At 33.2% G+C, this 220,750-nt stretch overlaps 3 protein-coding genes across 6 annotated transcripts; all 3 read right to left on the bottom strand.

The window, feature by feature from the left end:
- Positions 1–22,870: 22,870 nt before the first annotated feature.
- Positions 22,871–50,406, bottom strand: Faf2 (Fas-associated factor 2). Its single transcript, XM_072535109.1, has 6 exons — positions 49,898–50,406; positions 41,828–42,199; positions 36,087–36,207; positions 34,880–35,000; positions 30,126–30,299; positions 22,871–26,715 (listed from the first exon to the last, which is right to left on the bottom strand). The coding sequence occupies exons 1-6, from the start codon at positions 50,271–50,273 to the stop codon at positions 26,539–26,541; spliced, it is 1,341 nt and encodes a 446-aa protein (XP_072391210.1). The 5' UTR covers positions 50,274–50,406; the 3' UTR covers positions 22,871–26,538.
- A 7,636-nt stretch (positions 50,407–58,042) lies between these two features.
- Positions 58,043–143,427, bottom strand: LOC140443719 (transmembrane protein 62-like). Of its 4 annotated transcripts, XM_072535108.1 has the most exons (14): positions 143,162–143,427; positions 109,212–109,461; positions 101,520–101,672; positions 97,439–97,745; positions 94,451–94,606; positions 89,853–90,000; positions 87,987–88,109; positions 79,152–79,233; positions 72,435–72,682; positions 68,893–68,948; positions 68,322–68,549; positions 67,410–67,472; positions 60,445–60,462; positions 58,043–58,995 (listed from the first exon to the last, which is right to left on the bottom strand). In XM_072535108.1, the coding sequence occupies exons 1-12, from the start codon at positions 143,330–143,332 to the stop codon at positions 67,436–67,438; spliced, it is 1,959 nt and encodes a 652-aa protein (XP_072391209.1). In that variant the 5' UTR covers positions 143,333–143,427; the 3' UTR covers positions 58,043–58,995; positions 60,445–60,462; positions 67,410–67,435. The 4 variants fall into 4 exon arrangements, with proteins under 4 accessions (XP_072391209.1, XP_072391208.1, XP_072391207.1 ...); XM_072535107.1 differs by having other exon boundaries at positions 58,043–60,462; XM_072535106.1 differs by lacking the exon at positions 67,410–67,472.
- A 20,442-nt stretch (positions 143,428–163,869) lies between these two features.
- Positions 163,870–164,640, bottom strand: LOC140443184 (uncharacterized). Its single transcript, XM_072534285.1, has 3 exons — positions 164,153–164,640; positions 164,028–164,093; positions 163,870–163,940 (listed from the first exon to the last, which is right to left on the bottom strand). The coding sequence occupies exons 1-3, from the start codon at positions 164,409–164,411 to the stop codon at positions 163,870–163,872; spliced, it is 396 nt and encodes a 131-aa protein (XP_072390386.1). The 5' UTR covers positions 164,412–164,640.
- Positions 164,641–220,750: the final 56,110 nt, after the last annotated feature.

The following is a 220,750-nucleotide window of genomic DNA, read 5'->3' as shown; positions in this document are numbered from 1 at the left end:
ATCGTCAAACTTTGTTTTCCAAACTTACCTTACTTAATAATAAAGCTACACCAATTGCTGATGTTTGAAGCATGCTAAGTTCAAAATTAGCTGCTATTTACAAGCCAGCAGAAAATTTAACTATCGTTGAACAGTTCTTTCCTTTCTGAGGGAGAACGAAGTTCACTCAATATATTATGCCTTCGAAGCTTGCTAAAGATGGCATAAATGTGTACGTAAATAATGATCTAGTCGAAATATAAGGATGGATAGATTTTTCACGCCTTTAGCTAAAGCTCTTCGTGGGACCTCACTAGCATTGGAACTTAAAAAAACAAACCATACATTCATCAAGAAATAAAAGCTTCAAAGTCAAGAGAACTCTTGTCAACTTTTTTTGGCTTTGATGAAAAAGTTAGGATATGGTCTTATGTACCGAAGAAAAAACCAAGCTGTGGTTTTACTTAGCAAGATGCACTATGATGATAAGACTTCTGATGCAGTACATAAGAATTCATCAATGATTTTGTTTTATAATAAATACAAAACTGGTGTTGATGCATTGGATCAAATGTGCGCGAGATACACTAAGCAACGGCTAACGTGCAGGTGGCCACTTGCTTTTTTCTACAACATTCTCGATATCTCCCCACTTGCTGCTTATATTATTTATTACGAAAATAATAAATTCATACCAAACATAACGAACCAAAGGAGACTTTTTTGCACTAGCTTGCTGAAGAACTGGCTATGCCATTGAATGAAAAGCGAGCTTCAAATTACTAGATCATGCAACACCATTCGACAAAACTAACGATTGAAACTTACGGTAAGTCTATTGCAGTTCAATCACTCACGATACAACACTAGCAAGAAACTTGTGAAATCCATGATTCTCGTCTCGTCTTTATTTTCAAAACGAAAATTTTTTTGGTTTAAATAAAATAAATCCGTAAGCTCAACAAAAGGTACGTCGATGGTAACCGGGTACAAGGTTGGCAACACAAGGGTTAATTTGATTTCTGATTTTTTTTTGGTCTTTTGTATATATATTTATTTTTTTGTTAGGAGATTGGCTCTTCCGACATTTCGCTATCTTATAAAATATTTAAGGACCAGATTAAACAATGTGCAGCCAGTTTATCGCCTTGTTTTAGACCGAGGACTATTTCAAAACTTTCAGTAAATTCACTCTGTATGCAGACAATTCCTGTTCTTAAGCCTTATATTTCTATTATATCCTATACTTTGAAGGGATGCTAAAGTTTTCCAAGATATTATACAAATGGCTTCTCTTTGTTGATTCATAAGCCTGTTTAAAATCAACGAATAAGTATAATATTATGAACATCAATACCGTGTTGAAAAGAGTTATTTAACATTTTTTATACAGTGAAGAGCTAATCTATTGACAATCTTCCTTGTCGAAAACCGGTTTGATATTGCCCTGTAATATTTTCACTTCACAGTTATATCCACGTATTACTATTGAGGGTTCTTCTTCTTATTGCTCCGTCTTCTTTCAAAGGTTGGCGATCCAAATGGCAATTGTAGCTTTGGAAACTGCTGCACGATAGATTTCTGTGGATGAGTGGTCAAACCATCTTCTCAGATCTTTCAGCCACGAGTTCTGGCTTCTTCGAACTGCTCTTTACCTTCCAATATGATTTGGAGTAATTCAAATCTTTCACCTCTCAACACATAGGTGAAAGCCGAAGTTTATTCATACGCCGAAGCACTTCACCATTTGTAACTTTTTGTATCCATGGAATTCTCAGCATTTGTTCTATCTATCATCTATTCTTTTTTCCGTTTCGGAGTCCATTGTCCAACTTTCACAGCCATACAGCAAAACAGAGATAACATCTGATCATTCTAATTCTGAGCTCTAGACTAAGGTCTGATCTTGTAAAAATTTTTTTCATGTTCAAGAGTGTTTTCCGCGATTGTTCGATTCTTGACAAAATTTCTTTTTTTGGGTTACACTGGCTGTTGATATTTGCTCCCAAATATTTCATGGAAGTTACCTGTTCTATTATTTGTCCCTTGGCATACAAATGTACGTTTGTTGGTATCTTTGAAAATACTAGAATTTTAGTTTTGGAAACATTTATTATATTTTGTAGTTCTTGTGCGTTGCTTGCCATTAGGACGGTATCATCAGCGTACCTGATGTTGTCTAATGCTTTTCTGAATATAGATTCATATAGATACAGATTAACTAATAGTGGTGATAAGACGCAACCTGGTCGCACTTCTCGTCGATTCGTATATCTTCGGATGTTGTGTGCTCTATTTCAATTGTTGCTGTTTGGTGCCAATATAGTTCTGAGATAATTCGCAAATCTTGTTCGACAATTCCAGTAGTTCTCACAATTTAGATCATCTTTTGATGGTTAACGCAGTCAAATGCTTTTCGATAATCAATAAAACATACATATACATCTACATTCATGTCTCTGCATCGCTGTGTTAACACATTTAAGGCAAAAAGAGCTTCTCGTGCTCCCAATTCATTTCGAAATCCGAATTGAGTGTCACTCATCTGAAACTCACACTTCTTGTAAATTCGTGTATGAATGATTCTGAGAAAAGTTTTAAGGACATAAGACATCATGCTTAATACTCGATAGTCATCACAGTGTGGGGCATTGGATTTTTTTGGTAATGCTACGAATGTTAATTTTAGCCATCTGATGGTATTTTACCTGTGTCATATATCTTATTGAATAGTGCTCTTATTCAGCTGAGTCGAGGCTTTTACTTTCTTTGACTGAAATTAATTTAAGTATTGAGGGTTATATCTTGATAATTTTTACATTTAAGTTTGTCCTCTTTTTTTTAGAATGGACTAATAATGATTCATTGGGCTTCATTCCTCATCTTGGTTATGAGTGCATGGATCTATATTGCTAGGTGTTTGCTACCTAATTTAAATATTTCTGAGCAAATATCGTCGTATCCCGGTGCCTTGTTATATCTTTGCGCCTGAGTTTGGAAATAGGTTTTGCAAACAGATTTTACTTCTGTTGGTTCGCTAGTTATCCCTCCTTGGTTTATCACAAATTTGTCTGAGGTTTGTAGCCTTCTTTTAGATATTGAAGATGTTTATATGCCTTTTTAGATTATTACTTTGAAGTTTATGTTCCTGTATCGTATCAGTTTCGAATGTTGAGTTCTCCTTTCCATAGAGACTCCTTTGCTTATTAATAAGTTGTCAAATTGATTGGAGTCTGCTCACCCGGCATGATCCATGTTGATTTGTGTATATCTAGGTTCGAAACGTCAAATAAACAAGAAAATAGTTTCAGAACAATATTTCGCGGAATTTTCACACATTTCTTCGAACCTCTATTTTATTCATTATTTACACGATGCGGTTTCTATTAACTTTCGCGCTTGCTACGAATGCAAAAGCCTGTGTTACAGAATTTCTATTCTGATATAATTATCCACAACAAATGGTGTGGGGGCTGATAGGTCTTAGTAATTTTCAATGTGTAGTATCCTTTTTTCTTATTTGGCAGCTTGCTTATTTATATACGGTTGTATTTCCCCTTGGTGCACCTCTAAAACGACTGGGAAGATTTCATCATCTCCCGGGGATTTGGTGGAATTTATCTCCATTTCCGTCGCATAGGAGCTTGGCCATTGTACAAGCCTTCTTGTTGGATTTCCACAGTACTCCAATGTGTTTATTTCAGGAACTGGTGCGCTTTTAATAAGAGCATGGCTTCTTCCTTCTCACTGTCTGTAAAGCGGGAACGGGTGCGTTTTTAATAAGAGCATAGCTCCTTCCTTCTCACTTTCTGTGAAGCTATCATAGAGAGCTTAATAAATCTTAGACGATCTAATTACAAGATTTTGAAAACAAAACAAGTAGATTTTAATAGTCGGGTCGTCAGAGTGTTGATCTGTAAAAACGAGACGAACCAGCTAATTCTTGCTGGGAATGTCAATTTTAGGTCCTCAAAAAGATGCAAAAAAAGTTGTCACTCATACTACAGCGCTTCCCCCTAACACCGCCCCTCTTAAGGTTGAAAAATAAAAATACAAACAATATAAAAAATTCTTTAACTTTCATAGGTACTAATTTTCTCTTAAACGCAAATATAGATGCCTCGATAAGCAAAAATTTGTTAAACTTACAAACTGCATTATCATTTTGTTTGCCGTTATAACTATGCCGTCAGTCCGACAAGAAGTAAAAGGTGCAATGGAAGCTAGGTTGCGAGAAACGGCGGCAGCTGTAATAAACTGGATATATATATATATATATATATATATATATATATATATATTTCCTTGTCCCGCTGAAATTTCGACCAAAAATAAAAATACAAGAAATTTGGTGGTCAAATGATTTATTTTTTACATATTTACATTAAAAGTAAGAAAAATAAGTTATACTTATTTAAATATCTAAATAACAGAAATAAAAATATTCTGTGACAATATAAAATAAATGCTTTTTCTCTTATTAATCCCATTTCTGAAATCCACAACCCAACCACAAAAATAAACATGTTTAACAATTCGTTATTAAACTTCATACAAAACCCAAAAATATAACATAATTGTCAACTAATTATTAATTCAAAATAAATAGAAAAGTTCATTGAACGATTGTTTGATTAACAGTTTTATTGTAACTAGGATACACCTGTTGGTTTTCTAAAAATATATGGTGTATTACTAAAAAATGTCAAGATGCCGAGATTCTAACTACATCATTTATATAATGTACTCCACGAGCCTGGAGCAGGCATTCAACTGAGTGCGACGTATTCAACATACTACAAATTCATAAAATGCGTTAGGCTTTTACGGCCATCGTCTAACTTCTTAAACTGGTTGTTCGGGCTGTTAGGCCGTTGTATTCTGAGATTAGTTCTCGACAATTCGACAACACAAGGGTTGGCATCTTCTGGAGATGTTACTGCTTCGCTTGTAAGTCAGTTTTCCGCTTACAAGCGAAACATCTTCAGAAGATGTCAACCTCTAGTGTTGGTGAAACGTCGAGAACTAATCTCAAAAGACAACGGCCTAATAGCCCGAACAAACAGTTTAACATATAGAAATTGATCAGAAAGCCACAAGGCAAGGATGTATTCTTTTCCTCTTCCTCTTCATTAAAAAATTCAGAAAAATATTTATAAACTTTGATTAGAAACATCGACGATCAAAGGCACGTTACTTAAACAACAGTAGGTTTTCGCGACGTAATAATACCGATAGTTATCAAATATCACATGCACTGACAATAAGTAGAAATTTCCGAAGTAATAGAAAATTACACGGAAAACATATCCGTGTAATTTTTCCGCAGAAAGATTTATATATAGCATAGGGACGATGTAGAATTTTCTAGGCAGCAATGCAAAGTGTAGCAATGAACAGAATGAATCAAGATGTGAGCTAAGGACCAGATACAACTGAGCGACAAACTGCATTTACATCAGTTGTGACGGAATTTGATATTGCAAGCAACTGAGATACAACAAGAGAAATAAGTTAATTTGTGTAGGTGGAATTGCTGTTTGCGATTTTTTGGCACTATTCAATAAATGGAAACAAAACAAAGAAAAGGTTAAAAGGCTAGAAATAAATTTTAATAAAAAAGGTTTCCAACCAAAAACAAAATTATGCAAAGACAAAAATGGTGAGCTAATAGCAGACGAAAAAGCAGTGCTAAAACAATGGAGAGAATACTTCAAAATTCAATATTTATTGAATAATTAATAATTTAACAGAAGAAGAAATAAAAAATGTAATAAAAAAAATTAAAAAGGCCCCAGGATGCGATACAATAACCGTAGAAATGTTAAAATACGGAGGACATAGAATACAAAGTGAAATATCAAAGATAGTACTAGATATATCGAATACAGAAATAATGCCGGAACAATGGAAAACTGTAGTGATATGCCCTATACATAAGAAGGGGGATAAGCCAGACTGCAATAATAACCGGGGAATATCACTACTAAACGTTGTATACAAAATATATAGCAAAATATTTGAAAGAATGCTTAAAAATAAAATGAAACAAACAACCCGGGGGTATCAAGAAGGATTCAAAAAGGTAGGTCAACTATAGACCAAATATTTACAGTAAGGCAAACGCTGGAAAAATTCTTCGATCGGAATACCGAATCACAACACTTTTTAACCTTGCGTTGGAACAAGTTATCAGGAAAAGTCCTATATACATAGAGAAGGTACAATATTTACCTAGATCAACCAGATCCGCTGTCCACAATACTCTTCAATTTCCTGCTGGAGGCAATAATGAGATAGTGGAATACGAAAAAATTATGATTTATGACACCAGAAGCCAGGTCTTGGCCTTTGCGGACGATGTAGTGTTAATGGCAAGAACTAAAGAGGAACTGCTGAGTATTTTTAAACTCTCTGAAGCGAAGGCTAAACAGTATGGACTGATTATCACAGGCCGATATGATTTTTGGTGTTTTGAGTTTGACATGTATCCTTAGCTAATACGGGTACGCTAATTCTGAATATGAATTCGGTTTAATCCCATCACGTCCAAATTTTTCACAAAATTAAAAATAACCTTGTGAGTTATTATGCACTAGTGCAAACAAATACCTTAGTGATAGTTCGTAAATTGCATTAAAATTATTTGTTTAAAATACTTGATCGATCGATAGAAAATATTTTAATACATTATTATGTTAATTTCATTTTTATGGCAACACTGCCCATCAAGTCAAAATGTTCACAAAAATATTTTAATGCATTATGTTAATTTCATTTGAATGGCAACACTGCCGATGCCGTCAGCTTGACGGCATCGGCAGTTGTGTATTGCAAAAATAGAGTTGGTTAGCATCAGTTGTTTGTAGCATCATGTTGTATTTTGTTTTATGAATGTTTATCGCGCCATAATGTCATCAAGAAAGTGTAAGAACAGTCCTGATATATTTTGTTACGTGTGTGATGATTTAACAAGAGGAAAGTATTAACGAAACATAACAGACTTTATAAAGAAAGCTTATTACGCTTACTTCGGTGTAAAGCTTGGTGATCAGAAAAAACCTTGTGCTCCACACAAAGTGTGCTTTCAGTATGTCGAACTACTGAGAAAATGGACAAAAGGTATACGTAACTCTTTACCCTCGGCATTCCGATGGTATGGAGGAAACCAAAAAACCATGGAGACGACTGCTACTTTTGCTCCTGAGATATCAAGGGTTTCAATTTAAAAAATAAACATAAAATTCAATATCCTGATTTACCTTCTGCTAAACGACCTGTATCTCATGGACCACGAATCCCTATTCCTCCATTTTTTCTTCACACCATCCAACAACAATCATCAGATGAAAGTTCAGATGAAAAAACCGATGAGTACGAATTCAATTCTGAGATAGACCAACCTCAAAAGTTTATCCAAGCTGAACTAAATGACTTAGTGAGAGACTTTGGCCTATCAAAGGATGCTGCCCAAATCTTAGTATCACGAGTGAAAAATAAAAATCTATTGGCTCCAGGTATCACATTTTCGTGGTATAGGCAATATTTTTCTCAAGAGACTGGTGTATTGTCATAATATTCCTGAAGTAGTCATGAAACTGGGAGCTGACAATTACGATTCCGCATCATGGCGGTTATTTATTTATTCTTCTAAGAGAAGTCTGAAGGTTGTCTTTTTGCACAATAGTAATACTTATGCCTCAGTGCCTGTTGCTTACTCCGTGCATCTCAAAGAAATATATGAGAATCTTAAGATATTGCTAAATAAAATAAAGTATAGCGAATATTGCTGGCAACTCTGTGGAGATCTCAAAATAATATCCATGATTTTGGGTCAGCAGACTGGATTGACAAAGTATCCATACAGTCAAACACGTAATTGACATTACGTTAAGAAAGAGTGGCCACTCAGAGAAAGACTTGTACCGGGACAAAAAAATGTGCAACCTGATACACTAGTTGGCCCAAAATTAGTTCTTTTGCCTCCTCTTCACATAAAGTTAGTGTTACGATAAATATATACTGGCCTAAATATATGATGACTAATAATTCTGTTTTGTTGTAGAAATTTGGCGAAGGATCTAGGTTCAAATTATGGTGAATCCTCCAATCTAGATGCTTCTCGATTTTTCGATGCAAGACAATGCGATCTTTCGATGCTGTTCTAGTATATCAGGATTTCGTATATAAATACGACATTTTTATATGGAGGGCCAGTTAATTCTGAACCCGCGCTCGCGAATTTGTTACGTACGGATATAATATATAAATTATTGTCAGATAAGTTAATATAAATAAAGAAATAAATTAAATCCGTAAGTGTTATAAATATTGAACCTTTTAATAAATTCACAACAAATGGTGTCAGAGTGAGATCGAACATAAATTAGACTTATAATAATAATACAAGTGAATATAAAATAAATTGTGAAAATGGCTACGATTTATGAGCTGACAGTGACTAATTTAAGAAGACATCTTGAAGACAGAGAATTAGCTTCTACCGGAAAAAAGGCTGAGTTAGTCCAACGACTAAAGAACGCTTTGCTAGAAGAAGGACTAGATCCAGAGACTTATATATTTGAAGACAAACATGATGCTGTCCTCTCGTCGATTTCGAAAATTTCTGGTGACATCGCATCATTAGAGAACAAAGTTTCCGGCGACATCGCTTCTTTGGAAGACAAAGTTTCTAACGAGATTTCTTCGCTGGAAAGCAAAGTCTCTGCTAATATCTCTTTGGAAATCTCTAAAGTCACTTCTGAGATGTCTGCCCTGGACGATAGAATATCTTCGTTAAAAAACCAAGTTGCTGCCGATATGTTGGCCTTCGAAGAAAAGATATGGAAAGAGATGGAAAAGAAGCTGGAGGAAACAGGGACAGCAGAGAGAGGAAACAATCCAATTACAGTGGAGACAAAAGAAGACGAGACGAAATGTAAGTTGGAAACACGACCGAAATTTGAAGGAAGTGGAGGTTCTGTCCATGTGAAAGTCCCAACTTTCGACGGAAAATCATCATGGAACAACTACATGAAACAGTTCGAATCAGCCGCAAGAGCAAATGGATGGTCTGAAAAAGAAAAGGCTGTAAACCTGACTATCGCTCTTCGAGGAGATGCCTTAGATGTGCTTCAGACCATAGCCGTAGAGGAGACCGATGATTTCGAACAACTGAAGAAGAGGTTAAATATGCGATATGGCCACGAACATTTGGAGCATGTATATCAGTCGCAGCTTAAAAATCGTAGACAGAAGAAAGATGAGGCTCTTCAAGAATATGAGGTAGATATTGCCAGATTAGTACGATATGCTTATCCAACAGCTCCCGAAGACATGATGGAAAAATTGGCCGTTCAAACGTTTATTGATGGTCTTCGTGATCATGAAATGCAGAGAACACTGCGATTAGCTCGTCACAAGACGCTGGTTGATGTCCTATCCGCCGCCCTCGAATACGAGTCAGCTACGCAGGCCTCTGGCGGGTACAGTAAAGTTAGGACTGTAAAAGAGGAAGGAGATGAAGATAAACTTGACCAGCTCGTTAATATGATGAAAAGCATGACATACAAGAAAACGAAGACCATCAGATGCTGGAATTGTGGCGAAATAGGACACGTACGAAGCTCCTGTAAGCACCCTAGGTACGACGCAAATCAAGAAACTCACCATCAGGAAAACTAGAACGGGTCAGCCTTAGGGGGGCAGCTTCGACCCAGAACTTTTCCAAAGACCCTCTCATACTAATAGCTTCTTTGAAATGTCGTGAAGATAGTGTATATGTAGATGGAGACATAAATGGTAAAAAGCATACGTTGTTGGTGGATACCGGAGCGACCAGAACCATTATACGCCCGACAGTTATAAACAGCCGAAAGAAACTGTTACCAACGAGGTTACGACTTCGGACCGCTACAGGTGAAAATGCCAACATTCATGGAGAAATCCAGGTACAATTGGGAATTGGGGCAGAAAAGTTTGTCCATACTGTTATAGTTGCTGACATCGAAGAGGATGTTATATTAGGAATGGACGTAATGAATATGCATGGATTCCAATTGGATTTTAAGAATAAGGTAATCAAAGTTGGCAACGAGGAGCTATTTCTCCATCCACATAATGACAACACTGTGCAAGCAGCCATTACAGAAGATACAGTCGTGCCTGCGAGAAGCGAAACGATCATAGTAGCGCGACTACAGGGAATTGTAGACGAAGGGAGACCTGTTATGATGGAGCCTTGGAACCACGACGATGAGGTTGGCCGTGGAATCATAATTGGAAAGGAATTGGTGACTTCGGCTAAAGAAATTCCTGTGAGACTTATCAATGTCAACGACTACCCAGTGACCATAAAGAAAGAGACAAAAGTAGGAACTTGTGTACCTGTGACATCCATAATTCGTCAGGCGACAACATCTGATAATTCCAACGACAAATTCGACCAAATGGTTGCAGTTGCAGGACAGTCTCTAAATCAGATGGAGAAAAGGAAATTAAGGGAATTTCTTCGGCAGTATCGTGATATTTTCGTACCGAAAGGAGGAAAGACGGGAAGAACTACCGTTGTTAAGCATAAAATTGATACTGGTAATGCTAAGCCAATTCGTCAAACAGCTCGACGATTACCACAGGCGAAGAGAGAGGAAGCTGAAACGATTGTTCAGGAAATGAAGAAAGACGGGGTGATAGAACCTTCTACGAGCCCATGGGTCTCTCCGGTGGTCCTGGTTAAGAAGAAAGACGGAACGACGAGGTTCTGTGTGGATTACCGTTTGCTGAACAACGTTACCAAGAAAGATAGTTATCCTCTGCCTCGGATCGATGACACATTGGACACATTGGCTGGAAGTAAATTGTTTTCTACTTTGGATTTGAAGTCTGGATACTGGCAGGTAGAAATGGACCCAGTCGATAAAGAAAAGACAGCCTTCACCACAGGATCTGGATTGTGGCAATTCAACGTTATGCCATTTGGACTTTGTAATGCTCCTGCGACATTTGAGAGGCTTATGGAAAATGTGTTGAGAGGGTTATCTTGGAAAACATGCCTGGTTTATTTAGATGACATAATCGTCTTGGGGGAGACATTCGAAGATCATTTGAGGAATTTAGAAAACGTTTTTAATCGACTTAAAGCTGCCCAATTGATGCTAAACCCCAAGAAGTGCCAGCTATTTCAAGGTAGAGTCAATTATCTGGGTCATATAGTCAGTAAAGAAGGAGTGGCCGTGGATAAGGGAAAAATCGATTCCATTAAGGAATGGCCAAAACCAACTGACAAACATCAAGTGAGAAGTTTTCTTGGACTATGTACTTACTACCGGAGGTTTATTAAGAAGTTTGCAGATATCGCTAAGCCATTAACGCGACTTACGGAGGAAGCAAGAGATTACCGCTGGGATACAGACTGCCAAAATGCCTTTGAGACCTTGAAAAAGCATTTAATAACAGCACCAATTTTAGGGTATCCACTGCCAGAAGGAGAGTTCATCTTAGATGAGATGCAAGTAATGTGGGAATTGGAGGAGTGCTGTCTCAGATTCAAGGAGGACAGGAACGAGTCCTCGGATATTTTAGTAAAGTTCTTTCAAAACCTGAGCGGAATTATTGCGTCACGAGAAGAGAACTTCTGGCAGTAGTGAAATCAGTAGAGCACTTCTATCAATACCTCTATGGAAGGAAGTTTTTAATCCGAACCGACCATGCCGCCCTTAAGTGGTTGATGCAGTTTAAGAATCCAGAGGGTCAGATAGCCAGGTGGATCGAACGACTCCAAGAATACGATTTTAAGATTGAGCACCGAGCCGGAGTTAGCCACAGAAATGCTGATTCTCTTTCCAGAAGGCCATGCCCCGCAGAGTGTTCCCACTGCAACAAAACGGAATCCAAGGAAGCAGCAGTGCTAAGAACGACGATTGTCAACGACGACTGGACGCCTACTAAGATAAGGGAAGAACAAGAGAGAGATCCAGTTATACAGAAAATCCGAAAATGGAAAGAGGAAAACCGTCGACCACCTTGGCAGGAAATATCAAACCTATGCTCAGTAGTTAAGACGTATTGGGCCCAGTGGGACTCATTTATCATCGAAGATGGCTTGCTCAAACGAGTCCTGGAAAATGATGACGGTTCAGAGAAAAGAAGACAGTTGGTGATCCCAAAGAGCAGAATAGCCGAAGTACTTCGTCAGTTACACGACAGTCCATCGGGAGGGCATTTTGGTGTAAGGAAAACCCTTCAGCGAATTCGGGAACGGTTTTATTGGATGAACAGTTCCGACGACGTAAAAGACTGGTGTAAGAAATGTACTATTTGTGCTACGAGTAACGGGCCTCACCGGAAAAGGAGAGCTCCTATGAGACAATATAATGTTGGAAGCCCGTTTGAAAGAATAGCTTTGGACATTGCAGGGCCATTTCCAGAAAGTGAAAATGGGGGCAAGTACATGTTGGTAGTAATGGATTACTTCACTAAGTGGGTCGAGATTTACGCACTTCCAGACCAGAAGGCCGCCACCGTTGCAGATAAGTTGATCCAAGAATATATCAGCCGATTTGGAGTGCCTTTGGAGATCCATAGTGACCAAGGCAGGAACTTCGAAAGTGATCTATTCCAAGGAATATGTGATAGACTAGGCATGAAGAAAACAAGAACTACCGCGTATCATCCGCAATCGGATGGTATGGTAGAACGAATGAATAGGACAGTTGGCAAGTATTTGACAAAGATGGTGTCCGATCATCAGCGAGATTGGGACCAATACCTTCCGTTCTTCACAATGGCCTACAGATCTGCTGTTAACGAATCAACGGGCCAGACACCAGCCAGAGTCCTATTCGGACGCGAAATGCGACTACCTTGTGATCTAGAATTTGGGTGTCGACCTGGAGAAGATGTAGCAGGTGAAGATTATGTGATCGAATTACGAAGAAGAATGGACGATGTACATGAGTTGGTCCGTTCCCACCTTCAGATTGCTAGCGACCGAATGAAGAAACGGTACGATACACAAGCCGAAAAGGGTTGCTTTAAGAAGAACGACAAAGTATGGCTGTATAATCCCAAGAAGCGAAAAGGTTGTTCTCCCAAATTGCAGCAGTTTTGGGAAGGTCCATACCTCATCATGGAGAAGATCAACGATGTCATCTACCGAATAAGCAAGATTCCGAGGGGAAAGCCGATGATAGTACACCATAACCGGTTGGCATCTTTCGAAGGTGACCACGACGTAGATGAAGAAGTGGAAGTAAACCAAGCCCAAGATGTGTCTGACCTCACGTTTGAGGAATTCATGGGTGCCTATGGAGGTACCGGTAAAGCGAGACATGGTGTTACCACTGAAGAAAAGCAAGATCTACTCGCGCTCCCCGATGACTACTCGCTGGCCCTTACCATCCCGGCCAGTATCAAAGACGCACCAGGGTTGGCATCCGTCTTTCGAAGGAAGTTTGGTCGAGTTGCAGAACTTCAATGCCAAGTGCCAGCTCCCGGTAAAACCTTGAAACTCCAAGATGCATCACGTTACCTTTTCTACCTGGTAACAAAAGACACTGCCCGTGACCAACCTACCTACCGAGATGTATGGGAAGCCTTACTTCAATTGAGAGGGCACGTACTAGAGTCCGACGTGCAAAAGTTAGCCATGCCAAAGTTGGAGTGCCGCCAATTAGATTGGAGGGTTATCCGAAATATGGTGGAGAAGATCTTCAAAGACACCGAAGTCCAGGTGTTAGTCTGTTGCAATCCGCTAAGTACCTTGTGCGGAGAGAAAACCGTCCCTTGTCATTTTTATACAACTGGAAGTTGTAAAAGAGAGTCCAGTTGCCGATACCAGCATACAGTTCCGGTTCCAGTCCCGACAAGGTTCCAGGAGGAACCATCTTTTAAGAGGGGGGCAATGTTACGATAAATATATACTGGCCTAAATATATGATGACTAATAATTCTGTTTTGTTGTAGAAATTTGGCGAAGGATCTAGGTTCAAATTATGGTGAATCCTCCAATCTAGATGCTTCTCGATTTTTCGATGCAAGACAATGCGATCTTTCGATGCTGTTCTAGTATATCAGGATTTCGTATATAAATACGACATTTTTATATGGAGGGCCAGTTAATTCTGAACCCGCGCTCGCGAATTTGTTACGTACGGATATAATATATAAATTATTGTCAGATAAGTTAATATAAATAAAGAAATAAATTAAATCCGTAAGTGTTATAAATATTGAACCTTTTAATAAATTCACAACATTAGGATTGATGAAGCAGTTTGTCAAAGCTTTAGATAAACAAGGTGACTGCTTTAAATATCTGTGCGACAAATTTCCTGCACTTTCTGAAGCTAAACTTAAAGAGGGAATTTTTGTAGGCCTTTAAATTCGAACCTTAAAATCGGACAGATTGTTCCAGAATACAATGACCCAGGATGAATCTGAAGCATGGAGTTATTTCGTAGAAGTCATAGACGGTTTCCTTGGAGGTCTCCAAACTATAAAGAAATTGTAGCCAACATGGTCGAAAATTATAAAAAACGTCAAAAAATGAGCGTCAAACTTCATTTTCTGGATTCCCACGTTGACTATTTTCCCGAAGATATTGGAGATGTCATCGAGGAGTAGGGAGAGAGGTTCCATCAAAATAAAGATTAGATGGAGAGACATTACCAAGGAAGATGGGATATAAGAATGATGGCTGATTACTTCTGGAGCTTGAAGAGAGACTCAATCACAAAAATTCATAAAAAGAAGACCGCAGTTTTCATGGAAAAAGAGAACGGTTTTATTAAAAAAAAACAAATATTGTCTAACGTAGGTTATACTGAATTCTTTTTTTTTTGAGAACAACTCAACTTTGCAGCATAATTTTGTATTAAATAAAGTTTTAATAGATATTTTCTCAGTATTTTTGACAGTTTCTATAAAAAATTTCAAACACCCTTTTCTTGAAAACCTGAGGTGCTGAAAAAAAAACTAAGTACAGATTCGTGATCAACACATCCCATTTACTATAGGTCACCTACTAAACCTTTATTCATGAAAAAAAAATGTAGACCTGTGTTATTAATGAGCAACAAACAAAGTATATGGAAATGGGGCAGAGCACTTCATTTGAAGACACACAACTGAAGGCTACCAAAAACGACGAGACTAAAGTCAAAAATGTGACAGAGTTTGAGTATCTAGGAGTAACTCTAGCAAGTAAAGGGGCAGAAAACTAACAAATTGAGAAGCGGATTTCGAGAGGAAGGAAGACAATCGAAGCTCTACATAAACTACTAAGCGCAAAAAACATCTCCAGAGAGACAAAATTGAGACGATACCAAACAGTGATCCAACCCACGGTCCTGTACGGAAGCGAAACATGGGTTATTAACAAAAATCCAGAAAATATGTTGAACATCTGTAAACGGAGTGTTTTAAGAAAAAAAATTCGGGGGAGTAAAAGACTATGAAGACGTTTAGAGGAGACGAACAAATGCAAAGATCGGAGTATGGAAAACCAGAAATTAACCAAATCGTGAGGACAAAGAGTCTTAGATGGTTAAGCCATCTTGCGAGAATGGCAGATGGAAGGTGGGCAAAGGACTCGCTGTTGAAAGGCGAAGAAAAGAAGGGAAGAAATGGACATCAACATGAGAAAATGAAAGAAAACAGTGGAGAAATGGACATCAACATGAGAAAATGAAAGAAAACAGTGGAAAAATTCCAAGCCATGGGGTTCTAACTTACAATTCTTTATCTTAAAAACGGATGGCTTTACAAACAATTTTACTAAGCAAACCCCAATTATTTTTCAGTTTATTACCTATCCTAGAGACGTACCTATCTTTTTTTGAAACGCCCCGCATACTAACTTATCATGATTGGTAATATCACGGTTTTCAAAGAAACAACATTAATGTAAGGCGGAATCTGTTGCTAAAAAGTATTGCTATGGCACCCATTTTTTGGTTCAAAAAAATTATATTAGATTTTGGTAGTGATTGAAATTTCACATTTCAACAATCATCACTGTTTAAATTACTACTAGAATTAAATTGGACGTGAACTTGTGTCATCGATATTCAACATTTGTATGTTAAAGCATCTGGAAATTTTTCCGTGCAGAGAAAAAGACAGTGTCATTCAGTAGGATGTAGATATAAAAATAGAAATATTATGTATTCTGACGCATTTCCCAATTTTGCAGTGCAAAATGGTGTGAGCATTTTCCCAAAGTTCTTGGAAAAAGGTCACACAAAAATAAAAGTAGATTCCACCCATGCTTTGACAAAAAGAAAATTAAAAGGGAGAGAAATTCCTCTTCTAAGTCAATATATAATTTCCATAGGACAACATGACATTTTTTACCCCACTTCTAAGAAGTCAAGCATTATTCAGATTCTGATTCTACAATTCGTTAAAGAGCTGTTGTACACGCTAATGATTTCAAAAACTAAGTTGAAATTTGATCACATTTAAGGACCTTACACCATATAAGATCAAAGTGTTACTATCTAATGTAAAAAAGGTCTATAATGAAATTCATAGTTTCTAAACAATAACACATGGAATAGATCCCGATTTGGAACTTACACACAGGGCTGAGACTCGATTCCTACTCTCTAAAGCTATTTTACTAACCTTAGATAATCAGGCGGCATTCATACACTCCGAGCTCTTATTTTTGACTGTGATCATTTGATGAGTACTTAAAAGTTAGTATGCCAGTTATACTACAAACCAAATGATGTAACATTATTGTTTTCAACAAAATTTCATAATAGCATATTTCTTAGCAATTTGTAACAAACAATTCAATAAAAATATATAACAATATTTTAATTTCTATAAAGTTTTTTGTTTCCGTTAAAGAGTTTTGATTTTTACAGATACATTTTGCACTTAAGTGGTGGATAAGCTTAAATTTCGCATTATTTAATCACATAATTGGACATCTTGATTCATTATTTCATTCATTACTGAAATCATATGGAAACTTTTAGGAAAAATAAAAAAGTGCCATTTTATTCCACAATTTCAAACAAAATATTTACAGCAAAGTTGGCTGCATTCGGTTTTCGATGACGTAGCCTTCTAGGAAACCGAATCGTGAGGTGTTTAAATCTCTATTGCAAACGAATTTGCATATTAGATATACAGAGGTGATCGTTTATAAATCTTACCTCCGTAATCGGTGGTTTATAATTATCCATATTTAGCAAAACCATAGTAACACTAATCTGTATTTTTTGAATGATTAGAACTGAAAATATCTCCTTGAAATCCAATGCGCAAGAGGATATGCGAGCTTGCTGTTCTTCAATCTTAACAGTTGAGGATGCAATTGATCATGGTGTAAACACCAAAGACTCGAACAGCAATTGGAAAAGAATAAAGCCACTGAATAAGATATTTGTTGCTTTGTTTACAAATGTTATCAAGACAAGTTACAACTGGAAATAGTTAAAGAGAATTTGACAGCTTGAGATGTGATTTAATACACTACGATTCTAGTTACAAAAAATTAGACTAGACAATAATAATAATTATGAAATCTATAAGAATTGTAATATGATGACGAAATTATGTGTGCGCAAAATAAAAAAATACCGAGATACCAATAGTTATCTCGATGAAACTCTATGAAATTCATGATATCATGTCATATTATTGGTTGGATGTTAGTAAAAAATGTTGATTAAGTTCTTTTTTTGGTTAAAGGGCAAAATAATTATGGTACTACGAGCCGGTTTAGAACAAATGTCTTGCAAGTATCGCTCATAAATATAAAACAGTCCTTAGCTTATTATCATTAGAATATGACGTTTGCAACATTTGAAAAATGGCCTACGTAGCAGTTTTAACAAACATCAAATTAAATTTGGTGATAATGATGGACGATGCTTCGTGCCACTCTCGATTCTACACTAAAATTCTAAACACCAGCACCAAGAAGGGACATATCACAGTATTTATGGAGACTAAAAATACCTGTTGTAATTTATTAAACAAAAAAAATGTCAGTTACAGACTCTCCGAAGGTCACGGATACACTGAAATGTACTTCATTCAATGTTGCTTCAAATTGTACTGAAATGATAATTTCTCAACTGAAATAATATAGACTGATTTTTAAAGTAATTGCGGAAGGTTAATCAATCATTTCAATTAAGTGGCTCCCTCTTACAATAAAATAAAATATTAAAACAGTAATCGAAAAACTCAACTGAGCAAAAACTGATGTATGGGAAAACTTTATATCTCATATCCAAGACAAATAAAAGAGTATTTCATTGTATCATCAACTGATTCGCCAATTTACAAATAACGACTTAAGTTTTGAATACATGAATAATGATCTTGTGTCGTAGAGTAAATAGTATGGCAAAGATAATAAGGATATATTTGAAATCGAAGAATTCCAAGAAAGCTAAAAGATCAATAGGTTTTAATAAAATTGGAGATGTTAGATTTTCATTACAATTTAACACAAACTGATTTCAATATAGGTCCGAGTATATAGACAAATCTAACAGTAATCGAAATGTTCTACATAGTGTAAAGGCTGATTTATAAACTTTACGTTGGCGTTGGCGCTGACGTTCGCGTTACAACATGGTCAAATGGTAAACTCGTATGTCTATTTATAAACATCGTTCGCCGTTGGCGTTCGGTTCCGTTCAAGATGAACCAACTTTATCTTTTGCCGTTGGCCGTTGTAGCACAGAATACACCAAGCCTTCTGTGGTTGTAGTCACGATCACAGAATATAAAAAAAACGGTATCTTTGTCATCGCAGCCAATAGCGATACCGAAAAAGTGACAAGACAAGGTTTGTCAAACAAATCAAACAAATTATTTGTTTATGTTTGTATTGTATGTCCACTCAGATTTTTATGCCGCCGTGCCGCACTATATGGTGCGTCTCTGTCGCACTATACACATTATACGTACTTATGCGGAAAATTCCCAACAAATATTGACATTTATTAAAATTTTGTAATTTGTTATTAACGTAGTTGATTTTGAAATTTATTGTGTACTATTGTTACAAAATTTTAATAAATATCAATATTTGTTGGGTATTTTTCGTGTAAGTACGTATATGACGTATAAGAGCGACAGAAATGTACTATATAGTGCGGTGCGCCGGCGCACTATATAGTACGTTATCGAGTAAACGCGCACAATTAACCATTAAAAACAACGGTCTAAATTGAAATAAGCTCTGACTGCTCTTCAGAATCTTGAAACTGAATGTTTAAACTTCAATTTATGTACTTGCCAAAATAATAATTTACATATTACTTTTCGAGCCTCGAATTTTCGCCTTTTTCAGGTTTTAAATCGCTTTAACTCGAGAACTGTCAACTTTCGAGAAAAATGACAACAGGCTTTTTTTGTGTACATGACAAAAAAAATCTAAACAAATGTTTTCCAGAGCAAAAAAGGTAATTTTTGAAATTTGTTTAAAAAAGTTTTGTTTAAAGGTGACATTTTTGATCAAGAATCCGCAAAGAATCGAATCCGAAACATTTTTTCTACGTGAGCGGTCTCACAACATGGACTAATAGTGTTTTTACCCGCGGAAAGGTTGTGATGTACTAAAACAATAATAGCTATTTTGTGTATCGCCAAAAAACTGTTCTAAAACATTATAGATCAGATTTTAGGCGGTAAACGAACATATCAAAAATTTACTACAGGTTATCACTCGAGTACAACTTTACACCTATGCACCGGTTTCAAACCGGCTATTCCATTACAACAATAGGTGTGATATTTTCATATGCAATTCCAAAATAAATATTAGCATTATTATATAGCATAATAGTTATTGACAATTATATTTTTGATACATAGGAGTGTTATTGTTTAGTACAATCTGTAACATAGTTTCCTGTCTCGAAAGTACTGATAAAAAAGTTAACGAGGTAAATATTAGGCTTAATGTCATTTTTTGCTGCTTCTGCATAAATAGGTTATTTTAGACTGAAAGAAGTCGGTCGATGGTCTTTTGGTACATAGTATCAATAAAGCATATTTCTATCTAGAATATTTTAACGATATAACCATCCTGGAATGACGAAGTTACTTTAAAATTTATGGTGTATCCCAAAAAGATATTTAAATGCCGCAAAAAACAGTTTTACAGCAACATATACAGATCAGTTAATACATATTGCTCTTTATCGATATCAATATCGTCAGTTTCATCCTTTGTTTAATGCGATCGATTTTAATCGATGCTAATGAACAATAACAAATGCTTAAAAATAAACGAAATTACACAAACGTAAAGAAAAAATATTTATTGTCTAAATGTGATGGGATCTAAACAAATTCTAATTTCTTTCTTTAAACAAACTTTAAATAGTCTAATAGAGAATATGGCATTTTCTGTTGAAACCTACAAGTACTTAAAATCTAATTTATAACTGGTTAAATATGTAGCCTTTTTGAGGAACTTTTTCTTAGAATTGGAGGCACACGCTGCGTAATATAATTAGTTATTCTTTTACAATATGGAATATATAAAAAACGATTGAATGCCACTGGTCCTAATGTTTGTTGACTACGAGAGAGCATTTGAGTTGGCAGACCAAGACAAAATAGTTGCTGCACTAGCTGAGTATATAGTAGACCATTTATATGAAATAATGATTAAAAAAAAAGTGTGATATCAAAAGTAAGTTTAAAAACTCCACACTAATACATCAACATTTAAAACAGGAAGCGAATGTGATAAAATCTCACCAAAATGTCCAAAATTAAATTATGTTAGGAACTTAGAGAACATAGGAATTAGCAACGATGGTGAAAGATGGCAACTTTCATACAGAGACATCGTCTCAGTGTCAGCAACCCCCAAATTGGGAGTCTTGCGTTGCCATGCATAAAAACTTTAACATCACACCAAATTATTCACAAAGATAGTAATAAATAATAAATGTTGTACCATTTTAAGGGATTTTACATAAATATTTAGTAGCTTGACTTATGTACACCCGATAAATGCAGTGATGATGGACTTGTTAGTCCGAAAACGTTCTGTTGTGGTGTAGCCCGAAAGGGTCTTTTAATTATATACTTTTTATAAAGGATTTTTAAATAAAACATTTGTGATTTATGGCATAAACTATACTGGTGGATGAAGTGGAACTTCCATAAAGTGGAACTGGTGTTAGACATTTAAACGTACAGTAACGAATAGGGTAGTGGGTACCAGGTTTACTATATACATATATATATTACACTATACATCGTTTTTAAGATATTTTAGAGACGTTATCATTCAAAGAGGCCGATATGCGACATACAACATGCGCCATGTAAAATTATTGTAAATGACAAGTAATATCTTATTTTAAAGCTCTAGTGTCACACTAGATTCTTCTTTGAAAAAATGACGACAGTTCAACGTTCAACAGGGTGTAAAAAAATTTGAACTAATCCTAATAATATGGAACTCTTTACTTTTTATGGAAAACGCTCGAGTAGATCAATTTATTTTTTCAATTTTCCACACGCTGATAAATGCCTTTGTTTGATTTTGAAAGCACTTCCGTCACTTAGTATGATCTTAAATAAAAGTTTCTCTTTTACTGCGTTTACTTTTACGTTCATAAATCAAGGGTTACTTTTATGAGTCGCACAATATAGATACATATTTATCGACACCAGAACTTTCAAATTGTGCACTACACGCTATATATGCAACTATACATTGCATTTAAGAAAAATGGCCATGACGTCAATTTTTGACAATAAATAAACAAATGAATTCTGTCAGTATGTGAGCAACTGGAAAAATAATGTATTTGTTTAAACGTTTTCCATAAAAGCTGAAGACTACTATATTAGTAGCGGTAGTTTATGCTTCTATTTTACACATTCACCAGTGATTATGTAACAATCGGCATTTTGAAACGACGCAAAAAAAATCGCACAAAATTCTAGGAATATATTGAGTGACACACGAGCTTTTCAGAGGGGAATACTTTCCATATGATCCTATTGAAAATACTATTACAAAATGGCAACCGACCGCCATTTTGAGCAATGATGTCAAACTGTGGCGGTACAGTCGAAGGAAGAATGTTGACATACATACAAATAGCCTATCGTCATAATTGCGGTCGATCTTCAACATTTGTCGCGTGACTTTACATTATTATTTAGTTTTTGAAAATAGTTTAACTCGTGTACAACATACCGCATTATCTAAAATGCCCAGTGCCGTAGAATACATGTTTCACCACTGTAATGACGCTCCCAGTATGGACTTACGATATAGAAACTCTTAGTGACAATCGCAAAACACTTTTGGGATTGTCACTAAGAGTTAGGAGTTCTGACCAAATGTAATTATAAGACTCTGAACAAGGATTACGAATGCTATAGGAAGTATAGCACACATGCAGTGGAACTGGGAGGACATATGGTGAGAATGAAGGACGCTAGGTGGACTAAAGGCATAGTAGAATGGCGGGCTAGATTTCATGCATACTGACTCAAGTTAGATAGATTTTTCAGCTTTGTTATGGTGCAGCTACAGTTAATTGGGTTGTATTTCACTATTTTTTTACAGTGTATTTACAGAAAAAATTAACTTGCAAAAAAGAAAAACACAAAAAGGTTACAGAATAATTAACTTGTAAACAAAATATTTCAATCTAGGTAGCAGAAATAAATGACAGACTTACAATCTATTTATTTAGTCAGCGACGACCGGTTTCGACCACTACAGTTTTCTGGTCATCATGAGGTCACCGGTAAAGTGAAAAATCTTTAGAAAGCTGCAAAAATTACATACCGTAAAATGGGGTGAATAGGAACAATGGGGTGAATAGGAACAAAACTTCACTAAATAATAATAATCTTCCCAAACATATATATTATTGTCCGTTGGATTATTTAAGTTTTGCAGGTTGGCTAATGTGATATGGCTTTGGGAAATTTAAGTTTGTGTTGTTGGCATCACTGGTACCTATGTTTTCGCTGTGCAAACAAAGGCATTAATTTTGAGGTTATTTCTCATCATAAAAACTTTCTTGGTAAGTACAAAATCTCTGTCAAAATAGATTTACGAGTACTCTTTTTGATAAATGTGAGATATGTGGGGTGAATAGGAACATAATAATTCCGTATTCATTCATTCCACACATTAGAAATTACTTTCGTTTATCTAATACCTCCATAGAGTAAGATTTGTTTTTGTCAGTGGCTGCTCAATTTACTTTTTTATTGTAATGAGTGTTTTATTACAGGTTTTCGCAGATATGCCGGGAAAATATTAAGCTGTGACAAGTGTGAAGAAAAGATGCTACACACTACAAAACCTACAAGAAGCCCGAAATGAAATAAAAGAAGGTATTAATTACAGACAGTGTTCCCTTAAGTATAATATACCTACTACGGTCTTACATAGATATATAAAAAATGTTAATACAAAGCAAAAAGGAGGTCAGACCTCTCTTGACGAAGATGAAGAGTTAGTTCTCGTTGACAGACTAGCAGTTTGTGCTGACTGGGGATACCCAATAGATTCTCTCACCTTACGGTTAATCGTACGAGAATATTTGGAGCGCCAGGGCAAAGTTATTTCCAAGTTCAAAAACAACACCCATGGTCGGGGTTGGGTGTATTCGTTTCTTACTCGGCACAAACAATCACTCTCAAACAGAATGTGTCAGAACATCAAAAGGTCGAGGGCAGCTGTGTCCCCTGAGATAATTAATAAGTATTTCGACGAGTTAGAAAGAGAACTTAAAGACAACGTAAAATGATTTTTAGACGTGGCTGCAAGTACCCAGTGTAAACTCATCAAAATGTTTACATCATCCGTAATGTTTACAGCTAGTGGAGTGGATAAAATATTACCACCTTATGTGGTATATAAGGTTCAACATTTATACGACAGTTGGAAGGAGGGAGGTCCGAAAAACTCTCGTTTTATTCGTACCAAGTCAGGTTGCTTTGATAGTTTTTGTTTCAGTGACTGGGTTCAGTCCATTGCAATTCCCTTTTTCAAGGACCTAGAAGGGAAAAAATACTTGATTGGGGACAACTTGTCGTCTCACTTGTCAATCGATTTAATCCAATTGTGCCAAGAAAAAAACATTAAGTTTATATTTTTACCAAGTAATTCCACTCACCTTACCCAGCCCCTCGATGTGGCATTCTTCAGACCCATGAAGATTATGTGGCGCAAAATAGTTGAGGAATCGAAAACATGACCAGGAAGGAATGAATCCAAAGTAGCTAACGACAAGTTTCCTAGACTATTAAAGAAACTGGTTGATAGTCTTTCAGAAGAAAATGCCAAATCAGGGTTTAAAAAATGTGGCATCGTGCCTTTGGATCGCACCAAAGTCCTAAGGATGCTCTCGAACTCAGACAATGATAATCCCAGACAATCTGGAACACAAACGCCCTTGTCAGGTTCTGTTCGCGTGGAAGGGATTGATGACACTTTTAAAGAACTTCTGAAGACATTAAGACAGTCTGATACACAGAGACAAAAGAAAAAGAAAACAAAAATGAATGTCGAACCGGGAAAAAGTGTTGTGGCGACAGATTTAGAAGAAGAGTTTGAACCTGAAGCAGAACCATCAGGAGTTCAGAACATAGAACTGAATCCCCCAAAAGAAATCTACAGTTGCACTAAAAAGCTAAAACGAGAATCTAGTGCTTCAGAAAACTCTCTCAAGACAGTGACAAGGAGCTAGTGTTGTCATCTGATGAAGAAACGAACAGTTGCATTAACCCTGGAGACTTCTTAGTGGTCAAAGTATATGGCAAGACCAAGCAATCTTTCAGGCTCTAAGTTACTAAAGTTCTCTATCATCACGATAGCGGCTACGTGGGAATCTTTTTTAAGAAGGTTCCCCAGGCTTGGAAATTTTCCGAAACTGAAGAGGAAGCATTTTTTAAACCCGATGATATTATAAGACAGTTGCCTGTATGTATAAACGTGAATACCTCGTCTCGGTTTAAAAACATGATTAGTTTTAACAATGATCTTAGTGATTTGTGTTTATATTAGCCGACCTTAAAAGTGTATTTTTCATTTTAACAATAAATTTTTCCAATAAAACAAACTTTATATTTATATGTGTATGTTACTTTACACCTTATACACTTTTTACCTGTTCCTATTGACCCTACAAATGTATGAATAGGAACACAATAGTTTTTCATACTGTTGTTCCTATTCACCCCACTTGTGGTGAATAGGAACACCAGGTTTTGATTTTTTTGTGATTAGAGTATTAACTTTCTAATTTTTTAACACCTAAATATCAAAAGAGGAAGGTAAGACCAAAATAACAATGCATAAGTTTTATGTTTGCAACAATAGTGACTTTTTTTAGTTGAACGTTGGAAGCCGTTCCTATTCACACCGTTTTACGTTATTGTAATTCTTCAAATTTAAACAAGCTTAGATCAGGGAATTATGTAAAAAGGTAAGGGTACAAAAAGTGCCAATATTACTTATGTTAATTAAAATTTTTTATTGAGGGAGGTATTTTTAAATTTATTTATTGAATGTAAAGGTGACATTATTATAAAATAGTATAATACAAGCAGTACTTACATTCCGGTACAAGGTCTACTGTTAAGATGATGTGTTTCAAATGCACATTACGCTGTAGTAAATTGCAGACATAAGTGTCGTCTATTGCTTTTTAACTTATTATACTTTTACTAAATAAGTTAAAAACCAATAGACGACACTTTAGCATAAATGAACATTTGGAACACGTCATCTTAACAATAGACCTTGTACCGGAATGGAAGTACTGCTTATGTTATACCATTTTATACTAATATCACCTTTACATTCATTAAATAAATTTAAAAAATACCCCCCTCAATACAAATTTTGAACTAACATGAGTAATATTGGCCCTTTTTGTACCCTTACTTTTTCAAACAATTACCTGATGTAAGGTTGTTTAAATTTGAAGAATTAAAATATGTACTTTTCAGTTTTCTAAAGATTGTACTTTACCGGTGACCTGATGATGACCAGAAAACTGTAGTGGTCGAAACTGGTAGTCGCTTACTAAATAAATATATTGTAAGTCTGTCATTTATTTCTACTACCAAGATTGTAACGGACTCACACGAGCAACCAATTCATTAGTAAAATATCAAATTTATGGAATATATTTAGCATTTTTTTTTTTAACTTGACCATTTAGCATAGGTATTTTTTAAGAAAATGCCATATACTTTCTTGACCCTTTAATATTTCCAAAAACCCATAATCCCGAAATTTTTTCATGAAAGTATGTTATGTGAATAGAAATCTCTCTTGTTGGTAATACCTGACAATTATACATCTATTGAAAACATTTATTATAATTGTTTGCTTAATACATTACGGGAGAGGTGAAAGAAAGCACTTGATGAAAGGTACGTACAAAAGAAATATATCACTAAAATATGGCTGGGTACACGCACATATCTTCTGTAAAAATAATATAAACGAATGTGCAGAAATCTGTTCAAGGTAACCAACAGTTTCGATTGTTGTAGTTCTTAGGCTTCTTGATTTTGAAAAAGTTAAGCATCTAGGTCGTTTATGAATAGAACTTCTCTATTTTTCAAACCTGCCTGTTCCAGCGTTAATATAACATTTTGGCTTTCTTGACGACAATTCAACACTCGTTTTGGAAAATTGGTGGTTATTTCAAACGCATCTGGCGCATTTGGATGGCAAAATACGAAGTAAAACACCGACTGTAAAAAACATCAGTTAAAAAAATGTACACAAAATAAAATTATTAAATAAAAAGGTTGTTTTAAAAAGTATAAGCTTAATTTCATTCTTCAGATTTCTATTTCATTATGATTTTAAAACCTTGTTACTTTTGTCACAGTTTAAGTAAAACCTAAAGCAAAGCTTCTTATATCCGAAACATGTAATTCTAGTTTTTGAAGACATTTTATCTGTGACGGATCGTGCTATTGATCATTATGAAGCAATTTATAAATTCTTTTTACTAACAAATTGCTTCTTGCATCAAAATTAAATTTAGCGATCTACTCAATTGGCATTTTGTGTAAACTAATCTTCCTATAATAAGGCGACATTAGTCTTTATAGAATGTTTAAGAAATGTATTAAGATACAATAAAATAAATAAAACTTTCCCCTTGACGTATGTATGGTTGAAATTAAATTTCAACTGGTTGAAATTAACTTTTTATGTACGTTTTATATAGGTTAGATAATGATAGGAGTTTGTACGCCGTGTTCTGCAATTATTTCTTTCTGAGATTTTGTCTGCAACAGCAGCAGACAGTTGATTATTAAAATATGTAACTGGGATGAGAAGTCAATGTATTAAGCTCGAAAACTTTATAATACTATTTAAGAAATAACCAGACTTGGAATAGGTATAAAGGGCATAAGCGAAATGATCTGGCCAAATAGTTGTATTGTATTGTTGACAACCATATGGTATATCACTCTGAAAGGATGACGGTCAACATATGTATGGGGTTGGAATAATCGTGTCTCTTCAATTACGTTAATATGTTACAACTGTTATAACTGTTTCTGAAAGATTAATAATAATCCAACTGAATACTGCTCCGTCAAATTAAACGTTTCACAAGTGTAAGCCCCTACCAGCTATAAACCAGGAGAAATGGTAGAGCAATTCTATGAGTTGTTAATAAATTCACTTAAACGACTTAAATGAGTCGTTTAAATGACTCACCTATAACAATTATAGGTGAGTTAAATGGGAAAATTGGTAAAAGGAAAAGCGGTGATGAGATTCCATAATGTATGCCTATCAGTTACCCCTGAGCTGACATATCGTCAGATCATGTTCCGGTTGTTAGTAAATTTAGGTTTAGATTTAAGAAGGTTACAAAAAAGAATAGTATTAAAAATGTGATATAAAAAGACTAAAAGATCAGGAAATAAAAGAAAGTCGCACGGTTGTTTTGAGTTGAGTTGTTTTGAGTTGCAAACATCTACCACTACAAGACGTGGAACTTTGGCGGGGCGTCTGGGCTTTAAGTTTGCTTCTTTTGATCTTCGTCTAACTGTTTGTAAACTCACATTAACTTGTCTAACATATAATAGCTCATTTCTGAGGTGCATCTATGTCAATGAACGATTTCGTGTAGAATTAAGTACCAAAAAACGATCATCAATTGCGGTTATGCACCTTGGGCGTCCTTGACCAGGCCTTCGTACAAAATTTCCTGTTTCGCGGTACCTTTTTAGAGTGTTTGAAACTATAGATTCAGTTCTGCTGAGACGTCGTGCGATAACTTTTTGTGCATATCCTTCTTCGTACAAGATTACAATATGTGCTACTTGGATTTCATCGCAGTGCCGAATTGGTGGGATACTTGTTTTAAACTTAGTTAAATCAAAACAATATTTAATTAAACTTAATAAATTAAACTAAAAATAACCGAATTAGTATGATTTTTCCTTTACGTAAAGAAGGATTTATAAAATAAAATGTACGAATTACACTAACCACTGAAAAAACGTCAAAATAAACATCAAAATATTTCAGACCATTTGAGTACATCAGCCTACAATATGAGTATTATCAGTAATCTAAAATTATTTTGAAATAATAGTGACTACAAAAAAAATTGGAATATTCCAAAATATTCGATATTTTTGGATATATACACTCATGGATATATATATATATATATATATATATATATATATATATATATATATATATATATATATATATATATATATAAACATTTAGCCAATCGTATTTTTCATTTTTATAAAATTGGCTCGATAATCTCGTCGTTCTGTTATTAGTGTTCCTAGATAAGGGAACTTCTTTACTCTTTTCATCTGCTGGTCTCCTACTTTCTGATAATTTCCATCAGTTTATCATGTTTAACGAACAGCCAGGAACAAATAATTCTAGTATATAAACATATATACCTAGCGAAACTTAATAAACTTACAAAAGTAAAATATCTTTGAAAAAAAAAGAGATCAAAAATCAGGGAATAAGAATTTACCGTCTGGTGATCCGTATTTAGAAGAAACAACACCATCAGCAGCTATTACCTATGAAGAAGTACCAAAAATATAGATAACTTAACTGTAATAACTTCTTTATTTACTAAGGATAAATATAAAGCCTATGAGCTAATATACTAACTATAGTAGGTCCTTATTTTCCCTGCTCCTCTGTTCTTTCCACTAATTTTTTTTATGTCCAATTATAGGTGCCAGGAATTGTTAGTAACGTGACTGCGGATACTCTCAAAAGCACCATAATGAGGGATGTTCGAAATGGGAAAAGGAACTTAGTGGCCACCTAGTGTTCCCAGTGTACACTACTCACTCAGTGAGTACAGAGCAATAAGCAAATTCTGCACAAAGGCAGAAAAAACGTCCACACATATTGTCTACAAACGACCTCTTTGAAATCTACGACCTACAGTGGGATCACTTACACTTATTACAGCATTTTTGGGAGTTATCTTGTATTTTTGGGCTGATGTCGTTCAACCATGTCCTTGCATATCCAGCGTTGTGGCTAGATACCATATTATAAACGATCTACTCTTAAAATCCACAATTGCACAATTAAAACATAGGTGAAAGACACCAGTTGAGATTTTTGTAAGAAACTTTGATTTCTCTTGTGATAATTCCACTTAATATCATAAATGATTATCTACCTGAAGGAAAAATTTTCAAAATTTCCTAGTGAGTCCTCGCAAAATCGAAGTATTTAACTTTAATCGGAAAGAAGAACGTGTGCATCTAAAGAAAATGTGGATCACAGCGCTATGAAATACAAAGCCTCTCTCCAGATACACCGAAATTTTCAATACCGATTCAAACCAACCGACACAAATATACATCCTTGAGAAAACCTCCGATCGCTATCACATCGTCTTTGATCTGTGTCACAATTGCAGACAAAGCATCAGAAATAAATAATTCCAAATGACGGCTAATAAACTCGAAAACAATATAATTACTTATTTGTCCTTTTTTCAACTATAATTTAACTCTATTTTACTTATTTTAAAATTATAAATATTATTCCGAAATTATTATATCTATTGAATTCGATGAACATTCAATAAAGTATATCAACAAATTTCAAATTAAAACAAATCAGTACTGCTTACCTCTAAGGAATGTGTTTTGAGAAATCGTCTCTCAAGTCTACTACCACAAGGCAATTTAAAAACTACATGCACAGCATCAGGATGGCTAGCTTCTGGCTCTGGCGGGACTCTTTGTAAGGAATCAATTTTTTCTTGTGCCAAGCTTTCTCTGCGCGCTTGCTCGGCGAGTTTTTCCTAAAATATGAAGTTTTAAAATCATATTTGTAATCTAGTAATATATTTTTCATACAAAAATCATTACACATAATACCCGATACAGATTATCTCTTTAAAATATTATGATAAATTCCAGATATGATTCTTCTCAGACCCTTCTTTCAGTCGCGACATATTCTAGTGTTTTAGGCATTTCTAGAATTATTTCATGTAATTAAAGACAAATTTGACAGTTACCAGTGTCAATTTTTGAAAAACATAACCCACTAATAACATGTTGGTTATACATTTTCGCGAAGACATTAAAGAACAGTTTTTCGAAGACCTAGAACAAGCCTACAGAAGATGCCCCAGAAATGACATTAAAATAGTGCTAGGTGACATGAATGCAAGAATAGAACGAGAGCAAGTTTTTATGCCGACTATAGGAAGGCATAGCCTACACAACATCAGTAGCGATAATGGATTACGACTGATAAACTTAGCAGCAGCACTGAACATGACCGTCGCTAGCACCTATTTTGAACACAAGAATATACACAAGGTAACCTGGACCTCCCCTGATTTAAGAACAACTAGTCAGATTGATCACATCTTAATAGATTTAAGACACGGAACGGACATAATAAACTGCAGAAGTTATAGAGGCGCAAACATAGACTCAGACCATTGTTTAGTGATCTCAACACTAAGGGCTAGAATTTCAAACTCCAACAAAGAAAAAGAAATAAATAGAAAGAAATGGAATGTACAGAAGCTGAGAGATGCAACTGTTGCAAAACAGTACTGGGAAAATATTACCAATAGGTTAAGGAATCAAAGTCTAGGCGAAGAAGACCAGAGAGATATAGACTCTTTCTGGAACAGGATAAGGGAAGATATTGAGTCAGCAGCACAAGATGAAATAGGAACAGAAACTTGTACACGAAAAAATCACTGGTTTGACGATGAATGCAAAGACGCAACACAGAAAAAAATGAATCCTATGCAAAAATGCTTACCCGCCGAACTAGAACAAGTATAGAGAATTACCAGACAAAGAGAAGAGAAGAAAAGAAAATACACAGAATGAAGAAACGAAACCACTTAAAAAAGGAACTTCAATAGCGTATGGTCCTGAAGTTTTGGGAAACATTTCAAAAGCATATAACTCTGACCACAATAATCTTATATATTTATTAAATTATTCAACAATTTAACTTAACTATCCTTATTATAAATCAAAATTCAAATCACAGACAAGAGACCATTATTTTCGATTTACCTAATAATTTCCCTGACACGTTGCATCATCCTTTGGACGACCTCGGCAATTTTTGTATATATGCGGCGTCTTAACTGTTCCTGATTTTGTGCTTCCCATCCGTTATTATAGACTTTCCGCCTTAATATTGCCCAAAACTCTTCAATTGGACGAGCCTGAGGTAGGTTGGGGGGATTGTCTGCTTTCTATACAAAGGTAATGTTAGTTTCGTACCAGTCCCTTGTGATCCTCGCGTAATGACATGAAGCAAGATCTGGCCAAAAGACTATTTGATCATTTGCATGATGTGTGTTCACAAACTGAAGCAATTTAGAGAGACATCTTTGAATATAAATATTTGCGCTTAAGGATTCGCCTCGAACTACACCAATGTAGGGCTGTGAAAGAAATCAGCCTCAGAAATTGCACACCATACCAAAATTTTGTCCTCAAATTTTTTCTTACTTTTGAATTTTATTTCATCAGGTACATTTTCGTAATCGTTCGTGTAAAACCCATCGTTACCCTTCATCTCAGAGTTGGACAAAGTAAAATTTGTTTCATCGTCCATCACGGTCAACTTGTTGACGAAATGCACTTGCCTTAACGCGCGGCAACATCTCGGAATTCTCTCTAATTGATCCTCTGTGTATTTTGGAGCTTTCCTTCTTTTCCGGTAGATAATATTGTTACTCGATAGGATCCTGTATACTGTAGTCTTTCCAACATGAAATCTTCTGACTAGTTTTCGCTGTGAGACCCCAATTTTGTTCTTAGCTGCTTTAATCAGTCTTGCCTGTCTTATATGGTTCAAAATCCGCGGTCGGCCACTTTGACGCAAGTTAACACATGGTATCCCTTCTTCACATTCTCTAATTGTGCGATAAATTGTCGATTTGCTTATGTTTTGATCTCGATAAATATTAACAATATCTCGTTTCGACATTCCCCCAACCATATTATACACACCTCGACGAATAACAATTTTATAAGACATTTTGCAGAGCACAAACCAAAATATTCTGCCTTGTTTATTAAATGTCAATAACTGATGACATTTCAATTCCATGGCCTTCTTTGTTAAATGCATTCTGCTTCTCAATCAGACCAGGTGAAATTTTTCCCAAAACTTTAGGACCATACGTTATATAGAAAACCTCAACAGAGAGAAAGAATTCAGAACATTCTATAAGAGAGTTAACATCAACAGAAAAGAATTTAAGGCAAACACAAATCAATGTAGAAGTTTAAATGGCGATCTCTTAACAACAAGAACAGAATATTTTAACCAGATACTTAATATAGAGGAAGAAGAAGAAAACCCGGAAGACGAAAGCTGCTAGGTAAGCGGAGCAGACGAGAGGGAGGAGGATCCACCAACGATCCTGGAAGTTAAAGACGCTGTAAACAAACTAGCCAGAAACAAATCACCCGGAATAGATAATCTCCCAGCGGAATTATATAAAGAAGGTGGCCACGATATCATAATAGCGCTACAGCAGCTTATAAAAGAAATATGGATACAGAAGTCCCTTCCCAATGATTGGAATATTGGAATACTTTGCACCATACACAAAAAGGGAGATATCTTTGAATGCTCTAACCATCGAGGAATTGCGCTCCTAAATGCAGCGTATAAAATATTCTCCAATATACTATGCCATCGTATGGCACCATATGCAGAGCGAATAATAGGACAATACCAGGCTGGTTTCAGAGGTGGTAAATCAACAATTCATCAGATTTCAACCCTGAGACAAATTCTAGAGAAAACACTGGAATACAGTGTAGACACGCACCACATATTTATAGACTACAAGGCAGCCTACGACTCTGTAAATAGAAGAGAATTGTTTAGAGCAATGATAGACCTAGGAGTACCAAATCAGTTGGTAAGTTTAACCAAACTAACCCTTGAAAAAGTTGAATGCAAAGTACGAATCCAGGGGGAACTCTCTGAACCTTTTAAAACAAATAACGGGCTACGTCAGGGAGACCCACTCACCTGTATACTATTCAATCTAGCTCTGGAAAAAGTAATACGTACGTCACAAATCACAACTACCGGTTCAATATATAACAAATCTGTGCAAATCTTAGCATATGCTGATGATATCAATATTGTTGGGAGAACGGAAAACGCAGCACGAGAGGCGTACGTAGCACTAAAGGAAGTGGCTACAAAAATGGGTTTAATAATAAACACCAATAAAACAAAATACATGAAAATAGGTACGCAACCACAAATACTACGGCCACTTGTTATAGAAAACGACGTCATCGAAGCAGTTAACGAATTTGTATACCTGGGAACGCTCGTCAATACTGAAAATGACACTACCGCAGAGATAAACCGCAGAATTTGCACGGCTAATAGATGCTATTTTGGGCTTAATCTTCTTTTTAAATCTACAGTTATATCAAGAAATACAAAAGTAAAACTCTACAAAACAATAATACGCCCAGTTCACATAACACATATGGTTCAGAAACCTGGACTTTAACAAAAAGCAATGAAAACATGTTAGGATGTTTCAAAAGAAAAATACTAAGGCGCATCTATGGAGCGGTAAATGAAAATGGTGTCTGGAGAAGACGATACAACTTCGAATTCTATAGGATATACCAGGAACCAGATATCGTAAAACACATAAAGATAGGACGCCTGAGGTGGGTAGGCCATGTAATGCGGATGGAGCAAACCGACCCAGCTAGGAAAACGCTCCTTGACAGACCTATTGGTCAAAGAAGAAGAGGAAGGCCCAGAACAAGATTCCTAGATAACATCGATGAAGACATGAGAAATATGGAAATACGTGCTTGGCGGAGGAAGGCGATGGATAGGGACGACTGGAGAAAAATTCTTGGGGACGCTAGGACCCATACAGGGTTGTAAAGCCAAAATGATGATGATGATATACATTTTCGCAGAATTTTTAAAATAATCTTTTTTTTTTTAAAACGTTTTCCACAGTGGAATCGTCAAACATTAGTTAAAAATGTAATTTTCATTACAATCAATTGTGGCTTAATCCCGTTCCCCGTTTCAAGGAATTCGTAACAATCTTCTCCAACAGAAAATTTCAGTGGCGTATATCTTTCTTCTTTTCGCTTGTCGTAAGGTCCAAGATTCATATCCGTACGTGAGTGATGAGAATATTAAGCAGTATTTTCACTTTAATGGAGCCTTTTTGAGAGACTATGTTATATTATGATAACCAAAAAAGACCTGGTGAAGAAAAAACTTCTTTCCTTTTATACTTTCTTCATTTTTTGATTCATTAAAAAAACTGATAAATTTAAAATATACCTAACATATAAATTAGAATTATAACGTGTCAGCCTATTTGCTTACCTCCTCTAATTTACGAAGCTCCTCCTGTTTGGCCCTTCTTTCTTGCTCACGCCTCCTTTCTTTTTCTTGATCAGCTCTTAAACTTTCCTGAAAAGCTTCATCTTGTTGAAACCTCAGTGATCTAAAAAATATATAATCATTATATTGATATTAAAGTGGATTTAGGTTTGGTTAAATCTGGCATATGAAAATACTGGAAAAAATAAGAGAATTCAATATTGACACCTACCACCTTTTCAACGACAGAGTAGGAAGCATCTGTCACTAATTCCCTGTTGACAGCTCTAGCTGTGAAGTACTAGACAAATACACATACATAGGCTCCCTAATCGCCAATGAGAACTCCCTAACGGAACAACTCAACGAAGGATAATTCTAACGAACAAGTGCTATTTTAGGCCGAGTGGACCCATAAACAGTAGAAACTTAAATAATTTAGAGAAGAAAAGCAACAATATAGAAAACCCTTATACTACAGTTCTGGCATCTGTAACAGAAACTTGGACCATCTCTAAGGCAGATGAAAATCTTTTGTTGATATTTAAAAGAAGGATCATGATAGGAATATTTGGTAGCATCTGTGAAACGGTATTTGGAGAAAGTACATCTATAAGACATACCACAAAATACAAACAGATATCTGGTGGTAAAGAAATGGTATCTCTTATTTATTACCCACTGGAAAGATATTTCTCAAATAAATTATGTGGCTTAAGTTCTCGTCTCGAACTGCAGATGTGTAAAAACAGGATACTCAAAATTATCTAAATACAGGGAAAATAAAAAAATATTTAGCCATTAATTTGCACCTTATTGATATCGGCACTAATAGTTTTTTATTAATATATTTAACTTTAGATTCGACCGTGTTTAATCGTACAGCAGGCTCAGGTTTTAGTGTTAACGACTACTTACGTAGACGAGACCGACGGCTTTATTGTTCTCCGAAATATGGTGTCGTCTTACTTAATTTAGAAATTGAAAAGTTTCTGAGAAATCGAAAAGTTTCTGAGGAATTGAAAAATTGTTGGTGTTTGATGAATCGACTAAGATCAAAGCAATTTGAGGGCTGTATTGGTAGATTATGATTATGAAACTGACAAACTAAATTAAAACATAAGGTTAAAATACATAATGTTACAAAATGACAAGATTTAACTTATGAAATTAGATAAAACTATAGTTTACAAATACAAAATATACAAACCTGTTAATACTTGCTTCTAGTCTATCAGCTCTCGCACTTAGTAAATTAATCTCGTACTCACTAACAATGTTCGTCAGTCTCTGTTTTAACAGTATTGCATCAGTAAATCCTTCTAGCCTACCTATGAACAAAATAAATTATACTTAGCATATAAGCTTATATAGTTACAAAATATCTGGAATTATTGCAAATATATTTAAAGGCCTTATTTACATACAATTGATTATACAGTGTGTCAATTTTAAAACTTACAATGGGCTATACCTCACGAACAAAAGCTGATATCGAAAAATGCTTGAAACCGTTTCTAGGATAGTAAGGAGGAACTAAAATGACATGAAAGAGAAGGCCCCACCCACCACAATCAAAAAAGTTTAAATTGCAAACCCCTACTTGTGATACATCATTGAAAAGACTAAAAAATTCTAATAAATAATAATTATACAGGGTGAAGCAATAATTGTGAAACTTTGGCTAAATGGAAAATTTAATGAGGTTTTTGTTGATTCTGTTGATGGCGCTGTATAATTATGGTTTAATAATTATAGAGGGTGTTAATATCAGCCGGCTTACTATGACTTTTGTATTTGTAATGCTCTCCCGGTCTATTATTTTTAATGATAAGTGCCCGTCGGATTTTTTTTTGTTAAATAAAAACTTAATTTGCCGTTTTTGCAAAACAAGTTGAAAACATCTGTTTTTTGGGTTCTCTCAGATTAAATAATTTTTGGTTTATTTGAGAATTTTAAATGTCCTTGGAAATTTTGCAATAGAGCCTACTGCATCAACACGTCAAGTATCTGCAATGACAGGACTTTCATATGACTCGGTTAGAAAGGTGTTGAAATTAGATAAGTTTCACCCGTACAAAACACAAATTCTTCAAGAACTAGGCGATGATGATCCAGACCGACGAGTTTTGTGAACTCATGACTGAAAGAATTCGCGTTGAACGGAGAATGTTAAAAAATATTTGTTTCACTGATGAATGTACTTTTATGCTGAATGGTAATGTAAATAAACAAAACTTTCGGTACTGGAGTGGTGCGAACCCGCATCGATTCAGACAAGATCACACTCAATATCCTGAAAAACTGAATGTTTGGGCAGGAATATTAGGCGATGCTATAATGAGCCCCTTGTTCATACCAGACAATTTAAGTGGCGACATTTATCTCGATATGCTGGAAAACACCATCGAACCTTTAATTGTGCATGAATTAGAGAGCCAAAGGGACAATCAAGCCAACCTAGCTCTAGATGAAGATTTGCTGCACTTCCAACAAAGTGGATCACCTCCTCACTATGCAGCTCCAGTTAGGCACTGGTTGGATACTAATTATCCGAACAAATGGATTGAAAGGAGAGGTCCTATTGAGTGGCCACCGAGGTCACCAGACTTACCGCCACCTGACTCTTTTTTATAGGGTTACCTGAAGTCAGTTGTTTATAAAACTCAACCTGCGTCACTTGGGGAATTGCGAGAAAGAATTACACAAGCATGCCGCGCTATTACTAGAACAACATTTGCCAAAGTTCATGCAGAATTTGAAAATAGGCTGTATTATTGTTTACAAAACAACGGTACCCACTTTGAACATTTACTTAATTGACATTTTTAACAAATTTGTAGTTCAACAAAAATCTCATTAAATTTTCCATTTAGCCAAAGTTTCACAATTATTGCTTCACCCTGTATAATTATTATTTATACCATTGGATAGAATTTTTTATAGTCTTTTCAATGATGTATCATAAGTAGGGGTTTGCAATTTAAACTTTTTTGGTTGTGGTGGAAGGGGCCTAGGGGGTTGATGGGGGGTGAGTTCCCTTTCATGTCATTTTAGTTCCCCCTTACTATCCTAGAAACGATTTCAAGCATTTTTCGATATCAGCTTTTCTTCGTGAGATATAGCCCATTGTAAGTTTTAAAATTGACACACTGTATAAGAGACATAAAGCTAGAGAAAAAATATGACTAATGAAATGAATGAATTTTGTTCAATTTTAATACTAATTATCATGTCAAACTTTCAGATGAAAATTAATCTGAATAAAGTTTTATTTAGTTCTCTAATCTGCAGTTGGCAATGTTCGGGTCCATAATTGTATTTTTCTTAAAGGCTAGCTTATCATTAATGTTGTCTACTTTGGTTTTCCATTCATTACCACAATTCTTTCAATATAATAGACTGGTTGCAGCTGATTTGATATATAAGCAATATTTTTTCTTAGCATATTAATAGGCTTGTTTTATATTAATATTGTATTAATAAAACTAGAAGAATGTTAAATTTTACGTTGTTGTACTATTTTCAATATCTAAACTGTAAAATCTACTATTGATTTTAATTTCTGAATACATAAAACATGTTTTCATTATCTGTTGTAATCAGGACTTTTCTAATATGATACATACATGGTAGGACCCTACTACACCTAGGTTTTTATTTTAAGTTATGTATCTTCTTCTTCTTTGAGTACTGTGATCAAATTAGACGTGTGTAGCTTCTATGATTATTTGCCAATATCACTCTCGATATTGCGCGGCATGTAACAGTTCATCTATTGATAAGCCAGAGGCATGAATATTTCTTACAATCTAGCAATTTCTATAAGATTTTTAATTCCTTCATTCGGATTTAGTGTCCAACATTCTAGCTATTTAAAACGGTTAACTTTTGTAATCGGCTCATTGTTGATACCACAAGTAACTTTGTCTTTGATGTATTTATGTCTGAGGGAGTCTATTGGAGCATTCCCTAGTGACTCAATCTCTAAGGATCTCTAGTGATTTTCGATACTCTCAGCCCTTTCTCACCAATTTCGAATGCCACATTGCCCTTACAAGGTTTTGTTAAATATTATTTCGAGTACATGTTAAACAAAGTTGAGGATAACACACAACCCTGTCTGACACCTCTTTGAATGAAAATTTTGTCTGTTTCTTTACCAGAATAGAAGCTGTTTGACTCCAATATAGATGTTGTAAAAGTCTTTGATCTCTATCAATAATTCCAATCACTTCTAGATTCTCAAACAGCCTATCATGTTGGACCCTATCAAACGCCTTTTCAAAATCTATAAAGCAGATGTAAATTAGTTTCCGTACTTCCCATGATTTGTGAAGTAATGTTGTCATTATAGTACAAGATTCCACTGCAGGATCACTACGTTCATAACGTAGTTCATTAAACTCACATGTTTACATACATTTAAAATTAAGAGAATACATTCATAATAGGTTGCCAGTCAAAAAGTGGCTGCAAATATTTTTAATTCAATTACAAGTAATTAGTTCTTGGCAAATATTTTATTCCGTTCATTTATTTTTTAATAAAATACGCTGCTCATGACGCATATACATGTTTTTATATCAAACTAAAGCTAATTTTTTTCTTAATATGATGATATAGTCGAAAGGTTGCGTAAGAAAAAATGGTCGAAAATTAGGGTTGCCAGATGTTAAAACCGCGGAGTATCAAGAGATAAAGTAAAATAGAGTTAGGGCGCAACGAAACTGGTTTTACAAGTGATAATATATATATATATATATATATATATATATATATATATATATATATATATATATATATATATATATATATATATATATACATAAATATATGGACGCAGCTTTAAAAACTCACACAACTGACACTTCAAACCAGTAGCGTTGCGCTGTCTTGTATTTTATCTTTGAAACCTCGCGTTTTTAACAGCTGGCAACTCTAATTGTCGACCATTTTTTCACAGTAGAACTTACATAATCATATTAAAAAAAAATTAGCTATAAAAAACATACCTATACGTCAAGAGCAGCGTATTTTATTTAAAAAATAAATGAACGAAATAAAATTTTTATCAAAAATTAATTACTATTAATTGAATAAAAAATATATGTGCGCCACTTTTTGACTGGCAAATTATTACCATTTTGTACTCCTAATTTTAAATGTATGTAAAAATGTGAGTTTGATTAACTACGTTATGAACGTAGTTATCAAGCAGTGGGATCTTAGGCCATTACATTGTCAAGTATTGAGAACAAAGCTTCCCTTGTTCCCAATCCTTCTCTGAAACTGAATTGTTTGTTACCCATTGTTTCTTCACATTTCTGTTTAATGGACCAGTATTCGTTCACTTTGCGGTGTTAAGTGGTGGCCTCGTATCCTTTATGTAATTATTCCGTTCTTTCTTTTTTTTTTTTGTTAAAGTCGCAAATTATTTTCTCATGAAGTGAGGAGTTCTTTTTCTCTGAGTGTAGATAATTTCTTTAAGCTGTTTGTGTACATATATTAAACCTGTCATGTTTTCTTTTTAGTTGTTCCATTTCACGACATATTGTCCAAGAAATTAAATCACAGCGACTAAGATGGGCAGGCCATGTGCACAGACTGCATAACGATAGACTGGTAAAACTGGTATGGGAAGAGATTCCCACAGGCAAAAGACCACTCGTACGTCCCAGAATGCGATGGAGAGATAACATCCAAGCAGATCTCCAGAAAATGAACATTCCTTTTGACCCTAGGTTGATAAAAGCCCGAACAAACTGGAAAAAAGTTGTACAGTCAGCCAAGACCCACCCAGGGTTCTAGCGCTACGTGATGATGATGATTTCAAGACATCTTTGTTCCATCCAGACCTCTGTTGTTGCTTAACTTCGTATCTTATTTGTCGATATATTTCTCTATATCGAGTCTCGTCTTTATTTTTCCACTTGCTTCTTTGTTGAATATGGTCTAGTATTTTATAGGTCATCATTTTTCTTTATTGACTCTTTTTCTGGTTTCAAAACTTAGTTTGCTATGGTGACCAAGGCGGAATTCATTCTATCTAGATTTTGGTCGATATTTTCTGATTAGATCTTTCTAGCTATTTTTTATTCTCATTGTTTATCTTATTTCCGAACTCATCTGCTATTACGGCATTTCTTAGGAGTCGATTATTAGATTTTTTCTGAGTTGTCGGAGCTTTTATTCTTTTTAGTTTTATTTTGAATCCAGCACAGAGAAGATTATGCAGCGTCTGCAATTGGATATGTTTTTTCAGATTTAATACTGTTTCTAAACCGTCTATTACTGGCAATGTAGTCAATTTTATTTCTGACTACCTTTCCCTCTTGATCAGCTGGAGATAACCAGGTATATAGTCGTCTTTTAGGTTGCTAAAACAAAATATTTGAGAACTGTACTGTACTTAAGATGTATTAGTCATCTTTTCCGGTTATATCTTGTGTGATTTCGGCACCAACTTTTGAGTTGAAGTCTCCCATAATAATAGTAGCTTCATGTTTTTTTTGTGCTCCATAGAATTTGTTTAATTTGGCTGTAGAATTGCTTAATTTCTTCATCTGATTTGTCAGCTGTTTATGCATAGACTTGTATTGTATTAATATTCAGTAATTTATTTTGCTGCTGTATCATCATGATGCGACCATTGAAAGGAACGAAATTTCGAATACAGTTATGAATCTCCTCTTTGACAATGATTGCGACTGCGTTACATCTGGGTCCTCCTGCCTTTCCCGAGTGGTATACAATGTATTCATTACTCTCAAATATGTTTGACCCTGGCCATTTCTTGCCTGACCCTGGCCAACTTGAGATTCTAATTTAGTCTTAAATATCTATATTCAGTAAATTATTAACCTTTGTTTGGTTTAGAAATTTATATCTTCTTTAAAGATATGTCTCAATTATTAAACTTTAGTATTAAATTTCAAATAAGATACTTACCAACAATAGTCATCTTGTTATCCTTAAGAACTAAAACGGCCAAAAATGGATAAGAACTTGCTCGGACAGCTGCAGCAGTTTTTGTACCCTCATCAGAATATGCAGAACAGCCCCAAAATAAAAAGTTTTGATTCACATATCGAATTATTTCTTGATCAGCTAATGTCCTATTACAGAATTTATCTGTGTCTGCTGCTTTGGAATCATGTAAATACACTAACAAAAACCTTAATTCTCTTTTAGTATCATTTAATACTTGTGAGAAGGTTCCTTGATAAAATACAGGATGGATTCTAGGATACTTTTCTTCATAAACTCTAATAAAATCCATCACATCTTGTAGGTAATTTGGCCTGCGTGTATCTTGTATGCCTACACAGAAAACAAAATTATTAAAAACAGTTTGTGTAGATCATTGGGAAAAAATTGTACAATAATTTCCTTTAAATAAATCTAATACTTTTAGTACGTAAATAATACTTTTGGAAAGATGTAAATAATTGAGAAAATACTTTGTTTTGACAATATTTAGTACCAGCCTAATAAAAACTAATATTACTAATTTAAATGCAAATTATACCTGTAACATGTGAAGACATTATGCAAAAATCTAAGAAAGCAGAAGATAAATAAACCTTTCAGATGATATCAATTCAGACAATGTATATCACCACTATTTATAGTAGCTGTAAGAAATAATGAAATATTTTAAATATCAGCTAAATTTTATGAATAGAACAAAAAAGAGTACAACAACAGATTGATATGATAAACTTATTATGTATACAGGGTGTTTCGCTATGAGCTTACAATATATATATATATATATATATATATATATATATATATATATATATATATATATATATATATATATATATATAAATATATATATATATATATATATATATATATATATATATATATATATATATATATATATATATATATATATATATGAAGACCTTATTGCAACATAATGGTAAGCCACAATTTTACAAAATTCTATTTTATTGCATTACGTATTTAAAAAAACCTATGTTAAGCAACACAAAAATTATTTGGTAATTATTGCAATAGATGGCGGAGTTATTGATGAATCTTGTTTATGCAATCGTCCGTTTCTGTTCACTTTTTCGCGTAAACCGTGGTAAGCCACATCAAAATGGCGTCGACATCAGGTGCACGTGCTGAATTAAGAGCGGTTTTAAGCGAAAATAGCACTTTAAATGTAAATTTTATTGATGATAGTGTAGCAGATAAAGACATTAGGCCCAGTAGCGATGATTTTTCGTCTCAATCTAGCGAGGTAAGCTTTTTTTTCTGATTTTTTGGCTTACCATGTTTTTGTACAAAAATATTTCGTGTATATTACATGGAAAAATATGGTATGCCATGTGGCTTATCGAGTTGTTGATATAAAAATTCTGAAATATTCGCAAATTCTAGAGTCTAATGCGGTCATTTTTTGTTGTATTTTAGGATGAATTGCAAGAACCAATACCAAGGCTTTTTGAAGATAAGGAGGTAAATCCAGAGAAGAGAAAACCAACAAGATGGAGGCAAAGAAATGAGGAACACTATGATCGAAATGACAGAAAAAGAAGCCGTAATTCTGGACAGCAGTATACTTCGAAGAAAACCAAGACGATTTTTAGTTCACGTGAAATTGGCGAACCGTGTGAATGTAAAAATAAATGTAGGGAGAAACTGCAAGGTAATCATGAACATTTATTTAAGAAATTTTGGGAGTTGGGGTCATTCGACCTTCAAAATAGCTATCTCTTTGGGTGTATCAGATTAAAAAATAAGAATAGATCATATAAGAAAAAACAAAAACGCAACATTTCTAGAAGAAAATTTACCGCTGAATATTTGGTTAATGTAGGGGAGATGGAAATTAAAGTATGCAAGACTGAATTAGTAATTGTTCATGGTCTTCAAAAATCTCGTGGAAGAATTGAAAATATTTTTAAAATGAAGTCACTCGGGGCTATGGTTCCTATTCTTGATAAGAGAGGTAAGCACACAAACAGACCTAATAAACATTCAGAGGAACAGGTTCAATCAGTCAAAACTCATATTGAATCCATTCGCAAATACCAAAGTCACTATAGCAGAGCCAAAAATATAAAAAAAGAATATCTGAACTGTGATATGACAATTACAGGACTATATACAGATTTTTATGTGCCATGGTGTAGAGAAATGAATATTACGCCAGTTAAAGAAAGTGCATACAGAAAAATATTTTGTACTCATTATAACATAGGGTTTAAATTACCTCGTTCTGATACGTGTAAGACTTGTGATGAGACGACTATTAAAATTCAGGCATCAAAAGACGTTAATAACGAAGAACAAGAAAAAGAGCTAACTACTTTCTTAAACGTGCATATTGCTCGAGCTTACGCAATGCAAACTTTGCTAAAAACTGAAAAAAAAAAACGAATGTGTTACAAACAAATCAAAATTGGTAATCTCGTTTGACTTACAGCAAAGTATGCCGCTGCCAAAATTAACCCCTGGTCCTGCATTTTACTGCAGAAAACTGTGGCTTTATAACTTGGGGATTCACGACTGTACCAATGATAAAGGTCACATGTACTTATGGACCGAAGATCAAGCTAAGCGCGGAGCAGATGAGGTTATTGTTTTTACCGATAACTGTCCTGGTCAGAACAAGAATTGGCAGTTAATAGCTTTTTGGTTGCAGTTAGTCAGGGAAAAGGAATTTAAACAAATAACGCATCACTTTCTGGTTAGTGGTCATTCTGTTATGCCATCAGACCGAGATTTTGCTCAAATTGAGAAGCGTCAGAGAAACCGTGCACCCATTACTTATTCGCCAGAAGGTTGGGTAGATATTATTACGAAAGCAAATAAAAAGAATCATTTTGTTGTTACCCAGATGACCCAAAATGATTTTTATAGTTTTTCAAAAATATACAGCTTTCAATTTAAATCAGAAAAAGTGGGGTCAATTTTTGTCAAACATACTGTCAATGGAGACTATCAAGAAGTTAATATCTTAAGGAAAGGCAGACCTGTAACAATAGAGTTGTCAAACATTCTCAAGAAATATAACGAGCCTCTGAAAATTGCGAAAAATAAACTGGAAAATATAAAATCTTGTTACCTTATATTCCGCCAGTCTACCATACTTTTTATAATCAGTTAAACGAAGCTTCTGATGATGTGAATGAAGAAGTGGAAATTGTAGAAACATAACTTAGTTTATTTTTTTGTGTTACGATTTTTTTAATTTAAGAACATGTTAAACCACATTTTTTTTGAATAAACATCTTTTTTATGTAAATATGTGTTTTTTTATGTGAAATAATAAATGCACATGGAATTTAATAAATAACATAATTCAATAACAAGCGTTAAGGTTTTTACATTTAAAGCAATATTTTCTAGATTTTTTTATAACTTTAAACATCAATATCTCGGTTTTATTATTTTGTGGCTTACCACTATTTTGCAAGAAGCTCTTCATATATATATATATATATACATATATATATATATATATATATATATATATATATATATATATATATAAGTATATATTATATCAGAAACTACAGACAATATTTTTAAAAAGTGGTTTATGGGGATTACAGGCAGTGACGAACTTAAAGAAAATATATTGATAGGCATGCTTCTTCCGGATATAAGTACCAGAAGTAAACAGAAACTTTATTATTTTAAATAAAATACCCCGTATATTATTGCATTTTTACATTCCGCGTAAGATTCTAGATAAAATTTGTAAAAGGTACCATAGGTCAAAACTTCATATTTTTTGAGTTGTTCATCTTTTTTCAAAAATTTTGACAGAAACAAACTTTTTAAAGTTAAAATCTCATCCATTTAAAATCATAATGTCTTGAAAATCTTTGCACACAAAAAGTAGGAAACATTCTTTCAGAAATTTACATAGGAATCAAATTTCCAATTTCAAGGTGTTCACAAATAATATGCAATTTCATTAAACTCCAGTAAGTAGATAATTTTAAATAAAATGCTCTGTATTTTATAATTTTAATGAAAAAAAAAATCAATTATCTTTCAAATAGTATTAGGGTTCCCTATAACCAAAGTTAATACTTTTGGAGGTAATTGTGGTTTAAAGTTAAAGGTAAGATATTTACTGTTTTATTTTAGCAGGCTGTGTATAAAGATGTTTTAATTGTCAATATTTGTAACTATTGGCACTTTTACAAAGTGATACATATGGCTCATTTAGAATTTAACAATGAAAATTGTGTAAGTGTACTTCAAATATATTGAAGTAAAGTAGTTTAGTTTAGTAACCAAAAAAGTAGTTTAAGTTACAATCATAAAAATAGAAAGCTACAACCTGGTTGTGTCTGACTGCACAAAAGACATTCAACTTCTATCTCTCCTGAAAACCACATACCCTTGTTAAATGTTGACTTACTTCGCTTTAGTAATGCAATTTTTGCCTATTAAACATTTGATTTTTGTAAATTTTGATTCATCATATCATATAATATATCTTCTTGAAATTTTTTTATCGTTAAAAATTCTATTCTTTTATTATAGTCTGTTTCTGTTTCCTTTAAACTTTGAACTGTGGTGTAAGAATAGGGATGCAATTTTTGTTTCTTTTTGTCAACATAATGATGCTTCGGGATAAGCAGCATAGTAACCCAGAATATTAATTGTATGATCATTGTTATCATATGATCATTGTTATCAACAACAGGCTGAGCTTTGTTAACTTTTTGTTGAAAATCACCAAAATTTGTTTAATTTTTAAGTAATCTCTTCACAGTGTCACGGGTAGTTTGTGGTCAAGCTGGATATCTTTTAGTAAATGAAGCACATGTTCCAGTAATAACTCTCCATAGTCACATTCTCCATATATTAGAAGTAAATTCTTCACTGTTCAATTCCAAACGAGCAATATATATCACTTTGCAAAAGTGTTAATAACCTCAAATAATGACAATTTTTATGATATATTAATACATGGCCTGCTAGAATAAAACAATAAATATCTTATCTTTAACATTAAACCACAATTTTCTTTAAAAGTATTAACTTTAGGTATAGGGTACATCACCACTTTATAACCTGGAAATATTTATTTAATTAAAATATTTTGCATTTAAAGTGTGGTACTTATATTCTGTAACAATTTATTTTTTGATAATTGGTAAGTAAAGGAAATCTCAAATTTTTATATGTTTTTTGGGTGCAAACTGGTTGCAAATAATTAAATGGGCAATGATTAGTTTAGAGCACTCAACATAACCAAATACATTTTCCTCCTGGCACCACGTCACAGTGTTGCCATATGTTTTTTTGTAAAATATGTATATGAAGGTTTAAAATATAAGTTACTTTTATGAAATTATAATTTGTGTTATGCAAAGCTACAAGTTTTGAATAAGTATAAAACAACATTCATAAATATTTTCTGTTACTTTAAATGCATTTAAATATTGTAATTTATTTGACAGCACTTTCCACATCTTGTCTATTAAAACTTTATTATTAGGTGCGAATGGTCAACCCCCTACAATGACACTTGTGAATCATAAATTGTAAATTTTGTAAGAAGTTTTTATTGTATATGCATTTAATTATTATCTTTAATTTAATTAAAATCTACAAATTTTTATATAATTTCAATGCATTTCTATTATAACAGTAATTTAATTAATACTATTAATTTTTCATGTCATTTTAATTAATTTTATTGTATATGCATTTAATTGTTATCTTTAATTTAATCAAAACCTATGAATTTTTATATAATTTCAATGCATTTCTATATTATGTGAAAGTATGAAAAAACTGAAGATATGGCAACTCTGACACCATTTAACACTTTGCCAACCCTAGAGGATTTTGTAATACTTTCCGTTCATGCCATAGTCACTGAGACAGCATCACAGTTACATTAAAATTTCTAGGTCAAATAGACCTCGCTGGCGTGCAGAGCAATTTTTTTCTCAGTCACATAGACAGAGGCGGCAGGCAATGTGTTAAGCTTATGTTAAATATCAGATATAAGTTTGGTTATGATGGGTGCCCTAAATTAATCATTGCCCAATTAAATAAACCCTAATACTATTAGAAAGACTTGAGTGCTTCATTTAAAATTATTGACTTACTACCTTAAAGGGTTTTACTTAAAGCACTTAAAGCATATGATCATTAAATAAAAAAATTTCATTTTTGCAGTCACAAAAGTCACAATCAATACCCAAATATATTTTGGATTACATATGGGCAAAATCTGTTCCTTACACTGTGTTTAGCACCATTTCATAATGTTTAAGAGACACAGGGCAAATGTGGTGACACTATAATTAAAATTCAGATATAGTATTGTTTTATTTGTGTATTTCATGTAACTTCACTGTAAAAAAGTTATTTCTGTATGAGAATAAGGTACTTAATATTACAATAAATAAAAGAAACCTAAGTAAGTATATCAAAGAAGTCTAGGATGTCAGTACTACTTGTACCTATTACATCCAATAAAGGTAGCTGAGTGAAAATTTTGCTTGATTATTATGAATATTTGTTTGGTCCCAAAAATGTGAAATTATCTCACTTGACAAAGAAAAAGTTATACAAAGAATTCACAGCTACAAACCAAATCTACAAGATTTGTCTGCCAAAATATCAGCAAGGATATGGGATGTCATAAACTTCCTTAAAGGGAATAGGGGAATCAACTCTACAGAATTAAGATCAAAATACCCAAGAAAAATTGAAGTTGCCCTAGGAAAAAGGCATTCGTTTTGAGGATCTGCAAATTCTAAAAGCTGAAGCTGGTTTTAAAGGTAGAAGAGCAATCTAAAGGTGACAGTAAACAAAGTTCTGAACCTAAAAAAAACAGTGATATCAAGAAAAAAAAATTGTAAGATCCAATACACAATAGAAAAATAAAATTATAATCTTATTTTTGCAAAAAACAATATTTTATTGACACATATCCAAACTTAAATCAAATAATTGGGCTGAATTATGGAGAGGGTACTAATCTTCCCTGACTACTAGATTACCAAACAGTGAAATCATTAAGGAAAGTGGCACTGATGGATTTAAGTTAGATTCTAGCATCTAGATCATCAGATGATAAAGAATTGCTTTATGTTTATGAATATATTATTGTTACACAATCCTACACTCTCAATCACTCCCATGCAAAACTTGATGTTTATGCTGAGGATATGTGATATGGTTGGATATTAGAGGTGGTCCAGGTTACAAAAAACATTAATTTGGAAATGACCAAAAAAATCTCCATGAAATTGTTATCATTTAGTTTACTTACATGTATGTCTGGATCTATTTGAAGTAAATGATAACAAGTTTTTATTCAAGGTTTCATAAAGAATTGTATATGAGTTTTCCATAAAATTCTGTTAGTTTTCAGAGTTACTAACGGAATCCTGGAAAGTAAAACTAAAAAAGAAACACTGATCAAACCATATAAAACCATTGCTGTTACCAAAGCCAGACATACAGAAATGAGATCTGGATAACTAAAAAATAAAGCCAAATACAGACACAAGAAATGAAGCTTTTAAATATGTTAAAGCTTATACCAGACTTTATAGAACAAGAAATGATGAAATAAGAATTGAATTAAAGATATATAATTTGAATGAGAGAATCAAGCAATACTGAAATAGTTTCAATGAACATATTCAAAGAATGGCTGATAGCAGATTTCCACTAAAAGCTATTAAATACAATTTGCTAGAAGGGAGAAGAGTAGGAATGATGTCTAAGGAAATTATTAGTACAAACAGGCAATAGTGCCTATTATGTGAAGCAAATAAGAATAATAAAATCCTTGGGATCAGTAATAAAATATTACACAATTACTATAAAACTTTCACGGGAATGTACCACATTACATGAATTCCCATCGATATTACCCAAACTTCGACAAAAAAATATATCCTATCAGCTGTTGTTAAAAAAATTGAGATACTTGAGATAAATCAGTAACTAAATAATGTAATACACTTAGAAAATATTTTAAATAAATATTGCACAGTTGGTACATACGGAGTAATCTACGGCCAAGTTGAAGTAATGTGATCAGTGTGTTGTAGCACATATTCCACATGAAATTAAATACAGTCTTAAAAAGTCCTCTAAATCCGCTCCCAGAACCATCTGTAGGTGGTGTATAAAAGACATGTTGTCCTAAATGATCACTAACAACTGCAGGAGGTCTTGATTCAGTGGCATATATGCTAGGTCTTCCTTCTCTAATATTTAATTGTTCTTGAACTGCAACTTCTAAGTTCCATTGGTGCCTTTGTAAAACATCTCTGCATATAGTGATGTCCTCAATTCCAGTTAGGTCTTGCAATTGAAGAACTTTCTCAGTTTGTTCTGTGGTTAACCCAAGACTCCCGTTATCCCTTAAATAATTCATTTTATAATTTATTATTGCGGTGCGTAGAAAAATACATTAATTACTGACAAAAAAGTAAAGTATTTAGTATGTTATTGGCCAAACAATAAATGTCACATCATACGACTTTTCAACCATTTGTAAAATGTCAAAAGACAACTGTCAGTTTGCTGTCAAAATAGTTTAGTAAATTAATTTAAATTCTATAAGAACTACATTCATGGCATAGACACTCTTAAACTTAGTTATTATTAAATAATTAATATATATTATTAATTCACTAATCATAAAAAGTATCGCATAATTCTTAAAACAGAAAAAAAGTTTAAAAGTAATTATTAAGTTTTAGCAGAATGTTATAATACTCGTCTATGGTCTCCTTTAGTGGTGTCTACAAACCCTTAACATTTCAAGGTTGAAATGTGTTTTTGCCGAAAAAAAAGTAAACAAAACGTTGATAAGAGAGAATATTTATTTTGGACATTATTATTTGTGTTCTAGAATTTTATCTGAGCACTATGTCTGCTTAATTTTTCAATAAGGAGGTGAATTCTTAAAAAAAAAAGTGAGTAGGTAATTTAACAGTTTAAGGTTACACAAGAAGACCAGTTCCAGGAGGTCCCAGGTGCACGTACGCCACAGATCACCGTTATTTAGCTAGGGAACTGCGAAATGGTTTTTCCACAGTCCGTAATGTTCGAATAAGTGTCAATTCGGTTAGAAACAGATTAAGGGAATTTTGAGTCAGGGCCAGAATGCCTGCGACTGTTCCACTGTTAACGAGGGCACACTGTATGGCACGTTTAAGGTTCATCTGAGAACAGATCAATTGGGATATTAACGACTGGGATAATATTCTTTTTACCGATAAGTCATTTTCATTGTTTGGCCTGTTAGTCTTTGATTTTTCATTTTAGTGGAATAAACCTCGTCTGTGGTTGCTAGAGCTCCATCGAGCGCCTCCCCAGTTTGCGGATAGGGGAACGCCTCCCAGATATGAGTGGTACCGGGGAAATGAAATACCCGGGGTGGACCAAAACTAGTACACAGTGTCTAAACCCAGAGTGGGCGACTGCAAATAGCGTGTGTGTCCAGAGAATTGGCTAAAATAAAAACTAGAGAAGGTAACGGGAAACCACTGTGGTAAATATGTCCAAAAAAGCTACAATGAAAGCAAAAACGGAAACGTCTCCTAATCCCCGGAAGATCTTAGATGATTAAGGGATGCGAAGAATGCCCGTTAAGAATAGTTTAAATGTGTTAAATACGAACTTTAAAATGGCAAAATAGAACATTAGAAGTATGTTCGAAATGGGAAAACTTAGAAAAGCATGCCACGAGATGAAACGTTTAGGAATACAGATATTTTATTTTCAGATGTAAGTCAGATGGCCAGGTCAGGTGTAGTTAAAACCACGAACAAAATTTTCTATTACTCTGGTAATAATGATCCGGTTCATCGTAACGGAGTTGGAATAATTTTAGAATAAAAATATAATTATGCTGTCAAAAACTTTGTACAATTTTCTGACCGATGTCTACTTATTCAACTATCCGAAAAGCCAGTAAATACTAACATCATTCATACTTATGTCCCTACGGCCGATGAACCCATGAAGGTGTTAGAAGCATGATACGCTGAGGTAGAAAAAATTATAAAAATGACCAAAAAACGAGACTTTTATCTATTTGAAATGGATGGAAACAAAGTGAGTCGAAATGGAAAAACTGTAACAAAGGCAAGATTTTTTTAATTTACATAAAAAGGTAAAAAAGCTCACATCGACTAAAAAGAGAACAACCTTACAGGCCATGCTGAACGCGGATGGCAAACTACTAGAATCGACCGAAGATAAACTGAAATAATAAGAAAACTATATCAAAATACTTTTTGACGGCAAACGAAAACAACCAAGAAGATTGGACCATTAATCAACTCAAAACATATTTGAGCCCAGTCCAGATGGAATATACTTAGAAACGTTCAAATTACTCGATGAATAAAACATTGAAATATTTGTTCTTTTATTCAATCGAATTTATGATACAAGAAAAATACCTCCAGACTGGCTAGAAGAACTATTCATCCCACTACCTAAAAAGCCAAACCCACAACACTGCAACGAGTTCCGTCTGATAAGCCTTACCAATCATACAGGAAAAGTCCTATTAAAAGTCGTACATAACCGAATCTATAAAAAATTCGAAACAATCATCGGAGACGATCAGTTTGGATTCAGAGTCGTCACAACCGTATGTAACGTCGTAACCAAATTTGTAAGAAATCGGTTTAGATGGGAAGGATATCAAACAATCATACTTATAAAAAACTTGTACTTGAACCAAAACGTCAGAGTTAGGATCAAAGGTTTCACGTCCGCAGAGGTAGAAATTAGGAGAGGAGTTTGGCAAGCATGCGTTTTGTTACTCTTGCCATTTAATCTTTATTCCTAGTTTCTATTTAAAGACACACTTGAGGATTCCAAGGATGGACTTAAGGTGAATGGAGGAAATATCAACAGCATCAGATCCACCGATGATACCATGTTCATTGCGGATTTCGACTTTGGGTCTACAGCGACTCATCGAGAGGATCGCGAGTAATTTCAATGCGCATTTGTCGGATTTCATGCCATATGCTTGACACGGAATGTACAAAACCGTACAAAGATCTTTACGGCGGGTCTCTACTACGAGAAAACTACCTTCTTTTGTTTTTAATTTATAATGCAACTTAGAATAAAAGGAGAGACATTAGATGTTTATTATAAAATACATACATTTATAGGTAATATATTTAGTTTACCATATTCCACTAGTAACTTTGCCTGTCACATGCGACGGGAGATCCAATCAATTGTCATCATCTACAGTTAAATTTTTAAAATAATAAACTTTTTCCATACAATCCAAGTAAATATAAAGTATGATCTGGTGCACTTCTGACCTGACATGTTTTTTTACTTTACCATGCATATATATATATATATATATATATATATATATATATATATATATATATATATACATACATATATATATATATATATATATATATATATATATATATATATACATACATACATATATATATATATATATATATATATATATATATATACATATATATATATATCTTGATGGCACGCTATATACATTATTTGTACTATACGTCTCACGTTGTTTGATTTGACGTCTCATATGCTACTATTAGGCTAGTTGTTTATTTTGTAATCGGTCAGAAGTCTTTTTCAGGTCAATAAATCATCCATAGTATCATGTGATATGTCGTTATACGTTCATTAATAATGAAGATACTGTGTAGTGCCCTTTTAGTAGTTGCCTTGTTTGTTTTTTCTATCTAAACATATTCGTTATATCCGCCCCTTTCATTTACTATGTCGTATGTTAGGATTCGATTAGTTGTTTATTTTGTATTTAGCCAGAGGCCTTCTTTAAGTCAATAAATCAAAATTTGTCTTTTTGTATTTATAGTACCCTATGATATCTCGTATGTCGCTATACGTTCATTATTAATGAAGATACTGTGTAGTACCTTCAGTTTTAGTAGTCGCCTTGTTTGTTTTTTCTTACTTAATATTCCTGTCCCTTTATTTGCTATGCCGCATGTTAGGATTCGTTCAATTATTTATTTTGTACTCAGCCAGAGGCCTTCTTTAAGTCAATAAATCCAAATTTGTCTTTTAGTTAAACTATTTTTATCCATAGTGCAATATGACATCTATTGCCGACATATTTTTTTATTGAACGAAGGAATGAGACTTTCTGCGTCGTCAAGTATTAAGAAAACCTAAGTTGGCATTTTAAATTGCTGAAAGTAAATTAATTCCTGTTCTATATAGGCTTTTCCATGCTTTCAAAAAATGATTGTTTTTTGAAAGTTTGATGAATTTTGTTTTAGCATAATATCGAATAAATATTTAGTGGAAATACTTACTTTTAACATTCTTGATATTGTCTTTAAAATTTTAAGATTGTTTAGTATGCTGATGACATTTGAATTTATACCGAACGCTCCAAACACTATATTGACCTGGAATAAATACTCCAGTCGTTAGACGAAAATGCCACTGAACCTCTAAAAAACATACGAATAATTTGAATTTTGCTGAGAATGTCAATTTTGAGACCCCAAAAAGATGAAGAAAAGTTTATCACTGTTTTTCTTGCTCAAATTCGACCTCTTTGTAATCTCTCAAAATATGCACGGGTTCAACGAACCCAAAGGAAAACGGAAAATAATTTTTAACAATTTGCAGATATATCTTTATTTTACACGTAAAAATAAATAACATCTTTAGGATTACATCACATATTTAGAAGAGGTGAGTAGGAAAAATAAATACTATAATATGGTAAAATCAGTCATACTGATTAAATACTCTAGTGGACATGACGGCAAAATAACATCAAAACCAAAGAAATTATTCTTTTAATCATACAATTATATTTTCTTCTTACAAAATTATATCCTTATAAAATTAAAAATTATAAACTTAAAAAGTCTTCAAATTAATGAACTAAAAACAATATTTTATAATATGAGATTAAAATCGCATATTAAAAGGTCAGTCGATTTTTTACTACTACTACGTGAATCTAACAACTTTTATACATATATCTAACTAATATACGTGTTCAATATCAATGTAATATTGTAAATTATGTATAACAACTGACCTTTTAACATATATAAAACTAATTTAAAATAAACGATTTCGTCCTTAAAATATACTTTTAAACAAATAATATTAAATAATCCATAAAAAGGTAATTTTACATAACACACTGTAACAGAGGAAGTGTAAAGTACCAATGACACAGATGAGAGATTAGTGTGACATTAATAATTAACGGTGATATAAAGCCGTAATTTTAAGCCCAGTGTTTTATTACAAATCAGAATTACCTATAATGTTTCCATGACCGTCTATCCCTGTTTGACAGCTCAATTTACTAATCTTTGCATCGATCCAAAGCACGGCTTTCTGCTTCCAATATGATTTCAATGATACGCATATCGTAACCATCAATTCCATGCGTTCTTTATATGTCCGAAAGCGTTCGATGCAGTATTCTTTAGAAAGCTTTTTCGTAATCGATATAAATATTTTTGCGTTGGTTGCGAGACTTTTAGAAAAGTATTTTTGGCAAAGAGTGCCTTACGTGTATCAAAAGCATTTCGATAACCCAACTGGGTTTCCTTTAGGCCCATTCCGTATGCTATGCGATGTGAAGCTTATCAGACTAATTAATCTTCAATGTGAAGCTCATCAGACTAATTAATCTGTATTCGGCGCACCTTTTAGCTTGCTGTTTCTCGGAAGTGCTGCAAAAACAAGACTATCCATTTCTCAGGCATCTACAGTAGTATACACATCGTTAAAAAGCTAACTAGAGCACTGGTGTGGTCTTTGTTAATCATTTATAAGAGTTCTGTTGGAAAACTGTCTAGTTCCGTTGATTTTTTAGTTTTGGTTCACATTTCAAGAATTTCTGTTCAATATTTGTTTTTCCGGTTTATCCACTAGAATATTGGGATTTTTTTTATTATACAAGCCAGCAACTTCCAGAACAAACTTGCGCATATTGTTGTTTTCTTTCGAATTCTGTCATTTCCGAATATCTATTTATCAATTACTTCTCTTTAGCCGCTGGTATTTTTTGTTTCATTTGTCTTTACTTTCTTTGTTGTATAATATATAGTATTTTTTCGTCATCCATGTGTGTATTTATTATCCTCTATTCTTCTACTTTCTTGGTCTTTTGATCAAGAAACAATTTCCATGTTTTCTTGACAGTTTCGTTTGTTTATCACAGTTTATATTCCGAGAACTAGACAATTTTGACTAAGTATTTGAACATTATGAAAATTTGTGTAAAAGCAATATGTAAATATAAAAATGAACACTTGGATAAATGGTTGTGCAGCTTTATCAACTGCGAATTTTTTAAATTACAATTAAAAAAAATGCTTTTGAGATATTCGAAAATTTTAATATTCGGAACAACACTAGATCAGATCATTTCTTCGGGTATAAAAGTTGGCTATATAGCGTTTCACGTTAAGAACGGAACCTTGCGTAGATTCGTCCTACGTATTTCCTATGGACGATAGAAGCGCGCGCAATTAAAATGAGTGTTTTCTAACGTAACTGAGCAGAAGTGCTAATCGGACACAAGAGATGAAAAGTAGGAAAAATGATTTTAATTAAATAAATATTATTTACAAAAGATAATTTTGCATATACTGCATTACAGGTAGTGAATTGGGCTTTGTGGAATGTGCTGCTTTTTGGTTTTTAGCTAAAAAAACTCAGCGGACTATCATGATGGGATGGATGGTCCGATATTTGAACAATGGTTTAAGGAAAAGCTGCTTCTTAATCTCCCAGAGAAATCTGTTGTGGTATTGGACAAAGCCTCGTACCAATATTCAGCTTTAAAAATTTCAAGAAGTTTCACTTAATAGTTATTGCAAAACTGAAATTGTTTATCCCAAAAAGCTTTTATCTACAACGTTATTAAGCGTAAACTGTCGGATCTACATGAATACTGAAAGCACCAGATTAAAGAAAAAGGCTTACTCTATCAAACTAAATCATATAACGATTAAAAAGTTTATGCTAAATATTGTAAAAAGGTTTGCAAAAGTACTGTGATTATAACACAATTAAACAATACATAATAAACAATTAAAATTTCTCAGACGAAATCATATGTAGGAAATTAATTTGTTTGTATTAGTTCTGTTGGTATATTTACACGAGTTAAAAAAAATTGAAAGATTAAGAGTTCAACTTTGGACACAATTTTTTTTAAAAACAATTCATTTAAAAGTGAGCCATCCATGAAGCGACAAAGATAAAGGGTTTAAAGGCGAAACGATTTTACTATTTCAAAAACTGAATTCATAAATTCAAATTTCTAAAAGTCGCAATATTTGTGAATTGTTTATTTATCTGAGTAATTTGTTGAAACAACTTAAAACAAATATTTATTTTGCAAAATATGTCATATTCTAAATGGGCATCAGATCCTAATATTTCTTAAGGTACGATTTCGACAACGACTGCAGACATCAGTTGCAGTTGCCGTCGGGCAGCAGTTGCTGTAGTATTGATTCCGAAGTCAGCAGCAGCTACTTCAGTTACGTGGCGGCATAAAACAGTTGAGGTTGGGCATTACATAAAAAATATGGATAATGAAATGCTTTAAGCTATACTGTAAGAACAAGATGACGACGATTTGTTATTGTATTATTGCTTTAGGATAAATCCTACACAACCATTGTACTTAACTAGACTGGAAGAAGGCTCTTAAAAAACATTGATGAAAAGATTGTATTCACTTTTTGGGCGATCTCCTTCCAAACATTTTCTTTGAGAATTTTTATATGCTGTCTTCTTTGAGATGTCTTTGCGTTCAAATCTTCTATAATAATTTTTGTACCATATCATGGTATTTTATAGAATATCTCTTCCAAATGTTCATAATAGTTACCTAAATATCTTCATCCCTATTTTCTTTTTGTGCATGTACATTTAAAAAAGTTACTTTTCCATCCTTTTGCTGCTTCAAAATGTATTATAGATCTTACAAAATTTCATGAACACTTATTTGTGACGTCATTCTACGAACGAAACTATAAAATCCGACATTATTTAAAACATTTATTTGTCTGCAGAGCGTTCTCATAGCAAAACAGAGTTAAACTAAACGGTTTTCTTTTAACAGTCTTTTTAATACTTTTTATTGAATTCAGTATGAAATTAAAATAGTTAATGTTTTTACGATTAATTTTTTTCTGGCATGCGCATTTTCAAGGCTAATAAAGTTTTAAAACATCCCTACCATGCCAGCAGTTTTTTTCCTAATACGAAATCCAACATATCCAATAATCGCTCACTGTCTCCACTGTTAAAAACTAAATAGGTTCCCATTTCTGTGCAGAAATTTCCTTTTTGTTTGGTTTCCTGAATGGTTGCAATATCTATTTCATGTTCGGCCTATTGGAAACTTCATAAGCCCTTTAATTGGCCTGTTTTCTCCGATGACCTGGAACCCATATCAGTGTGACACTAGTATGTTCGGGTTCTGCTCGCTATTCCCACACTAGTCTAGAGTCCATCTTAGCCCTTGTAAGATCTAGAACTGTGTAATACTCAAGTGATTTGGGAACGGCAGTCTTGATGCAGAGCCCTAGAGAGTAAGTTTAATAAAGATAAATTTCTCTACCAATAGTATAACATATAACATAAATAACATATATATATATATATATATATATATATATATATATATATATATATACATATAAGTAGCTGTAAGTATGTACTATATATTGGGAAATGTAAAATGGGAAGAATACTTGGAAGAGTAAGTGACAGAAGTGAAAAAAAAAGAACATATTAACAAGTGTCTTTCTTGAACAATATTATTTATCTACAATACTTTTATTTCGTACTTAATTTCCAAAAAAAATCAAAAGTTGTCATTCTAGATCAAAAAAGTTATCGGATCTCATCACGACACAGATGGATTGACAAATGATGACAGACAGCAGCTAGGGTGCATCCTTAGTGCGATCCAATGGAATGTAAATTGTAATGTGAGTGGCCTGCTCAGTAAACTTGATTTATCCCGAATTGTACTCAAAAAAGAGATCAGGATTCATTTTGAACATTGTGTACCGACACAGTTGTATGGCTTGGTTTGATTCCTACAGTACAAATAACAAATATAACAAATAGCAATGCGGTTGTTATCGAGCACAGTATGCATATTTAATCATAAAAACCTACAGAAAAATGTTTATTTTTTGATATAATATCGTTAAATAAATATTACTCCTAAACTCTATATTACTCTTAAAACTCTTTAGAAATATAGAAATGGTGTTTTATTAAATCGCGTGTAGTATAGAGTCTTCTCCTTATAAATCCGTTAGACGCCATCCAAGTTATCATCTTCGTACAGCGTTGGAAAATAGAAAATTAGAAAAGCTTCGGAAAATAGAGAATCTAAGGAATCATAAAATAGTGAAAATGTAAGGTTATTATTTATATTTCATCTGTTCAGGGGTACGTGATGAAAAATTACATGAACGAAAAGTAATCAACTATAATGAGACATTTGGTTTATTAAATTTAAACACAAAATAAGGGCCACGTAACAAAATATTCATAATGACTAAAGTGCGCCATATTAAATCAATATCTATGTTTTAGTTGTATTGTTAAGGATATGACAGATGTTCAATAAATCACTTCTAGACGGCTTCAGATACGTTTAGGACGGTTTTTGCTTCTCTTAAAGATTTAGACATTCATAAAATTGAATCTATGGGATTAAATTAAAATTGAAATGGGCAGAATTACAGAAATTACATATACATTAGTAAAACCTGTGTGGTGTTTTTAAAATGAATACAACAACTCTATAAACTTAGTAGCAATCACCGGCATTTGTTTTCCATAAATTAAAGTTAAATTGGAGTACTGGGTATTAATCGTTATTTAATGTAAATTATTGTATTTTGAAAACTAAAGTTAAAAATAATTAAATTTTTCAATATTATCATAGGGAAACTCTAAGCCGTGACTGTACTATGGCAACGCAGAGATATCATGCACGACGTACAACGAACTTGAAAGGAAAAAATGTATATTTTTCTAAAATGTGCTTTATAAGGTAAACGATTTAAAAAAATCGCTTTTGAGCAAGGAAGTCAATAATAATTTTCTTGTATTTTACAAAATATGGATGAAATCAAATATTAAAACCTAAACTTAACACACTATTTACTTAGATTTAATCTACAAAGATGGAAGGAATAATAATTAAGACCTTAGAATATTTTAAAAAGTAACTAGGAATATTTTTAACTTTATTGTCAGTCTATGTAGAAGGTTAACTAATGAAAACTTATTAAAAATAAACTAAAAATAAAATAAATTAAATAACTTGTTAATTAAAATTTCGTAGATGTTTCAAAAATATATTTGGCATAGGCTATTGAAATTCTTTGGTGATGATATTTTAACGTCAATATTTTGACCTATATATTTATCTAAATATAATATATAAGTATTCTTATGCTCAGTTAGATTTTTGAATTGGGGAAAGTTCTTCATTAGTTTCATTAAGACTAGTATTTGATGGCACGTACCAAATCTCGGCGGCTTTCCTGAAAAAAAAAAGAAAGATTTTAAAAAATGATGATTTTGAAGACTGGATGCCTGATATTAATGTTTGCCACATAAAAAATTTAAAAAGGTTCTGAAACTGCTTTCTTGTAGCATGTCTAAGTAAAATGTTATGTTTATATAAAACAAAAAACACACAAAACAGTCAAAACTCGATATTCCGAAGGTAAAAACACCACCCTTAGTTTTTCAACTACAAGCATGCTGTTTGATTGAGGTCAAGTAAGTCATTATGTTCTCTAAGAGGTTTTTCGGAATAACACCAGTAGTAGATAGAATAATAGGTATTGTCTGAGTATTTTCAATTCTCCATTGTCTCTTGATTTGTATTTCTAGATCTCTGTACTTGGCGACATTTTCGTTGTATTTAACATGCAAATTATTGGAGTTAGGTAGGTATTGCAACATCAATAAGTGTTGTTTGCCAAGTAAGTTTATTAACTATTATAAGATCCGGTCTATTATGTGCCACCGGTTGATCTGTGAACACAGTGCGGTCCTAGTATAGCTTATAGTTGTCATTTTCAAGCATTCTGTCAGGGACGTATGACAATAAGGAACATGGTCGATTTGGAGAAGTTCCAGTTTGTCAGCTAGTTCTTGGTGGATAATCTTTCCTACTGAGTCACGGCGTTCTTTATAATCAGTACTAACAAACGCCTGGCAGACCCCGGTAAGATGTAGGATGCTTTCTTGGGCTTGGCATTCATATCAGCATTTGTCATTTTCGACTTGTGGATCTTTAACAATATATTTCAGATAATTTTTAGTTTAAATAACCTGATCCTCAATGGCAAATAGGAAACCCTCAGTCTCGGGAAACATCTTTCCTGATGTCAACCAATAGTTCGACGCTGTATTGTCGACATATTCTTGGCTGATCTCATTGAGATGTCGCCCACGCAGAGGTTTACTCATCCAGGTGCGCATTTTTCTTGGTTATTCAGGTGGTTTATGTGCATTTCCTGTTCCCTAAGTTTAAGCGGCGTTATATTATCTACTGCGCAAATTACTCGATGTAAAGTAGATGTCTCAGCCTGTGCCTGAAAGTAAGTTCTTAAATTAGCAACCTGTTTATCCAGTTGCTCACCTATGTCCATAAGTCCTCTTCTTTCTTGATATCGCGGTAATGTTGTTCTCTCTACTCCACTGCGTGGATGATGTTGTTGCGCCTTTGTGAGAAGCGTTATTACTTTCCTCTAAAGACTCTCTATATCTGTTTTTGCCCACTTAATAATACCAAATAAGTTGCTCAGCGCGGAACAAGCGTACGTATTTAATGCCTTAAACAAATGTTTACTATTAAGATATGACCGATTTAGTTGTCTTATTCTTCTTACGAACTCGGAATTTTCCGCGCTTGTTTTACTCCGAGATATTTGTACATATCATTTTCACCCATTGCCATTGCCTCGATGTTTTGGCCATCTTGCATATAGAAACCTCCGGGCTGAACCTTTTCTCTGACTATATTTAGTATAAGGCACTTGTCTAGTCCAAAATGCATACGGATATTATTTGAGAAAGTTTTTACGGTTTTTAGCATCTAATCTAGGTGTTTTCGAGTATAAGATATTAATTTTAAATCATACATGTAATGGATAATTAAGCTTCGCCACAAAAGTAATGTTATTTTTGATGCTAAATCCTAAGTCAGTGGAGTTCAGCAGCTGAGATAGTGGGTTCATCGCTAGACAGAACCAAAGTGTACTTAAAGAAAATGCCCCCTGAAAAAGGCACCGGTTAATTGGGATATCTTTAGTTTCGATATTGGTTTCACCAGATATTTGAAGGTGAATTTTAGTCTTCCACTCTGCCATTATATGCTTCAAAAAGGTCACTAGATTATCATCGACTTTATATATTTTCAACATATCTATGTCATTCATGCGGCACTGAATCAAAGGCCTTCTTGTAGTCAATGAAGGCAGTAAACAGGTTCCTTTATTTGGTGTATGCCTGGTTAGAAATAACTAAGTCGATAATAAGTTGTTCTCTGCAACCCATGGAGCCCTTAGCGCATCCTTTCTGTTGAGGCTCTATGATATTGTTTAGAGCCCAGTATTGGTAGATACGTTGGGACGCCGGGACGGTTCGTTGTTGTTTTTGAAATGTTTTATTTGGCATTTCACGGCAATTAAAATAGACTAATAAAATACATATGGACAAAAGCGTTGATGGAATATCAATCAACGATAATACTAAGGGCAGTTCGAAAAGTATGAAGTGTAATTTATTAGGTTTTTATCACAAGGGAACTAAGAAGAACGAATACAAGAACCCTAAATAATATTTATCGATTTAAAACAAATTTACGACAGTTAAATACAAGTAAAGAGAAGTGAACTATTCAAATTGTTAAAGATATTTTAACATTTTTTTTATAATTAGATTAGTAACTAATTATTATATATTACTTTAAGATTAATTTTAAAAATCTTTTGCAATTATCGCAGCTACGCCAATGGCCGTATCGCAAAATCTTCCTTTTGCACCTCGCCCGAAACGAACGAGCGGTACCTATATAGTCCTTTATGAGAACGTAACGGTACTTAAGATTTTGTATCTTTATAGACCTAATTCTTCGATATCTTTCAGCTTTTTTATTTCTTAAAAGAAGTACCGACACATGCAGATTACTTGATGGCTGCTTTGTTAGAAATTTGAGAGCAATCATCATTTTTTTGGGAGCAAAGAACATTTAGGCCTTTTTTTATAGCGCTAGGAAGAGAGTAATAAAATTTGTAAAACTTCTTACAAATAGCTTTAATTCAAAGAGAACCTTTCCCCCAATATGGTACAGTTATTTGCCTTTTTGCTTCTCTTTTTAAAAAATACCGTTATGTTTCCGCCGAAAATGAAACTAAGTCGGTTCTTGTTAAGAGGGAGTTCTTTAAGTGGGGATGATCCTATTCTAGGGGATAGTTTGTCCAATTTGAGAAAAAGAGGTTCACTTTTCGTTGGGTAGTTTAAGAGATTAGACTGACTTTTGGTTGCGTCGACTAAGAGTTTGGACGTATTTCTTTCTCTGGGAATTTATCTATACGTGTATATATACACACCTCTATTGTATCTTAAATAGTTTGATCTAACACCCGAGTAGATCAAATATACATTATAAATTAACTTCAGTGTTTGATACTAAAGTTGAGTACAGTTTAAATTCAGTGCGATTTAAGAGGCAACAACATCCAAAGTTACTATAGGTGGTCTTACTATTAGTATTAGCTCCAATTATCTCCAAAGCAGAGTAATCTAGGGGCTATTTTCGACAACATTTTTCTGATCGGTAGTTTAAGCTAACTACCGATGCAATCAATTCCTATAAGGAACAACGATTTCATCAATTGCACTTTTCAGAACTTTCACTAACTTTCATATCTTTTCATTAACAAATATTAATTACAAACATTCATTATTTAAATAAAAGCTGTGTGAGTAGCTTCTTGTGAACCAAGTGCGGGTTGGGCCTTTTTTAAATTTTTGGTAAAACCAATTTTTATAATCTTGTCTCTGTACTTCTGCAACTTAATTCAGTATTATTTTGTGCTTGCTATAAATTCTTACTTTTAAAGCCAATTATCTCGAGATAAGCCTAAAACATTAAGGAGAGATATTTATATAATCGACTATTTTGGAATTTTTTTAAAACATCAAGTTCTCCTTAATTTTATATTTTATTTGTATGTGCATGTGTCCAAGTCTATTATATTGAAAGATTTTGCATTTTTTTTACATGTCACGGTATATTTATTTGTATTTCCTGTTTTTGGAATTCACCCGTCTGGTGATTCAGCTATTGAATATATTTTGTTTTGTTTACCTACTGAATTTTATTCATCTACTCCTAATAAGTTTCCTGATCATAGAGTAGAGGTAATGGATTTTGAAGAGAGCTACGAGTCATGCCAATGCAGTACACAAATTTACCTGTTATTTACAAGGTCATAGCTCTTGTCAAAATCCATTACCTCTGAATATTTGCTAATAAAAATATTTAACTATCACGATATCTTCGACCAAGAGAAAGATCAGACTGTATATGTTTGTTTACCACCTTTATTTAATAATTAACTGTTAATATCTTTTCTTGTATTTGCTCTCAGAACCTAATTATCTCTCCTTATCTCTTTTCGTGTCTAAGGTTTCTTAATTTTCCCCTTTTAACCCCCCAAAAAAAGAAAAAGCGGCGCCCTTTTTCTTATATTCATTTATCTTTGGTAATTTTACCTATCTCTCTTGTTATCTATTTCTCTGTCTTCTCTAATCTATCTTATCTTATCTTTATTATTTCTTCCGTTAGATCCATTCCCGGTTCCAAAACCTAGTTTCGAACCCCCGACTCGCTCTCCACTAACCATTTAGCTGCCGTTCGCAGTGTCTCCGTTGGTGATCTTTTTAGCACCATTAAAAAAAGGTTTCTGAGGTTACAATATAGGTTAATTAGTAAATAATACCATTCGTTAAAATAACTTAACAATCCAGAAAATAAAACAGCAGATATCAAGTGCATTCAAAACAAGGACAGGATTGCAACAAGAAGATCCACTTTCCATGATACTATTTAAAATGATTCTAAAGATGATGATAAAAAAAGATAATATAAATAGAAGCAACTTAGTTTACTATAGCGACACCAACTACTAACCGTTGCCGATGACATCGCCATGGTGACAAGAAATAAAGAAGAGTTAAAGCAACGGCACAAAAAGTGACAATAGCGGCTGGTCAAATCGGTTTACAGTTAAACAAGTCGAAAATAAAATGTATGGCCTTGGATGATGGAAAGTTCGAATAAACAAAGTATACAAATTCAAAGAAGTATACCATTTCAGATATCCTGGTACCATACTCCAAAGGAAACGAAAATGAAACAAAAATCCAAGCAAGACTGACAGCTAAAGATAAATGTGTTCACGTACTGACAATTTGATCAATAGTAAATTAATTTTCAGCAAATTCATTAATAAGTGTATACAACAGTTTTAGCATTTTTAAATTCTTTGGTATACATTGAAATCCCCTCGTATATGTATTAAAACACCGAAGAATATTTTCCATGTATTTCTGTTTCCTATCGTACAAGTTAAAACACCGAAATATTATTTCAATCCTCTTTGCGTCGCCGAGTTGATATAAACACATTTTACAGTTTGTTTATATATCACAGACGCATATTCTTTGGTATTTTCTTTGATCGTTTTGAGCTTAATATTGCGTTTCAAATAAACATCCATTTAGATAGCTGAGAAAGTATTACGGGAAAGAGAACTAGTCCAAATTTAGCTTCAAATTCGTATTGGATTTTCGTTTTTCGCCTTTTTTTATGGGAAAATGTGTAGCAGTGTAAAGTTCATGTGAAGTTTAAGTGAGGTTTGAAAGATTGGTCATTGAGAACAGACGCGGTGTGTTTAGTCGGAAAAAACCGGAAAAAATTTGTTGAAAAAAAAAGTGATTTATACTCAATGTAATATGTCAGTTCAGATAAGAATAATCACTGTTTTTGTTTTATATCGTCTCTCACCTAAGAGATTTGTATCTAAGAGATTTGCGGCGTTTCCAACAAATTTGAAAAATACCTACATGGTTCCAGTTTTTTAAGAGAAGCTTCAAATTTTGCGTCCAGTGCCCCAACTTCCAGCCTCAATTTTCGCAGTTTGGAGATGAATTTGTTCGTGTGGGGGTGAATCTAACTCCAGTTCCACTCCCAAAAATTTTTGTAAGTCCAGTTCCTAACCCCAGAAATTTTAGTGAAATCTAGGTAACTTTTGTGTTTGATTTTTAAAGGAAAAATAAACATTTTCTAATAATAATTGCTTTCATAACAATTTAAGAAATTGTAATAATTAAAATTGTAGATCTTAGGGTGTGGCCTAGAGGCTAGCTGTCAAATTAATTGTTCTCAGTTTTAAGATTTAGTATTGACATATGACAGTTAGCACTATTTTTGACATTTGGTAAATACCTAATCATATTTGAGATTTAGTTTTTTGTATTTTAAAAAAGGTTAACCTCTATGCATGGTTTCATTTAAAAAGATATTTTTTTATTTGTAATAATATATTTCTGCTACAAATTGTCACCCATTAACAATAATTGTATGTTTTGTAGTATCTCCAACTTCTAGAGTTTGTAAACTGATAGAACATAGTAAGTGTTTTACTTTGTTATTGTATTTATTTTTGTAACTATTAATATAGTATTTTTGTACTATTTACTTTTGTAACTATTTGTGGTGAGACAACAATAAATGTGTAATTTTTTTCCCTAAACCAATTTGTTATTTCTATTTAAAAAAAGTTCTAATCCCTTTGTTTCATTTTGGTAGTTACCTCATTTCAGTCCCCTTGTCGTTCACTTATCCACGACCCAGTTCTCCAAATAAACCCTTAGTAGCCGTTCGCCAACGTTTCGATTTGTTTTTCTTGCCCTATATCCACCCTAGTAATTTCTGTCCCCAATTTTTAACCCCCTATAGATCCCAATGTGATAGACAAAATATTCGTTACACAGTAATATGACTGATAGTTCTCTCATGCTCAAGAAGCGTTGACATGATACTCCGAAACGTTGACCAAAGAATGCAAGCGATATTAGAACGGAAGGTCCTAAAAAATATATTCGTGGGTGGAACAAAATCAAACGAGAATGAAATAATGAAGTAGAATAATACATGACGAAATTAAATATTAATGAATGGAAAAACGGTGCAATAAATAAGAAGAAATTGTCAGAAATAGCAAAGTGAGGCTTGAATTTACTATTCCTAGAGTGCTAAGTTACAGACAGAATAGAAAAAAAAAACAGAAAAGGCTAAAGTTCAATAACAAATCAAACCCCACTGTCAATTATCATAAAATCATGGGATTCAACGGTATTGGTAGTGTTGATTATATAGAATTTTAGGTATAGGGAAATGGAGTCTTACTTTACAATTTAAAGTCGAAATCGGGCTCAATTATTCGGAATGCACCAAATCTCAGCGGCTTTCCTGCAAAAACAAATTTTATTAAAAAAATAAATATTTTTCATAAAGAAGAAGAATTGGTATTCACTTTTACTTTACACAAGTTACCATCATCATCAATAGTACTACAATTGTAGTTGAACCTTTCCTAGTCCTTTTCTTCAGTGGTACTTCTTCGCATCCTATATTTTGAAAGGTGAGGGCGGTGTTAAGTAAGGTTCTTTTTAATGTTAAGCAGCTAAGGGAGAATAAAACATTTTTAATGAACGAAGCGCTAGTTTATTCTAATCTCCAATTATATTCTTTTCAAATATCAAAGTGTGTTTTTGCAATGAGATACGGGCTGCTTATTCAGCACCTGTGGCATACTTCATATTTGCAAAAATAATGATACAATTACTTACTCGATATTACATAATCTTGACGTAGTTGAATATTAAATAGTATTTGATATTATTTTATCTTTCTAATACATACAAAAATCTTAATAATTTCTCTCATTACACCACACCCTCCCCTTGACAGTTTAAGATTTTTTTTTATTATTTAATTTACAAAATGAAAAAAATCTTAATATGTAGGATAAATTATAAGGTGACCCTATGTGTGTTTACTAACAAATAAATATTCTTCATACTTCGGCTGAAATTGTGTGTCATAACAGCGGGACTAAATTGGTATAGGCCAGCTCAGAATAGAGAAAACTGGGGAGCAATCGGAGAGATCTATATCAAAAGGATAGAGAACGGCTGAAGAAGAAAAACAAGAGCTCATAATAGAGATTCATTTTTTACATTTCAATTTGTACTAGAAAAAGTATACTAAACTAGTACGTTCATATTAAAATGATAATAAATTAAAGGATATACTGACCTTGTGCATTCCTCTGGAAGACGCGTAGCATGATAATACAAAACTCCAGCTAAGATCAAGGACCACGTCCTTAAAGGTCCCAATAAAAATGCTAACGTACCATAGGCCAACCAAAAGAGGTACGCCGTTATCACTTGAATCACAAATATTACAGTAAAAGGCAAATGCCGACATATTCGACTTCTTATCGATTGCTTCTTTCCTACTTTGAGTGTTACTTCTTGAAATCTAAAATAAGTAATACAAATATTAGTAGATTTCTATGCCTATTATATGATTAATTAAATAATTCTACGGTACAACATAAACGAGGGTGGTTCTGAAAATGTTCGACTTTCACACTGTTAGTGGCAAATGACTTTTGGAAGTGATTTCAATACTGCTTCCACTGTTCCTTTTTATTTTGAACTTCTCGTTACGTTATGTTTTTTTTTTATACAAAACATTTCATTTTCTACGGAAAACTGTTTTTTATATCAAATACATCTCTTCAATCTACAAAATCCATTTTCATGCCACGATCTTTTTCTGAATGATAGCATTAAGATCATTGTAATAAACCATTACTTACCTAAAGAACACTGCATTCGCTAATATGAATATTAACGGAAGATGAAACAACAATAGCTAAAACAAAGAAGTATGATTTCATTTAAATTAGTTGTTTATGTCACAGAGCGAAATTTACAATACGAGGATAGATTGATATTAAACTATATATATATATATATATATATATTTAGGGATTCTACAGTATTCACTGCCTTCCCTCGCTCAACCGTTTCCATCAATCTCTTTTGTTCCATTCTCCATCGTTTAGGCCTCTCTTACTCATGGCGTCGTCTACTTCGTTCCTCCAGGATTTTCGGGGTCGTCTTCTTTTCCTCCTTCCTATGGGGCTCCATTCGGTTATTCTCTTTATCCATCTGCTGTCGCTAGTTCTTCTTACATGTCCATACCACTTTAATCTTTTTTGTTCTATATATGTTAGTATGTCTGTTTCTATTGATGTTCTTTGCTTTATTTCGTCATTACTTCTCCTATCCATTCTTGTTACTCTGCAGCATCTTCGCAAGCATTCCATCTCTGTTGCTACTATCTTACTGCTGTTTTTCTTGTTTATGATCCAATTTTCAGCCCCATATGTCATAATACTTCGTACTAATGTTTTATAAATCTGCGTTTTTGTCTTCATATTTAGGTGTCTATCCCACCATACCGAGTTAAGTTGTCGGATTGCTGTTCTTGTTTGTCCTAATCTTTGTGTAATTTCTTCCTCTGTTGTTGCCTTTTTCGTGATTATAAACCCCAGGTATTTGAATTTATGCTTTCCTTTGATTGTTACGTTGTCATCAATCTAGAGATCTTCTACGTCTTCTTCACTTGTAGATAGGTACTCTGTTTTCGCGAGGTTAATATCTAGGCCAGCCTTGGTATATTCTTCTTGTAGTTTCTTCATCATGTAGCTGAGGTCGTCTTGGTCTTGTGCAATCACTACCTGATCGTCTGCAAAGCTTAACGTATATAGGTATTCGTTCCGTACCGGTACTCCCATGCCTAAAACTAGCCTTTGATATATGGCGCTACTTGATACCGAATTGGTTTCGGTGTTGACATTTGCCATTCATGACATGACGTCTGTCAAAATTTTAAGTTTTAAAAACAATTAGTTTGGTTTTTACAGCCGTCAAAAGCAAGCAAATTTTGTGTTTTCGGAGAAATGGAAAAAGTCGAGTATCGTTCGGTGATTAAGTTCCTCCACAAAAAGGGTAAAACGAATGTACAAATCACAGCCGACCTGGACGAAGTTTATGGTGAGGTTGCACCTTCGTTAGAAACAGTAAAATTTTGGAAAGCTGAATTTGTTTGTGGTCGTACGCGTGTTTTTGATGATGAGCGTCCCGGGAGGCCAAATGAAGTCACCACGCCGGAAATGATCAACTAAGTCCATGACATGATTATGGCAGATCGTCGAATTAAGCTCCGCGAGTTAATAGAGGTCCTAAACATTTCCTACGAACGCGTACACAACATCATTCACCATCATTTGGACATGAGAAAACCTATCCGCGCGATGGGTGCCGCGTTTGCTGACAATCGATCAAATGCAAAAACGTGTGACCGGTTTGGAACGCAAAAAAGTGCTCTTTCACCAAGACAATGCATCGGCTCACCGATCGGCCGTCGCCATGGCAAAATTACACGAATTGGGCTACAAATTGGTTGAACACCCACCGTATTCCCCAGATCTTGCCGCCAGCGATTTCTTTTTCCTGTTTCCAAACCTAAAAAAATGGCTCGGAGGTCGCCGTTTCGCAACAAATGATGAAGTCGTCGCTGAAACTTCGGCCTATTTTGACGAGCTCGAGCAAAAGTACTATTCGGATGGGATAAAAAAATTGGAACATCGTCGTACTAAGTGTATCGAGCTAAAAGTGGACTATGTTGAGAAATAAATCGACGTAATTCCAAAAAACTTGTTTTTTTTTTCTATCAAAGGCTAGTTTTATATCAATCATCATCATCATCATCATCATCATTGGCTTTTACAACTCTTCGTGAGTTTTTGCCGCGTTTACTATTGCCTTCCATTGATTCCGATCCTGTGCTATTATTTCCCATGGCCTTACTTCCAACTTCTCCAGGTCTTCCCTGACTGCGTCTTTCCACCTTTTTCTAGGCCTTAGTGTCGATCTTCTACCATCTGGTCTTTCCCAAAACACATTGCTAATCAGTCTGTCGTCATCACTCCGTACCACGTGGCCTGCCCATCTTAATCTATTGGCTTTTATGTATCTTACGATGTTTCCTTTCCCGAAGAGAGTCTCTATTTCATTGTTGTATCTGCTCCTCCATTCATTTGTCACGCTGTCCCTGCAAGGACCATATATAATTCGCAGGATTTTGCGTTCCCATACTAATAGCTTATTGATTTCTTTCTTTCTCAATGTCCATGTTTCACTTCCATATGTCGCTGCTGGTCGTATTATGGTTTTGTACATTTGGATTTTGGCACGCCTTGAGAGAAGCTTTGACCTCATTAGATGTTGAATGGCAAAGAATGATTTATTCCCCGCCAGTATTCGTATTTCAACCTCCCGTTCTCCTGTGTTTTCACTGGTAATTGTTGCTCCTAGGTATTTGAATTCTTTGACCACCTCAAAATTATGATCGTTTATGGTAATGTTTTGTCTTATTCGCTGTCGTTCCTTTCCAGGCCTACGCTTAGTGTTGCTTCTTCAAAGTTCGATACTATATCCTTAACTTCCAGTGTTGTCTGTGCTACTGCATCTACATCATCTGCAAATGCGAGAATAATCTTTGCTCCTCTGGCAGTTATGTCTGGTTTGACTCTGGTATAGATTTTTCGCATTGCATATTCCAATGCTAGGTTAAATAGTAATGGGGACAGCGGGTCTCCCTGTCTGAGTCCGGTGCTTATGCCGAAAGCCTTTGAAGTTTTGCCTCCTATTCTAATTTGTGCAAAGGAATTGTTGACACACATTCGCGCAATCATGGTCAGCTTCTTTGGTACGCCTAACTCCATCATTGCACTCCACAGTTTTAAGCGATCTATGGAATCATATGCTTGTTTGAAATCTATGAAGATCTGGTGTACTTCTTTATTATATTCCCAATACTTTTCTAGCATTTGTCTGATAGTAAATATTTGGTCGATTGTTGATCTTCCAGGCCTAAAGCCGCATTGGTAATCGCCAATAATTTCCTCTGTATATGGCAGTAATCGTTTTAGTACAACTGAAGCTAATATCTTATATGTAGTACCGATTAGTGAGATTCCCCTGTAGTTGCCACATGTATCCTTTCTGCCTTTTTTATGTATTGGCACGATAATACAGCCACTCCATTCTTTTGGCATTATTTCTTGTTCCCAGGCTTCTTTCATTAATTGGTGTATTTTAGTTCTAAGTTCATGCCCTCCTTTTTTAATATCAATCAAATTTTTATATCAATCCACCCTCGTATATTATATTCGATTATAAACAGGAAATGTCTGAATATTCCAACGATAGTATAAAGGTATCAACTGATGGTCGCACTTGCCGAAACTTGCAGCAAAATGCATATTAATAAAAAATTAAATGAATTTACCTGTAAGAAACCATACGCATATGTAAACGCTCCAGGTAAATAGCTGTTATGAACTATAATACCCCATGCGAAAATAGCACCAATATGATCTTCCACCAAATATCCCACTGTCCAAGGTCCGACAGCTAAGTAAATGGGGTATACAACGATAGGCCAAAAGATCCTATCGACCGTGGAGAGAATCCATATTTTCTTAAACAAATTAAACCAACACGATTTTCGTGGCTTTGGTTTGACCAGTCTTCCTTCTAAAAGTAAACAAAAATTTAGTTTATTCGTCGAATATTTGAGTAGGTACTGTGTAAAAATCGGTGAAATACACCAAATATTTTTCGTTATTTATATACAATAACAAGATAAGAACAAATGTAAGAACAAACATTAAAAGCAAAACTTATGTTGTTTATATACATGTGATCGTAATACAATTCACGCCAATATCCTCCCCCCTGATTGGGGGTTATGAGCGCGAGTACTGGGTGGATTGAGTAGCTCAGAAGTTGCGTTCATGCCCACAGCCGGTCCCAAGCTCGGGTAAAAGAGGAGGGTTGATGGGCCAGGTTAGCATCCTACCCATTGTAAAAGAAAACCAGGCTCAAAGAACCGATATAAAGCCTCGGAACTAGACGGAACCTAATATAACGAACCACGTAAAGAAAAGGAAAAATAAGCCCACAATCAGATTAGCAACATGAAACATTACTTCTTTCAATAACAAAGACCAAGAGATAATAGAAGAACTGATAAATAAAAACACTGTGACACGCGGTTACGTGTCACAGTTCTTAGACTGGAATGTTCGATCGTTGGCATTCTCGATGAGCTTTTAATGTGAAAGATAGAGGTGGACTACTCCCGAATATTCTAGTACATAATATTTTGTATATATATAAATATATATATATATATATATATATATATATATATATATATATATATATATATATTATATATATATATATATTATATATATATATATATATATATGTATATATATATATATATATATATATATATATATATATAAGTAACGATGATTGAACAGTTAGTTGTTAAGATACTATCGAACTGTAAACTTATAAATACATATATCTACATAAATTAGAACCGCTCGTTTTATTTAAATACGCTACAATCTAGCGTACAGTGGACTAAAGAAAGAAGAACGAGCACGAGCAGGCGTAGGTATAATACTTGTCCATAAAAAATTTAAAGACAACATAAATACCTGCCGTTATATCTCCGAAAGAATAATACATATATGAACATCACAATGGACTACCAAAAATTAAATGTCATATCTATCTATAGCCCCGAGGACTACAAATCTAAGGAGGAACAAGAGGCATTCTACGAACAATTGCAAACCATCCTGGATGAAATACCTCATGAAGAACCTCTAATTCTTATGGGTGACTTTAATGCACGAATCGGAAATGAAGTAGTTCCAGGAGTAAAACAAAAATTTAATGAAAACCATGTCAACGCAAATGGAGAAATCATGACTAATCTCTGTGTTTAGAAAATAGAAAAATCCACCAAAGCAGATTCTAAATATCTGAACTTTAAACTCAGCAGACACAGGAAGTGAACAAAAACTAGTACTAGCAAATATAGGAATGAAAATAACACCAAAACATTTTCTACAGGAAATCACCGAGAAAAAATTCAATGTAGAATCACTGTGGAACGACTCTACAAGAGAAATGTACCAAAGGAGGCTAGCACAGAAGATACAGCTGAAACAAATAGACGACATCGAAGATATAAACGCGAGCTGGGAGAAAATTAAAAACAACATTGAAGAAGTAGCAACAGAAGCTCTAGGAAAACGCAAAATCATACTGAACCAAAGAAACAACAACAATACACCATGCTTCAGAAAAGAAATGAAAGAGAAATGTAAAGAGAAACCAGAGGCCTACACGAAGTACAAAACATCAAATACTCCAGAATCCCGAGACACCTATAGAAGAATACGAAATGAAACAAAGCAGTTGGGAAGAAGAACAAAAAATGAACACAGTTTACAAAAAGGACGGAAAGCGACTTCTACGGGACACAAAAACAAATATGGAGATTCATAAGAAACCAACGGAAAGCAATGGCAGAATTGAAGGAATACATTAACATACCAGCAAACGAATGGGAAATATACCTGACGGAACTGTTTAAAGGAAAGGAAAATAATAATCAACACAATAACGTACCTAAATTAAGACACGAATTAGAAATCAGTTTTCAGGAAGTAGAGATAGCCATGAATTCATTCAAAAATAGAAAGTCACCAGGACCAGACGTAATAACCAACGAGCTCCTAAAACACGGAAGAGAAAGTATAACCCTAGAGATGACAAAACTTATACAAAAACTAATATTGCACTGCAAGATACCAGACGCATGGAAAAACAGCATAATGATACCAATGTTCAAGAAAGAAGATGAAACCCCAACAATTATAGAGGTATAAATCTGCTGAACACCGCACTTAAGCTTACCACAAAAGTCCTAACCAACATAATCAATAAACTAACAACTTTATCAGATGAACAACAAGGATTCAGAGCCGGAAGATCCTGCATAGACACCGTATTTGTACTAAGAGAAATCACAGAAAATGCCATCGAGTACAATAAACCAGCATATCTATGTTTTATAGTTCTGACGAAGGCTTTCGATCGCATCCAAGTCGAACACGTCTTACACCTACTGCATTAAAGAAGCATACCAATCAATATTATACAAACCATCGAAAACATCTACTTCCATAATCGAATACAGGCAAAGATAAATGGAAAACTAATACAGTCTATACCTGTACAAAGCGGAGTCAGACATTGTGACTCGTTAAGCCCACTTCTCTTTAATATAATAATGGACGAAATAATACAAGCAGTACGTAATGGTCATGGTTACAGAATGGGGAACAAAGAAATCCAAATATTATGACAGAAGACGAGCTCCAAAGATTAACACAAATCTTCAATACAACAGCCAAGAAATACAATATGATAATATCAGCAGAAAAAACCAAATGTATGACAACATCTAAATACCCACTACGATGTAAAATCGAAATTGATATTTAATTGATAATTAATAAAGCAGGAAGCAAGGTTTAGATATCTGGAAATATGACACAATCTGGAAGAACAAATACCTAAGACAATACATAAAAACAAGAATCTATAAAGCAGCAATTAGACCTATATTAACATACACGGCGGAGACATGAACTGATACATCTAAAACGAGACGACTACTAGAAACAACAGAGATAAAAATACTTCGACGAATACAAGTGAAAAGTCTGTTGAATAGGAAGAGAAGCGAAAACATAAGAAGAGCATGCAATTTAGAAGACATAAACGGATGGGTGACAAAACGGAAACAGGAGTGAAACGAACACATTAGTAGAATGGCAGAGGATAGGATAGTACGAATAGCACGAGATAAGTCACCAAATGGACGAAGAAGTATTGGCAGACCAAGAAAAAGATGATGCGATAATTTAAATAATTTAGGAGGCTAATATTGAAGAAGAAACAGGCTTTAAAGCCTACATACAAGAAGGAAGAAGAAGACGAAGATCCTCAGAAAGGCGTTTCCCAAATTTTACGTTTTTACAATTTAAGTCTTCAGTTTAAAAATGTATTAATATGTTATAATACCGATTACAGGATAATCAATATCCTTTCCAGATATTTGTACAATATCATTAAAAACTAATGAATTATTTTACACTATATACAATCAAAGATAGAAAATAAAAGTAAAATTATTTTCTAAAAATGTTAAAATATTTATGTATTTAGTTACCAATATTTTGTATTATTTTTATACATAATAGTTATTCTAATTACACAGGGAATCTCAAAAATAACGCTACAACTTACGATAAAAAAAAGCACAGAGAGGAGCGTTTGCTTTTACTGGAATTTAGGAAATAGTGTTTTATTGGAATTGAACACGTCTAAAGGTGCAGTCTCTCTTATGCTATTGTCGCATACGTTCGACGCAAGCAGCACGCTGTGCACTCGTCAAATGGTAACTTTATACAATCGGTCTGTTTTATGCGTCCGACGCAAGAATAGCATGCATCTGCTGCATCGACTGCATGCGTTTAATTCACAAAACACTCAAAAATTGAGAGTTTGTAGGTTAAAGACACGTGTTCTGTGAGAAAAGTTAGTGTTTTTGTTTATAGTATAAAAAACTTAGTTATATTTTTGTTTTTATTTTAAAAAGCTAACAACGATGCTAAACTCAGAGTTAGTTTCTGAGAGATCAGAGGTCTACAATCCAGTACATAATGATTATAGTACACATTGGAGGATACCTGTGTACTAGTACATGTGAGAGAATAAGTATATAAGAGCACATGTGGAAGTAATGGGCGGGAACTGCTACAGGGGAGATTACAATATGTATCACCTGACATTTCATCAGTGCTAACAACTGCATAAAAGGGCCAAATTTAAAAAATAATGTTTGTGACAATTTTTTTGAAGTTTTATATAAAGTCGCATGAGGTATTCTGAGGTCACTTATCAACAAAATATTCGTGTTCAGCGACCTCGAAAACCTCCGAGTTATGACTTTCGACTGATTTCGAATAAAAACAACAAAACTCCAGGAGACGACGTCCACCCTGGGCACCAGGTAACTCGATGACAATCGTCATTATATTCGTGTTCAGTGACTTAGTACACCTCCGAGTAATAATTGTCGACTGATTTAGAGTAAAATTAACATACTCCAAGAGACAAGGTCCACTCGGGGCACCAGGTAGCTCGAGCTACATCGTCATTAACATATTCGTACTCAGCGATCTCGCACACCCCCGAGTAATAAAATTGTCGATATTTTCTGAGTTGCAAATGTTTCATTATCTATGCACTTTGGAAATGCATTTTCCTTATGCACAAAATCCAATTTTCATTTTACCATGGATTTTGTTCACAAAATTTTCTGACACTTTCCCGAATCGAATGCAAAAATTTGCACAGCGAAAAACTGGTAGGCTTAGTGCTACGTAGCCTCGCCTAATAAAGGATATGGGGAAGTCAAGAAGGATATGGATAGACACAGTCTAATATTATTGTAACTTCCCTATTGATTTTTCTGTTGTCACCTGATATATTTTAATGAATTTGGAAAATACTTCGTCTTATGACCAGTTATGTTAAGATACGATAGTTCTTCAATTTAAAACTCACTGTATGAGTTGTTGCAAGAAGTTTTTCCAGTTTATTTTTTGGTCTTAAAATGTTTTAGCATCCGTAACATCAATTCTGATTCTGTTTCAGAATGTCAATTATTTTGATTTATACCGGTATTATATTGTATATATATATATATATATATATATATATATATATATATATATATATATATATATATATATATATATATATATATATATATATATTTACAAACAACACAGTTTATTAGGGCTGCAGTCAGTAGGTTTGGACGGGATGTTATAGAAACACTCTTTTGACTTTTGGTCGAGCTTTCGGAATTCTTGTATTCCTTCTTCAAGACACTGTAATTAGAAGAAAGTGTAAATATTTACAACATATCTCAAATTGTCATTTTTTTTTCTGGTCTCTATGGATCAGTCAAAACACACCATGAAAAGATGTCACTAACAAAATTTTAACTTTCCAACTAAATTTTAAAATGTATATAGTCCATTATTTTAAATGTTATATTTTATATGTGTGTTTTTAATGTTGAGTGTCGTAGCTTTAGAAAAATAATCTCAACGACTAGTAAGTTGTAATGACAATTTGAGATATGTTGTAAATATTTACACTTTCTTCTAATTACAGTGTCTTGAAGAAGGAATAAAAGAATTCCGAAAGCTCGACCAAAAGTCAAAAGAGTGTTTCTATAACATCCCGGCCAAACCTACTGACTGCAGCCCTAATAAACTGTGTTGTTTGTTTATATCGACAGTCAATAATATCCAGTATTTCTTGTATATATATATATATATATATATATATATATATATATATATATATATATATATATATGTAAATTTTCAGAATATAATTACCACACTTTAAATGCGAATTCTCTTATTTATTAAATTTTTCCAGTTTAAAATTACCACGCCTGTCCTGTACAACTACACAAACAAATTTGGCATTTCGAGGTTATACAACATAAGATATACTGTGCTTACGGAATAATAGTTTCTTATTATAATATTCGGACCATTCAATTTTTTAGGGACTGGGTATGGTTAAATGCTAACCAATAGATATCTGTACATCAATGTGCTTTATAGTCCCCTAGTAGCAGCTGCCTTTCTAGCTTTTTACGCCTTTCGGTGTGGTTTAATGAATAAGCGTTCGCCGAGCTTTACATTGTTCATATTTTATTACTACTCATCCATCAGCCGACTTTTAAATTGTTCTGGAATATTTTTCCATTAGGCTACATTAAATCCCTTTCCTCATTTTCGGCCATTCTCCTCTATGCGATTCCTTAGCTTCTTCTTTGGCAAGACTATGGCAAATAGTAATCTTGTTACCAAAAATTCCTTTATGTCTTGGCACACTTACCTACGTAACTTTGTTGTGGGAAAGTATTCAATATACTTTTATCAAATGTTTGTAAGAGGATAAATAGTTTCTAACAGAGTCATTTTTTATATTGGTGTATTTCAACGAGAACGCGTTTATATTATCAAAATATACTAACCTGATACCAGAAAGTGTATGTATTTAATCACAAAAATAGGCAAAGTAGTCAGGAACAAGATCACGAAGAAAAATAGTTTAAACTAAAAAAATAAAGTAAACGTTATGATAAAACATTTAAAAAACATTAAAATATTTCTTTACTATTTCTCAAAAATATTGTATTATTAAATTGGCTACAAACAGAAAGTAATACATATCTCTAAAATATATCTAGTACATCAAGGAATTTTTAAACTAACGAAAAAATTACAGTGCGCAGAACCACCAACTCCACAACTAGACTCTTGTACAAATGTTCTAAACTTGCAAATCTCTCTCCTGTCCTTTACCACACATACCTCCATCAGGATGTTTCAAGCCAACTCTCGTTTTCTCAGTGAACAAAGCCTTTCAGTCAATAACTCATCAATGGTTATTCTTGGTAAATCACAATCTTTTAACTCTTTGCTCTATGGTATGCAATGTTTTTACCGATTTTCTATTACTAAATTTAGTTCCACATACATTTTTATTATTTCCCAGTTTCTCATAAAACCATCATAACATTTACTAAAGTATAGTTTTAAAATTGTAGGTAGGTACATACTAAGTTCTTAGAAATGATAGTCTGCTAAATAGTCCCAATCAAATCAAAAGAAAACCTCTTCGTTTAGAGGGGAAGTGAAGACAAAATGTGAGCCTTTTCACAATACAGAACACAGCCAACATAACAGGTATACAACTACTATAAACGAATCAGAAATGAAACGAATACTTTAGTTAGACAAATAAAAAGGGAACATGGCAGAACTTCTCAAAACAGATGGAACATGACACGGCTACGAAACACAAAAAGAAATATGGAGAATGATCAGAGGACAAAGAAATAGATGAACGAACTAATAAATGAAACACATTTAGAAGGAAACATGGGCAGATTACTTTCGATCCCTCTAGGCAAAAGGTGACGATAATGAACCACCAACACCAGAGGTGCCGACAAACGAAAAAATAAATATTGAGGCGGAAGAGGTAAAGGAAGCATTAAGGAAATTAAAAAATAGAAAATCACCAGGAGAGGACAGAATACCGAACGAACTCCTAAAGTACGGAGGACCAGATCTGACCAAACAACTATTAAAGCTAATCCAAAAAATAATAGAACAAAACAGAATTACTCAAGAATGGAGATCAAGCATCCTAATACTTCTCTTCAAAAGGGAAGACAAATCGGAACCGGAAAATTATTAATTTATTAAACACAAATTGTCGTCGTTATGGACAATGAGTCATACCAAAGTCAACAATTGGGGACGCCAGAAACAACTGCCTGGCAAAAAGGTGATATCATTAACTGACTCTCAAAGAAATGTACGATGAAATTATGTCGATGAGAAAATTTTGACATTTGCGAAGATACATACAGCCGAATTCAAGTACGCCAAATAATTATTATTTTGACTTTGTTCTCTTCTTAGAGTGCCATCTCCCCACGGTGGTTGGCAATCATAATTTGGCTGTTTTTTTTAAGTTGCTTCTCCAAACAAACCAATTGATCTGCGTTAATACTAATCACGAAGATTCTAAACCACTAATTCTGTCGTCAGCCTACAGACCAAATATTTAATATCCTTGAATATTTCCTTCATATTTTGGACCCCTCATCAAGTGGCCCAGGTATTTCAGTTTTCATGTTTGTGTAGTGGTAACTAGTTCTATTTCTTTTACAACCCTCTCCAGCACGTCTTTATTTGCAATTCTATCAGTCCAGAATAGTTTTAATACTCTTGTGTTTATCGAGAGTTCAAAAGCCTTTATTCTTTTTAAGTTAAATTTTTTTAATGTCCACGTCTCAGTTTCCATATAATAACATTAAAAATATATAACATGGAATGGTGCGTATGCTTATTTTCAAATTGAAATTTCTGCACGTTAGTTTCTGAGTTGCTTCATTCATATAAATTCTGATTTGGCAATCGCTACTCGTCTATTTATTTCTGAAGTATGACCATTTGTTTCATTGCTAAAAGTTTCCAAGTACTGATATTTTTTCTACTTGTTATATTACACTGATATATTGTCAATGTTTGCTCTATATTTTGTAGTATATTTGTAATAAGCATATATTTCGTTTTTTAGCGTTTACATTAATTTCCCTCTCAGCGCTATTTATAGTTAAGCTTTCCATTAGATATTTTAGATCTCCCACAAGTTGTTAATTAATTTTCCGTCAACGTTACGTTAATTCCCGCTTTGCTATCATTGAATATAGTTTTCTGCCGTTTATATGCCACTATAATAGAGGTGATAGAACGCATCCCTATCTAACTCTCCTACAGATATACATTTCTTCTTACCGTTGTCCATCAATTTGCACTGTGCCAGAGCCACAATAGACCTCTTCGGTCGAGTGGAAGGGTGGTTAAGCACCCATTCATATTGAACCTAAACTTTGCGCTGTGGCACTCTGGTTCCAATATAATGTTTGGATTATATTTATAATTTGATTGTCAATGTTCTTATTCCTAAGTATGGATATTAGTTAATATGCTTATGGCAAATAGTGATCCTCGAGTACCCATTCCATTTCGGAATCCGAACTAAGTCTCACTAATCTCCTCTTCTGACTTTTCATAAATTATTTTATGTACGACTTTAAGCAGTATTTTTAAAGTGTGACTTATTAGGCTCAGTATTCATAGACCAATTTTTTGCTGATTGTTTTTTAGGGATATTTATAATAGCCAACTGCCGTATTATTCCCTTATCGTATATTGTGTTGAAGTCTGTCAATATTTACAAGTTATGCTCTTTCAATCGTTAACAGTTCTACAGGTATTTTTTTCTAATCAATCTGCCTTATTATGTTTAGAGCTTTTAACAGCATATTAGATTTCATCTCTCGTGGTCTTTTTTATCAATTCCACTAACTTCTCTTACTTTTTATATCTCTCTTAATATATTTTGCTTCTAGTTCTTTTATCTCTTTACATTCTTTCATCAAATAAACTTGCGGCCATTTGTCTGTCAACGCTGCGAACGCGGACTACTTTTGTTCGCTTTGGCTAGACTATACCGTTGATTGGTTTTTCGTCTCGGACTCGTTTCGTTTGAGCAATATACCGATGTTTCAACACCAGCCACGATGTTCCATACTAAATTTAAGTGTTCACAGGAAGTGAACAATTTTTATGACCGGAAGTTAACCAAGACATGTTTATAGACGTATTTTTGCACACTGATCACGAATCCGTTGTCAACATAAGTGTATCTATCGTCGTCTATGACTTACACAGTTTTTATTAATTTTAACAACACCGGAAGTGAGTATTTCCGTTTGGATAATTTTTGCTGTAATACCTTCAAGTATTAAATAGGAATATAACTTCAATTTTTCTCTATCTATTACAGTTTTTTTAATCCAAGACTGAATACGCGGACGGACAGATAAACATAACCTATAGGATCGAAATTTTATTTTCGTATTATTATTTTAATCCAATTATTATTTGACATTACTAACCACACTACCAGAAAAAAAAAAACGTGGAGAAAAGATGCAGAAAATTGTACAAAGGTATTTTGTTTTTTTTTTGTGATTTAGGGTTGAAATTATTGGAACACCTCTCTTAGTCACCAGATCTGGGTCCGTCCCACCACAGTATAAATAACAACTGTTATTGTCTATACTGTGGTCCCACTATCATGTCATTGCTCAACTGAAAAAAGTCCAAAAGGTCGTAAATTTTCCTACCAATAAGAAGTGATACAATCTGTGAAAGCCTGGTTCGTTGCAATAAATGTACCCAATTAAGAGAATATGTTGAATAATAAAATAATTTAAATTTCAATATTTTTTTGGCTTCTATAGTAGATTAAGAACATTTCAATACATCCTCGTATACCCTTCACTCCTAAATTTCCCTGAAATTAATTTTTTTTTCGTTCTCTCGCTCCCATGAATTACAAGCATGAAATGACATATTACATCCAAAAACTACTTGTAAGAAAATAAATTAAAAAATATCATTATATTAGAATTGTTTATGTTCCCAAAAAGTAAAAGTTTGCCGGTTTTGAGTGATATCGATCTCAAAGTTTCATTAAATTATATAAAGTGGCGCCACCGTTAAATAAAATTTATTACGATAAGTTTAAACTATTATAATAATGAAAATAAGGCAGCATGCAATACCTATTTTATTTTTTTTTACATTTTTTATGCATAAATACAAAAAAAATTGCATTATAAATATTTTTATAAAAATTATTTATTATCAACCCTACAAAAATGTCGATCTGATAAGACCGGTTTGTCAATTGTATATTAAAATAATGCTTATAAATTTTACATCATTAACAGTTCAAAAAGCATCCATTAATGTAATAATAATTATGTGTTTATACAAAAGCTTCTATTCTATACATACTATTCGGTACAAACTAAATTATTTAGAAAACTAGCACTAACAAGAAGCATTATTAAACATAATAGAAAATATATTAAAATGGAAAAATATTTACTACACTTTATTTGGTATTAAGAGAGATAGAGGGATAGAGAGAGAGAGAGAGTGTGTGTTATAAACCTTAATTATGTATGCAAAACGCTAAAAAGTGGACAAAATACTTCTATACTTATATTTACATTTCAATTCGACACAAGCTTTTTTTTTACTTCCCTCACCCGCAAAAGGTCAGAATAAAATAAAAATGAGTTTCTACTTTCTACATTTATTGTTATTAGCTGACATAGGCGAAACTTCGAAGTAGGTGATTGATAAGCGATATGTCTCTAAAGTATGCACGACAAAAAAAATCATTGGAAATTATCAGCACATTTTTATTTTAAGCACATTTAAAAAATATTTTTATATGGAAAAAAGTTTAACAATTATTTTCATGTGAAATGAAAAATTCTAATGAATTGCCATCTTCCCTAAAGTTGTTATTAACTGGTTGGTTGGTGTTTCCTATAAAATGTCTAATAACCATATTTTTCGCCCATTTTTATTAACATATTTTCTACATTTCTCGAAATTTTTTGCATTGATTCCTTTCAAATACTTGTTCAAAATATTTATAAACATTTCATATGTAGTTTTCCTTGCCACTGATCCTTTCATCGTTATCCATACAAATCCCATAGGGTTTAGTTCACAATGATTGGAAGGAACTCGAAGTACTACAATATTGTCTTTCTTGCCATTTTGTCAATAACGTATTTTACAAACCAATGTTTATTTACATCCATAATTGCCAATATCTCTTTTTTCATCATATCATCTTCAAATAGCTTTTCTTTCTCCGAAAGTCCCCGATTTGTTTGAAACTACTTGATTTTTAGAAGAATTGTCCAAAATAATTACGAAATATTAGTAAACCACCAACCAACTTGTCTATTGGGGGCTTGAGGTATATGAGCGTTTCCTTAATTTCTGGTTCAGTCTTATATTCCTGAGCCATGAGCTTCTTTCTTCCTATACCATGATTTCCTTCAATTTTTTGGTCAAAAATAATTACTTGTAGTTGTTGGTATTCTTTCTGGCGCATTGCAAGTTCGTACGAGATATGTGTTTAAATTGTTAAAGACTTTTTAACATATCGTGCGTCACTCGCCTACCAGGTACAAGCTCCTCTTCTTCATCACTTTCCTCGTTTTCCCCTCAGCATTTTCTTAGGATTCCTGTAGTTTCTCTTCATAGACGCAATGACGCCTTGGTCCATAGATTAAACTAACGCAGTCGTGTTTGGAGGACACTATGGAGTAGGAAAAAGATGGAAATTCCAAATTAAACATTTCTTAGTATGTATTAACATTATATAGGATCTTCTTCATCGTGTGCCTCATCCTTTAAGGACATTGGCGATCATCATGGTCCATTTTACTCTGTCTGCAGCAGTTCTGGAGAGTTCTATTGTTGTTTGTCCACTCCACTGCTTTAAATTTTTCAATCAGGACGTGCGTCGTCTTCCCAAAAAACTTTTTCCTTCCACTTTCGCTTGTATATCCAAGCGTATCAACTCATATTTTTCATTTCTTAATGTGATTAAAGTAGCTAATTTTTCTTTCCTTCATAGCGTTAAGTATTTCTTTTTCTTTTTTCATGTTTTTCAATGCTTCCGTGTTTGTTACGTGTTGAGTCCATGATATTTTCCACATTTTTCGATAACACTATATCTCAAAGCTGGCAAGTTTTCAGTCGCGTCCGTAATTGTCCAGACTTCAACTCCAGATAAATAAGTAGAGAATACGTAGCATCTCAATACTCTAGTTCTAATTTCTGTTCCCAGACTTCCATTGCATAATACTTGTTTCATCTTATTGAAAGCGCTTCTGGCCATCTCCATGCGTCGTTTTATTTCAAGGCTGCTGTCCCATTGTTCATTTAGCTCACATCCCAAATAACTGTATCTGGGTACTTTCTCTAAAGCTCTAACGTAGATAGTTTCGTCTTCAATCTTGTTCTTACTGACAATCACGATTTTGTTTTTTTTTTGAGTTCAGAGTCATTCCATACTTCTCGCAGTACTGCGTAGTGCGATCCACCAAAATTTGCAGACCTCCTTTGCTGTCCGCAAGGAGTATTGTATCGTTTGCATATCTGAGATTGTTCACTAGCATTCCGTTAATTGATATGCCTTTATTGATGTTTTCTAGTGCCTCTCTAAACATCTTTTTATTAAAAAGTAGAGGGGATAGTACACATCCTTGTCGTACTCCTCTTCTTATATGTATCTCTTTAGATTTTTGTTGGTCTACTCGTATTATGGCGATCTGATATCGGAATAAATTTGTAATGATTTTCAAATCCTGATTATCTCCGTAATATGTTTCCAAGCCTCCTGTATTGTATTTTGTCGAAGGCTTTATCAAAGTCAACTAGACATATGAATACGTCACAGTTGACATTTCGAAACCATTCTGCAAGTGTTTGTATAGTAAACATTGCCTCTCTAGTGCCAAAGCCTTTTCTAAATCCCAGTTGATTTCTCTTTATTCTAGTTTTTTGTAGACACGTTCATGTATCACTCGCAAGAAGACTTTTCAAACATGGTTCATCCAGCTTATCGTTCTATATTCTTTACATGGCATTGCGTTGGGTTTTTTCGGTATTGGGATGAACTCAGATATTAGCCATTCTTTCGGAATTTCGCCGGTATGGTAAATTTTATTAAATAATTCCACTAGTATATCAATGTGGTTCTCTCGGCTTTACCACGGCTTTATCATTTTTTACACGTTTTAGCACGGTTTCAATTTCCTCTTTGCTAAGTGTAGGTCCATTTCTACCTTTTGATTCTATTATCTCCATTCTTTCGTCTGGTCACACGGCATGGTCTCATTTTGCCAGACAAGAAGTAAAAGTTTATGTAGTGCTTGTAGCATGGCGTCGTTACCATTCTTGTAGAGCTCACTACAAATTTGATCAGTTCCTGGTGCTTTATTATTTTTAAGCTTTTAGCTTTTTTTTTAAGTTTGGGCATCCTCTTTAGTGGTAGTTGGTGTTTCATCGGTTCAAGATTGAGGCAGTATCACTTAAATATTTCCTTCTCCATCCTTACAGCTCGCTACTCTTGGCTTAAACTCTTTACTCATTTTGTTTATATTTTTGTAGAACTTTCGAGTTTTGTTTTGATTTCTTAGCCATTCTGCTTTTTAACGGCTTTTCTTCAAAGTGCCTTTTTTTCTTCTATGTAATATTTTTCCTTCCCTTCTTAGGATCCGGTATTCCTCCTTTGCGCATATTGTGCATCTAGCTTGATTTGTCTTTGGGTATGCTCTATCTTTGTTATATGTTGCTTCTTGGCACTCCTCCATTCGTTTTGTCTAACTGGTTTGATTTTCCCCAATATTTTCGATGCCTTCTCAGTTATTGATGTCGAAAATATACAACATAAAAATCTCTACCACTTATTAATAGATGAAATAAATCACTGTTGCATTATTATTTAATTTAAAAAAAAAGTATGTATAATCATAAATAATAGTATATAATACAATTTACTTTTTACTATTTGTTGTTTTTTTGTGTGCCGTTGTTTGTTTGTTATAGTTATTTAGTTTATATTTTGAATTATGTTAATATGGATTTGAACTTGTTTCATTTGATGATTCACTAAATGTGAATAATTTTTTACTTTTAAGTTCAATTAATATTGACTAAGAGCAATTGCTTTCGTTAAGCAACTGTGTTGTACAGTACAGTCGCTTCCAACCGATATCAAAATTTGACCAACACGACACAAATTAATTACGAATGGTTATTTGTCAGTTGGGGCTTAGCTGAGATAATACAGTATATCAAGTTTATTAATTGATTCTGTAGTTTTAGTTCATATAAGTCCTAAAGAATTAATATAATAAACTGTATGCCTACAAAGCGCCGCGCATAAGAAACGCTAACTTGGCAGTGGTTTATTATTCTCTCTAATACCAAACAAAGTTTAAATATTCCAAGTCTGTTTTTCTTATCGAATTGTACCTGATTTTGTACAATTCCACATATTAATCAAGCTAAAATCTAAACAAAAATTAAACAATTTTTTTACGCGTATACATTTTCATATATTGTATGTACAGGAAGCAAACAAATTATTTTTGAATTACAGAATAAAAAAATAATCAATAATTTCATGTAGCCATCATATAATGTGGAAAAACGCGACATTTATTGACTGATATAAGTAGATTGTCAACGTGAGCATAACTAATGCGTGCTAAACAAAAAAAGAATAGTATTCATAGACTAGATTGAAGTATTCTAGCTAGCTTTACAATATAAAAAATCTCAAAAACCAAACTTAAGAAAAATTGTAGAAAAATGCATATATTTTACTTAAAACAACTTACTACTAGACTAGCATTAGTCATAAGAGCCAATTTCGGTAATATTCCAAACGATAATTCTGTCCCATCTAAGGAAAATGGTTGACTTTCTGAATGAACTCTTCCTTCAGCATCTTTTACGTAAACCTAAAATGGGAATTTCCATTAAAAATAATATATTCAATTTATTTTATTAATTATTATATTTTGAGAACGATTTCCGAAGTGGAAATTAAAACGTCAATAAACTTATTTTAACCTCTAATTGTGGCTTATTCCCAATAGTAATTACTTTAAAATACCACAAGAGAATAGCTTCAGAACAATATTAAGAAATCGTTATGGGCCCAGCGTTATTCAAAATTTTCGGATATTGGAAATTCTTTACAAAAAACTGGCACAGCAATCAAATTTTTACGAAGATGTAGAGACAATAACTTATTACCAAAGGGCTTGAAGTTACATCCAGCATATCCAAGAAGAAGGTTGGAAAAAATTCTATAATTCTATATTCAACTCCAGTAGGAATTATAAAGGTCACACTCAAAGGGATACAGCTTTTAAAATTTAATTTACATAGATCTAAACTAACCCTAGACCTGTCACAGAATGTAGGCTTTGGCGCTAGGTAATTTGTAATGGTACGTTGTTTTATGGTGGTTGATGAAGGCTGGTAATGGACCTCGGAGACAGAGTGAGTGTCGACCCTCACACTGTAATAAAACTCTGAGAAATGTCGTACTCTAGCGTACTCGAAGACAAATTTCCTGTAACCACTGGGCGCATGGCTTGTACAATGGAAGTGCGTTATACAGCAGAATAGAGAGGATAAAAAAGGGTGCTCGGGGTCAAAAATCTGAAACAGGTCGGCTAGGGGAAAAACCCGGATGAAAAATTCTGACCTTTCAATTATGAGGGTTGGATCGACGTACTAGCAACTTGACATTCGGAAAACGGTTTAAATATGCTAAAAATTTCGATAACTCGCCGAAGATAATTTCGGAACGGACATTGAAACTGGAATTGAAATTACAGGTCAAACTGGCATATGTATGTTCTCAAAAAACTTGATAGTGCGCAAAACTTTTTATTAAAATCTGCTGAGTACTTTCAGCATGTAACATGCCATCTTCAGAGCCTCGTCTTATAGGTTACAAATACCTCATGGAAGAGTGATTGTCGACACAAAAGACATTAAAAAACATTAGAAGGCTAACGCCTGTTATAAGAGTGAAAACCCTTAAGTTGTAAAAATCATATTTAAAAGGTGCTTGGTATACCAAATGCAACGTGTGTACAAATGTCTTTTTCAATGTATTTGTTACAATCTTAGTGCGGCAACTAATTTTCAACAGAATTTTCAAGTTTTTTAGTACTTTTCCTCGAGTGAATTATTTGAATTATATATATTTTTTACATTTATACTGAACAATATTTGCTTTGTATCGACATAGCGAGCAGAATTTGTGTTAATATGTTTCTTTTCATTATAATTTAAAAAAATATATGTTCACTGCTTGTGTAAAATATTGTATTTCTTAATATATAAATAAATACTTTGCAAATAACGTTTACAGTAACAGTAAAATTAACTTCTTTTTAATTAATCAAAATATTTTGTGAGCTAAAATTTAAAAAGATTATGATAACCAGGGCAATGAATGCATTAATCGATTCATTGAATCCATAATACATTTAATAAAACAATGCCACCATGCATATTATGTAAACTAACTCAAATCCAAAGACTAGCATATTCAAGGAGAATATTTTGAAAAAAACAAAAGGATACTTTTCAACGACTAACTACTGTTTTTTGTGTTAGACTAAAAAAATGCCCTTCTACGATACGAATGTTACCAAAAATTCCTATTTAGTTACATATCTTACCTCAATGTAATGTAGGCCATGTAAATATTTCTGTGGATTCCAGGGAGCAACAAATAATGGACCTTTTACTCGTTTGCAATGCATCCAGTCTTCTTTGTTTATTTTTACCTTTACAAAATCTATTGTCGATAACGAAAATGCTAAAATTCTTGTTTTAAAAATTAATTATTTTTATATAAGCTTAAATCAAAATTATTAAAAAGGGAAAGTTGTATATCGCCACAATATTATAAAATACATATACGTGAAGAATATAAATAAATTAGTAAACAATTTTTATAAATCAAAAAGAAAGTATCAACACCGATATAGAGCGTACTATGCCGTATGATCGTTTCCTGCTTCCTTAGTTGGAAAACAAAAATGTAAATCTACTACACAATAATAAAGCCTACATACGAATGAAATACGGGTACTAACAATAATTACTATGAAGAAGGTATCTACGTTGTAGACCAAGAACTAGGTGCCTAGATGATCTAGCAAACGATCCCCGGGAGCCTAGCTATAAGATGATGGCGACGCTGAGCCCAGGACAGGAATGGAATAGTGTGGATAGATACGAACAGCGTGGTTCACGAAACTTGGGCTCAACAGGGGCCGTAGCGCTATTGGATGGTAGTTGTATACGGTATGCAACCATGGATTATAAAGAATACGTTAGTGGAAGCTTCCAAAATCTGCATACATTCTTTCTACTGGTTATGTCATATGACTTTTATTAAAACAGTCTATTAGTACCGGTTGGATTAATATTCGTAATAAAATCGGAATATCGTGTACTGGAATAAACTGATTGAAAATTGTAACCTTTAAATACTTACACTGCAATAATTACTAGTTGTCACCTCCAGTCGAGGGACAGTAACTAATTAAAATAGCCAATTAGAAGCTAAATATATCTAGCATGAACCTAAATCGAGGGCCCCACATCCATAGGACGTTAACAACTATAATGACCCATTTTATCTTGCCTAGGGATGATCTAATTAATGCATTGTTGGTCCACTTTTGTATATCCCCAAGTCAGAAATTTCGTCGCCTTCTGGATTCACTTCTATCTATATTTCCTTAAGTGATGAGTTGTACAAGGTAATTTCATTTTTTATAACATTCCGAAAATCCTTATAGTACGAGATCCCACTACAAGATCATTACAATCAAAACTTAGTTAATCAAACTCACATTTTTACATACATTTAAGAATACGAGAATACAATGATAACAGGTTACCAGTCAAGAAGTAGCCGCAAACAGTTTTAATTCAATTAATGGTAATTAATTTTTGCTAAGGGCTCTGAGACATTTCGTCTAAGGGCTAGCAACACCAGTGGAGTCCTAAGTTCCCATGAAATTAATTCTGTTTATAACTACTTAGTTTTTTATCATCGAAAATGTAATTTTAAATCAATTTCACTATAGCCCGAGAGGGTTTTTATATTAATATATCTTTTATAAAGGATTAAAAAAAAATTTGTGATTCATGGTCACAGCCAACTACAGAAATTCATTTTCATTGTGGATTTTCGTTGTAAATGCTTGGTTGTTGCATTTCATTGCGTTTAATTTCATTCTCAATCTTCACAAATTCTTACTATTTTATTCATCAATCTTTACAGTACTTCGACGTTATCTGCCAATATTAATGTGTCATCCGCACAGTTATTAATACTTGTACCGATTATTTTTATACCATCTGGTATATTCTCCATACTCTTCTTTAAAACGTTTTTCGTATAGTATACATTGAATCGTAAGCGGGACATAATGCAACCTTGCACTACTTCTCTTTCAATATTTATTTCTTATCATATTTATTTTTTTGTGTTTGATATTACTCTTAGATTTTTCCTATGGTTATAGGAATTTAATGTAATACCGAGTATTTAAAGAAGCTTTAAAGAAGACAACAAAGAAATTGTAGTAAATGTGAACAAAATATATACGCCGACGATACCTTAGTAATGGCTAACTCCCAGGAGCGTCAAAACTTAAAGAGCAACATAAGCCATACCTGTGATTTGTATGGATTAAAACTCAACGTTAAGAAAAATAACTATATTATAAAAAAATTACATTCAGGATGACAGTATTAAAAGTCTTCAGCAGTTACGATCTTAGTACGCAACGCTTGAAAATCCTTTAATTTTTTAAATTTGATTTGATTCACAAAGCAGTAACTTTTATTCGACCCTGTATAAATTTTGGATGTGCTTGTTGCAATTATATATTCGAAGGAAAGTTTTTTATAAATATCTCAAAATCTCCTATTAGGACTACTTTGGTTCTCTTGGAATAGAATAAACAGCATTTAAAAATGTTTATTTTATTCAGCCCAAGTTTAAGACTTCCTCTTAAAAATCTAAATAAGTCGCTATAAGCAAATGATAAAGATTTGTTGCAGCTGGTGGAGGCAGAGTTTACTACAAATACAAGACCTTTTAAGTCTGCAGTAAAATGGCTTTTTGAATTAACATTTATGTGATAGCCCTATCTATTAAAAAAATTAAATACTGTGCTTAGATTTGTGTGATAACAGTACTTTCGAACTGATCCCGTTGGTATATACTGATTTACTGTTTCTGCCCAACTTGGTCAAAAACATAGAGTCTTAGTAATGCCTGTCATAAATACTGTAGCGATATACCTTTCATGAATTTAAATAAATGAAGTTTTCTACAAGAACTTAATAAAAGGAGATCATTTAACATCTGAAGTGCTGTAAAAATAGTAATTTTAAATTTGATACCCGAAGAATCGAATGCATAATATGAGAAACAATATAACAACACGGTGTAGTACTAAGAAAATTTACAAAAATTCCGAAAATGTACTTGTCTAATTCAGAAAAGATTCTAATGTTTCGACTTCTAAGTAAGTATAAACATTCATTATCATTCTGATCGATTTACTCGATAATAACAAGTACACACCAAAAATCTCAAAATTTTGAACAAACAGAAGCCATTAAGATATATACTACAGCTGTCAACATACCACAAACGAAGTCGGAACTGTTCTCAAAGTTCAAGGTAGAGCACATCAAATAGTCCTTGCCTTCAAACGGATCATCCATAGAATAAGCATTCTATGAATCAAGGGAAAGTTCTTCAATCTGGGTATAATCAATGCACGTGCACAAACCCAAGAAAAGAAAGAAGAAAAAACGGACCAATTTGATGAAGAATTGAAATCTGCTTCCAATTCTTATGATATAAACTACCGCAGCGACAACTATATACTTGAAAAACTCCATTTCATGATGAATCTGATCACCATATTGAATTTGATCACCAACCCCTTATGGCACATATTAAACTAAGGTTAAAATAAATCCAGCGACGGAAACCAAAAAACCTAAGCACAAAGAAGAACTTAACGTTTAATCATAGAACGTAGAAATTGGCCAGTAAAGAAATCGAAAACATGCAGCAAATCAGATCCTCCAATGGTTGGTTAAACGCTGCATGTGATCAAACCACAAGAAGGAAGAACCACGTATACAGGTTTATGCAACAAATTTTTATAGAATGGATTCAGACCTAGTCGGTCAACACTAGATTAGATATTCGTATTAAGACAGATCCTTGAAAAAAAACACAGAATTTTATATCGACACCTTCCACCTGGTCGTAGATTTCCGGACAGGTTATTTGAAGAATTGCAAGACTTAAGTCTATACATATGACTTATGCAATAAGTGAAAAAAAGTAAATAGTAAACACATGTAAAGTAAAAATCCAAAATGGCTATTCTGAAGAATTCAACACACACAGAGGACTAAGACAAGGGATGTGCTGGCGTGCCTCCTTTTTAGTATTGAAAAAGTTATAAGAGATCCAGAACTGAACAACCGAGGTACAATCTACGTAAATTTTGGCCTCATGCCTTGGACCTTGTCGCAAGCACACCCTTAACTTCAAGGAGATGTTTGCTACACTTTCAAATGCAGTACATAATATGGGTCTAATAATCAACGAAAACAAGATAACAATCAGGGCATCTGAGACAGATTATAGAATCGGAAACACGAAAGAAACATAATACATAATACCAGAAGAGATAAACGAAGAAAGCACTCACGAAAACTCTATTAATTATTTATCGATTTACAGAAAATCCGTAGATATAAAAATGAAAATACGTCTTCACGATTTTTTATAAAATATAATAAAGGAAAGGGATTTGGCTACTTTACTGGTAAATGGTGCAGTTGGCATCACGCAATTAAAGTGACATGGGAGATGGAGTAGTTCCATTGTTTCTGAAGACTATACAGATTAAAATATTTGAACAAAACTAAAACAGCAAAGACAGAAAAGCAAAATACGCCAGTCCCAATAATCATCAATTTACTATATTAGAATATAGCACTTATGTTCCTAAGGCATCAGGATTTATTATTAAAGACTATACAAGCTTCACATTCAGATTTCAAATTCCAAATACTAAGTGAATTACAGTAATTAAGTTGATTTCAAAATAGTCTAATTTTATTAACTAATTGTAGAAAAATATCACATGATTAACCTCAAGTAATTTGCTCCTTTCTATCAATAATGTATAACTTTTCAGTCTTAATACATAAATTACGTTACCTAATATGTGTAGAATTTCTTATAACTTCCATATTTTCCCTATTTGGGTTCACAAAAAGGGCATGTTTCGGATTTGTTATTAAAAATATAGGCCAACTTCTATGATTTATGTCCTTAAAAGATAAAAGTCCATGGTCAATTGCCAACAATCTATACCTACAATATTAAAAGAAAGTGATATTCAGTCTCTGATTGCCCATATCTTAATAATGATACACATTAATGGTAATGATACGTGTCTGTGATTATGTCTTCCTGACGTTTTTTATGCTGTTGCGGCAAAAGAATTTCTTCATCCAGAGGTAGGCTAGTCGCTATTTTTTGTTGAAATCACAGACCATAGATGAAACATCAGGAAGAAATCATTCCAGACCTTTTCGGCAGTATATAATATCTCAGCGATTGCGATTAGAGAGTAAAAGTAGACCTTTAAGATATATCTCAGATATACCTAAGATAAAGCTGTATAATATAAAACAAACAGAACAAGTTTTTCCAAACAAAACTACTCTATTAATTTCGTCCAAGTACTAATTAGTATAGTCGGTTCACTAAGCTTATGAATATTTTGAAAGAGTCCTTGTCAGAAACATACAACGCAAAGAAACGGAATGTGGTACTTCGGGATTGACCGAGGAGGGGAAGTAAAGGTTTCTTATCGTCTACGCACAAAGCAATGGTTTTTAATTTAATATAATTTCATTCAATTCGACTCAATTGGCTTGTTTTATTTTAGTTTATTTTATTAAGAAACACGCATGTGACTGAGTTTGCTACTCCATTTTGCTGCATAGAGCTTTTTAGGCAGTTAATCTATGTATCCTTTTCTATGTGTTTTGGTTTTATTAGTTCCTTTACCTTTGTTCTTTGACCTCTTATAAAGTGCCATATTTCCTTTTGCAGATCATAAAAATAATGTTTTATTTCTTTCGAAAAGTGTTCCCAGTGATCGTGATCATTTTTTATTTTTTTTACCAGTGCATGTGTTTCGTTTCTTATTGTCTTGTAATTATGGTATGCATCTTGTGTTTTCATTGACATGTATTTCAGGTAAGCTTTTTTCTTTTCTTTTCATTTTTTCTTCACTTCTGTACAAAAACATGGAATGCTTCGCCATTTTTATTTATATTTCTTTCAAGAAATCCTTTGCCGAGCCCAAGACATTAGACTTAATTTTTGTCCAGCTTTCTTCATCACTTTATGTGATATATGTGATTCTACTTTTTTCGGTTATTCTTTTTTTGGAATAGGTGTCTTGTCATCTTGTAAACTTTCGACTTTTATCTTTGTGGTGTATTTTGATGATTTGTTATCACATGTATGTGTTTTGTACAACAACTGCAACTTCTTATTAATAAAATAATCACCACGAACAGAATACCAGATGAATGGAGGAGAGCGATCATGGTGATGTTTTTCAAAAAAGGAGATAAGAAAGACCCCAATAATTATCGGGCAATAAATCTATTAAATACAACACTCAAATTAACAACAAGAATAATAGCGACAAAAATAAACGAACGAATATCTCTGCAAGAGGAACAGGAAGGGTTTCGGACAGGAAGATCATGCACGGATGCAGTTTTTGTAATAAGACAAATAAAAGAAAAGTCTCTGGAATACAACAAACCAGCATATATGTGTCTGATAGATTTGAAGAAAGCGTTTGATAGAGTGAGAATTCGGGACGCGATACATTTATTATATGAAAAGGCCATTATATATCACTGATCTTTATTTTGAATATGGAGAATTTGAAATTGGCCATTAAAATAATGATTATGATCTAGACGGTGAAGTGCGTACGTAGAATCTGTTTTTCTATTATAGAAAACCCTGTTATGTTCTGCTATACGTTTCGTAAATTCTCTACACCACTTTCTACACCACTGTCTAAGTGTTTTTTATTTTGGCCTATTACTCACTGTTATTCTTACCCGTTGTTCAACTTTCGCATATATATATATATTAATAAAAACAGGAGCCAAAAGAAAAAGCATTTAATCAGTGATGTATATAAACTTTCATGTGGCATCACAACTTACATGCTGAAAAAGTTACATTGGTAAAACTGGTAGAACCTTTAACAAACGTATAGCAGAACACAAAAGGACTTTCAATAATAGAAAAACAGATTCTCCGAAGGCACTTCACATTCTAGATCATAATCATTCTTTTAGTGACCAATTTAAAATTCTGCATATTCAAAATAAAGGCCTTAAGCTATTTTTATTAGAATCTAAAAAAATTAACAAATTAAAAAATGCAGATATAATTCTGATTGACCAGCTTGAGACAAACAGCTCTCCCCTCTACAACTTATCAAGTTAAAGACTATAAAGTGTAAACTTGATATAGTAAAAATATATCACTTGAGAAAAGCACTTTCCCTAAACAGCTGTTAGCCCAGTCTGGTTAAAAAAAGGTAGAAAATTTTTTCGCAGATATCTGAAGCTTATAGGTATTCTTGATATAAAAAAATGATATAAATATTGTTTATGTAAAATATAAGGGAAAACACTTATAGACAAAAAATAAAATTGTGACCATAAATCATACTTAAAAAAAAGCAAGGTAAAAATACGAGTACTTTTTTATCTATTCGTCATCTAGTAACCACCACTTATGTCTTAAAAGCTTCAGATATCTGCGAAAAATTTTACCGTGAAATCGATGATTTTTGCATAACCAGACTGGGCTATGTAGTGATAAGCTGAAGTGTTGAAACCAAAAGTTTTTAATGTTTTATTAAATCATGTAGGTACAAGAGTAAAAATACATATACAGTGATTAAATAAGTAATTAGTGCTTATCTACAATTGAAAAAGACTTTGGGCGAATTTCTACTAACCAACCAGTACTCGTACTTTAAAGATACGTTAACGTACTAGTACTCTCTACCAAATAATCGCCCATAATGAATTTTCTAAACAAACACTCTTTCGACCATTTTTTGGATAAAGCACGTAGGTTCCGTTATAAACTTACACTCTATTGTCCATCCAATCTCCGAGTTCAAGTTCCAGAAATCCTGCTTTCTGTAACGTGTACATTTGTGGAATCAGTCCCCCAAGTTTATGTAAATGACCACATACATAAACCAATCCTTGTTTGTGTCTGCCAAGTATATCTCTAACATTGTCGTCAGAAGTGCTTACTATGCAAGAGGTAGGAAAATGTCCGAAATATATTGTATAGTTGTTAGGACTGGCTTCAGTTTTATCAATAAGAGCATTGATTTCGTTTATTTCTACATCATCAAGTAAGCCTATAAAATTAAATGGCCTTTTTGGACCTAAAAGTATAAAATATTAAATGAACATTAATATTTTCGACATTCGAATTAGGGAACAAATATAAATCATTTTTACCAAATGTAATTTGTTCCCTAAAAAAACCTACAAAATGATGTCTGGTAAACCTTGATCCAATAGGATCCACTTCGCTCATATAATTATTTTATTGCACTTCGCGCGTAACTCTCATAGTTATACGGTTCTAGGCGTTCAGCGCGTAACGGCGTGCGCACTTTAAAACTGCTTTATGGCATTAAAAAATATATTTTGACATACTTATGATACATAGAATTCTTCGTCTTGGATTATAAAATACGATTCTGTGTAACTTGCTTTACTATAATCTAAAGTTTTAAACCTTATAAACAAATTATGCTTTTTTTATTAAAAATATCTGTTAATAATATTGTTATAACTTTGTTATAAATAATATTTCGATTATAATTAAGGTTTAGTTTTTATAGATGGTAGTATTTTACTCAAAATGCAGCTTACAAGTGAAAAATCGCCTAAAGGACTAAAGTTTTTTTTAAAGGGACAAATTATATTTTGTAAAAATGATTTATATTTGTTAGTTTACGAATTATAATTATTTAAACAATTAAATTGTTTGTAACAAACTCCCGTCACTTTCGACAAAAAAGCAAGTTCGAAATTCGAATTCAATGGTTAATACACAAGAATATGGACTACGTAAGCTCTGACGTCACAATGGGCGGAGCTTTTAAAAACCTTTTCTAATTTGTGTGTATTTGTCCCATAAGAAGTTGGAAATATTGTTTTTTTAATTGTTTGAAGAACAAATAAAGACTTTTGGTTATGAACATTCATTCTGTGCGATTGGTATTAAAAGTTGTTCTCTTAATTATTTTTTACTGTACTTCAAGGTATTTTATTGTTGTTTTTATAGGGGGTATTTCAAAATTATTCAATAAATCATTGAATTTATTTACGAATTTAAAAAATATTTAAATTAATGTTTTATTCTTTTTTAAGTGCTAGTGATTTTATGCCTAAAAGACTAAATATATTCGTTTTCTCGTAGTGTAAATAGTTAATAGTAGCTTTGTTGTCATTACCAAAAAATTCAGTGATACTGGATATCTTTAACAAAATAATAAATAAAAAATAATAAAAAAACATAATAAACTCAAAAACTATTACAACATTCAAAAACATTTTTTTAAACAATCATTATAGCAATTTGATAGAAAGGTTTCCACAGAATGATATATTACAACTTAAACTACGAGAAAATGAATATGTTTAGTATTTTACAGGATAAAATCACTGGCAACGAAAAAAGAATATAATATTAATTTAAATATTTTTGAACTTCGTAAACAAATTCAATGATTTATTGATTTATTTTGAAATAAATTGCATTTGTTTATGTTTGCAGTGTAAGTCCAGTCCCAACCTCAGAAATAAAAAAAGTAACATTTAGTGAATTCCAGGTAACTTTTTTTGTTGAACTTTTAAATTAAAAATAGACATTTTTTTATTAATAATTGCTTTCATAACAGTTTAAGAAATTGTAATAATAAGAATTATAAATGGTAGGGTGTGGCCTAGGTGTCATATCAATTGTTCTCAAGTTTAAGAATTTAGTGTTGACATCTGACAGCTAGTTTTATTTTTGACATTTGGTAAATACCTAATCATAAATTGAGATCTTTCTTTTTGTTTTGTTTTTTAAAAAAGGTTAACCTCTATGTATAGTCCCATTTAAAACGATATTTTTCATTTGTAATAATTTATTTCTGCTACAAATGATCGCCCAGTAACAATTGTAAGTTCTTGTAGTATCTCCAACTTCTAGAGTTTGTAAACGGATATAACACAGTAAGTTTGTTTTTGATATTTTGTATTTTATTGTTATTATTTATATTTGTTTGTGGTGAGACAACAATAAATGTGTAATTTTTTCCCTAAATCATTTTTTTTATTTCTTTAAAAAAAGTTTCTAACCCCTTTTTGTATATTTTAGGAAGGAAGAGCCTTTCTTTATCTAGCAGGAAGATTCTTCTAAGCGGGGTCCATTTTAAATAGCTTGAGAACCTTCTTGTGTTTTGTTTGTCTAGGAGACTCATGTAAGTACCCCTTTTGTTTCTTTTTAGTAGTTACCCCATTCCAGCCCCCTTGCCACTCACTTTTCCACGATCCAGCTCTCCAGAGAAACCCTGAGTAGCCGTTCGCAACGTTTCGATTTGTTTTGCTTGCTCTATGTCTAGCCCCATAATTTCTGTCCCCAATTTTGAACCCCTTATAGTAATACCCTATGTGGTAGGCAAAATAATCGTTACAACCTGACTTATCCTTTACTTTGCGAGTATTTATCTTATACAACATGTACAATTTCTGTATGAGAACTGAGCTAATACGAGAGACCAAAGGTTACAAGTTTTATGGCTGCTACTACTAAAAAAATCTAATTTATTTTATATAACATTTTACTGCTCTGTTGTGCCAATCAACGCTGCTTAACAGTTTTCGATCGATTATTTTATTGAAACCTACGAAATATATATGTATCGTATTCATACAGTGAATATATTAACAAACAAGTTTTAATGATTTTTGTTTAATTTTTTTGTGACTTTACCAAGATTTACCAAATAATTAAAGTTATGCCTTTGCAAGAACATATTGTTAATAGAAAAATAAGGTTTCATCACACATATCGTTGAAAAATGATTCATGTTATCTAAAAACTGTCATCGACTTAGAAATATGTACTGCGGCCTGCGATATCTGTGAAGATTGTATGACTATCAAATTCATACTTGTCATCATATATTACATTTTTATTTGATAGTTAAAAATTAAATGATCTGGTATTATTTAATATCTTAGTGGGAATTACAATTTTTAGGTAAATGGTCAATTCGAAAAAATGTTATTTAAAACATGCAAACAGTTTATGTAATCTCAGTGCTTATATTATCGTTGTTATACGATATATTTAGTATCGTCTGTTTAAGTTCGATTGCTTTGTCTGTGTGTCTTTGAATGTGTTACTGTTATATTTAAAAGAATTTAAAATATTAAAATGATGGTAAAAATTATGTAAATATTGCCTTATTTAAATATTTATTTTAACACGTTAAACACTTTGCAGTGAAACAATGAAGTTTTCCAAGTAGGATCTTTTAAATTTAAAGTCTCTTCATCGTATTGTAATGACCTCATAATTATTTATTGTTTGGTAAATATTATATTTTAATTAAATCATTATTTTTGATTTTCTTCTATGCTGAGCTTTTTATCAAGAATATTTTTTTTAAATGTAAGATAAATTTTTCATTTGTATAAAATTTTTTGGGGCACACTGTATATCATATCTCACCAAAAACCATTCCCTTATTCTTTTATTCATTAAATTGTTATGTCAATTATTTGAAACTCTTTTTTTAGATATTATACTAAAAATAGCCAATACAATAATGTTTGTAATGTCGGGTAAACTCCATCCTTTTCTGGCCGAATACTTTCTCTCTCTGCGCACTGGAAGCTCCGACTATTCACGAGATTCCTGTTCTACAGTATATATGTATTCTTGCCGAAGAAAAAAATTAAGCAGCGTCTGTCCTCTAAACAGACGCTACTTTATTTATGCACGTTGTTTACCCATAATCATATTTAAAGATTAAAAGAACGTTTTAAAATTATAATATGAAAAACACACATAGTTTAATAGTAAATTCATTCAGACTGTGGGATTATTAATTAAACAAACACTATGAAACGTGGGTTTAATTAATTTTACATACCTGGTTCCAAACATGCATCGATTGAAATAAATGTATATACAGTATTTGCCTTTTTGACTTGGTACATGTACGATCTTGGATGTACTTTTCCTTGCATTGAATAATTTGTAAAATAGTTATGCTTGGAAGATAACTCTGCCACGTTGAAATTATCTAAAAATGTACAATTTGTCAAAAAACGTTAATGGTACTTACTAATTAAAATTATTCTTTCCCAAATTGAATATTACTAAAAAATAGATTAGATTTTGAAGTGGTTTTGCTAAAAACTAGAAAGAATGCATAAAGAACTTAATAGAGGTTATCAGGACCATAGATTGTACAAAACAAATATTCTTTTGTATAAAAGAACATGATTAATTAAATGAAGAATAGTGAACCAGAGCTCTCAAATGAAGTGTTGACAAAGTTCAGAAACTTATTGAAGACGAACATCTGGATGATATTGCTGATTTGAACAGACATTCCAATTACTTCTTCTACTTCTTCTTCTCGTAGCACTACAACCCGGGGTGGGTTTTGGCTGACTGCACAACTTGCTTCCATCTTGAACGGTCGTCCATAATAGTTGGGTCAGTGGGTAGCCCCATTGTTCTTAAATCTGACCATATCTGACTCTCCATCGCATTCGTGGACGTCCTAAGGGCCTTCTTCCTGTGGGGGCTTCCTCCCATATTAGCTTGGCAAGGCGGTTATTAGGGAGTCTATGGACATCGCCAGCCCATCTTAGACGTTGAGATTTAATCTCTTGGACTATATCGCTCGCTTTATACATCTGCTTGACCTCAGCATTTGTTTTCATTCAGTATTGGTTGCTATGAATGTCGTGGTAAGGCCCAAAGATTCTTCTGAGGATTTTCCTCTGAAAACATCTAAGTTTTCTTTCAGTTTCTTTGGTCAGGGTCCACGTCTCACATCCATACATGAGCACCGGTCTAATCACCGTTTTATATATTCTAATTTTTGATCTTCGTGTTAGGCTTTTAGATTTAATAGTATTGTGGAGACTGTACATCTGTTTGCTGCCTGAATTCTTCCTTTAATCTCTTCCACGATGTCGTTATCTGCAGTGATTGTTGCTCCGAGATATTTAAAACTCTCCATATAATTCGGATTTAGAATAGAGTCAGTTCTAACGAAGTGTTGTTAACCTTCTAACGATTTTTATGTAGTTAATTGAAAAAATAAATTTGTATGTCGAAATGTCTGTAACAAAGTGTTCACAATAGCAAAACCAGAGGAATTTAAAATTTGTCAAGGAGTACGAAATTAGGTTTAAATCTTTGTATGTAGGTATATTTAAAAAACCCTTAGAAGGGCTACATCAAAACGTTTTCGGAATAATAATTCCATCATCAGGTTAAAAACAGGTTAACATGCCTGAGCCACCAAAATATTATGGTAAAACCCTTTACAAAAATTAAAGTTACCAAAAAATGTACATGTTGTTAAAAATGAATGATGTTTAATATTTTATTAGATTTAACTTCAGGCAACATATAACCATGCCTCACGTGAGTACCAGCGTCCGGAGGGTAGACCTCTTCAAACGGAATTCAGCTGGTAACTCAGTACGAAATGTACCCTAACACGTTTTAACGTATATTCACAAGAACTACTTAGCGAAGTACTTCTTCTTACTGCGTCGTCTTTCTTCGAAGGTTGGCGATCCAATTAGTTACAGCTACACGCGAAACAGCGGCTCTAAAAATCTCGTCGATGTTTTGCCGATCCAACGTCTTTTCTAATCAGTTGTAGAGGAGCTTTCACAGCCGTAAACAAGAATTGGGAATACATCACAGCGCGGTATTCGGATTCGCGTTTAGTCTCATGTTTAGATCCCGTCTGATGATTACAGATTACAACTAGGAGGGCTCTCGGCCTGACACTGCGACTTTTACAAATCTATTGTGCTTCCCTTTGTCTCCTTGCCTCCTTAAAGCTTCTCATCTAGCCCTATTCTCTTAATCAGCTTTCACAGCCTTTCATACAGACTAATACTTATGGTTTTTCCTCTCCGTCAAGTCAATACGACTCAAATGCTTATTGGGCATTACAGTGTCCAGTTAAAAGCCCCACCATCATCTTGATAGTATTTCGATTGTGGGCCAGTAAGTCATCTGTGAATTTTGATGAATGTTCTTTAATGAACTCTTTAGCCTGTCTTTGTCCTAGTGCATTTCTCCACCATTCCAAAGACTTTTCCTGCATCCAGTTATCAATAGCTGCTGTGTGTGTTTGGGAAAGTATTTAGTATATATTTACATATTTTGCTTCAATATTTTTATCACTGCATTATAATATGATCTTATTTAATATATTTAATATATATATATATATATATATATATATATATATATATATATATATATATATATATATAATATCTATTCTAATTACTTATTTACTTTAAAAGGTTACAGTATATATTTTTTATTCTTTAAGTAAATTATTCAGTCTTAAACAGGTTAACACATGGTAATCTGTTTTCAAGTTCAAAGACTTCACTTGTTAATTACCTCGAAAGCAAAGAAAACGTTTTACAATATCAAATTGTATACGCAAGCGATTGTTTTAAAACCCTGATGTAAGTGCTTTACTTTGTACAGATAACATTAATGAGTTACGCCAGGTATTTTCGCTATTTTAAATTAAATATTAAACCAGCGACCCACATAAATTTTACACAAAACTGTGTGTGTTCGCAATCCGAAAGCAGAACTTCGGGCCCGTTAATGGCGCACAAGCATTTTCTCGGGCCAGTTTATCATCCTTCTTATTGCCTACGCGGCCTTTGTGCCCTGGAACCCAGGATAGTGTCAATATATTCCGACATTCAGCCTGGGAGAGTGCATTTAAACACACGTTTTGAATCAACCTGCATAGAACTGAGGGCTTTTAGAGCTGCTTGAAATCGAAGTAGATCACGATTGAGTCATTAACGAAGCGAACATTCTGTTTAGTGAAGCATAGTAAACTGCAATATTGTGTTTCTAGGGCTGCCCAGCATAAGGCCTTCTCATTTTTGCCACTTTTTTTTAATATTAGATGATTTTCGGGAAATATACAGGACAAAGAATGGAAGGACTATTACAAGGAACTGTTAACAGAACAAAGACCACAATTCATTGGAAAAGAAAACAGGCGAAGACGAAGCAGATCCCCACAACAAGAAATAGAGATAACAGATAGGGAAATGAGAACGACCATAAAAGCAATCAAAAATAAGAAAGCACCGGGACCTGGAGGCATCTCACCTGAGCTTATAAAATACGGATCAAAAAAATTGCACCGGATGATACAATGGATATTTCACAAAGCCATAAATGGAGAACAACTCCCAAAGGAATGGACGGAGGCATATATGACATCTATATTTAAGAAAGGAGATAGAAAACGATGCGAAAACTATAGAGGAATAAGCGTAATATCATCAATAGGAAGATTATATGGGAAGATACTGTGAGAAAAGATAGAGCAAGCAATAAAAGGCAAAATCGGGGAGGATCAGGCAGGCTTCACGGCAGGAAGATCATGCATAGACCACATATACACATTGGAACAACTGTTGGAAAAGAAAAAAGCAAAAAATAGAGATATACATTTGGCATTTGTGGACTTGAGAAAGGCGTATGACTCTGTACCAAGGTCAGAACTATGGGAGGCAATGTACAAATTAGAAATACAGACGGAACTCATAGAAGCTACAAAAGCTCTGTATAAAGAAAATAAAGTGTCCATTAAAATGGGAACAAGAATCATAGGAGACTTCACCACAACAAAAGGGCTCCTGCAGGGTTGTTCCACATCTCCAACAATATTCAAAATATACTTAGAGAAAGCCTTGACTACAGGAAAAAGAAAATGCGAAGGCATGGGAGTACCGGTACGGAACGAATACCTATATACGTTAAGCTTTGCAGACGATCAAGTAGTGATTGCACAAGACCAAGACGACCTCAGCTACATGATGAAGAAACTACAAGAAGAATATACCAAGGCTGGCCTAGATATTAACCTCGCGAAAATAGAGTACCTATCTACAAGTGAAGAAGACATAGAAGATCTACAGATTGATGACAACGTAACAATCAAAGGAAAGGATAAATTCAAATACTTGGGGTTTATAATCACGAAAAAGGCAACAACAGAGGAAGAAATTACACAAAGATTAGGACAAACAAGAACAGCAATCCGACAACTTAACTCAGTATGGTGGGATAGACACCTAAATATGAAGACAAAAACACAGATTTATAAAACATTAGTGCGAAGTATTATGACATATGGGGCTGAAAATTGGATCATAAACAAAAAAAAAACAGCAGTAAGATAGTAGCAACAGAGATGGAATGCCTGCGAAGATGCTACAGAGTAACAAGAATGGATAGGAGACGTAATAACGAAATAAAGCAAAGAACGTCAATAGAAACAGACATACTAACATACATAGAACAAAAAAGACTAAAGTGGTATGGACATGTAAGAAGAACTAGTGACAGCAGATGGATAAAGAGAATAACCGAATGGAGCCCCATAGGAAGGAGGAAAAGAGGACCCGAAAATCCTGGAGGAACAAAGTAGACGACGCCATGAGTAAGAGAGGCCTAAACGATGGAGAATGGGACAACAGAGAGAGATGGAAACGGTTGAGCGAGGGAAGGCAGTGAACACTGTAGAATCCCTGAATATATATATATATATATATATATATATATATATATATATATATATATATATATATATATATATATATATGTTCGGATAAGTTTCCGCGGTCAGATAAATGAAAATTACTGAGTTCTCGGGAAGAACCGCGTTGAGAATTTAAAACTCGACGTTTCGGCACCCATTTTGGAGCCATTATCAAGAGGGATACGGTTCGGTTCGAGTTCGGGGTCTCAATCTGCCTACTCCCCTCACTCGAGACGTACCAGTATCGTGTTCTATATTGCAAGAACTGTCTCTCGGCACTGAGGTCTCAATCTGCCTTCTCCCCAGTGTCGAGTGACAACCGGTCTTACCCTGTGTCGCTGCTTTTATACTCGCTGTATGCGCGGGAACGGTATGCGCTGACGTGGTCTGAACTGACGTGGCCTGAGCGGTGTGGGCGGGAGGTCGCTGAAGAAGGGGTCGCCATGTTGCCGGCAATCGTTTCGCGTCATCGCGCGTGTTCAAGCTGTGAGGCCGTTTTTCGATTTCGATAGCTTCACGAATGATTCTCGCTTTTAATGAGCGGATGGGAGCGATGGTTTTTGCTTTTTCGAAATCTATTTTGTGGCCTGTCTGAATATGATGTTGGGCTAGGGCTGAAGTGGTATCGGAATGTTTGACTGATAGAGAATGTTCGTAAATCCGGTTATGGATTCGTCGGTTTGTCTGTCCTACGTATGTACGTGGGCAACTGGAACAAGGTATCTCGTAGACACCATGGTCTTCATTGGGGATTTGGTCTTTTACGGATCTAACGAGATTGGACAATTTGGAGTGAGTGGTGAAGATGGTTTTGATATTAAGAGGGATAAGAGTTCTACTGATCTTGTCAGTGACACCTTTAATAAAAGGTAGAAAGATTTTGGGTTGATCCGGCGGCAAGGTTTCTTTTTTGGATGGAATGGGGTTTAGAAGTTTTTGAATGCTTCTATTGATTTGGGTTTTGTGGTAGCCGTTTTGTAGGAGTGTTTGTCTTATTGAATTGATTTCGGATGACCTGTGATTGTTGTCGCTAAGTCTTATGGAACGGGAAATAAGAGTGTTGATGACTGAATTAAGTTGGGCGGGGTGATGATGTGACTGGGCATTGAGATAGCGGTTTGTATGAGTGGGTTTCCGGTACACGGAATAGGAAAAACTGTGAGGTGGATTTTTCTGAATAAGAACATCAAGGAATGGCAAAGACGCTTCAGACTCAACTTCCATCGTGAATTGAATGCTGGGATGTATTCCATTCAGGTGGGAGAGGAAGAGATCTAATGTGTCTTTACCATGGGGCCAAATGACAAAGGTGTCATCAACGTACCGTAACCAGCAGGTGGGTTTGAGATTTGACGAGGACAAGGCTACTGTTTCGAAATGTTCCATGTATATATCTGCTATTACGGGAGAGAGGGGCGATCCCATTGGGGCACCTTTGATTTGACGATAGAAACGATTTTGGAACGTGAAATATGTATTAGACATGCAGTGTTTTATAAGAGATAATGTGTCTTGGGGAATTTGATGTTTAGAGTCCAAGATGGAAATGGTTTCATAGATGGGAATGTTGGTGAATAAAGAAACAATGTCAAAACTGACTAGTATGTCTGAGGGCGAAATAGAAAAGTTTTTCAGAAGATCAATGAAATGAAAAGAGTTTTTGACAAAGGACGAAGCGTTTTCGGCTAATGGTTGTATGGATGAAGCCAGATGTTTTGCCAATTTCTGAGTGGGACAGTTGTATGCACTGACGATGGGTCTTAGGGGAACATTGGGCTTATGGATTTTTGGAAGGCCGTATATTTTTGGAATTCGGGATGATTTTTCTCTGGGTATAAGAGATTTTTTGAGGTCTGGAGATAGAGTAGACTTATTTATAATGGATTTGGTCGTTTTTTCTAGATATGTGGTTGGATCATTTGGGACATGTTTGTATTCTGTGGAATTCAGAAGTTCGGACATTTTGTCGAAATAGTTAGAAGAGTTGAGAATGACGGTGGCATTACCTTTGTCGGTCGGAAGGATGACGATGTCAGGGTTGTTGTAAAGTTCTTTGATGGCACGTCTTTCTGAAAGACTGATATTTGAAGGTGGGGGTTTGGAAGTACGGAGAATTCTGGCGACATCTTGTCTGGCAACTTCGGCTTGGTCGGAAGGAAGATGGGATACACGATACTGGTACGTCTCGAGTGAGGGGAGTAGGCAGATTGAGACCCCGAACTCGAACCGAACCGTATCCCTCTTGATAATGGCTCCAAAATGGATGCCGAAACGTCGAGTTTTAAATTCTCAACGCGGTTCTTCCCGAGAACTCAGTAATTTTCATATATATATATATATATATATATATATATATATATATATATATATATATATATATATATATATATATATATATATATATATATATATATATATATATATATATATGATTTTCGTTCTGTTTCTGATTTATCTTTCGTAGTGAAATCCCCAGAATTACTCGCTACATGACTTTCTGTACTATTCTGGACCTTCTCGTATAGAATTCATGCATATACTACACATTTTAGCTTTTATATTTGCAGGAACTAGAATTTTACATTTTAAATAGACTATTTAGAGTCAAACAAGAGGCAGTGTACTCAGAACTAGAGGAGATTAAGGTAGAATACCACATGAATCCGATATTTTACCTATTATATAGTATATATTAATGACATCCCTGAATTGGAGGGTATAATGGAGGGCTATTTCAGATGATAAAGCTCTATCTACCAATTGGACAAAATCCTGAAGAAGCTACACAGAGATTGAAAACAATTCTAGATCTAGTTCATATTAGTTATAGCCATCCGTAGTTTGGACTGTTTAAACTAAAATAAATGTAAAATTTATATTTTTAATTTAAAAAATTCTTCTGACGGATTTTTATTCATTTTTTTAAATAAGTATGAGCTTAATGATTTAATATAAACCTTGGATAACGACAACATAATAATAAATTTAAAAGCTTACCATGATTTCCTCTTATATCTAACCATAGCGTCCGATCTTTCATTCGCGTTTCTTTCAAGATATCCCTGTAATATTTCCATTCAGATTCATGTTGTTGTGAACCAATGGCATCTTTGGTTTTAGCATCAGTCAAATCCCCAGAGGCTAGCACTACACTGGGTTGTATCGCTCCTACAGTTAAATCACAGAATTCTCTAAATTCAGTTATTCTATTACGATCCTTAAAGATACTTATGTGTATATCCGATATCTAAAACAAAAATTTGATTCATAAGCACATTTTAAACTATTTTACAAGTCCCTGGGCCCTACAAATCCCCACATTACATTTAGTCCTCGTATACTATAGAATTTTTGTCTGCCATCCTATATAAGGTTTTAATTTGCGTCTCACAAATATTCAGCAGAGAAACACATTCGAATTGCATATAAAAATCTTCGAAAGAGAATAAACAAAAATAAATGTTTATTTACGCAACCAAACTGATCTCGGGATAAAGCAATCTTATTTTTACATCATTTGTGCTGTATATCTCATAAATTCCTACTTATCACTTTTACAATTACGTCTCAAAAAATATATAATCCAATTGTTTGTTTATATTGCCAGATGCCTCTACCGAGATATATTTATTGTCTTTCTCTTAATTCGTTCTCTCTGTTTCCCCATAGTAATTTTAAAATAATAACTGAGTTTTCAGTCAATATAGGCCTTAGATTGCTCCTCTTCGCGTGGTACCGCGGAGGAAACGTTTTCATAGACAGTTTTCCTCTGGACAGCGAGAAGAGTGGTTGGACCGGCGAAGTGGTTCGCCGTCGTTAGCGGCGGTTTACCCCACCTGTAGTCTGGAGACGATTTGCCAGAAATGTCTGGCACTAGGTGTTAAAAATAGTATGAAGTAACTTAAAGTATGTAATAACACCACAAGAAATAAAAATTAAGTTAGTGCAGTATGGTTCACATACAGTAATGGTGAGAGCAGATTTAATTACTATCTCTGTCCGTCATATCAACCTAGTCTATCCCAATTATTTGTATAGTATATATACCGCTTATATTCGTTACTTTTTGTCCGTAGCGCAGGTTACCTGTATATTTGCAAATATAATACATATATTAACTGTCTATAGGAAAAAAACTAGTTTACTGACGATATTTAACATTTCTGATCAGGACCTTCTTGGATATAAATAATAAAGTACGATACACATACATTTTTCTTCTTCTTCTTAAAGTTCCATCTCCTATCGGAGGTTGGATATCATAACGGCTATGGTCACTTTGTTGGCTGCTGCTCTGAAAAGTTGTAGTGAACTACAGTTAAACCATTCTCTAAGGTTCTTCAGCCAGGAGATGCGTCTTCTTCCTATGCTTCTTCTTCCTTGGATCCTTCCTTGCATAATAATTCTCAGCAGCTCATATTTTTCTCCTCTGGTTATGTGACCCAAATATTCTAGTTTTCTTCTTTTTATGCTGTTAATAATTTCTAACTCCTTATTTAGACGTCGTAGTACCTCAGCATTGGTAATCCTTTGAACCCACTGGATTTTTAATATTCTTCTGTAACACATTTCGAACGCTTCTATTTTTCTTATGTGTTGTTTCTTCAATGTCCAAGCTTCCATTCCGTATAGTAAGATAGAAAATATGTAACATCTTAGAGCCCTCAATCTAAGATGCAACTGAAGGTCTCTGTTGGTAAGCATTGTCTTCATTTTCAGAAATGCTTGCCTTTCAGTTTCAATTCGGACTTTGATTTCTCTGCTTTGGTCATTTTTGTCATCAACCCAGGTTCCCAGATATTTATATTTCTCTACTTTTTCTATTTGGGTTTGCTCTATCATTAATCTTTCATTTCCATGTTGCGTTTTTGAGACAATCATAAATTTAGTTTATCTCTTATTTATTTTTAGTCCGTATCTAATGCAATAATCATTAATTCTATTTACCAATTCTTGTAGCGATTCCGGGGTGTCTGCCATTATAACGGTGTCATCAGCGAATCTTATGTTATTTACTATTCTTCCGTTTACAGAGATTCCATCACCCAGATCCGCTATCGCTTCCTGGAATATGGCTTCACTGTACACGTTAAACAGTAATGGTGACAGAACACAGCCCTGTCTTACTCCTCTCTTTATATCTATATTTTCGGACTTTTGTTCTTCTATCTTTATATTGGCCTTTTGATTCCAATACAGATTGATAATGATTCGTAAGTCTCGTCTGTCTATATCTTTGTTTCTCAGTACTTCTATTAGTTTTTCATGTCGGACCCTATCGAATGCCTTCTCGAAGTCGATGAAACAGGAATAAAAATCTAGGTTCATATCTAAGCATCTTTGAGAGAGGACATTAAAAGCAAACAATGCTTCTCTCGTTCCCAGTCCCTTGCGAAACCCAAACTGAGTATCATCCATATCATCTTCTAGTTTTCTATATAATCTTCCATGAATCACCTTTAGAAATATTTTGAGGGTATGGCTTATTAGTGATATTGTCCTATAGTCTGAAAAATCTTTGGCATATACTGTTTTTGGTATTGCTACAAAGGTGGACACCAACCATTCCTGTGGGATTTTTCCAGTTTTATATACTTCATTAAATAGGTCCAGAAGTACAGGCAGAGTTTCATCGTCTAGACATTTCAGTAGTTCCACATACATTTTTAGAGTTTTTTAATTTAGGTTTTTTTTTCAGTATGTAGGCATTGGTCCTATACGTTTTCTTCTCTTTTGGACATTTTAAGATTCGATAAAACTACAGAAATAAACAATTATGTGAAATTTCATCGCACATTTCTTGAAAGGACCCACTTTAGTAACATTGTTTAAGTAAGTGACAATGAAACAATGGTAAGCTTAAGTCCGCCGGAATAACAGATAACACTCATTAATACTTAAAATTGACTAGATTTCGCAGACCCTCTACTGGATGGGACGAATGCCAAGCTTATCATCGGTTCACGGTTCAGAGGAATCGACGTTTACTCCATTTGACCTCAAAGAGTACCGTACAAAATAAATTTGCTGATGTTTACTAGCCATCTTTCTTAGAGTTTGTCCTGAGCATATTTTGCCATTGAAAATTACCTGTATAATGATTTTGTATTTTACGGGTAAACCTCGAAATTACGGGAAATTGGATGAAACTAGTTTTACCCGGATACTGTGGGTATTATCCAAATTGGTTGAATAAAAGGCAAAGGAGATTGATAACTTTTTGATTTATCCTATAGTTATTTATATTCCTCCTCTGCTTGTCGGGTTCTGTGCCCCTATAGCATCAGTAAATATTCTCTGTTTTTCTCTCTGTTATAATCTGACTTTCTATGTCAAAACAATCATTCGTTCTCGTTCTTCTTGGTTTACCTTCCAGATCTAGTAATTCTTCAGCTGCTTCTTTCATTATTTTCTGTACCCTTGCTACGCTTCAAATATGTTTTCATGCTTCAGTCTGTTTTCTAGTTTGATGTTTACATTTTGTTTATATTCTCTGGTGTTGTTTGTATTTTTGAGTCCTTCTACATTCTATCGTTCATGTTTAGAACCTATATCCTTTTTTAAATGTTTAAAATTTTGGCCTTTATCCTACTTTCGACCCAGTAGTGAGCAGAATCCGGATTTGCTCCTCTTCTGGCGCGGACGTTTATTATATTCGATTGGTGTTTCGAGTCAACAAAAGCATGATCTGTCATATTAATTAAGTCCGTCTGGCGATTTCCAGGTGCCTTTGTGTATATCTTTTCGAGCGACGTTCTATGAAACAAAAAGAAGTCATTTTTGAAATCAGAGCATCAAAAATATTTAAAATTCGTTATTTCTCAATCACCTAATTTTTTAATTTTTTTTGGGCTGTGTTATCATTCCTGTTCCATACCATGCAAGTTAAACGTTTACTTTGTATTCCAGTCCTCCCTTTGACGGAATTTTTAGTTTTTTATTGACGCTTATAAAATGAAAGTATTTGCTTCGTTGTGTAGTTGCAGAAAAAGTTGCATTGACTAATTCCGTTAATAAATAGACTTCTCGATTATTTGATCCTCAAGCGAATTAAATTTTTCTCAGAAATAAACTTCGAATCTTGATAATTGCCTTTCGTTCTGTTTACTGCCGTAAACGCAATACGTAGAATCAATTGCGAGGAGTATTGTATTTGTAACAATATGATTCATGTAATGCATTACTCGATGTAAACTTTGAGCAAGGAAACATATTTTCTTAAGCACTGTCAATGATCGATTTCAAAATTTCCTAAAATACGTGATTTCGGCTACATTTCAAGACCTACTGATTTTGGATGACTAATTGCATTTAATCTTTGTCAGACTATACATCATTATTGTCCAAAAGATATAACTAAGCATTGACCACTTGATATAATTAAAACAGCGATAGAATCATATTCATTTTTATTCCCAATTAGAAACGGTTATCTATTTGAACAGGATAATAATATAGTATTAGGCGTATAAATCCAGAATACAGCGAAATATTCAGAAATATGTCGCTTTATCTAATATGCTTGGATAATTCTCTATCCGGGTAATTCTAGTATTATCCGATATTTGAGTTTTACCCGTAACATTTATACTATAAATTTGGATGTAGTATAATTTATTCTATTTTTAATTACGTATCACGTATTTGCAATATGTAAATTGTGACGTTTTTATAGTTTTCATAACCACTTTGTCTTTTTGCAACCGTAGAACATGCAGATCAACTAGTGAAAACCAATTTGTAGAAATACTATGATAACTAGACTTCGGCAAATATGCAAATAAAAATGTAGAAAATATGCGCATAAATATGCACGTGTTTACCCGAAAACATGCAAATATTTTACAAAATATGCATACAAATAAATAAAAAAATCGTAAAATAGTAACAATTTTATTAAAAAAAAAGTGTACATAACTAAATATTTCCTACTATTCATTAAGATTTACATTTATTTTAAGTAACTACATCATTTTTAAGTATGAATAAACTTATTTAGAATTATGGTAACAATAAATGACCAAGTGGTGTTCAAAATTTTCTAACAAAAACTTGTGGCTTCTGTCTGAGTACATATATTTATATATGGAAAAACTCCGTTCAACATCAACTGATGTAACGGGAGCATTTTTCAAACTAACCAAAACATTTGGTTCTAAATTAATTGTTTCCGAAATATTTCCAGCTAGAACACTGACTACTTCAGAAAGAATATGGTAACCTTTATTTTTTTCCATAGTAGCTTCAAATTTTTTTAAAATATCTTTTCCAATATTACCTCTAACGTTCCGACAACATGACGCAAATTCTTTTATTAATGCTGTACTTTCGAACAATGACAGTTTTGGTGATTCTGAGTAATTGTTTTTTGAACAAAACTAAAATTTGACTTTATAAATGAAAGTTCTTGTTGAAGCAAGTTACTCTGAAAAGTTTGTTTAGAATCCAAAAGAGATTGGGAACTTTCATCTGTTAACGTATCAATTATGTTCTTTATTTTAACAAAATGATCTGCATAAAAATTAGCTGCTTCTAACCATGTTCCTCATCGCGTTAAAATAGGTTGTGGTGGAAGAGGAATGTTAGGTAGCATTTCTTTATAAAGTTGAATTCTTATAGGAGATTTAAGAAATACTTTTTTGACACTGGATATCATGGTATTTACAAGAGGAAACTTTTTTCGTATTTCCTCTGCAACTCTGTTTAATCCATGCGCTACACAAGTAACATGTATTAAATCCGGGAAAAATATTTTTAAATTTTGTCCTGCTTTCACCATATAAGGAGCAGCATCCGATAAAATAAGCAGTAATTTATTAGAAGGAATAGTTGTCGGAAGAAAAAAAGTTGCTAATGTTTCTTGTATAAAACGCGAACTTGTTAAAGCATTTGTTTTCTCAAGTTGCTGGCATGAAATAAGATGAGATTTTGGTAAGGTATCTTCTTTAAGAACACCAATCAATAAATGAGCAATATACTTTCCTGAGGAATCAGTGGTTTCGTCTACAGATATGTAAAAATAATTATCTGCAATTTCTTCCTTAATATTAATTAACACCGACGAGTATAGCCCGTTCACATTATTTCTTCTTAGAGACCGATCACTTGGAACATTAAGTTTGCAATATTTTTTTAGAAACGAACTAAAATTTACATTTGCTAATTTTGAAAGCGGTATGTTTGCAGACACTAATGCGCGACACAAGTCTTCATTAAAAGTTTCTTGCTCATCTAATTTTTTTGAAGTAGATTGGAAACATTTAGCCATTGAAGTTTGATGTTTTCCTCCTATTTTTCCTTTTTTTGCAATGTGTGAAGCAGTTCTCACATGTTGGTCTATCTGAAATTTCTTCTCACATGCTATCTATAAATAAAAATAAAAACCTTTATTTTAACCCAACCTTTAAAATATAAAAATATACAAGGTGTTTTTGGTTAATCAAATAACTGGTTTGGAAAAAAAAACACTCGCTAAGTGTTTTAAATGCAGTATTAATCCACAAATTAGTTTTTGTTACTAACCATTAGTACATCATATAACTTATTTTAAAATTCAACAAAAGTTTTTTTTTGTTAATTCAATTACAATAAAAATAATTGTGTTTTAGAATAGCTGACTTCATAAAAAAAAGTAAAGGTGAAAAATTTTTCTAAATACACACCATTGTATTGTACCATGGACAATTTTTTCTCACTAAAGGAAGCTATTTTTCATTTAAAAACAACCTACGAGTACTAAATTTCAAGTAAATACGTTTATTGGTTTTAAAGTTATTGTTGTTATTAACTAAAAGAATTTAATTTTTTTTAATTTTAACACCCTGTATCTCGAAAAGTAAATAAGTTTGACCCCTCATTAACTATATCGTTTTGTTCAATTTTTCGAGAAGTATCTACAGTCAAACGTTGTAAGTGTCATTTGAAAACACCCTGTATGTATCAAATATTAGATATTTAATAGAAAATATTAGATACTTACAATTTTGCCACAGACTGAACAGTAGATTTTTTCCATATCCATAGACAGCTCTTTATAAGGTTTAATCCAAGTTGAAGCACTGGTTGTTTTAGGCATTATAAAATCACAATCTTCCTTTTTGTTACGCACAACGAGTGTTTACGCTTTGAATATCAAAACAAAAATGATTTACAAATCTGAGCATCAAATTAGAAATGTTTAGGTACCTAATTCAATAAACTGGGAGATTTTGGAAAATCCCTAAATTAGGAACAAAACTATTAGCCGTTTACCTGCTGTTAAGATACAATAAATTGTAGATAGATTTGGGGATTAGATCATAAAATGCAAATGAGCGAACTCTTAGCGATTATCCAATAACTGAATGCCTCAGTGACCGAGACTTTCTAAGAATGTTGAGGGCTACTTAAATTGATCTTCTTTGAAATTGTAAATGTTTTGTACCTGTAGAGATTACGTACTTAGATCATTTCTTGATTAAAATGACTACAAAATTTTATACAAGAATTGAAATAAATTGGTATGTTTAAAAATTTTCAAATACAGTATAAAAATCTGAACTTTTATGCACTTTATGCAAACTTTTATACAAATATGCCAAAATATGAAATATTTGCATAAAATATGCACAATATGCAAAATATGCAATATGCATATTTGCCGAAGTCTAAGATAACAATTGTGAAAAAAAAATACAGTCAACGAATTTTAAGTCAGTTTTCCTGGAATCCTGGTTTTTTTGAACGAATAATAAAAAGTTTTTCATGTGACTCCTATTAAGTAGATACAATTTGTATACTTTTCAAAGGAAAATAACTTTCTACGTTAATATAATATTCAATTTAATTGAAGTTATTGTTAAAATACCAAATAAATAAAAGATTATTACAAGCACAAGACCATAACACGCAATGACTGAATAATTTTGTAGATGCGTGCTTGGCTGCTTAATGTCAATAAAATGTTAGCTGAAAAGTATTTTTGTTGCCTCTAAAGATTTTCGTTGTCCTTGAAGAAAATATATATTCCTCGACATTAGACTGAATTGATGTAGTGCAATATATATTACGTTGTATAAGATATAACGTATTCGATTTGAATGAGATTGCGATTTATAATATTGACAACACCATTTAACAAAACATTATATTTTTTTACCCCAAATAACTTTTTGTTCCCTTAAATGTTCACTATACAGTATTAAAAGGGATTTTATTCTGTTCAATAACGTCACGGGATTGTATTTTTACGAACAAAGATGACGCCCTGCTTGGTAATATAGCACAACAAACTTTGGTGATGTTTGAAGCACACACAATGAACGAGGTCGCGTTGCTCGGGAATCGGAAGAGATGTGGACGTGGTTCTTCAGATCATTCTTATTTACTCAGAAACAAAGAAAAACGGAAAAGAAGAAAAATTAGGAAGATAATAGCTACTAGATCTAAATCAGACATATGGGTAAACAATACAAAGAAAACATGTTATCAAAAATGTGACAAAAAGGATGGCGCTACTTTGTTTTTTTTTTTGTGAGGAACTTGAAAATTAATACCTTTGAGAATGTCATTTAAAAAAAAAATTAAAATTGAATATTTACCAGAGCCATTATTACATCCTGATATATACAGTTTTTAGCTCTTAATCTATATACAAAAATGTAGTGTTGTATAAAAAAAACAAATAAAACAACGATAAAAAAATATACAAAGATTACTAAATGTACACCTTTAAAAAGAAACACTAACACTGCACCACATTGAGTACATAAAATGTTCAAGAAAAGTATAAAAGAGAACAGGCGTTTTTCTCTTGTACATATCACCATCTTTTGAAATATTTAGCAGTTATTTAATATCCACTTACAGGATAAAAATTATAAAAAAAAACTTACTGCGCATTCTTTGCTATACTTAAAAAAAACTAATGTATCACTCCCATACTTCCAGAAGAAAATTTCTACTTAATTTCCAATCGACTTGTTGTTACTAAGAGCTCAAAGCCCCTAGAAGGGCAATAACACCGGCACTATTGTCCCATTTGAAAGCTTGATCGGTACTAAATTTCAATTCCCACACAACAACGCAATCCTTGACCCAATTTTTGAGTTTGTTTTCGCTTACGGAATTAAAACGCAGTTCTTATTAGCGTTAAATGGAACCTTATCAAATATAAAAGAAACGGTTTCAAGTGAACGTACAAATAAACTATTATAAAGTTTGTTTAGCAGAAAATGGTTGACTTCAATTGGTGCGCTCGTAAATATTATTAAATTTATCTGACTTGGCCCATTGTTAAGACCGGTCCGAAGCGATAAGCAAACGAGGTAGACAGAATTGGTCTTTTGACAATTAACACTGACTAGAAGGTACTCCTATAATAAAGCAAAGGATCCACAAAATTTACAATAATTACGACAAAAAACGGATGGAAAATATATTGCTTTGTCTTATATACCCGAAATTAATGTTTTCAAATGAGTTTTAAAATAAATTAAATCAATTTTAATTGCTAAGATTATAGAAAAACAAACATTAATAATAATTTGTGGTTCTGAAAAGAACCGTTTTTTTTAATCATAACATTTGTAGATTTGATGACAGTATCACTCCACATATAGTTCTGTTTCGCTATAGCTATCCTCATGTAAATTAATTATGATCGGGTCAATTATATTATGATCTACATGAACATATCAATTTTCTTTACTTATTACGTGTCGGACTGAATTTCTCCAATTACTTGGAAGAATATCATTGACACAATTTCTTATTAACTCTACAACAGTACTACTTAACTAACGTTAGAGAAATATTTTGTGACCTCACGTTAGACTTCAATTCGTGCTACATAATGTTCTATGGGATTAAACATATAATAATAAGGTGGAAGCCGCAGCACTGTATGTCCCATTTCCTCTGCCAATGCATCACAAACATATACTTTTTTTTATAGAAAATGCCTTCAAAACTTCTAAAAGATCTTGTTTGGTGTAACATTCTTCAAAATACATATCATTCGACTCCATGTAATTTTGAATTTCCAATTTAGTATTATTCGAGTTTGGAGCCTTACTCAGTTGGCGACTATGATAGCTTGCATTGTCCATTACTATCACGCTATTCTGAGGAATGTTTGGCATAAGATTATTTTTGAACCATTCTTCAAAACGTTCTGCCGTTGTATCTTCATGGTAGTCGAAGCAGGAGTCTTTAATATTCTTTGCAGAAAGCCACAGGGCATTTGGAACCCAATTATTTTCTGATCCAGCATGTAAAATCGTTATTATTTTCTCTTTATTTGATGGAGCTTTTGTCTTACCTTTACCGGAGCAATTTCCATCTTTTTTTTCATCGACAATTTTATACATTATTTAATTTTCCAAACTATTTTATTTATCATTGAATATTTAGTACATATAGTAGTCATGGCCGAAGAGATGAAAGGGACAAATATAATGATTGTTATTTAAATTTCTTTTATGTACATGTTTATATGTATGGAGATAAATCTCAAAAAAGGTCGATATTATTTTTGAATTAAGATTTTTTGGCATATATATATGATACTAGTGATGTTATTCATCTGCGAAGAAAGAGTTGATTCTTTCAACGAGAGTTAATTTAATAAGATTTTTACAATTTAGTGGGGATATTAAAACGGTGCCACAAAGAATTAAAAAAATCCAGGAACCTAATGATTTATACAAGTTCTTTTAAATAATATATTAATTTCTCCATGGTCCCACTTAAAAGTATCTTACAAAATGGCACCAAGACGCTATTAATAAAACTGAGGCTTAGTTCAGTTACCTAAAAATTTAGTAATTCAAGTTTTAAGGTTCAGAAAAGAGTTGTTTGGGTTATTTCGTTTTGTTTTTTCCACGTTAGCATATTGAATAAATTCATTCATTTTCGCTAGAATATATATTGAATATGTATAATAGGACTCAATAGTTATTGTCTGTCCGTTTTTCTGCCTTTATGTGCTATAACTATAAAGAAAAATCCTAAAAACTTGATACTTGATACATAGCTTGGTCCAAGGTCGAACCCTATTGAATTTCTTCTTCCTATTCTTATTCTTTATAAGCAATTCTGCTTGTTCATTGGCGAATTAATACATCTATGGAAGGTTGTCAATCCGTCTTTTGCCCGGCCGTCCGATACTTCTGGTGACTTACCTCTTGCTATTTTGACGACACGGGTCTCCCCCATTCTGCTTATGGGGTTATTCCGTTTCAATTTTTTCTATTTATTGTCTATTCGCTTATACACTGTACGGTACATTTTATTCTAATGTCTTCGCTTCTCTTTCGATCTCTCAGCGTATTTCCTGTAACTTCTCTCAGTACTCTCACTCTCATCTCTGCCGTTTCCAGTAGCCTTTGTGTTGTGGCTGTGTCGGGTCTTGTTTCTGAGGCATATGTCATTATTGGTCTTACACTGACTTTATAAATTCTTGACTTCATCTCAGTGTTAATGTGTCTGTTTCGCCATATAGTGTTATTAATTCATCCTGTCAGTCTATTTGATTTTTGTACTTGATTTCTCACGTCTTTCTCCAAGACTTCATAGCTGCACAATGCGGCTGCACATTAGTAATAATGGTATTTTATTTCCATTTCTTTTCATCAAAATATTGATTCAATCCTTCATTTACTATACTCCTATCACAGGTCAAATGTTGCTTATATACAGCAAACGATGCACCATATACCTATATACCTAATTCTGTTTCTCTTTCTGCTCTCTCTTACCTATAGTATTACATATGTAATGGTTGTGCAAATTGACTCCCATATAAATTTGTAACGGCGATCGCGTGTATAGAAGTTTAACTTCTACCGGCAGTCCCACTGAACTGTCACACCCGTTTTTTTTCAGTCGTGGATTTTCGTTAACAGAAGCGCTAGATATAGTTTACGGTGACGAGAAGTTAGCCCAGTAAGTCGATAATATTTTTATAACACCGCCAGATGTAAATGGTGCTGATACAGACGAGGATTCTGCGAATGAAGGTGAAGGTGGATTTGTAAATAACCTAACAGGTGCTTAGTTGTACAAATAATGATATATCTACATATTATAATTGTTTACTTTTACAGGCAGCTACGAGCGCAAGCAGAAATACAACTTTCTAGCAATGAAAGGATCGGTAGGGACCATGACAATGAAGAAGTGCAGACAGAGGTAAGTATAACCAGTAATTTTTTAATTACTTAGGTTAAAATGAAAATGGTAAAATAAAAGAAAATATGTAATAATGAAAAAATGTGCTTGGGTGCAAGAACACTTACAGTCTACAAGTTTTTCGTTTCCAGAAGATTATTCTAGGTATGAAAATCTATCATGAATTAATATCTTCAGTATATTTTTTGATGATGAGACAGTAAACTACTTAGCGGAAGAAACCCAACGATATGCACAATTTGTAAACCAAACTGACCCATGCATTACATCTGGAGAAACACGTTGTTTAATAGGTATTATCCTGCTATCGGGGTAGAATCCATTACCATCGAAGAGAATGTATTGGGATACCCATGATGATGTAAAGAACACTTTAGTTTCTAATTCAATGAGACGAAATAGATTTCTGCAAATTCAAAGGTTTTTGCATTTCGGATATAACACAAAGCCTAATGTTAGTGACAAAGCATGGAAAATTCGGCCATTGACAGAATACAAACAAAATGTTTTGAAAATTTTGTTCCAACAAAAAATCTATCATATGATGAGTCTATGTTGCAGTCCATAATTCATGGCATTTATATAAAAAAAGAAAATAAAAAAGATATATCCTTGCTATCGGTTAGGAGAGAATTGGCCCAAGTTCTTCTCGCAAGATATGGAAGTCCTCGCTTATATACAGGAGACCTAGTCTGCATAGACAGAACTTGCCAGATCTTCGTTTTGATCGCATCGCCCATTACGTTACACCAAGCAGTAGAAGGCGATGTGTTGGTGACGGACGTACAACATCTGGACGAACATTGTTCTAAAAATGCAACGTTCGTTTGCGTGTTAATGGTTTTATAGGATACCACACCAGACGATGAAAATAATCTCAAATAAATATTAAAAAAAAAATTAAAATTTTTATTTCAACGATCCTAAAAATTCCTTAAGCGACCAACGTTACCATATGGTAACACCATATAATCTTAAAAAAAAAGATATGAAACCGAAAAACTTGTTTTTTGGATTAAATTCTCATTTTCATCTAATTAACACTAAAAGTAAAGATTTTCAAAAAAAAACATGTGCGCTAATGGGTTAATTGAAAAAAGAAGAATAATCATTAATAATGGGAGTGCATATTCATTAATTTTCATTAAAAACTTTCCATTAGTAAATACTAATCTATAAACGGGTATAAAATTTCAAAAATAAACTTTTATTTTAATTGATGCCATATTAATTTGTTCATAAAGAACATGTGAATATTTTTGGGTTTAAATATTGGCTATGAGTACATATGCTTGGTTGTATAGTAATTTCCAGCCAATTCCACTCAGTCAAAATTTAACCAACGCAGCAAAAATAAATACTAAATTTACTATAGAGCGTTTCACGTTAAGAAAATAACATTAGGCTTATGGAGATCAGTGTTGCCAAAACTCTCAGGCATTCGGTTTACTAGATTGTCGATATATTTTTCGAATTTCCATTTTCAATTAACATTTAACTGTAAAGTCAGAATAACAACTAAAGAACCACAAAGCCTTATTATCATTATGTAGTCTCAGATAACGACAGAAAATCGCTGACATACCCACACCGTATTATTTTAAGTTGCAATTAGTAATTAGATATACGCATTCCAAGCGGTCCGTTTATTTGCTTTTAAATCTTTAATAGCCGGCAAAGTGCATGATTTAACTAAGCAATATTTTCTACTGATTTGTATGATTCATGGTATATGATATTCTTACCGAAAAACAAATAAACTGTCGTGACTATAATTAAAATATGATAAAATAAAATTATCTTTTGTAAATACTGTTTATTTAATTAAAATCATTTTCCCTACTTTTCATCTCTTGTTTCGAATGGACACTTTTGGTCAATTACGTTAAAAATCAATTATTTAATTCATGTCTGTGAAAACGAAAATACAAATTAAACAACCCTGAATCGTGCTTGTGTTCATCGTGGCATCACTGCGCTTCTATCGTCCATAAGAAATACATGGCCCTATCTCCGCAATTTTATTTTCTTAACGTGGAACGCTGTATTGTTACTGGGATCAGCGAACTGAGTAGGTATATTTAGTTTTAATATTAATTTAATTAAGAATTAAGAAGAGGTGGGCTTCTATAGCTTCATCAAACTTGCAAGGATACTTACTTAATCTCCCTACATTGATTTATCTTACCGGCCATTCTGACACCCTTAACTATTTCAACACCCACAGCTGTTGCATGTTGTAAATTCAAATTTGTCCACAATTAAATTAAACAAATACTAGCCAGTTAGTAAAGGACAATTATCTCCACAAGCGACTAAATTAAATTGAAAATTATTTTCAATGGAAGAGTTTTTCATCGTTTGTTGGAGATTCCACGGCCTCCAGATTTATACATACTCGATTTTTTCTTCTAGGATTACTTAAAGCAAAAAGCATACCTTTAACGGTCATTTCAAGAGGTCATTTAGAGAGAATCACTACAGAAGCGGTTCGTAGTATAAATCCCTTAGAAATGTCATAAGAGAATTTTGTAATAAAACGGTTACACGTATGAACTAATGAGACATTAGAGTGAATTGAGGGTAATAATTGGTTAGTTGTATTTATTATAATAAAGTAAAGTAGTTTGTTATTAATTTATATGCATCGTTACAACGTCACAAACTGATGATTAAGCAATTCAAAAGATATCAATGTATAAATTGTTTTGGTAACAGTAGATTTTTACATAAAACTTGTTTTAGAATTGTTTTATAAAATTTATAATTATTAAATGCGTTGCATTACTATAATAATTGCATTAATTTATAGAAAAGAAATTGCGAACAAAATATACTGACCCGCAAAAGTAACCGGACACTAAGTTTACTTGAAATAAAAATAAAAAGTATTAGAAAAACTTCAAATCCAATAAATTATTTTTAATGTATGTTTAATAACATGGTAGCCAACAAAATGAAAACAAATTCCAAAACATTGCCTAATGTAGCAACAAATAGAAATATACATTTTTTTTTATTCCTGAGATAGACCTGTATCTGTAGAGTAGGGAGCGCGAGTTAAGTTCCACAGCACTTAGGCCACAATTGACCATCCATCCATCCATTTGTCCATCCTGCCATTTCTAGGAAGGTGGACAAGTCACCAGGAGACATCTCCCTTATGTGGGAAGGTGTGGGCCAGGACTCGCCGAACGCGTACTCTCGTATTAACGATAACTCCGGGCATTCACATAGGACATGCTCTATAGTTTCGTCTTCTCGTTCACACTTTCTACATAGAGGTGTGTCTGCTAGCCCCAGTGTGTGGAGGTATTTGCTTAGTTGACAATGACCAGTTAAAAAACCAACTGTCAAGCGTAGGTTTTTCCTGGTCATTCCCAAGTACTTCTTTGATGCTGACCCTTCAAGGTTACTTAGTGTTACCCTGGCAAGTATACATCCCTCCCCTTCTTCCCATCTTTTTACGGTTTGCGTGTGGGAGTGACATTTAACAATTTCCGCGATTATTGTAGTTGACCAACCAAAAAAATCACCAGGTCCTAAGAGTCTTAGACCTGCCACCTTCCTAGCCAATTGGTCAGCAACGCGGTTGCCTTTATTCCTATTGTGTCCTTTAACCCACCTCAGGATGATGTATTACCAGCCGACGCTTAAGTTAGTGACTCGTGACCATTTTGCGGCTGTGGAGATACCAGCCAGTTCTGGCTGGTATCTGGTTCCATTTTGGAGCCATCGGTGTATATGCAATAGGCATATGCCACGTTTGTCTCCCTACATTGTCTTGTTTCGATTTTGTAGGGTTTGTTAAAGACAAACTTTGGTTCAATTGAGTCGCAGCCTGCCTGTAGCAGTGGTAGAGCATCCAGCTTTCCCAGCCAGAAACGAGTTCTCAATTGTCCCATTCCTACATCAAGATTTGCACCAGCTGAGCGCAGTCGCATCTTGTCCCTAGCGCCACCTCTTTGACATATATATCTAGAGACGTAATGCCAATGCTCAACTCCATTGAAGCAGTTGGTATTGTTTTCATGGCACCGTTGACTAGGGTCAACAAACGCCGTGGAAGATCGGCCAGGAGACTGGTAGATGCTCACGGTACCATAGTTTCACCTGAAGATTAAGCCAACAAAATTTATCATCCACGCCTTTATCAGCCGCATTTATCAGTCACACCAAGCTAGAATACCGCCAATTGGATTGGAGGATTGTCCAAAATATGGTGGAGGAAATCTTTAAAGACAACCGAAGTCCAGGTGAGAGTCTGTTGCAATCCGCATAGTTGCTGGTGCGAAAACTGTCCCTTGCTACTTTTATAAAACTGGAAGTTGTAAAAGAGGGTCCAGTTGCCGATACCAGCATCCAGTTCCAGTCCCGACAACGGGGAGTAACCATCTCTTAAGGAGGGGGCAATGTTACGATAGCCGTGCTCCGCCTATGATCGAAAAGACTCGAATCGACATTGCACCGACCTTTTCTAGCCGCGATGTTTTGATTCATTCTGACCGGATCGAGAAGGATCACCCGATATCTATAAAAACCACGCTACATTATTGTTCCCAGGACTAGTATATCAGGATTTTCTTAATATCTATATCATTGACAAATATCTTGAAAGTTAATTTTTAAGGATGCCTCTTACACAAAATATACAATCAGGATAATTAAAAACGGAAATTTCTTTCAGTTTAGTACCATAAAAACCGATGATATTGTTCTCATAACAGACAACTTAGGAGAAGCCAGAGTTATGCTACAACAACTACAGCAAGTAACCCAGAAAGTCGGCTTAAAAATAAAATATGAAAAAACAAAAATGATGACCAATCTCGTCCCCAATGAGCTAATAGAAATCGAAAAGTCGCCCATAGAACTTGTGGAAAAATATGTGTATTTGACGTGTTATGACGTATTTAAAACAAATATACCGATCCATTTAAAAAGAAAAGCTTTTAACCAGTGCGTTCTACCAGTCCTGACATACGGAGCAGAAACCTTAACTCTCACAAAAACATCAGCCGAAAAATTGAGAAGGACACAACGAAAGATGGAGAGATCAATGCTTGGAATAAGCTTAAGAAATAAAATAAGAAACGAGGAAGTTCGTAGACGAACCGGAGTGGAAGACATTATCGAACATATTACAAGGCAAAAATGGAGATGGGCAGGACATGTTGCAAGAATGAAGGACGACAGTTGGACATAAAGATTGCTTGAGTGAAGACCACGGGCTGACAAGCTAAGCCGAGGAAGACCCCGAACGCGATGGACCGACGACCTCAAAAGAATCGTGACCAATTGGATAGCAGAGGCGCAGAACAGAAGCAGATAGAAAAGTCTAGAGGAGGCCTATGTTCAACAATGGACAACTCAGGGCTGATTGATGATGATGATGACCATAAAAACAGTTCCTTGTAAAGAGTACAGATTCGACTGATATGCTTTTCTAACGGCGATTAAACCGACAATTTAATAAAATGTGTGTTTTGTTTTTTTATAATAATCAAATCCTATCAATTATCACATAACTAATAAAAAATCGCAACACCCAGAGTCTTTTCAGAGTCAAAAAAGTTTAAGATTTTGTATCTATTCCTATAGCAAGACACTGCTTTACTAAAAATTTACAAAAATAAGTCTTGTATATATATAATGGTTTTATGATAATCTAGTATGTATACATTTTATTATTTACAATTGTTTTTTTAATCCGACAATAAAAAGATAAAGAACTTAAGTTTAATCTCAATATAAAACTTGTTTGATAAAACACTATACATATTGACTTTTTGAATATATTCTCTACATAACAACAGAAAATTTTAAATATATACTGAACTAGTGTATACATTATCATTATAAAGTTTATTCAATTACTTACAATTCGTAAGTGTTTTGATAACATAATGCTTGGAAACTTCTTAGTCTTCCAAGCTATCAATATTCTATGCGAATCAGCATTATCATCATCATCAACCTGTATGCGTCCACTGTTGGACATAAGTCTCCCTCAACTCTTTCGACGCGATTTTTTCGATAGCATCTGTTGTTTTTGTTATACGATGTATTTCTTCGTTTAGCATTCGGTCTCTCAAAGAGACACCCAACATCTGTCACCCCATAGCCCTCTGAGTTACGTGAATCTTATTCACTATAGTCCGACAATTTTCAATTAAAGTTGACTAATCTACAAATTGAACGAAGTGCTAACGGCAACCATGTAAAATCTCAGAAGTAAATTCTTACCGGAGTCATTTTTATTGTGTATGCTTCGCCCATGTAAATAAGTGAAAAATTAGTCAAAATGAGTAAAAATTTGGCCCCGTAACAATAGAAATTGGTGCGATTCACGAGCTTATAGTTCGACAAGTTCATTGAATAGTTTGAAGCATCGGTAAACTTATCAACATTTCTCTGTTCTATACATATCTACGTTCTTAGAAAGAGTGGGAATGAGATAGATATGATATTTTAGTTTATTTATTCCACGTTTTATATGTGCATAGGCGTAGTGTGTTCTATTTCTTGGGAATATATTTAATAAATAGACTTTTATCATTAACTTTAAAATAGTTTTGAGGTAAGTAAAGAAAATTTGAGATAAGTTTATTCTTTTTATAGTATTAACCCATTAACGACCGATACAATTAACAAAGAAATTTGACAATTAATTTATTAGATTTAATTAAAAACAAATAAATTAAGACTAATTTACAACCAAAAAGATTTTTTTTCTCATCTTCAAGGAAAAATAGTACACTTTTTAATAAAGGAACATATCGTATCTTAAATGTAAATTAAATTTTAAGGTGAAAATTTTCGAAACATTCAGGGTAGTGTTGCCCAAAATCGGTCTTGGTCTTGTTCTTGCGTTTTCGCAAGACCAAGACCAAGACCGCCTAATTTTAGCAAGACCAAGACCAAGACTGACCGTGCAAGATTTACGCAAGAACAAGACTAAGCCTACGAGACTCTTGCGTCTTGCAGTTAGGACGGAGTGTCGTTTTAGCGAGTATTGTAGTTCGGGTATATCCTTAAATACTCTATGAGACGCAAAAAAAATGTAATAAAAATTTAAAAAACTGGACTTATGCGCATTACGAACAATACCATAAACATACATCAAAATCATCAATCAAAATATTCATTAAAAACAACACATTTGACACGTGCTCAGAGATCATAATATGTAAAAATAAAATATTTTGTACATTCTTTTCCAGCAGACGACTTCTTCGCTCTGAAATTAATTGTCCAGATTTATAGCCGCCCTCTAATCATAAAATAATCTTGCATTGATACGTCGACAGTAATATCGTATCGAAATTTTTTAAAAATATGTCACCTTAGCTATAAAAAATATAACACTTATTATTACGGACACCCACTTCCCACTTAATAATTCAATTTTTTTCCCATTATAATTTAGTTAGGAGGAATCTAAATAAACAAATCTTATCGGCCTATGACTAAACATTGTTTCTACTGAGTGTGCGATGAGATCATTCGGTTAAACCAAATTTGCTGAAAGAGCGCGATAATATTCAAAAGTTTATTAATAACAGATAATGTAGCTTACCGTGTAAACAAAATACCGAAATATTTAGAATAACGAAGTAACGATATATAATTCTCGGTTTGTTATTAGATACTTAGGGTATTGAATAGTAACGGACATTTATGGTAGTAGGTACTTTTTCGACATCACTAAACTTCATTTGATAAGTTTACAATTTGACATGGGGGACAAAGATTCAAATATGTAGTTTTAAAATAATCGGAGTAGTGAGCGTTGGAATTATAGATTTAAAGGACCTAAAAGCAAATTTGATGAGTTTTTCGAAATAATTTATGCATCCCAAATTACTTTGTTTGAATTGTGCCTACATAGAAAGGTTAAAATGAAAATGAAAAACAGAAACACTTCAGGTTTAAGGATCTAATATCTTTTCACAAAAAAGAATTACAAATATTTCTTCCTGAAAAACCAAAATTCTGGTCCCTAAAAAAATATTCCTACTACTTTAATTTGGTAAATTAATGTATTTATTAAGTAGATATCTCCTTAATTTAAAATAACTTCTTTTAATTATCATTGCTTTCTTACCTATTGTTTATTTTTTCAAGTTAGTTTTTTATATAAAAGTAGAGCTAAGATTGATAACATTTATGTTGCTTTAATAAGTGAATTATAGTTTGTTATCTTATCACCTAAAGAATATGTGCCCTTGATACCTGTATTTGGATTTTTGCCACGTACCAATCTTTTTTAAGATTTCCATTTCATATATGGTGGAGGTCCATCAATACCTTTCTAGACAGAAAATGTTCTTTAAAATACAGTCAAGTTTATGTCATTAATTTGGTTTTTTTGTGTTTTAACCATGTTTGATTGACTTTCATGTGGCATGGTAGATAGCTGGGTTAGTTAGGTAGCTTAGAGCATAGGCACGGATCGCTTAGATCGTGGCTTCAAACTTCCCTAGTAACGTTTAATAAATAGCAATAGGCTAATGGGTAACTGCAAGACTTGCAAGACTCTTGCTGCAAGACCAAGACCAAGACCGGGAGAGCAATACCAAGACCAAGACCAAGACCAGGTGTATTGGCGCAAGACCAAGACCAAGACTGTCTAAGTCTCGTCTTGTTCTTGCATTTGAGCAACACTAATTCAGGGTACAGATGCACTCTACACCTTTTACATAAATAAATAGTATTACTTTTACACATCCGACATTCTTGCACTATCGTCTCTTTTTGTAATGTGGCCAATATTGTCGAATCTGGTTTTATCTGGTAAACCAAATTTAGATTGCCGTTCATGTACTCAGTTTGACACTGATGTAGCGGTTTCTTCACTATTCTCTTTTCTTCATGTTTGATTAAACGAAATCTATGTCGGCTAATGCTTTCTCTTATAATGTGCACTTATTTATCCTCATCCTTCGACCAATAAATATCAACTTGAAGCAGAGTGTGAACCAGATAATATACATATGCCAATAAATTTTTTAAATCTATGTCATTCATTTCAAAATCTTGGCGGTTATTCTGCGATGCATAAATATTTGTAAAATATAAAATGCTCTCAATTACTTGTTTATCAAAAAAGAGTGAAAAAAATTCAATATAAACTTGCTTCCATGGTTGGCTTTTGTATTGTCTAAATATCAATCAGACTGATGTTGAATTACTACTGAGTACGAAGGAGTATCTGTTGTTACCCAACTTGAGACAAATTTGGATTTACTATTTTTGCCTGGTTTTTTATTTGGACGTTTTATCTGCGGTTCAGAGGAATATCCGAATATCATAATCAGAATCGTCAAAATTCCCAATCACTTGTATTTCATATGTACCTGCAATATCCGATTTTATTCCTTCTTCACAAATAATATTATCATTAATGTCTTCTACATCGGAAACTTCATCTGATTCCGACGGCAAATAAACCACATTAAGTGAATCAGCATTTTCACAATCTGTCTTCTTCTAACAAAGCTATTAACTCTTTAGTAGTTAGTGCCATCTTCCTTTCATATTTCGACAATTTACTGAAAAAGCACTACTATATACATGCATTCACATGATAATAGTTTAGCGTACTTTATTTTAATTTATATGGAATATAAAACAAATAAACACAAGGAAACTTTCAAATCAAATTTAAAAAAAAAAACAAATATACCGTTTACAGCACACAGTAATTCTATAAATAGAGAATGAAATGTAATAACGAATTATATATATATATATATATATATATATATATATATATATATATATATATATATATATATATATATATATATTAAAATTTCAGATTGTTTAGTATAATGAAAAAATAATTATTTTGCAAAGGTTTCTGTTTTTTGAAGTACTGTATTAGGTTCTCTATAATAACAATAAAATTTTACTGTGTTTAAATAAACAATTAAAATATTATTTTGGTACGCCCCCGCAACGTTGATAAGTGGAATATGATTTCGTCGCTTTAAGTGCGATGTTGCTAAGTAATCACCTTCAATTAAAAATTGTTTTAGTATACCTTTTTTGTGAGTGTTAATGTTTCCGCTCCATAAATGAGTATCATGAGCTCACGTGTCTGGTTATCTCTGCCCAACAGAATTTCATGTCGTAAGTACTTATATGATGCAGTCTGCACAATATACCTTCACTAGTCATATTAATCTTTAGTCCGACCTCCAAGGAAGCGTGATATAATTTTTCAAACATTATTATTGCATTATCCATACAATCGGCTATAAGGACGATGTCATCTGCAAATCTCAAATGACTGAGCTTCTCTCCATTTATGTTAATACCATGCTCTTTCAGATCTGCCTTCTTATAGGTATATTCTAAAAGCGTCGTGAATAAATTTGGAGAGACGGTGTCTCCTTGACGTACTTCTCGCTGTATACATAATTTATTTGTTTCTTGTTCAGATAGTTTTAGGCTGGCTGTGGCATTTTGGTAGATATATTTGATTATGCTCGGCATTCTGTCAATGCTTTTAAAATTTTCTGATGGCTTATGGTATCGAATGCTTTCTCGTAGTCCACGAATATCAGTGCCAATGGTTTGTTGTATTCTGCAGACTTCTCCATAAGTTTTTTATCACTAGTAAGTGGTCGTTAGTGCTGTATCCCGATCTAAATTTAGCTTGTTCTCTAAGCTGCTGAAGTCTAACTTAACGTCCAGTCTTTTTTTGATAATTTTTGTGAAAAGTTTATACACTCGCGATCATAAAATCCAGGTCACCTTGAAAATCACCGATATTTCATTTTAAACGAGCTTTATCGTAAAAAATAATAACACAAATACAAACTAATGCATGTTTCTGAGAATTATTGCGGTTTCCTTTGTAACAAAGAATTCCAATAGTGCCGATTTCGCGGTAAAGTGCACACTTCCCAAAATGAACGCTACCTGTAACTCCGCTTGTTTTAAATGTCTCGTTTGTACTTCAACTTTCTGTTCAAATGCAACGGACAAACGTTTATTATTGCCACCATTAGTGTTTATTAGTGCCATTATTAGTGTATATTTTTTGACAAAAATGCCTTTGACTGTTGTTGAAACGGCACAAATTGTCGCACTTGTGGAAGACGGACACACTCAACGGCAAGTCGCAAGAACTGTTGGCGTAAGCCTTTCTACGGTTCAACGAGTGCTTCAACGCTTTCAGGAGGCAAGTTTGCTAACCAGGCGACCTGGCTCTGGACGAAGAAGAACGACCAAGGCACTAGATGACCGTTTCCTTGTGTTTCAGGCTTTACGAAACCCGACCTCAACTGCGGTTATGCATCAAAATCGTCTAGAGGAAGTACGAAATCGCAATTTTAGTGTTGCAACAGTCAGAAGAAGACTTCGTTCTTCTTGACTATCTTCTCGGGTATTGGCTAGAGGACCGCCACTTCGCCGGGTGCCTCGAGTTGCACGACTAGCTTTTGCTCGACAATACGCGCATTGGGGAATTAACGATTGTATCAAAGTGTTATTCTCAGATGAATCCCGTTTCTGCCTAACTGGATCCGATGGACGTGTAAGAGTTTGGAGGAGAACCGGTGAACGATTTTCACAAGCTTGCATTGCTCCAAGAATGCCATTTGGTGGAGGTTCGGTCATGGCTTGGGGAGGTATATCTTCCGACTTCCACACAGAATTACCATTCATCGAAAATGGGTCCCTAACTGCACGAAGGTACATTACGGAGATTCCGGAAGAACATGTTATGCCCAACATGGCAGGGCTTGGAGAAAACGCCGTTTTTATGCAGGACAACGTGCGACCGCACGTTGCCAGGATCAGTATGTAATACTTGGACGAAGTTGGAATTACGAGGGTACCCTGGCCAGCTAGGTCTCCGGACCTGAATCCCATCGAACATCTCTGGGACGATTTGAGAAAACGTATTCAAACCCATACACCTCCTCCTAACAACGCACAGGAGCTTAAGGATCTGTTAGTGAGAGAGTGGAATAACATACCACAACATGTAATCCGGAGAAAAATTGAGAGTATGCCCCGTCGTCTGCAAGAGGTTATTAGAGCAAGGGGAGGCAATACACGATATTGGTCATTGAAATTTCACTGATTTTTTACCACGTTCTGTATTTTCCATTTTTTTCGTATGTCTGTTTTATCAACAATTTTATTTGTTTTGTTTTTTCAATAAAAACAATAAAAAACCATTTTTTTTCTTTCAAAACAAACATTGATGACAAATAAAAAATACATTATCCAAAAAAAAAGGTTATTACTGCACCAGAGGCAAAAATATTTAAGAAACTTGAAATTTTCAAGATGACCCGGATTTTATGATCGCGAGTGTATATGTGTGGGAGCCATCGAGCAAAAAGACAAAAGAGGGAATCTAATCGTTATGAAAAGGAGACCAAAATTCATAAAAGTGGTCTCTTAATATGGCGGACATATCTGGAAAAGCAAAAGCGCCAAATTTAAATTTTACGACACTTCACACAATAATCATACAGTGGTGTAGGGGTTCTAATTTATCTAATGGAATTAGTACAAAGTTTGAAAATTTTAATATAATGAATTAGGAAAATATTTCATGTTTTTTATAAGGTCATACAACAGTAGCTATAAATTACTTTTCAGAATGTGTCTTAGACGAGAAAGTTTTAATTAGATAATAACGATAATAGTCTAAAATGTGACACAATTGTTAAAAAAACTTCAATATAAATAAGCTTTCATGTGACAGTTGGGAAAAACAATAACATAACCCAACTAAATTTGATTTCTTAAACAAAGAAAGTGACTCTCTTTCCTTTTTTTTCCATGGTAGATGTATTCGGTGAAAAGCTTAGCCAAAGCCTGGAGAATTTTATTTCTACCTAGTTTGATCGCCTCGATCACTACTCCTTGCCTTTCGTCGGTGCTCTCATACATTTCGCGATTAGAGGATTCGACAACCTCAAGGATTTTGGATCTATCCGTAGTAATGTTTCCATCTTTGTTTCTTATTTTGTACATATTTTTGTTACCTATGTTGTTCGTATTTTGCCTCAAAACTTTTAAACTTTTGTTTTCTTGAATTATTTTAGTTGTTTCTCTTGTATTGTTTTCTCTTACGTCTTTTCGGATTGACCGGTGGATATCTTTATTTAATTTCATTTTTGTGTAGTTGAGCCGTATTTCCGTCAGCTGTCTTCTTTTATGTATTAGCTCTTTGGTTTTTTGGCTTAGTTTTTTTTATAGGTCAGAACAGTCGGGCAGCACTCCCTTTCCGTTTCTTTAAGTGCCTTCGTTATGGCATCATTTGCTTGATCTACATTTTCTATTTCGTCTTGCAAGTCTTGTATACGTCTGGTTAGTGTATCTTCAAACCGGTCGAAGTTTTCTGGAGGAATTCATTTTAATTTTTCAATTTAATTTGTTGAGTACTTCAATGTCTGATTATTTCTTTTCTGTCTGTTATGATATAATTTATTTCAGTTTTGACACTGCCATCTGGGCTGATCCATGTCCATTTACGCTAAGGCTTTTTATTGGAAAAAGATTTTATCATGGATAAATTTTCCTGGTGTAAGAAATACAGCAATCTTTACCCTCGTTCATTTCTTTCGCCATATCCATACTTACCCATTGTTACTTCTGCATCATCTTGTTTAAACCCCATTTTCGCAAAAAAGTCGCCCATAATTATTGTGTAATATACTGGTGTGCCATGTAACGCTGTTTCTAGGTCGTCATAAAATTCTTCAATTTTTTCATCCGAGTGAGTAGTCGTTAGAGCATATGTCTGGATTATCTCAAGGTTATATCTTACATTTAGTTTGAAGATGAGATATCTATGCGAATCACCTGTTTAAAATTCATCAACCAGCATCAATTTTCAGATTGTCGATACACCTTTTAGGGGTCGGTCACCATGCTTCTTTCTTGCTGCTCATTCCACTATTTTTCCTGTTTAGCACCCGACCATGATTGTCTATAAGAGTATTTCCAGTTATGCCAAGAAGTACCTTCACTGCTGTCGGTTTAAGCAATCTTTTGGTTTTTGTTGTTTATGGTCAAGTCTCTGCGCTGGGTTTTATAGGTTTTATAGCAGCTTTGTATATTTTCGATTTAGCCTTAATGTCAATGTTTTTATTACGCCATATTGTATTGACCATGTAACGACCATATATTTTGTCTCAAATAAATCATTGAGAAGAAAATGGCAACTAATAGAAAAATATAAAATATGTAACATATTGATTTACACAAAGAACACGATACAATACTAACAGTAAATCTCTGGAACGCTTAAAAGATACAAACCTAAATCTCACTCTTATTACAGCTCTACAAAATCTATTAGTCCGGGTGATATCTGTTTAAAATAACTACTTTTGGGTGTGAAGCGTATAAATGCGGCTTTTTGCATAAACTGCTCAAAAATATGACTACAAATGATAATTTCACTATGCACGAGTTGTAAAATGTGGGCTTAACTTTTAATCAAACAAAAATTTAAAAAATTTGATATTTTTCCTTTTTTTCGCATAATCTCAAGAACTATTGGGTTTAAACTAATTTTGTATCAGACATAAAAGTTTTGTAATTTTATTTACATAAGATAATTCTAGTTTTAAATCTTAAGACTTATTGAAAAAATACTAAAAAACACAAAAACACAGTTCTTTTTGTGAGTTTATTTTTTAGCCTAAAATAAAACTTAGGACATTCATATTCGGAGAAAGAAAACTTTTTCAAATGTTTATTAATCACACAAAATTTCATTAAAATCAATTTAATAGTTTTTTCAAAATAATTTTGCAATCTACTTTTTTTAAATTAATAATTTTCAAAATTATGCAGAACTAAATTATGCAGAACTAAAACTTTTAGATACTCGAAATTTTTTTTACATATAGAGAGCATTTGAAACTTATTTTGAAAAATTAAAATCCGTCGGTCAGAAGAGCCTATGGAATTTTTAAAAAAATTGTTTAAATTTTAGATAGGTAACTTTTTGTTTCAAAAATGAATATTATTTAATACATTATTAGTTTACACTCCAGAGAGCTCGAGAGATACATAATAGTATCCCCCGAGAGTTTTCATTACCATTTGCTTGTTTAATATTACATGTACAAAAATAGACTCAATGTGTTAATTGGCTTATTTAAATTGTAATTATTAAACAAGGACTTGGTTGGTTATTCCAATATGCAACATTAAGTAACCAGATAATACCTAACGAATTTTTAATGCAAGGTAACACAGATTACCAGCTGAATTTTAATTTAGCTTAAGTTTAAACTTTTCCTTTTTTTTAACAAATTCTGTATCATTCTTTAAATAATTTAATTTTAAAAAAATTCAAAAATAATTATTTTACTATAATTATACCAATTTTCTTCATTCGGTGCTCCTTGTAACTCAGGATGGTATTCACAAGATAATTAATTAATTACAATATGGCTATTACGCTTTGGAACATGCAGAACATAAATGTATAGTTGAAATTCAATAGGATTGTCAGGGCATATATTTTGTAGTTCGTAAACACTTTATGGTAAGCGGCTATATATTTATTTATTTATTAGCACACAAATTCACTTCCCAACTATCATTTTTGCCGGCTACATCTGATGTAAGTCCGAACTGGGTAAAGTAGACTCGCCTTGTTGCAAAATTTATTACTTACTACCGCGTGAAGCTTACCAGTGCCGTTGCCACCTGAATGCCATACCTGAATGCCAAGGTGGTGGTCAGAGGTCAGAAGTATTTCATGAGCGCACAGTCGGGTAACATGGCATCAAAACCAACGTGCAGTACATCTGTTGATAAACAGGATTAAAGGAGGTGATTATCTGTGAGAGAAAAACAAATGATAAAATCGGTATATGATATGAGTGATTACGTAGAAGAAATCAGGATATGTTTATAGAGGACGTCGCGCCATTGCGTGGAGATTTACCATAAGTATTGGCTCGTATGATTTTCCGAATGATTCAAGGTAACAAACCACTCCGAAAACCTATTCATAAAGGACGTGCAAAAATTGCATTGGATGATATTACGAAAAGTATAATCCGAAGAAAAGTTCATGGATTATTCAAAGAGAAATTAATACAGCTGCAGATGATACTTTAAATAAAATATCCATGCGATTATTACAAAGAACATTACGTGAAATGGATTTTCGGTATGTAAAGAGAAGTCAGAAAAGTTTATTAATCGAGAGAGACGAACTCATGATATGGCGGAGAGAATATTTACAAAAAATTCGTGATTTAGACTTCTTAAAAAAAATTATATGGACGAAAGTGCTTGAATGAGGGTCATATAACATCCAAAGTCTTAAGTATTAAAAGTTCACGACAGGCTTTTAATGAGGGACTTTCAACCGGCTTAAATGCACCTTCGAGTAAAGGAAGACCCCTCATTATTACGCACATAGGAAGTGATTCAGGTTTCTTTTTTAAGGTGATTTAAAACTTTTTACCTCAATCAAAACGGACGATTATCATGAGGATATGAATTCGGATGTGCTTAAAAAAAAATAATCCATGATAAAAGTTCAATTACTTAATGTAGTGCGCAAACAAAAGACTTCATACATCAGATTTTCAGTAGACAAAATGGCACGTGAGCATGGAATCACAGTATTAAGAACTCCATCATATCATTGTGAATTGAATCCGATCGAGCTGATATGGGCACATATAAAAAATGAGGTAATGCAAAAGAACATAATATTCAAATTAAAATATGTCAAATTATCATTAGAACAAACCATACAAAATATAACCGCTTCCAACTGGCGGTCATGCATTAAACATGCACAGAAAGAAGAAGACAATATATCGGACATAGACACACATGTTGATGTTCTTAGCAAGCCCATTATTATTACTCCAGGAGAAGACAGTAGTAATGGTGAATTAACATCTGGAAGTGAATCAGCATAAACATATTTATTTTAAATAGGTGTGCAAATAATTTAATAGGTATGTAGGTGCAATTAAATAGGTATGTAAATAGCAAAAGACATGCCTGGAGAAAAGGGGATGTAAGGTTTACTCTGAACCGATTAATTTAAAATTAGGCATACCACAGGCGAGTGTCTTGGGGCCTTTTCTCTTTTTGGTCTACATAAACGACCTTCCAAATGCGGTGGTTAGTAGGTCCTCAAACCTTGTAAATTTAGCTGATGACTCAAATGTGCTTTTCTGGGAAGAAACTTTAGAAACACTCCTCACAGTGGCAGAGCAAATTCTAAGCAAGGCTGAACAGTGGTTCAGTGGAAATCGGTTGTTGCTTAATACTGATAAGACAGTTTTCGTCTACTTTAGAACCAGCCAGTCACAAGAACAGTTTCCAGATACAATTAATTTTCTATCACAAAACATGGAACCTGCTATATCAGTTAAATTTCTTGGTCTTCATATTGACCAAAATCTGAATTGGGGGGAATAAATACAAAATACAACAAAAAAACTAAATAGAGCCTGCTACTCATTAAGAGTGTTAAAGAGCTATCTAGACCAGGGGATTTTAGTATCAGTATATTATGCAAACTTTTATTCTGTTATTCGATATGGAGTAATCTTCTGGGTTGCTGCAGTAGACAGCTCAACTGTCTTTATAGTCCAAACAAAGGCAATCCGGGTGATCTTAGGACTAAAGGCGGGAGAATTCTGTAGAGGTCGATTCAAATCACTCAATATACTCACTTTCTCAGCCATCTATATACATATTTGAATATATTATGTTCCTTTTTAAAAATTCTTCTTTGTTTTATCACCTGCTTCCCAATCATGAATATAATACAAGAAGCCTTAATTTGAATTTGCCACTTCACAGATTGTCTATAACAGAGATAAGTCCTTTCTATGCGTGTGTTAAATTTTATAATAGTCTACCATATATAAATATGTACATTAGATTATTATTTCAATATTAGTATGTTTAACCTTTCCATGACCATTCGGGGTATTTTAGGTACCACAGATGCAGTTTTGTTTTTATAACTTTTCAAAATATTTTTATTTTTTTTTCTCCCCCGAGGTAATATATTACCAAATCATTTTTTTATAAAAATTATGAGACCTAATTTACATTTTTTAGTAACATTGAAGTTCATTAGTTGGGGTACCTTTGGTACTGGGGTACCTTTGGTACCCTACACAAAATATGTGAACAATACGTGAAAAATTTAATGAAAATCATCCTGCTGATCAAATGGGTTGGAAAAATGTTACAATTACTGAATTATACGAGTTCATTGCAGTGTGGTGAAAATATCACCGTCGATGAGAGGTTAGCTACATTCAGAGGAAAATGTTGATTTAGAGTTTATATAAAAAATAAACCTGGTCAACATGGAATAAAAATTTGAGTTTGTTCGGACTCTGATACTGCTTATATTTTGAACAATCAGATATACACTGGAATGATAGAAAATCAACGATAAATGAATCAGGGTTTTAGAGTAGTTTTAGATATGGTTAGATCCTATTTTGGATCGGCGCGTGGATTTACCACAGACAATTTTTTTACTTCGATTCCCCTAGTTGAAGAACTGCTAAGACATTAACTTACAATTACGTTAACTCTAAGGGCTAACAAAAAAGAAAGCAGCCTATCAACATAGTTTCACAGCGACGAAATATCCTCTGATAAAAAAACAAAACGTAAGCTTGAAATTGTTTTACACTATAATAAAACCGAAGGGTCAGTTGACACTGGAGATTAAATGACCAGAGAATATATATGTGTTCGTTCAAGTAGGAGATACCCATTTAGGATTTTTATGGAAATTATTGACATGGCTGCACTCAATCCCTTTATTATATTCACTAAAAAGTTTACTGATTGGAAAAGTAATAAACAAAGTAGGCGAAGGATTTTTTTACAAAACTTGGCACAAGAACTAGCACTGCCACATGTTCTAAACCGGAAACAGAAATGCAATAGTTTTCACAAAACTGCGATAGATTTATTTCTTTCTAACAGCAATGCGACAATGTCAGAAACCCCGCTAGAGAGATTCAACATTATAAACATCTAAAGATGCAGCTTTTGTGCGAGATCACAGGATAGAAAGACTAAAATATCATGTAGTACATGGCAGAAAACCCATTTGCAATAAACGTCAAGAAGAAAGTAAAAAGTTTATATGCCTTGATTAAAAATAATGAATAAGAGCAAATTCTAATTAAAGGTAAAAATATAAAAAAATGTATGTTTTGTTAATAACAAAAACAAATTATTTCAGTGACTAGTGCTTTATTGTTTAACTTTCCAATTTAAATGAATTAAAGTATTTTAGTGGGGTACCATAGTTACCCCACACAGCCTGAACCATAATTTTTTGCAGCACGGTTCTGGAAATGTTAAAGAAGTCTAATTAATGTAAAGGGTTCCTTACGAATAAGTCCTCACAATGATTTCCCTTATTTTAAAAATGTACATGCCACTATGTAACTATACTTATCTCCCGTCTCTGGCACCTCCAGAGTATATCATTTTTAAGCCATACCCTTACAATCCTATTGAATTTCGTCTATAGAATGTATTTCTAATGTTCAGTTATCTATGAGTAGACATAGAAAAAGCAGAAAAAGGAATTTAAATATTACTTACTTATCAACTACCAACATTGCCTCAGAAAAACAACTTAAAATAATCTGCTATGCAGATAATGCAATATTACTCTCTCAAAGTGAAGATGATTTACAACATATGCTGCACCAATTTAATATAACCGCCATAAAATTAAACATGTTAATTTCCCCAAAAAAGACAAAATGCATGGTTATAACACCAAATTTACTAAGATGTAAATTGGAGCTGGAAGGTCAGATAATAGAACAAGTGATGGAGTTTAAATATCAAGACATCACATTATGTAGCTACGGAAGGATCGAAACAGAAGTGGAAGATCAAGTGAATAGAGCATACAGAACCACAGGCTGCCCGACTGAAACAATATGGAGAAATAAAAATATAGGGAAAGAAATGAACAGCAGAATTTACAAAACAGTCATCAGACCAATAATAAATATGTGGCAGAAACACAACCTGGCACAGAGAGGACAAAAAGAATGTTAGAAACAGCAGAGATCAAAAAACTTAAAAAAAAATTGATGGCAAAACACTGTGGGACAGAGCTAGAAGTACAGATATACAACATAGATGCAAGGTGGAGAACATCAAGGGCTGGGTAAGAAATGGAAGATTAGGATGAAACGATCATATAAGCTGAATGACAACAAAGAGACTAGTAAAGTTGTCAAGAGACAGTTACCCAATAGGAAGACGATCAGCAGGAAGGCCACAATAATTATGTAAAGACAACTTACCAGAGACACATTGAAAAACAGAGTCATGTCTACATAAAAAGAAGAAGATGAAGAGAAGAACTATCAACATTCAGATCAGTAAAATCAGTGTAGACAGCAACACAGTCTCCAAAGAATAAAGACAAATAAGTGACTATATATTCTTGAAGAATTTATTAACCAAAATGAAATTATGTTTTATCAAATTCTTGGTTTGAAGGAACTGAAGAACCAGGGCAAATTATGTCAACCAACAGGCAAGCAGAGTCACCAACTACTACAACTTTAAAGGTAAAATCAGATACAGCATTTAATTTTTTCAATACCTGCATAACATGGGCTAAAGATTCATAATTATTCAAAAGATGTGAGAAAAGGTTTTTAAACAAGAACTATAAGTTGTACAAAAAGAAACTCAATAAAAGTTGTTTAACTATGTTACCTATGTAAGTAATTAGTTAAATGTAAGATATGTTAAAAAAAATGTGTAAAATATGAACACAAATATATATGTTGTACCTATTCCCTTTATGTAATTCAGTTAAGTAAGGAATTATCTACCTATAGGCAATAAAATAATTTTGACAATAGTTCCTAACCCTGACATGGTGGGTACCAATGGCTAATAGGGACATTCCACAGACCTGCAAGGTGAGTGTGCCAGTTAAAAAGTGACTGCAAATATTTTTAATCTAATTAATAGTACTTAATTATTTTTTGAACAAAAATTAATTATTATTATTTGAAGTAAAAATATTTGGGGCCACTTTTTGACTGGCAACCTATTACCAATGTATTCTCCTAATTTTAAATGTATATAAAAATGTGAGTTGAATTAACTATCTTATGAACATAGTGATCCTGTAGTTAGAGTTGTAGTATAGAGCCTACTATATTGTTTTATGGTTGTGTAAGTTATTCAAGGATGCAGTATAGGATTATACCATAACTTCTGAATCTTAAGATGTGGTGGAATACATGAGCTCTTCTGGACCTAGCTATAGCTAGTATATCTAACAAAATTTGGTAAATTTGGGCTAAACATATGAGCTTTAAATTATTTTAGTTACTTTAAGATATTTCTCTATTCCCTAGTACATTTTTTTAATAGCATATTACATACATCCCCAGATAATATATTTAGTACTCAGTGACTTTTTCTGTTTTATATATTTTAAGTCCTGTTTGGTGCCACTTATCTGATTATTAGACTAAAGTACACCTGCATTGTTGCATTTTATTTCTCCTGTTTTTAAAGCTTCTTTCAATTACATTTTAAAGACTGTCAGCGATAACAGAATCTTAAATAAGACTCTTACTGTTTGTTCAATATGTAAACAAATACTTATAATTCTTATTTGCTTCTAAAATACTTAAACTTTTACCATATTAATTTGCTATTTAAAATGTAGATGGTCATGTCAGTTACCATACACAGAATATATATAGAAAATATAATATACTTACTTGCAAAAACCATAATATATGATCAGGTGAATCTGTTACATTTATAAAACTGGATTTATTTGATTCTTGAGGTGCTCCAGAAGTGCTTAATAAATTAACCACATGAGCAAAAAAGATTGCAAGCAAAACCATCGACATAAAAACCCCAAGAGTTATTGTTGTTATCCTCATATTATCTTATTATTAACGTTGAAACTGTTGGTGATCATTATTCCGCTTAAAATTTTTTCTATGACAAAACTTTATCATCGTTGACTTGACATTGACATTAGAATTAATCCAATAGGTTAAATGTCAGCGCAGTATTGACAATTGAAGTTAATGAAAAAAAAATCTATCTACCGGGGTTGCCAGACTTAACTTTATAAAATCAGATAGGGTTATTTATGTTCATACTGCGAATAAGACATGAATTGATATATTATTGTTTTTGGTTTCTTTACAATTTTTAAAGTAACACTATTATAGTTTTCTTTTCTTAATATTTTGTTATTCCTCCCTTTGCTGAATTCACCGTTTTTGAATGTCGGTAAGTTTGATCTGATAGTCTACAAGAGGATTTCCATCTTTTGTATTTGTATAGCTAAAGAGTACAATTAATACATAGTATGTATATAATGTTCTATCTATGGGTGATATAGAAAATTAGTTAAAGCACAAATATACTTCAATTTTAGTCGATTTCTCGTCATATTTGTGACAGTTATACCTACAGCTGTTTTTTTGGAATGTGTTCGGAACCTATATTTTTTAGATCTGCCCCTTTAGAACAGCCTCTACGAAGTATTATATTTTACTTTGACTTTTTCAAGAGTTTTGCAGCTTTCGTTTAGGTATATAACTAAATAAGAAATTATTAAAATTTGTCTTGTTCGACAAATTAATAATGACGGTGGTATCACCCATTAAATTTTTGTAATGCTTTATTTCTTTAATTTTTCCACTTTTCGTAGATGTACATAATTTACGTTTCTCCTAAATAATTGACTCTCAAATACATTAACAATAAATATAAGAAACTGGAACACATAAGAATGAAATAAAACATTCTTTTTTCATGAAAACACGTAGGTACCTACAAATATCTTAAAAGTAATAGACATAGAAATTGACATTGTTAATTTCAGCTATTCAGCAAGCTGTTTGGTCATCCACCTCAGAAATTATCTGAAAATACAACTGCACATAGGCACATAGGTGTGGCTAGTTTTTTGTCTTTGTTCCACCAATGCTGAAAATCGCGTCCTAATCCCCCTAATATAGGTAGTTTTTTTAATTTGCAACAATGTGACAATATGAAAAACGGTTTACAATTTTTGAAATAATTTTTTAAATTCAATATATTACTAGCGGACCAACTCGACATCGAGTTTTTTAAATGAAATTTTTATTTTGCAAGAAAAATATAAAATATATACAATGACCGGAAGTAAAAATATTTTTATCAATAACTCAAAAACTATAAATGATAATTTCGTGAACTTACATTTTTGAACTCTACGTTGAATCCTCTATTGATTTGACTAATAAAAACGAAACCGGAAGTCGACCTCAAAACCGGAATGCAATTTTTAGTTTATCAAATGTCGACATGGATATCATTCGGTAGTTAATTTTGCATGCTGATCACGAATCCGGTGTCAGATTTGCTCTATCTTGACGTTTTATGCGCGTTTCGGGTCACTTCCGGTGTCGTATCGCAACCGGAAGTACATATTTGGATTCGTCTCGACGAGACCTTTCGATCCATATATACATTGTGGGGTCTAAAACTTAAAGTAAATTTTAACTTCCGGTCATATCAAAACCGGAAGTGAATTTTTGTACCAAAAGTATATCTTGACAATCTCATACGTAATACTAATAATATTCCCAAAAAATATTTTAATTATCTAATATGGTTTTTGAGTAAAGTGGTGGACAAGAAAAGGGCTTAGCGTTTTAGTATATAAGATATTTGTTAGAACAGTACATTTTTGAAACGACTAACGTTTGTTTAATATTAAATTATTGCGTGATTAAATAAAATAAATATTTATTATAATAACACAAAAATACCATTCGTCGTTGGAATGGTACGAGTTTTTTAAATTCCTCAACTACAATATCTTTATTTATATTTACAACAAGTTCTTGTTCAATAAAACGCACCATTAGATATCTCAAACGGTCTTAAAACAATTGTGGCAAAATTTACCATTAAACACTTTTGATTAGTTTGTTTTTAATATAAATACATATTATTCATCTTAAAAAAAACGAGCTCTAAAAAATTGTTAAACGTCCTCTGGTATAGTCACGGTAACAATTTTGCGTCGAAATTTGATCCCATTTTATCTTATTTTTTATACAACCGACCGGATGCCTGTGCGAAGCGTTTTAGTTGGCAAGCAATTCGTTTAAAGCGTGTATGGTACTGTTTGCTAAAATTTAATTATTTTTAATAGTGATGAGGCGTTCGTGGGACAGTATAGTTGAAAATATTGGTATGATAACAACATGGATTTTGTAGAAAGTACCAGGTCGGTGTAATGTAATTCTTAAAAAAAGTACCCCTAAAGCAGATTAGAATGCATTTAAATGCTGAAACACCGCAAGTGTGTTTCAATGTGTACAAAAATCTATATAAGTAATAAATTAACTTTGATGAAAAACTATTGTTACAAGCAACTTTTGATTTAGCAGAAATATACTTTATACTTTATACAAAATTGTTAAAAATGAACAATATCATCGTAAGAAGCGATGTGACTACAAATTTTAAAGACCTATAGAAGCTTCGTTTATAAACTATTGAAAACTACAATATAGGATTGCTACAGAAGCAATGAAATATCTAAAATAGAAATAATAAAAAAATATTGTAACGCTGACTACCAAAAGAGTATGGAAGCTGATATTTTTGAAGATTGGTTTGAAAACTCACTGATACCAAACTTGGAGCCAAATAGTATAATAGTGCTTGACAACGCTTCCTATCATTCCCGACAGCTCGTTAATATACTAAATAGATCTTCAAAGAAAGCTGAACTGCAAATGAAATGTAAAAATGAAAACTGGAAATGGAAAATGATTTGTATTTCGAAGATTGTTTTACAAAAAACAACTTATTACAGTTCTACACACAAAGCCACTTAACAAATTATACACGCTAGAGAGTATTACCGAAAAGCATGGAAACACTATATTGCAAATACATTTTCTAAATTTGGTAAGAAAGCAATTAAAAAAGAATTAAATAATATTAACAAAGAAGAAGAAAATTGAAGAGTACTATAAGAAAATTGGCCACTTCCACATTAATGGTGAAAATAAATTTATTATTAAATTAAATGATGATAGTGACGTAGACAATGCGGAAAAAGGAGAAAATGAATTAAAGAATTTTAAGTGATTCTTTGTTAATTGTTGTGTTGTGCATATAATATTTCGACAAATTACAAGACAGTGCAATAATGAAAAGACTCTCGTTTTTAAAAAAATTGTTATAAGCATTTTTAGGTTTTGTATTTTTGAAATAAATAAAAAATCAATCAGTTACATAAACGCTGGTAAAAAGGGGTTTGTTCGGATTTACCGTTTGCCTCTAGGTGCATCTAGTAGTGTAGTAAGTAGTGTAGTGCGTCGAGTAGTGTAGTAGTAGAAGCGTAGTAGCTTGAAGACCAGAAGCTACTAGTATTTACACTATTCCATATATTTCTAAAATTAAAAGAAGATTATAGAAGTTCATATTGCAAGTGTGGTAGTCATTTTCCTTTTAAAGATTTTCATCATCAGTACTTGCAGTAATTGTTTTTGATTTTAAGCTTAATTTATCAAATACAATAATTTATCAATGCTGCCTCAATTTATTAAATTTATTTTAAAATTAAATTTTGTAAATTTATTTACAAAAAATATCTTTTTTGTAAAGGTTTCTTTATACAGTTGATATTTTGTAAAGTACGGCAACAATGCTATTGGTGCAAATCATTACATTTGAATAGAAGAGAAAGCAGTATCCTTTAATATGTTTTTATGCCAAGCATTCTGATGCATTACAATACCTACGGATAGATGGAACTGGTCAGACTACAGCAAATTTAAGACTAGCAAATATAAGTCTTACTTATGACTTAATTTATAATATATATTCATAAAAAAACATATTTTTTATGTTAGTGAAAAACTCCGTATTTTCGTATTTTTAATTCTTATTCTTTTAGTAAAAAAAATATTGTTTACCTACATATTTCATTACTTTTCGACTTCCATTCAGAGTGTGGTTTTTAAAATGAATATAAAGCACATTCTTCAGTAGAATTCAATTCACATGCAATTCGCGTCCTCAAACGACCGTGCTGCAAACTGCTGTCAAAATAGATAACTAATAAAATAATTGTCAAAAATTTGAATAAATTAGAGTTTAAACTGGTATAAATTTCATCAAATTTTCAAAAGAATGAGCCAAAAGAAGAAAGTAATAGATATTGTTCAGTGCCTCAATGTTCTGCTCGATGTACGAAAGATATATTATATCTCCACTACTTTCCAAAGGACGAGAAATTACGAAAAAACTGGTAAGTAGATCTTCGTATTGCGAAACCTGTGACAAAATTCACGAATGTATGCAGCCGACATTTTAAGAAATCGGATTACCTTTTTCGGTTAGGAAAATTATAGGATAGGAAATTTATTTAGGTAATATTTTCTCAGCCTGGTTCTATCCTAATCATTAAAATAATGTTTTACTTATTTTTTAGATGTAGAACTGGTAAACAGTTTTTTTAAAAAAGGTTCCATTCCATCTGAGAATCTACCTATTCGATCTTTGGACAAAGTGTTGTCCTCTTCACAAAGATCATCTCGAGAAGAAAGATCAAAACAAACAAAACAAAGACATCTATCTAATATACAGTATCTATTTCAAAAGATGTACTGATTGACTCAGATTGACTCAACAACGTCAACAATTACGAAAGATATAATTGAAATTAACACAGGTACAGCGATTAGTGCAGTTTTAGAAGCCATCTGAAATAATCCAGAGTTACAACGGGATCACTTACTGAAAATCAGCAGAAAAGAGAAAGGTTATCCAAGTGAACCCATCTGTATTAAGTGTAGACAAACTAGTCACATTGTATAATTTGATACAAACAAATCGCGATTTAAATGCATTCACTGGGATACCCATTTTAAATTTGCTGGAAAAATTTGTGAAGCCGCTAGTTTGTTAGATAACAAAAATTCGAAACCATTATTGCTTCAGCTAAAACAATGTATTGTTCTAGTGTTTGCTAAGTTAAAAACTGACCTCACTTTTCTTTGCCTTTCTGTTATATTTGATGTATCGGCAAACACATGTAGAAATTATTTTCAGATAGCGATGAAAGTTCTTTCTGAAGTATTAAAACCTGCAATCCCTTAATAGGAAAAGAAAAAGAAGAGATTGAAAATAGGATACCTGTTAGTTTTAAGAAATTTCCTAAAACAAGAATTATTTTGGATTGCACAGAATTACTTTTACAAAAAAGCAAGTGTCTCAAGTGTCGCGTAATGACTTATTCTCACTACAAAGAGGACCACACATTAAAAGTTATGATTCGAATAGCATCATCTGGTTTAATTACATTTTTGTAAGGCCTGTTTATGGTGGCCGTTTCTCAGATAAAGGAATTTTCATTCAATCAAGATTATTGGACAAACTGACACCAAATGAGGATGCTATAATGGTAGATAAGAGCTTTTTGATAAAAAATGAATGCATTGAAAAATATAAATTCTACATCAAATGGTACTTTGATAAGTGTGGACCGAATAGACAAAACACTACAAAATGACATATCTGTAGTCCGGTAAGTAACATTCCGTCTCAAAAGTTCGAATAGCTATGATGATTGCCGACCTCCGCCGCGGAGATGGCACTTGAAGAAGAAGAAGTAACATTTGCCATTGTACTTGTCATAATACATATGATTTTTGTTTCAAGTAATATTTTCCTCAATTATGCATAAATATTTAAGGTCACGTAAAATTGATTACACAGATTTTGTTTTGTCTGCCAGAGGGCACTTTATTTCTACACAACATTATTCTGAAACAATTAGATCGACATTTACTGCCAGCCATGGTACATCATATAAGATAAGAATTCCCAAATGTTCAACTTTACTCTGAGTTATTTTTTCATACATTTTTAAAGTAACTGATTCATAATTTTTCCCATGTAATGTTGCAGTATTTCCTTAAAATCCATACAAAAATACATACAATATACAATTGGTTGATTTGTGGCCAATTTGGGTTTTTATTTTTACTCATCATCATCATCATCATCATCATCATCATCCAGCCTTCATTTATCACGTGCACTGCTGGACATAGGCCTCCCTTAAACACCTTAATTTTTTGCGATTTTGTGCTCTTTGTTGCCAATTTTTGGCGATACGCCTGATGGCTTCAGCCCAACCTGTAGGTAGCCTTCCTCTACTACGTTTGCCTGCTCTTGGCCTCCAGTGTGTAATACTACTACTTACTTACTTACTACTTATATGTAAATAAATGAAAACAAGTGGTTCCAGTTACTCTCAGTCGCCTCAGGTTTTTCCACGCCTCTCCAGTTTGGTTTAGCGTCATCATCATCATCATCATCATTCAATCTTCGCTTATCCACTGCTGGACATAGATCTCCCTCATAATTTTCCATCTATTTCGATCTTGTGCCTCTTGCATCCAATTCCTATGACAACGTTTTAGATCGTCAGTCCAACGTGTTGGTGGACGACCTCTGCTTCGGTAGGCATCATCTCTTGGTCTCCATTCCAGTATCCGCTTTGTCCGTCTATTATCTGTCATTCGAGTCACGTGACCTGCCCAATTCCATTTCAGTGTTGCTACTCTCTCTACTGCATCAGCCACTCCTGTTCTTTGTCGTAGCTGGCGATTTGGGATCTTGTCTCGTAGTGAAACGCCCAACATAGCACGCTCCATCGCCCTTTGACACACACGGATCTTTTGAACTGTTCTCCTTGTCATGGTCAACGTTTCCGCACCGTAAGTTAACACTGGCAAAACACACTGATTAAACGTTTTTCTTTCAAGGCATATTGGTATATCAGACGATTTGAAAATATGGTTCAGCTTGCCGAAGGCTGCCCAAGTCAGTCTTATACGACGGAGAAGCTCAACGGTTTGGTTATCTTTTCCTATGCGAATCTCATGACCTAGGTATTTATAGGCCATTACCTGGTCTATGGATCTTGTTCCTACGCATATATCTTCGCTGACTACAAGATTTGTCATCATCTGGGTTTTAGATATATTTATTTTCAATCCCCCTTCTAGCGAGGAACGGTAGAGCTGATTTAAAAGTTCTTTGGCCTCATCTATCCTATCAGCTATTAGTACAATATCATCTGCAAACCTTAGATGGCTAAGCTTTTCTCCGTTTATGTTTATGCCCTTGTCGGTCAGTTTTGCCCTTTTACATATATATTCCAAAAGCGTAGTGAACAGTTTCGGCGATATGGTGTCCCCCTGACGTACTCCACGTTGTATCAGGGGAATTTCTGGGTTTGACGATCACCCACTCTAACACTGGCTGTTGCGTTTTGGTATATGTGTTTAATTATATTTATATACCGATAGTCAATTCGGCATTCTGTCAAGGCTTCCAACATTTTTTGTTGATTTACGGTGTCGAATGCCTTTTCATAGTCGACAAATATTAATGCTAGTGGTTTATTATATTCAGTGCAATTTTAGCGTAGCAAAACACATTTTAATAGAATTACTGTAGCTTATTTCAACATTATTTGTATAAAATATAGCTAAATCATATTCTAGTGTAATGTCAGTAGTCCATGTATAAGCAAAGATTGGTAGAACTTTATTGTTGGCAATAATACTGAGACATAGAGATATCTGAAGCATTTCTAATACTACTACTATCGGTTTACAGCGTTCTCCGACGCCTTCCGACTCCTAACCGCCATTCTTCTCTATTCAGCCATAGGCCTGGAGGGATTTCTCTTTCCTCTAGTTCTTTTTCAATTCCCTCTCTCCAGCTTTTTCTCGGCCTTCCTCTTTTCCTTCTCCCTTGTGGTGTCCACGTCAAAATCTGTTTTGGAATCCTGTCATCTGGCATTCTCTGTACATGGCCGTACCATATTAACTGTTTTGTTTTTATGTCATCAACTATTGTATGCTTGACTCCCATCATTTCACGTATTCTCTCATTTGGTATCCGATCTCTTCTTGATTTTCCTGCTGCTCTTCTCCAGAAATCCATTTCTGTTGCTAGTAACAGTTTCTCTGTTCTTTGTTTCATTTGCCAAACTTCGCTGCCATATGTGATTACACTTTTAAGTATGGTGTTGTATATGAGTTGTTTGTTCGCTTTAGATATTGTTTGGTCCCACAGAATTCCGTTCATCATGGATATGGCTTTTCTACCCTGTATGTTTCTGTCTTTTATAGCAGCATCGAGTGTTCCATCTTGAGTTATCTTCATACCCAGGTACTTGTATTTATCACAGTTTCTAATTTCTACCCCATCGTCTAATATAATGGACTGTTTTGTCCCTCCAATACACATGGCTTCAGTTTTCTTAATGTTGACTTCGAGACCCCATTTGTTATATTCTTCTATTAGCTTCCGAGTCATGTAACTCAAGTCGTCATGATCCTGAGCAATCAGTATTTGGTCATCAGCGAAACATAAGGTGTACAGTGTAGTCTCGTCATTGAGAGGAATTCCCATGCCATTACATTTTCTTTTCCACAGCTTGAGTGCTTGTTCCAGATAAATTTTGAAAAGGGTAGGCGAAATACAGCAACCCTGCTTTAGTCCTTTCGTGACCTTAAATCCTTCAGATATCCTTGATCTAGTTTTAATTTTTGCAGTCGTTCCATTATACAGACTTTGGACTGCTTTGATAAGACCATGCTTAATGTTGGTTTGCTGTAGGGTTGACCATAGTTTACTTAGGGGTACACTGTCATATGCTTTTTGTAAGTCTACGTACATCAGGTGAACTTCTTTATTGACGGCTGTTTTTTTTTTCAATAACTTGCGTAATAGAGTACAGGTGGTCTACTGTGGATCGCCCAGCTCTAAAACCAGCTTGTTCCTCTGCTTCGTAATCTCTATAGTCATTTTCTATTTTGTTCTTAATAAGTTTCCCATACATCCTACTTATTGTGCTGTTTACAGCACAATCTGAAGCATTTCTTCCTCATAGAACTTTGTGTCTTGATGTATAGAAATCACACTTTTTAAAGTCAGACTTAATTCTGAATCTTCTGCTCCTGAGAGTAACCTGTTACTTGATATCTGTGGTGCTTAATTTTTCTAATTTTTCTATCTTATTCCTGCAAGTGATAAAACATGAAGTTATAGCAAAATGGTTCTTTTACTTTTATCAAATCACTATATAATCACTTACAGAAAAGTATATATCTAGTAATGTGCCAATTATAAATATGTTTGCATTTGCCACAATTACAAACAAAATTTTTAATATCAATCACTTCAATTTTCACTTGTATTTGGTGGGGTACTCCTCTCAAATTGCTCGTTTGAAGACACAATGCTTGTATCACTGCGGTTTTCCCAGTACATGGTAATATTCCACAATTAATAATATGGTTGAAATCTAAAATTGCTTACCCTTCAACTAGGGGTATTTTAAAATTCCCTATCAAAATTACAATGTCAACAAACGATATCCTTATCTTTCAAAACAAGTGCTGCCACCTATAGTCGTTTGAGACCGCGAATAGGATCTGGTCGCAAGTATTAAAAGAATAAGTTTAAGAAAATACGAACATTGATATGATAACAACATATAAAAGTCACATCAGATCATTTATAACTAATTTAATAAGTAATAACCTTAGGCCATAGGGGAAAGGCAAGTAAAATGTGTAGCTGCCTAATTTTGTTTTCTTTAAACTCTCCATCCAGGCTTTCCGAAGGTGACATATTTATCACATACCATGATGCTTTTATAGCTTCTCCCCAGAAAGACTTAGGAACCATTGAAGCATTCATAATGCATCTAGCTCTTTCCACCAAAGTACAGTTCATCCTCTCTGCCTTACCATTTTGTTGAGGTGTTTACCGTACTGTATAATCTAATAGAATGCCATTTTCTTTATAAAACTCTCTATATTCATTTGAAACATATTCACCCCCATTATCACATCTTAATTTAGAAACCTTTGAATTAAATTTTGCTTCTACAAACCTCAAATATTCCTTAAATTTACTGAAAACCTCTTTTATTTTTAATTAAAAAAAGCATAGTAAAATTTGAAAAACCATCTATAAAAGTTACAAAATATTTACAACCATCAATTGTTTGTGGACTGATTGGCCCGCACACATCAAAATGTATTATTTCTAAAATTCTATTACTTTTTGTCCTGGTTGAAAAAGGTAACCTTGAAAACTTTCCCTGTATACATGGTTCACAAAAATTCACTCCACCAATATATATGTCCTTGTTTATTCCATCAACTAAATTCTTTTTAATTAATTTTTGTTGAACTACTTCAAAATTTATTTTGTATAAACCATCTCTTTTACCTAATCCTATTAAACAACCGTTCTTAATTAATTTTACAACACCATTTTCAAAAATTACAGTAACCTGAGACATTTCCAATCGTTTTACAGAAAGTAAATTTTTTCGTAACTGTGGTACATAAAAAGCATTTTCAATTTTACATACTACTTGTCGACCACATACATTGCTAAAAACATTAATATTTCCAATACCAACTGCAGGTAAATAGTTACCATTTTTTGCTAATGCTATATCTATAGGTTTATCCAAAATTACCAAATCTGTAAATATACTTTTATTATTTAGTAAGTGATCAGTACATCCTGAATCAATCACAAATTCTAAGTTATTCACTGTTTCACTATTAACTACATTTTTACCTATTTCAGTTATAAAACATACCTTAGACACTTCATCAGTTATATCATCAGTCTCATGTGACCTATCCTGCTGTTGAGTGAAGTTGCTTCTATGCATTCCTCTGTTGTGTTGTAAGTTTCTCGTACCTCTGTAACTGTTACCTCTATTTGATCCATTTCCTCTAAAATTATCCTGAAAACCTGTTTGATATCTTGTGGATACTCTTTTTCGACATTCTCTTTTATAATGGCCTCTTTTTCCACACCTATAACAAGATGTGTCAACATTGAAAGCAACTTGTTCAGCACCAACTACTCGACTTGCTCTTGCACCCAGGCACCTCTTTTCTTCTTCACTCAATAACCTTTTCTTTACCTCTTCATATGATAATACACCAGACGCTAAATTTTCGATAACTGTTACCACTGTTTCATAGGATTTTGGCAAAGTTAACAGCAAATTACGTATAATATCTTAATCTTCAATTTTTACCCCAGTGGCTCTTAACTATCTCAGGATTTCCTCAAATTCACCAATAAATCGTTCCATTGACTCACCCTCTTTCAATTTCATGGACAGCAACTTTCTTTTTAGGAACAGTTGTCCTGGTAGATCCTTTTTCTCATATTTTGCTTCTAAACTTTTCCACATATGGTACGCCTGTTCTTTGTCAGGCAATATCTCTAATTGTGCATCGGAAACACATTGAACAATTATTGATTTGGCTTTATTGTTCATTTTTTGGAATTTTTTCATCTCGTTCTCGCTTAAACTTGTTGTGATTGTTTCGCCTTTTACACACTCTAATACTTCATATTCTGCCAATATTATTTCCATCCGAAACTTCCATGATAAGTAATTCTCACCTGTTAGGGCCTCAATATTATACATTTTTCTTTGTTCCATCGTGTACATGTGTACATAACCTATATTCGCTTTTTGATACCTTATTATTATTTTTCATCCGTGAACTGGGCCCATAACCTTTTGTTTTCTTTAATTATCAATCTGGCTAATTAATAAAATAAACTGCTTTCATATTTAAGTTTTATTTCCTCCGATTATTTTAGATTACTACAAAAGTACAAATTCAAATCCCATCTCTTAACATTAAATTCTATCTATCATCTGTCAGTTCTCTTCTTCTTATTAGAAAGAGGACAGAAAGGAGGTTTTTAGCGATTCACAATACCTAAAAGGGTACCCCGTTTTTTCAATATCACTTGCTCCATCTATATGACGTTCATGAAATTATATTATAGACGCCTGTTTACTTCTTCTATCATAAAGTAGATATCATTAGTTGTTGTTAGTTGATTATTCGCGAGGAACCGCAAAGTGGACGACGCCTGGTGGTAAATTTCAAAAGCATCCACTTCGGGAAAACTTTAAAATTGCCATTAATTTGTATACATATTAGCAACCGGTTTATATTGTAATTAACAATGACTTCGACTTCAAAAGACTATAATTCACAAAAAAAATCCATACATAAGTTTCCGTTGGACGAGAATATGAGAAAAGTTTGGCAATGCATTTTGCAAATTGGCAAACCTAAAACCAAGGACATGACTGTGTGCAGTTTACATTTTACTGAGAACGATTACTTTCCAAATAAGTGTTGATTAAAATAGTATTATATTTTAATATATTTATATTTAATTTACTTTATAGAAACACCTGAAACTAAATTGAGAAGACTGAAGAAAAATGCTGTTCCTTCAGCTAAATTGCCCCAAAGGTCTCATGAAGTTATTAGTAGAAAACGTAAGGCGTAATTTACAAAATATAACGTGGCTAGCCCCAAAAACTACCTCACCCTCAACTAGAGATCTCTGCCGACTTTGCAACCACAAAAATAATTGAGATAATGTAAATTTTACTTTCCGTGTACTGTATACATACTTACATACATGATGGATACATACTGTATCCATCAAATAAAAAAGTCTGAAAATGCTATTAACATACTGAGAGCCTTTTTTGTTATACAAAATGGGAGTCTGACCCAAATATCGCCTTGTTATTTTGTAGAACCATGATAAGATCAATCCTGGATTATGGTAGCATTTGTATGGATCAGTGGCACAAATTCATTTAGACAAAATAGAAACCCAAAAAAACAAAAGTCTAAAAATATGTCTTGGATATCTCAAGTCAACCCCAATAAATATTATGGAAGCAGAAGCTGTAGAACCACCATTACAACTAAGAAGGCAACTAATTAGTAACAAGTTTATCACAAAAGCATTTGCTAAATCCGAAAGTTATGTAATTCATATCCATAAACTGTCAATTTCAGTACTCACACAGTCTTATTGGCTAAGAAAGAAAACTCCGCTAATTTGTGAAAGTTATACCACTCTTTCCCAATTCAGGTCGGTACTGTACACATCAAAAACCCAACCAATATTTTCAGAACATCCGCATATCCTTTTTTCTAAAAAAATTAAGACGTTTCAGATTGACAAAAACGACCACTTCCTCGAAACGGTCAATCAACGATGGCCTGACTATTATCAGATTTACACCGATGGATCAAAACAAATTCGTACAGGTTTTACTTTTTACGATCACATCTCAAAATATCATGAAGAGTTCAGATTCGGCAACGATGGGCAGATGGGCCAGATGAGGCAACGATATATATAGCAGAAATGTTTGCAATAAGTGAAACTCTAAAATATATACTTAGGACGTAGACTCAAAAGTGTCATTTACGGATTGTAGAGGTGTCATAGAGGGACTAAAAAATATAAGTGCGGCCAAGAACTCAAGTCATCTAGAAGTAGAAATACTACAGACCAATCACGAAATACTTAGCTCGCCACGGGAGGTGCTAATAGTTTGGATCAAAGGGCATTCGGGTATACAAGGAAACGAAATTGCTGATAAGTTTACAAAATCCGCCTCAGACTTACACAAAGATTCTATTAACCAGTGTATTCCATATACAGATTTGAATTCCACACTTAAAGTTCAACTTAAGACTAAATGGCAAGAACTATATGGCAGCAAACAAATAGGATTAAATTATAAATCATGTCAAGTCCAAATCCAAATAATAAGATGGTTCCACAACCAAAACAACAGGAACTTTATTATTACTTTAAACAGAATAAGAGCAAGTCATGCAATGTCACCAAACTATAAATGTCTATAGTTTGGTTTATGTGATTCTTCATGTTTATGTGGTGAACTTGGAGACTTAACACACATTCTACTTGGTTGTTCATTAAATAGTCAAAGCACAGATAAATTTTATAATGAAGTTGTTAATAACAAAATTTGCTTACCCATAAATTTAAATTGTATAATTTTCAATAAGAATATTAATATATTGTACTGCTTATATAATCACGCCAAAAGGTGCAAAATGCAATTGTAAATTAATAACCATCTCTTTACTAAAAATAACACAAAAAAATAGAAAATAAAAGTAAAAGAAAATACACTGCTCACACTTAACTTTTACACTACTAATACTGTTGTTATTGCATTGTTATTGTGAAGAAGGATGAGTTTTCTTTAAATTTCTTTAAAGTTTTTTTTTGTTTATTTTTTTTAATTATTATAGTTAGAGAAAAAAAAATCGTCTGGCTAATTGGTCTTTACCAAAGCCATCTAGTTAATTAAAAAAAAAGACATACTGAAAAATAAAACAAAAATTTAATTTAATTTTTAATCAGGTTTGGTCAATTTGGAGTCAATTATCAGTAGTAATATCCCTAGGACATTGATAACAGACGAGATAATTTCATGACAATCGAAAGCTCGTTCCTTGGTAACAGCACGAAGCCGAAGGATGAGTGCTGTTACCAAGCAACGAGCTTGAGAAATTTGTCATGAAATTATGACGCATTCATCAATGTCCGAGGGATATTCGGCGGCGGATAATTTTTCGAAAAAAAAAATCATAACTCAACATAACGAAACATTTATTTATTAAAAGTACAGTTAGTGAAAGTACAATTATTAAAATTTAAGTTAACATTAGATTTGTTGCTGTTCTCTACTATAGATGAAGTTGTCAATCTCGATCGTGTTGTCATAGGGATTGACAAAATTGCACTGAATGCAATTATCAGTCTAATGTTGACATGATTGGGTGAAATTGTTCCACATGACACAAAATGACGAAATTTGAATGGTTGTTAGAACAGTCGAAAAATTATCGTATGTATAAACTCGAATCACAAACAAACAAACTTTGAAGAACGTACTCCAACTTTTACTTTGGCAAAACACACGTGTAAATGATTTATATCGAACGCTTTATAACTTCGAGATCAAATGACAAAATGATTTGTTTTCCCGAAGTGATCGTCCATCTTTGAAATCTTGAGCGCCCCCTGTCGGAATTGGCTATCGCGAATTGTGAACAGTACATGTGCGTTTTTAGTTAATAAAGTTATAATATCGACCGAAAAATAATCCATCGTAAGTATTACTACATTATTTCAAATTAACGGTGAATGTGTTCTAGAGAAAATCTTTGTCATTATGTTAAATGACCTATTTATTGGTATACATATATGCTATACTTAATAAAAATAAAAAGTGGACCAAGACAAGGGGATGTGCTTTCAACGGTACAATTTATTCTATCACTAGACAAGATAATAAAAAAGCTGCCAAACGCAGGAGCTATAAACAAGAATGCCGTACAAATAATAGGATGTGATATAATCATAGTAGTAATAGATAAAAAACCTTCCAAGAAATAGAAAACGAAGCCACACTGAGAGGACTGGAAATAAATGAAAATAAAACAAAATACATGAACGAAAGCAAGAAAAAAAAAGACACAAATGACAGAACTGGCAATAGATGCACACAGTTTCGAAGAGGTTGAAACATTTAAATATTTGGGAGTAGTAGTCAACAGAAGAAATGAATGTGTAGATATAAAAAGAAGAATTCAAGCGGGAAATACAGCGTTTTATAGAAATAAAAAAATGTTGTTAAGATCAGAAGTAGTATATTCTGCAGAAATATTAACATTAACAGCAATAGAAGAAAAGTTTTTGAGAGGAAGATTGTCAGAAAAATACTGAGACCAAATAGAGAAAACGAAGAGAATTCAAGACAATGGATGAATCACGAAATAAAAGAATGGATGGGTCAAGAGAACATAGTTAGAGTAATAAAAGCACAAAGAATTAGATGGTATGGAGACATAATGAGAAGAGAGAAGAGCAATCGTTAAAAGTTATAACGGAATGAATACCACCATAGTGGCAGATCCAGAAATTTTGTCAGGGGGGGGTAATGGGTCTTGAGGGTGATTTTGATATAGGATTTAGATTTTTGCACCTTTACGATTGATATGATTTATGCCTCATGTAACGGAACCATTTTTTCTTAATAATAGTTTTAAGCGATATATTAAACCAATGAGAAGTTATTAAAACCCAAATACCCTACAGGTGCAAAGAAGGGTACACCATTAAGGGGTCTTAAACTTAAATCAAAAAAAAAAAATAAAATCCACAAGGAAAATAATTCCTGCAGCTGGCTGTATACCACGTATAACAAAAAGAGGTTAGTCTTTGTATGTGGGTATATTTTATTTTATAAAAACCCTTAAAAGGGCAACATTAAAAGCACGAACGTTTTCGGAACAACTGTTCCATCATCAGGTTAAAATACAGGTTACCATGCCTGAGCCACCAAAATATTTGGGCAAAAACCCTTTAAAATGTAATGTGTTACCAAAGATTGTACATGATGTTAATAATATTATATGATGTTTAATATTTTAATTAAATTTTACTTCAGGTAACATACACCCATGCTTAAGTGAGTTCCAGTGTCCGGAGAGTAAACCTCTTCAAACGGACTTGTTACCAGTTACCAGCCGAAGTCCGTTTGAAGAGGTTTACTCTCCGGACACTGGAACTCACTTAAGCATGGGTGTATGTTACCTGAAGTAAAATTTAATTAAAATATTAAACATCATATAATATTATTAACATCATGTACAATCAAAAAATAAAATATACCCACATACAAAGACTAACCTCTTTTTTTTTTTTTTTTTTTTTTTTTTTTTTTTTTTTTTAAATAATTTAAACCCACATACTATATTACAGTAAAATCAAGTGTACAAGACTATTAAATCAAAGGAAAGTTATTAAAATATAAATACTGACAAATCAAGAACTGTTAATTTAAATTAGGTATATTAAATACAATTAATTTAAACCCACCTATCTTATGGCTACAAAATCAAGAACAAACCAAGGATAAATAAGTATAAACCAAAGTAATTTAAATGCAATAACTCAGGGTAAGTGTAAACATCAATGAATGTATTAAACATTCCTAATAAACTCTATCTTATCGTTGGATATCCGATATCAATTTGTAAAAACATTCATTTATTCCTTATTGCTATACATAGTGGAAACATGGACTCTCGGAATTACAAGTATGAGGCGTGTAAAAGCCTCTGAAATATGTGTTTTTCAAAGGATACTGAGGGATTTCGTGGACAGAGCACGTGACCAACAATGAGGTGCTGAAAAGAATAAGGACTGAGAGAGAACTCCTAAATATTGTAAACAATAGAAAAATGAGTTATCTAGGACATATTTACAGAGGAGAGAAGTATAACTTTCCACGACTCATAATGAAAGGAAAAGTAGCAGGAAAAAGAGGTCCAGAAAGAAGAAAATGCTCCTGGCTGAAGAATGTAAGAGACTGGACAGGCATGGACACACATTCGATACTGAGAACAGCTCAAGATAGAGAGCAATTTGCTGTAGTTATAGCCATCCTTCCGTAATGAAGAAGGAACTTTAAGAAGAAGTGTAAACAGCATTTTATTTAAATTAATTTGTTCAACAACAAAATAATATAATTTAAGAATAGTTATTTCTATAATTATGCATATTAGGCTACACGTGAGTGAAATATTTTTTTACTCGGTATTGAAATTTTTTTCACGAATTGTCAGCAACAGCCGGCAACGAGTGGTAAATAATTAAAAAGACTATAACTTTTATTACTAGTTCAATAATTAAAAATACTTTAAGAATAAGGTAAGTAAATATTATATAATTTTATAAAATGTATTCTTTTTGCCCATCCGATTTAGCAAATCGCTCTATGATTGCATCAACATCTTGAAAAAATTTAGAATGCACATTGATGAGTGCTAAATCAGTTAAACCACAGATCACCTAACCTCTAGATGCTTCACGACAATACTTTAGTTGGATATGAAATTCAGCGATCCAAGAGATTTGTATCGGAACTAATTCAAGCGATAAATTACGCGGGAAATTCAAAATTTAATTTTGGTGGGAAAATTTAAATAAAGCTTAAAATATTTAAATAAAATTTGGTATATTTGAAAAAAAAATGTATTTGAAATTTTAAAATGTGCAAATTATTTTTAAATTCAAATATACACAATACCGTTTACGAAAAAATAAGACAAAATATAATTTATTTATTTATTTAATACATGTAAAACAACTTTGTATATAAATTTAGAATAGAATAGAAATATGCTTTATTATCACTGAAAATTGTACAATTTTATGGACAAAGCTTACAAAAAGTCAGAAAAATAACAATTTAAAATTTACTGAAATTACATAAATCGTCAATATCACAAAATAAAAGATAATAAAATACACAATGTATTGCAAAATTTAAATAAATTGAAAATTGCATAATAAATCCTTACGAACTAATACGTTTAAGTTTCTGCATGTGATACTCAAATATATATTTATACAAATACTTTAGTTACTTGTACATAAAGCTATTCGTTAAGAAACTCTTTTACTGAATAATATGGTCTTTCAGATAGATAGGTTTTTGTTCTTTTACGGAACTTAAGGAAAGAAGTTGCAGATTTAAGTTGCAAAGGGAGATGATTGTATAATCTTTTTACTGAATATAATATAGATTTCTTTACTAACACAGTGGAAGGGATCAGTAAATACGCATTAAAAGTTGAATTTCTGGTGGAGTAGTCATGATTAGGTCTTGCTAAAAAAACATGTAGGCGTTTACGAATTAAGCAAACAGTTTCTAAAATATATAAAGAAGGAAGACTTAAAATCCCGTGATTTTTTAAGTATCTTCTGCAATATGTTATTCTACCGAGAACAAAAAGATACCGTATTGCTCTTTTTTTGTTTGTAATTTAAAAACAACTGTCAGATTGGGCAGCTGTTCTAGAACCCCAAAAAAGAAGACCATATCGAAGATGAGACTTGAACAAAGAAAAATATGTTATTTTGGAAGATGCTAAATTAATTTTCTTCAAAACAGATCTTATTGCATAGCAGGCTGAGGCTAGTTTCTTACTTAACAAATCGATATGAAGGGACTATTTAAGGTTGCTGACTATAAAAATACCAAGAAATTTTACAGAATCAATGATACTGATCTGGCTATTATTAACAAGCAAGGATTGAAAAGCTTTATAATGCTACTGTCTTATCCACGTTAAAAGAGAGTAAATTAGAGTCTGACTAGGTTTTTATTTTAAATAGATCAGAAGTTATAGTTGCATGAATTGCAATATTAGAGTTTCTCCAGGTAATACTGGTATCATCAGCAAAAAGAAAAATGTTTCCATCGGTTTTAAGTTGGTGATGTGATTTATAAAGATAAGGAAAAGTAGAGGACCCAATACTGAACCTTGTGGTACTCCACATACAATGCTTTTGTGACTAGAAGCTGTATCATTTGCTATAACTAGTTATTTCCTATTCCCTAAGTAAGATTGGAACCAATTCAAAGAAACACCTCGAATTCCATAGAAATTTTGTTTTTTTTTATCAAAATGTGATTTACACAATCAAAAGCTTTGGAATAGTCACAGAAAACAGTGGCAGTATAAAGATTATTGTGTAGTGCTTGATAGACCTCATTTGGTACATACATAGCATCACTGGTACATTTATTACATAAAAACCCGATCTGACTTTGTGATTTTTTACAAATCATTAAATATAAATATAACTCAAACTAAAAGAGCACATAATACACACTATACAAGCATGAATACAAATTAATGACTGGTATTAAGATGACCAATTATGGATATAAATAGGATACTATGGAACAGATATTTCTTTCCAAAGAGTATTTGTGGTGTAATTGTTTTAATGCTCCATATTATTTTTTTCTTTTAGGGGTAATTGTACCTCTTGATATATTACACTGCTGCAATATTTTCAGTGGTGTGATATTCTTAAGGGCAACACCTAAAAATAAATGTGATGTTAATTTCTTTATTCAATCCTTACAAGGCAAAATCGATTCATTATATTAACCTTCGTGTAGTGGCATTACTGAGTGAGAGACTTGGTAGACTGTTTTTTGATGTGAGTATTAAACAATTTATTGTAAGTACTAGAATGTTTCAGTAACTTCATATATCTTTGTTAGATTTTAGCAATGGGAGATTATAAACACAGGCAAGCTCCTATTTCTAGTTTTTAGCCCCAGCTGGTCTATGACATTGAGGCAACTAAACTTAAAAACTCTAGTATCACTACCAGAAGGTTAAGCAAACTGTTAATTTTATAGTTAATCATATTAGAGAATATTTACAAATCTGCTGATGACAATACAAAATATAAAATTTTAACTATAATTACCTTTTAAATCCTTACTCTCATCAGTTTGTATTAAAATTTCTTCGTTTGGTAACTGTGCATCATTGTGTTCGGCAACTAAAAAGTTTCATAAAATAGTAACCAATTTGAAAATTATTGTTATCTTAAATTATTGTTATCTTCATTTGAGATACCCCATTGATTATTATCAATGGGGTATCTCAAATGATTGAAACATGTGTGTAGATTGTGCATCTCTACTTGTTGAAGGACTCTCAACTAAAACAAAAATTTAATATAATAATTTATACCATGATTCACTTCAAGTAAAATAATTTTTATTAATTACATATCAGGGTTACTTACTTTCGGTTACATTTGCTTCCACACTCAACATTGAAATACTTCTGGGATGTAAATTAGAACAAGAATCTAAAATCAATCATCAATCAGTTATTTGTTCTCTAATATCAAATATTTATTGGACTCACCATACAAATGTAAGCTAGGAATTGCATTTTTATACAATTTATGGCTCCATGAAGAAACAAACTTATCTTCAAAGTGTCTGTGGCAGATTCGTTTTGTTTTAAAAACTGTCCAGGAATTCATCATATCTAAATTAGGATTTTTTATTACACTAAGCCACTTCCTAAATCGTATAATCTCTTTATCAGGATTTGGAAAGGCATGTCTAATTGACGACGAATTGGTACATTGTAGGATACAACATTTATTGTGAAAAACCATATTTAACTAATTATTATTAATCTGCAAAATACTGTTTAAACACCGCCACGAACATTTAAAACACAGATCACTGAGGTAGGTGGTTTGTAATTTACAAACTAATTTGAGGTTAATGCTAACAATAACCCAGAGATATTAAACCAAGTTTAGTTTAATTTCTTTGCAATAATAACCATCAAATTCAAATCAAAATCTGACTATATAGACGCTAATCAATTACTGACAATTAGCGATTGACAATTATAATTTTTAGTTGTGTTCTAAACAGAAACTGCAGAGTAAAGGTAAAGACAGAGTAAAGCGACATCTGAGGATTTGTATCGGTACTACAAATGACATTTAGTTTAGTTTGACCTTGAGCTACCTACGTGAAACGTCTAGTTATTAGTGGTCTGTGAGTTAAACATTCCTCCGAAGTTCTATTTCTAAGCCAAGTCTTTAGACGCTTAAGCGTAGAAAAACTACGCTCTAATGTTGTGCACTGACTGGCAGTGTAATTAATATTTGCAGAAATATTCTGATATTTAGATACATATGAATATCGCAGTTTTCCATTATTTTGCACGACTCTTTTCTACTTTTGGATCCACAGTGAAAACTCTTGTTCTATAGTGGAATATACAGTAGATGGTCCAATAATATCCTGGAAGGTGTCAACAATTTTTTTTAATGCAACTTTATCTTCTGGTGTGTTATCAGTTTTAGGTAAAACAACTCGAATATTAAATAGATTCATAACTTTCGGTGAAAGTTGTTCTTTTAATTCAGTTAAGATATTGTATAAAAGTGGTAAATAAACAGATCTTCGGAAATATTCTTCGCAAGAGTTAGCAGGTTGGTTTTGACGACAGGTTTGACGAGAAGCTACATGATACATCTTCAATTCAAGGTCTAGTTGTTCAGATATTTCCTTTACTTCATAGTGAAGTTTCTAAAAACAGATTCAGCATTTGATCTTTTATTTTCAAGAATGCATTTAGTGTCCTTTGTAGCCTTAGTAGCCTTCTTTAAATCAAATTTTGGTGACTGAAGAAGACGACTAAGTGATACAGTTGTACCTAAAAAATCACTAAGACAAACTACTGAAATGAGAAATTCTGGGCTCCTAATAGTTTGCATTAATAAAAATGTATCAGCTGACATTTTACTGTCTTTCCACGTAGAGATTGTTTCAAGAGTTTTGTATATTTTGATGATCGATTCGGCCTGGAACTGAATATGACCTTCATGCCTTTCAACCCAACAAGTTTCACAAATACCTTGGACACCAGCCTCCAGTTCCTTTATTTGTATTCACTAACGTATCAGACAGAGCTAATGCAATAATAATATTCACTTTGATATTTATTATAGATAAATTATAAAATGTAGCACACAATATCAATACTTATAACACATTCAAATTATAATCAACCAATTCGTATAATTCGTATCTTGGACTTCTTCCTTCCCCCTTTTTTAAATTTAATGTTTGTTTCGTCCCCCTTTTAAGTGTTTTTTGTGTATGTCTTAAATTGTCCTTAATTTTTAATTTTAAATACTTGACTTTGCAATCATTTGCCATATATTTCAATAGAACTTTATCAAAGAAATTTAATAATTACAAGTTGAAAGAATTGCACACCCACACAATTTGTACATCTAATCTCATTCATTGTCTTACAACTGTCACCTTCATAAAATAAAATCTCAATAAATAACACACATTTCATAAATATATCTCTAGAATAAATATAAATAACTTTTAAATAACTCAATGTTATGGAACATTACTTTCATCTAACAAACAATCACATTACACCTATTTCTAATTCATTGTATAAAATCTGTCTCCTCAAAAACTTCCCGGTTTACTGTCAAACAATTACAATAGCAGACTTAAGTTCTCCATTCAACAATACAGGATAGTTTGAACCATGTTCTTTCAACCATCAATTAATAGATTACCGGCATGTAAGTAATGTTTTATTTATTTGTTCATTTATTAATTTATTACAATTTAATAGACTATTTTACCAATTTGTGGGTCTTACCTTGTCTGCTTAAACATTTTATTCATTTTGAAAAACCACAGACATGTAATATTGGCATAATTACTGTAATTTATATCATCTATCTTTGTTTATCTTTATTAGACAATACCCTAATATGGGATTATTATTTCAGCATTTATTTAACTTTGTATCGAGACCTGAAGATGCTTTGCATATTGTAGAAAGCGAAACCGGTCATCTGGATAGTTAAATTAAATTGATTGTGAGTAAGTCTAATTTATTATTTCTTTTGCCTTTTTAAAATTTCATACTATAGCTTTTAAATGTTAGGCTCTAGTAATCAAAACTTCATAGTGGCCAGTCAATGAAAGGAATAGGTTGTCTTGATGGTGAGAATCATAAAAAATGGCAAAAATCGCGCTACGTTTATTTATTTAACACCTGTATAAAATCTAAGTTTATTTGCGGCAAAATACAAAAACTGCATACAAAAGCTAAGCTCTTTACCTTTAAAACGAATCTTGAATTTTGTCGATAGGTCACTTGAATCAAAAGATATCGAATTTTTATCGTCGAGCTGATACAAATTTTATTGAATATTGATTTCGCACTCATAACTGATATCTAAAATCGACGGTCACTTCAAGCATTGTTTCTAAGAGAACGATTCATTTTACACAAAAAATGCTTATAAACATTTTTGTTTAAAATTATCTCAGCTACATTTTTTATTTGAAACATTTTTTTCTGTGTACAGATTCTGTGTAAATCGATTTTTTTTGCGTTTTTACCCCTCTTCGAGGGGGGTTTTAAGGGGAAGCCCGAGGGTGAACTGGTAAACTTTTTGCATCTTTTTTGAGGTCCAAAATTAATATTCCCGGCAAAATTAAGCTTGTTCGTATTCTTTTTAGAGGTTCAGTGGCATTTTCGTCTCTGACGACTGGAGTATATAGTTCGTTCATGATTTTATATCTTATGCCTTTGAGAGTACTAAAGGATGAAATCAAAGTAAAATATGTAAAAACCGTGTAATTTCCTGAAAATTTTTCGTGAAAATTTAACTTTGTTTTAGAAAAAAAAAATTCTTTTGTAAAAAATTTTCTTTTTTATGCCATTTTACGAATCGATAGAGGAGTATTAATACTTTTTTTTTTTTTTAATTTTGGAATAAGGGCTACTAACTGGTGCCCTATGGGTGTCAATTATGACTTAAACATTTCCTCCATCATGCCACTTCTTAAAAGTTTGTTAGTTTTCATGATAGCGAACCTGCAAAAAAAGTCATAACGGCAGATCTTGAAAACAAAAAATATTGCCTTGGAAAAGTTGTGGAAAATTAGGAAAATTCGATTTTCAGAAAAACGCACCCTAATTTTACTCTTTATTTCCTTTGTGTTTGCTTATCTCGTATGACATTTTCAGTACACAAAAGACATAAGGAATAAAATCGTAGTCGAACTTTGTATTGAAATTCGATGTTCTTTTGACATTGAATACTCACATTTCGGTGAACATTTAGTAAAAGTATTATGATCACATAATTTTGTATCAAGGTCCCCAAGGAAACTAAATATAGGGAGGGCCTTAGACAAGCCGATTCAAATGGAGTTGATAATAGAGAAATTTACACACAGAGAATTGAAATTTACCATCACGGAAGAAATCGACCCGAAAAAAATCTCCTGGTTACGACCTTGTAACGAAGGAAGTCTTACAAAAGCTACCCAGTAAAGGTACGAATTGTAATCTGCAGATATCCAATGCTATTTTTAAACTTATTAACTCATAATTTTTAAGGGTAGTTCAAGGGTAAAGAAGGTTTCCGTTTTAGGGTATATATGATATGGGGGGAGCAAAGGAACCATAATGACTACTAGTTCTGATGGTGTCATATCAAGGAGTAAAGAGCCTGCAAGAGAACTGCCTCAAAGTCTGAGATGTGGTGGATGCGACCATTAAATTAGGATGTGTGCCTCCACCAAAATATAAGGTTACTTCTTGTTTTTGACGCTTTTTATCGTGACGTCTTATCTAGATAGATAAGACGTCACGATTATCTCTAGAACTTAGAATATCTCGGACATATTACACGTGGAGAGAAATACACCTTGCTCCAACTGATTATGCAGGGAAAGATCCAAGGAAAGAGAAGCATAGGGAGGCGTAGAATGTCATGGCTGCGCAACCTGAGAGAGTGGTACGGATGTACATCAAATGAACTTTTCAGAGCAGCTGTCTCAAAAGTCCGAATAGCTATGATGATTGCCGACCTCCGCCGCGGAGATGGCACTTGAAGAAGAAGATCGTGACGTAAAAGGCATCATGTGAGGGGGTTTAATCAATAGAATCCAACAAAGAAAAATTCGACACCCCCATCGAACAAGGTTGTAATTCATTTTTAGCGATTTTACAGGAGAAGCAAAAAACGAAAATTTAAATGTTTAATGAAAAGAACGTTAAGTTACAGGTATTTGTTTTAAATTAACGCAGTAATTATTTTCGGAACGAACGTCATAATTTACGTGAATTATTTTCGCATTTTCATTGCGTATCTGTAAATATTTAATTTCAGATCATTTTACTTCAATACTTTAAATATCTACTTCATAATTAATATGGGTGTCTTTAAATAGTTTAAACCTTAGGATTTGCTTTTCATTTATTTTAGTTACGGAATAGGTATTTCTTGTCTGATGCTTTGGTACATCGTATTATGGTTATCTATTGGTCTGGAATATATATGACTTGATATTTTTTCCATTTTTTTACCAGGGCATGCATTGAATCACCCTCGTTTTGTGAATGTGCTACTTTAAAAAACACATGTGTAATGTTAATGTTAAACTTTTTCACTGCATAGAAGTATATAGCAAAGACTATTCTATTTTGTTTTGTCCACTGCAACTATCAGAAAAGAAGAAATGTCTGTAAATTCCTTTTTTACTTGCGTTTCAATAAATAAATATACAGCACTACAGACATAGCAGTGTCCTTCTGAAATGTTTGTAAATTACTTTTTTACTTGCGTTTCAATAAATAAATATACAGCACTACAGACATAGCAGTGTCCTTCTGAAATGTTTGTAAATTACTTTTTTACTTGCGTTTCAATAAATAAATATACAGCACTACAGACATAGCAGTGTCCTTCTTTGTCTCCCAAATCAAAGACGGTCATTTTTGGCTTATAATATGATGCAGAAACTTCTGACATTGAAGTGGATAAGATCTTTTGGGGATCAAAACATGCCGCAACTACTGAGTTACTACATTGAGGAAGCGACTTAATTTGCGTTTTAAATTCTCGCACCGAAATTGATACGTATAATTAAGCTGTAAACTTTCCCTTTGTTCAATGGAAGTTTTTTTATAAATATCACATGTTGCGCATAGATCTTTCTTGGGTTTAAAGAAATCTATGTTAAATTCATTGTAGAATACTTCTAGATATTGTTTTTCAGTAGCTTGTATCTCTGGTGCATATTCATTATACGTAATCGTCAAAATATTGTTTACGGCTACGAACCCTCACGTAATGTGACTTTACAATTGGTATCTGAGCATTATGTGTCCTCACACTTTGTTTAATAACCTCAGGTACTTTGTTTGGGCAGTTTTTGTGATGGCCTCGTTGATCGGCTAGTGAAACACAATCAGTTACGTCCATATCAATTTTTTTAAATAGTGTTAACCCACTTATCTGTAATGTCTAGAGTATCAACAAACATTTTCTTAAATACTTCTGAATAGCTACAGAATAGTCACAGAATAACAATAGAAACAGAAATTAGCAATTTGTAATAAAAAGGAAATTGTGGTCGTCTATTAAAAAGAAAAAAGTTAATAGCAATGGGTATTCTAAAAACTCAACATTTTTACTTTTATAACAACATATTTATTCTAAAACATTTTACCTTCTGAACTGATAGGTACATATTCGGACACATCAGCAGAGAAAGGCTCTTTATGATCACTACACTCTACATCAGGCCGTAAGTTTCTTTTAAATTTGATTAAATCATTGCGACGTTGAATAAATATTTCATCAAATGGTACATATTATTATGATGTATTTTGCACATAAAGGGTTTTGTATGACATCAAAATCTTTTGCAATACTATATTAGTTTTCAATCTCCCCATAAATTTTGTTCCAAATCTGTAATAATATATAAGAAACTTATTTTTACTTACAAAAGTGTGATTATGATAATTACTTACCCTGTTTTTTTTGTGTATTTTACTATTTTTCATAGCTAATTCTAATATACGCATATTACGCTTAATTTTGAATATATATCTCGATATTGAAACACTTTTATAGTCAAAAATATCATATATATTTAGGGATTCTACAGTATTCACTGCCTTCCCTCGCTCAACCGTTTCCATCTCTCTCTGTTGTTCCATTCTCCATCGTTTAGTCCTCTCTTACTCATAGCGTCGTCTACTTCGTTCCTCCAGGATTTTCGGGGTCGTCCTCTTTTCCTCCTTCCTATGGGGCTCCATTCGGTTATTCTTTTTATCCATCTGCTGTCGCTAGCTCTTCTTACATGTCCATACCACTTTAGTCTTTTTTGTTCTATATATGTTAGTATGTCTGTTTCTATTGATGTTCTTTGCTTTATTTCGTCATTACTTCTCCTATCCATTCTTGTTACTCTGCAGCATCTTCGCAGGCATTCCATCTCTGTTGCTATTATCTTACTGCTGTTTTTCTTGTTTATGATCCAATTTTCGGCCCCATGTCATAATACTTTGCACTAATGTTTTATAAATCTGCGTTTTTGTCTTCATATTTAGGTGTCTATCCCACCATACTGAGTTAAGTTGTCGGATTGCTGTTCTTGTTTGTCCTAATCTTTGTGTAATTTCTTCCTCTGTTGTTGCCTTTTTCGTGATTATGAACCCCAGGTATTTGAATTTATCCTTTCCTTTGATTGTTACGTTGTCATCAATCTGTAGATCTTCTATGTCTTCTTCACTTGTAGATAGGTACTCTGTTTAAAAACAATCAAAAATATCAACTAAACTAAATAATGTATAAGTTACATTTACGTAAATGGGATATACTTTAACTAGTCGAACATAGAATAAAGCAGCAATTCATATAGCATATCGGATTCTTCGGTAAACTATTCATACAAATATATTGACTTACGGGATACATCATACATTTGTTTACTTTCTAAATTACATACATGCAACTGTAACTCTGTAACTCCTTTAAAAACCTTAATAATCGTCAAATATATAGAAACTAAAAATTTGACATAGCAAGTAACAGTGTTACTACCTTTTTCATACTAAAATAACACTTAAGTTAAAGTACAACTATTTTCAACGGAGTATAAGCGAAACTATTGGGAATTAAACTATGCCGTTTATATTGACGTGTGCGCAATTTTTTACTAAATTCACCTGTGTTGAAATCTAAAAATAGATCTAACTTGAGTTACAACCTTGTTCGATGGGGGTGTTCAATTGACCATGGCAGTATGTCATGAATACCTTAAGCTTATATCACCTTAACACATTAATATACAGATAGATTCGAGGTGTCATATGACAGGATTTAACGAATTGAATACGACGAAAAATTAAAATTAAAGCCTTCTATTTCATACCAAGTCTCCTCTCAGCTATTTGTCCTCTTTATCATGAACACCTGTTTCTACATTAAAGCAAACCATTAGGTTAGGAGACACACCAGATATGGGCTCGAAATAATTAGGACTCAAGCTCTGTCTTTCTAGATAATTTTTCTCTCAGGCAGTGATAATTGATTTGGTGAGAGATCTGGATATTCACAAAAATGCTGCTGATTTGCTTGGATACCGACTCAAGAGTAAAAATTTATTACTACCTTGGGTGTCTTTTTCTTGGTTCAGATCTGATGAAAAGAATTTTGTGCCTTACTTTACACAAGAAGGAAATCTATATGACAATAAAGGTTTCATGGTTCAATTCAAAATCAAGTATGAATCCGCTCAATGGTGTCTCTTCATCGAAGTGCTGCTTAAAAGCAGGTTTTCTTCATAACAATGGTCTTTACCGGGTGGTGAATCGCCAAACAGGCCATAGGAAACCGAATGGGAAATTCTAAATTGTTAAATTCCTGCTTTCCTAATTATTTTACATCAAAAGTCATAAGAAACTATTTGTAGAGGACTAAAAACGAATGTTAAAATTGTTCTACGAATTAAGCGTATTACAAAATTTTGCAAAAACATAATACATTTTTCAGGCCACCCCTTAAAGTCAGGCCACACCAAGTACAAGAATGTGTATGACATGTTGCGTTTGGTCATATTGATGATTCTGATATTTGACAATACTTGAATTGTCAATATTTTTATGTTATGATTAAATTATTACCAGCAAATTTTCACAAATACTACTACTACTAGTGAACAATAAATAGTACTTTGTAAAAAATAAATTATATTGTTTACAAAGCAATAAAGTTGTTGAAATGTTTTCAGCTCAAGAAAAATCGCAATAATGTTGTATTCAGGCAATACTGCGAGCACTACCAGATAATACAATTCCAGGTTATACGACAATTCAAAGAATTTCAATATAGTTTTACTGTGATCCTTCCTTAAAATAATTTATGATAATTTCGAAACATAAAACTATAATAAATGTTTAAACAAGACATTTTGTACTAAGCAGTATCCCACTCGATTGTAAAATTCTCGTCTAACATTAGCCAGAATGCGTGGCGTTATTTTTGCACACTCTTCAATAATTCGCATTTTTATGCTTCAATATCTGTAAATTTTCAGTCAGAATAGATTTTTGATTTTAGTTGCCCCCAGATAAAATAATTGTTTGGATCTAAATCTCCCGATCTCGGGGGCCACTTAATATTACAGTCAGGTCCATTTAAACAATTAAGAAAGCTGTTTTTAAGGAATTCCTTAACCTCCGAGTTATTATGTGCAGGTCATCTATCCATTTGAAACCAAATTTCTTCTTCATCTGGAGCTATTTCTGCAATTCTGGGTAAAATCTCTTCTTGTAGCAAGTCTAAAAACTTTTTTGAATTTAAATTTTTCTCATAGAAAAATGGTCCAATAATATTGTGTCAAAATATTCCTAACCAGACATTTATTTTTCGACGATATTGGGTATGGTTTTCAATAATATCCTCAGGCTTACTTGTCGACCAAATCCTATAATTTTGAACATTTCGTTTATTATTTAATGTAAATTTACATTAATCACCAAACAAAATGTTTTTTAAAAATTATTTGTCTGCATTAGCCTTCTCTAAAATTTCATAATAAAATTCCGCTCATCGCTCAGCATCTCCCTCTGTTAGTTCTTGATGACATTGAAATTTATATGAACAGAATTTATTCTTTCCAAAATTTTTAAGGCCGTGGAATTACGAATATTAAACTGATCTGCAATGGTCCGAGAACTTATTTTAGGATTTTCTACAACTGCTGTTAATACATTTATTTCATTTTGATTTTATAAATTTCTTGGTACCGCAGCATTATTGTTTATGCAGGTACAATTAGAAATCACGGTCCCAGTATTTTTAAATGTTTGTAAAATCCTTTGAATTGTTGAATGACTTGTAATTGGTCTATTGGGATATCTTACGCTAAATAAAGAACTGACAATTCGCGCACTATTGCCTGAATAAAATATTTTTATTATTGCTACTTTCTCCTCAAATGAATACATTTTTTAATCAACTATATGGTTTCTTAAACAATAAATCACAAAAAAAATGATGAACATGATTTATTTAAAATGATGAACATGATGATAAACAAAATAAACGGCCCTTGTGAGAACCGCACAACCAGACCAATCGGACCTATAGTTCAAATTTGCCATATAAACAAAGAAGGCATAAGCTATGCTAAAAGCCAGTTTTTATCAAAACTATTAAAAGATGACAACATTGACTTAGTTGCTATACAGGAAACCCACTGCGAAACAGAGAAGCAACTACAAAAAAGGGGCAAAATACCGGGCTATGAACTATTAGGCGCATCTTACCACCGAACATACGGCACAGCCACATATGTCAAAGAAGATATTAAAAATGCTTCGCTAATCTCTACTTCCACTGATGACTGTATTTATAATGTGGTCATAAAAATCGCTAACATTACCGTATCCAACATTTACAAGCCACCTGCTACGTCGTGGCCAGCCCAAGCAATTGAAGTACATCCTCACCCTGCTGTATACGTTGGAGATTACAATAGCCATCATGAACAGTGGAAGTACAAAAATAATGATGCGAATGGGAATGCTTTAATAAAATGGGCAGAAGACGAACGCCTGTACCTTTTGTTTGATGCCAAAGATCGATCAACCTTCAGATCCGCGGCATGGAGGCGGGAATACAACCCCGACCTATGCTTCGTCTCGACCGACAACAAAAACATACCTCTAGGGGCTTCACGAAGAGTTCTAACTGATTTCCCACACAGCCAACATCGACCAGTAATAATAGAAGTAGGGACGCAAATCCCTTTAATTAGTTCTATCCCACGTCCAAGATGGAATTTTAAAAAGGCCAACTGGACTGACTTCTCTGCGGATCTGGATAAATGCCTAGGGTGGATTACACCTAATATCAAAAACTACCACAGATTTGTTGGTGCCGTCCTAAGTGTAGCCAAAAAACACATACCAAGAGGCTATCGCAAAGAATATATCCCTGGCTGGTCGGAAAATAGCGAGGAATTATATCAGAGCTTTCTTGAAACTGGCGACCAAGAAATAGCGGATGAACTACTGCACAGCCTAGACGCCGCTAGAAGCCAAAAGTGGACCGAAACAGTGGAAAGTCTAAACTTCCAGAAATCAAGCAGACAGGCATGGTCATTACTGAGAAAATTAGGGAGTGGTGTCCGTACGAAACGCCGAGAGGCAGCCGTAAAGCCAGATGCCGTAGCATCACATATAGTAAAAACATCCAGGGCACCAAAGGATAAAGCACACACCATTTTCGTAAAGAGAGAACTTAAAACTTTAAAACACGTAGCCACAGAAACGGAGCATTCCCTCCCCTTCACCAGCGAAGACATATCAAAGACTCTTAAAGACGTTAAGCCAGCAAAGGCACCAGGATTTGATAATATTCACCCTGAATTCCTAATAAATTGTGGCAAGTATACAAAAGTTTGGCTGGCCCGATTTTTCACAGACATCATGGTAACTGGAAATATTCCACAAGAACTAAAGCGCTCTAAGATAATAGCCATACTAAAGCCAGGCAAACCCGCCGACAACCTAAAAAACTACAGACCAATTGCGCTTCTCTCTGCCATCTACAAACTATTAGAGAGGCTTATATATAATAGAATCAGTACAGAACTGTTCCAGGCGATCCCAGTCGAACAAGCGGGTTTTCGACCAGAACGAAGCTGTGCAGACCAGGTAATGTCACTCACCACCTACATCGAAGCGGGTTTCCAAAGAAGACTTAAAACTTCAGCGGCATTTATTAATCTCTCGGTAGCTTACGATACAGTATGGAGAGAGGGCCTTATATACAAAATTCTCCGTGCAATCCCCTGTAAACCAATAGCATGCTTAACGACCGAATGTTTCAAGTAGTGATGGGCACAGATATCAGCCTACCAAAGAAACTTAAGAATGGCCTACCACAGGGGTCAGTGCTCTCTCCACTACTATTTAGCTTATACCTAGCAGATATGCCGGAAACACAGTCAAGAAAGTTCGGATACGCCGATGACTGGGCCCTCGCTACACGATGCAGAATACTAGAAACGTCTGAAGAAGTTCTGACGGCAGACTTATATACATTGTTCAAATATTTTCGCAAGTGGCGACTTCAACCAAATGCATCCAAAACAGAAGTTAGTTGCTTTCAACTGACCAATAAACTTGCTGGAAAGGAACTCAACATACGGTTTGAAAATACCACACTTACCCACAACAAAACACCGAAGTACCTGGGCGTAACACTAGACAGAACGCTATCATTTAAAGAGCATTTAACAAAAACTCCCCAAAAGTTGAGTACAAGAAATAACATTATACAGAAGCTCTGCGGTACCACCTGGGGAGCATCGGTTTCCACTCTCCGCTCTACTGTCTTAGCCCTTGTTTTCTCGACCGCTGAATATTGTGCTCCAGTCTGGCTACACAGTCCACACGTAAAAAAGGTCGACAATCAGCTGCACAGCACTATGAGGATGATAGCTGGTACAATTACATCAACTCCCACCCAATGGCTTCCAGTATTAAGTCACATCCCACCTCCACATTTACGACGAGTCGACGCACTTACACGTGAATACAAAAAGATCATGAACAATATGAACCTATCGATCCACCAAGATACTAAGGATGCACGAAATACCCGTCTCCGTTCTAGAAAACCACCAATGAAAACGGCAAGAATGATACATGAGGAGTTCAACATCACGAATGCATGGTCCCAAGAATGGAACGAATGGCAAAATAACATACCCTGCATTACCCACAAGCCACCAGGTTTTGATCTTCCACGCAAAACATGGTCCACTCTAAATAGGATCTGAACCAGACATGGCAGATGTGCATACATGCTACATAAATGGGGAAAGAAAGCGTCTCCTCAATGTGACTGTGGGGAGAACCAAACCATCGACCACATTATTCAAGAGTGTCCCTCAAGATCCTACAATGGTAGCCCTGAAGACTTCCTGTTTGCAACTTCAGAGTCAATTGATTATATAAATACACTTGATGTTTGGTTGTAACTATTTAAAGTTTGTCAAATACCTATATTACTAGTGTTTGTGTATTTGTTCTAAATGTGTTGTAATTGCCATACGATAAATAAACAAAATAAAAATTTTGGCAATTCAAATATTGTCAAATATCAGAAACATCAATATGACCAAACGCAACGTGTCATACACACTCTTGCACCGCGTGTCGACTGGCTTTAAGGCTGAAAAATATTTTTACAAAATTTTGGAGTACTCTTAATTCGTAGAACAATTTTAACATTTGTTTTTAATACAGATTTCAGTCCTCTACAAATAGTTTGTTATGACTTTTGATGTAAAATAATTAGGGAAGCAGGAATTCAACCATTAAGAATTTCCCATTGAATTTCGTATGGCCCGAAAAAAGCTCCTTATAAGCAGGGATTTGTCTCTTCCCCTAAAACTACGTCTAGTTAAATGCTACATTTTTCCGATCTTACTGTATGGTGTGGAGGCCTGGACGCTAACGGAGACGCTCACGAGAAAACTAGAAGCATTCGAAATGTGGGTGTACCGACGCATTCTTCGTATATCATGGACCGCACATGTCACCAACACAGAGGTAATCCAAAGAATCGGAAAGGAGAAAGAAATCGTGAATACAATTAAACAAAGAAAGCTTGAATATCTAGGCCACATATTGAGACACGATAAGTACCGTCTACTGCAATTGATTGTCCAGGGAAAAATAGACAGTAAGCGAGGGCCAGGCAGGAGAAGACACTCGTGGCTCCAAAATCTGAAGAATTGGTTCGGGCTCACATCGGTCGAACTATTCAGAAACGCAGCAAACAAGATCATAATTGTCATGTTTATAGCCAACGTTCGCAACGGACAGGGCACTTGAAGAAGAAGATGGCCCGTTTGACGATTCACCACCCTGTAGTCAAAATTCAACGTCTGAATCGGAATCAATAGAACGATATAAAAGTTATTTCAGTGTCGTCTTTATTTCGTCAGCCGTTCGAGGTGATTTCGATTCAAACCAGAAAGTCCAACCAATGTCTCAAAATCTTCCCACTTTCAGTGGTTCAGGCACAGAGGTGCCACTTGCTTTGGTGGCGAAGAACTAAATAATTAAATCAAAATTAAAATGAATTCTTAAAAAACCTTAGTCACAAAATTGAACCCGCCATCTCAGTTTGACTGTCTATATTGAAGTGACGAGTGACGATCCCGTCCAGGGCAGTTATGAATCTTTTGTTTCGCGCATGCCATACTCTACCAACTTAAAGAAGTTGAAATACCTACGTAAGTAAGAACTTTCAAATTTCTACACAGGTAATATGGATTGTTTAACTCTTAGTGATTATAAAAGACTATTATTGATTTTTAAATTATAATTAGAAAGTGACGAACGTTACAAATGAAGAGTTAATTTTTAAATGCGCATCACAAACCATATAAATTGTTTTGCAGACCTGTGTTATTATAAAATATGCATGAGCGTTATTAAAAAATATTGTTTAATCAAATGAATAATATATACATAACTTTCGTTATTGCAATTTATAAACTAGATTTATATACTTTTATATTACCCTCGTAAAGAAGAGACTAACATCAAACATGAAAAACTAGAAATAGGTTTGCAGGTTACAATTAAACACAAAAGAAACCAAAGCAAAAAGGTTTGTCGATTGAAAATGACACGGTGGCACGACGGCGACGTCAGATGCAGCAACGACAGCATCTGCTGCTTTCTTTTGTACTTCTGCTAATGAAAAGCTCGGAAAATCAAAACACTCCTTTACTCTGCCTTGCTGCCGTCGATTGCTTCTAATAAAACGTACTCTAAAAATACAAAACAACTGTAGCGTAGTCTACGACAATTATTAATTAATTTCAAGTTATAGTATTTTATATCATGTCTGTCTTGTGATGCACATCAATGGCGTCAGATGAGTAAATGTCACAGATATATATTTAAATTTGTTAAAACAGTTGTTTAAATTACCATAAGTATTTACAAATTATTTAATTCGTAAGATTTTTTCTTTAATATTGAACGTTAGCTATCTTCTTCTTCTTAAAGTGCCTATCCGTTCCGGATGTTGGCGATCATCACGGCTATCTTTACTTTAGTTAGCTATAATTATGGGAAATTGTCTTATATACTACCGAGCATAAAATTAGGATCACCCGTATTTTGAAGTTGTCTTTTTTGACAAGTTGATAGTTGATAAACTGTTTCATAAGGTTCATATATATGAATTTTTTCTGGTGGTGCCAAGTTTTTATACAGAACATTCTTTTGTCCAACTGTAAGCGTTCTTGGCTTCGAACTCTTTGTTAAGACATACATTAGTTACTTTAGAAATTTTTATTCAACCCATTTGTATTTTTTCGGTTGCAACATACTTTCACATAACTTCCAAGGAAAAATGTTATTGTTTCTATAAGTGTTTGACTAAAAAGGTCCTACATCCAAATTCCTAAAAACCATTATCGACATAGTTTTTGTTTCAGTGATTTTATCTCATCATCATCATCATCATCAGTGTGCTATATATAGCCCTAGTTAAGCGTTGACCTTCTCCAGTCTATTTCGCCAGTCGTTTCTGTTCATCGTGAACCATTGCCAGTTTATTGCGCCGATCTACCTCGCGTCCTGATCCATACCATCCCTCCATCTCAGTCTTGGTCTACCTCTACTCCTATTTCGTACTGGTGCCGCTAATGAAGTTCGTCTGGGTGGTAAGTTTTCATTTGATCTTGACATATGTCCAGCCTATCTAAGCTTACCCATTTTTATGATTTTTAAGATTCAAGATATTACATCTCTACCATTAACTATTTCTTTATAGATTGGCGTAGTTTTTAGATGGTGTAGTTACGTCCGTATATAGTTATTTTGATAACTATTGTCTAGGACGGAAAATATTTTTGTTTTGAGTCAGAACAGTGGCTATACCACTCTGAAGATACCTAAGGAGGTCAAAATACGTATAAGCGGCTTGTCGCTGCCCTTTATCGAAACAAAAATCTAATACCGTCATTATGTCTAATACCGTCATTATGATATATTTCTTTACACTTCTTGTAAAATTTGAAATTTTATGGCCTTCTGCACATAAAAACCTGCAGCATTGTAACAAACCTCAATTGTGGAAAGTGTGCCTCACTCAGCCTAAGACAAACATCCGACTTGCTTTTTTCCTTTTAAGGAAGAAAACTTTGCAACGTTCTCCTTGTTAAAAGCTGTCGCTCTTGTCTGCGAAGTAGATTCGGGAAGTCTTAAACGGGATATTTTAAAAATCCATATACGCCCAGCTAAGCCTTTTTCATGGTTAAATAAATGAGAAATATTGTTTTTCTCCGCAAACCAAAATGACCGCCTCCTTAAATCGGTGGTTCCAAGGCCAAAAACAAAACGGCTCTCCATTTCTAAGATATAATCTGCTAATTTACTTTCTTGTTCGGGCGTAAAATTTGTGGCGAATCGTCCTAACTTCTTTTCGCTACATCCTTGGAATCCTTGTTCGTTTTTGTTAATCGGTTCTTCAAAGTTATAGGCACCTGGTAGGTTAAAGCTGCTCTTTTGATAGGCATTAAGTTGTTTCTTATATCATCTATAGGAGCATCACTCTATGATTGTTAATTTGTTTTTCGCTTATAGTTTCGTACTATTTTAAATCTAAAACAAGAAAATACATAAATTCATAGTACTTTAATTCATAGTTCTTCTTCTTCTTACGGTGCCTATCCATTCCGGATGTTGGCGATCAGCATAGCTATCCTAACTTTACTTGCAGCTATTCGCAATAGTTCGGTTGTATACGTATTGAACCACTTCCTTAGGTTTTGAAGCCAAGATATTCTTCTTCTCCCTGGTCCTCACTTTCCAAATACCTTGCCCTGAAAAATGAGTTGCAATAAGCCAAATCTGTGTTCGTTTTCCATAACATGGCCAAGATATTCTAATTTGTGCTCTTTGATTGTGTTAGTGATCTTGCATTCCTTGCCCATTCTACGTAGGACCTAAATATTAGTCACACGATCCACACATAAAATTCGCAAGATGCGCCTGTAACACCACATTTCGAAGGCCTCGAGCTTTCCTAAAGAAGCTTCAGAGATTGTCCATGCCTCTACTCCATATAATAATATAGAAAATACATAGCATCTGATGACAGACATTTTGGTAATTAGTGGTAAATCGTGACTTTTCTGAAAAGACACTTCAACTTTACGACCGCTGATATTGCTTTCCCTATGCATTGTTTTATTTTAGAAAAGTGGTCTCATTGAATGTTTATGTTAGTACCAAGAAATGTGTAGCTGTTTACCCTGTCAATTGGCCGTTGGTTTACCAAAAGATGTGTATTTTATATTTCGCGCTTACTAACTACCATGTACTTTGTTTTGTTCGTATTGAGATGCAGCCCATATTCTCGACTTATATCTGATATGCGCGACATTATTGCTTGTAAACCATCTAGGCTATCTGCAAAAACTACTGCGTCGTCAGAATATCTAATGTTGTTTATACGCACTCTCTTAACTAAGATGCCTTCCTGTAGCTGTCCCAAGATACGCTCCGAGTACATGTTAAATAGCACTGTAAACAGAATGCATCTATCTATGGAGATTGTCTCTGTGAACCACTGGTCATCCATTTTAATGTTTGCAGTTTGGTTGTGATATAAATTATATATAATTATATCATCCAAGCCCGCATCTTTTAAAATGGATATGAGCTTGTCATGTTTTACACTTTATTGTGTCCATGACACTTGTTTTTCACATTTTTTATATATTCTTTTATGTATCACTTTTAAAAACGTTTTAAATAAGTGGCTCATTAGGTTAATTATTCTGTAGTCTTTGATTGTTTTTGCATTTAATTTTTTTGGTATAGTTACGAAGGTCGACTTTAATCAACTTTGGGAAATATTTCCAGTTATATATATTTTGTAAAATTTGTCAGGCCCTACAGCTTTACTATCTTTAGTTTTTCTAATAGTTGCCGTGACTTCTTTAATGGTAATTAAATGCTCTTTGACATTCCATGTCTTCAATGGCAAGTTGCCTTTCATCTGCAAATGTTACTTCCACATATTTCTTCCAAGTGTCTAATCTCTCTTCCACACTTAGTGGATTACCTTGGTTGCCTGCTGTGCATATTGAATGAAGCGTGTTTCTGTTGTAATAGCTGTATTTCCGCACATTGATCTGTTAGCTACGTGTCCTTAGCCATTCTCATTGTTTTTTTGATCTCTTTGTGTATTCTATTGTATAATGTCTTGTCCTGATTTTTGACTTTTCTTCTCTCTTCCATCATATCTAGAATCTCATTTATCATCCACAATTTTTTCCTAGTTTTTGATAGTTTGAGGAATTTTTCTTGTATGTCTTGTAAAACTTTATGCAATGTTTCAAGCTTCTGGTCTATTAAATCCGTTTGAACAACGGTATTCAAATTGCTATGTATATACTGTTTTACACTCTGTTCTGTGCGTTGGTCTTTGAGTAGCCTGATGTCGTATTTTGGGTTGACACTACCTTCTTTAGCCTGACCCTCATTTTGCAAGTCAGTGGGTAATGGTCTGACTTAATATCGGCTCCTGAGTATGTCTTGACTGATGTAATGCTGTTACGGAATCTTTTATTAATCATAATGTAATCTTTTTGATTTCTGACTATGTGGCCTGAAGTATCTTGAGGTGATTTCTACGTGTATAATCTTCTGTATGGGAGTTTGAAGCAAGTGTTAGTAATAACAAACTCTTCTTCTGATACAAATTCACCCAATCGGTCTCGTTTATTTCTTTCTCCAAACCCAAAAGCCCAAACTGTCCTATGAATTCGATTGTCCCCTACCAATCTTGGCATTTAAATCACCCATAATCAACGTTAGATCCTTTTTGGGAAGGTGTTTCAAGGTGTTGGATAATTCATTATAAAATGGTTCACTTATATCGTCTTGTGTGTGAGCTTTAGGGGCATATACCTGGATAATGTTAGTTGTTATTTGGTAGGTATCAAGTTGAAAGAGGAGCATTGTTTCCGACATGGGTACATAGTGTTTAAGATGTCAGGCAGTTTCTTGGTTTAAGATTATATCTACTCCATTTTCGTGTCTTTCGTTGGGGTTACCTGAATAATATATGTGATGATTGTTAATTTCACATTGCCCAGAGTTCGTCTTATTTCGCTTATTCCTATGATGTCTATTGATGGTCTATCCATCTCCTTAATTGCATTATGAGTCTTACTGACCTCGTATAATGTTTTAACATTCCATGTGCAGATCGTGAGCATTTTCTCTGCACTAAATTGGCAAGGATTTCGTCTGTTGGCGACCGAGAAGGCCTTGCCGTCTTGTGATTGTCCTTCTCATAAAAACCTGCAGCATTGAAACAAACCTCAATCGTAGAAAGTGTGCCTAGCTCAGTCAACGACAAACATCCGACTTCCTTTTTTGTTTTAAGAAAAATATTTTTGATGGTTTATTTGGTACTGTCAACAGTCCTGCTTTGTCACAATGGAAGATGCGGCTTGGTGAGAAATTATATCTCTCTAACATTTTTTGCAGAAGTGCAAAAAACTTTGCAACGTTCTCCTTATTAAAAGCTGTCGCTCTTGCCTGTGACGTAGGTTCGGGAAGTCTTACAGAAATATTTTTTCGTCGTTTTAAAATTTCATACTCAATCGCGCTGATCTAGGAATTTTTTTAGGTTAAACGAATGGGAAATATTGTTTCTCTCCGCCAACTGGAATGCCAGCCTCCTTAAATCGGTGGATCCAAGGCCAAAAAGATGACTCTCCATTTCTAAGATATGATCTGCTAATTTACTTTCTTGTTCAGGCGTAAAAGTTGATTTTGGCAAATCGTCAGAACGTTCTTTTTGCTGCTCCCTTGGAATCCTTGTCCATTTTTGTTAATCGGCACTTCAAAGTTGTTCTGTAGATTAAAGCTACTCTTTTGATATGCATTAAGTTGTTTTTCACATCATATATAGCATCTTCGCCCCATGATTGTTGATTTGTTTTTCGCTCATAGTTCCGTACCATTTTAAATCTAAAACAACAAATTCATAAACATATTTTAAGTCATAGTTACCAACATAAAACTGCCTAGATTATAATTCGTAATTTTAAAATACGATAAGGTTTTTTAAAAATTTTAAAATATCCAAAGGGCTATTTTACCCCACAGGGGAAGGCCCACTTTGCCCCGAACGGCCATTTAATAAATAAACATCAAACTAAAAAAAGAGCATTGATAAATTTTAAACTGGTACCGATTACTTTCAACAACAAATTTAAGTATTAGAAGATACACAGAGGGTATACAACTTTGGTTTTCAAGGCCGCACAGGGTTTTACCGGGATTGCTATCGACAACACACTTAAAATCAAGTTTCAACCAAGCAAAGGCTTTGATTCGAGCGGCGCTTCCGTTTTAGGCGTGGTGGGAGAAATCCGCTTTGCTCCGAGTGTCCGTTTTGCCTCACATTCCCTTAAAAAATCTATTATATAAAATTATTTTTTAATATGAACATATCAATTACTTTAATTTATACAAATTTTTATACCAGTTTTTTTATTTAATAAATAACTTTTAAAAATAAAAACAAATGCGACAAAACATGCGTGTGGACTTTTATACTATTGCTGTGTACAGTGAAATTAAGAGTAAAGAACTCCTTACCTGAAGTAGCTTAAAGGTATCATCAGTGCTACCAACTTTTTTTAAAGCAGTGCTATCAATTTTACTATAAAAAAGGGGGTCAGTTTAAAAAAACTTAAATTCAAGTAAACAAAATTTTTGAATCTGGATATTCGGTACCCATTATTTTTTATTTCTTCATGATCGCATTAGTTAACAAAATTTTCTGACGCCTTCACGAATCGAATGCGCCAAATTGCATATCAGTCCGCCTTACTGCGCCGATTTTCGAAGGTTCATTGCTTCATTTCCTTAACTATAAATCGAATACTGTGTTGATGAAAAAGACAGAAAATTTAATATCACTCACAGGTATAAATGATGAATGGAATAATTTAAGAACATGCATTAAAAAAGTAGCGTATGCTCTCAATAACGAGAGCAACAAGTGAATATTCCAGTTATTGAAAAGAAACGGCCATATCACAAGTAGTTGCAAAATAAGAGCAAGAAAAACAAAGAAATATATAGGGAAGCTTATGACGAAGCAGCAAGGATTTTAAGCAATCATGGGAAAAGTTTATTAGTCAAATTGAAATTTATGTACATACACGGTGTCCCCGAATATAGTACGTTCCTTTAGGGTACGGATATAATACATAATTTGGAACAAAAAACTCCTTTAACACCTCGCGGTATTCCATTTTACGGGATAAGTAATAGGTATGTCTTTTTAAAGGCAGAATTATTGATATCCGTTTCTAAAGTGTAACTTTAAGTTCTTCGTTAGTGCCTATTCCAATCAATTGTTCTTGTAATGTAACATCCGTTTCTTCAATGTCACTAAATAAATTTATAATCAGTGCAGTATTACTAGTGTTAAAATATCCTCAAATCTAGCTTCAAAATCTGAATAGACTGCAATCAAATATTGAATATAGATTAAAACATCGTCCTCCTGAAAGATTACCTGAAACAAATCGAAGAGTTGATAAAATTCGTACAGTTCAACGTTTTGCTTCATCAGTTTAATTCTGGTAAGAATCGCTGAAATAATCAACTTTGTTTTTATCAAATTTAAACTGTCACCTTGCAACTGCAAGTTCGTCATAATAAATTTAGCAAATAAATCTGTAAAATAAGCAATGTCTGTTTTTCCCTTTAATAAATTTTCTTTAAAATTTTTATCTTTAATATCGAGAAACTCTAAAACACTTTCAAATAGTTTTAAAAATCTTGTCAGGAATAAGCCTTTCGACAACCAGCGTACAATAATGTAAATAAGTAATTGGTGGATTGCCATTTTCTTCACAAAACTGCGCAAATAACCACGTATTCAACGCATTGTTTCGGATTAGTTTTACTGCATCAATGAAAAATTGGAGAGATTCATGCAATCTTAAATTCACATTTTAACAACTAAATGTTCTACTGGATGACGCAGAACCATCATATGCCAATAATAATGCTTCATTACCAGGTAAAATTAAGTCGTCCAGCTGTATAGAGAAATGGGTAGTTTGAAAATAATTACACAAGCTTTTAACATCATAACCCATTTCGTCAATACATCTTTAAACTTAAGAGGTTGTTACTTAAAGAAATTGATTTATTGATATCAGATGCAGGTTTGTGTAGAACAGTTTTTAAAACTACTTCAATGGCCGGTAAAAGTAATTGTTGTGCGATAGTATGCAGACTTTCGGATTTTGCTATAAGCAAGATATTGTAAGACGCTCGCAAACTATCATCATTTTTTTGTAACGTTGAAGCGAAGATTTTATCCAGCTTGGGTATGAAGTTTTGAAAGTATTTCAAATATTTTTCTGTTATATCAGACAGACATATCTCAGATAATCTTCCAGCTTAGATGGCTTCATAGCGTCATTGCTAAAAACTTCGTTGCATAAAAGGCACAAAGGCATATTCTTGTTCGACGATAATTGATGATTGAAATTTCTTGCCATTGCCATTTTCATTTTATAGACCCCAAATTTTTTTTTCGCCCACTTAGACCACTTGCAGGTTTTCATCGACCCCTGGTAGTCGATATAGACCACTTTAAAAATCACTGCCTTAGACGAACAAAATTCATATGGAATTGACCATATGACAATGCAAGAACTTATAGAGGTCTCATAACAAGTTCAAACAAATGAAAAACCTACATATACGAATGATTTGTTGATGATCAAGACTCAATATAACAATAAGATGGCGAGTTATATTGACCTGAGATATTTAAAGAAGAACTAATTAAAACAGAAAGACGGTATTACATTTAATTTCGATACAGAGCATCCGCCAGCCGTTTATACGTATTTCAACCTCATTAGATATCACCAAAGCGATATGCAGTTGATTAATTTCGCCAAGTAAGAAATTTTATAATCTCCATTGTTATTGACTAATTAAAACTTTAAAAGAACCTAAAATTGGAACAGCGAACAAATAAAAAAACCGGAATTAATTTTAGAAGTACCACGATGAGAAAAACAAAAGTTATAAAAAATTATTAAAACAAAGAAAGCTTTCCCAAAAACATATAAAAAAAGAGGAATTATTGTAATGATGATGAATCATCAAATCAGGGATGTTAGTTTGTGATGAACGACGATTATTTATTTTAATATTTTTTAGTCAATTTTAGTTAATTTTAAATTACCGATTTCTTGAAAATCTAAAAAGTGAAGGTACGATAAGTAGTTTTATGTATAGTTTGTTTCACGAAAAATGGTTGAGTGCTTAATGGTTACCTGAGTTGATCCTATTGTGTATACAAGAGTCTCTCAATAAACTACCGAAGTACACAGGGTCGCACTTCAGAAAGTTTGTTATTTAATATATTTCATTGGTAGCTGTGTAATACACGATTATAAAAATTTATTAAATTATTTCATATGGTATTTTCAGGTTGTTCAAGTGAATATACTTGATAATTGAACCATTTTTAACATGAAGAAAGTAGTTTTTTTTTCTACGTGAGTTTGTAGAATATGGATCTAAATTCAGAAAGGTACTTTCCTTCACACTTTTTACAGGCTTAGGACTGTCAGCAAAAAAATGGCGTGTTTAAAAGTTTTTGCTCTTCCTAATCGGATATCGTTAAAAATGTACAGTAATAATAGTTCTATTTACAGTATATACATACAAACGAATACATTATGTACAAAAAATAGATGAATTGAAAAAAAATATAGAAAAATATATACAAGTTAATATTTACAAAAAAAAATACCCAAAATAACCAAAATATATTTATGAATTCCTAAATACCTAATTCTGTTTCGCTGTCGCTATCCTATTCAAGATTAATAACAATTGGTTTAATTATGTGATTCAAAGTAACATATAAATTTTCTACGTTCATTACATGGCGTACTAAATTTTTCCCACTTTCTGGGGAGATATCATCAACACATTTCCTTATTAATTCGACTACACTACTACTTAAAGTCGGAGAAACATTTTGTGACCTAACATTTGACTTTAGTTGGTGCCACATATGCTCTATGGGATTAAATAAACAATATAAGGGCGGAAGCCGTAACACTGTATGTACCATGTCCTCAGCCAATGCGTGACAAACATATACTTTTTTAATAGAAAATGATTTAACACTTCTAACAGTTCATTTTTTAAATAACTTTCTTCAAAATATATATCGTTTTCTAACAGGTAGTTTTGAATTTCAATTTTCGTGTTATTTGCACTTGGAGACTTATGTAATTGACGACTGTGGTAACTTGCATTGTCCATTACTATCACACTATTTTGAGGAAGGTTAGGTATAAGACAATTCTTAAACCATTGCACAAAAAGCTCTGCCGTTGTATCCTCATGGTAGTCCACGCAGGAGTCTTTAATGTTCTTTGCAGAAAGCCATAAGGCATTTGGGACCCAACCATTTTCTGATCCTGCATGTAAAATTGTTATTCTTTTCCCTTTGTTTGATGGAGCTTTTGTTTGACACCTGTTGGAAGAATCGTACCATCCTTTGGATGGTGTTTCATGAGTGTCAAACCATGTCTCGTCCAGATAAATTATTGGTCGATCTTCTGTATGGTACTTTCTTATGGAAGTTATATATTCAGTACGCCACTTTTGTAAACGATGGGACTCCATAAGCACTTGCCTTTTGTCAATTGTACGATATCTGAAGCTCATTTTAGATAAAATCTTCCAAAGGCTAATGCGGTTGCAGTTTATTTGTGTATCATTATTAGTAAGCCGTTGTTTTAAAGCATCTAATGTAGGTATCCGTTGCTCTTCGTACATTGTGTAAATTTTTCGTCTTATTAAGTCCTTATCACTTTCGTCAATGCATTTGGTAGAACCGGCATCCTTACGCTTCCTTCTTGACTTAATGGGATTTGATGTAATTCTTTTCACTGTGGTTAGAGGTATTTTCGTTAAATCAGATATTTCACTGACAGCAGTATTAGCAATAAGTCCTCTTGTAAGTAAAGAACTATATATTGTTTTTACAATTTTTTTAGCGTCAGCAGATAAATGCTTTTCCTTTGCTGGAACACTGGAAGAAGCACCATCAATGTTTTTCCACGAACCCCACATAATGCTGCTTTATAGGTATAAATAGGTATAACACTGGTAACACTTGTAACACTTTCAACTAAATAAAACAAAATGTATATTTAAAAATTTCTCATCGGTTTTATATATTTTTACAAATTATACAGAATAGAAGGAACCTGTATAATTATTCCAGGAAATACTTAACGATCAACAAATTTATTGTGGTCATCAAAAGATCAACCATTGATAGTGAAACTCACTGTTAAAATGTTTACAACTTTATGAAATAAAATGTATTCTAATCGTTTTTATAATTTTATACGATTTTTTAATCGTTTTTATATTACCAGGAATTTATTATACAAACAAGATAACGACACTCCACAGTAGCTTCAATTTTACCTGAATACTTACCTGCTCAACTAATGTTGACTAAGCTGGGGTACTTGCGGTCGGGTTTTATTGCAATCATTAAGCACTCAACCATTTTTCGTAAAATAAACTATACCTAAAAAAATTCTTTGATTTAACATGATTTTCTTAATTCATTTCTGTTTACAAACAGAATAATGAAATGCAGCATTCTTTATTAAAAATTCAATTCCAGAAAATTCTTAAACTAGTATTTAATCTAAATCTCAACTATCACTCGATTTGATATTAAGTACTTAAATGAGCTTTTCATGTGATAAAATTAATCATGAGCATTTTCTGTTATGACAGACATTAAGATCATACAAAATGATAAATGCAGCAGTTAACTGGAGTTGTAATTGTGAGAAAACATCTAATTCCCACAAATGTTCTCGTAGATTATTACTTGAAAACATGATTAATGCAAATGGGTGCATGTCATTTATTCATTAATACATACACCCTAGAGTCGGTCCGAGCGGTGATAAAAGATACGAAAAATACTACGACGGAATGGGTCGCGAGTTCATTTTCCTTGTGTTCCTTGAAAATGAAAGCAAATCGATTTGGTGTGTGCTTAGACGGAAACTTTGTTATTAAGTTTTTGTCTGTCTGGAAAATATACTATAAGTTGGTCGATTTTAAATTTTCATAAATGTATTATCGATAGGGAGAATAATACATTTCATGTTCTGGTTAGACCTCCTTAATATATTATAATACCTTTATTATCTATTATATTTGTTGAAAAGCAGAAACACATAAGCAATAGATAGGATCATAATTGTAAATATACGATTAGGATATGATGACTTTATCACCAGGAAATGGACTTATATTTTGTGCATTTAAATATTTAAATACACGCTATACAAAACTAATAATATTTTTGAATATTAACACTTTCAAATTCGTTTTTTTTAAACAATTATGAAAAAAAAAAATTAGTCTATATAGAGGTGAGTAAGTGTCATTAAGGAAAATTAGGAAAATTTGTTTTCAATCTTTTTGATTGCAAAAAAACACTGTTCGTATTTGTAACGAAATATTTTGCCTACCACATAGGGTAGGGGTTGAAAATTGGGGACAGAAATTATTGGGTGGAGATAAGGCAAGTAAAACAAATCGAAACTTGCGAACGGCGTAACTCAACTAGCTGAGTTACCAGCTGAAGTCCGTTTGAAGAGGTCTACCCTCCTGACGCTGGTATTCACGTGAGGCATGGTTATATGTTGCCTGAAGTTAAATCTAATAAAATATTAAACATTATTCATTTTTAACAACAATATGTACATTTTTTGGTAACTTTAACTTGTACAGTCCATCCCAAATCCTTCTTTCAGTGCGTCATAGTTGATCGAATTCTCTCTAACGCATTAAGCTAGAAGTGACAGACAAAAACGTGAGTCTGTGATTATTATAGATAGAACTTAGAAAATTATGTATTGTTCACGGGTATTTGCATATTAAAGCGAATTCTACTTACAGATGTATAATTGGTTGGGGTTTAGAATACGCTAAATAGATATCCAATCAATGATGCGCATAAATATAATTTGACAAAATGGTCTCGATCGTGACAATACCTACTTTCACAATGTCAACTGACAAAATGATAATAATTGTCATTCCAGGTTAGTATTTTCAGACATTTTTCAGTGAAAATTTAATTTTGTATTTATTGTCATAAAAATGTTTTAAAAATACCGAGATACACCGAGAAAGATATACCGAGATATTACTAAATTATTTTCAATTAGAAAAAGAGGCTGGGACAACTTTATTACCAGTTTTTGCCGTTCGTAAAGTAAGTTTCAAATTATTCTAAAAAATATTAATAGTATTTTAAAAATACTATATATTTTAGCGTGTTGCCGAGGCGTTAGGAGTTTCGTTACCAACAGTAAGACGATTGGCAAATGAAGGCATTCAAACTATGCTAGCTATTCTGTGGCAATGAGTACTTCAGTATGTGATAATCTATTAGCCAATAAATATGAACGTGTTAATAGAACTCGTGTATATTAGAACTATTTAAACTATTTCCACTATTTAATGCTAAATCTTCAAAAAATTAAACTATTGGCTGCCACAGAAACTTATAGCAAAATTACTTATCCGAATATGACTGATTTCAATCAATGCAAGTAAAATTTTTTATCTCGCAATCAACACTTAAAAGATTCTAGGAGGAAGCGTTATTTTATATAAACAAACATTCCAATTCCATAGTGTTTGTACTAAATAATAATAAATTCATAAATCAATCCTAGCTAATTAAGCACTTTCCTTGGAATGTATATAATAGGATATAATATGACAAACTGCCGTTCCAATATAATGCGCAATAAAAATTTATATACAGGACTCTTTCTTATATGTAAATTAAAAAAAAAATTGAATTGTTAAAGTTTTTATTTCACATTACCTTTTCACATTTAGTTGATTACGATCCTGCAACTGTCAGATTTAACTAAAATGTCATGCAATAATTCTTGACATTCTTAAAATCCTATATGACGTCAAAATTAGTGACGCACTGAAAGAAGGGTTTGGGACAGACTCTAAAGGATTTTACCCTAATATTTTAGTGGCTCAGGCATGTTAACCTGCTTTTAACCTGATGATGGAATTATTATTCCGAAAACGTTTGTTATTTTGATGTAGTCCTTCTAAGGGTTTTTCAAATATACCTATTTACAAAGAATTAAACCTCTTTTTGTGATACATGGTATACAGCCAGCTGCAGGAATTTATTTTCCTTGTGGATACATGGAAACGCCACTGCTACCACTTTTCCAAAGAATTTCGAAAACAAAATTACATTTTTACTCACACAACTTAATTTTCTTCTACCGTTCAGATTTACCGGCATTTAATGTCTGCTTAGCTTCCGATGTTACTCGGAACTGTTACTAATCAAATCAAACTAGCATCTTGACTTTCAAACCCACCAAAAAGTTAAATAAGTTGTGTCTCGACATTGCTCAGCCAATTAAAAAATGATCATAATTACTGGACCATTTTGGGAAATGTTTTACATTGGACCTGAAAAAAGTTTTGTTGCCAAAAATAGCATCAGAAGCTGCTGTGAAAAGGAAACTTTTGAACCAGACAAATTTGTTTTAATATACAAAGGCCTGGTAGTATTTAAGAACAATGAACAATAAAATTGGCAATTCCTTTCAAATACTTAAAAGTATTTTCTTTTTTTTGAATAGAAATAAATCTAATTTCTCTTGTCTTGTTTCAGCAATTATAATGAGTCATTGGGAAGAAATATAGAAACCTGAACAGAATATCTTCACTGAAACAGCAGCAGGATTGTTAGGGTAGATACTTTTAAAGGGATACTAAATTTTGTGAAGATTGTCTTAAATATTTTTGTTTTTGAAAAAGTATAGAAATATATAAAATAAAATTTTATCAAAATGATATGTTAAAGATAAAATTTTTAAGATGACAGGAGCTGCCTCCTGCCATTGCCCATCATGTAGCACCTAAACAATTTTTAAACTGTTTGTCCTTTGTTTAGTGTTAATTTTTGTCTAGATGTATTTAAATGCTAATGACATTCGATAATGTGCTGAATAGCCAAATTTTGATGACAAAATGCCCCTGAAGATACTCTGAGAGCAAAAGTACTTGGGCAAGGTTTAATAAAATAATTGTGCTCGATATATGCCTTTTATTTATAAAATTCATATATATATATATATATAAATATATTATATATATTATATATATATATATATATATATATATATTTATATATATATATATATATATATATATATATATATATATATATATATATATATAAAGATTAATTAATATATTTGACCTCTGACCTAAAATTAAACTATAACGGTTAATATATTTAATATTCCTATTACTTATTAATTGATCTCATAATATGCCTTTAACAGTAATACGTACCCATACACAGAGACTTGGATACTAAACTATTTGCAACTATTTTATATTCAGCAATTGAAGTAGCAGGCAGGTAGTAGAGTGAGCAGAAACCCTTTGAACATATAACACAAGTTTCTATTGCTATCAGCCATCAGTACGAGACCTGCGGTAATAGTGTTTTTGTTAGCAAATTTATTCGAATCAAACGGGGTAACCGAATGGAAGTGACTGGTAAACCGCAAGAGCGATGTTTATTGAAATGGTGTAATTGAGGTGGTTTATTTGGAAAATTATAAAGCTGTAAAAATGACTATATATACATGTTTGATTGTATTTACGGAGTTATGTTTAGGCGAATTAATGTGATATATTTTATAATTTCGGAATACCGATTAGTTATATTTGCAAATTATTATAAAACTGAAAATATTTTTCTTCACGTACCATTTTCATCATTGTCGGTTAGCGCAGACGCGGACTAAGGCCTAGGCAACATAGGCACGTGCCTGGAGCCCGTAATTTTTTGGGCCCAAAAATTAGGTTTTTAATTTTTATAATTAATTATGCTAAATCGTTGTTTGATAAAGTCTACAAGTGTGGAAGAGCGTTCCCGTGCTTATGCATCCACACCCGCAAGTGTCGATGTCGATGTGTGTAAACACGATAGAGTCTCACGCCTATCGAGTTTAAAAAGTCAAACGTAGCTATTTAAATCAGTCTCCTGAACGTTACGTTTTATATCTTGTGTGAGTTTTAATTGAAAATTGTGCAATTAAGACTTAAGTCCTAGATTTAATTGCAAATAGATTGTTTTGGATTCATAATTAATGGTTTGTGAAATTTCTAAATGTAGAAAACCAATCATCAGCCACTTCGGCTAAGTCGGAATCGGGAAAGCCACAAACACCTTCACCATGCAAATATGTAAAGAAGGCAAAAAATTCAAAAAGAGGTGGTTTTTATCTTCAAGCTATCAAGAAATACATCGCTGCAAATTACAAAGTAGATGCGAAAAAAAGTTGCACCGTTCATCAAAAAATATTTAACAGCTGTAGTAAACAAAAGAAAAAGAAGCGTCAGATTCTTTAACCTCGCGTCTATCTTCTTTTCATGTGGTCTCATCTCATCAGGATGAAAATAAAAGCTGAAGGAACAACTAAACCGAAAAAAAACTGCCACTGCCGCCAAACGTTCTGCTACCAGCGTAAAGGCAAAATCTGTAAAGAAAGTGACTAAGGCTAAAGAAGCAGCATCAAAGACAGATAAAAGCGGGCCAAGGCGAAGAAAGTTGAAACGAAACCAGCTCCTAAAACTGCGTCATCTTCATCTCCAGTTCCGACTTCCGCAGAGGCCAAAGTAAAAACAGCAACCAAAGCGAAGAAATCAAATAAAGGCAGTCCTACGAAAAAACCAATGGCATCCTAGCCAAAAACCGCCAAGGCTACAGCATGTTCATCAGAAGGTTAAAAAAGTTGCTGCTCCTAAGAAAAAGTAATTGGACTTATTAATATCTTCGAATTATTAAAACAAATTTAAGTTTTTATAAAAGTATTACATTATTTAATTAAAATTATAATATATAATATGAAATACCACAAATTTTGATTGTGATATTGAGTAAAATAAATTTAATTGAAGTTCATTTTCATTTTAGTACGTAGTCTTTAAAATCAGTTCCTATAAAAATTTAAGTGGGTGTGAAAAAATAAAACGTAAAGCAGATTGAGATAAACTGGCCAAACAAATGAAAATAACGTTGGAAATTTTTTTAACTTTAGATGAAGAACAATTACAACAATCGTCATCATTTTCACAAATTTGTATCCAAACTCCAGAAACATTATTTGTATCCGAAACTATTCTGCAAAGAAATCAGCAGGAAAAACCAAGCAATTCCGATTGTGAAGATGAAATAAAAGAAGAAAATATAAAATAGGTAAAAGAAATAAATTAGACTTATTCACAATCAATTTAATTTTACTACCCAAAACGACCGGTTTCGCTTTCTAAAATTTGCAAAGCATCTTCAGGTCAAATGGTACAAAGTAAATTAAATGCTGAAATTATGAAAAGCGCATATTAGGGTGCTATCTTATAAAGATATAGATCAAAAAAGTTATAGTAATTATGCAAATATTACATGTCTGTGTTTATTAATATGCATAAAATTGATTTAGCAGACAAAGTAACAACCCACAAATTGGTAAGAGATAATCTATTGAATTGTAATAAATTAGAAATAAACAAAATACTACTTACATTTCGGTATAAGAATTTTTATATAATGATTGGTGATACATAGTTCAAACTATCCGGTATTGCTGTTTTACCTGAAGATGCTTTGCAAATTTTAGAAAGCGAAAACGGTCGTTTTGGGTAGTGAAATTAAATTGATTGTGATTAAGTCTAATTTATTTCTTTTACCTATTTGAAATGGACTCACACAAGCAACACATTCATGATATGAAGAAAATATAAATTTAAAATCATCTCAAAGTCATGATGAAACTAAGAGTTTTGTAAGTGACATTGCATTATGGCCAGATGCTTAACAGACGTCATACGAGAGTAATATATAAAAAATCCACTAAAATTAATAATTGAATCTTTGAAAATCAATAAATGAATCTTTGGAATTATCTTCTATTTGATGTAACGAATCTTGAAAACAAATTACAAGAAAATAACTACTGCTTCCTTCTTCTGCACAATGAATAGCGGGGAAAAAGTTAAATGAGATTGGTTGGATTTGTTAAAGATTTATCAAACATTTGTGATAAATTAAAAAAAAAAGAAAATAAAAAGTCATCAAGAAATAATACTATTAGGAGACTTAAATTCCAGAGTAGGTTCTCAAATAGATGATGACGTGGCGGGACGACACGAAGAAATAGTTAAAATGGTTTATGGGATAGCTTCTGTCAACTGTTTGGTTTAAAAATAATAAATACCCAATTTCAACATGGAGATATTCATAAATACACTTAGGAACAACTTTCACTCCAACAGAAGCCGATCATAGACTATATAATAATGAGACAGAAATCAAAATTTAAGTGAGACTGCAGAGTAAAAAGAGGATCTAACTGCGGGACAGGTCACTACTTTCTTTTAGCTAATCTTTTGTGCCCCTTTAAATAGTACTACAAACAGAACACCGAAAGTGAGAGAAACAATACTACACAGTACAAAACGAAGAGATATAAATTGCACCTTTTATTCCAACCAAGTATTAAACATCTTTTTCAATCTAGATTAGAAAAGGAACTAAATGAGATGGAAAGAAATATGGATGTAGAACAAGAATAAAACAACCTCAAAACGTTAATAAAAAAAATTGCTTATGAAGCATTAGGAACAGAGAACAACGACAAAAAACACCACGAACCAACATGGATGACAGAAAACGTAAAAGAAATGATACAAGAAAAAAACAAAATATATAAGAAATGGTTAACAAATAAAACATCTAGCAATAGAGTAACATATCAAAGAAAAAACGGAGAAGTACACAATCAAATAAAAGAAGCAAAAAACAATTTCTGAGTACAAAAATGTGTCCAAGTTGAAAATTTAATTGGTGGTTCTCAAACTACGGAAGCATGAGGAACTATCACTAACCTAAAGAAAAACATCCATACCTCCCTAAGGAACTTAATTCCTATAGAAAAGTGGGAAAATCACTATAAAAATTTACTCCAAGAGTCCAGATTGGAATATATGAGAGAGAAATACAGTATGGAGATACAAACAAACAGTAACATTAATACTGCTAACAACGAGGTCCCTACTGCGTTAATTAAAATGAAAAACGGGCGATCTCCAGGACCTGGCAATATATCTGTAGTTACTTAAAGCAGGAGGTCCACTCCTAATAGAACGAATAACTTTTCTAATGAATCAATGCTGCCAACAAATTAAAGTACCATCTGAATGGAAAACCGTTCACCAAGTGTCCATCTTTAAAAAGGGTAATCGAAAAGATCCTAACCGCTACAGAGGATTAAGGGTCCTACCCACTTTCGGGAGATTATTTGGAAAGATAATAAATGGAAAAATACAAGATGATGTAGCACATCTAATTAGCGAAGACCAAAGTGAATTTACGCCTGGTAGATCTTGCACTGATAACTTGTTTATACTCCAACAATTAATAGAAAAAAGAATAGCGGTTGGTATCGAAGTACATCTAGCCTTCATCGACCTAGAAAAGGCGTACGATACAGTTCCAATACTTAAATTGTGGCTTACAACAACTCAGCATTAGTCCATACCTTTTAGGAATAATCACAGAAGTATACAAGGATAACACTACTTACCTAAAAATCGGAAATAGACTATCAGAGCCTATCAAAATAACTAAAGGGCTAAGACAAGGATGCAGTATGTCATCCTTACCGTTTAATTTATATATTAAGGAGGCCCTCCAAAATTGGAAAAAACCACTGCCAGGGAATGGGAATCCCCATAGGTAATGACGTACTGTTCTCCCTAAACTTTCCGGATGACGAAGTCATCCTAACTCAAGATTCTTATGATCTAGAATTCATGATAAAGCGTCTATATCAGACGCAAGGTTTGAAGTGTTGATAGACGAGGACGTGGAAATCAAGGAAGTGGAAAAATTTAAATATTTAGGTGCACTCATTGATAAGAGCGACTTGAGAGAAACCGAAATTAAACACCGAATTAATCAGGGACGTAAAATTTTAGGATGTCTACACTCCTTATGGCGGGATCGCAACATTTCCAAAAGGAACAAAAAACGAATAGGGCAAACCATAGTTGAATCAGTTCTTTGTTATGGCTCTGAAGTATGGACAATTAATGCAGACCTGAAGAGAAGATTGTTGGCAGTTGAAATGGATTATTTGAGAAGAAGTGCTAGAACTCAAGGCCGGAAAGGAAGACCAAAGAATCTATAAGAAATAACATGAATGCTACAGAAACGGTCATTGACAGAATAGAAAGAAGAGGTTTCAAATGGTTTGGACAGATACCTATTGAGAATCCCTGACGAACTTTGGACCTAAAAACTTTACAAATGGAAGCCCCCTGGAAGAAAAAAAAAGAGGTAGACCTCGACGCTCATGGAATGAACGAATTAGAAAAGCGATGGAGTCGAGAGATTTGGAGGAGGAGCATTCCTTGGACTGGGAGGATTGGTGGAGGATATATATATATATATATATATATATATATATATATATATATATATATATATATATATATATATATATATATATATATATATATATATATATATATATATATAAATATATATAAATATATCACATGGATATATTTATCCATGTGATCATTTATTAAGAAAAATAATATTATTGCCACATTTCCAAATTCAAACAATTCTGAGAATTTTAACCATTCCAATTTTTTCTTGAAATCCGATAATTAAATAGTTTAAAACCACACGACCAAACGCAAAATATGTGCCATGACTGAAAAATAGAAACTGAATTACAATGTTGCCTAGAGCCCAACTTAGCCTTAGTCCTCCACTTAGCGGTGATAATAGCAAACCTTTATCTATGTTTCGCTGTTCTGAAAAGTTCTTCAAAGCCTAGTGCCAGTTTCGAAAGTTAGGCAACCAGGACCAGTTTTTTCATCCAATACCATATTTCCTTCTACTTTACTCTTAAAGATTAATTTAGGAATAGTATACTTTTCATAACGTAGCAAATGCCCAAATAGCTGTTTTTTTTGTTTTGATCAATACTAATAGTTTTTTTTTCTATATTTATTCTTGCCAATGCAAATTCTGGCTGCTTCAACAATAAAATGATCTGCACTACTAGATATAGAAGACTTTGACTTGTCTCATACAAGGACGGATACACGGAGGGTAAAAAAGGAAAATTCCCCTTCCCAAGAAGGTCCAAAATTAAAGAAAACCTAATACTTATGTCTTTTATGCAGTTTGGGTTTATCTTTTTTATGTCTTTTGATTGGTACTTCATTAGAAGTTCCCCCCAAGTCGGAAGTTCTCTCCAAGTTAGAAGTTCCCTTTCAAGGCAAATGTTTAGATCTGCCACTGGTCTCATATCTGTAATACATTTCACTAAATAATCTTTCACACAGTTTAGCAGATACAGGATATACCACACTGTATATCCTGAAAATGCAACAAAAGGAAACATCGCAATAATAATAAAAGATAACATTCAACATTATGAGGAGCTTAAATATAAAACAGAACACGTCCAGTCATTAGAGATTTCACCTCTAAAAATCATAAGAACAAGCTGAATTTTGCTACGAATGTCAATCTTGGAACCTCAAAGAATATACAAAAAAGTTTACCACCCCTACCCCTCAGCTTCCCCCTAACCCTCCCCTTGCAGGGGAAAAAATCAATTTACCAAAAATTTGAAACAATATTGTAAATAAAAAATGTAGCTGAGATAATTTTGAACAAACACGTCTATTAGCACTTTTGTCGTAGAATGAACCGTTATCTCAAAAGAAACAGTTGAAGCGATAGGCAATGTTGAAAGTCACTTACGTGCATGAAATCAATTTTAAATAAAATTTGTATCAACTCGACGGTAAAAATCCCATATCTTTTGATCACATATCCTATCGACAAAAATCAAAAAGTTTTAAATGTGAAGAGTGCAGTTTTTTTATGCAATCTTTGTATTTTGCTGCAAAGAAAGTCAGTTTCTATAAATTTATTCAATAAATAAACGTTGCACGATTTTTTTCATTTTTCACGATTCTCATGAGATCAATAAAATGTATCAATTCCACTGACCGGTCGTAGTGGAATTTCTATTGTTAGAGCCTAATCTTCAGAACCTAATTCAGTGCTGTATAACATGAAATTTTGATTTTGAGTTTTGACAAATATTGTAGCATTTCGATTTATTTCGATTTCCCCTCGTATGTGTTAAAACATCGAAAAATGATCTCAATCTTTTTGCTTCGCTGAGATTGATAATATAAACATTTCTGGTCTGTATATAATAATTTTAATTGAATTCTTTTGATATTGATTCCGCTTAATATTGCGCGTCAAATAAATATCCACTTAGGCGGGTGGGGAAAGTATGCGGGGAAGATTATGAAATTAATCTACGATGAGCCCGCTGCCAGGGCATTTAGTTTCGTTGTTTAGTCCGGATTTTCTTCAAATTCGTTATTGTTGTTCGTTATTCGTTTTTGTCATGGATATATAGTGTAAAGTGATTTACTCTACGATGAGCCCGTTGCCAGGGCAATTGGTTTCGTTGTTTAGTTTATCGGAAATTGGTTAGTAAGTAGTGAAGTGTAGTTAGGAAGAGATTGATTTTTGGAAGAGATAGTAGTGGGCGTGCAGTCTTCAAAGCCTGCAATTTTTTTAATTTGAAAGGTGAATTTGCGCCGAAAATGTTATTTGGCAGTTTTTATTAAATTAATCACCGATTTTTTTGTGCTCTGCCATATCTGAGAAATTTGTAAGACGGCGTTTCCAACCATTTAAGAGTTACACATGGTTTAAGGAAGAAATTGAGTGGCCGAGTTTTGAAGATTCCAGTTTGTTGTCATCTAACTTCCCAAGAATTGTCCATTTCCACGGTCCAATTGTCCAATTGTCCATGCTCACTTCAGACTAATTCCAGCTTGTGGGGGACACAGTTGTGTGTTGTTTGCAGTGTTTTGGTTCAATTCCGATCCCAAAAACTTTCATGAAGGAAATACATCAGCCAGTGATACCAGGTACTTTTTATTAAAATTATTTAAAGTAAAAATAAAATAAAAAATTTAAAATAAATGAAATTATGAAGTTATAAAGTTTTATGGATTAGCTAATTGTCTTATAGTCAAATGCAATTAAGTTTAAAATTTAATTAATATTTCAAAAAGATTTGTAATTTCATTTCGACATATGACAGTCAATATTATCCATTTTTTTGACAATTGGCACATAACAATAAATTTGAATTGTTTTGTTTAAAGGTTAACTTCAATGTAAGCTCCGTTGAAAAATCTAGATATTTTCATTTTAATAATAATTTAAATACCTATAAGTCTCTCCAACGTCTAGAGCCTGTTGTAGATCGTTACAAATAGCGCCATTGTAAGTTTTGTTCAAAAATTTTGTAAATATTATTTGTAATAACTGTTGATGTGAAGTAATAATAAATATGTAATGTTTCGCTCTAAACCAGAAGTTGTAGAATTATTTCCTTCAAAAAGATTTTCACCCTTTAATATTTTTTAGGAAAGAAAAGCGTTTCTTTCTTCCAGCAAGAGGATTCTTTTAAACGGCGCCCAAATTCAAATAGTTTAGGAACCTTCTTGTATTTTGTTGCCGAGGAAATCTATGTAAGTATTTTCCTGATTTTTTTCTTTGTAGTTACCCCTCCCAGTCCGTCCTTTATTCACTTACTTACGACCTAGCTCTCCAACCAAATCAAGAGTTGCCGTTCGCAAAGGTTTCGGTTTGTTTGCTTACCCTATCTCCAGCCCAGTAATTGCTGTCCCCACTTTCAACCCCGTACAAGTGATACCCAATGTGGTAGGCAAATTATATCGTAACAATATGAGGCATTTGAAATATGCCTAATTTAAAACTTTCACATTACAAACGATATTTTGTCACGGGAAATACTCTCACGAAAACGGCATTGGGTGGACTTTGTAACTAATTTTATAAATTTTTGAAAAATGTGTTAAACGTTTTCAATCGTTTTTAATGTGAAAGTTTAAATTCAGCGTTTTGGGGCCCCAAAATTTAGATTTTCAGCAAAATTCAGCTTGTTAGTATGATTTTTGGAGGTTTAGTGACATTTTCGTCTATGACGACTGGAGTAGTAGTAAAATTTACATCTTAATTACAATTTACATACATTGATTATCAGACTAGAACCTAGTCTTTAAAATCTATAAAATGAAATTTTGATTTTGAGTTTTGCGACAAATATAAGGCCTTGCCTTGTATTTGCCACAAATACATATGCCTAAAAAACGCAGATTTAAAACTTTCACATTACAAACGATCACACGTCACGGGAAATGACTCCGCGAAGACGGTATTGAGTGTAATTTGTTGCAGAATTTCAGAAAACGTACTTGTGTAATAGAAATTAAGTAGTTTTAAACATTTTAGATAGTTTATAATGTAACTCAGCGTTTTTAGGCATATTTCAAATGTCTTACGTAAGTTTCTAAAACTCAAAACCGAAATTTCATGATATATATTTCGAAGATTAGACTCTAAAAATGGAAATTCCATAGTGATCGGTCAATGAAAGTGATTTATTTAACATTTTTATAAAAAAGACTGTATTTGCGACAAAATACAAAAATTGCATATGAAAGCTGCATTCTTCCCCTTTAAAACGCAATTTGAATTTTGTTGATGTGACTGATCAAAAGATATCGAACTTTTATGGTCGAGTTGATACAAATTTTATTTAAAATTGATTTCGGGTGCGTAACTGACATTCACACCCAAGGGTCGCTTCAAGCGTTGTTTCTGAGAGAACGATTTATTCTACACAAATAGTGTCACTAGACATTTTGGTTAAACATTTTCTCAGTTACATTTTTTATTTAATACATTTTTTTACGGTGTACACATTCTTGATATCGAAAAAAATAGATTTTTTCCTTTTTTTCCCTTACAAGGGGTGTTTTAGGGACAAGCTCAGGGGTAGGAGTGGTAAACTGTATTTTTATTATTTCACGCGTCAATTGTCAAACTGTTTTTAATTGTGAATTGTCAAAATTTGTTTAGGAAACTATCAAAATGATTTTTTAAGCTAATTTTCACATACTTTTTTTTCAATAATATCGTATATGTTTTGGTTATTGTCTTTATTTATTTACTAATTAAACAGTATTATATTAGTAGCAAAAGTGGGTAAATATATGTAAAAAAATAAAAAATAAGTCATTATGTAAACATATAATATATATCAAAGCTCATTGCCTACTAGTTAATTCTAGAATTAAGTAAGTAATATATTATTATTGTAGTAAAATACACAAACTAGATTACCTAAAAAGACAGATAGTTATTAAAGTATCTACTCAATAAAATTACAGAAAGTGTTTTCAGCATAATGCACTCATCCAAGTATAGGCATGTTCTTTAAATACTAAGCTTTTCGCTAGTCTTCTAATTGAAAGTGGCACCAAGTATTACTCAATTTGGAGTAATAGACACTTCTAGTGAAATAGGGAATTCGCACTCATTGAGTCTAAAACGTGGTAGGTATTTCAGATAACGGAGACGCCCACCTTGCATACAGATTACGTATTTGCCAACCGAGCCATAGTTTCGATTTCAATTACAAATCCGGCAACACAACTTAATCAAAAAACATCAAAGAGAACTTACCGCGTAAGATCCATTAAGGGTAGATGTTGCTTTTAAGTCAGGAAAGAGTGATCTTGCAGTGGAGAAGTTTTTCAAAGGATTGAATATTCATAAAAATGGTGCTGCGATAAACATAACTCCTTTCTACAATAAAAAAACAAAGTTCACAGGAATAACATTAAAATATAAGTTTCTTAAAAATTTTTATTTTCCCCGTAACAACTCCTTTTTAAACTCTGAGTATAAATTAAATGAAAGCTTCATTTTTATAGGATATTTTAGAATTTTCAACGTGAACGTGTGTCTCGTCACAGCTTATTAAGTTATAAATCATTTCCCCGATAATATTAATACTTAGGTAAATTTATTTTCTAGGAAATTTTTATTTAATATAAAATACTATTTAATTCGAATACGAATACGAATATTTAATTCGTGTAAATTTTACGGTTTGATATATTTTTTTAACTCATCATTTATTTACAATCTGTAATATTACAATAACTAAATTGTGTGATTATTTTACAAGTAACATGTCGTCGTGTTAGAATAACAAAGTTGTATCTGCTATTTTTATTCAAAATTAGTTATTAGTAGAATATAATTACAATTATAGTTTTGCATTAAATATGAAGATAGCATCACCATCTACTCGACGATAGCTAGAATAACAGTGTTACAAATTTCTATCTTATGAAGTTTTTCTGCTACTTAAATTAACAAGGTTGTATCTACTGAATTTCAAATAAATATTTTTTTCTTCAAACGTCAAATAATGATGACATTACTTATCTAACTTGATCCTGTCAAAGTTTGATGTCTCCACTGGCAGCAATTCCAGGGAAACTATTTTAACAGCCTATCATAGTAATTTTCATTCTCATCTGACATATGCTATTCTCTTCTGGGGTCACTCTTGTCACATTGATAAAGTGTTTGCACAACAAAGAATTCGTATTATCTCTGGGCTCTGTTATAGAGCAGATTGTAGAAACTCCTTTAGAGCTTTACAAATTTTGACTTTACCTTGTGTATATATTATGCAGTGTCTGTTGCACATTAAACAAAATCTTAGTCAATACAATGCGCATGTAGATTTTCACAAGTATCCCACCAGATTTAATAATAATCTTATACCAGAATTTAGCCGTCTTGAGAGATCCAGAAATGGTTCAAGGTATTTAGCCATAAAATTCTATAACTTAGTGCCAGCTAGAATAAAACCTCTTAATTTTCATCAGTTTAAGGCGAAAATTAAGAGTTACCTTATAGTGAATGCCGTTTTTACGTATGAGGAGTATTTCACCTCCAATTTTAATTTGTTGTAATTGTTGTAAGTATATTTTAAAACACTGTATTTATGTTTTGTGTTTATATTTATGTGTTTATTAACTATATTGACATATTTTATCTTTGACTTGTAAAAAATACTTTTGTATTGATGTATTACCAATAAACCATCTATCTATCTATCTATCAGTTTTTTTTCCCATTTCTTTACGGCGGAGGGAAAAATGGAGGGAAAATGGAAAAATGAAAAATGTCATGGCAACAATATGAAACATGTCACAAAGCAACAATACAAATGTCATTACCAACAATTAAACATCATTTTTATTTATAGTAATAATAAAAGTACAATTAGTTAATGAGGCATTTTCAAAATTGAAACCGTGCAAAAATGTTCCTGACTCTTGATACGCATTGGTAATTGTTGATGATACTGATGGTCAAGAACAACTTTCAGCAATCATTCCCGATGTTGGCGAATCATAAGGGTTTAAAATTTTTTGAGCATTATCGTTCTTATTTCTTATTGAATCCTCTATATATCCTTCGGCAACCGTGCTTGATTTCCAGCCCCCATGTCGTTTGAGGCATTCTAGATTTCCGCCTCCATCAACTAAAAGTGTTGCTGAAGTTCGTCGTAAAGAGTGACCCGTGTATGCGCTTGCATCGTTTAAATTTAAATAACTAGCTACTTTTTGGGCTACTGCGCTGATCGAATGTATTCCCATGACACTTCGGTAACACTTTCCATTTTGGTACTTGATAAAAAATCGGTTTTCTGTGAAATTTTCAGGCCGCAGTGATGCATACTTTTTATACAGTTTAATGTAGTTTTGACCAATTATCGTAAAACATCTAATTTGTCGTGTTTTGCTGTCTGGGATTTTGATAATTATTACATTTTTTTTATCCTCAATGTCCACAGTCTTCATTTTTACCATTTCGTCGCATCGACAGGCGCCGGTAACCCCAATTAACAAAACAATCTGAAATATTTTTATAATTTAGTAGAGTATACTACATGCTTTGCAATATAATTTTTTTATCTTTAATCCTAAATACAATTTATCTGGCGCTTCAAACAAAAATTTATCAAACTCGTCTTTAGTGAAAACTTTAGACTTCTTTGCAGTATATCCTTCGCTTGTTTTTTTCAGAAAGGCACGTAACTTTAAAAATTTGCTTATATCCACATTTTTTCTAATAACTAACTCGGATTTTATCATAGAGTATCGTGACCACATTGTAGAAGATTGCCATTTATTTTCATTTTCCATTATATTAAAATATGCCAGTAAAACGTCTTCGGTAACTTGCCGTACTCCTCTTGTATCGCACCACTCTTGGAAGTGCTTGTACGCTAACCGATACTTTATTCCGGACTTGGAGGGCCCCAAACGTGCTACTGCATCATTAGCCGCGGACTCAATTTCGTTTAGGTTTTCAATTTTCGCACTAAATTTGCGCTTGCGGTTGCAACAACAATAAGCTGTCTTTAATAATTGCAAACAACTGTCAAACAACTGTAACCAGGGAGACTCAAATCCCACCGACGACTTAATTATTTTAATTTCTAACATCTAGACGACTTTGATAGTTGTCACAGTTAATTTCGAGTAAAAATAGCGTATGAATTGTACTATTTATGGTTAAAAATTGCTACGTTTGAAGAAAAAATAGTATACTTTATTCGGCAAAGAAGCGACTTTTCTTGACTTGCCCTCTATTACGCGCCTCACTTCGTTCGGCGCGTAATATCGGGCGCGTCAAGAAAAGTCATGCTTCTCCGCCTCATAAAGTAATATACTATTAAAAAGTTCTATCTACAGCCATTGTGTAATCACATATTAATTTAGTTGAACCGTTAAAACGTCGACATGGTATAGACACGAATATGAATTTACTTCTAAAATTTTGTCTTCTAAAAAAGTATTTATTATTATATAGAATTTAATACTTTCAAATAATCTAAACAAAATAGGTGATAGTGGAGACAACAGGATAACCACGTAAGATTACATTTATTTTAATTTAGAAGTAGACCTTCCTAACCTAACCTATATTACAGAGATGCAGATAGAACTATTAATTCGTTGCTTCCCAACAATGGCTTAAAGAAGACAAGAAAACGAAAAAGAAATATATTTAAATGGAAAGTAAATGAGAGGAAAAGTATGTGCCAAGCAGGGAATCATATATTAATGTCAGTGGTAAAGAGGTTAAGAAAGGAAACGCATATATTATAAAAAAATTATTTAAATAATTGCAAATTCAATTTTGGAAAGCAAATTTCCGAGGAAGAGCCACAGGAGGTTTTTAATACATACTGGAGTTTGTCTTAAAACGAAAAAAACATATATTTGAGCCATGCTACAAAAAAAAGTTTAAAATTCAGGGGCACTATGCAAGAGCATTCACGGCGAATGTATACATTTTCGTATTTTATAATGACTCGTGGGGAGCAAATTCGGGTATGTAAAAATTATTTTTTGGGAACATTTGGTATTTCACAAAAACCAATATACACGGCCCATGAAGAAGGATCCACGCATAAGAAAGATAGGAGAGGTAAAACAAGTAGTAGATCGATATCTGATGATAAAAGGGAAGACTTAAAACTCATATTAACTTATTTCCTATAATTGAATCTCATTATTGCCGACAAACGACTAAACGGAAGTATTTGGAAGCTAGTTTAAGTGTAGCAAAATTATACGACTTGTACTTGAAGTGGTGTGAAGAACTAGGAAAAGATCGAGTTGAATTATCCTATTACCGATTTGTGTTCAACAATGAGTTGAATTATGGTTTTCATATCCCTAAAAAGGACCGTTGTATAAAATGTGAAGACTACAAACTTAAAAGTAGTGACAAACTTTTGACAGAAAAGGAACACTGGAAGTTTGAAGAATACATTGAAATGAAAAATAGTATGAGGCTAGAAAGAAATACTAATAGGGAAAACGGAACACCTGTTGTTAGTTTTAATTTACAGAATGTGATAACATGTCCAAGATCGGAAGTTGGCAATTTCTTTTATTTACAAAAATTTATTGTCTATAACTTGACTGCATATTACTCTTTAACAAAAACTGTTTATTGTGCCATATGGACCGAAAAAAAAAACAGGGAAGAACCATCAACGTGCTGGCTAGTGCTTTTCATAAAATTTTGTATAGAGTTTTGGAAGATAATAATATCACTAATCTAGTCACATGGAGTAATTCTTGTACATCTCAGAATCGTAACTCATTTATTTCATTTTCTGTTATGAAAGTACTGAGACAGCATCCGGAATTAGAAAGTCTTACAACGAAGTTTTCTACACCAGGTCATGAAGCAATTCAAAAAGTGGATAATGTGAATAGTAACATTGAAAGATTTATGGAAAAAATGGAATTTTATTCACCACTTTCATTTATAAATATGCAATTTGAAGTCTGTGAATAAAAGACATCCTTATATTATTTTGCAATTAAAAGATCACGATTTTAAAGACTATAAAACCTGTTCCAAAAATTTGGCTTTAAAAAAATTCCATTTTTCAAAGTGGTGTCAATTAAATTTACATAAAATTTAGCAGAAGCAGAATATAAAGTCTCTCACTCAGAAAACATATGTACAAAAGTATCTCTACGGAACAATATACCACAATATGTCTCATATTCTAAACGCGATGGTCCATGAATCCATGACAGAAAAGCTTCTCGACATGGCATTATTACTAATCGGAGAGATCAATGCCCTGTTTTCAATAATATACCAATGCTCTTACCTCCAAAAAATGAGCTCTCTAAAGATAAGGTCAATTGAAAAAATGATGAATATGAGTATATCCGATATTGATAAACAATATTTTCAACCGTTTCTGAATTCTTTAAAATATACTGTTTCATTTTCAAATATGACTGTATTATACATTATGTAGGTAGAGACATTGTAACATTTTAACATTTATTTCGTTTCCGTCTCGTATGATGATCTCATATGAAATAAACATTTTTAAATAAAATTATTAGTATTATTTTCTCCTTTCTTAGTAAGTGATATAGAATTCCAATCTCATTTATAAAACAAGGGGGTGTGTTTGTGTGGAAGATATAACTATAATAAATAACTGGAAAGCATTAAGATTTAGAAACAAAGTTCTAACTGCATTTGGATGCTTTTTTTTTGTTTATTCTGTTTATTATATATGTAAGCAAAATAGTACATACGTTAGCTAATTTTTTTCCAGTAATTTACACTAATGTAATCTTCGTGCAGTATCAACAATATTCCAATGCAACGATGTAAGAAGTTGTTCCATGACAATTTTCTATTATATTGTTACGAACATGCATTCGACGTAACGAATTAAAGGTGGACTATTCCAGAATATTCTAGTACATAAAAACTTTTATATATAAGTAGCTACGTTTAGTTGATAAGATCTTTTCGTGCTGTAAACTTATAAATAAATATTTATTAAAATTAGAACTGCTCGTTTTATTTAAAAACGGTACAGTGGTGTCCGGTGTGAGATTTAAAAATAAATTCAGCAGTGACTTTTAAAAAAGACTTTTGAACTTTTGAAAAGTATTGTTCGTCGGGAACATCCGCGTAGTTCGGTAGTGATCTTTGTAAAAAAGAGAACATTTGTAAAGTACGTGTGTGCCTGACCAAAGATGCTGCTAGTAGAACTTTCGTAAAACGGTTGCGTGAGCAGTTGCAAGAGAACGCGATGAAGACTGCAGCGGATCCAAGAAGATCCTTCAAGAACGACTGAAGGATGTTGTCAACAAGAATGGAGATGACCCAGAAACATTCCAGTTTCAGTCAGCAGAAGAAGCAGTTTTAACGAAAATAAAAATGTCTCGCAAACGATTGAAGAAACTTCTAGAAAGAATGGTAAAAGGTTCAATGAAATGTCTCAAATTATTAATGAAGCAGCTAGACAAAATGATGAGAAATTCGAAAATGTGTCTAGAAGATTCGACGAGACTTTTCAAATCATTAAACAAGTATGTATTCAGAACAATGAGAAATTTGAAGAAGTTTCTAGAACATTCGATAAGGTAGAAGAGAAGATTAAACAGTTAGATACCATGATAACTAAGACGAAAGTGCTACCACCAGTTAATGCAGTAGTTTTAGATCCGGTAGTGAAAGAAGAATCACCTAGAGATGAAACGACACATCATATAAGATTCAAATTGCCACCATTTAATGGAAAGTCTTGTTGGTCCATATACATTAGACAATTTGAAGCTATTGCCACAGTCAATCATTTAACAGAACAAGAAAAAGCTGTTTCCTTGACTGCTGCTTTACGAGGTGATGCTGCGGATATCCTAAGATCGATTCCTAAGGGTCAAGAGAAATGTTACCAGACCTTGTTCACTCGACTAGACAAACGTTACAGAGATGCCCATCTACAACAAGTCTACAAAGCAAGACTAAGAAGTACAATTCAATGAGGAAGTGAAAATTTGTAAGAGTTTGAAGCAGATATTGCTCGTATAGTACGGTTAGCTTATCCAGAGGTACCAGACAATATTTTGAAAGAAATTGCTGTAGATATGTTTGTCAATGGGTTAAAAGACAATGAATTACAGAAAGCTTTACAACTAGCAAGACCAAAAGTTCTAGATGAAGTGCTCGCTATTGCTTTGGAACATGAAACAGCTAGTCAAGCTTCATGGAGCTATCGAGTACGAACCTCTGAAGAGAGCGACGAACAAAACAATAAACGTCTGGAGGAAATCATACGGAAAGTAGTTCGTTACACGATGCCGAAGGCTGTTCTCCACCCTGGATCCCATATCTTCATACTGGCTTTAAGACTAATTTATAAACTAATACTTTATTGGGTAGAGATAGTTGTGACCTTTTATCTAGTAACCAGTAAAGTCTGCTAAGCTTAAGGCCCAGTTGTTTTCTTTTTTAAATGCTTCTTCTATGTTAATCGCCTGTCGAGGTGCATGAAATATTTGCTTTGTCGTCTGCGTACGTTGCTGTGACGATATCGTTGCTTGTAGTTAGATCGGCTGGACATATGAGGAAAAGAACAAGTTCTAAACCATTACTATGTGTAACCCCTACTTTGATTGGATTTAGACTGTACTCATCGTAATGTCTTACTAGGAAATACCCATCATGGAGGTAGGACTTAAGGATAAGGAAATAATTTAACAGAAAGACTTCTTTAAATTTGTAGAGTAGACCAGTGTGCCGAACTCTATCAAAGGTTTGAGAAATATTCAAAGGCTGCTGAACAGTATTTCCTTTCTTCTAAAGCTTCATGAATAAAATTACACACTCTATATAATTGCTCAGTAGTGGCATGTTCTTGTCTGAATCCAAACTGATGGTTAGGTAATAGTTGGCGTTTTGAATCAAAATTTATAAAAAATCAACTCACACTAACAGATATTTAAATTACCACTCAAATAACAACATAAACATCAAAAACATTAAATACTTATATAAGAGCCCAAAACACATGCTCTAATGAAAAAGCATTTCAAGAAGAAAAATCCTGCTAACAAAGGTTTTAACAAAAAATGGCTACCCATTGTCATTCGATAACAAGGATTTCTACAACCTAGAAGAAAGAAGACAACAAAACATCACTAGCAATACAGAATCACTTACAAGAAGGGACTTAAGGATCACAACAATAACATATGTAAAGGGCTTTTTAGAAAAATTAAAAAGGATAGAAAATAAGTACAACATCACAACAACATTTAAAATAACCAATACAATCAGATCTAAAAGAAAAAAGCCTTAAAGTAATTACTATTTAAATACTATTTAATTACTAAATTAAACAATTTACTAATGTTTGTATTTTAAGAACGATTTCCGAAGTGGAAATTGAAACTTCAATAAACCTACTTTAACCTTTAATTGTAGCTTATTCCCATTTAAATAGTAATTACTTTAAAATGCAACAAGAAAATAGCTTCAGAACAATAGAAAAAAGCCTTTTTACAATACAGAACACAACAAACATAACAGACATATAACCACTATAAACGAATCAGAAATGAAACGAATACTTTAGTTCTTCTTCTTCTTCTAGTTCCTATCCGTTTCGGATGTTGAAAATCATATTGGCAATCATGACCTTGCTCGCTGCGGCTCGAAACAGCTCCGTTGAGGTTTTCTTAAACCATGTTCTTAAATTCCGCAGCCATGATATTCTCCTTCTACCGGGTTCTCGCTTACCTTTGACTTTACCTTGCAATATAGACTGCAGCAGGGAGTAACGGTGCTGATTTCTCATAACGTGTCCCAGATATTGCAATTTTATGCGTTTGATCGTAAACACAATCTCTGGTTCCTTCTTCATTTTTTATAGAACTTCCTTGTTCGTGATCCTTGCTGTCCATGATATTCTCAGCATTCTTCTATAAAGCCACATCTCAAATGCTTCAAGTTTTTTAATAGTGGTGTCTGTAAGCGTCCATGCCTCCGCCCCGTACAACAACACAGAGAAAACATAGCATCTCAAATGTCTCATTTTTGTATCTAGGGATATGTTGTGACTTTTGAAGATGGCGCTCATTTTGTTAAAGACCGTTCTTGCCTTTTCTATGCGGCACTTTATTTCCTGTACATTGCTCCACTGTTCGTTTATAATAGTTCCCAGGTAGCAATACTGTTTTACTCGCTCTATCTGCGTCCCATTAATGTATAGATGAGCCCCATTTATATTCTCCTTGCTGATAATCATTTGTTTCGTTTTGTGTGTATTAATGTTTAGTCCGTACTGTTGTCGTCGGCATATCTAACATTGTTTACTCTTTCTCCATTTAAAGGGATGCCTTCGTCTATTCCGTAAAGAGCCTCGTTAAAAATTTTCTCTGAGTACATATTAAATATCAACGGCGATAGGATACATTCCTGTCTAACTCCACGTAGTATTTTTATGTGATCTGTTTCTTCTCCGTTAATTTTCATGTATGCGGTCTGATTCCAGTATAGTTCTGAAATTATTCTGAGGTCTTTGTCATCCAGGTCTGCTTCTTTTAAAATGTTTATCATCTTTTGATGTTGAACTCTGTCAAATGCCTTTTCATAGTCGATCAAGCACGCGTATACGTCGCAGTTAACGTCCCTGCATCTTTGAATCAGTACCTGTACTCCGAAAAGTGCCTCTCTGGTACCCACTGCGTTAATGAAGCCGAACTGTCTGTCCGATATTTGTTCCTCGCACTTCTTATAAATTCTTCCATGGATGACTCTAAGAAACAGTTTCAACATGTCATACTTTAATTAGACAAATAAAAAGGAAACACTGACAGAGGTTCTCAAAACAGATTGAACACGACTTCTACGGAACACAAAAAGAAATATGGAGAATAATCAGAGGACAAATGAAAGAGATAAACGAACTAATAAAAACGAAACGCATTTAGAAGGAAACATGGGTAGACTACTTTCGATCCCTATTTGTTAAAGGTGATGATAACGAACCACCAACACCAGAGGTGACGACACACGACGAAATAAATATTGAGGAGGAAGAGGTAAAGGAAGCATTAAGAAAATTAAAAAAATAGAAAATCACCAGGAGAGGACAGAATACCGAACGAACTCCTAAAGTACGGAGGACCAGATCTGACCAAACAACTATTAAAACTAATCCAAAAAATAATAGAACAAAACAGAATTTCTCAATAATGAAGATCAAGCATCCTAATACCTATCTTCAAAAAGAGAGACAAATTGGACCCGGAAAATTACAAAGGAATTAATTTATTAAACACAACACTAAAATTAACAACCAAACTGATAACAAATAAACTGAATGAAATTATAACACTATCAGAAGAACAACAAGGTTTTAGGTCGGGAAGATCATGCACCGACGCTACATTTATAATGAGGCAAGTGCAAGAGAAATCATTAGAATACATAAAACCGGCATATCTATGTTTCGTGGACCTTAAGAAGGCATTTGACGGGTCAAATTAAATGATGTTATCCACTTACTGTACGCAAGAGATATACCTCTAGGAATAATCAAAACGATCAAAAATATCTACCAACACAATACAATAAAAGTAAAAGTAGAAGAAAAACTAACTGACACTATTGAAGCTGGCAATGGGATAAGACAGAGAGATTAACTCAGTCCTCTATTATTCAACCTGATTATGGATGAAATAATAAAAAAGTAAGAACTAAAAAGGATACCAAAAGGGATAAAAACAACTTAAAATAATCTGCTATGTAGATAACGCTCTCAAAGTGAAGATGATCTACAACGTATGCTGCACTAATTTAATATAACCGCCAGAAAATTTAACATGTTGATTTCCCCAAAGAAGGCACAATGCATGGTTACAACAGCAAATTTACTAAGATGTAACTTTGAGCTGGAAGGTCGGATAATAGACAATGATGCAGTTTAAATATCTAGGCATCACATTATCTAGCTAGGGAAATCTCAAAAGGTGGAAGATCAAGTGAATAGATAAAACAGAGCCGCAGGCTGCCTGAATGAAACAAAATGGAGAAATAAAAATATCGGGAAAGAAACAAAAGGCAGAATTTACAAAACAGTCATCAGACCAATAATGATATAAGATACTGTGGGATAGAGCTAGAAGTACATATATGCGACGTAGATGCAAGTTGGAGAACATCAAGAACTGGGTAAGAAATAGAAGAGTAGAATGGAATGATTATATAAGCCAAAAGACAGCAAATAGAGTAGTAAAGATGGCAAGAGACGGTTTCCCAATAGGAAGACGATCAGTAGAAGGACCACGAAAATGATGGAACGACAACTTACTGGAGACACATTAAAAAACAGACAGAGTCGTGTCTATATAAAAGGAAGAAGAAGAAGAAGACTTAGATTTATTATGTCCAAAACCAAACCCAACAACATACAAAAGAGATCGAAAAATTGCATTTATAAAATACATTGTGACTACAATAATTTCTATGTGGGAGAAACCGCAAGACCACTAAATGTAAAAATAAACAAGCATGAAACATACAACAAAATAGCGTGGGACAATGAACACATAGTACAGTGGTAAGATGTATCAATAATTCTGAAAGAAACAGACATGAAAAGGGGAAAAATCAAAGAAGCAGCCCTCATCCTACTCAATGAAAAAAAAAAAAATGCCATCAGCAGAATATATTCAATCAATCAATCAATAATCAATATTAAAAGAAGAAGTCAACAACAAGAATATACCAACAATTTATCCTAGCATGACAATACATTGTTAAGTGAAATAATTTAATCAGGGAAGGGGGTTTATATTGGAAATATTACCAACTACTTAAAGACAAAAATCTGGGGAAAAAACCTATATAGAGCAGCAATTAGACCAATAGAGCAAAAGCAATGGTGTCTTGGCAAAACCGAAAAATCTAAGAATAATTTAAAGAAAAATAAAGAAAGGAATACACGGCTCAATAAGGAAAGAACAAGAAGAATACAGAAGACTAGTAAACCATGAAATAATAAATATAATCTAAGGGGAAGATATAGTAAAATTTATTAAGGCACTACTGAGATCATTTGGACACACAAAAAGAAAAAACAAAGCGAACTAATTAGCAGCCAACTGCTAGAGGATATATCAAAGATGGAAATTTCGAACTGGAGAGAAAATATTCAGGACCAAAGAAAGTAGAATAAGATACTAGATAAAGCACAAAAACATATCAATTTTTTAAAAATAACCTTAACGATGCGATGTATGTGGACTTATCCACCGCGTTAAATGGATCAAAAAAGCTCATAAAATATTGAGCGACTAATATTCTACCAAGAGTCATCGGTCCATTTATATATTATAGAAATTTAGGTTACTCTCTTGATATTAATCGGCATCTGATCAAATTGAGACAACAGTTCCATAGAAAAAAACAATACATTACTACTTTTTGTTTACTTTGGTCGTGAATTAGTAAAATTTTCGTAATTATCTGTATATTAAGACCTTCATATTTTAAAATTCAATAACTATTGTGAAGTTTCCGTTTTATTCTATTTTACCTCACTATATCTATAATCTAGCTATAAGAAAATTCCTTGACACAAGGCACATACTGCAGGGTATTTTCCTCCTGTGTATGAGCATAAGTTTCCGGAAAGAATGTCACAGAATTAGTCGTGTCGATGTTGACGTCGGGAGGGATCGATGCAGGACCCCGAAACAGAACATAAAGCAGGTATGTGGACGGCAAATACACCTCGGGGTACACTTTAGGTATTTTAATATGATTTCTCCCGGTTGCCTCTCTGCGCTGCACATTATTGGGAATCAGAACAGATGCTACACCGTCATTCCGAAAGCATGGCTTCACAATTTACCAGGGATCTTTAAGAAGTTCTTGGTTTACTGATCTATTTGCATTCTGGATATTATAGATCCAAGGTATTTCACAACTGTAGTTACAGGTGATAGTAATTCAGAAAACGAGAACCGAATATTTATATATATATATATATATATATATATATATATATATATATATATATACATATATAGAATTTTATTTTTCATACAGTGTGGAAACCACTTATGGAATAAAATTGTTTGTGTCCTTATTATAGAAAATAATAAAAAACTCAGGAGCTCTTTTAAATTTAAATGTGCGCTTTTTAAACATAAATTTAAATGTACAGGATGATCCACGGAAGTTTGGCATAGTCCATAATCCTTATTTTTAATGAAACACCGTGTATATTTTTATGTTTTTAAAAGATTCTTAACAACCTGATTTCAACGAACTATATCATGTAGGGTCTATAATAAATAATATATATTCAGAGATTCTACAGTATTCACTGCCTTCCCCCGCTCAACCGTTTCCATCTCTCTCTGTTGTTCCATTTTCCATCGTTTAGGCCTCTCTTACTCATGGCGTCCTCTACTTCGTTCCTCCAGGATTTTTGGGGATGTCATCTTTTCCTCCTTCCTATGAGGCTCCATTCGGCTCCATTCATAATAAATACTACAAGGTGAAATTTTGAAATTAATAATTTGTCACGTGTTATGGTATTATTTTAAATTAGCTAAATACAGAAAATACATTTTTACTCTGTCAGTATATTGGAGAAAATTTTAGTTTAGTAACCGTGTTAATATTTTTTGTCATGGATAGGTAAAAACTGTCTAGATAGTCTGATCATCATCATTATCAGTGGCATTACAGCTCGTTATGAGCCAAAGTCTTCTTCAGAACAATCTTCCATTCGCCCCTGTCTCTGGCAACTCTTATCCATGTTTTAACTCCGATGGATTTTAGATCATCCTCTATGTTATCTTGATACCTAAGTTTTGGTCTTCCTCTGGCTCTTCTTCCCACTGGTCCTCTTCAGTCGGAAATTTTTCTTCGTCTCGCCTAATTACATGTCCTGCCCATCGAAGGCATGCTAATTTAATATAGATAGTCTGATAATTAAACTAAATCGGTAAATAATGCGGATTGTTATCAATCAGTTGTTGATGTCTTGACATTTTACAATAAAATAATAAATTCTTAATTAAAAGCCAATTTCTTGCAGAAATTAAAATGAAATATTTAACTGAGACCCACCGAATTGAGATTTTAATGATGATCGTTTACTGGGAGAATTGTAGAAGTCAAGTTGAAGTAGCAAACTGATTTAATCAGAGGTATCCTCAGTTGCCTAATATTGCACAAGGTATTGTGTCTAAAATTTATGCACAATTTAGAGAACTTGAACATGTCAAACCATTAAAAAGAAAACCGAACTTCATTGAAGATGAGGTGAAAGTGGATATTTTGTTAAGTGTCGAATCCAACGTCAAGTTCACGTCAAATTGCACGTCAAAATAATATGTCACAACTGCCCAAAGGTGTCTTTATGAAGAAAAACTTCATCCATATAAATAAACTTTTGTGCAGGAGCTAACAGAGGACGATCCAGATCGTAGAATGGATTTCTGCGAAAGAATGATGGATAAAATTAACACAAATGAAATAGCTCTTGACACAATTCTTTTTTCTTACGAATCAACATTTACATTGAACGGAGAGGTAAACCGACAAAACTGTAGATATTGGTCAGCGGAGAATCCTCATTGGATGCGTGAGACACACTCAGTATCCTCAAAAGTTGAATGTTTGGGCAGGTATTATAGGAGATCATATTATTGTTCCTATATTTGTAGATGGTAATTTGACAGCGAAAAAATATTAAAGCATGCTAAGAGACGATGTTCTTCCTCAGTTGGCTAACTTATATCCAAATCCAATATATTTGACCCTACCGCATGAAACTGTCTGGTTCCAGGAGGACGGTGCAACCCCCCAATATGCTTTAATGGTGAGAAATTACATGAATGAAATCTTCTTTAATAAATGGATTGGACGAAGGGGTACTATTGAGTGGCCAGCTAGGTCCCCAGATCTTATGCCTTTGGATTTTTTTCTGTGGGGTTATCTCAAGAACAAAGTATATGCAACACAACCAACTAGCAGTGAAAACCTCAAAGAAAGGATTACTACAGAAATACGGAATATTTCACCTCAAACTTTAAACAAAGTACGGAACGAGTTTTATAGGAGACTGTGTTATTGTCAACAACAAGGTGGAGAACATTTTGAGCATTTATTTTAATGTAATCCAATCAATTACCTCGGGTATTCTATGAATTAATTGTCTTGAAGAAAAGTATACCCAATTTCAAAATTTCACCCTGTATTATTCATAATAGACCCCACATGATATAGTTCGTTAAGATTAGGTTGTTAAGGAGCTTTTAAAAACATAAAATTATACAGGGTGTTTCATTTAAAATACAGATTATGGACTATGTCAGACTTGCGTGGATCACCCTGTACATTCAAGTTTATGTTTAAAAAGCGCACAACTCTACATGTAAAAAAAAAGAAAAAAACCATGCAAAACGAGTTTTCTTGGAAATGTGCTTCATAAAATCTAGTACATCTTGCATAAACAAAAAGTCTGACATAGATACATTGAGCAACATTTATTGTTATTATATATTAATAACAAAAATAAAATAAATGTTTACCTCTACATATCCTTGTATGAATAACTGGTTGCATACCATTAAGACAGGTTTAATAATTAAAAATTAAAACTACCCAATATGGGGCTCTTGTTTCTTGAAAATAAATACAAATTTAAGAACAACTAATTACATTTTAATCACATTGTTTTTTCTTTCTGTTCTCTATGTATCAGAGTTAAAACACACAATCAAAAGATGTCATGAAATAAACTTTTACTATCCTTACCAAAATTTTTAGAATGTATTGTCCATTATTATATTTTATATTTGTGTTGTTAACGTCGAGTGTGAAAGTTTATTTCAAATAATCTTAACGACTAGTAAGTTGCACTGACGAATTGTGATATTTTGTAAATATTTACACATTTTTTATCTATATTACAGTGTCTTGAAAAAGGAATAAAACAATTCCGAAAGATTAACAAAAAGTCAAAAGAGTGTTTCTCTAACATCTCGGCCAACCTTCTGACTGCAGCACTAATAATCTGGTGGTTTTGTATATATGTATATATATATATATATATATATATATATATATATATATATATATATATATATAAATTTAAATACACAATGTGAGTGAGATTAAAATCTCACTGAAATGAGGATATCGGTCAAGGAGAAATAAAAAATGAAAAAACTATTTCAATCTTTTAATAGAAAACGTTTCGTGCAGTATTTCTGCACTTCTTCAGTTCTAATGATTGCAAAGTCATATATAGATGTCAAACAATGTTAAATGCATCAAAATACATTTAATAAAAACAATAAAAGTTACAGTTAAAAAACACACATTTAGAGTTTTTTAAAATAATTTATACAAACATTAAAAAGTCACAAAAATGTCAAAATATGTTAACAAGAACATTATAATATAATACAATAATTCTATTCTATCATTGATGTAAAATTATCGAAACATGTTATACTACAAGTTATACTGAACTGTTTTTTAATTCACTATGCACTGCAAAGTACTATGGTCAGTTCTAATTACAAAGTTTCTGTTATAAACTACAGTATGAAAATGTTCTACGGCTTTTATAATAGCTAGAAAATTCTTTTCTGGTAATGCAATAATTTTTTTCAGCCTTTTTTATTGATTTACCAAAATGTGTAATAATTTTTTCTTCGCGTTTCTGTTCTTGTGATAATACGGCGCCAATACCAAGCTGAGATGCGTCACAATCCAACAGAAATTTGCTACCTTCGCGTGAAAAGGCTAAAGAACAAAGAATTGTTTTTATAAAATACCTTGTGAATGCGATCAGTTTTATTTAGGTGAAACATCAAGGCCGTTAAATGTAAGAATAAGTGAACATCAATCTTATATTAAAAATATAGAATTTGATAGATCTCAAATATGTAAACACACATAGAAAAATGAACATAGAGTACAATGGAACGATTCAAGTATGGTCCTAAAGGAAGCATATGGTAAACAGAGAGAAAAAT

Source organism: Diabrotica undecimpunctata, chromosome 6 (genome assembly GCF_040954645.1).
Source record: "Diabrotica undecimpunctata isolate CICGRU chromosome 6, icDiaUnde3, whole genome shotgun sequence".
Taxonomy (NCBI): Eukaryota; Metazoa; Arthropoda; class Insecta; order Coleoptera; family Chrysomelidae; genus Diabrotica; species Diabrotica undecimpunctata.
This window is presented reverse-complemented; position numbering and strand designations above follow the sequence as displayed.

Bases quoted from the DNA above. Each gene is read 5' to 3' on its own strand.
- Faf2 (XM_072535109.1), bottom strand. From the start codon at position 50,273: ATGAATTATTTAAGGGATAACGGGAGTCTTGGGTTAACCACAGAACAA. The intron at 42,200-49,897 runs GTATGTACCAAC...TTTTCTGTGTAG, and splicing joins ACTTGGCCGTAGATTACTCC to GCATACAAGATACACGCAGG. The intron at 26,716-30,125 runs GTAAGCAGTACT...TGTTTTTTACAG, and splicing joins TCAAAACACATTCCTTAGAG to TCGGTGTTTTACTTCGTATT.
- LOC140443184 (XM_072534285.1), bottom strand. From the start codon at position 164,411: ATGGTTTTTCACAATAAATGTTGTATCCTACAATGTACCAATTCGTCG. The intron at 164,094-164,152 runs GTGAGTCCAATA...GATTGATTTTAG, and splicing joins TCCTAGCTTACATTTGTATG to ATTCTTGTTCTAATTTACAT. The intron at 163,941-164,027 runs GTAAGTAACCCT...TTTTTGTTTTAG, and splicing joins GGAAGCAAATGTAACCGAAA to TTGAGAGTCCTTCAACAAGT.
- LOC140443719 (XM_072535105.1), bottom strand. From the start codon at position 143,332: ATGAGGATAACAACAATAACTCTTGGGGTTTTTATGTCGATGGTTTTG. The intron at 94,607-97,438 runs GTAAGTTTATAA...TTAATATTGTAG, and splicing joins GATTGGATGGACAATAGAGT to GTATAGATTGTTGGCAATTG. The intron at 68,550-68,892 runs GTAAGTAATGGT...TACTTATTTTAG, and splicing joins GCGAATGCAGTGTTCTTTAG to ATTTCAAGAAGTAACACTCA.